Here is a 288,358-nt window from a genome sequence, read left to right on the forward strand (position 1 = left end):
GTGTTCCATCGGCATTAGGAGGCCCTGAACGTTACAATTAACTTTCATTTTTGCGTCGGATTCGATAATCTAAACTCACAGGAGAACGACCATAAGGTGCCCGAGGCAGCAACAGACCCTTGGAGACAAGTCGGCTGCAGGCCGATGTACTGAATCTCGACGCAATTTGAGTGTTCCATCGTCATTAGGAGGCCCTAAACATTACAATTAACTATCATTTTTGCGTCGGATTCGATAATCTAAACTCACAGGAGAACGACCATAAGGTGACCGAGGCAGCAACAGACCCTTGGAGACAAGTCGGCTGGAGGCCGATGTATTGAATCTCGACGAAATTTGAGTGTTCCATCGGCATTAGGAGGCCGTGAATGTTACAATTAACTATCAGCTTTTCGTCGGATTCGAAAATCTAGACTCACAGGATAACGACAATAAGGTGCCCGAGGCAGCCACAGACCCTTCGAGACAAGTCGGCTGGAGGCCGATGTATTGAATCTCGACGCAATTTGAGTGTTCCATCGTCATTAGGAGGCCGTGAATGTTACAATTATCTATCAGCTTTTCGTCGGATTCGAAAATCTAGACTCACAGGAGAACGACCATAAGGTGCCCGAGGCAGCATTAGAGCCTTGGAGACAAGTCGGCTGGAGGACGATGTATTGAATCTCGACGCAATTTGAGAGTTCTATCGTCATCAGGAGGCGCTGAACGTTACCATTCACTATCATTTTTGCGTCGGATTCGAAAATCTAGACTCACAGGAGAGGGATCATATGGTGCCCGAGACAGCAATATCCCCTTGGAGTCAAGTCCGCTGGAGGCCGATGTATTGAATTTCGACGCAATTTGAGTGTTCCATCGTCATTAGGAACCTTACATTTAACTATAAGTATCGCGTCGGATTCGAAAATCTAGACTCACAGGAGACGGACCACATGGAGCCCGAGCCAGCAATATCCCCTTGTAGACAAGTCGGCTGGAGGAAGATGTATTGACTCTCGACGCAATTTGAGTGTTCCATCGTCATTAAGAGGCCCTGAGCATTACATTTAACTATAAGTTTTGCGTCGGATTCTAAAATGTTGACTCACAGGAGAACGACCATAAGGTGCCCGAGGCAGCAACAGACCCTTGGAGACAAGTCGGCTGGAGGCCGATGTATTGAATCTCGACGCAATTTGAGTGTTCCATCGTCATTACAAGGCCCTGAACGTTACAATTAACAATAAGTTTTGCGTCGGATTCGAAAATCTAGACTCACAGGAGAACGACCATAAGGTGCCCGAGGCAGCAATAGACCCTTGGAGACAAGTCTGCTGGAGGCCGATGTATTGAATCTCGACGCAATTTGAGTGTTCCATCGGCATTAGGAGGCCCTGAACGTTACAATTAACTATCATTTTTGCGTCGGATTCGATAATCTAAACTCACAGGAGAACGACCATAAGGTGCCCGAGGCAGCAACAGACCCTTGGAGACAAGTCCGCTGGAGGCCGATGTATTGAATCTCGACGCAATTTGAGTGTTCCATCGTCATTAGGAGGCCCTGAACCTTACAATTGACTATCAGTTTCGCGTCGGATTCGAAAATCTAGACTCACAGGAGAAGGATCATATTGTGCCGGAGACAGCAATATCCCCTTGGAGACAAGTCGGCTGGAGGCCGATGTATTGAATCTCGACGCAATTTGAGTGTTCCATCGTCATTAGGAGGCCCTGAACGTTACAATTAACTATCAGTTTCGCATCGGATTCGAAAATCTAGACTCACAGGAGAACGACCATAAGGTGCCCGAGGCAGCAATAGACCCTTGGAGACAAGTCGGCTGGAGGCCGATGTATTGAATCTCGACGCAATTTGAGTGTTCCATCGTCATTACAAGGCCCTGAACGTTACAATTAACTATCATTTTAGCGTCGGATTCGAAAATCTACTCACAGGAGAAGTTCATACGGTGCTCGAGACAGCAATATACCCCTTGGAGACAAATCGACTGGAGGCCGATGTATTGAATATCGACGCAATTTGAGTGTTCCATCGTCTTTAGGAGGCCCTAAGCGTTACAATAAACTATCATTTTTGCGTCGGATTCGTTAATCTAAACTCACAGGAGAACGACCATAAGGTGCCCGAGGCAGCAACAGACCCTTGGAGACAAGTCGGCTGGAGGCCGATGTATTGAATCTCGACGCAATTTGAGTGTTACATCGTCATTAGGAGGCCCTAAACGTTACAATTAACTATCATTTTTGCGTCGGATTCGATAATCTAAACTCACAGGAGAACGACCATAAGGTGCCCGAGGCAGCAACAGACCCTTGGAGACAAGTCGGCCGGAGACCGATGTATTGAATCTCGACGCAATTTGAGTGTTCCATCGTCATTACAAGGCCCTGAACGTTACAATTAACTATCATTTTTGCGTCGGATTCGAAAATCTAGACTCACAGGAGAAGGATCATATTGTGCCGGAGACAGCAATATCCCCTTGGAGACAAGTCGGCTGGAGGCCGATGTATTGAATCTCGACGCAATTTGAGTGTTCCATCGTCATTAGGAGGCCCTCAACGTTACAATTAACTATCAGTTTCGCGTCGGATTCGAAAATCTAGACTCACAGGAGAACGACCATAAGGTGCCCGAAGCAGCAATAGACCCTTGGAGACAAGTCGGCTGGAGGACGATGAATTGAATCTCGACGCAATTTGAGAGTTCCATCGTCATTAGGAATCCCTGAACGTTACAATTAACAATCAGTTTCGCGTCGGATTCGAAAATCTAGACTCACATGAGAGCGAGCATAAGAGGCCGGAGGCAGTAATATCCCCATGGAGTCAAGTCGGCTGGCGGACGATGTATTGAATCTCGACGCAATTTGAGTGTCCCATCGTCATTAGGAGGCCCTAAACCTTACAATTAACTATCAGTTTCGCGTCGGATTCGAAAATCTACTCACAGGAGAAGTTCATACGGTGCTCGAGACAGCAATATACCCCTTGGAGACAAATCGACTGGAGGCCGATGTATTGAATCTCGACGCAATTTGAGTGTTCCATGGGCATTAGGAGGCCCTGAACGTTACAGTTTACTATCATTTTAGCGTCGGATTCGAGAATCTACTAACAGGAGAAGGATCATATGGTGCACGAGACTGCAATATCCCCTTTGATACAAGTCGGCTGGAGGCCGATGTATTGAATCTCGACGCAATTTGAGTGTTCCATCGTCATTAGGAGGCCCTAAACCTTACAATAAACTATCAGTTTCGCGTCGGATTCGAAAATCTACTCACAGGAGAAGTTCATACGGTGCTCGAGACAGCAATATACCCCTTGGAGACAAATCAACTGGAGGCCGATGTATTGAATCTCGACGCAATTTGAGTGTTCCATTGCCAATAGGAGGCCCTGAACGTTACAATTAACTATCATTTTTGCGTCGGATTCGAAAATCTAGACTCACAGGAGAACGACCATAAGGTGCCCGAGGCAGCAATAGACCCTTGGAGACAAGTCGGCTGGAGGACAATGTATTGAATCTCGACGCAATTTGAGTGTTCCATCGGCATTAGGAGGCCCTGAACGTTACAATTAACTATCATTTTTGCGTCGGATTCGAAAATCTAGACTCACAGGAGAACGACCATAAGGTGCCCGAGGCAGCAATAGACCCTTGGAGACAAGTCGGCTGGAGGTCGATGTATTGAATCTCGACGCAATTTGAGTGTTCCATCGTCATTAGGAGGCCCTGAACCTTACAATTAACTGTCAGTTTCGCGTCGGATTCCAAAATCTAGACTCACAGGAGACGGACCACATGGAGCCCGAGGCAGCAATATCCCTTTGTAGACAAGTCGGCTGGAGGAAGATGTATTGACTCTCAACGCAATTTGAGTGTTCCATCGTCATTAAGAGGCCCTGAGCATTACATTTAACTATCAGTTTTTCGTCGGATTCTAAAATCTAGACTCACAGGAGAACGAAAATACGGTGCCCGAGGCAGCAATAGACCCTTGGAGACAAGTCGGCTGGAGGACGATGTATTGTATCTCGACGCAATTTGAGAGTTCTATCGTCATTAGGAGGCCCTGAACGTTACAATTAACTATCATTTGTGCGTCGGATTCGAAAATCTAGACTTACAAGAGAACGATCATAAGGTGCCCGAAGGAGCATTAGACCCTTGGAGACAAGTTGGCTGGAGGCAGATGTATTGACTCTCAACGCAATTTGAGTGTTCCATCGTCATTAAGAGGCCCTGAGCATTACATTTAACTATCAGTTTTGCGTCGGATTCGAAAATCTAGACTCACAGGAGAACGACCATAAGGTGCCCGAGGCAGCAATAGACCCTTGGAGACAAGTCGGCTGGAGGCCGATGCATTGAATCTCGACGCAATTTGAGTGTTCCATCGTCATTAGGAGGCCCTAAACGTTACAATTAACTATCATTTTTGCGTCGGATTCGATAATCTAAACTCACAGGAGAACGACCATAAGGTGCCCGAGGCAGCAACAGACCCTTGGAGATAAGTCGGCTGGAGGCCGATGTATTGAATCTCGACGCAATTTGAGTGTTCCATCGTCATTACAAGGCCCTGAACGTTACAATTAACTATCATTTTTGCGTCGGATTCGAAAATCTAGACTTACAAGAGAACGACCATAAGGTGCCCGAGGCAGCAATAGAACCTTAGAGACAAGTCAGCTGGAGGACGATGTATTGAATCTCGACGCAATTTGAGAGTTCCATCATCATTAGGACGCCCTGAACAATCAGTTTCGCGTCGGATTCGAAAATCTAGACTCACATGAGAGCGAACATAAGAGGCCGGAGGCAGTAATATCCCCATGGAGACAAGTCGGCTGGAGGCCGATGTATTGAATCTCGACGCAATTTGAGTGTTCCATCGTCATTAGGAGGCCCTAAACGTTACAATTAACTATCAGTTTCGCGTCGGATTCGAAAATCTACTCACAGGAGAAGTTCATACTGTGCTCGAGACAGCAATATACCCCTTGGAGGCAAATCGACTGGAGGCCGATGTATTGAATCTCGACGCAATTTGAGTGTTCCATCGTCATTAGGAACCTTACAATTAACTATCAGTTTCGCGTCGGATCCGAAAATCTAGACTCACAGGAGACGGACCACATGGAGCCCGAGGCAGCAAGATCCCCTTGTAGACAAGTCGGCTGGAGGAAGATGTATTGACTCTCGACGCAATTTGAGAGTTCCATCGTCATTAAGAGGCCCTGAGCATTACATTTAACTATCAGTTTTGCGTCGGATTCTAAAATGTTGACTCACAGGAGAACGACCATAAGGTGCCTGAGGCAGCAACAGACCCTTGGAGAGAAGTCGGCTGGAGGCCGATGTATTGAATCTCGACGCAATTTGAGAGTTCCATCGTCATTACAAGGCCCTGAACGTTACAATTAACTATAAGTTTTGCGTCGGATTCGAAAATCTAGACTCACAGGAGAACGACCATAAGGTGCCCGAGGCAGCAATAGACAATTGGAGACAAGTCGGCTGGAGGCCGATGTATTGAATCTCGACGCAATTTTAGTGTTCCATCGGCATTAGAAGGCCCTGAACGTTACAATTAACTATCATTTTTGCGTCGGATTCGATAATCTAAACTCACAGGAGAACGACCATAAGGTGCCCGAGGCAGCAACAGACCCTTGGAGACAAGTCGGCTGGAGGACGATGTATTGGATCTCGACGCAATTTGAGAGTTCTATCGTCATCAGGAGGCGCTGAACGTTACTATTCACTATCATTTTTGCGTCGGATTCGAAAAACTAGACTCACAGGAGAAGGATCATATGGTGCCCGAGATAGCAATATCCCCTTGGACACAAGTCCGCTGGAGGCCGATGTATTGAATCTCGACGCAATTTGAGTGTTCCATCGTCATTAGGAAGCTTACAATTAACTATCAGTTTGGCGTCGGATTCGAAAATCTAGACTCACAGGAGACGGACCACATGGAGCCCGAGGCAGCAATATCCCCTTGTAGTCAAGTCGGCTGGAGGAAGATGTATTGACTCTCGACGCAATTTGAGTGTTCCATCGTAATTAAGAGGCCCTGAGCATTACATTTAACTATCAGTTTTGCGTCGGATTCTAAAAAGTTGACTCACATTAGAACGACCATAAGGTGCCCGAGGCAGCAACAGACCCTTGGAGACAAGTCGGCTGGAGGCCGATGTATTTAATCTCGACGCAATTTGAGTGTTCCATCGTCATTACAAGGCCCTGAACGTTACAATTAACTATAAGTTTTGCGTCGGATTCGAAAATCTAGACTCACAGGAGAACGACCATAAGGTGCCCGAGGCAGCAATAGACCCTTGGAGACAAGTCTGCTGGAGGCCGATATATTGAATCTCGACGCAATTTGAGTGTTCCATCGGCATTAGGAGGCCCTGAACGTTACAATTAACTATCATTTTTGCGTCGGATTCGATAATCTAAACTCACAGGAGAACGACCATAAGGTGCCCGAGGCAGCAACAGACCCTTGGAGACAAGTCGGCTAGAGGACGATGTATTGAATCTCGACGGAATTTGAGTGTTCCATCGTCAATCGGTGGCCCTAAACCTTACAATTAACTATCAGTTTCGCGTCGGATTCGAAACTCTAGACTCACAGGAGACGGACCACATGGAGCCCGAGGCAGCAATATCCCTTTGTAGACAGGTCGGCTGGAGGAAGATGTATTGACTCTCAACGCAATTTGAGTGTTCCATCGTCATTAAGAGGCCCTGAGCATTACATTTAACTATCAGTTTTTCGTCGGATTCTAAAATCTAGACTCACAGGAGAACGACCATACGGTGCCCGAGGCAGCAATAGACCCTTGGAGACAAGTCGGCTGGAGGACGATGTATTGTATCTCGACACAATTTGAGAGTTCTATCGTCATTAGGAGGCCCTGAACGTTACAATTAACTATCATTTGTGCGTCGGATTCGAAAATCTAGACTTACAAGAGAACGATCATAAGGTGCCCGAAGCAGCATTAGACCCTTGGAGACAAGTTGGCTGGAGGCAGATGTATTGACTCTCAACGCAATTTGAGTGTTCCATCGTCATTAAGAGGCCCTGAGCATTACATTTAACTATCAGTTTTGCGTCGGATTCGAAAATCTAGACTCACAGGAGAACGACCATAAGGTGCCCGAGGCAGCAATAGACCCGTGGAGACAAGTCGGCTGGAGGCCGATGCATTGAATCTCGACGCAATTTGAGTGTTCCATCGTCATTAGGAGGCCCTAAACGTTACAATTAACTATCATTTTTGCGTCGGATTCGATAATCTAAACTCACAGGAGAACGACCATAAGGTGCCCGAGGCAGCAACAGACCCTTGGAGGCAAGTCGGCTGGAGGCCGATGTATTGAATCTCGACGCAATTTGAGTGTTCCATCGTCATTACAAGGCCCTGAACGTTACAATTAACTATCATTTTTGCGTCGGATTCGAAAATCTAGACTTACAAGAGAACGACCATAAGGTGCCCGAGGCAGCAATAGACCCTTGGAGACAAGTCGGCTGGAGGACGATGTATTGAATCTCGACGCAATTTGAGAGTTCCATCATCATTAGGACGCCCTGAACAATCAGTTTCGCGTCGGATTCGAAAATCTAGACTCACATGAGAGCGAACATAAGAGGCCGGAGGCAGTAATATCCCCATGGAGACAAGTCGGCTGGAGGCCGATGTATTGAATCTCGACGCAATTTGAGTGTTCCATCGTCATTAGGAGGCCCTAAACGTTACAATTAACTATCAGTTTCGCGTCGGATTCGAAAATCTACTCACAGGAGAAGTTCATACGGTGCTCGAGACAGCAATATACCCCTTGGAGGCAAATCGACTGGAGGCCGATGTATTGAATCTCGACGCAATTTGAGTGTTCCATCGTCATTAGGAACCTTACAATTAACTATCAGTTTCGCGTCGGATTCGAAAATCTAAACTCACAGGAGACGGACCACATGGAGCCCGAGGCAGCAATATCCCCTTGTAGACAAGTCGGCTGGAGGAAGATGTATTGACTCTCGACGCAATTTGAGAGTTCCATCGTCATTAAGAGGCCCTGAGCATTACATTTAACTATCAGTTTTGCGTCGGATTCTAAAATGTTGACTCACAGGAGAACGACCATAAGGTGCCCGAGGCAGCAACAGACCCTTGGAGAGAAGTCGGCTGGAGGCCGATGTATTGAATCTCGACGCAATTTGAGAGTTCCATCGTCATTACAAGGCCCTGAACGTTACAATTAAGTATAAGTTTTGCGTCGGATTCGAAAATCTAGACTCACAGGAGAACGACCATAAGGTGCCCGAGGCAGCAATAGACAATTGGAGACAAGTCGGCTGGAGGCCGATGTATTGAATCTCGACGCAATTTTAGTGTTCCATCGGCATTAGGAGGCCCTGAACGTTACAATTAACTATCATTTTTGCGTCGGATTCGATAATCTAAACTCACAGGAGAACGACCATAAGGTGCCCGAGGCAGCAACAGACCCTTGGAGACATGTCGGCTGGAGGACGATGTATTGGATCTCGACGCAATTTGAGAGTTCTATCGTCATCTGGAGGCGCTGAACGTTACTATTCACTATCATTTTCGCGTCGGATTCGAAAGTCTAGACTCACAGGAGACGGACCACATGGAGCCCGCGGCAGCAATATCCCCTTGTAGACAAGCCGGGTGGAAAAAGATGTATTGACTCTCGACGCAATTTGAGTGTTCCATCGTCATTAAGAGGCCCTGAGCATTACATTTAACTATAAGTTTTGCGTCGGATTCTAAAATGTTGACTCACAGGAGAACGACCATAAGGTGCTCGCGGCAGCAACAGACCCTTGGAGACAAGTCGGCTGGAGGCTGCTGTATTGAATCTCGACGCAATTTGAGTGTTCCATCGTCATTACATGGCCCTGAACGTTACAATTAACTATGAGTTTTGCGTCGGATTCGAAAATCTAGACTCACAGGAGAACGACCATAAGGTGCCCGAGGCAGCAATAGACAATTGGAGACAAGTCGGCTGGAGGCCGATGTATTGAATCTCGACGCAATTTGAGTGTTCCATCGGCATTAGGAGGCCCTGAACGTTACAGTTAACTATCAGTTTCGCGTCGGATTCGAAAATCTAGACTCACAGGAGACGGACCACATGGAGCCCGAGGCAGCAATATCCCCTTGTAGACAAGTCGGCTGGAGGAAGATGTATTGACTCTCGACGCAATTTGAGAGTTCTATCGTCATCAGGAGGCGCTGAACGTTACTATTCACTATCATTTTTGCGTCGGATTCGAAAAACTAGACTCACAGGAGAAGGATCATATGGTGCCCGAGATAGCAATATCCCCATGGAGACAAGTCCGCTGGAGGCCGATGTATTGAATCTCGACGCAGTTTGAGTGTTCCATCGTCATTAGGAAGCTTACAATTAACTATCAGTTTCGCGTCGGATTCGAAAATCTAGACTCACAGGAGACGGACCACATGGAGCCCGAGGCAGCAATAACCCCGTGTAGACAAGTCGGCTGGAGGCCGATGTATTGAATCTCGACGCAATTTGAGTGTTCCATCGTCATTACAAGGCCCTGAACGTTACAATTAACTATCATTTTTGCGTCGGATTCAAAAATCCAGACTCACATTTACGGACCATTTGGTGCCCGAGGCAGCAATATCCCCTTGGAGACAAATCAGCTGGAGGACGATGTATTGAATCTCGACGCAAATTGAGAGTTCTATCGTCATCAGGAGGCGCTGAACGTTACTATTCACTATCATTTTTGCGTCGGATTCGAAAATCTAGACTCACTGGAGATGGATCATATGGTGCCCGAGACAGCAATATCCCCTTGGAGACAAGTCCGCTGGAGGCCGATGTATTGAATCTCGACGCAATTTGAGTGTTCCATCGTCATTACAAGGCCCTGAACCTTACAATTAACTATCAGTTTCGCGTCGGATTCGAAACTCTAGACTCACAGGAGACGGACCACATGGAGCCCGAGGCAGCAAAATCCTCTTGTAGACAAGTCGGCTAGAGGAAGATGTATTGACTCTCGACGCAATTTGAGAGTTCCATCGTCATTAAGAGGCCCTGAGCATTATATTTAACTGTCAGTTTTGCGTCGGATCCTAAAATGTTGCTTCACAGGAGAACGACCATAAGGTGCCCGAGGCAGCAACAGACCCTTGGAGACAAGTCGGCTGGAGGCCGATGTATTGAATCTCGACGCAATTTGAGTGTTCCATCGTCATTAGGAGGCCGTGAATGTTACAATTTACTATCAGTTTTTCGTCGGATTCGAAAATCTAGACTCACAGGAGAACGACCATAAGGTGCCCGAGGCAGCAACAGACCCTTGGAGACTTGTCGGCTGGAGGACGATGTATTGAATCTCGTCGCAATTTGAGTGTTCCATCGTCATTACAAGGCCCTAAACGTTACAATTAACTATCATTTTTGCGTCGGATTCGATAATCTAAACTCACAGGAGAACGACCATAAGGTGCCCGAGGCAGCAACAGACCCTTGGAGACAAGTCGGCTGGAGGACGATGTATTGGATCTCGACGAAATTTGAGAGTTCTATCGTCATCTGGAGGCGCTGAACGTTACTATTCACTATCATTTTCGCGTCGGATTCGAAAGTCTAGACTCACAGGAGACGGACCACATGGAGCCCGCGGCAGCAATATCCCCTTGTAGACAAGCCGGGTGGAGGAAGATGTATTGACTCTCGACGCAATTTGAGTGTTCCATCGTCATTAAGAGGCCCTGAGCATTACATTTAACTATAAGTTTTGCGTCGGATTCTAAAATGTTGACTCACAGGAGAACGACCATAAGGTGCTCGCGGCAGCAACAGACCCTTGGAGAGAAGTCGGCTGGAGGCCGATGTATTGAATCTCGACGCAATTTGAGAGTTCCATCGTCATTACAAGGCCCTGAACGTTACAATTAACTATAAGTTTTGCGTCGGATTCGAAAATCTAGACTCACAGGAGAACGACCATAAGGTGCCCGAGGCAGCAATAGACAATTGGAGACAAGTCGGCTGGAGGCCGATGTATTGAATCTCGACGCAATTTTAGTGTTCCATCGGCATTAGGAGGCCCTGAACGTTACAATTAACTATCATTTTTGCGTCGGATTCGATAATCTAAACTCACAGGAGAACGACCATAAGGTGCCCGAGGCAGCAACAGACCCTTGGAGACAAGTCGGCTGGAGGACGATGTATTGGATCTCGACGCAATTTGAGAGTTCTTTCGTCATCTGGAGGCGCTGAACGTTACTATTCACTATCATTTTCGCGTCGGATTCGAAAGTCGAGACTCACAGGAGACGGACCACATGGAGCCCGCGGCAGCAATATCCCCTTGTAGACAAGCCGGGTGGAAAAAGATGTATTGACTCTCGACGCAATTTGAGTGTTCCATCGTCATTAAGAGGCGCTGAGCATTACATTTAACTATAAGTTTTGCGTCGGATTCTAAAATGTTGACTCACAGGAGAACGACCATAAGGTGCCCGCGGCAGCAACAGACCCTTGGAGACAAGTCGGCTGGAGGCTGCTGTATTGAATCTCGACGCAATTTGAGTGTTCCATCGTCATTACATGGCCCTGAACGTTACAATTAACTATGAGTTTTGCGTCGGATTCGAAAATCTAGACTCACAGGAGAACGACCATAAGGTGCCCGAGGCAGCAACAGACCCTTGGAGACAAGTCGGCTGGAGGCCGATGTACTGAATCTCGACGCAATTTGAGTGTTCCATCGTCATTAGGAGGCCCTAAACATTAAAATTAACTATCATTTTTGCGTCGGATTCGAAAATCTAAACTCACAGGAGAACGACCATAAGGTGACCGAGGCAGCAACAGACCCTTGGAGACAAGTCGGCTGGAGGCCGATGTATTGAATCTCGACGCAATTTGAGTGTTCCATCGGCATTAGGAGGCCCTGAACGTTACAGTTAACTATCAGTTTCGCGTCGGATTCGAAAATCTAGACTCACAGGAGACGGACCACATGGAGCCCGAGGCAGCAATATCCCCTTGTAGACAAGTCGGCTGGAGGAAGATGTATTGACTCTCGACGCAATTTGAGAGTTCTATCGTCATCAGGAGGCGCTGAACGTAACTATTCACTATCATTTTTGCGTCGGATTCGAAAAACTAGACTCACAGGAGAAGGATCATATGGTGCCCGAGATAGCAATATCCCCTTGGAGACAAGTCCGCTGGAGGCCGATGTATTGAATCTCGACGCAATTTGAGTGTTCCATCGTCATTAGGAAGCTTACAATTAACTATCAGTTTCGCGTCGGATTCGAAAATCTGGACTCACAGGAGACGGACCACATGGAGCCCGAGGCAGCAATAACCCCGTGTAGACAAGTCGGCTGGAGGCCGATGTATTGAATCTCGACGCAATTTGAGTGTTCCATCGTCATTACAAGGCCCTGAACGTTACAATTAACTATCATTTTTGCGTCGGATTCAAAAATCCAGACTCACATTTACGGACCATTTGGTGCCCGAGGCAGCAATATCCCCTTGGAGACAAATCAGCTGGAGGACGATGTATTGAATCTCGACGCAAATTGAGAGTTCTATCGTCTTCAGGAGGCGCTGAACGTTACTATTCACTATCATTTTTGCGTCGGATTCGAAAATCTAGACTCACTGGAGATGGATCATATGGTGCCCGAGACAGCAATATCCCCTTGGAGACAAGTCCGCTGGAGGCCGATGTATTGAATCTCGACGCAATTTGAGTGTTCCATCGTCATTACGAGGCCCTGAACCTTACAAGTAACTATCAGTTTCGCGTCGGATTCGAAACTCTAGACTCACAGGAGACGGACCACATGGAGCCCGAGGCAGCAATATCCTCTTGTAGACAAGTCGGCTAGAGGAAGATGTATTGACTCTCGACGCAATTTGAGTGTTCCATCGTCATTAACAGGCCCTGAGCATTACATTTAACTATCAGTTTTGCGTTGGATTCTAAAATGTTGACTCACAGGAAAACGACCATAAGGTGCCCGAGGCAGCAACAGACCCTTGGAGACAAGTCGGCTGGAGGCCAATGTATTGAATCTCGACGCAATTTGAGTGTTCCATCGGCATTAGGAGGCCCTGAACGTTATAGTTAACTATCAGTTTCGCGTCGGATTCGAAAATCTAGACTTACAGGAGACGGACCACATGGAGCCCGAGGCAGCAATATCCCCTAGTAGACAAGTCGGCTGGAGGAAGATGTATTGACTCTCGACGCAATTTGAGAGTTCCATCGTCATTAAGAGGCCCTGAGCATTATATTTAACTGTCAGTTTTGCGTCGGATTCTAAAATGTTGCTTCACAGGAGAACGACCATTAGGTGCCCGAGGCAGCAACAGACCCTTGGAGACAAGTCGGCTGGAGGCCGATGTATTGAATCTCGACGCAATTTGAGTGTTCCATCGTCATTAGGAGGCCGTGAATGTTACAATTTACTATCAGTTTTTCGTCGGATTCGAAAATCTAGACTCACAGGAGAACGACCATAAGGTGCCCGAGGCAGCAACAGACCCTTGGAGACTTGTCGGCTGGAGGACGATGTATTGAATCTCGTCGCAATTTGAGTGTTCCATCGTCATTACAAGGCCCTAAACGTTACAATTAACTATCATTTTTGCGTCGGATTCGATAATCTAAACTCACAGGAGAACGACCATAAGGTGCCCGAGGCAGCAACAGACCCTTGGAGACAAGTCGGCTGGAGAACGATGTATTGGATCTCGACGAAATTTGAGAGTTCTATCGTCATCTGGAGGCGCTGAACGTTACTATTCACTATCATTTTCGCGTCGGATTCGAAAGTCTAGACTCACAGGAGACGGACCACATGGAGCCCGCGGCAGCAATATCCCCTTGTAGACAAGCCGGGTGGAGGAAGATGTATTGACTCTCGACGCAATTTGAGTGTTCCATCGTCATTAAGAGGCCCTGAGCATTACATTTAACTATAAGTTTTGCGTCGGATTCTAAAATGTTGACTCACAGGAGAACGACCATAAGGTGCTCGCGGCAGCAACAGACCCTTGGAGACAAGTCGGCTGGAGGCTGCTGTATTGAATCTCGACGCAATTTGAGTGTTCCATCGTCATTACATGGCCCTGAACGTTACAATTAACTATGAGTTTTGCGTCGGATTCGAAAATCTAGACTCACAGGAGAACGACCATAAGGTGCCCGAGGCAGCAATAGACAATTGGAGACAAGTCGGCTGGAGGCCGATGTATTGAATCTCGACGCAATTTGAGTGTTCCATCGGCATTAGGAGGCCCTGAACGTTACAGTTAACTATCAGTTTCGCGTCGGATTCGAAAATCTAGACTCACAGGAGAACGACCATAAGGTGACCGAGGCAGCAACAGACCCTTGGAGACAAGTCGGCTGGAGGCCGATGTATTGAATCTCGACGCAATTTGAGTGTTCCATCGGCATTAGGAGGCCCTGAACGTTACAGTTAACTATCAGTATCGCGTCGGATTCGAAAATCTAGACTCACAGGAGACGGACCACATGGAGCCCGAGGCAGCAATATCCCCTTGTAGACAAGTCGGCTGGAGGAAGATGTATTGACTCTCGACGCAATTTGAGTGTTCCATCGTCATTAAGAGGCCCTGAGCATTACATTTAACTATAAGTTTTGCGTCGGATTCTAAAATGTTGACTCACAGGAGAACGACCATAAGGTGCTCGCGGCAGCAACAGACCCTTGGAGACAAGTCGGCAGGAGGCTGATGTATTGAATCTCGACGCAATTTGAGTGTTCCATCGTCATTACAAGGCCCTGAACGTTACAATTAACTATGAGTTTTGCGTCGGATTCGAAAATCTAGACTCACAGGAGAACGACCATAAGTTGCCCGAGGCAGCAATAGACAATTGGAGACAAGTCGGCTGGAGGCCGATGTATTGAACCTCGACGCAATTTTAGTGTTCCATCGGCATTAGGAGGCCCTGAACGTTACAATTAACTATAATTTTTGCGTCGGATTCGATAATCTAAACTCACAGGAGAACGACCATAAGGTGCCCGAGGCAGCAACAGACCCTTGGAGACAAGTCGGCTGGAGGCCGATGTACTGAATCTCGACGCAAATTGAGTGTTCCATCGTCATTAGGAGGCCCTAAATATTGCAATTAACTATCATTTTTGCGTCGGATTCGATAATCTAAACTCACAGGATAACGACCATAAGGTGACCGAGGCAGCAACAGACCCTTGGAGACAAGTCGGCTGGAGGCCGATGTATTGAATCTCGACGCAAATTGAGTGTTCCATCGGCATTAGGAGGCCCTGAACGTTACAGTTAACTATCAGTTTCGCGTCGGATTCGAAAATCTAGACTCACAGGAGACGGACCACATGGAGCCCGAGGCAGCAATATCCCCTTGTAGACAAGTCGGCTGGAGGAAGATGTATTGACTCTCGACGCAATTTGAGAGTTCTATCGTCATCAGGAGGCGCTGAACGTTACTATTCACTATCATTTTTGCGTCGGATTCGAAAATCTAGACTCACAGGAGAAGGATCATATGGTGCACGAGACAGCAATATCCCCTTGGAGACAAGTCCGCTGGAGGCCGATGTATTGAATCTCAACGCAATTTGAGTGTTCCATCGTCATTAGGAACCTTACAATTAACTATCAGTTTCGCGTCGGATTCGAAAATCTAGACTCACAGGAGACGGACGACATGGAGCCCGAGGCAGCAATATCCGCTTGGAGACAAGTCGGCTGGAGGCCGATGTATTGAATCTCGACGCAATTTGAGTGTTCCATCGTCATTAGGAGGCCCTGACTGTTACAATTAACTATCAGTTTTTCGTCGGATTCGAAAATCTAGACTCACAGGAGAACGACCATAAGGTGCCCGAGGCAGCAACAGACCCTTGGAGACAAGTCGGCTGGAGGACGATGTATTGAATCTCGTCGCAATTTGAGTGTTCCATCGTCATTACAAGGCCCTAAACGATACAATTAACTATCATTTTTGCGTCGGATTCGATAATCTAAACTCACAGGAGAACGACCATAAGGTGCCCGAGACAGCAATATCCCCTTGGAGGCAAGTCCGCTGGAGGCCGATGTATTGAATCTCGACGCAATTTTAGTGTTCCATCGGCATTAGGAGGCCCTGAACGTTACAATTAACTATCATTTTTGCGTCGGATTCGATAATCTAAACTCACAGGAGAACGACCATAAGGTGACCGAGGCAGCAACAGACCCTTGGAGACAAGTCGGCTGGAGGCCGATGTATTGAATCTCGACGCAATTTGAGTGTTCCATCGGCATTAGGAGGCCCTGAACGTTACAGTTAACTATCAGTATCGCGTCGGATTCGAAAATCTAGACTCACAGGAGACGGACCACATGGAGCCCGAGGCAGCAATATCCCCTTGTAGACAAGTCGGCTGGAGGAAGATGTATTGACTCTCGACGCAATTTGAGTGTTCCATCGTCATTAAGAGGCCCTGAGCATTACATTTAACTATAAGTTTTGCGTCGGATTCTAAAATGTTGACTCACAGGAGAACGACCATAAGGTGCTCGCGGCAGCAACAGACCCTTGGAGACAAGTCGGCAGGAGGCTGATGTATTGAATCTCGACGCAATTTGAGTGTTCCATCGTCATTACAAGGCCCTGAACGTTACAATTAACTATGAGTTTTGCGTCGGATTCGAAAATCTAGACTCACAGGAGAACGACCATAAGTTGCCCGAGGCAGCAATAGACAATTGGAGACAAGTCGGCTGGAGGCCGATGTATTGAACCTCGACGCAATTTTAGTGTTCCATCGGCATTAGGAGGCCCTGAACGTTACAATTAACTATAATTTTTGCGTCGGATTCGATAATCTAAACTCACAGGAGAACGACCATAAGGTGCCCGAGGCAGCAACAGACCCTTGGAGACAAGTCGGCTGGAGGCCGATGTACTGAATCTCGACGCAAATTGAGTGTTCCATCGTCATTAGGAGGCCCTAAACATTGCAATTAACTATCATTTTTGCGTCGGATTCGATAATCTAAACTCACAGGATAACGACCATAAGGTGACCGAGGCAGCAACAGACCCTTGGAGACAAGTCGGCTGGAGGCCGATGTATTGAATCTCGACGCAAATTGAGTGTTCCATCGGCATTAGGAGGCCCTGAACGTTACAGTTAACTATCAGTTTCGCGTCGGATTCGAAAATCTAGACTCACAGGAGACGGACCACATGGAGCCCGAGGCAGCAATATCCCCTTGTAGACAAGTCGGCTGGAGGAAGATGTATTGACTCTCGACGCAATTTGAGAGTTATATCGTCATCAGGAGGCGCTGAACGTTACTATTCACTATCATTTTTGCGTCGGATTCGAAAATCTAGACTCACAGGAGAAGGATCATATGGTGCCCGAGACAGCAATATCCCCTTGGAGACAAGTCCGCTGCAGGCCGATGTATTGAATCTCAACGCAATTTGAGTGTTCCATCGTCATTAGGAACCTTACAATTAACTATCAGTTTCGCGTCGGATTCGAAAATCTAGACTCACAGGAGACGGACGACATGGAGCCCGAGGCAGCAATATCCGCTTGGAGACAAGTCGGCTGGAGGCCGATGTATTGAATCTCGACGCAATTTGAGTGTTCCATCGTCATTAGGAGGCCCTGACTGTTACAATTAACTATCAGTTTTTCGTCGGATTCGAAAATCTAGACTCACAGGAGAACGACCATAAGGTGCCCGAGGCAGCAACAGACCCTTGGAGACAAGTCGGCTGGAGGACGATGTATTGAATCTCGTCGCAATTTGAGTGTTCCATCGTCATTACAAGGCCCTAAACGTTACAATTAACTATCATTTTTGCGTCGGATTCGATAATCTAAACTCACAGGAGAACGACCATAAGGTGCCCGAGACAGCAATATCCCCTTGGAGGCAAGTCCGCTGGAGGCCGATGTATTGAATCTCGACGCAATTTGAGTGTTCCATCGTCATTAGGAGGCCCTGAACCTTACAATTAACTATCAGTTTCGCGTCGGATTCGAAAATCTAGACTCACAGGAGACGGACCACATGGAGCCCGAGGCAGCTATAACCCCTTGTAGACAAGTCGGCTGAAGGCCGATGTATTGAATCTCGACGCAATTTGAGAGTTCTATCGTCATCGGGAGGCGCTGAACGTTACTATTCACTATCATATTTGCGTCGGATTCGAAAATCTAGACTCACAGGAGAAGGATCATATGGTGCCCGAGACAGCGATATCCCCTTGGAGACAAGTCCGCTGGAGGCCGATGTATTGAATCTCAACGCAATTTGAGTGTTCCATCGTCATTAGGAACCTTACAATTAACTATCAGTTTCGCGTCGGATTCGAAAATCTAGACTCACAGGAGACGGACGACATGGAGCCCGAGGCAGCAATATCCGCTTGGAGACAAGTCGGCTGGAGGCCGATGTATTGAATCTCGACGCAATTTGAGTGTTCCATCGTCATTAGGAGGCCCTGACTGTTTCAATTAACTATCAGTTTTTCGTCGGATTCGAAAATCTAGACTCACAGGAGAAGGATCATATAGTGCCGGAGACAGCAATATCCCCTTGGAGACAAGTCGGCTGGAGGCCGATGTATTGAACCTCGACGCAATTTGAGTGTTCCATCGTCATTAGGAGGCCCTGAACGTTACAATTAACTATCAGTTTCGCGTCGGATTCGAAAATCTAGACTCACAGGAGAACGACCTTAAGGTGCCCGAGGCAGCAATAGACCCTTGGAGACAAGTCGGCTGGAGGCCGATGTATTGAATCTCGACGCAATTTGAGTGTTCCATCGTCATTACAAGGCCCTGAACGTTACAATTAACTATCATTTTAGCGTCGGATTCGAAAATCTACTCACAGGAGAAGTTCATACGGTGCTCGAGACAGCAATATACCCCTTGGAGACAAATCGACTGGAGGCCGATGTATTGAATATCGACGCAATTTGAGTGTTCCATCGTCATTACAAGGCCCTGAACGTTACAATTAACTATCATTTTTGCGTCGGGTTCGAAAATCTAGACTCACAGGAGAAGGATCATATTGTGTCGGAGATAGCAATATCCCCTTGGAGACAAGTCGGCTGGAGGCCGATGTATTGAATCTCGACGCAATTTGAGTGTTCCATCGTCATTAGGAGGCCCTGGACGTTACAATTAACTATCATTTGTGCGTCGGATTCGAAAATCTAGACTCACAAGAGAACGTCCATAAGGTGCCCGAGGCAGCATTAGACCCTTGGAGACAAATCGGCTGGAGGACGATGTATTGAATCTCGACGCAATTTGAGAGTTCCATCGTCATTAGGAGGCCCTGAACGTTACAATTAACTATCATTTGTGCGTCGGATTCGAAAATCTAGACTTACAAGAGAACGACCATAAGGTGCCCGAGGCAGCATTAGACCCTTGGAGACAAATCGGCTGGAGGACGATGTATTGAATCTCGACGCAATTTGAGACTTCTATCGTCATTAGCAGGCGCTGAACGTTACAATTCACTATCATTTTTGCGTCGGATTCGAAAATCTAGACTCACAGGAGAAGGATCATATTGTGCCCGAGGCAGCGGTATCCTCTTGGAGACAAGTCGGCTGGAGGACGATGTATTGAATCTCGACGCAATTTGAGTGTTCCATCGTCATTAGGAGGCCCTAAACGTTACAATTAACTATCATTTTTGCGTCGGATTCGATATACTAAACTCACAGGAGAACAACCATACGGTGCCCGAGGCAGCAACAGAGCCTTGGAGACAAGTCGGCTGGAAACCGATGTATTGATTCTTGACGCAATTTGAGTGTTCCATCGTCATTAGGAGACCCTGAACGTTACAATTAACAATCATTTTAGCGTCGGATTCGTAAATCTACTCACAGGAGAAGTTCAGACGGTGCTCGAGACAGCATTATACCCCTTGGAAACAAATCGACTGGAGGCCGATGTATTGAAAATCGACGCAATTTGAGTGTTCCATCGTCATTAGGTCGCCCTGAACCTTATAATGAACTATCAGTTTTGCGTCGGATTCGAAAATCTAGACATACAAGAGAACGACCATAAGGTGCCCGAGTCAGCAACACACCCTTGGAGACAAGTCGGCGGGAGGCCGATGTATTGAATCTCGACGCAATTTGAGTATTCCATCGTCATTAGGAGACCCTGAACGTTACAATGAACTATCAGTTTCGCGTCGGATTCGAAAATCTAGACTCACAGGAGAACGACCATAAGGTGCCCGAGGCAGCAATAGACCCTTGGAGACAAGTCGGCTGGAGGACGATGTATTGAATCTCGATGCAATTTGAGTGTTCCATCGTCACTAGGAGGCGCTGAACGTTACAATTAACTATCAGTTTCGCGTCGGATTCGAAAATCTAGACTCACAGGAGAACGACCATAAGGTGCCCGAGGCAGCAACAGACCCTTGGAGACAAGTCGGCTGGAGGCCGATGTATTGAATCTCGACGCAATTTGAGTGTTCCATCGTCATTACAAGGCCCTGAACGTTACAAGTAACTATCATTTTTGCGTCGGATTCGAAAATCTAGACTCACAGGAGAACGACCATAAGGTGCCCGAGGCAGCAATAGACCCTTTGAGACAAGTCGGCTGGAGGACGATGTATTGAATCTCGACGCAATTTGACACTTCTATCGTAATTAGGAGGCGCTGAACGTTACAATTCACCATCATTTTAGCGTCGGATTCGAAAATCTAGAGTCACAGGAGAAGGACCATGTCTTGCCCGAGACAGCAATATCCCCTTGGAGACAAGTCGGCTGGAGGCCGATATATTGAATCTCGACGCAATTTGAGTGTTCCATCGGCATTAGGAGGCCCTAAACGATACAATTAACTATCATTTTTGCGTCGGATTCGATAATCTAAACTCACAGGAGAACGACCATAAGGTGCCCGAGGCAGCAACAGACCCTTGGAGACAAGTCGGATGGAGGCCGATGTATTGAACCTCGACGCAATTTGAGTGTTCCATCGTCATTACAAGGCCCTGAACGTTACAATTAACTATCTTTTTTGCGTCGGATTCGAAAATCTAGACACACAGGAGAACGACCATAAGGTGCCCGGAGCAGCAATAGACCCTTTGAGACAAGTCGGCTGGAGGTCAATGTATTGAATCCCGACGCAATTTGAGAGTTCCATCGTCATTAGGAGGCCCTGAACGTTACAATTAACTATCAGTTTTTCGTCGGATTCGATAATCTAAACTCACAGGAGAACGACCATAATGTGCCCGAGGCAGCGATATCCCATTGGAGACAAGTCGGCTGGAGGCCCATGTATTGAATCTCGACGCAATTTGAGTGTTCCTTCGTCATTAGAAGGCCCTGAACGTTACAATTAACTATCATTTTTGCGTCGAATTCGAAAATCTAGACTCACAGGAATACGACCATAAGGTGCCCGAGGCAGCAATAGACCCTTGGAGACAAGTCGGCTGGAGGACGATGTATTGAATCTCGATGCAATTTGAGTGTTCAATCGTCACTAGGAGGCGCTGAACGTTACAATTAACTATCAGTTTCGCGTCGGATTCGAAAATCTAGACTCACAGGAGACGGACCACATGGAGCCCGAGGCAGCAATATCCCCTTGGAGACAAGTCGGCTGGAGGTCGATGTATTGAATCTCGACTCAATTTGAGTGTTCCATCGTCATTAGGTGGCCCTGAACGTTACAATTAACAATCAGATTTTGCGTCGTGTTCGAAAATCTACTCACAGGAGAAGTTCATACGGTGCTCGAGACAGCAATATACCCCTTGGAGACAAGTCGACTGGAGGACGATGTATTGAATATCGACGCAATTTGAGTGTTCCATCGTCATTAGGTCGCCCTGTACATTACAATTAACTATCATTTTTGAGTCGGATTCGATAATCTAAACTCACAGGAGAACGACCAGAAGGTGCCCGAGGCAGCAACAGACCCTTGGAGACAAGTCGGCTGGAGGCCGATGTGTTGAATCTCGACGCAATTTGAGTGTTCCATCGTCATTAGGAGGCCCTAAACGTTACAATTAACTATCATTTTTGCGTCGGATTCGATAATCTAAACTCACAGGAGAACGACCATAAGGTGCCCGAGGCAGCAACAGACCCTTGGAGACAAGTCGGCTGGAGGAAGATGTATTGAATCTCGACGCAAATTGAGTGTTCCTTCGTCATTAGGAGGCCCTGAGCCTTGCAATTAACTATCAGTTTTTCGTCGGATTCGAAAATCTAGACTCACTGGAGACGGACCATAAGGTGCCCGATGCAGCAATATCCCCTTGGATACAAGTCGGCTGGAGGACGATGTATTGAATCTCGACGCAAATTGAGTGTCCCATCGTCATTAGGAGGACCTAAACGTTACAATTAACTATCATTTTTGCGTCGGATTCGATAATCTTAACTCACAGGAGAACGACCATAAGGTGCCCGAGGCAGCAACAGACCCTTGGAGACAAGTCGGCTGGAGGCCGATGTATTGAATCTCGACGCAATTTGAGTGTTCCATCGTCATTAGGAGGCCCTAAACGCTACAATTAACTATCATTTTTGCGTCGGATTCGAAAATCTACTCACAGGAGAAGTTTATACGGTGCTCGAGACAGCAATATACCCCTTGGAGACAAGTCGACTGGAGGCCGATGTATAGAATATCGACGCAATTTGAGTGTTCCATCGTCATTAGGTCGCCCTGTACGTTACAATTAACTATCATTTTTGAGTCGGATTCGATAATCTAAACTCACAGGAGAACGACCATAAGGTGCCCGAGGCAGCAACAGACCCTTGGAAACAAGTCGGCTGGAGGCCGATGTGTTGAATCTCGACGCAATTTGAGTGTTCCATCGTCATTAGGTGGCCCTAAACGTTACAATTAACTATCATTTTTGCGTCGGATTCGATAATCTAAACTCACAGGAGAACGACCATAAGGTGCCCGAGGCAGCAACAGACCCTTGGAGACAAGTCGGCTGGAGGAAGATGTATTGAATCTCGACGCAAATTGAGTGTTCCTTCGTCATTAGGAGGCCCTGAGCCTTGCAATTAACTATCAGTTTTTCGTCGGATTCGAAAATCTAGACTCACTGGAGACGGACCATAAGGTGCCCGATGCAGCAATATCCCCTTGGATACAAGTCGGCTGGAGGACGATGTATTGAATCTCGACGCAATTTGAGTGTCCCATCGTCATTAGGAGGACCTAAACGTTACAATTAACTATCATTTTTGCGTCGGATTCGATAATCTTAACTCACAGGAGAACGACCATAAGGTGCCCGAAGGAGCAATAGACCCTTGGAGACAAGTCGGCTGGAAGCCGATGTATTGAATCTCGACGCAATTTGAGTGTTCCATCGTCATTACAAGGCCCTGAACGTTACTATTCACTATCATTTTTGCGTCGGATTCGAAAATCTAGACTCACAGGAGAAGGATCATATGGTGCCCGAGACAGCAATATCCCCTTGGAGACAAGTCCGCTGGAGGCCGATGTATTGAATCTCGACGCAATTTGAGTGTTCCATCGTCATTAGAAGGCCCTGAACGTTACAATTAACTATCATTTTTGCCTCGCATTCGAAAATCTAGACTCACAGGAGAACGAACATAAAGTGCCCGAGGCAGCAATAGACCCTTGGAAACAAGTCGGCTGGAGGCCGATGTATTGAATCTCGACGCAATTTGAGTGTTCCATCGGCGTTAGGAGGCCCTGAACGTTACAATTAACTATCATTTTTGCGTCGGATTCGATAATCTAAACTCACAGGAGAACGACCATAAGGTGCCCGAGGCAGCGATATCCCCTTGGAGACAAGTCGGCTGGAGGCCCATGTATTGAATCTCGACGCAATTTGAGTGTTCCTTCGTCATTAGATAGCCCTGAACGTTACAATTAACTATCATTTTTGCGTCGAATTCGAAAATCTAGACTCACAGGAATACGACCATAAGGTGCCCGAGGCAGCAATAGACCCTTGGAGACAAGTCGGCTGGAGGATGATGTATTGGATCTCGATGCAATTTGAGTGTTCCATCGTCACTAGGAGGCGCTGAACGTTACAATTAACTATCAGTTTCGCGTCGGATTCGAAAATCTAGACTCACAGGAGACGGACCACATGGAGCCCGAGGCAGCAATATCCCCTTGGAGACAAGTCGGCTGGAGGTCGATGTATTGAATCTCGACTCAATTTGAGTGTTCCATCGTCATTAGGTGGCCCTGAACGTTACAATTAACAATCAGATTTTGCGTCGGGTTCGAAAATCTAGACTCACAGCAGAACGATCACAAGGTGCCCGTGGCAGCTATTGACCCTTGGAGACAAGTCGGTTGGAGGACGATGTATTGGATCGCGACGCAAAATGAGTGTTCCATCGTCATTAGGAGGCCCTGAGCCTTGCAATTAACTATCAGTTTTTCGTCGGATTCGAAAATCTAGACTCACTGGAGACCGACCATAAGGTGCCCGATGCAGCAATATCCCCTTGGATACTAGTCGGCTGGAGGCCGATGTATTGAATATCGACGCAATTTGAGTGTTCCATCGTCATTAGGAGGCCCTAAACCTTACAATTAACTATCAGTTTCGCGTCGGATTCGAAAATCTACTCACAGGAGAAGTTCATACGGTGCTCGAGACAGCAATATACCCCTTGGAGACAAGTCGACTGGAGGCCGATGTATTGAATATCGACGCAATTTGAGTGTTCCATCGTCATTAGGTCGCCCTGTACGTTACAATTAACTATCATTTTTGCGTCGGATTCGATAATCTAAACTCACAGGAGAACGACCAAAAGGTGCCCGAGGCAGCATTAGACCCTTGGAGACAAGTCGGCTGGAGGCCGATGTATTTGATCTCGACGCAATCTGAGTGTTCCATCGTCATTAGGAGGCCCTAAACGCTACAATTATCTATCATTTTTGCGTCGGATTCGATAATCTAAACTCACAGGAGAACGGCCATAAGGTGCCCGAGGCAGCAACAGACCCTTGGAGACAAGTCGGCTGGAGGAAGATGTATTGAATCTCGGCGCAAATTGAGTGTTCCATCGGCATTAGGAGGCCCTGGACGTTACAGTTAACTATCAATTTTGTGTCGGATTCGAAAATCTACTAACAGGAGAAGGATTATATGGTGCACGTGACTGCAATATCCCCTTGGATACAAGTCGACTGGAGGTCGATGTATTGACTCTCGACGCAATTTGAGTGTTCCATCGTCTTTAGGAGTCCCTGAACGTTGCAATTGACTATCATTTTAGTGTCGGATTCGAAAATCTACTAACAGGAGAAGGATTATATGGTGCACGAGACTGCAATATCCCCTTGGATACAAGTCGACTGGAGGTCGATGTATTGACTCTCGACGCAATTTGAGTGTTCCATCGTCTTTAGGAGTCCCTGAACGTTGCAATTAACAATCATTTTAGCGTCGGATTCGAAAATCTACTCACAGGAGAAGTTCATACGGTGCTCGAGACAGCAATATCCCCTTGGAGACAAGTCCGCTGGAGGCCGATGTATTGAATCTCGACGCAATTTGAGTGTTCCATCGTCATTAGGAGGCCCTCAACCTTACAATTAACTATCATTTTAGCGTCGGATTCAAAAATCTACTCATAGGAGAAGTTCATACGGTGCTCGAGGCAGCAACAGACCCTTGGAGACAAGTCGGCTGGAGGCCGATGTATTGAATCTCGACGCAATTTGAGTGTTCCATCGTCATTACAAGGCCCTGAACGTTGCAATTAACTATCATTTTTGCGTCGGATTCGAAAATCTAGACTCACAGGAGAACGACCATAAGGTGCCCGAGGCAGCAATGGACCCTTGGAGACAAGTCTGCTGGAGGACGATGTATTGAATCTCGACGCAATTTGAGAGTTCCATCGTCATTAGGAGGCCCTGAACGTTACAATTAACTACAATTTTTGCGTCGGTTCGAAAATCTAGACTTACAAGAGAACGACCATAAGGTGCCCGAGGCAGCATTAGACCCTTGGAGACAGGTCGGCTGGAGGACGATGTATTGAATATCGACGCAATTTGAGTGTCCCATCGTCATTAGGAGGCCCTAAACGTTACAATTTACTAGCATTTTTGCGTCGGATTCAAAAATCTAGACTCACAGGAGAACGACCATAAGGTGCCCGAGGCAGCAATAGACCCTTGGAGAAAGGTCGGCTGGAGGCCGATGTATTGAATCTCGACGCAATTTGAGTGTTCCATCGGCATTAGGAGGCCCTGAACGTTACAGTTAACTGTCATTTTAGCGTCGGATTCGAAAATCTAGACACACAGCAGACGGACCATTTGGTGCCCGATGCAGCAATATCCCCTTGGAGACAAATCGGCTATAGGACGATGTATTGAAACTCGACGCAATTTGAGTGTTCCATCGGCATTAGGAGGCCCTGAACGTTACAGTTAACTATCATTTTAGTGTCGGATTCGAAAACCTACTAACAGGAGAAGGATTATATGGTGCAAGAGACTGCAATATCCCCCTGGATACAAGTCGACTGGAGGTTGATGTATTGACTCTCGACGCAATTTGAGTGTTCCATCGTCTTTAGGAGTCCCTGAACGATGCAATTGACTATCATTTTAGTGTCGGATTCGAAAATCTACTAACAGGAGAATGATTATATGGTGCACGAGACTGCAATATCCCCTTGGATACAAGTCGACTGGAGGTCGATGTATTGACTCTCGACGCAATTTGAGTGTTCCATCGTCTTTAGGAGTCCCTGAACGTTGCAATTGACTATCATTTATGAGTCGGATTCGAAAATCTACTCACAGGAGAAGTTCATACGGTGCTCGAGGCAGCAATAGACCCTTGGAGACAAGTCGACTGGAATCAGATGTATTGATTCTGGACGCAATTTGAGTGTTCCATCGTCATTAGGAGGCCCTGAACGTTACAATTAACAATCATTTTAGCGTCGGATTCGATAATCTAAACTCACAGGAGAACGACCATAAGGTGCCCGAGGCAGCAATAGACCCTTGGAGACAAGTCGGCTGGAGGCCGATGTATTGAATCTCGACGCAATTTGAGTGTTCCATCGGCATTAGGAGGCCCTGACCGTTACAATTAACGATCATTTTTGCGTCGTATTCGATAATCTAAACTCACAGGAGAACGACCATAAGGTGCCCGAGGCAGCAATAGACCCTTGGAGACAAGTCGGCTGGAGGCCGATGTATTATATCTCGACGCAATTTCAGTGTTCCATCGGCATTAGGATTCCCTGAACGTTACAGTTAACTATCATTTTAGCGTCGGATTCGAAAATTTTCTAACAGGAGAAGGATCATATGGTGCACGAGACTGCAATATCCCCTTGGATACAAGTCGGCTGGAGGTCGATGTATTGAATCTCGACGCAATTTGAGTGTTCCATCGTCATTAGGAGGCCCTGAACCTTAAAATTAACTATCATTTTAGCGTCGGATTCAAAAATCTACTCACAGGAGAAGTTCATACGGTGCTCGAGGCAGCAACAGACCCTTGGAGACAAGTCGGCTGGAGGCCGATGTATTGAATCTCGACGCAATTTGAGTGTTCCATCGTCATTACAAGGCCCAGAACGTTACAATTAACTGTCATTTTTGCGTCGGATTCGAAAATCTAGACTCACAGGAGAACGACCATAAGGTGCCCGAGGCAGCAATAGACCCTTGGAGTAAAGTCGGCTGGAGGCCGATGTATTGAATCTCGACGCAATTTGAGTGTTCCATCGGGATTAGGAGGCCCTGAACGTTACATTTAACTATCATATTTGCGTCGGATTCGATAATCTAAACTCACAGGAGAACGACCATAAGGTGCCCGAGGCAGCAATAGCCCCTTGGAGACAAGTCGGCTGGAGGCCGATGTATTGAATCTCGACGCAATTTGAGTGTTCCATCGGCATTAGGAGGCCCTGACCGTTACGATTATCTATCATTTTTGCGTCGTATTCGATAATCTAAACTCACAGGAAAACGACCATAAGGTGCCCGAGGCAGCAATAGACCCTTGGAGACAAGTCGGCTGGAGGACGATGTATTACATCTCGACGCAATTTGAGTGTTCCATCGGCATTAGGATTCCCTGAACGTTACAGTTAACTATTATTTTAGCGTCGGATTCGAAAATTTTCTAACAGGAGAAGGATCATATGGTGCACGAGAGTGCAATATCACCTTGGATACAAGTCGGCTGGAGGTCGATGTATTGAATCTCGACGCAATTTGAGTCTTCTATCGTCATTAGGAGGCATTAAACATTACAATTAACTATCATTTTTGCGTCGGATTCGATAATCTAAACTCACAGGAGAACGACCATAAGGTGCCCGACGCAGCAACAGACCCTTGGAGACAAGTCGGCTGGAGGCCGATGTATTGAATCTCGACGCAATTTGAGAGTTCTATCGTAATCAGGAGGCGCTGAACGTTACTATTCACCATCATTTTTGCGTCGGATTCGAAAATCTAAACTCACAGAAGAACAACCATAAGGTGCACGAGGCAGCATTAGTCCCTTGGAGACGTGTCGGCTGGAGACCGATGTATTGAAACTCGACGCAATTTGAGTGTTCCATCGTCATTACAAGGCCCTGAACGTTACTATTCACTATCATTTTTGCGTCGGATTCGAAAATCTAGACTCACAGGAGAACGACCGTAAGGTGCCCGAGGCAGCATTAGACCCTTGGAGACAAGTCGGCTGGAGGACGATGTATTGAATCTCGACGCAATTTGAGTGTTCCATCGTCATTAGGAGGCCCTAAACGTTACAATTAACTATCATTTTTGCGTCGGATTCGATAATCTAAACTCACAGGAGAACGACCATAAGGTGCCCGAGGCAGCATTAGACCCTTGGAGACAAGTCGGCTGGAGGCCGATGTATTGAATCTCGACGCAATTTGAGTGTTCCATCGTCATTACATGGCCCTGAACGTTACTATTCACTATCATTTTTGCGTCGGATTCGAAAATCTAGACTTACAGGAGAACGACCATAAGGTGCCCGAGGCAGCATTAGACCCTTGGAGACAAGTCGGCTGGAGGACGATGTATTGAATCTCGACGCAATTTGAGTGTTCCATCGTCATTACATGGCCCTGAACGTTACTATTCACTATCATTTTTGCGTCGGATTCGAAAATCTAGACTCACAGGAGAACGACCATAAGGTGCCCGAGGCAGCATTAGACCCTTGGAGACAAGTCGGCTGGAGGCCGATGTATTGAATCTCGACGCAATTTGAGTGTTCCATCGTCATTAGGTCGCCCTGAACGTTACAATTAACTATCATTTTTGCGTCGGATTCGAAAATCTAGACTTACAAGAGAACGACCATAAGGTGCCCGAGGCAGCATTAGACCCTTGGAGACAAGTCGGCTGGAGGACGATGTATTGAATCTCGACGCAATTTGAGTGTCCCATCGTCATTAGGAGGCCGTAAACGTTACAATTAACTATCATTTTTGCGTCGGATTCGATAATCTAAACTCACAGGAGAACGACAATAAGGTGCCCGAGGCAGCAACAGACCCTTGGAGACATTCGGCTGGAGGCCGATGTATTGAATATCGACGCAATTTGAGTGTTCCATCGTCATTAGGAGGCCCTAAACCTTACAATTAACTATCAGTTTCGCGTCGGATTTGATAATCTAATCACAGGAGAACTTCATACGGTGCTCGAGACAGCAATATAACCATTGGAAACAAGTCGACTGGAAAACGATGTATTGAATATCGACGCAATTTGAGTGTTCCATCGTCATTAGGTCGCCCTGAACGTTACAATTAACTATCATTTTTGCGTCGGATTCGATAATCTAAACTCACAGGAGAACGACCATAAGGTGCCCGAGGCAGCATTAGACCCTTGGAGACAAGTCGGCTGGAGGCCGATGTATTGAATCTCGACGCAATTTGAGTGTTCCATCGTCATTACATGGCCCTGAGCGTTACTATTCACTATCATTTTTGCGTCGGATTCGAAAATCTAGACTCACAGGAGAACGACCATAAGGTGCCCGAGGCAGCATTAGACCCTTGGAGACAAGTCGGCTGGAGGACGATGTATTGAATCTCGACGCAATTTGAGTGTTCCATCGTCATTAGGAGGCCCTAAACGTTACAATTAACTATCATTTTTGCGTCGGATTCGATAATCTAAACTCACAGGAGAACGACCATAAGGTGCCGGAGGCAGCAACAGACCTTGGAGACAAGTCGGCTGGAGGACGATGTATTGAAATTCGACGCAATTTGAGTGTTCCATCGGCATTAGGAGGCCCTGAACGTTACAGTTAACTATCATTTTCGCGTCGGATTCGAAAATCTACTAACAGGAGAAGGATCATATGGTGCACGAGACTGCAATATCGCCTTGGATACAAGTCGGCTGGAGGTCGATGTATTGAATTTCGACGCAATTTGAGTCATCTATCGTCATTAGGAGGCCCTAACCGTTACAATTAACTATCATTTTTGCGTCGGATTCAAAAATCTACTCACAGGAGAAGTTCATACGGTGCTCGAGGCAACAACAGACCCTTGGAGACAAGTCGGCTGGAGGCCGATGTATTGAATCTCGATGCAATTTGAGTGTTCCATCGTCATTACAAGGCCCTGAACGTTACAATTAACTATCATTTTTGCGTCGGATTCGATAATCTAAACTCACAGGAGAACGACCATAAGGTGCCCGAGGTAGCAACAGACCCTTGGAGACAAGTCGGCTGGAGGACGATGTATTGAATCTCGACGCAATTTGAGAGTTCCATCGTTACTAGGAGGCCCTGAACGTTACAATTAACTATAATTTATGCGTCGGTTCGAAAATCTAGACTTACAAGAGAACGACCATAAGGTGCCCGAGGCAGTATTAGACCCTTGGAGACAAGTCGGCTGGAGGACGATGTATTGAATCTCGACGCAATTTGAGTGTTCCATCGTCATTAGGAGGCCCTAAACGTTACAATTAACTATCATTTTTGCGTCGGGTTCGAAAATCTAGACTCACAGGAGAACGACCATAAGGTGCCCGAGGCAGCAATAGACGCTTGGAGAAAAGTCGGCTGGAGGCCGATGTATTGAATCTCGACGCAATTTGAGTGTTCCATCGGCATTAGGAGGCCCTGAACGTTACAGTTAACTATCAATTTATCGTCGGATTCGAAAATTTACTAACAGGAGAAGGATCATATGGCGCACGCGACTGCAATATCCCCTTGGATACAAGTCGGCTGGAGGTCGATGTATTGATTCTCGACGCAATTTGAGTCTTCTATCGTCATTAGGAGGCCCTAAACGTTTCAATTAACTATCATTTTGGCGTCGGATTCGATAATCTAAACTCACAGGAGAACGACCATAAGGTGCCCGAGGCAGAAATAGACCCTTGGAGACAACTCGGCTGGAGGACGATGTATTGAATCTCGACGCAATTTGAGAGTTCTATCGTAATCAGGAGGCGCTGAACGTTACTATTCACTATCATTTTTGTGTCGGATTCGAAAATCTAGACTCACAGGAGAAGGATCATATGGTGCCCGAGACAGCGATATCCCTTGGGAGACAAATCGGCTGGAGGACGATGTATTGAATCTCGACGCAATTTGAGTCTTCTATCGTCATTAGGGGGCAATGAAAATTACAATTCACTATCATTTTTGCGTCGGATTCGTAAATCTAGACTCACAGGAGACGGACCACATGGAGCCCGAGGCAGCAATATCCCCTTGGAGACAAGTCGGCTGGAGGTCGATGTATTGAATCTCGACTCAATTTGAGTGTTCCATCGTCATTAGGTGGCCCTGAACGTTACAAATAACTAACATTTTTGCGTCGGATTCGAAAATCTAGACTCACAGGAGAACGACCATAAGGTGCCCGAGGCAGCAATAGACCCTTGGAGACAAGTCGGCTGGAGGACGATGTATTGAATCTCGACGCAATTTGAGTGTTCCATCGTCATTAGAAGGCCCTGAACGTTACAATTAACTATCATTTTTGCGTCGGATTCGAAAATCTAGACTCACAGGAGAACGACCATAAGGTGCCCGAAGCAGCAATAGACCCTTGGAGACAAGTCGGCTGGAGACCGATGTATTGCATCTCGACGCAAAATGAGTGTTCCATCGTCATTAGGAGGCCCTGAACGTTACAATTAACTATCAGTTTTTCGTCGGATTCGAAAATCTAGACTCACTGGAGACGCACCACATGGACCCCGAGGCAGCAATATCCCCTTGGAGACAAGTCGGCTGGAGGACGATGTATTGAATCTCGACGCAATTTGAGAGTTCCATCGTTACTAGGAGGCCCTGAACGTTACAATTAACTATAATTTATGCGTCGGTTCGAAAATCTAGACTTACAAGAGAACGACCATAAGGTGCCCGAGGCAGTATTAGACCCTTGGAGACAAGTCGGCTGGAGGACGATGTATTGAATCTCGACGCAATTTGAGTGTTCCATCGTCATTAGGAGGTCCTAAACGTTACAATTAACTATCATTTTTGCGTCGGGTTCGAAAATCTAGACTCACAGGAGAACGACCATAAGGTGCCCGAGGCAGCAATAGACGCTTGGAGAAAAGTCGGCTGGAGGCCGATGTATTGAAACTCGACGCAATTTGAGTGTTCCATCGGCATTAGGAGGCCCTGAACGTTACAGTTAACTATCAAATTAGCGTCGGATTCGAAAATTTACTAACTGGAGAAGGATCATATGGTGCACGCGACTGCAATATCCCCTTGGATACAAGTCGGCTGGAGGTCGATGTATTGATTCTCGACGCAATTTGAGTCTTCTATCGTCATTAGGAGGCCCTAAACGTTACAATTAACTATCATTTTTGCGTCGGATTCGACAATCTAAACTCACAGGAGAACGACCATAAGGTGCCCGAGGCAGCAATAGACCCTTGGAGACAACTCGGCTGGAGGACGATGTATTGAATCTCGACGCAATTTGAGAGTTCTATCGTAATCAGGAGGCGCTGAACGTTACTATTCACTATCATTTTTGCGTCGAATTCGAAAATCTAGACTCACAGGAGAAGGATCATATGGTGCCCGAGACAGCGATATCCCCTTGAAGACAAATCGGCTGGAGGACGATGTATTGAATCTCGACGCAATTTGAGTCTTCTATCGTCATTAGGGGGCAATGAAAATTACAATTCACTATCATTTTTGCGTCGGATTCGTAAATCTAGACTCACAGGAGACGGACCACATGGAGCCCGAGGCAGCAATATCCCCTTGGAGACAAGTCGGCTGGAGATCGATGTATTGAATCTCGACTCAATTTGAGTGTTCCATCGTCATTACAAGGCCTTGAACGTTACTATTAACTAACATTTTTGCGTCGGATTCGATAATCTAAACTCACAGGAGAACGACCATCAGGTGCCCGAGACAGCAAAAGACCCTTGGAGACAACTCGGCTGGAGGACGATGTATTGAATCTCGACGCAATTTGAGAGTTCTATCGTAATCAGGAGGCGCTGAACGTTACTATTCACTATCATTTTTGCGTCGGATTCGAAAATCTAGACTCACAGGAGAAGGATCATATGGTGCCCAAGACAGCGATATCCCCTTGGACACAAATCGGATGGAGGTCGATGTATTGAATCTCGACGCAATTTGAGTCTTCTATCGTCATTAGGGGGCGCTGAAAATTACAATTCACTATCATTTTTGCGTCGGATTCGTAAATCTAGACTCACAGGAGACGGACCACATGGAGCCCGAGGCAGCAATATCCCCTTGGAGAAGAGTCGGCTGGAGGTCGATGTATTGAATCTCGACTCAGTTTGAGTGTTCCATCGTCATTAGGTGGCCCTGAACGTTACAAATAACTAACATTTTTGCGTCGGATTCGAAAATCTAGACTCACAGGAGAACGACCTTAAGGTGCCCGAGGCAGCAATAGACACTTGGAGACAAGTCGGCTGGAGGACGATGTATTGAATCTCGACGCAATTTGAGTGTTCCATCGTCATTAGAAGGCCCTGAACGTTACAATTAACTATCATTTTTGCGTCGGATTCGAAAATCTAGACTCACAGGAGAACGACCATAAGGTGCCCGAAGCAGCAATAGACCCTTGGAGACAAGTCGGCTGGAGACCGATGTATTGCATCTCGACGCAAAATGAGTGTTCCATCGTCATTAGGAGGCCCTGAACGTTACAATTAACTATCAGTTTTTCGTCGGATTCGAAAATCTAGACTCACTGGAGACGGACCACATGGACCCCGAGGCAGCAATATCCCCTTGGAGACAAGTCGGCTGGAGGACGATGTATTGAATCTCGACGCAATTTGAGTGTCCCATCGTCATTAGGAGGCCCTAAACGTTACAATTACCTATCATCCTTGCGTCGGATTCGAAAATCTAGACTCACAGGAGAACGACCACAAGGTGCCCGAGGCAGCAATATCCCCTTGGAGACAAGTCGGCTGGAGGCCGATGTATTGAATCTCGACGCAATTTGAGTGTCCCATCGTCATTAGGAGGCCCTAAACGTTACAATTAACTATCATTTTTGCGTCGGATTCGAAAATCTAGACTCACAGGAGAACGACCATAAGGTGCCCGAGGCAGCAATATCCCCTTGGAGACAAGTCGGCTGGAGGCCGATGTATTGAATCTCGACGCAATTTGAGTGTTCCATCGTCATTAGGAGGCCCTAAACGTTACAATTAACTATCATTTTTGCGTCGGATTCGATAATCTAACCTCACAGGAGAACGACCATAAGATGCCCGAGGCAGCAACAGATCTTGGAGACAAGTCGGCTGGAGGCCGATGTATTGAATCTCGACGCAATTTGAGTGTTCCATCGTCATTACAAGGCCCTGAACGTTACAATTAACTATCATTTTAGCGTCGGATTCGAAAAATCTACTCACAGGAGAAGTTCATACGGTGCTCGAGACAGCAATATACCCCTTGGAGACAAATCGACTGGAGGCCGATGTATTGACTATCGACGCAATTTGAGTGTTCCATCGTCATTAGGAGGCCCTAAACGTTACAATTAACTATCATTTTTGCGTCGGATTCGATAATCTAAACTCACAGGGGAACGACCATAAGGTGCCCGAGGCAGCAACAGACCCATGGAGACAAGTCGGCTGGAGGCCGATGTATTGAATCTCGACGCAATTTGAGTGTTCCATCGTCATTACAAGGCCCTGAACGTTACAATTAACTATCATTTTTGCGTCGGATTCGAAAATCTAGACTCACAGGAGAACGACCATAAGGTGCCCGAGGCAGCAATAGACCCTTGGAGACAAGTCGGCTGGAGGCCGATGTATTGAATCTCGACGCAATATGAGTGTTCCATCGGCATTAGGAGGCCCTGAACGTTACAATTCACTATCATTTTTGCGTCGGATTCGATAATCTAAACTCACAGGAGAACGACCATAAGGTGCCCGAGGCAGCAATAGACCCTTGGTGACAAGTCGGCTGGAGGCCGATGTATTGAATCTCGACGCAATTTGAGTGTTCCATCGGCATTAGGAGGCCCTGAACGTTACAGTTAACTGTCATTTTAGCGTCGGATTCGAAAATCTAGACTCACAGCAGACGGACCATTTGGTGCCCGAGGCAGCAATATCCCCTTGGAGACAAATCGGCTATTGGACGATATATTGAATCTCGACGCAATTTGAGAGTTCTATCGTAATCAGGAGGCGCTGAACGTTACTATTCACTATCATTTTTGCGTCGGAATCGAAAATCTAAACTCACAGGAGAACGACGATAAGGTGCACGAGGCAGCATTAGACCCGTGGAGACAAGTCGGCTGGAGACCGATGTATTGAATCTAGACGCAATTAGAGTGTTTCATCGTCATTACAAGGCCCTGAACGTTACTATTCACTATCATTTTTGCGTCGGATTCGAAAATCTAGACTCACAGGAGAACGACCATAAGGTGCCCGAGTCAGCATTAGACCCTTGGAGACAAGTCGGCTGGAGGACGATGTATTGAATCTCGACGCAATTTGAGTGGCCCATCGTCATTAGGAGGGCCTAAACGTTACAATTAACTATCATTTTTGCGTCGGATTCGATAATCTTAACTCACAGGAGAACGACCATAAGGTGCCCGAGGTAGCAACAGACCCTTGGAGACAAGTCGGCTGGAGGACGATGTATTGAATCTCGACGCAATTTGAGAGTTCTATCGTAATCAGGAGGCGCTGAACGTTACTATTCACTATCATTTTTGCGTCGGATTCGAAAATCTAGACTCACAGGAGAAGGATCATATGGTGCCCGAGACAGCGATATCCCCTTGGAGACAAATCGGCTGGAGGACGATGTATTGAATCTCGACGCAATTTGAGTGTTCCATCGTCATTAGGAGGCCCTAAACGTTACAATTAACTATCATTTTTGCGTCGGATTCGATAATCTAACCTCACAGGAGAACGACCATAAGATGCCCGAGGCAGCAACAGATCTTGGAGACAAGTCGGCTGGAGGCCGATGTATTGAATCTCGACGCAATTTGAGTGTTCCATCGTCATTACAAGGCCCTGAACGTTACAATTAACTATCATTTTAGCGTCGGATTCGAAAAATCTACTCACAGGAGAAGTTCATACGGTGCTCGAGACAGCAATATACCCCTTGGAGACAAATCGACTGGAGGCCGATGTATTGAATATCGACGCAATTTGAGTGTTCCATCGTCATTAGGAGGCCGTAAACGTTACAATTAACTATCATTTTTGCGTCGGATTCGATAATCTAAACTCACAGGAGAACGACCATAAGGTGCCCGAGGCAGCAACAGACCCATGGAGACAAGTCGGCTGGAGGCCGATGTTTTGAATCTCGACGCAATTTGAGTGTTCCATCGTCATTACAAGGCCCTGCACGTTACAATTAACTATCATGTTTGCGTCGGATTCGAAAATCTAGACTCACAGGAGAACGACCATAAGGTGCCCGAGGCAACAATAGACCCTTGGAGACAAGTCGGCTGGAGGCCGATGTATTGAATCTCGACGCAATATGAGTGTTCCATCGGCATTAAGAGGGCCTGAACGTTACAATTCACTATCATTTTTGCGTCGGATTCGATAATCTAAACTCACAGGAGAACGACCATAAGGTGCCCGAGGCAGCAATAGACCCTTGGTGACAAGTCGGCTGGAGGCCGATGTATTGAATCTCGACGCAATTTGAGTGTTCAATCGGCATTAGGAGGCCCTGAACGTTACAGTTAACTGTCATTTTAGGGTCGGATTCGAAAATCTAGACTCACAGCAGACGGACCATTTGGTGCCCGAATCAGCAATATCCCCTTGGAGACAAATCGGCTATTGGACGATGTATTGAATCTCGACGCAATTTGAGAGTTCTATCGTAATCAGGAGGCGCTGAACGTTACTATTCACTATCATTTTTGCGTCGGATTCGAAAATCTAAACTCACAGGAGAACGACGATAAGGTGCACGAGGCAGCATTAGACCCGTGGAGACAAGTCGGCTGGAGACCGATGTATTGAATATAGACGCAATTTGAGTGTTCCATCGTCATTAGAAGGCCCTGAACGTTACAATTAACTATCATTTTTGCGTCGGATTCGAAAATCTAGACACACAGGAGAACGACCATAAGGTGCCCGAGGCAGCAATAGACCCTTGGAGACAAGTCGGCTGGAGGCCGATGTATTGAATCTCGACGCAAAATGAGTGTTCCATCGTCATTAAGAGGCCCTGAACGTTACAATTAACTATCAGTTTTTCGTCGGATTCGAAAATCTAGACTCACTGGAGACGGACCATATGGACCCCGAGGCAGCAATAACCCCTTGGAGACAAGTCGGCTGGAGGACGATGTATTGAATCTCGACGCAATTTGAGTGTCCCATCGTCATTAGGAGGCCCTAAACGTTACAATTAACTATCATCTTTGCGTCGGATTCGAAAATCTAGACTCACAGGAGAACGACCATAAAGTGCCCGAGGCTGCAATATCCCCTTGGAGACAAGTCGGCTGGAGGCCGATGTATTGAATCTCGACGCAATTTGAGTGTTCCATCGTCATTAGGAGGCCCTAAACGTTACAATTAACTATCATTTTTGCGTCGGATTCGAAAATCTAGACTCACAGGAGAACGACCATAAGGTGCCCGAGGCAGCAATATCCCCTTGGAGTAAGTCGGCTGGAGGACGATGTATTGAATCTCGACGCAATTTGAGTGTCCCATCGTCATTAGGAGGCCCTAAACGTTACAATTAACTATCATTTTTGCGTCGGATTCGAAAATCTAGACTCACAGGAGAACGACCATAAGGTGCCCGAGGCAGCAATATCCCCTTGGAGACAAGTCATCTGGAGGCCGATGTATTGAATCTCGACGCAATTTGAGTGTTCCATCGTCATTAGGAGGCCCTAAACGTTACAATTAACTATCATTTTTGCGTCGGATCGATAATCTAACCTCACAGGAGAACGACCATAAGATGCCCGAGGCAGCAACTGATCTTGGAGACAAGTCGGCTGGAGGCCGATGTATTCAATCTCGACGCAATTTGAGTGTTCCATCGTCATTACAAGGCCCTGAACGTTACAATTAACTATCATTTTAGCGTCGGATTCGAAAAATCTACTCACAGGAGAAATTCATACGGTGCTCGAGACAGCAATATACCGCTTGGAGACAAATCGACTGGAGGCCGATGTATTGAATATCGACGCAATATGAGTGTTCCATCGTTATTAGGAGGCCCTAAACGTTACAATTAACTATCATTTTTGCGTCGGATTCGATAATCTAAACTCACAGGAGAACGACCATAAGGTGCCCGAGGCAGCAACAGACCATTGGAGACAAGTCTGCTGGAGGCCGATGTATTGAATCTCGACGCAATTTGGGTGTTCCATCGTCATTACAAGGCCCTGAACGTTACAATTGACTATCATTTTTGCGTCGGATTCGAAAATCTAGACTCACAGGAGAACGACCATAAGGTGACCGAGGCAGCAATAGACCCTTGGAGACAAGTCGGCTGGAGGCCGATGTATTGAATCTCGACGCAATATGAGTGTTCCATCGGCATTAGGAGGCCCTGAACGTTACAATTCACTATCATTTTTGCGTCGGATTCGATAATCTAAACTCACAGGAGAACGACCATAAGGTGCCCGAGGCAGCAATAGACCCTTGGTGACAAGTCGGCTGGAGGCCGATGTATTGAATCTCGACGCAATTTGAGTGTTCCATCGGCATTAGGAGGCTCTGAACGTTACAGTTAACTGTCATTTTAGCGTCGGATTCGAAAATCTAGACTCACAGCAGACGGACCATTTGGTGCCCGAGGCAGCAATATCCCCTTGGAGACAAATCGGCTATAGGACGATGTATTGAATCTCGACGCAATTTGAGAGTTCTATCGTAATCAGGAGGCGCTGAACGTTACTATTCACTATCATTATTGCGTCGGATTCGAAAATCTAAACTCACAGGAGAACGACCATAAGGTGCACGAGGCAGCATTAGACCCGTGGAGACAAGTCGGCTGGAGACCGATGTATTGAATCTAGACGCAATTGGAGTGTTACATCGTCATTACAAGGCCCTGAACGTTACTATTCACTATCATTTTTGCGTCGGATTCGAAAATCTAGACTCACAGGAGAACGACCATAAGGTGCCCGAGTCAGCATTAGACCCTTGGAGACAAGTCGGCTGGAGGACGATGTATTGAATCTCGACGCAATTTGAGTGTCCCATCGTCATTAGGAGGCCCTAAACGTTACAATTAACTATCATTTTTGCGTTGGATTCGATAATCTACTAACAATAGAAGGATCATATGGTGCACGAGACTGCAATATCCCTTTGGATACAAGTCGGCTGGAGGCCGATGTATTGAATATCGACGCAATTTGAGTGTTCCATCGTCATTAGGAGGCCCTAAACCTTACAATTAACTATCAGTTTCGCGTCGGATTTGAAAATCTAATCACAGGAGAACTTCATACGGTGCTCGAGACAGCAATATACCCATTGGAGACAAGTCGACTGGAGGCCGATGTATTGAATCTCGACGCAATTTGAGTGTTCCATCGTCATTACAAGGCCCTGAACGTTACAATTAACTAAAATTTTTGCGTCGGATTCGAAAATCTAGACTCACAGGAGAACGACCATAGGGTGCCCGAGGCAGCAATAGACCCTTGGAGACAAGTCGGCTGGAGGACGATGTATTGAATCTCGACGCAATTTGAGAGTTCCATCGTCATTAGGAGGCCCTGAACGTTACAATTAACTATCATTTTTGCGTCGGATTCGAAAATCTAGACTTACAAGAGAACGACCATAAGGTGCCCGAGGCAGCATTAAACCCTTGGAGACAAGTCGGCTGGAGGACGATGTATTGAATCTCGACGCAATTTGAGTGTCCCATCGTCATTAGGAGGCCGTAAACGTTACAATTAACTATCATTTTTGCGTCGGATTCTATAATCTAAACTCACAGGAGAACGACCATAAGGTGCCCGAGGCAGCAAGGGGCCCTTGGAGACAAGTCGGCTGGAGGACGATGTATTGAATCTCGACGCAATTTGAAAGTTCCATCGTCACTAGGAGGCCCTGAACGTTACAATTAACTATAATTTATGCGTCGGTTCGAAAATCTAGACTTACAAGAGAACGACCATAAGGAGCCCGAGGCAGTATTAGACCCTTGGAGACAAGTCGGCTGGATGACGATTTATTGAATCTCGACGCAATTTGAGTGTCCCATCGTCATTAGGAGGCCCTAAACGTTACAATTAACTATCATTTTTGCGTCGGATTCGAAAATCTAGACTCACAGGAGAACGACCATAAGGTGCCCATGGCAGCAATAGACCCTTGGAGACAAGTCGGCTGGATGCCGATGTATTGAATCTCGACGCAATTTGAGTGTTCCATCGGCATTAGGAGGCCCTGAACGTTACAGTTAACTATCATTTTAGCGTCGGATTCCAAAATTTACTAACAGGAGAAGGATCATATGGTGCACGAGACTGCAATATCCCCTTGGATACAAGTCGGCTGGAGGTCGATGTATTGATTCTCGACGCAATTTGAGTCTTCTATCGTCATTAGGAGGCCCTAAACGTTACAATTATCTATCATTTTTGCGTCGGATTCGACAATCTAAACTCACAGGAGAACGACCATAATGTGCCCGAGGCAGCAACAGACCCTTGGAGACAAGTCGGCTGGAGGCCGATGTATTGATTCTCGACGCAATTTGAGAGTTCTATCGTAATCAGGAGGCGCTGAACGTTACTATTCACTATCATTTTTGCGTCGGATTCGAAAATCTAGACTCACAGGAGAAGGATCATATGGTGCCCGAGACAGCGATATCCCCTTGGAGACAAATCGGCTGGAGGACGATGTATTGAATCCCGACGCAATTTGTGTCTTCTATCGTCATTAGGGGGCGCTGAAAATTACAATTCACTATCATTTTTGCGTCGGATTCGTAAATCTAGACTCACAGGAGACGGACCACATGGAGCCCGAGGCAGCAATATCCCCTTGGAGACAAGTCGGCTGGAGGACGATGTATTGAATCTCGACTCAATTTGAGTGTTCCATCGTCATTAGGTGGCCCTGAACGTTACAATTAACTAACATTTTTGCGTCGGATTCGAAAATCTAGACTCACAGGAGAACGACCATAAGGTGCCCGAGGCAGCATTAGACCCTTGGAGACAAGTCGGCTGGAGGCCGATGTATTGAATCTCGACGCAATTTGAGTGTTCCATCGTCATTACAAGGCCCTGAACGTTACTATTCACTATCATTTTTGCGTCGGATTCGAAAATCTAGACTCACAGGAGAACGACCATAAGGTGCCCGAGGCAGCATTAGACCCTTGGAGACAAGTCGGCTGGAGGACGATGTATTGAATCTCGACGCAATTTGAGTGTTCCATCGTCATTAGGAGGCCCTAAACGTTACAATTAACTATCATTTTTGCGTCGGATTCGATAATCTAAACTCACAGGAGAACGACCATAAGATGCCCGAGGCAGCAACAGACCCTTGGAGACAAGACAGCTGGAGGACGATGTATTGAATCTCGACGCAATTTGAGTGTTCCATCGGCATTAGGAGGCCCTGAACGTTACAGTTAACTATCATTTTCGCGTCGGATTCGAAAATCTACTAACAGGAGAAGGATCATATGGTGCACGAGACTGCAATATCCCCTTGGATACAAGTCGGCTGGAGGTCGATGTATTGAATCTCTACGCAATTTGAGTCATCTATCGTCATTAGGAGGCCCTAACCGTTACAATTAACTATCATTTTTGCGTCGGATTCAAAAATCTACTCACAGGAGAAGTTCATACGGTGCTCGAGGCAACAACAGACCCTTGGAGACAAGTCGGCTGGAGGCCGATGTATTGAATCTCGACGCAATTTGAGTGTTCCATCGTCATTACAAGGCCCTGAACGTTACAATTAACTATCATTTTTGCGTCGGAATCGAAAATCTAGACTCACAGGAGAACGACCATAAGGTGCCCGAGGCAGCACTAGACCCTTGGAGACAAGTCGGCTGGAGGCCGAAGTATTGAATCTCGACGCAAAATGAGTGTTCCATCGTCATTAGGAGGCCCTGATCGTTACAATTAACTATCAGTTTTTCGTCGGATTCGAAAATCTAGACTCACTGGAGACGGACCACATGGACCCCGAGGCAGCAATATCCCCTTGGAGACAAGTCGGCTGGAGGACGATGTATTGCATCTCGACGCAATTTGAGTGTCCCATCGTCATTAGGAGGCCCTACACGTTACAATTAACTATCATCTTTGCGTCGGATTCGAAAATCTAGACTCACAGGAGAACGACCAAAAGGTGCCCGAGGCAGCAATATCCCCTTGGAGACAAGTCGGCTGGAGGCCGATGTATTGAATCTCGACGCAATTTGAGTGTTCCATCGTCATTAGGAGGCCCTAAACGTTACAATTAACTATCATTTTTGCGTCGGATTCGAAAATCTAGACTCACAGGAGAACGACCATAAGGTGCCCGAGGCAGCAATATCCCCTTGGAGTAAGTCGGCTGGAGGACGATGTATTGAATCTCGACGCAATTTGAGTGTCCCATCGTCATTAGGAGGCCGTAAACGTTACAATTAACTATCATTTTTGCGTCGGATTCTATAATCTAAACTCACAGGAGAACGACCATAAGGTGCCCGAGGCAGCTACAGACCCTTGGAGACAAGTCGGCTGGAGGACGATGTATTGAATCTCGACGCAATTTGAAAGTTCCATCGTCACTAGGAGGCCCTGAACGTTACAATTAACTATAATTTATGCGTCGGTTCGAAAATCTAGACTTACAAGAGAACGACCATAAGGAGCCCGAGGCAGTATTAGACCCTTGGAGACAAGTCGGCTGGATGACGATGTATTGAATCTCGACGCAATTTGAGTGTCCCATCGTCATTAGGAGGCCCTAAACGTTACAATTAACTATCATTTTTGCGTCGGATTCGAAAATCTAGACTCACAGGAGAACGACCATAAGGTGCCCAAGGCAGCAATTGACCCTTGGAGAAAAGTCGGCTGGAGGCCGATGTATTGAATCTTGACGCAATTTGAGTGTTCCATCGGCATTAGGACGCCCTGAACGTTACAGTTAACTATCATTTTAGCGTCGCATTCGAAAATTTACTAACAGGAGAAGGATCATATGGTGCACGAGACTGCAATATCCCCTTGGATACAAGTCGGCTGGAGGTCGATGTATTGATTCTCGACGCAGTTTGAGTCTTCTATCGTCATTAGGAGGCCCTAAACGTTACAATTAACTATCATTTTTGCGTCGGATTCGATAATCTAAACTCACAGGAGAACGACCATTATGTGCCCGAGGCAGCAACAGACCCTTGGAGACAAGTCGGCTGGAGGCCGATGTATTGAATCTCGACGCAATTTGAGAGTTCTATCGTAATCAGGAGGCGCTGAACGTTACTATTCACTATCATTTTTGCGTCGGATTCGAAAATCTAGACTCACAGGAGAAGGATCATATGGTGCCCGAGACAGCGATATCCCCTTGGAGACAAATCGGCTGGAGGACGATGTATTGAATCTCGACGCAATTTGAGTCTTCTATCGTCATTAGGGGGCGCTGAAAATTACAATTCACTATCAATTTTGCGTCGGATTCGTAAATCTAGACTCACAGGAGACGGACCACATGGAGCCCGAGGCAGCAATATCCCCTTGGAGACAAGTCGGCTGGAGGTCGATGTATTGAATCTCGACTCAATTTGAGTGTTCCATCGTCATTAGGTGGCCCTGAACGTTACAATTAACTAACATTTTTGCGTCGGATTCGAAAATCTAGACTCACAGGAGAACGACCATAAGGTGCCCGAGGCAGCAATAGACCCTTGGAGACAACTCGGCTGGAGGACGATGTATTGAACCTCGACGCAATTTGAGTGTTCCATCGTCATTAGAAGGCCCTGAACGTTACAATTAACTATCATTTTTGCGTCGGATTCGAAAATCTAGACTCACTGGAGAACGACCATAAGGTGCCCGAGGCAGCAATAGACCCTTGGAGACAAGTCGGCTGGAGGCCGATGTATTGAATCTCGACGCAAAATGAGTGTTCCATCGTCATTAGGAGGCCCTGATCGTTACAATTAACTATCAGTTTTTCGTCGGATTCGAAAATCTAGACTCACTGGAGACGGACCACATGGACCCCGAGGCAGCAATATCCCCTTGGAGACAAGTCGGCTGGAGGACGATGTATTGCATCTCGACGCAATTTGAGTGTCCCATCGTCATTAGGAGGCCCTAAACGTTACAATTAACTATCATTTTTGCGTCGGATTCGAAAATCTAGACTCACAGGAGAACGACCATAAGGTGCCCGAGGCAGCAATATCCCCTTGGAGTAAGTCGGCTGGAGGACGATGTATTGAATCTCGACGCAATTTGAGTGTCCCATCGTCATTAGGAGGCCCTGAACGTTACAATTAACTATCATTTTTGCGTCGGATTCGAAAATCTAGACTCACAGGAGAACGACCATAACGTGCCCGTGGCAGCAACATCCCCTTGGAGACAAGTCGGCTGGAGGCCGATGTATTGAATCTCGACGCAATTTGAGTGTTCCATCGTCATTAGGAGGCCCTAAACGTTACAATTAACTATCATTTTTGCGTCGGATTCGATAATCTAACCTCACAGGAGAACGACCATAAGATGCCCGAGGCAGCAACAGACCCTTGGAGACAAGTCGGCTGGAGGCCGATGTATTGAATCTCGACGCAATTTGAGTGTTCCATCGTCATTACAAGGCCCTGAACGTTACAATTAACTATCATTTTAACGTCGGATTCGAAAAATCTACTCACAGGAGAAGTTCATACGTTGCTCGAGACAGCAATATACCCCTTGGAGACAAATCGACTGGAGGCCGATGTATTGAATATCGACACAATTTGAGTGTTCCATCGTCATTAGGAGGCCCTAAACGTTACAATTAACTATCATTTTTGCGTCGGATTCGATAATCTAAACTCACAGGAGAACGACCATAAGGTGCCCGAGGCAGCAACAGACCCATGGAGACAAGTCGGCTGGAGGCCGATGTATTGAATCTCGACGCAATTTGAGTGTTCCATCGTCATTAGAAGGCCCTGAACGTTACAATTAACTATCATTTTTGCGTCGGATTCGAAAATCTAGACTCACAGGAGAACGACCATAAGGTGCCCGAGGCAGCAATAGACCCTTGGAGACAAGTCGGCTGGAGGCCGATGTATTGAATCTCGACGCAAAATGAGTGTTCCATCGTCATTAGGAGGCCCTGAACGTTACAATTAACTATTAGTTTTTCGTCGGATTCGAAAATCTAGACTCACTGGAGACGGACCACATGGACCCAGAGGCAGCAATATCCCCTTGGAGACAAGTCGGCTGGAGGACGATGTATTGAATCTCGACGCAATTTGAGTGTCCCATCGTCAATAGGAGGCCCTAAACGTTACAATTAACTATCATCTTTGCGTCGGATTCGAAAATCTAGACTCACAGGAGAACGACCATAAGGTGCCCGAGGCAGCAATATCCCCTTGGAGACAAGTCGGCTGGAGGGCGATGTATTGAATCTCGACGCAATTTGAGTGTTCCATCGTCATTAGGAGGCCCTAAACGTTACAATTAACTATCATTTTTGCGTCGGATTCGAAAATCTAGACTCACAGGAGAACGACCATAAGGTGCCCGAGGCAGCAATATCCCCTTGGAGTAAGTCGGCTGGAGGACGATGTATTGAATCTCGACGCAATTTGAGTGTCCCATCGTCATTAGGAGGCCCTAAACGTTACAATTAAATATCATTTTTGCGTCGGATTCGAAAATCTATTCTCACAGGAGAACGACCATAAGGTGCCCGAGGCAGCAATATCCCCTTGGAGACAAGTCGGCTGGTGGCCGATGTATTGAATCTCGGCGCAATTTGAGTGTTCCATCGTCATTAGGAGGCCCTAAACGTTACAATTAACTATCATTTTGGCGTCGGATTCGATAATCAAACCTCACAGGAGAACGACCATAAGATGCCCGAGGCAGCAACAGACCCTTGGAGACAAGTCGGCTGGAGGCCGATGTATTGAATCTCGACGCAATTTGAGTGTTCCATCGTCATTACAAGGCCCTGAACGTTACAATTAACTATCATTTTAGCGTCGGATACGAAAAATCTACTCACAGGAGAAGTTCATACGGTGCTCGAGACAGCAATATACCCCTTGGAGACAAATCGACTGGAGGCCGATGTATTGAATATCGACGCAATTTGAGTGTTCCTTCGTCATTAGGAGGCCCTAAACGTTACAATTAACTATCATTTTTGCGTCGGATTCGATAATCTAAACTCACAGGAGAACGACCATAAGGTGCCCGAGGCAGCAACAGACCCATGGAGACAAGTCGGCTGGAGGCCGATGTATTGAATCTCGACGCAATTTGAGTGTTCCATCGTCATTACAAGGCCCTGATCGTTACAATTAACTATCATTTTTGCGTCGGATTCGAAAATCTAGACTCACAGGAGAACGACCATAAAGTGCCCGAGGCAGCAATAGACCCTTGGAGACAAGTCGGCTGGAGGCCGATGTATTGGACGCAATTTGGGTGTTCCATCGGCATTAGGAGGCCCTGAACGTTACAATTCACTATCATTTTTGCGTCGGATTCGATAATCTAAACTCACAGAAGAACGACCATAAGGTGCCCGAGGCAGCAATAGACCCTTGGTGACAAGTCGGCTGGCGGCCGATGTATTGAATCTCGACGCAATTTTAGTGTTCCATCGGCATTAGGAGGCCCTGAACATTACAGTTAAGTGTCATTTTAGCGTCGGATTCGAAAATCTAGACTCACAGCAGACGGACCATTTGGTGCCCGAGGCAGCAATATCCCCTTGGAGTTAAATCGGCTATAGGACGATGTATTGAATCTCGACGCAATTTGAGAGTTCTATCGTCATCAGGAGGCGCTGAACGTTACTATTCACTATCATTTTTTCGTCGGATTCGAAAATCTAGACTCACAGGAGAAGGATCATAAGGTGCCCGCGGCAGCAATAGACCCTTGGAGACAAGTCGACTGGAATCAGATGTATTGATTCTGGACGCAATTTGAGTGTTCCATCGTCATTAGGAGGCCCTGAACGTTACAATTATCAATCATTTTAGCGTCGGATTCGAAAATCTACTCACAGGAGAAGTTCATACGGTGCTCGAGACAGCAATATCCCCTCGGAGACAAGTCCGCTGGAGGCCGATGTATTGAATCTCGACGCAATTTGAGTGTTCCATCGTCATTAGGAGGCCCTGAACCTTACAATTAACTATCGTTTTAGCGTCGGATTCAAAAATCTACTCACAGGAGAAGTTCATACGGTGCTCGAGGCAGCAACAGACCCTTGGAGACAAGTCGGCTGGAGGCCGATGTATTCAATCTCGACGCAATTTGAGTGTTCCATCGTCATTACAAGGCCCTGAACGTTACAATTAACTATCATTTTTGCGTCGGATTCGAAAATCTAGACTCACAGGAGAACGACCATAAGGTGCCCGAGGCAGCAATAGACCCTTGGAGACAAGTCGGCTGGAGGACGATGTATTGAATCTCGACGCAATTTGAGAGTTCCCTCGTCATTAGGAGGCCCAGAACGTTACAATTAACTACAATTTTTGCGTCGGTTCGAAAATCTAGAGTTACAAGAGAACGACCATAAGGTGCCCGAGGCAGCATTAGACCCTTGGAGACAGGTCGGCTGGAGGACGATGTATTGAATCTCGACGCAATTTGAGTGTCCCATCGTCATTAGGAGGCCCTCAACGTTACAATTTACTAGCATTTTTGCGTCGGATTCGAAAATCTAGACTCACAGGAGAACGACCATAAGGTGCCCGAGGCAGCAATAGACCCTTGGAGAAAAGTCGGCTGGAGGCCGATGTATTGAATCTCGACGCAATTTGAGTGTTCCATCGGGATTAGGAGGCCCTGAACGTTACAATTAACTATCATTTTTGCGTCGGATTAGATAATCTAAACTCACAGGAGAACGACCATAAGGTGCCCGAGGCAGCAATAGACCCTTGGAGACAAGTCGGCTGGAGGCCGATGTATTGAATCTCGTCGCAATTTGAGTGTTCCATCGGCATTAGGAGGCCCTGACCGTTACAATTAAGTATCATTTTTGCGTCGTATTCGATAATCTAAACTCACAGGAGAACGACCATAAGGTGCCCGAGGCAGCAATAGACCCTTGGAGACAAGTCGGCTGGAGGCCGATGTATTATATCTCGACGCAATTTGAGTGTGCCATCGGCATTAGGATTCCCTGAACGTTACAGTTAACTATCATTTTAGCGTCGGATTCGAAAATTTACTAACAGGAGATGGATCATATGGTGCACGAGACTGCAATATCCCCTTGGATACAAGACGGCTGGAGGTCGATGTATTGAATCTCGACGCAATTTGAGTCTCCTATCGTCATTAGGAGGCCCTAAACGTTACAATTAACTATCATTTTTGCGTCGGATTCGATTATCTAAACTCACAGGAGAACGACCATAAGGTGCCCGAGGCAGCAACAGACCCTTGAAGACAAGTCGGCTGGAGGCCGATGTATTGAATCTCGACGCAATTTGAGAGTTCTATCGTAATCAGGAGGCGCTGAACGTTACTATTCACTATCATTTTTGCGTCGGATTCGAAAATCTAAACTCACAGGAGAACGACCATAAGGTGCACGAGCCAGCATTAGACCCTTGGAGACAAGTCGGTTGGAGACCGATGTATTGAATCTCGACGCAATTTGAGTGTTGCATCGTCATTACAAGGCCCTGAACGTTACTATTCACTATCATTTTTGCGTCGGATTCGATAATCTAAACTCACAGAAGAACGACCATAAGGTGCCCGAGGCAGCAATAGACCCTTGGTGACAAGTCGGCTGGCGGCCGATGTATTGAATCTCGACGCAATTTTAGTGTTCCATCGGCATTAGGAGGCCCTGAACATTACAGTTAAGTGTCATTTTAGCGTCGGATTCGAAAATCTAGACTCACAGCAGACGGACCATTTGGTGCCCGAGGCAGCAATATCCCCTTGGAGTTAAATCGGCTATAGGACGATGTATTGAATCTCGACGCAATTTGAGAGTTCTATCGTCATCAGGAGGCGCTGAACGTTACTATTCACTATCATTTTTTCGTCGGATTCGAAAATCTAGACTCACAGGAGAAGGATCATAAGGTGCCCGCGGCAGCAATAGACCCTTGGAGACAAGTCGACTGGAATCAGATGTATTGATTCTGGACGCAATTTGAGTGTTCCATCGTCATTAGGAGGCCCTGAACGTTACAATTATCAATCATTTTAGCGTCGGATTCGAAAATCTACTCACAGGAGAAGTTCATACGGTGCTCGAGACAGCAATATCCCCTCGGAGACAAGTCCGCTGGAGGCCGATGTATTGAATCTCGACGCAATTTGAGTGTTCCATCGTCATTAGGAGGCCCTGAACCTTACAATTAACTATCGTTTTAGCGTCGGATTCAAAAATCTACTCACAGGAGAAGTTCATACGGTGCTCGAGGCAGCAACAGACCCTTGGAGACAAGTCGGCTGGAGGCCGATGTATTCAATCTCGACGCAATTTGAGTGTTCCATCGTCATTACAAGGCCCTGAACGTTACAATTAACTATCATTTTTGCGTCGGATTCGAAAATCTAGACTCACAGGAGAACGACCATAAGGTGCCCGAGGCAGCAATAGACCCTTGGAGACAAGTCGGCTGGAGGACGATGTATTGAATCTCGACGCAATTTGAGAGTTCCCTCGTCATTAGGAGGCCCAGAACGTTACAATTAACTACAATTTTTGCGTCGGTTCGAAAATCTAGAGTTACAAGAGAACGACCATAAGGTGCCCGAGGCAGCATTAGACCCTTGGAGACAGGTCGGCTGGAGGACGATGTATTGAATCTCGACGCAATTTGAGTGTCCCATCGTCATTAGGAGGCCCTCAACGTTACAATTTACTAGCATTTTTGCGTCGGATTCGAAAATCTAGACTCACAGGAGAACGACCATAAGGTGCCCGAGGCAGCAATAGACCCTTGGAGAAAAGTCGGCTGGAGGCCGATGTATTGAATCTCGACGCAATTTGAGTGTTCCATCGGGATTAGGAGGCCCTGAACGTTACAATTAACTATCATTTTTGCGTCGGATTAGATAATCTAAACTCACAGGAGAACGACCATAAGGTGCCCGAGGCAGCAATAGACCCTTGGAGACAAGTCGGCTGGAGGCCGATGTATTGAATCTCGTCGCAATTTGAGTGTTCCATCGGCATTAGGAGGCCCTGACCGTTACAATTAAGTATCATTTTTGCGTCGTATTCGATAATCTAAACTCACAGGAGAACGACCATAAGGTGCCCGAGGCAGCAATAGACCCTTGGAGACAAGTCGGCTGGAGGCCGATGTATTATATCTCGACGCAATTTGAGTGTGCCATCGGCATTAGGATTCCCTGAACGTTACAGTTAACTATCATTTTAGCGTCGGATTCGAAAATTTACTAACAGGAGATGGATCATATGGTGCACGAGACTGCAATATCCCCTTGGATACAAGACGGCTGGAGGTCGATGTATTGAATCTCGACGCAATTTGAGTCTCCTATCGTCATTAGGAGGCCCTAAACGTTACAATTAACTATCATTTTTGCGTCGGATTCGATTATCTAAACTCACAGGAGAACGACCATAAGGTGCCCGAGGCAGCAACAGACCCTTGAAGACAAGTCGGCTGGAGGCCGATGTATTGAATCTCGACGCAATTTGAGAGTTCTATCGTAATCAGGAGGCGCTGAACGTTACTATTCACTATCATTTTTGCGTCGGATTCGAAAATCTAAACTCACAGGAGAACGACCATAAGGTGCACGAGCCAGCATTAGACCCTTGGAGACAAGTCGGTTGGAGACCGATGTATTGAATCTCGACGCAATTTGAGTGTTGCATCGTCATTACAAGGCCCTGAACGTTACTATTCACTATCATTTTTGCGTCGGATTCGAAAATCTAGACTCACAGGAGAACGACCATAAGGTGCCCGAGGCAGCATTAGACGCTTGGAGACAAGTCGGCTGGAGGACGATGTATTGAATCTCGACGCAATTTGAGTGTCCCATCGTCATTAGGAGGCCCTAAACGTTACAATTAACTATCATTTTTGCGTCGGATTCGATAATGTAAACTTACAGGAGAACGACCATAAGGTGCCCGAGGCAGCAACAGACCCTTGGAGACAAGTCGGCTGGAGGACGATGTATTGAATCTCGACGCAATTTGAGTGTTCCATCGTCATTACAAGGCCCTGAACGTTACTATTCACTATCATTTTTGCGTCGGATTCGACAATCTAGACTCACAGGAGAACGACCATAAGGTGCCCGAGGCAGCATTAGACCCTTGGAGACAAGTCGGCTGGAGGACGATGTATTGAATCTCGACGCAATTTGAGTGTTCCATCGTCATTAGGAGGCCCTAAACATTACAATTAACTATCATTTTTGTTCTGATTCGATAATCTAAACTCACAGGAGAACGCCCATAAGGTACCCGAGGCAGCAACAGACCCTTGGAGACAAGTCGGCTGGACGACGATGTATTGAATCTCGACGCAATTTGAGTGTTCCATCGGCATTAGGAGGCCCTGAACGTTACAGTTAACTATCATTTTCGCGTCGGATTCGAAAATCTAGACTTACAAGAGAACGACAATAAGGTGCCCGAGACAGCATTAGACCCTAGGAGACAAGTCGGCTGGAGGACGATGTATTGAATCTCGACGCAATTTGAGTGTCCCATCGTCATTAGGAGGCCGTAAACGTTACAATTAACTGTCATTTTTGCGTCGGATTCGAAAATCTAGACTCACAGGAGACCGACCATAGGGTGCCCGAGGCAGCAATAGACCCTTGGAGACAAGTCGGCTAGAGGACGATGTATTGAATCTCGACGCAATTTGAGAGTTCCATCGTCATTAGGAGGCCCTGAACGTTACAATTAACTATCATTTTTGCGTCGGATTCGAAAATCTAGATTTACAAGAGAACGACAATAAGGTGCCCGAGACAGCATTAGACCCTAGGAGACAAGTCGGATGGAGGACGATGTATTGAATCTCGACGCAATTTGAGTGTCCCATCGTCATTAGGAGGCCGTAAACGTTACAATTAACTATCATTTTTGCGTCGGATTCGATAATGTAAACTCACAGGAGAACGACCATAAGGTGCCCGAGGCAGCAACAGACCCTTGGAGACAAGTCGGCTGGAGGACGATGTATTGAATCTCGACGCAATTTGAGCGTTCCATCGTCACTAGGAGGCCCTGAACGTTACAATTAACTATAATTTATGCGTCGGTTCGAAAATCTAGACTTAGAAGAGAACGACCATAAGGTGCCCGAGGCAGTATTAGACCCTTGGAGACAAGTCGGCTGGAGGACGATGTATTGAATCTCGACGCAATTAGAGTGTTCCATCGTCATTAGAAGGCCCTGAACGTGACAATTAACTATCATTTTTGCGTCGGATTCAAAAATCTAGACTCACAGGAGAACGACCATAAGGTGCCCGAGGCAGAAATAGACCCTTGGAGACAAGTCGGCTGGAGGACGATTTATTGAATCTCGACGCAATTTGAGTCTTCTATCGTCATTAGGGGGCGCTGAAAATTACAATTCACTATCATTTTTGCGTCGGATTCGTAATTCTAGACTCACAGGAGACGGACCACATGGAGCCCGAGGCAGCAACATCCCCTTGGAGACAAGTCGGCTGGAGGTCGATGTATTGAATCTCGACTCAATTTGAGTGTTCCATCGTCATTAGGTGGCCCTGAACGTTACAATTAACTAACATTTTTGCGTCGGATTCGAAAATCTAGACTCACAGGAGAACGACCATAAGGTGCCCGAGGCAGCAATAGACCCTTGGAGACAACTCAGCTGGAGGACGATGTATTGAATCTCGACGCAATTTGAGTGTTCCATCGTCATTAGAAGGCCCTGAACGTTACAATTAACTATCATTTTTGCGTCGGATTCGAAAATCTAGACTCACAGGAGAACGACCATAAGGTGCCCGAGGCAGCAATAGACCCATGGAGACAAGTCGGCTGGAGGCCGATGTATTGAATCTCGACGCAAAATGAGTGTTCCATCGTCATTAGGAGGCCCTGAACGTTACAATTAACTATCATTTTTGCGTCGGATTCGATAATGTAAACTTACAGGAGAACGACCATAAGGTGCCCGAGGCAGCAACAGACCCTTGGAGACAAGTCGGCTGGAGGACGATGTATTGAATCTCGACGCAATTTGAGTGTTCCATCGTCATTACAAGGCCCTGAACGTTACTATTCACTATCATTTTTGCGTCGGATTCGACAATGTAGACTCACAGGAGAACGACCATAAGGTGCCCGAGGCAGCATTAGACCCTAGGAGACAAGTCGGCTGGAGGACGATGTATTGAATCTCGACGCAATTTGAGTGTTCCATCGTTATTAGGAGGCCCTAAACGTTACAATTAACTATCATTTTTGCGTCGGATTCGATAATCTAAACTCACAGGAGAACGAACATAAGGTACCCGAGGCAGCAACAGACCCTTGGAGACAAGTCGGCTGGGCGACGATGTATTGAATCTCGACGCAATTTGAGTGTTCCATCGGCATTAGGAGGCCCTGAACGTTACAGTTAACTATCATTTTCGCGTCGGATTCGAAAATCTACTAACAGGAGAAGGATCATATGGTGCACGAGACTGCAATATCCCCTTGGATACAAGTGGGCTGGAGGTCGATGTATTGAATCTCGACGCAATTTGAGTCATCTATCGTCATTAGGAGGCCCTAACCGTTACAATTAACTATCATTTTTGCGTCGGATTCAAAAATCTACTCACAGGAGAAGTTAATACGGTGCTCGAGGCAACAACAGACCCTTGGAGACAAGTCGGCTGGAGGCCGATGTATTGAGTCTCGACGCAATTTGAGTGTTCCATCGTCATTACAAGGCCCTGAACGTTACAATTAACTATCATTTTTGCGTCGGATTCGAAAATCTAGACTCACAGGAGACCGACCATAGGGTGCCCGAGGCAGCAATAGACCCTTGGAGACAAGTCGGCTAGAGGACGATGTATTGAATCTCGACGCAATTTGAGAGTTCCATCGTCATTAGGAGGCCCTGAACGTTACAATTAACTATCATTTTTGCGTCGGATTCGAAAATCTAGACTTACAAGAGAACGACAATAAGGTGCCCGAGGCAGCATTAGACCCTAGGAGACAAGTCGGCTGGAGGACGATGTATTGAATCTCGACGCAATTTGAGTGTCCCATCGTCATTAGGAGGCCGTAAGCGTTACGATTAACTATCATTTTTGCGTCGGATTCGATAATGTAAACTCACAGGAGAACGACCATAAGGTGCCCGAGGCAGCAACAGACCCTTGGAGACAAGTCGGCTGGAGGACGATGTATTGAATCTCGACGCAATTTGAGAGTTCCATCGTCACTAGGAGGCCCTGAACGTTACAATTAACTATAATTTATGCGTCGGTTCGAAAATCTAGACTTACAAGAGAACGACCATAAGGTGCCCGAGGCAGTATTAGACCCTTGGAGACAAGTCGGCTGGAGGACGATGTATTGAATCTCGACGCAATTAGAGTGTTCCATCGTCATTAGAAGGCCCTGAACGTTTCAATTAACTATCATTTTTGCGTCGGATTCGAAAATCTAGACTCACAGGAGAACGACCATAAGGTGCCCGAGGAAGAAATAGACCCTTGGAGACAAGTCGGCTGGAGGACGATGTATTGAATCTCGACGCAATTTGAGAAATCCATCGTCATTAGGAGGCCCTGAACGTTACAATTAACTACCATTTTTGCGTCGGATTCTAAAATCTAGACTCACAGGAGAACGACCATAAGGTGCCCGAGGCAGAAATAGACCCTTGGAGACAAGTCGGCTGGAGGCCGATGTATTGTATCTTGACGCAATTTGAGTGTTCCATCGGCATTAGGAGGCCCTGAACGTTACAGTTAACTATCATTTTAGCGTCGGATTCGAAAATTTACTAACAGGAGAAGGATCATATGGTGCACGTGACTGCAATATCCCCTTGGATACAAGTCGGCTGGAGGCCGATGTATTGATTCTCGACGCAATTTGAGTCTTCTATCGGCATTAGGAGGCCCTAAACGTTACAATTAACTATCATTTTTGCGTCGGATTCGATAATCTAAACTCACAGGAGAACGACCATAATGTGCCCGAGGCAGCAACAGACCCTTGGGGACAAGTCGGCTGGAGGCCGATGTATTGAATCTCGACGCAATTTGAGAGTTCTATCGTAATCAGGAGGCGCTGAACGTTACTATTCACTATCATCTTTGCGTCGGATTCGAAAATCTAGACTCACAGGAGAAGGATCATATGGTGCCCGAGACAGCGATATCCCCTTGGAGACAAATCGGCTGGAGGACGATGTATTGAATCTCGACGCAATTTGAGTCTTCTATCGTCATTAGGGGGCGCTGAAAATTACAATTCACTATCATTTTTGCGTCGGATTCGTAAATCTAGACTCACAGGAGACGGACCACATGGAGCCCGAGGCAGCAATATCCCCTTGGAAACAAGTCGGCTGGAGGTCGATGTATTGAATCTCGACTCAATTTGAGTGTTCCATCGTCATTAGGTGGCCCTGAACGTTACAAATAACTAACATTTTTGCGTCGGATTCGAAAATCTAGACTCACAGGAGAACGACCATAAGGTGCCCGAGGCAGCAATAGACCCTTGGAGACAACTCAGCTGGAGGACGATGTATTGAATCTCGACGCAATTTGAGTGTTCCATCGTCATTAGAGGGCCCTGAACGTTACAATTAACTGTCATTTTTGCGTCGGATTCGAAAATCTAGACTCACAGGAGAACGACCATAAGGTGCCCCAGGCAGCAATAGACCCTTGGAGACAAGTCGGCTGGAGGCCGATGTATTGAATCTCGACGCAAAATGAGTGTTCCATCGTCATTAGGAGGCCCTGAACGTTACAATTAACTATCAGTTTTTCGTCGGATTCGAAAATATAGACTCACTGGAAACGGACCACATGGACCCCGAGGCAGCAATATCCCCTTGGAGACAAGTCGGCTGGAGGACGATGTATTGAATCTCGATGCAATTTGAGTGTCCCATCGTCATTAGGAGGCCCTAACCGTTACAATTAACCATCATCTTTGCGTCGGATTCGAAAATCTAGACTCACAGGAGAACGACCATAAGGTGCCCGAGGCAGCAATATCCCCTTGGAGACAAGTCGGCTGGAGGCCGATGTGTTGAATCTCGACGCAATTTGAGTGTTCCATCGTCATTAGGAGGCCCTAAACGTTACAATTAACTATCATTTTTGCGTCGGATTCGAAAATCTAGACTCACATTAGAACGACCATAAGGAGCCCGAGGCAGCAATATCCCCTTGGAGACAAGTCGGCTGGAGGACGATGTATTGAATCTCGACGCAATTTGAGTGTCCCATCGTCATTAGGAGGCCCTAAACGTTACAATTAACTATCATTTTTGCGTCGGATTCGAAAATCTAGACTCACAGGAGAACGACCATAAGGTGCCCGAGGCAGCAGTATCCCCTTGGAGACAAGTCGGCTGGAGGCCGATGTAATCAATCTCGACGCAATTTGAGTGTTCCATCGTCATTAGGAGGCCCTAAACGTTACAATTAACTATCATTTTTGCGTCGGATTCGATAATCTAACCTCACAGGAGAACGACCATAAGATGCCCGAGGCAGCAACAGACCCTAGGAGACAAGTCGGCTGGAGGCCGATGTATTGAATCTCGACGCAATTTGAGTGTTCCATCGTCATTACAAGGCCCTGAACGTTACGATTAACTATCAATTTAGCGTCGGATTTGAAAAATCTACTCACAGGAGAAGTTCATACGGTGCTCGAGACAGCAATTTACCCCTTGGAGACAAATCGACTGGAGGCCGATGTATTGAATATCGACGCAATTTGAGTGTTCCATCGTCATTAGGAGGCCCTAAACGTTACAATTAACTATCATTTTTGCGTCGGATTCGATAATCTAAACTCACAGGAGAACGACCATAAGGTGCCCGAGGCAGCAACAGACCCATGGAGACAAGTCGGCTGGAGGCCGATGTATTGAATCTCGACGCAATTTGAGTGTTCCATCGTCATTACAAGGCCCTGAACGTTACAATTCACTATCATTTTTGAGTCGGATTCGAAAATTTAGACTCACAGGAGAAGGATCATATTGTGCCCGAGACAGCAATATCCCCTTGGAGACAAGTCGGCTGGAGGCCGATGTATTGAATCTCGACTCAATTTGAGTGTTCCATCGTCATTAGGAGGCCCTAAACGTTACAATTAACTATCATTTTTGCGTCGGATTCGATAATCTAACCTCACAGGAGAACGACCATAAGATAGCCGAGGCAGCAACAGACCCTTGGAGACAAGTCGGCTGGAGGCCGATGTATTGAATCTCGACTCAATTTGAGTGTTCCATCGTCATTAGGTGGCCCTGAACGTTGCAATTAACTATCATTATTGCGTCGGATTCGAAAATCTAGACTCACAGGAGAACTACCGTAAGGTGCCCGAGGCAGCAATAGACCCTTGGAGACAAGGTGGCTGGAGGCCGATGTATTGAATCTCGACGCAAAATGAGTGTTCCATCGTCATTAGGAGGCCCTGAACGTTACAATTAACTATCATTTTTGTGTCGGATTCGATAATCTAAACTCACAGGAGAACGAACATAAGGTGCCCGAGGCAGCGATATCCCCTTGGAGACAAGTCGGCTGGAGGCCCATGTATTGAATCTCGACGCAATTGGAGTGTTCCTTCGTCATTAGAAGGCCATGAACGTTACAATTAACTATCATTTTTGCGTCGGATTCGAAAATCTAGACTCACAGGAATACGACCATTAGGTGCCCGAGGCAGCAATAGACCCTTGGAGACAAGTCGGCTGGAGGACGATGTATTGAATCTCGACTCAATTTGAGTGTTCCATCGTCATTAGGTGGCCCTGAACGTTACAATTAACTATCATTTTTGCATCGGATTCGATAATCTAAACTCACAGGAGAACGACCATAAGGTGCCCGAGGCAGCATTAGACCCTTGGAGACAAGTCGGCTGGAGGCCGATGTATTGAATCTCGACGCAATTTGAGTGTTCCATCGTCATTACAAGGCCCTGAACGTTACTATTCACTATCATTTTTGCGTCGGATTCGAAAATCTAGACTCACAGGAGAACGACCATAAGGTGCCCGAGGCAGCATTTGACCCTTGGAGACAAGTCGGCTGGAGGACGATGTATTGAATCTCGACGCAATTTGAGTGTTCCATCGTCTTTAGGAGTCCCTGAACGTTACAATTAACTATCATGTATGCGTCGGATTCGAAAATCTACTCACAGGAGAAGTTCATACGGTGCTCGAGGCAGCAATAGACCCTTGGAGACAAGTCGGCTGGAAACCGATGTATTGATTCTTCTCGCAATTTGAGTGTTCCATCGTCATTACAAGGCCCTGAACGTTACTATTCACTATCATTTTTGCGTCGGATTCGAAAATCTAGACTCACAGGAGAACGACCATAAGGTGCCCGAGGCAGCATTTGACCCTTGGAGACAAGTCGGCTGGAGGACGATGTATTGAATCTCGACGCAATTTGAGCGTCCCATCGTCATTAGGAGGCCCTGATCGTTACAATTAACTATCATTTTTGCGTCGGATTCGATAATCTAGGCTCACAGGAGAACGACCATAAGGTGCCCGAGGCAGCAACAGACCCTTGGAGACAAGTCGGCTGGAGGCCGATGTATTGAATCTCGACGCAATTTGAGTGTTCCATCGTCATTAGGAGGCCCTAAACGTTACAATTAACTATAATTTTTGCGTCACATTCGATAATCTAGACTCACAGGAGAACGACCATAAGGTGGCCGAGGCAGCAACAGACCCTTGGAGACAAGTCGGCTGGAGGGCGATGTATTGACTCTCGACGCAATTTGAGTGTTCCATCGTCTTTAGGAGTCCCTGAACGTTACAATTAACTATCATGTATGCGTCGGATTCGAAAATCTACTCACAGGAGAAGTTCATACGGTGCTCGAGGCAGCAATAGACCCTTGGAGACAAGTCGGCTGGAAACCGATGTATTGATTCTTCTCGCAATTTGAGTGTTCCATCGTCATCTGGAGGCCCTGAACGTTACAATTAACAATCATTTTTGCGTCGGATTCAAAAATCTGCTCACAGGAGAAGTTCATACGGTGCTCGTGGCAGCAACAGACCCTTGGAGACAAGTCGGCTGGAGGCCGATGTATTGAATCTCGACGCAATTTGAGTGTTCCATCGTCATTACAAGGCCCTGAACGTTACAATTAACTATCATTTTTGCGTCGGATTCGAAAATCTAGACTCACAGGAGAACGACCATAAGGTGCCCGAGGCAGCAATAGACCCTTGGAGACAAGTCGGCTGGAGGACGATGTATTGAATCTCGACGCAATTTGAGAGTTCCATCGTCATTAGGAGGCCCTGAACGTTACAATTAACTATCATTTTTGCGTCGGATTCGAAAATCTAGACTTACAAGAGAACGACCATAAGGTGCCCGAGGCAGCATTAGACCCTTGGAGACAAGTAGGCTGGAGGACGATGTACTGAATCTCGACGCAATTTGAGTGTCCCATCGTCATTAGGAGGCCCTAAACGTTATAATTAACTATCATTTTTGCGTCGGATTCGAAAATCTAGACTCACAGGGGAACGACCATACGGTGCCCGAGGCAGCAATAGACCCTTGGAGCAAAGTCGGCTGGAGGCCGATGTATTTAATCTCGACGCAATTTGAGTGTTCCATCGGGATTCGGAGGCCCTTAACGTTACAATTAACTATGATTTTTGCGTCGGATTCGATAATCTAAACTCACAGGAGAACGACTATAAGGTGCCCGAGGCAGCAATAGACCCTTGGAGACAAGTCGGCTGGAGGCCGATGAATTGAATCTCGACGCAAAATGAGTGTTCCATCGTCATTAGGAGGCCCTGAATGTTACAATTAACTATCAGTTTTTCGTCGGATTCGAAAATCTAGACTCACTGGAGACGGACCATAAGGTGCCCGATGCAGCAATATCCCCTTGGATAGAAGTCGGCTGGAGGCCGATGTATTGAATCTCGACGCAATTTGAGTGTTCCATCGTCATCTGGAGGCCCTAAACGTTACAATTAACTATCAATTTTGCGTCGGATTCGATAATCTAAACTCACAGGAGAACGAACATAAGGTGCCCGAGGCAGCAACAGAGCCTTGGAGACAAGTCGGCTGGAGGCCGATGTATTGAATCTCGACGCAATTTGAGTGTTCCATCGTCATTACAAGGCCCTGAACGTTACAATTAACTATCATTTTAGCGTCGGATTCGAAAATCTACTCACAGGAGAAGTTCATACGGTGCTCGAGACAGCAATATACCCCTTGGAGACAAATCGACTGGAGGCCGATGTATTGAATATCGACGCAATTTGAGTGTTCCATCGTCATTTGGAGGCCCTAAACGTTGCAATTAACTATCATTTTTGCGTCGGATTCGAAAATCTAGACACACAGGAGAAGGATCATATTGTGCCCGACACAGCAATATCCCCTTGGAGACAAGTCGGCTGGAAGCCGATGTATTGAATCTCGACGCAATTTGAGTGTTCCATCGTCATTACAAGGCACTGAACGTTACAAATAACTATCATTTTTGCGTCGGATTCGAAAATCTAGACTCACAGGAGACGGACCACATGGAGCCCGAGGCAGCAATATCCCCTTGGAGACAAGTCGGCTGGAGGTCGATGTATTGAATCTCGACTCAATTTGAGTGTTCCATCGTCATTAGGTGGCCCTGAACGTTACAATTAACTATCATTTTTGCGTCGGATTCGAAAATCTAGACTCACAGGAGAACGACTATAAGGTGCCCGAGCCAGCAATAGACCCTTGGAGACAAGTCGGCTGGAGAACGATGTATTGAATCTCGACGCAATTTGAGTGTTCCATCGTCATTAGAAGGACCTGAGCGTTACAATTAACTATCATTTTTGCGTCGGATTCGAAAAGCTAGACTCACAGGAGAACGACCATAAGGTGCCCGAGGCAGCAATAGACCCTTGGAGACAAGTCGGCTGGAGGCCGATGTATTGAATCTCGACGCAAAATGACTGTTCCATCGTCATTAGGAGGCCCTGAATGTTACAATTAACTATCAGTTTTTCGTCGGATTCGAAAATCTAGACTCACTGGAGACGGACCATTAGGTGCCCGATGCAGCAATATCCCCTTGGATAGAAGTCGGCTGGAGGCCGATGTATTGAATCTCGACGCAATTTGAGTGTTCCATCGTCGTTAGGAGGCACTAAACCTTACAATTAACTATCAGTTTCGCGTCGGATGCGAAAATCTACTCACAGGAGAAGTTCATACGGTGCTCGAGACAGCAATATACCCCTTGGAGACAAATCGACTGGAGGCCGATGTATTGAATATCGACGCAATTTGAGTGTTCCATCGTCATTAGGTCGCCCGGAACGTTACAATTAACTATCATTTTTGCGTCGGATTCGATAATCTAAACTCACAGGAGAACGACCATAAGGTGCCCGAGGCAGCAATAGACCCTTGGAGACAAGTCGGCTGGAGGCCGATGTATTGAATCTCGACGCAATTTGAGTGCTCCATCGTCATTACAAGGCCCTGAACGTTACAATTAACTATCATTTTTGCGTCGGATTCGAAAATCTAGACTCACAGGAGACGGACCACATGGAGCCCGAGGCAGCAATATCCCCTTGGAGACAAGTCGGCTGGAGGTCGATGTATTGAAACTCTACTCAATTTGAGTGTTCCATCGTCATTACAAGCCCCTGAACGTTACAATTAACTATCATTTTTGCGTCGGATTCGAAAATCTAGACTCACAGGAGACGGACCACATGGAGCCCGAGGCAGCAATATCCCCTTGGAGACAAGTCGGTTGGAGGACGATGTATTGGATCGCGACGCAAAATGAGTGTTCCATCGTCATTAGGAGGCCCTAAACGTTACAATTAACTATCATTTTTGCGTCGGATTCGATAATCTAAACTCACAGGAGAACGGCTATAAGGTGGCCGAGGCAGCAACAGACCCTTGGAGACAAGTCGGCTGGAGGCCGATGTATTGAATCTCGACTCAATTTGAGTGTTCCATCGTCATTAGGTGGCCCTGAACGTTACAATTAACAACCAGTTTTGCGTCGGATTCGAAAATCTAGACTCACAGCAGAGCGATCACAAGGTGCCCGTGGCAGCTATTGACCCTTGGAGACAAGTCGGTTGGAGGACGATGTATTGGATCGCGACGCAAAATGAGTGTTCCATCGTCATTAGGAGGCCCTAAACGTTACAATTAACTATCATTTTTGCGTCGGATTCGATAATCTAAACTCACAGGAGAACGACCATAAGGTGCCCGAGGCAGCAACAGACCCTTGGAGACAAGTCGGCTGGAGGACGATGTATTGAATCTCGACGCAATTTGAGTGTTCCATCGGCATTAGGAGGCCCTGAACGTTACAATTAACTATCAGTTTCGCGTCGGATTCAAAAATCCAGACTCACAGGAGTCGGACGATTTGGTGCCCGAGGCAGCAATATCCCCTTGGAGACATGTCGGCTAGAGGCCGATGTATTGAATCTCGACGCAATTTGAGTGTTCCGTCGTCATTACAAGGCCCTGAACGTTACAATTAACTATCATTTTTGCGTCGGATTCGAAAATCTAGACTCACAGGAGAACGACCATAAGGTGCCCGAGGCAGCAATAGACCCTTGGAGACAAGTCGGCTGGAGGACGATGTATTGAATCTCGACGCAATTTGAGTGTCCCATCGTCATTAGGAGGCCCTAAACATTACAATTAACTATCATTTTTGCGTCGGTTTCGATAATCTAAATTCACAGGAGAACGACCATAAGGTGCCGAGGCAGCAATAGACCCTTGGAGACAAGTCGGCTGGAGGCCGATGTATTGATCTCGACGCAATTTGAGTCTTCTATCGTCATTAGGAGGCCCTAAACGTTACAATTAACTATCATTTTTGCGTCGGATTCGATAATCTAAACTCACAGGAGAACGACCATAAGGTGCACGAGGCAGCAACAGACCCTTGGAGACAAGTCGGCTGGAGGCCTATGTATTGAATCTCGACGCAATTTGAGTGTTCCATCGTCATTACAAGGCCCTGAACGTTAAAATTAACTATCATTTTAGCGTCGGATTCGAAAATCTACTCACAGGAGAAGTTCATACGGTACTCGAGACAGCGATATACCCCTTGGAGACAAATCGACTGGAGGCCGATGTATTGAATATCGACGCAATTTGAATGTTCCATCGACATTAAGAGGCCCTAAACGTTACAATCAACTATCATTTTTGCGTCGGATTCGAAAATCTAGACTCACAGGAGAAGGATGATATTGTGCCCGAGACAGCAATAACCCCCTGGAGACAAGTCGGCTGGAGGCCGATGTATTGATTCTCGACGCAATTTGAGTGTTCCTTCGTCATTAGGAGGCCCTGAACGCTACAATTAACTATCAGTTTCGCGTCGGATTCGAAAATCTAGACTCACAGGAGAACGACCATAAGGTGCCCGAGGCAGCAATAGACCCTTGGAGACAAGTCGGCTGGAGGGTGATGTATTGAATCCCGACGCATTTTGAGTGTTCCATCGTCATTAGGAGGCCCTAAACGTTACAATTAACTATCATTTTTGCGTCGGATTCGATAATCTAAACTCACAGGAGAACGACCATAAGGTGCCCGAGGCAGCAACAGACCCTTGGAGACAAGTCGGCTGGAGGACGATGTATTGAATCTCGACGCAATTTGAGAGTTCCATCGTCATTAGGAAGCCCTGAACGTTACAATTAACAATCAGTTTCGCGTCGAATTCGAAAATCAAGACTCACATGAGAGCGAACATAAGAGGCCGGAGGCAGTAATATCCCCATGGAGACAAGTCGGCTGGAGGACGATGTATAGAATCTCGACGCAATTTGAGTGTCCCATCGTCATTAGGAGGCCCTAAACGTTACAATTAACTATCATTTTTGCATCGGATTCGATAATCTAAACTCACAGGAGAACGACCATAAGGTGCCCGAGGCAGCAACAGACCTTTGGAGACAAGACGGCTGGAGGCCGATGTATTGAATCTCGACGCAATTTGAGTGTTCCATCGGCATTAGGAGGCCCAGAACGTTACAGTTAACTATCAGTTTAGCGTCGGATTCGAAAACCTACTGACAGGAGAAGGATCATATGGTGCACAAGACTGCAATATCCCCTTGGATACAAATCGGCTGGAGGCCGATGTATTGAATCTCGACGCAATTTGAGTGTTCCATCGTCATTAGGAGGCCCTAAACCTTACAATTAACTATCAGTTTCGCGTCGGATTCGAAAATCTACACACAGGAGAAGTTCATACGGTGGTCGAGACAGCAATATACCCCTTGGAGACAAACCGACTGGAGGCCGGTGTATTGAATATCGACGCAATTTGAGTGTTCCATCGTCATTAGGAGGCCCTAAACGTTACAATTAACTATCATTTTTGCGTCGGATTCGATAATCTAAACTCACAGGAGAACGACCATAAGGTGCCCGAGGCAGCAACAGACCCTTGGAGACAAGTCGGCTGGAGGCCGATGTATTGAATCTCGACGCAATTTGAGTGTTCCATCGTCATTAGGAGGCCCTAAACCATACAATTAACTATCATTTTTGCGTCGGATTCGATAATCTAAACTCACAGGAGAACGACCATAAGGTGCCCGAGGCAGCAACAGACCCTTGGAGACAAGTCGGCTGGAGGCCGCTGTATTGAATCTCGACGCAATTTGAGAGTTCCATCGTCATTAGGAGGCCCTGAACGTTACAATTAACTATCATTTTTGCGTCGGATTCGAAAACCTAGACTTACAAGAGAACGACCATAAGGTGCCCGAGGCAGCATTAGACCCTTGGAGACAAGTCGGCTGGAGGACGATGTATTGAATCTCGACGCAATTTTAGTGTCCCATCGTCATTAGGAGGCCAGAAACGTCACAATTAACTATCATTTTTGCGTCGGATTCGAAAATCTAGACTCACAGCAGACGGACCATTTGGTGCACGAGGCAGCAACAGACCCTTGGAGGCAAGTCGGCTGGAGGACGATGTATTGGATCGCGACGCAAAATGAGTGTTCCATCGTCATTAGAAGGCCCTGAACGTTACAATTAACTATAATTTTTGCGTCGGATTCGAAAATCTAGACTCACAGGAGAACGACCATAAGGTGCCTGAGGCAGCAATACACCCTTGGAGAAATGTCGGCTGGAGGACGATGTATTGAATCTCAACGCAATTTGAGTGTTCCATCGTCATTACAAGGCCCTGAACGTTACAATTAACTATCATTTTAGCGTCGGATTCGAAAATCTACTAACAGGTGAAGGATCATTTGGTGCACGAGACTGCAATAAACCCTTGGAGACAAGTCGGCTGGAAACCGATGTATTGATTCTTGATGCAATTTGAGTGTTCCATCGTCATTAGGAGGCCCTGAACGTTACAATTAACAATCATTTTAGCGTCGGATTCAAAAATCTACTCACAGGAGAAGTTCATACTCTGCTCAAGACAGCAATATCCCCTTGGAGACAAGTCCGCTGGAGGCCGATGTATTGAATCTCGACGCAATTTGAGTGTTTCATCGTCATTAGGAGGCCCTGAACCTTACTATTAACTATCAGTTTCGCGTCGGATTCGAAAATCTAGACTCACAGGAGAAGAATCATATTGTGCCCGAGACAGCAATAACCCCCTGGAGACAAGTCGGCTGGAGGCCGATGTATTGAATCTCGACGCAATTTGAGTGTTCCTTCGTCATTAGGAGGCCCTGAACGCTACAATTAACTATCAGTTTCGCGTCGGATTCGAAAATCTAGACTCACAGGAGAACGACCATAAGGTGCCCGAGGCAGCAATAGACCCTTGGAGACAAGTCGGCTGGAGGGTGATGTATTGAATCTCGACGCAATTTGAGTGTTCCATCGTCATTAGGAGGCCCTAAACGTTGCAATTAACTATCATGTTTGCGTCGGATTCGATAATCTAAACTCACAGGAGAACGACCATAAGGTGCCCGAGGCAGCAACAGACCCTTGGAGACAAGTCGGCTGGAGGACGATGTATTGAATCTCGACGCAATTTGAGAGTTCCATCGTCATTAGGAAGCCCTGAACGTTACAATTAACAATCAGTTTCGCGTCGGATTCGAAAATCTAGACTCACATGAGAGCGAACATAAGAGGCCGGAGGCAGTAATATCCCCATTGAGACAAGTCGGCTGGAGGACGATGTATTGAATCTCGACGCAATTTGAGTGTTCCATCGTCATTAGGAGGCCCTAAACCTTACAATTAACTATCAGTTTCGCGTCGGATTCGAAAATCTGCACACAGGAGAAGTTCATACGGTGGTCGAGACAGCAATATACCCCTTGGAGACAAATCGACTGGAGGCCGATGTATTGAATATCGACGCAATTTGAGTGTTCCATCGTCATTAGGAGGCCCTAAACGTTACAATTAACTATCATTTTTGCGTCGGATTCGATAATCTAAACTCACAGGAGAACGACCATAAGGTGCCCGAGGCAGCAATAGACCCTTGGAGACAAGTCGGCTGGAGGTCGATGTATTGAATCTCGACGCAATTTGAGTGTCCCATCGTCATTAGGAGGCCCTAAACGTTACAATTAACTATCAGTTTCGCGTCGGATTCGAAAATCTAGACTCACAGGAGAACGACCATAAGGTGCCCGAGGCAGCAATAGACCCTTGGAGACAAGTCGGCTGGAGGACGATGTATTGAATCTCGACGCAATTTGAGTGTCCCATCGTCATTAAGAGGCATAAACGTTACAATTAACTATCATTTTTGCGTCGGATTCGAAAATCTAGACTCACAGGAGAACGACCATAAGGTGCCCGAGGCAGCAATAGACACTTGGAGACAAGTCGGCTGGAGGACGATGTATTGAGTCTCGACGCAATTTGAGTGTTCCATCGTCTTTAGGAGTCCCTGAACGTTACAATTAACTATCAGTTTTGCGTCGGATTCTAAAATGTTGACTCACAGGGGAACGACCATACGGTGCCCGAGGCAGCAATACACCCTTGGAGACAAGTCGGCTGGAGGCCGATGTATTGAATCTCGACGCAATTTGTGTGTTCCATCAGCATTAGGTGGCCCTGAACGTTACAATTCACTATCATTTTTGCGTCGGATTCGAAAATCTACTAACAGGAGAAGGATCATATGGTGCACGAGACTGCAATATCCCCTTGGATACAAGTCGACTGGAGGTCGATGTATTGAATCTCGACGCAATTTGAGTGTTCCATCGTCTTTAGGAGTCCCTGAACGTTACAATTCACTATCATTTTTGCGTCGGATTCGAAAATCTACTAACAGGAGAAGGATCATTAGGTGCACGAGACTGCAAAATCCCCTTGGATACAAGTCGACTGGAGGTCGATGTATTGAATCTCGACGCAATTTTAGTGTTCCACCGTCATTAGGAGGCCCTGAATGTTACAATTAACTATCAGTTTTTCGTCGGATTCGAAAACGTAGAATCACCGGAGACGGACCATGTGGTGACCGAGGCAGCGATATCCCCTTGGAGACAAGTCGGCTGGAGGCTGATGTATTGGATCTCGACGCAATTTCAGTGTTCCATCGTCATTAGAAGGCCCTGAACGTTACAATTAACTATCAGTTTTGCGTCGGAATCTAAAATGTTGACTCACAGGGGAACGACCATACGGTGCCCGAGGCAGCAATAGACCCTTGGAGACAAGTCGGCTGGAGGCCGATGTATTGTATCACGACGCAATTTGAGTGTTCCATCGGCATTAGGAGGCCCTGAACGTTACAATTCACTATCATTTTTGCGTCGGATTCGAAAATCTACTAACAGGAGAAGGATCATTAGGTGCACGAGACTGCAAAATCCCCTTGGATCCAAGTCGACTGGAGGTCGATGTATTGAATCTCGACGCAATTTGAGTGTTCCATCGTCATTAGGAGGCCCTGAACCTTACAATTAACTATCAGTTTCGCGTCGGATTCGAAAATCTAGACTCACAGGAGAACGACCATAAGGTGCCCGAGGCAGCAATAGACCCTTGGAGACAAGTCGGCTGGAGGACGATGTATTGAATCTCGACGCAATTTTTGTGTTCCATCGTCTTTAGGAGTCCCTGAACGTTACAATTAACTATCATTTATGCGTCGGATTCGAAAATCTAGACTCACAGGAGAAGGATCATACTGTGCCCGAGGCAGCATTAGACCCTTGGAGACAAGTCGGCTGGAGGACGATGTATTGGATCGCGACGCAATTTGAGTGTTCCATCGTCATTAGGAGGCCCTGAATGTTACAATGAACTATCAGTTTTTCGTCGGATTCGAAAACGTAGAATCACCGGAGACGGACCATGTGGTGCCCGAGGCAGCGATATCCCCTTGGAGACAAATCGGCTGGAGGCCGATGTATTGAATCTCGACACAATTTGAGTGTTCCATCGTCATTAGAAGGCCATGAACGTTTCAATTAACTATCATTTTTGCGTCGGATTCGAAAATCTAGACTCACAGGAGAACGACCATAAGGTGCCCCAGGCAGCAATAGACCCTTGGAGACAAGTCGGCTGGAGGACGATGAATTGAATCTCGATGCAATCCCATGTCCCATCGTCATTAGGAGGCCCTAAACGTTACAATTAACTATCATTTTTGCGTCGGTTTCGAAAATCTAGACTCACAGGAGAACAACCATAAGGTGTCCGAGGCTGCAATAGACACTTGGAGACAAGTCGGCTGGAGGACGATGTGTTGAATCTCGACGCAATTTGAGTGTTCCATCGGCATTAGGAGGCCCTGAACGTTACAATTAACTATCAGTTTCGCGTCGGATTCAAAAATCGAGACTCACAGGAGACGGACCATTTGGTGCCCGAGGCAGCAATATCCCATAGTAGACAAGTCGGCTGGTGGAAGATGTATTGACTCTCGACGCAATTTGAGTGTTCCATCGTCTTTACGAGTCCCTGAACGTTACAATTAACTATCAGTTTTGCGTCGGATTCTAAAATGTTGACTCACTGGAGAACGACCATACGGTGCCCGAGGCAGCAATAGACCCTTGGAGACAAGTCGGCTGGATGCCGATGTATTGAATCTCGACGCAATTTGTGTGTTCCATCGGCATTAGGAGGCCCTGAACGTTACAATTCACTATCATTTTTGCGTCGGATTCGAAAATCTACTAACAGGAGCAGGATCATATGGTGCACGAGACTGCAATATCCCCTTGGATACAAGTCGACTGGAGGTCGATGTATTGAATCTCGACGCAATTTGAGTGTTCCATCGTCTTTAGGAGTCCCTGAACGTTACAATTAACTATGAGTTTTGCGTCGGATTCTAAAATGTTGACTCACAGGGGAACGACCATACGGTGCCCGAGGCAGCAATAGACCCTTGGAGACAAGTCGGCTGGAGGCCGATGTATTGTATCTCGACGCAATTTGAGTGTTCCATCGGCATTAGGAGGCCCTGAACGTTACAATTCACTATCATTTTTGCGTCGGATTCGAAAATCTACTAACAGGATGCGACCGAACCGCCGAATCTTTCCATCAGTAAACGGGGTATGTTCTCAACTGGCTCGGTTGTTTTAACCCCCTCCACTGACAGAATGACCCGCTTCCTACTTCCGTATGTATTAAGCCAATACGGACTTGTAGCTGTCACGCCTTTGCGCTTACTGCTACGTATTTTAACCGTAAATAGCTCAGCCCTAATGGCAAGAGGTAGTAGTGAGTTCACGTTATTAATCTTTGAAGACAGCACAGCTGCCACAAGCTCAGCTCACTTTTACTCCACTCCTACCCTCGCCATTGCACCACATTAACTAGGTGCTACATGGACCTTGCTAAATTCACTTGCGTATACATTTTTGACCGTTACTCGCCAGTATTTACCTATTGGATTAGTACACTCCTAACCGGACTATTTCCCAAAGAGCTGTGATGATTGAACGGGTTCGATCCACGGCCTACAGTGCCCTACAGTTCACACGGTAACACTGCCTACCTGACCCACTTAACTTGGTAGTGAGCTTATGTATCCAATCACCACTGCTAGCAGCAGTAGATAATCCTATCAGCACGACGAGAGCAGCAGACTTACCGTCGAATCCTCCTGAAAATACTTATAACTACGGTCGCCAGCTCTGAAGGAGCAAAAGAATAAATCAATTTTTTGGCTCGTTTCAAAGTGAAACGGCTTGAGTTGAATTTTAAACTTAATTCTGAATATTACTATTTCTGATCATTCTAGGTGATTCTACAAAGCAAATACTCTCTCAATTTCTGTGAGTTGGCTTGGTAATTACCACCAAGACAATTTAAGCTACTTAGGTTAACAGACTTCTACCCTTCAACTTATTTAATGATTTTGGGATATTACTCTTTGGACAATTGCTATAGAATTAGTTAAGTGACTTTACTTGAAAGGTTACTCAGAAAAATTTAAGTAACTATAAATAGGCGACTCATTCTGGTGTGACCATTGCTCTTTTCAACATTCTTATACGCTAAATTATTCTACACCCAAAAGAATTGTAAATGAAAGAGGCGATGGTGGCCTCAGTCTGATTTCACTACACTATGTTTCAGGTTACTACACTCTACAAGGAACAACATGCGTCGTAATTTTGCTCATTACTATATTCTGTCTTCTGCACTTGCACAAAAGAAAACTGGTATTCTCCTTTTACATGTATACAAAGTTCGACTTAACAATTTCAAGCAGTCTTGCCTTGGGTAGACGTGTCGGTGCTGGTGGTGATATGCATGTGGCTAACGCAGCTCTTCCTCTTCACGCCTCGTGCCCTTAATGGCGGCTGGAACTACGAGCTGTAGCACTCGTATAAGCTACTGCGCGTCCGCCATAGAATCTGGGCGCAGGAACTCTTACACTCAGCCCCAGTGGCATAGAGACGGCTTCGACAACCATTCGTCGCGTTCCACTCCACAAACGGCGACGATATTCGCCTCTTCGCTGCTGCACAATCACTTTTGCGTGAGCACAGTTACGCACGTCCACTCACGTCAACACTCCCCAGGCCATTTCATTGTTCAGTCCCTGTGTCTCCAGCTACCTCTAGCTACCCTCGTATCACCAAGAGTGGGGGCGTTCCCCTACCACCTTTTCACCGAAATCATTTAGTATTTAAGAATATTTATATTTATTACCCTGGAGTTCATACCAGTCATAATAATTTACTACTAGCGCTTTATAACATTAAATCATACAGTAATAGCTTATAATTACCAAGAAAAAGAATACATTTGACTACATTGTCTGAGAGCCAGCGCTAATTCCCAGTTTCGCCAATAGATGGCATCAGGGTGCACTCCCTGGCAGTCTCACACCAGCGCGCCCGTTTCCGACGCGCGGGCTCCAAATTACTGTCAGCCCACCATCATTTCAGTTCCGTTACACATGCCCCACTTCTTATTGGAGTATCTAACAGTGATAATTCAATAAGAAGTCTCTCCTATAATGAATCTGAAATTTTTGTTAAGCTTTTTACCAAGGGTTTTCCCTTTCTTACTGATACACCTCGGTACTTATATTACTTATTTAAAATTAAACACCAATTCTTTCTATCTTTCCTGCTAAACATTACATAAATGATTTACATATATTCTTTACAATTTTCTTACATCTAAACACAGTACACTTTAAACATCTTTTTTACAAAATTTTTAAATACACTTCTTTTGTCTCAGGCAAGTAAAACACTCGTTAAGCGCCTATTACTTTATAGCCCGTCCTTTTCACTTTACCTCCTCACTTTTCTACCTCTTCCACAACACTTATTTACACATCTATTAAGGCTTTCTTAGAAGCTCAGTCTTTCTCCTTAAACTAGAAGTTTCATTAGAATACTGCAACATATTTTAGTGAACATTTACCTTTCACATAGAACAAAAGAAACAAAACTATTTACATATTGGTTTACTTTAATATTTATTTATATATTTAATTTCAATCTGGTAGAATTCGTGGCTCATACCTTTTGAGATCCACTATGTTTCTTACTCCCAGGCGTTTGCCTGTTAATGGGTACTCTAAATAATAAGCATTCACATTGGGTATGGACACTATTTTAAATGGTCCATTATATATATATTTAAATTTGCTGATCTCGTTATTAATTTCACTTGACTTTTCATGTGTTTTTACAAGAACGAGATCACCTATTTTGAATTTAGGATTCCTTACTTTTTCGTCATGACGACGAATTCTCGCATCTGCTTGTTTTCTCATCTTGTCTTTTACTAAGTTCTTTTTACTATCATAATCTAATTCAACTCTATCTGGAAATTCTAGTAGGTCTTCTACTAGACTTTTACTTCTCGTCTTTTTCAGGATTTCTTCTGGAGTAAATCCAGTGCTCTCGTTTGTTAATGAATTCATGATTTCTTCGAATTCACTCACATACATGCCCCACTTCTTGTGGTTACTATGGCAGTACGTCCTAAATAACCGACCTATCTCACGCATATATCTTTCTGCCGGATTGCTTGATGGGTGATAAGCTGAGATATGGACCACTTCTACCTGTTTCTCAGTTATCCCATCCTTCCACATTTTTGAGCAAAACTGAACACCATTATCTGATAGTATTCTCTTTGGCTTCCCTACTTTCACAAAATAATCACACACCATTTTATCATACACAGCTCTGGCAGTAGCTTTTCTCAAGGGATATAGCTTTATATACTTTGAGAAAAGTTCAACTGCTACAAATATGTACACAAAACCCCCCATGGTTTTCGGTAATGGTCCAAAGATATCTACTGCTACTATTTCTAATACTTCATCAGGTTTTATTGATTGCATGGGCCCTTGATTAGTTGCATTTGTTACTTTCGCCTTTTGGCATAGATCACAAGATCTTATCCTCTGTGCTACCCTTCGTGCCATGTTGTTAAAGGTAATGCATTCATCTAACTTATCGGTACACTTCCGTGCACCACAATGGCCATATGCCAAGTGAACATAATCTATCAGCACTTCAGTGTGTTGTTCTGGCCAACATACTCTCCACTTCCCTGGATTATTTAATCTTTGAAGATACAGTACACCTTTATGTATTTTATATGAAGCCCTTATGTTTAGTTGCGTCCGGATTGTCAAACTTGACCTTTACCGACTTGAGTGCATCATCATCACTTTGATATCTTCGCATATTCCGACATATTTCCCTAATTTTTTCTCTCCCTTCCGCTTTTTTGAAGTAATTCACCTCAAAAACATCTTCCCTATTCTTTACACTTTCTAGTGCCTCACATCCTTCCGGTAATCTCGACAAAGCATCCGGTACTGCATGTTCTTTCCCTTTAACATACTTGATCTCTATATCAAATTGCTGTAAAAACAGCGCCCATCTGGTGAACCTGTTATGTAACAATCTGCAGTCCTTCAAAAATATTAAAGCTTTGTGGTCTGTATGGACCACAGTCTTATGCCCCCATAAGAAAAGTTGAAATTTCCTAAAACCCCATACTATAGCTAAAGCCTCCTTCTCTGAAACCGTGTAGTTTCTTTCGTACTTAGACATGGTTCTACTCGCAAATGCTATTTGTCTATGAGTTTTTTCCCCATCTATCCTTACCTCCTGAAATATGGATACTCCCAATCCATAATCTGAACTATCTGTTGCCATGTGGAATGGTTCACACAGGTCAGGGTGCCATAACTTTATGTTTTTAGCCAAATTGTCTTTTAGCCGGTTGAATGCTGTTTCACATTCCTCAGTCCATATATACACACTGTTCTTCTTAAGTAGATTGTTCATATGTGGGCTATTGAACACCTGATCATCCACATACTTACGATAAAAGGAACAAAGTCCTATAAACGACTTTAGTTGTTTTTTATTCTTGGGAGCCGGACAATTTCTTATTGCTTTGACTTTATCGGGATCCTTTTCAATTCCCTCTGGTGTTACTATGTGACCTAAAAACTTTATTTCTTTCTTCACAAACTCGCATTTTTTCAGGTTCAGGGTCATTCCTCCTTTAATTAAAGCTTTGAACACCCTGTCGCATAACTCCATGTGCTCTTCCCATGTCCTTGTAGCAATTAACAGATCATCTACATAAACCGTGATTAGCGAACTAAGTTCACTCCCTAAAATTTTGTCTAAAGCCCGAATGAACACTGAAACGGAAGTATTTAGGCCAAATGGTACCACTGTGAAATGGTAGCATTTGCCATTGAATAAAAATGCCGTGTACTTCCTAGACTCCTCACTTAATGGGATTTGCCAGTATCCTGCAGTTAGGTCTAAACTAGTCATGTACTTTACACCATTAAACTTCTGCAATAAATTATCTATGTTCTCTGGACGATCCAACTCCCTCTTCACTACTTTATTCAGAGTACGAGCATCTATCACTATTCGTACACTTCCATCCTTCTTACCTACTATCACCAGTGGGTTATTATATGGGCTAGAACTCCGTTCAATGACCCCACATGAAACCATTTTATCTATTTCTTTTTGAACTGCTTCTTTCTTAGACAAGGGTACATTATATGGTGGTTTAAAGAAAGGTTCATGCTCCTCTACCTCCATGCAGTACTCATAATTTATCACTCGTCCCGGTTTGTCTGAAAATACCTCCTGATTTTCTTTCAGAATTTGCCATAGATCCTCCCTTTGGTCATCAGATAGTCCTTCCGTTTTATTCACTACATTTCGAAGGAGTGTCTCCTTATTTCCATCTTCAACTATCTGCCTCACCAGACACCAATCGAATTTTTGACCTATTCCTGAATCATGATCATCTCTAAATTCTACCCATCTCAGCTGGTTCTCTTCCATTACTCTAGATGATTCAAATGATATTTCTAATACCGCACTATCAACTTTACAAACTATTATCCCTTTGTCACAATCTATAATTACTTTCTGTTTTATTAACCAGTCAATGCCTAAAATGATCTCGGCACTGAGCTCTGGAACTACTAAAAATGCATTCGAAAATTGCTTGTTTTTTATCTTAAATTCCATCATCACTTGATGTTTAACAGGTTTACTACATTTCCCTGTCGCCCCTATCACTTTAACACCTGTTACTGGCATCATGACTACTCCTTGTTGCTCTTTGATCATCTCAAAAAATGCGTGCGAAATAGCACTTATTTGAGCACCCGTATCCAACAATACATATAAATCGTACCCACATACATTAATGGGCAGGATTGTTTGCATCCTATTGTCCTCTTTCATACTTTCTTTATCTTCCCATAATAAATCCTTTTCCACCGCCAAGTCTTGCCATATTATTTTTCCGGTTTTTATACTGACCATTCCATCTGGAGGTTTCTTTCTCCTTTTCATCCTAAATTCTTTCACCACTTTTTCCAATAGTCCTTCGTCTAGGCTCTTTAATGCCATCTCGGTCTCATTCGAATCTGTCATGCCTGAACTCTCGGTTGCAGAATCGGAAACTTCCTCTACTTCTTTTTCTCCCTGGATGCTTTCTGATGATTCTGACGATAATTCCTCCTCCTTAGAAATATGACCTTCTTCGGATTCAAATAATTCTTGCAAATTATAATCCATTTCTCTACTTTCCCTTTGTTGGATAGTACATTCGCCACTCTTACTTTCATTACTTTCCCCTACTAATGGAATTCCAGTCTCACTCAACTCATTTGCTTCAGTACTACAGGGATCACAACACTCTTTCTCTTGGTTAGATACACTTTCTCTAATTTCTTTAAAAGAATCTTCATCACAGTCATGTACTCTTGCTGTCACTAGGTACACATCATAATCGGTATGGCTCTCTAACACTGTCATATTCGGGTCCAAATTAATCACTTGAGTGGAAGATCTTTCTAATTGTGCTGGCTGGCTTTTGAGCTGATGTACATATTCTGCATACGAGGTAATTTCTGAATCGGCATGCGTCTCTGCACTATGCCCCTTTTTCTTATCCACCCTTTCCTCTTTAATTACTTCTCGATGCGATTCGTCGACTATTCGTACGAACCTTTTACCATAAATCACATCACTCCTACCTTGCCCCTGCCTCTCTGCACAGTTGCCATCCCTACCGACAAACAACGCCTTCTCTGACTCTTCCTTCATCAATTCGTCACTCTGACCTCGAATTGTACTTATTTCATTCACGTGAGCCTTCACATCCGACCGATATTCTTTTCCTACTTCATTTCCCTTAATAATTCCTCCCTGCTCTCTCTCCTCTGTTTGTATCCCTGCATTATACTTCGCAAAGTTTCGTTTATGTAACTGCTCTTCAGGCGAACGACGCACTATCCTACTATAGTACTGACTACTCCGATCTTCTCTATATTTGGGCCATTTCTTTCTTTCCGCGCGCGTTAGGCCCTTGACCTGCGCGGTATTTAGTTTTCCTGATTTTGATAATGCATCCCGTTTCCCTGATAGTGTCCTCTCCCTCGCTGAGAGTTACCTCCTCGACCTCTTCCTCTCATCATGTTAATTTGCGGTTCATTCCTACCACCTTTTACTATTCCATTCTGATTTCTGAAACCTCGAAACTCTCTAGTTTCACGCCACCTATCTTCATTCTCGATTTTTTCTAAAAATTCATCGAATGTTCGATGAGTGCCTCCTACATAACGCTTTGAATCGTCAGGTAGCTTTTTCCACAACTCCCACACTATCTCCGATTCTGATCTACGATCTTTAAGATACTCCAAACGCTTGAACCATCCTTCACAGTATTCTTTCATGAGCCCACGCCCATGTTCTGGCATTCTGGCGACAACGAATTCTCTCCATAACCTATCCCTCTGTTGTGTGCCCCAGAATTCCTCAAGGAACTTTTCTTTGAAGTCTGTAAACTTCAAATTGTCGATATCCAAATTCAATCCCCAACGTTTAGCATGACCTGCTAAAGCGTCTATTACTAAATTAATTTTTTCTTTATCCGACATGTCTGTTGGTAAGACACGTTCACAATTTTTTATAAAATCCATTGGATGCCATCCACCTTGTTTCTTTTGAGGATCGTATTTTTCCTCCCTACTCAGTATTTCCGATTTTTGCATTACCAATGGGATACCACTACAGTTAAGAAACGTCTGATTCTGAACTTGCTGACTTAACAATTTTATCTCATTACGCAGTGTATTTTCCTGCTCCTGCACACATGCATCAAAACTCAACATGGTATTGCGCAGTGTTTCAATATCAGCTGCCGTTTCTTTAACAATCTCTTTCTTTACAACTGGTACTATCACCTGTAATTTACTTTCAATTATCGGTTCTAATTTTTCACTAACCAAAGGTTCCACTGATTTCTCTATTCTCTGAATTTCGGTATCAAATCTTTTCTCTATTTCTGTGACTTTTCTCTGAACATTTGTTATTTCAGCCCTAATGCTATTTACTGATTTGTTTACCTCTGTGATACGCTGGCTTTGCGTATTCAAAATATCTAAATTGGCTTTTATTTTACCAGATAGGTTTTCATCCAATTGGGATATATGACTAGCCATTTCTGCTTTCAAACTAGCATTCCCTTCTCGAATTTGCGCCATCATACTATTTAACAAACTTGTTAATTCCATATCCTCTCCCTTGTGACTTGCATCCACAGATACATTGGGTTCACTTCCCGTTCCTCCTGTTTTGTGGATTCATCTATAGGATTTTCCAACCCTACAACAGTATCTATGGTCCCTAATTCTGGGTCTGACCTTGTAATGTTTTCGTCTTGCTTGTTACTATTCGACTCCATCTTATGCTGCTGTATTTCGTGCCTAATAGAAATGTTTATTAAACCAAGTATTACTTGTTTAACTCCTACTATTGGACTTCCTTTTGCTGCTTTGCAGGTTATCGTCTTGAACTTACCAATTGTGGTATATTTGTCTACTACAGAATCTTAAATTTAAAATTTTCTTGAAACTACCAGTTTATATAAAACACTTTTATTGCAGCCATTATTCTACAAACTTGGTAAGTCCTGTCACGGTCGCCACATGCGACCGAACCGCCGAATCTTTCCATCAGTAAACGGGGTATGTTCTCAACTGGCTCGGTTGTTTTAACCCCCTCCACTGACAGAATGACCCGCTTCCTACTTCCGTATGTATTAAGCCAATACGGACTTGTAGCTGTCACGCCTTTGCGCTTACTGCTACGTATTTTAACCGTAAATAGCTCAGCCCTAATGGCAAGAGGTAGTAGTGAGTTCACGTTATTAATCTTTGAAGACAGCACAGCTGCCACAAGCTCAGCTCACTTTTACTCCACTCCTACCCTCGCCATTGCACCACATTAACTAGGTGCTACATGGACCTTGCTAAATTCACTTGCGTATACATTTTTGACCGTTACTCGCCAGTATTTACCTATTGGATTAGTACACTCCTAACCGGACTATTTCCCAAAGAGCTGTGATGATTGAACGGGTTCGATCCACGGCCTACAGTGCCCTACAGTTCACACGGTAACACTGCCTACCTGACCCACTTAACTTGGTAGTGAGCTTATGTATCCAATCACCACTGCTAGCAGCAGTAGATAATCCTATCAGCACGACGAGAGCAGCAGACTTACCGTCGAATCCTCCTGAAAATACTTATAACTACGGTCGCCAGCTCTGAAGGAGCAAAAGAATAAATCAATTTTTTGGCTCGTTTCAAAGTGAAACGGCTTGAGTTGAATTTTAAACTTAATTCTGAATATTACTATTTCTGATCATTCTAGGTGATTCTACAAAGCAAATACTCTCTCAATTTCTGTGAGTTGGCTTGGTAATTACCACCAAGACAATTTAAGCTACTTAGGTTAACAGACTTCTACCCTTCAACTTATTTAATGATTTTGGGATATTACTCTTTGGACAATTGCTATAGAATTAGTTAAGTGACTTTACTTGAAAGGTTACTCAGAAAAATTTAAGTAACTATAAATAGGCGACTCATTCTGGTGTGACCATTGCTCTTTTCAACATTCTTATACGCTAAATTATTCTACACCCAAAAGAATTGTAAATGAAAGAGGCGATGGTGGCCTCAGTCTGATTTCACTACACTATGTTTCAGGTTACTACACTCTACAAGGAACAACATGCGTCGTAATTTTGCTCATTACTATATTCTGTCTTCTGCACTTGCACAAAAGAAAACTGGTATTCTCCTTTTACATGTATACAAAGTTCGACTTAACAATTTCAAGCAGTCTTGCCTTGGGTAGACGTGTCGGTGCTGGTGGTGATATGCATGTGGCTAACGCAGCTCTTCCTCTTCACGCCTCGTGCCCTTAATGGCGGCTGGAACTACGAGCTGTAGCACTCGTATAAGCTACTGCGCGTCCGCCATAGAATCTGGGCGCAGGAACTCTTACACTCAGCCCCAGTGGCATAGAGACGGCTTCGACAACCATTCGTCGCGTTCCACTCCACAAACGGCGACGATATTCGCCTCTTCGCTGCTGCACAATCACTTTTGCGTGAGCACAGTTACGCACGTCCACTCACGTCAACACTCCCCAGGCCATTTCATTGTTCAGTCCCTGTGTCTCCAGCTACCTCTAGCTACCCTCGTATCACCAAGAGTGGGGGCGTTCCCCTACCACCTTTTCACCGAAATCATTTAGTATTTAAGAATATTTATATTTATTACCCTGGAGTTCATACCAGTCATAATAATTTACTACTAGCGCTTTATAACATTAAATCATACAGTAATAGCTTATAATTACCAAGAAAAAGAATACATTTGACTACATTGTCTGAGAGCCAGCGCTAATTCCCAGTTTCGCCAATAGATGGCATCAGGGTGCACTCCCTGGCAGTCTCACACCAGCGCGCCCGTTTCCGACGCGCGGGCTCCAAATTACTGTCAGCCCACCATCATTTCAGTTCCGTTACAAGGAGAAGCATCATTAGGTGCACGAGACTGCAAAATCCCCTTGGATACAAGTCGACTGGAGGTCGATGTATTGAATCTCGACGCAATTTGAGTGTTCCATCGTCATTAGGAGGTCCTGAACCTTACAATTAACTATCAGTTTCGCGTCGGATTCGAAAATCTAGACTCACAGGCGAAGGATCATATTGTGCCCAAGGCAGCATTAGACCCTTGGAGACAAGTCTACTGGAGGACGATGTATTGGATCGCGACGCAATTTGAGTGTTCCATCGTCATTAGGAGGCCCTGAATGTTATAATTAACTATCAGTTTTTCGTCGGATTCGAAAACGTAGAATCACCGGAGACGGACCATGTGGTGCCCGAGGCAGCGATATCCCCTTGGAGACAAGTCGGCTGGAGGCCGATGTATTGAATCTCGACGCAATTTGAGTGTTCCATCGTCATTACAAGGCCCTGAACGTTACAATTAACTATGAGTTTTGCGTCGGATTCGAAAATCTAGACTCACAGGAGAACGACCATAAGGTGCCCGAGGCAGCAATAGACCCTTGGAGACAAGTCGGCTGGAGGCCGATGTATTGAATCTCGACGCAATTTGAGTGTTCCATCGTCATTAGGAGGCCCTGAACGTTACAATTAACAATCATTTTAGCGTCGGATTCGAAAATCTACTCACAGGAGAAGTTCATACGGTGCTCGAGGCAGCAATAGACACTTGGAGACAAGTCGGCTGGAAACCGATGTATTGATTCTTGACGCAATTTGAGTGTTCCATCGGCATTAGGAGGCCCTGAACGTTACAAATAACTATCGTTTTTGCGTCGGATTCGAAAATCTAGACTCACAGGAGAACGACCATAACGTGCACGAGGCAGCAATATCCCCTTGGAGACAAATCAGCTGGAGGCCGATGTATTGATTCTCGACGCAATTTGTGTCTTCTATCGCCATTAGGAGGCGCTGAACGTTACAATTCACTATCATTTTTGCGTCGGATTCGAAAATCTAGACTCACAGGAGAACGACCATAAGGTGCCCGAGGCAGCAATAGACCCTTGGAGACAAGTCGGCCGGAGGACGATGTATTGAATCTCGACGCAATATGAGTGTCTCATCGTCATTAGGAGGCCCTAAACGTTACAATTAACTATCATTTTTGGGTCGAATTCGAAAATCTAGACTCACAGGAGAACGACCATAAGGAGAACGCGGCAACAATAGACGCTTGGAGACAAGTCGGCTGGAGGACGATGTATTGAATCTCGACGCAATTTGAGTGTTCCATCGGCATAAGGAGGACCTGAACGTTACAATTAACTATCAGTTTCGCGTCGGATTCAAAAATCCAGACTCACAGGAGACAGTCCATTTGGTGCCCGAGGCAGCAATATCCCCTTGGAGACAAATCAGCTGGAGGATGATGTATTGAATCTCGACGCAATTTGAGAGTTCTATCGTCATCAGGAGGCGCTGAACGTTACTATTCACTATCATTTTTGCGTCGGATTCGAAAATCTAGACTCACAGGAGTCGGACCACATGGAGGCCAAGGCAGCAATATCCCCTTGTAGACAAGTCGGCTGGAGGAAGATGTACTGACTCTCGACGCAATTTGAGTGTTCCATCGTCATTAAGAGGCCCTGAACGTTACAATTAACTATCAGTTTCGCGTCGGATTCGAAAATCTAGACTCACAGGAGAACGACCATAAGGTGCCCGAGGCAGCAATAGACCCTCGGAGACAAGTCGGCTGGAGGACGATGTATTGATTCTCGACGCAATTTGAGTGTCCCATCGTCATTAGAATGCCCTGAACGTTACAATTAACTATCATTTATGCGTCGGATTTGAAAATCTAATCACAGGAGTAGTTCATACGGTGCTCGAGACAGCAATATCCCCTTGGAGACAAGTCCGCTGGAGGCCGATTTATTGAATCTCGACGGAATTTGAGTGTTCCATCGTCATTAGGAGGCCCTGAAACTTACAATTAACTATCAGTTTCGCGTCGGATTCGAAAATCTAGACTCACAGGAGAACGACCATAAGGTGCCCGAGGCAGCAATAGACCCTTGGAGACAAGTCGGCTGGAGGACGATGTATTGAATCTCGACGCGATTTGAGTGTCCCATCGTCATTAGAAGGCCCTCAACGTTACAATTAACTATCATTTTTGCGTCGGATTCGAAAATCTAGACTCACAGGACAACGACCATAAGGTGCCCGAGGCAGCAATAGACAAGTCGGCTGGAGGCCGATGTATTGAATCTCGACGCAATTTGAGTGTTCCATCGTCATTAGGAGGCCCTGAACCTTACAATTAACTATGGGTTTTGCGTCGGATTCGAAAACGTAGAATCACCGGAGACGGACCATGTGGTGCCCGAGGCAGCGATAGACCCTTGGAGACAAGTCGGCTGGAGGACGATGTATTGATTCTCGACGCAATTTGAGTGTCCCATCGTCATTAGAATGCCCTGAACGTTACAATTAACTATCATTTATGCGTCGGATTTGAAAATCTAATCACAGGAGAAGTTCATACGGTGCTCGAGACAGCAATATCCCCTTGGAGACAAGTCCGCTGGAGGCCGATTTATTGAATCTCGACGGAATTTGAGTGTTCCATCGTCATTAGGAGGCCCTGAAACTTACAATTAACTATCAGTTTCGCGTCGGATTCGAAAATCTAGACTCACAGGAGAACGACCATAAGGTGCCCGAGGCAGCAATAGACCCTTGGAGACAAGTCGGCTGGAGGACGATGTATTGAATCTCGACGCAATTTGAGTGTTCCATCGTCATTAAGAGGCCCTCAGCATTACATTTAACTATCAGTTTTGCGTCGGATTCTAAAATGTTGACTCACAGGGGAACGACCATAAGGTGCCCGAGGCAGCAATAAACACTTGGAGACAAGTCGGCTGGAGGACGATGTATTGAATCTCGACGCAATTTGAGTGTCCAATCGTCATTAGGAGGCCCTAAACGTTACAATTAACTATCATTTTTGCGTCGGATTCGATAATCTAAACTCATAGGAGAACGACCATAAGGTGCCCGAGGCAGCAACAGACCATTGGAGACAAGTCGGCTGGAGGCCGATGTATTGAATCTCGACGCAATTTGAGTGTCCCATCGTCATTAGAAGGCCCTGAACGTTACAATTAACTATCATTTTTGCGTCGGATTCGAAAATCTAGACTCACAGGAGAACGACCATAAGGTGCCCGAGGCAACAATAGACCCTTGGCGACAAGTCGGCTGGAGGTCGATGTATTGAATCTCGACGCAATTTGAGTGTCCCATCGTCATTAGGAGGCCCTAAACGTTACAATTAACTATCAGTTTCGCGTCGGATTCAAAAATCCAGACTCATAAACCATTTGGTGCCCGAGGCAGCAATATCCCCTTGGAGACAAATCAGCTGGAGGACGATGTATTGAATCTCGACGCAATTTGAGTGTTCCATCGTCATTAGGAGGCCCTGAACCTTACAATTAACTATTACTTTCGCGTCGGATTCGAAAATCTAGACTCACAGGAGACGGACCACATGGAGCCCGAGGCAGCAATATTCCCTTGTAGACAAGTCGGCTGGAGGAAGATGTATTGACTCTCGACGCAATTTGAGTGTTCCATCGTCATTAAGAGGCCCTGAACGTTACAATTAACTATCAGTTTCGCGTCGGATTAGAAAATCTATACTCACAGGAGAACGACCATAAGGTGCACGAATCAGCAATAGACCCTTGGAGGCAAGTCGGCTGGAGGATGATGTATTGAATCTCGACGCAATTTGAGTGTCCCATCGTCATTAGAAAGCCCTGAACGTTACAATTAACTATCATTTATGCGTCGGATTCGAAAATCTACTCACAGGAGAAGTACATACGGTGGTCGAGACAGCAATATCCCCTTGGAGACAAGTCCGCTGGAGGTCGATGTATTGAATCTCGACGCATTGTGAGTGTTCCATCCTCATTAGGAGGCCCTGAACATTACAATTAACTATCAGTTTCGCGTCGGATTCGAAAACCTAGACTCACAGGAGAACGACCATAAGGTGCCCGAGGCAGCAATAGACCCTTGGAGACAAGTCGGCTGGAGGACGATGTATTGAATCTCGACGCAATTTGAGTGTCCCATCGTCATTAGAACGAACTGAACGTAACAATTAACTATCATTTTTGCGTCGGATTCGAAAATCTAATCACAGGAGAAGTTCATACTGTGCTCGAGACAGCAATATCCCCTTGGAGACAAGTCCGCTGGAGGCCGATTTATTGAATCTCGACGGAATTTGAGTGTTCCATCGTCATTAGGAGGCCCTGAAACTTACAATTAACTATCAGTTTCGCGTCGGATTCGAAAATCTAGACTCACAGGAGAACGACCATTAGGTGCCCGAGGCAGCAATAGACCCTTGGAGACAAGTCGGCTGGAGGACGATGTATTGAACCTCGACGCGATTTGAGTGTCCCATCGTCATTAGAAGGCAGTCAACGTTACAATTAACTATCATTTTTGCGTCGGATTCGAAAATCTAGACTCACAGGAGAACGACCATAAGGTTCCCGAGGCAGCAATAGACAAGTCGGCTGGAGGCCGATGTATTGAATCTCGAAGCAATTTGAGTGTTCCATCGTCATTAGGAGTCCCTGAACCTTACAATTAACTATGGGTTTTGCGTCGGATTCGAAAACGTAGAATCACCGGAGACGGACAATGTGGTGCCCGAGGCAGCGATAGACCCTTGGAGACAAGTCGCCTGGAGGACGATGTATTGATTCTCGACGCAATTTGAGTGTCCCATCGTCATTAGAATGCCCTGAACGTTACAATTAACTATCATTTATGCGTCGGATTCGAAAATCTAATCACAGGAGAAGTTCATACGGTGCTCGAGAGAGCAATATCCCCTTGGAGACAAGTCCGCTGGAGGCCGATTTATTGAATCTCGACGGAATTTGAGTGTTCCATCGTCATTAGGAGGCCCTGAAACTTACAATTAACTATCAGTTTCGCGTCGGATTCGAAAATCTAGACTCACAGGAGAACGACCATAAGGTGCCCGAGGCAGCAATAGACCCTTGGAGACAAGTCGGCTGGAGGACGATGTATTGAATCTCGACGCAATTTGAGTGTTCCATCGTCATTAAGAGGCCCTCAGCATTACATTTAACTATCAGTTTTGCGTCGGATTCTAAAATGTTGACTCACAGGGGAACGACCATAAAGTGCCCGAGGCAGCAATAGACCCTTGGAGACAAGTCGGCTGGAGGACGATGTATTGAATCTCGACGCAATTTGAGTGTCCAATCGTCATTAGGAGGCCCTAAACGTTACAATTAACTATCATTTTAGCGTCGGATTCGATAATCTAAACTCATAGGAGAACGACCATAAGGTGCCCGAGGCAGCAACAGACCATTGGAGACAAGTCGGCTCGAGGCCGATGTATTGAATCTCGACGCAATTTGAATGTTCCATCGGCATTAGGAGGCCCTGAACGTTACAATTAACTATGGGTTTTGCGTCGGATTCGAAAACGTAGAATCACCGGAGACGGACCATGTGGTGCCCGAGGCAGCGATATCCCCTTGGAGACAAGTCGGCTGGAGGCCGATGTATTGAATCTCGACGCAATTTGAGTGTCCCATCGTCATTAGAAGGACCTGAACGTTACAATTAACTATCATTTTTGCGTCGGATTCGAAAATCTAGACTCACAGGAGAACGACCATAAGGTGCCCGAGGCAACAATAGACCCTTGGAGACAAGTCGGCTGGAGGACGATGTATTGAATCGCGACGCAATTTGAGTGTCCCATCGTCATTAGGAGGCCCTAAACGTTACAATTAACTATCAGTTTCGCGTCGGATTCAAAAATCCAGACTCATAAACCATTTGGTGCCCGAGGCAGCAATATCCCCTTGGAGACAAATCAGCTGGAGGACGATGTATTGAAACCCGACGCAATTTGAGAGTTCTATCGTCATCAGGAGGCGCTGAACGTTACTATTCACTATCATTTTTGCGTCGGATTCGAAAATCTAGACTCACAGGAGAAGGGTCATATGGTGCCCGAGACAGCAATATCCCCTTGGAGACAAGTCCGCTGGAGGCCGATGTATTGAATCTCGACGCAATTTGAGTGTTCCATCGTCATTAGGAGGCCCTGAACCTTACAATGAACTATTAGTTTCGCGTCGGATTCGAAAATCTAGACTCACAGGAGACGGACCACATGGAGCCCGAGGCAGCAATATCCCCTTGTAGACAAGTCGGCTGGAGGAAGATGTATTGACTCTCGACGCAATTTGAGTGTTCCATCGTCATTAAGAGGCCCTGAACGTTACAATTAACTATCAGTTTCGCGTCGGATTAGAAAATCTATACTCACAGGAGAACGACCATAAGGTGCCCGAGGCAGCAATAGACCCTTGGAGGCAAGTCGGCTGGAGGACGATGTATTGAATCTCGACGCAATTTGAGTGTCCCATCGTCATTAGAAAGCCCTGAACGTTACAATTAACTATCATTTATGCGTCGGATTCGAAAATCTACTCACAGGAGAAGTACATACGGTGCTCGAGACAGCAATATCCCCTTGGAGACAAGTCCGCTGGAGGCCGATGTATTGAATCTCGACGCATTGTGAGTGTTCCATCGTCATTAGGAGGCCCTGAACCTTACAATTAACTATCAGTTTCGCGTCGGATTCGAAAACCTAGACTCACAGGAGAACGACCATAAGGTGCCCGAGGCAGCTATAGACAAGTCGGCTGGAGGCCGATGTATTGAATCTCGAAGCAATTTGAGTGTTCCATCGTCATTAGGAGGCCCTGAACCTTACAATTAACTATCAGTTTCGCGTCGGATTCGAAAATCTAGACTCACAGGAGACGGACCACATGGAGCCCGAGGCTGCAATATCCCCTTGTAGACAAGTCGGCTGGAGGACGATGTATTGAATGTCGACGCAATTTGAGTGTTCCATCGTCATTAAGAGGCCCTGAGCATTACATTTAACTATCAGTTTTGCGTCGGAATCTAAAATGTTGACTCACAGGGGAACGACCATAAGGAGCCCGAGGCAGCAATAGACCCTTGGAGACAAGTCGGCTGGAGTACGATGTATTGAATCTCGACGCAATTTGAGAGTTCCATCGTCATTAGGTAGCCCTGAACGTTACAATTAACAATCAGTTTCGCGTCGGATTCGAAAATCTAGACTCACATGAGAGCGAACATAAGAGGCCGGAGGCAGTAATATCCCCATGGAGACAAGTCGGCTGGAGGACGATGTATTGAATCTCGACGCAATTTGAGTGTCAAATCGTCATTAGGAGGCCCTAAACGTTACAATTAACTATCATTTTTGCGTCGGATTCGATAATCTAAACTCACAGGAGAACGACCATAAGGTGCCCGAGGCAGCAACAGACCCTCGGAGACAAGTCGGCTGGAGGCCGATGTATTGAATCTCGACGCAATTTGAGTGTTCCATCGTCATTACAAGGCCCTGAACGTTACAATTAACTATGAGTTTTGCGTCGGATTCGAAAATCTAGACTCACAGGATAACGACCATAAGGTGCCCGAGGCAGCAATAGACCCTTGGAGACAAGTCGGCTGGAGGCCGATGTATTGAATCTCGACGCAATTTGAGTGTTCCATCGTCATTAGGAGGCCCTGAACGTTACAATTAACAATCATTTTAACGTCGGATTCGAAAATCTACTCACAGGAGTAGTTCATTCGGTGCTCGAGGCAACAATAGACACTTGGAGACAAGTCGGCTGGAAACCGATGTATTGATTCTTGACGCAATTTGAGTGTTCCATCGGCATTAGGAGGTCCTGAACGTTACAATTAACTATGGGTTTTGCGTCGGATTCGAAAACGTAGAATCACCGGAGATGGACAATGTGGTGCCCGAGGCAGCGATATCCCCTTGGAGACAAGTCGGCTGGAGGCCGATGTATAGAATCTCGACGCAATTTGAGTGTCCCATCGTCATTAGGAGGCCCTAAACGTTACAATTAACTATGATTTTTGCGTCGGATTCGATAATCTAAACTCACAGGATAACGACCATTAGGTGCCCGAGGCAGCAACAGACCCTTGGAGACAAGTCGGCTGGAGGCCGATGTATTGAATCTCGACGCAATTTGAGTGTTCCATCGTCATTACATGGCCCTGAACGTTACAATTAACTATGAGTTTTGCGTCGGATTCGAAAATCTAGACTCACAGGAGAACGACCATAAGGTGCCCGAGGCAGCAATAGACCCTTGGAGACAAGTCGGCTGGAGGCCGATGTATTGAATCTCGACGCAATTTGAGTGTTCCATCGTCATTAGGAGGCCCTGAACGTTACAATTAACAATCATTTTGGCGTCGGATTCGAAAATCTACTCACAGGAGAAGTTTATACGGTGCTCGAGGCAGCAATAGACCCTTGGAGACAAGTCGGCTGGAAACCGATGTATTGATTCTTGACGCAATTTGAGTGTTCCATCGGCATTAGAAGGCCCTGAACGTTACAATTAACTATCGTTTTTGCGTCGGATTCGAAAATCTAGACTCACAGGAGAACGACCATAAGGTGCCCGAGGCAGCAATAGACCCTTGGAGACAAGTCGGCTGGAGGACGATGTATTGAATCTCGACGCGATTTGAGTGTCCCATCGTCATTAGAAGGCCCTCAACGTTACAATTAACTATCATTTTTGCGTCGGATTCGAAAATCTAGACTCACAGGAGAACGACCATAAGGTGCCCGAGGCAGCAATAGATAAGTCGGCTGGAGGCCGATGTATTGAATCTCGACGCAATTTGAGTGTTCCATCGTCATTAGGAGGCCCTGAACCTTACAATTAACTATGGGTTTTGCGTCGGATTCGAAAACGTAGAATCACCGGAGACGGACCATGTGGTGCCCGAGGCAGCGATAGACCCTTGGAGACAAGTCGGCTGGAGGACGATGTATTGATTCTCGACGCAATTTGAGTGTCCCATCGTCATTAGAATGCCCTGAACGTTACAAATAACTATCATTTATGCGTCGGATTCGAAAATCTAATCACAGGAGAAGTTCATACGGTGCTCGAGACAGCAATATCCCCTTGGAGACAAGTCCGCTGGAGGCCGATTTATTGAATCTCGACGGAATTTGAGTGTTCCATCGTCATTAGGAGGCCCTGAAACTTACAATTAACTATCAGTTTCGCGTCGGATTCGAAAATCTAGACTCACAGGAGAACGACCATAAGGTGCCCGAGGCAGCAATAGACCCTTGGAGACAAGTCGGCTGGAGGACGATGTATTGAATCTCGACTCAAATTGAGTGTTCCATCGTCATTAAGAGGCCCTCAGCATTACATTTAACTATCAGTTTTGCGTCCGATTCTAAAATGTTGACTCACAGGGGAACGACCATAAGGTGCCCGAGGCAGCAATAGACCCTTGGAGACAAGTCGGCTGGTGGACGATGTATTGAATCTCGACGCAATTTGAGAGTTCCATCGTCATTAGGAAGCCCTGAACGTTACAATTAACAATCAGTTTCGCGTCGGATTCGAAAATCTAGACTCACATGAGAGCGAACATAAGAGGCCGGAGGCAGTAATATCCCCATGGAGACAAGTCGGCTGGAGGACGATGTTTTGAATCTCGACGCAATTTGAGTGTCCAATCGTCATTAGGAGGCCCTAAACGTTACAATTATCTATCATTTTTGCGTCGGATTCGATAATCTAAACTCTCAGGAGAACGACCATAAGGTGCCCGAGGCAACAACAGACCATTGGAGACAAGTCGGCTGGAGGCCGATGTATTGAATCTCGACGCAATTTGAGTGTTCCATCGGCATTAGGAGGCCCTGAACGTTACAATTAACTATGGGTTTAGCGTCGGATTCGAAAACGTAGAATCACCGGAGACGAACCATGTGGTGCCCGAGGCAGCGATATCCCCTTGGAGACAATTCGGCTGGAGGCCGATGTATTGAATCTCGACGCAATTTGAGTGTCCCATCGTCATTAGAAGGCCCTGAACGTTACAATTAACTATCATGTGAATCTTCAGGTTTTCGCGGCGCAAAGACTGCTCCATTAAATTTCGGGAATGCAGCCGCATAAATTCTGCTTCTTCTTCTAATATTTCGGCTGTATATCTTTCAGCCATCTTCAGAGAGAGCCGTACGACTGACGCTCCAGCGCTCGCTCCATCCTTTTAAACTCGCGGACCGCGCCACTGCGCATGCGGCCACAGATGAACAAGGCGCCAGTGATGTTGATCGGCGGCAAAGACGTAACATATGCACGAGTTACGTCTGTGGCTGCGCATTTGATCCATGCTGGGAGATCGATGTATTACTGGGAGCTGAACTGTAGCGACGTCTTTGTAGGTTCAATATTGAAAGTGCCGGATTCCATGATCTATCTAATGTGAAACCGCTGTCTCTATTAATTAAATTCTTCGCCAAGCGGATTTCAATGGCCTCTTTTACTACGGAGTCCCAGAAAGATGAAACAGAAGTCAGAATTTCGACATTTTCATATACCATAGAGTGACCTGAATCAATACAATGCTCTGCCACGGCCGATTTACTGGGTTGTAAGAGCCGAGTGTACCTGCGATGTTCCGTACACCTCTCTTGGACTGTACGATTCGTTTGTCCGATATATGAAAGGCCACATTCACATGGTATTTTGTAAACTCCAGGTTTGCGGAGTAGTAAGTCATCTTTAACGGAACCCAGGAGTGCAGCCGTCTTCGCCGGTGGACGAAAAATCACTTTTACTTTATGTTTAGTGAGGATCCGTCCTATTTTGGATGAAAGGCTTCCCACATACGGCAGGACAGCCATGGATTTAAATGTTTCCTCGTCATCTTCTGCATTCCTTACGGACACCTTAGGTTTTATTTGTAGTGCCTTACGTATCTGTTGTGGAGAATACCCGTTGTCCTCAAAAACTCTCTTCAAATGTAAAAGTTCGTCTTTTAAACTACTTTCATCAGATATGACGTGTGCTCGGTGTACCAAAGTTCTTAGAACGCTACTCGTCTGCGAAGGATGGTGACAGCTATTTGCATGTAAATATAAGTCCGTATGGGTCGGTTTCCGATATACTGCATGACCCAGAGTGCCATCTTCTTTACGCCGAACCAAGACATCCAAAAATGGAAGACATCCCTCGTTTTCCACTTCCATTGTAAACTGAATTTGTCCATGGATGGAATTCAGATGGTTTAAGAAGTCCTGCAATTTGTCCTCGCCATGGGGCCACACTACAAAGGTGTCGTCAACGTACCTCCAAAAAACTGTAGGCTTCAAACTAGCAGACTCCAGGGCCTTCTCCTCGAAATCCTCCATAAATAAATTGGCCACCAAGGGTGACAAAGGACTACCCATGGCAACACCGTCAGTCTGTTCAAAAAAGTCGTTATTAAATAAAAAGTATGTGGAGGTCATCACATGGTGAAACAAAGCTAAAATCTCCTTATCAAAACTTTTTCCAATGAGATCTAAAGATTCAGAGAGAGGTACCTTAGTAAATAGCGACACTACATCAAAGCTGACTAATAGATCAGAGGTGTTCAGTTTCAAAGATTTTAATTTGCCAATGAAATCTGCAGAGTTCCTTATATGATGATCACATTTTCCCACAAGCGGCCTCAATAGTGACGCCAGGTGCTTGGCACAATCATAGTTGGGAGAACCAATATTGCTCACGATAGGACGTAGAGGAACGTCTTTCTTATGGATCTTTGGGAGACCATAAAGCCTTGGAGGCACTGCACCACTTGGTTTCAGTCTTCGTATGACTTCCGGTGGAAATGGGGAGGCATTCAAAAGCGACGCCGTCTTCCTTACCACCTTGTTGGTGGGGTCCTTACCGATCTTCCGGTACATACTATCATTCAGTAAGCTGTATATCTTATCATGGTAGTCGTCACGGGACATTAAAACATTACCTTTATCAGCAGGGAGAACCACCGTTTCGGTATCTTGGCGGAGCATACGTAGTGCAGTCCTCTCTGCCACTGATATATTGCTTCTTTGGGGTCGAGCCTTCATAACAGCTCGACAAGTTTCGCGTCTTATTTCATCTGCAGAATCCGTAGAGAGTGGTCGGACAGCTTCTTCAACGGCACTGATGAATGCAGGTATAGGCAAAACCTTTGGCGTGGCTGTTTCATCTTTCTGGGACTCCGTAGTAAAAGAGGCCATTGAAATCCGCTTGGCGAAGAATTTAATTAATAGAGACAGCGGTTTCACATTAGATAGATCATGGAATCCGGCACTTTCAATATTGAACCTACAAAGACGTCGCTACAGTTCAGCTCCCAGTAATACATCGACCTCCCAGCATGGATCGAATGCGCAGCCACAGACGTAACTCGTGCATATGTTACGTCTTTGCCGCCGATCAACATCACTGGCGCCTTGTTCATCTGTGGCCGCATGCGCAGTGGCGCGGTCCGCGAGTTTATAAGGATGGAGCGAGCGCTGGAGCGTCAGTCGTACGGCTCTCTCTGAAGATGGCTGAAAGATATACAGCCGAAATATTAGAAGAAGAAGCAGAATTTATGCGGCTGCATTCCCGAAATTTAATGGAGCAGTCTTTGCGCCGCGAAAACCTGAAGATTCACATCAAGTACCTCTTCGGGGAGGAGATGATTTTATGTTTTCGACGATTGGACAAGCTACGACATTTGAGAGCGAGATTATTGAGCTCTTTAAGTTTTTTACTGAGGTGCCGTGACCATGGCATAATTCCGAGGTTTGCCAGGTTAGTACATTTTATAAAATCGACTTCCATGAATAAGATTTTATTTAAAGCTGGTTCTGCTATCGTTAAGGAGAGGATCCGATTTACACGAAGGAAGCTGGATCTTGTTTCTCAAGAACTGTATCGTCTGCACCTGAAGATGTCTGTGGAGTTACCCAGGGACTCTTGGAACTGGATAGAGGGTACAACATGGGCCAAATCAGACTGGGTTCGTGAGGTAGCGACATCAAGACAGACTGCAAAGTTCAGCCGACTTGAGCCATCTCCACAGCAAGAAAGTATCATTCGACGCTCCGTCATTAATATGACGGATAGAGATTTGGACGACGCTACGATGATGGTCTTAAGCAAAGGACTGAATTTTGCACCCACGCCAAAGGTTTTGCCTATACCTGCATTCATCAGTGCCGTTGAAGAAGCTGTCCGACCACTCTCTACGGATTCTGCAGATGAAATAAGACGCGAAACTTGTCGAGCTGTTATGAAGGCTCGACCCCAAAGAAGCAATATATCAGTGGCAGAGAGGACTGCACTACGTATGCTCCGCCAAGATACCGAAACGGTGGTTCTCCCTGCTGATAAAGGTAATGCCACTGTTTTAATGTCCCGTGACGACTACCATGATAAGATATACAGCTTACTGAATGATAGTATGTACCGGAAGATCGGTAAGGACCCCACCAACAAGGTGGTAAGGAAGACGGCGTCGCTTTTGAATGCCTCCCCATTTCCACCGGAAGTCATACGAAGACTGAAACCAAGTGGTGCAGTGCCTCCAAGGCTTTATGGTCTCCCAAAGATCCATAAGAAAGACGTTCCTCTACGTCCTATCGTGAGCAATATTGGTTCTCCCAACTATGATTGTGCCAAGCACCTGGCGTCACTATTGAGGCCGCTTGTGGGAAAATGTGATCATCATATAAGGAACTCTGCAGATTTCATTGGCAAATTAAAATCTTTGAAACTGAACACCTCTGATCTATTAGTCAGCTTTGATGTAGTGTCGCTATTTACTAAGGTACCTCTCTCTGAATCTTTAGATCTCATTGGAAAAAGTTTTGATAAGGAGATTTTAGCTTTGTTTCACCATGTGATGACCTCCACATACTTTTTATTTAATAACGACTTTTTTGAACAGACTGACGGTGTTGCCATGGGTAGTCCTTTGTCACCCTTGGTGGCCAATTTATTTATGGAGGATTTCGAGGAGAAGGCCCTGGAGTCTGCTAGTTTGAAGCCTACAGTTTTTTGGAGGTACGTTGACGACACCTTTGTAGTGTGGCCCCATGGCGAGGACAAATTGCAGGACTTCTTAAACCATCTGAATTCCATCCATGGACAAATTCAGTTTACAATGGAAGTGGAAAACGAGGGATGTCTTCCATTTTTGGATGTCTTGGTTCGGCGTAAAGAAGATGGCACTCTGGGTCATGCAGTATATCGGAAACCGACCCATACGGACTTATATTTACATGCAAATAGCTGTCACCATCCTTCGCAGACGAGTAGCGTTCTAAGAACTTTGGTACACCGAGCACACGTCATATCTGATGAAAGTAGTTTAAAAGACGAACTTTTACATTTGAAGAGAGTTTTTGAGGACAACGGGTATTCTCCACAACAGATACGTAAGGCACTACAAATAAAACCTAAGGTGTCCGTAAGGAATGCAGAAGATGACGAGGAAACATTTAAATCCATGGCTGTCCTGCCGTATGTGGGAAGCCTTTCATCCAAAATAGGACGGATCCTCACTAAACATAAAGTAAAAGTGATTTTTCGTCCACCGGCGAAGACGGCTGCACTCCTGGGTTCCGTTAAAGATGACTTACTACTCCGCAAACCTGGAGTTTACAAAATACCATGTGAATGTGGCCTTTCATATATCGGACAAACGAATCGTACAGTCCAAGAGAGGTGTACGGAACATCGCAGGTACACTCGGCTCTTACAACCCAGTAAATCGGCCGTGGCAGAGCATTGTATTGATTCAGGTCACTCTATGGTATATGAAAATGTCGAAATTCTGACTTCTGTTTCATCTTTCTGGGACTCCGTAGTAAAAGAGGCCATTGAAATCCGCTTGGCGAAGAATTTAATTAATAGAGACAGCGGTTTCACATTAGATAGATCATGGAATCCGGCACTTTCAATATTGAACCTACAAAGACGTCGCTACAGTTCAGCTCCCAGTAATACATCGATCTCCCAGCATGGATCGAATGCGCAGCCACAGACGTAACTCGTGCATATGTTACGTCTTTCCGCCGATCAACATCACTGGCGCCTTGTTCATCTGTGGCCGCATGCGCAGTGGCGCGGTCCGCGAGTTTAAAAGGATGGAGCGAGCGCTGGAGCGTCAGTCGTACGGCTCTCTCTGAAGATGGCTGAAAGATATACAGCCGAAATATTAGAAGAAGAAGCAGAATTTATGCGGCTGCATTCCCGAAATTTAATGGAGCAATTAACTATCATGTTCGCGTCGGATTCGAAAATCTAGACTCACAGGAGAACGACCATAAGGTGCCCGAGGCAACAATAGACCCTTGGAGACAAGTCGGCTGGAGGACGATGTATTGAATCTCGACGCAATTTGAGTGTCCCATCGTCATTAGGAGGCCCTAAACGTTACAATTAACTATCATTTTTGCGTCGGATTCGAAAATCAAGACTCACAGGAGAACGACCATAAGGTGCCCGAGGCAGCAATAGACCCTTGGAGACAAGTCGGCTGGAGGACGATGTATTAAATCTCAACGCAATTTGAGTGTTCCATCGGAATTAGGAGGCCCTGAACGTTACAATTAACTATCAGTTTCGCGTCGGATTCAAAAATCCAGACTCATAAACCATTTGGTGCCCGAGGCAGCAATATCCCCTTGGAGACAAATTAGCTGGAGGACGATGTATTGAATCTCGACGCAATTTGAGAGTTCTATCGTCATCAGGAGGCGCTGAACGTTACTATTCACTATCATTTATGCGTCGGATTCGAAAATCTAGACTCACAGGAGAAGGGTCATATAATGCCCGAGACAGTAATATCCCCTTGGAGACAAGTCCGCTGGAGGCCGATGTATTGAATCTCGACGCAATTTGAGTGTTCCATCGTCATTAGGAGGCCCTGAACCTTACAATTAACTATTAGTTTCGCGTCGGATTCGAAAATCTAGACTCACAGGAGACGGACCACATGGAGCCCGAGGCAGCAATATCCCCTTGTAGACAAGTCGGCTGGAGGAAGATGTATTGACTCTCGACGCAATTTGAGTGTTCCATCGTCATTAAGAGGCCCTGAACGTTACAATTAACTATCAGTTTCGCGTCGGATTCGAAAATCTATACTTACAGGAGAACGACCATAAGGTGCCCGAGGCAGCAATAGACCCTTGGAGGTAAGTCCGCTTGAGGACGATGTATTGAATCTCGACGGAATTTGAGTGTTCCATCGTCATTAGGAGGCCCTGAAACTTACAATTAACTATCAGTTTCGCGTCGGATTCGAAAATCTAGACTCACAGGAGAACGACCATAAGGTGCCCGAGGCAGCAATAGACCCTTGGAGACAATTCGGCTGGAGGACGATGTATTGAATCTCGACTCAATTTGAGTGTTCCATCGTCATTAAGAGGCCCTCAGCATTACATTTAACTATCAGTTTTGCGTCCGATTCTAAAATTTTGACTCACAGGGGAACGACCATAAGGTGCCCGAGGCAGCAATAGACCCTTGGAGACAAGTCGGCTGGAGGACGATGTATTGAATCTCGACGCAATTTGAGAGTTCCATCGTCATTAGGAAGACCTGAACGTTACAATTAACAATCAGTTTCGCGTCGGATTCGAAAATCTAGACTCACATGAGAGCGAACATAAGAGGCCGGAGGCAGTAATATCCCCATGGAGACAAATCGGCTGGAGGACGATGTATTAAATCTCGACGCAATTTGAGTGTCCAATCGTCATTAGGAGGCCCTAAACGTTACAATTATCTATCATTTTTGCGTCGGATTCGATAATCTAAACTCACAGGAGAACGACCATAAGGTGCCCGAGGCAACAACAGACCATTGGAGACAAGTCGGCTGGAGGCCGATGTATTGAATCTCGACGCAATTTGAGTGTTCCATCGGCATTAGGAGGCCCTGAACGTTACAATTAACTATGGGTTTTGCGTCGGATTCGAAAACGTAGAATCACCGGAGACGAACCATGTGGTGCCCGAGGCAGCGATATCCCCTTGGAGACAAGTCGGCTGGAGGCCGATGTATTGAATCTCGACGCAATTTGAGTGTCCCATCGTCATTAGAAGGCCCTGAACGTTACAATTAACTTTCATTTTTGCGTCGGATTCGAAAATCTAGACTCACAGGAGAACGACCATAAGGTGCCCGAGGCAGCAATAGACCCTTGGAGACAAGTCGGCTGGAGGACGATGTATTAAATCTCAACGCAATTTGAGTGTTCCATCGGAATTAGGAGGCCCTGAACGTTACAATTAACTATCAGTTTCGGGTCGGATTCAAAAATCCAGACTCATAAACCATTTGGTGCCCGAGGCAGCAATATCCCCTTGGAGACAAATCAGCTGGAGGACGATGTATTGAATCTCGACGCAATTTGAGAGTTCTATCGTCATCAGGAGGCGCTGAACGTTACTATTCACTATCATTTTTGCGTCGGATTCGAAAATCTAGACTCACAGGAGAAGGGTCATATGGTGCCCGAGACAGTAATATCCCCTTGGAGACAAGTCCGCTGGAGGCCGATGTATTGAATCTCGACGCAATTTGAGTGTTCCATCGTCATTAGGAGGCCCTGAACCTTACAATTAACTATTAGTTTCGCGTCGGATTCGAAAATCTAGTCTCACAGGAGACGGACCACATGGAGCCCGAGGCAGCAATATCCCCTTGTAGACAAGTCGGCTGGAGGAAGATGTATTGACTCTCGACGCAATTTGAGTGTTCCATCGTCATTAAGAGGCCCTGAACGTTACAATTAACTATCAGTTTCGCGTCGGATTCGAAAATCTATACTTACAGGAGAACGACCATAAGGTGCCCGAGGCAGCAATAGACCCTTGGAGGCAAGTCCGCTTGAGGACGATGTATTGAATCTCGACGCAATTTGAGTGTCCCATCGTCAATAGAAAGCCCTGAACGTTACAAGTAACTATCATTTATGCGTCGGATTCGAAAATCTACTCACAGGAGAAGTACATACGGTGCTCGAGACAACAATATCCCCTTGGAGACAAGTCCGCTGGAGGCCGATGTATTGAATCTCGACGCAATTTGAGTGTTCCATCGTCACTAGGAGGCCCTGAACGTTACAATTAACTATCAGTTTCGCGTCGGATTCGAAAATCTATACTTACAGGAGAACGACCATAAGGTGCCCGAGGCAGCAATAGACCCTTGGAGGCAAGTCCGCTTGAGGACGATGTATTGAATCTCGACGCAATTTGAGTGTCCCATCGTCAATAGAAAGCCCTGAACGTTACAAGTAACTATCATTTATGCGTCGGATTCGAAAATCTACTCACAGGAGAAGTACATACTGTGCTCGAGACAACAATATCCCCTTGGAGACAAGTCCGCTGGAGGCCGATGTATTGAATCTCGACGCAATTTGAGTGTTCCATCGTCACTAGGAGGCCCTGAACCTTACAATTAACTATCAGTTTCGCGTCGGATTCGAAAACCTAGACTCACAGGTGAACGACCATAAGGTGCCCGAGGCAGCAATAGACCCTTGGAGACAAGTCCGCTTGAGGACGATGTATTGAATCTCGACGCAATTTGAGTGTCCCATCGTCAATAGAAAGCCCTGAACGTTACAATTAACTATCATTTTTGCGTCGGATTCGAAAATCTAGACTCACAGGAGAACGACCATAAGGTGCCCGGGGCAGCATTAGACAAGTCGGCTGGAGGCCGATGTATTGAATCTCGACGCAATTTGAGTGTTCCATCGTCATTAGGAGGCCCTGAACCTTACAATTAACTATCAGTTTCGCGTCGGATTCGAAAATCTAGACTCACAGGAGACGGACCACATGGAGCCCGAGGCAGCAATATCCCCTTGTAGACAAGTCGGCTGGAGGAAGATGTATTGACTCTCGACGCAATTTGAGTGTTCCATCGTCATTAAGAGGCCCTGAACGTTACAATTAACTATCAGTTTCGCGTCGGATTCGAAAATCTATACTTACAGGAGAACGACCATAAGGTGCCCGAGGCAGCAATAGACCCTTGGAGGTAAGTCCGCTTGAGGACGATGTATTGAATCTCGACGGAATTTGAGTGTTCCATCGTCATTAGGAGGCCCTGAAACTTACAATTAACTATCAGTTTCGCGTCGGATTCGAAAATCTAGACTCACAGGAGAACGACCATAAGGTGCCCGAGGCAGCAATAGACCCTTGGAGACAATTCGGCTGGAGGACGATGTATTGAATCTCGACTCAATTTGAGTGTTCCATCGTCATTAAGAGGCCCTCAGCATTACATTTAACTATCAGTTTTGCGTCCGATTCTAAAATGTTGACTCACAGGGGAACGACCATAAGGTGCCCGAGGCAGCAATAGACCCTTGGAGACAAGTCGACTGGAGGACGATGTATTGAATCTCGACGCAATTTGAGAGTTCCATCGTCATTAGGAAGACCTGAACGTTACAATTAACAATCAGTTTCGCGTCGGATTCGAAAATCTAGACTCACATGAGAGGCAGTAATATCCCCATGGAGACAAGTCGGCTGGAGGACGATGTATTGAATCTCGACGCAATTTGAGTGTCCAATCGTCATTAGGAGGCCCTAAACGTTACAATTATCTATCATTTTTGCGTCGGATTCGATAATCTAAACTCACAGGAGAACGACCATAAGGTGCCCGAGGCAACAACAGACCATTGGAGACAAGTCGGCTGGAGGCCGATGTATTGAATGTCGACGCAATTTGAGTGTTCCATCGGCATTAGGAGGCCCTGAACGTTACAATTGACTATGGGTTTTGCGTCGGATTCGAAAACGTAGAATCACCGGAGACGAACCATGTGGTGCCCGAGGCAGCGATATCCCCTTGGAGACAAGTCGGCTGGAGGCCGATGTATTGAATCTCGACGCAATTTGAGTGTCCCATCGTCATTAGAAGGCCCTGAACGTTACAATTAACTATCATTTTTGCGTCGGATTCGAAAATCTAGAGTCACAGGAGAACGACCATAAGGTGCCCGAGGCAACAATAGACCCTTGGGGACAAGTCGGCTGGAGGACGATGTATTGAATCTCGACGCAATTTGAGTGTCCCATCGTCATTAGGAGGCCCTAAACGTTACAATTAACTATCATTTTTGCGTCGGATTCGAAAATCTAGACACACAGGAGAACGACCATAAGGTGCCCGAGGCAGCAATAGACCCTTGGAGACAAGTCGGCTGGAGGACGATGTATTAAATCTCCACGCAATTTGAGTGTTCCATCGGAATTAGGAGGCCCTGAACGTTACAATTAACTATCAGTTTCGCGTCGGATTCAAAAATCCAGACTCATAAACCATTTGGTGCCCGAGGCAGCAATATCCCCTTGGAGACAAATCAGCTGGAGGACGATGTATTGAATCTCGACGCAATTTGAGAGTTCTATCGTCATCAGGAGGCGCTGAACGTTACTATTCACTATCATTTTTGCGTCGGATTCGAAAATCTAGACTCACAGGAGAAGGGTCATATGGTGCCCGAGACAGTAATATCCCCTTGGAGACAAGTCCGCTGGAGGCCGATGTATTGAATCTCGACGCAATTTGAGTGTTCCATCGTCATTAGGAGGCCCTGAACCTTACAATGAACTATTAGTTTCGCGTCGGATTCGAAAATCTAGACTCACAGGAGACGGACCACATGGAGCCCGAGGCAGCAATATCCCCTTGTAGACAAGTCGGCTGGAGGAAGATGTATTGACTCTCGACGCAATTTGAGTGTTCCATCGTCATTAAGAGGCCCTGAACGTTACAATTAACTATCAGTTTCGCGTCGGATTCGAAAATCTATACTTACAGGAGAACGACCATAAGGTGCCCGAGGCAGCAATAGACCCTTGGAGGCAAGTCCGCTTGAGGACGATGTATTGAATCTCGACGCAATTTGAGTGTCCCATCGTCAATAGAAAGCCCTGAACGTTACAAGTAACTATCATTTATGCGTCGGATTCGAAAATCTACTCACAGGAGAAGTACATACGGTGCTCGAGACAGCAATATCCCCTTGGAGACAAGTCCGCTGGAGGCCGATGTATTGAATCTCGACGCAATTTGAGTGTTCCATCGTCACTAGGAGGCCCTGAACCTTACAATTAACTATCAGTTTCGCGTCGGATTCGAGAACCTAGACTCACAGGTGAACGACCATAAGGTGCCCGAGGCAGCAATAGACCCTTGGAGACAAGTCGGCTGGAGGACGATGTATTGAATCTCGACGCAATTTGAGTGTCCCATCGTCATTAGAAGGAACTGAACGTTACAATTAACTATCATTTTTGCGTCGGATTCGAAAATCTAGACTCACAGGAGAACGACCATAAGGTGCCCGGGGCAGCAATAGACAAGTCGGCTGGAGGCCGATGTATTGAATCTCGACGCAATTTGAGTGTTCCATCGTCATTAGGAGGCCCTGAACCTTACAATTAACTATCAGTTTCGCGTCGGATTCGAAAATCTAGACTCACAGGAGACGGACCACATGGAGCCCGAGGCAGCAGTATCCCCTTGTAGACAAGTCGGCTGGAGGACGATGTATTGAATCTCGACGCAATTTGAGTGTTCCATCGTCATTAAGAGGCCCTGAGCATTACATTTAACTATCAGTTTTGCGTCGGAATCTAAAATGTTGACTCACAGGGGAACGACCATAAGGTGCCCGAGGCAGCAATAGACCCTTGGAGACAGGTCGGCTGGAGTACGATGTATTGAATCTCGACGCAATTTGAGAGTTCCATCGTCATTAGGAAGCCCTGAACGTTACAATTAACAATCAGTTTCGCGTCGGATTCGAAAATCTAGACTCACAAGAGAACGAACATAAGAGGCCGGAGGCAGTAATATCCCCATGGAGACAAGTCGGCTGGAGGACGATGTATTGAATCTCGACGAAATTTGAGTGTCAAATCGTCATTAGGAGGCCCTAAACGTTACAATTAACTATCATTTTTGCGTCGGATTCGATAATCTAAACTCACAGGTGAACGACCATAAGGTGCCCGAGGCAGCAACAGACCCTTGGAGACACGTCGGCTGGAGGCCGATGTATAGAATCTCGACGCAATTTGAGTGTCCCATCGTCATTAGGAGGCCCTAAACGTTACAATTAACTATCATTTTTCGTCGGATTCGAAAATCTAGACTCACAGGAGAACGACCATTAGGTGCCCGAGGCAGCAATAGACCCTTTTAGATAAGTCGGCTGGAGGACGATGTATTAAATCTCCACGCAATTTGAGTGTTCCATCGGCATTAGGAGGCCCTGAACGTTACAATTAACTATCAGTTTCGCGTCGGATTCAAAAATCCAGACTCACAGGAGACAGACCATTTGGTGCCCGAGGCAGCAATATCCCCTTGGAGACAAATCAGCTGGAGGACGATGTATTGAATCTCGACGCAATTTGAGAGTTCTATCGTCATCAGGAGGCGCTGAACGTTACTATTCACTATCATTTTTGCGTCGGATTCGAAAATCTAGACTCACAGGAGAAGGATCATATGGTGCCCGAGACAGCAATATCCCCTTGGAGACAAGTCCGCTGGAGGCCGATGTATTGAATCTCGACGCAATTTGAGTGTTCCATCGTCATTAGGAGGCCCTGAACCTTACAATTAACTATCAGTTTCGCGTCGGATTCGAAAATCTAGACTCACAGGAGACGGACCAAACGGAGCCCGAGGCAGCAATATCCCCTTGTAGACAAGTCGGCTGGAGGAAGATGTATTGACTCTCGACGCAATATGAGTGTTCCATCGTCATTAAGAGGCCCTGAACGTTACAATTAACTATCAGTTTCGCGTCTGATTCGAAAATCTAGACTCACAGGAGAACGACCATAAGGTGCCCGAGGCAGCAATAGACCCTTGGAGACAAGTCGGCTGGAGGACGATGTATTGAATCTCGACGCAATTTGAGTGTCGCATCGTCAATAGAAGGCCCTGAACGTTACAATTAACTATCATTTATGCGTCGGATTCGAAAATCTACTCACAGGAGAAGTACATACGGTGCTCGAGACAGCAATATCCCCTTGGAGACAAGTCCGCTGGCTGCCGATGTATTGAATCTCGACGCAATTTGAGTGTTCCATCGTCATTAGGAGGCCCTGAACCTTACAATTAACTATCAGTTTCGCGTCGGATTCGAAAACCTAGACTCACGGGAGAACGACCATAAGGTGCCCGAGGCAGCAACAGACCCTTGGAGACAAGTCGGCTGGAGGACGATGTATTGAATCTCGACTCAATTTGAGTGTCCCATCGTCATTACAAGGCCCTGAACGTTACAATTAACTATCATTTATGCGTCGGATTCGAAAATCTAGACTCACAGGAGAACGAACATAAGGTGCCCGAGGTAGCAATAGACCCTTGGAGACAAGTCGGCTGGAGGAAGATGTATTGACTCTCGACGCAATTTGAGTGTTCCATCGTCATTAAGAGGCCCTGAGCATTACAATTAACTATCAGTTTTGCGTCGGATTCTAAATTGTTGACTCACAGGGGAATGACCATACGGTGCCCGAGGCAGCTATCGACCCTTGGAGACAAGTCGGTTGGACGACGATGTATTGGATCGCGACGCAAAATGAGTGTTCCATCGACATTATGAGTCCCTTAACGTTACAATTAACTATCATTTATGCGTCGGATTCGAAAATCTAGACTCACAGGAGAAGGATCATATTGTGCCCGAGGCAGCATTAGACCCTTGGAGACAAGTCGGCTGGAGGACGATGTATTGGATCGCGACGCAATTTGAGCGTTCCATCGTCATTAGGAGGCCCTGAACGTAACAATTAACAATCATTTTAGCGTCGGATTCGAAAATCTACTCACAGGAGAAGTTCATACGGTGCTCGAGACAGCAATATCCCCTTGGAGACAAGTCCGCTGGAGGCCGATGTATTGAATCTCGACGCAATTTGAGTGTTCCATCGTCATTAGGAGGCCCTGAACCTTACAATTAACTATCCGTTTCGCGTCGGATTCGAAAATCTAGACTCACAGGAGAACGACCATATGGTGCCCGAGGCAGCAATAGACCGTTGGAGACAAATCGGCTGGAGGACGATGTATTGAATCTCGACGCAATTTGAGTCTTCTATCGTCATTAGGAGGCGCTGAACGTTACAATTCACTATCATTTTTGCGTCGGATTCGAAAATCTAGACTCACAGGAGAAGTATCATATTGTGCCCGAGACTGCAATATCCCCTTGGATACAAGTCGACTGGAGGTCGAAGTATTGACTCTCGACGCAATTTGAGTGTTCCATCGTCATTACAAGGCCCTGAACGTTACAATTAACTATCATTTTTGCGTCGGATTCGAAAATCTAGACTCACAGGAGAACGACCATAAGGTGCCCGAGGCAGCAATAGACACTTGGAGACAAGTCGTCTGGAGGCCGATGTATTGAATCTCGACTCAATTTGTGTGCTCCATCGTCATTAGGAGGCCCTGAACGTTACAATTCACTATGAGTTTTGCGTCGGATTCGAAAACGTAGAATCACCGGAGACGGACCATGTGGTGCCCGAGGCAGCGATATTCCCTTGGAGACAAGTCGGCTGGAGGCCGATGTATTGAATCTCGACGCAATTTGAGTGTCCCATCGTCATTAGAAGGCCCTGAACGTTACAATTAACTATCATTTTTGCGTCGGATTCGAAAATCTAGACTGACAGGAGAACGACCATAAGGTGCCCGAGGCAGCAATAGACCCTTGGAGACAAGTCGGCTGGAGGCCGATGTATTGAATCTCGACGCAATTTGAGTGTCCCTTCGTCATTAGGAGGCCCTAAACGTTACAATTAACTATCATTTTTGCGTCGGATTCGAAAATGTAGACTCACAGGAGAACGACCATAAGGTGCCCGAGGCAGCAATAGACCCTTGGAGACAAGTCGGCTGGAGGACGATGTATCGAATCTCGACGCAATTCGTGTGTTCCATCGGCATTAGGAGGCCCTGAACGTTACAATTAACTATCAGTTTCGCGTCGGATTCAAAATCCAGACTCACAGGAGACAGACCATTTGGTGCCCGAGGCAGCAATATCCCCTTGGAGACAAATCAGCTGGAGGACGATGTATTGACTCTCGACACAATTTGAGTGTTCCATCGTCATTAGAATCCCCTGAACGTTACAATTAACTATCATTTTTGCGTCGGATTCGAAAATCTAGACTCACAGGAGAACGACCATAAGGTGCCCGAGGCAGCAATAGACCCTTGGAGACAAGTCGGCTGGAGGATGATGTATTGAATCTCGACGCAATTTGAGTGTTCCATCGGCATTAGGAGGCCCTGAACGTTACAATTTACTATCAGTTTCGCGTCGGATTCAAAAATCCAGACTCACAGGAGACGGAACATTAGGTGCCCGAGGCAGCAATATCCCCTTGTAGACAAGTCGGCTGGAGGAAGATGTATTGACTCTCGATGCAATTTGAGTGTTCCATCGTCTTTAGGAGTCCCTGAACGTTACAATTAACTATCAGTTTTGCGTCGGATTCAAAAATGTTGACTCACAGGGGAACGACCATACGGTGCCCGAGGCAGCAATAGACCCTTGGGGACAAGTCGGCTGGAGGCCGATGTATTGAATCTCGACGCAATTAGAGTGTCCCATCGTCATTAGAAGGCCCTGAACAATACAATTAACTATCATTTTTGCGTCGGATTCGAAAATCTAGCCTCACCGGAGAACGATCATAAGGTGCCCGAGGCAGCAATAGACCCTTGGAGACAAGTCGGCTGGAGGACGATGTATTGAATCTCGACGCAATTTGAGTGTCCCATCGTCATTAGGAGGCACTAAACGTTACAATTCACTATCATTTTTGCGTCGGATTCGAAAATCTAGAGTCACAGCAGATCGACCAAAAGGTGCCCGAGGCAGCAATAGGCCCTTGGAGACAAGTCGGCTGGAGGCCGATGTATTGAATCTCGACGCAATTTGAGTGTTCCATCGGCATTAGGAAGCCCTGAACGTTACAATTAACTATCATTTTTGCGTCGGATTCGAATATCTAGACTTACAAGAGAACGACCATAAGGTGCCCGAGGCAGCAATAGACCCTCGGAGAGAAGTCGGCTGGAGGCCGATGTATTGATTCTTGACGCAATTTGAGTGTTCCATCGTCATTAGGAGGCCCTGAAAGTTACAATTAACTAACAGTTACGCGTCGGATTCAAAACTCCAGACTCACAGGAGAAGGAACATGTGGTGCCCGAGGCAGCGATATCCCCTTGGAGACAAGTCGGCTGGAGGTCGATGTATTGAATCTCGACGCAATTTGAGTGTTCCATCGTCATTAGAAGGCCCTGAACGTTACAATTAACTATCATTTTTGCGTCGGATTCGAAAATCTAGACTCACAGGAGAACAACCATAAGGTGCCCGAGGCAGCAACAGACCCTTGGAGACAAGTCGGCTGGAGGCCGATGTATTGAATCTCGACGCAATTTGAGTGTTCCATCGTCATTAGGAGGCCCTGAATGTTACAATTAACTATCAGTTTCGCGTCGGATTCGAAAATCTAGACTCACAGGAGACGGACCCCATGGAGCCCGAGGCAGCAATATCCCCTTGTAGACAAGTCGGCTGGAGGTCGATGTATTGAATCTCGACGCAATTTGAGTGTTCCATCGCCAATAGGAGGCCCTGAACGTTACAATTTACTATGAGTTTTGCGTCGGATTCGAAAATCTAGACTCACAGGAGAACGACCATAAGGTGCCCGAGGCAGCAATAGACCCTTGGAGACAAGTCGGCTGGAGGAAGATGTATTGACTCTCGACGCAGTTTGAGTGTTCCAGCGTCATTACAAGGCCCTGAACGTTACTATTCACTAATATTTTAGCGTCGGATTCTAAAATCTACTCACAGGAGAAGTTCTACGGTGCTCGAGACAGCAATATCCCCTTGGAGACAAGTCCGCTGGAGGCCGATGTATTGATTCTTGACGCAATTTGAGTGTTCCATCGTCATTAGGAGGCCCTCAACCTTACAATTAACTATCTGTTTCGCGTCGGATTCGAAAATCTAGACTCACAGGAGACGGACCACATGGAGCCCGAGGCAGCAATATCCCCTTGTAGACAAGTCGGCTGGAGGAAGATGTATTGACTCTCGACACTATTTGAGTGTTCCACCGTCATTAAGAGGCCCTGAGCATTACAATTAACTATCAGTTTTGCGTCGGATTCTAAAATGTTGACTCACAGGGGAACGACCATACGGTGCCCGAGGCAGCAATAGACCCTTGGAGACAAATCGGCTCAATGCCGATGTATTGAATCTCGAGGAAATTTGAGTGTTCCACCGTCATTAGGAAGCCCTGAACGTAACAATTAGCAATCAGTTTCGCGTCGGATTCGAAAATCTAGACTCACATGAGAGCGAACATAAGGGGCCGGAGGCAGGAATATCCCCATGCAGACAAGTCGGCTGGAGGACGATGTATTGAATCTCGACGCAATTTGAGTGTCCCATTGTCATTAGGAGGCCCTGAACGTTACAATTAACTGTCATTTTTGCGACGGATTCGATAATCTAAACTCACAGGAGAACGACCATAAGGTGCCCGAGGCAGCAACAGACCCTTGGAGACAAGTCGGCTGGAGGCCGATGTATTGAATCTCGACGCAATTTGAGTGTTCCATTGTCATTAGGAGGCCCTAAACGTTACAATTAACTATCATTTTTGCGTCGGATTCGATAATCTAAACTCACAGGAGAACGACCATAAGGTGCCCGAGGCAGCAATAGACCCTTGGAGACAAGTCGGCTGGAGCCCGATGTGTTGAATCTCGACGCAATTTGAGTGTTCCATCGGCATTAGGAGGCCCTGAACGTTACAGTTAACTATCAGTTTCGCGTCGGATTCCAAAATCTAGACTCACAGGGAACGACCATAAGGTGCCCGAGGCAGCAATAGACCCTTGGAGACAAGTCGAATGGAGGACGATGTATTGACTCTCGACGCAATTTGAGTGTTCCATCGTCTTTAGGAGTCTCTGAACGTTACAATTATCTATCATTTTTGCGTCGGATTCGAAAATCTAGACTTACAAGAGAACGACCATAAGGTGCCCGTGGCAGCATTAGAACCTTGGAGACAAGTCGGCATTAGGCCGATGTATTGAATCTCGACGCAATTTGAGTCTTCCATCGGCATTAGGAGGCCCTGAACGTTACAATTAACTATCAGTTTCGCGTCGGATTCGAAAATCTAGACTCACAGGAGACGGACCACATGGAGCCCGAGGCAGCAATATCCCCTTCTAGACAAGTCGGCTGGAGGAAGATCTATTGACTCTCGACGCAATTTGAGTGTTCCATCGTCATTAAGAGGCCCTGAGCATTACATTTAACTATCAGTTTTGCGTCGGAATCTAAGATGTTGACTCACAGGAAAACGACTATAAGGTGCCCGAGGCAGCAACTGACGCTTGGAGACAAGTCGGCTGGAGGCCGATGTATTGAATCTCGACGCAATTTGAGTGTTCCATCGTCATTACAAGGCCCTGAACGTTACAATTAACTATGAGTTTTGTGTCGGATTCGAAAATGTAGACTCACAGGAGAACGACCATAAGGTGCCCGAGGCAGCAACAGACCCTTGGAGACAAGTCGGCTGGAGGCCGATGTATTGAATTTCGACGCAATTTGAGTGTTCCATCGTCATTACAAGGCCCTGAACGTTACAATTAACTATCATTTTTGCGTCAGATTCGAAAATCTAGTCTCACAGGAGAACGACCATAAGGTGCCCGAGGCAGCAATAGACCCTTGGAGACAAGTCGGCTGGAGGTCGATGTATTGGATCGCGACGTAATTTGAGTGTTCCATCGTCATTAGGAGGCGCTGAATGTTACAATTAACTATCAGTTTTTCGTCGGATTCGAAAATCTAGACTCACAGCAGACGGATCATTTGGTGCCCGAGGCAGCAATATGCCCTTGGAGACAAATCGGCTGGAGGATGATGTATTGAAACTCGACGCAATTTGAGTCTTCTATCGTCATTAGGTCGCCCTGAACGTTATAATGAACCATCAGTTTTGCGTCGGATTCGAAAATCTAGACTTACAAGAGAACGACCATAAGGTGCCCGAGGCAGCATTAGACCCTTGGAGACAAGTCGGCTGGAGGACGATGTATTGGATCGCGACGCAATATGAGTGTTCCATCGTCATTAGGAGGCGCTGAAACTTACAATTAACTATCAGTTTCGCGTCGGATTCGAAAATCTAGACTCACAGGAGACGGACCACATGGAGCCCTAGGCAGCAATATCCCCTTGTAGACTAGTCGGCTGGAGGAAGATGTATTGACTCTCGACGCAATTTGAGTGTTCCATCGTCTTTAGGAGTCCCTGAACGTTACAATTAACTATCATTTATGCGTCTGATTCGAAAATCTAGACTCACATTAGAACGACCATAAGGTGCCCGAGGCAGCAATAGACCCTTGGAGACAAGTCGGCTGGAAACCGATGTATTGAATCTTGACGCAATTTGAGTGTTCCATCGTCATTAGGAGGCCCAGAACGTTACAATTCACTATCATTTTTGCGTCAGATTCGAAAATCTAGACTCACAGGAGAAGGATCATATTGTGCCCCAAACTGCAATATCCCCTTGGATACAAGTCGACTGGAGGTCGATGTATTGACTCTCGACGCAATTTGAGTGTTCCATCCTCTTTAGGAGTCCCTGAACGATACAATTAACTATCATTTTTGCGTCGGATTCGAAAATCTAGACTCACAGGAGAACGACCATAAGGTGCCCGATGCAGCAATATCCCCTTGGAGACAAATCAGCTGGAGGACGATGTATTGAATCACGACGCAATTTGAGAGTTCTATCGTCATCAGGAGGCGCTGAACGTTACTATTCACTATCATTTTTGCGTCGGATTCGAAAATCTAGACCCACAGGAGAAGGATCATATGGTGCCCGAGGCAGCAATATCCCCTTGGAGACAAGTCCGCTGGAGGCCGATGTATTGAATCTCGACCCAATTTGAGTGTTCCATCGTCGTTAGGAGGCCCTGAACCTTACAATTAACCATCAGTTTCGCGTCGGATTCGAAAATCTAGACTCACAGGAGACGGACCACGTGGAGCCCGATGCAGCAATATCCCCTTGTAGACAAGTCGGCTGGAGGAAGATGTATTGACTCTCGACGCAATTTGAGTGTTCCATCGTCATTAAGAGGCCCTGAGCATTACATTTAACTATCAGTTTTGCGTCGGATTCTAAAATTTTGACTCACAGGGGAACGGCCATACGGTGTCCGAGGCAGCTATTGACCCTTGGAGGCAAGTTGGTTGGAGGACGATGTATTGGATCGCGACACAAAATGAGTGTTCAATCGTCATTATTAGGCCCTGAATGTTACAATTAACTATCAGTTTTTCGTCGGATTCGAAAATCTAAACTCACAGGAGAACGACCATAAGGTGCCCGATGCAGCAATATCCCCTTGAAGACCAGTCCGCTGGAGGACGATGTATTGAATCGCGACGCAATTTGAGTGCTCCATCGTCATTTGGAGGCCCTGAACGTTACAATTACCTATCAGTTTCGCGTCGGATTCATAAATCCAGACTCAGAGGAGACGGACCATTTGGTGCCCGAGGCAGCAATATCCCCTTGGAGACAAATCAGCTGGAGAACGATGTATTGAATCTCGACGCAATTTGAGAGTTCTATCGTCATCAGGAGGCGCTGAACGTTACTATTCAGTATCATTTTTGCGTCGGATTCGAAAATCCAGACTCACAGGAGAAGGATCATATGGTGCCCGAGACAGCAATATCCCCTTGGAGGCAAGTCCGCTGGAGGCCGATGTATTGAATCTCGACGCAATTTGAGTGTTCCATCGGCATTAGGAGGCCCTGAATGTTACAGTTTAATATCAGTATCGCGTCGGATTCGAAAATCTAGACTCACAGGAGAACGACCATAAGGTGCCCGAGGCAGCAATAGAGCCTTGGAGACAAGTCGGCTGGAGGGCGATGTATTGAATCTCGACGCAATTTGAGAGTTCCATCGTCATTAGGAGGCCCTGAACGTTACAATTAACTATCATTTTTGCGTCGGATTCGAAAATCTAGACTTACAAGAGAACGACCATAAGGTGCCCGAGGCAGCAATAGACCCTTGGAGACAAGTCGGCTGGAGGCCGATGTATTGAATCTCGACGCAATTTGAGTATTCCATCGGCATTAGGAGGCCCTGAATGTTACAATTAACTATCAGTTTCGCGTCGGATTCGAAAATCTAGACTCACAGGAGACGGACCACATGGAGCCCGAGGCAGCAATATCCCCTTGGAGACAAGTCGGCTGGAGGAAGATGTGTTGACTCTCGACGCAATTTGAGTGTTCCATCGTCATTAAGAGGCCCTGAGCATTACATTTAACTATCAGTTTTGCGTCGGATTCTAAAATGTTGACTCACAACAGAACGACCATAAGGTGCCCGAGGCAGCAACAGACCCTTGGAGATAAGTCGGCTGGAGGCCGATGTATTGAATCTCGACGCAATTTGAGTGTTCCATCGTCATTACAAGGCCCTGAACGTCACAATTAACTATGAGTTTTGCGTCGGATTCGAAAATCTAGACTCACAGGTGAACGACCATAAGGTGCCCGAGGCAGCAACAGACCCTTGGAGACAAGTCGGCTGGAGGCCGATGTATTGAATCTCGACGCAATTTGAGTGTTCCATCGTCATTAAAAGGCCCTGAATGTTACAATTTACTATCATCTTCGCGTCGGATTCGAAAATCTAGACTCACAGGAGAACGACCATAAGGTGCCCGAGGCAGCAATAGACCCTTGGAGACAAGTCGGATGGAGGTCGATGTATTGGATCTCGACGCAATTTGAGTGTTCCATCGTCAGTAGAAGGCCCTGAATGTTACAATTAACTATCAGTTTTTCGTCGGATTCGACAATCTAGACTCACAGCAGACGGACCATTCGGTGCCCGAGGCAGCAATATCCCCTTGGAGACAAGTCGGTTGGAAACCGATGTATTGATTCTTGACGCAATTTGAGTGTTCCATCGTCATTAGGAGGCCCTGAAAGTTACAATTAACAATCATTTTAGCGTCGGATTCGAAAATCTACTCACAGGAGAAGTTCATACGGTGCTCGAGACAGCAATATACCCCTTGGAGACAAATCGACTGGAGGCCGATGTATTGAATCTCGACGCAATTTGAGTGTTCCATCGTCATTAGGAGGCCCTAAACGTTACAATTAACTATCATTTTTGCGTCGGATTCGATAATCTAAACTCACAGGAGAACGACCATAAGGTGCCCGCGGCAGCAACAGACCCTTGGAGACAAGTCGGCTGGTGGCCGAAGTATTGAATCTCGACGCAATTTGAGTGTTCCATCGTCATTACAAGGCCCTGAACGTTACAATTAACTATCATTTTTGCGTCGGATTCGAAAATCTAGACTCACAGGAGAACGACCATAAGGTGCCCGAGGCAGCAATAGACCCTTGGAGACAAGTCGGCTGGAAACCGATGTATTGATTCTTGACGCAATTTGAGTGTTCCATCGTCATTAGGAGGCCCTGAAAGTTACAATTAACAATCATTTTAGCGTCGGATTCGAAAATCTACTCACAGGAGAAATTCAAACGGTGCTCGAGACAGCAATATACCCCTTGGAGACAAATCGACTGGAGGCCGATGTATTGCATATCGACGCAATTTGAGTGTTCCATCGTCATTAGGTCGCCCTGAACGTTATAATGAACTATCATTTTTGCGTCGGATTCGAAAATCTAGACTTACAAGAGAACGACCATAAGGTGCCCGAGGCAGCAACAGACCCTTGGAGACAAGTCGGCTGGAGGCCGATGTATTGAATCTCGACGCAATTTGAGTGTTCCATCGTCATTAAAAGGCCCTGAACGTTACAATTAACTATCATTTTTGCGTCGGATTCGAAAATCTAGACTCACAGGAGAACGACCATAAGGTGCCCGAGGCAGCAATAGACCCTTGGAGACAAGTCGGCTGGAGGACGATGTATTGAATCTCGACGCAATTTGAGCGTTCCATCGTCATTACAAGCCCCTGAACGTTACAATTAACTATCATTTTTGCGTCGGATTCGAAAATATAGACTCACAGGAGAACGACCATAAGGTGCCCGAGGCAGCAATAGACCCTTGGAGTCAAGTCGGCTGGAGGTCGATGTATTGGATCGCGACGCAATTTGAGTGTTCCATCGTCATTAGGAGGCCCTGAATGTTACAATTAACTATCAGTTTTTCGTCGGATTCGAAAATCTAGACTCACAGCAGACGGACCATTTGGTGCCCGAGGCAGCAATAGACCCTTGGAGAGAAGTCGGCTGGAGGCCGATGTATTGAATCTCAACGCAATTTGAGTGTTCCATTGTCATTAGCAGCCCCTAAACGTTACAATTAACTATCATTTTTGCGTCGGATTCGAAAATCTAGACTCACAGGAGAACGACCATAAGGTGCCCGAGGCAGCAATAGACCCTTGGAGACAAGTCGGCTTTAGGTCGATGTATTGAATCTCGACGCAATTTGAGTGTTCCATCGCCAATAGGAGGCCCTGAACGTTACAATTAACTATGAGTTTTGCGTCGGATTCGAAAATCTAGACTCACAGGAGAAGGACAATGTGGTGCCCGAGGCAGCGATATCCCCTTGGAGACAAGTCGGCTGGAGGTCGATGTATTGAATCTCGACGCAATTTGAGTGTTCCATCGTCATTAGAAGGCCCTGAACGTTACAATTAACTATCATTTTTGCGTCGGATTCGAAAATCTAGACTCACAGGAGAACGAACATAAGGTGCCCGAGGCAGCAACAGACCCTTGGAGACAAGTCGGCTGGAGGCCGATGTATTGAATCTCGACGCAATTTGAGTGTTCCATCGTCATTACAAGGCCCTGAACGTTTCAATTATCTATCATTTTTGCGTCGGATTCGAAAATCGAGACTCACAGGAGAACGACCATGAGGTGCCCGAGGCAGAAATAGACCCTTGGAGACAAGTCGGCTGGAGGCCGATGTATTCAATCTCGACGCAATTTGAGTGTTCCATCGGCATTAGGTGGCCCTGAACGTTACAATTAACTATGAATTTTGCGTCGGATTCGAAAATCTAGACTCACAGGAGAACGACCATAAGGTACCCGAGGCAGCAATAGACCCTTGGAGACATGTCGGCTGGAGGCCGATGTTTTGAATCTCGACGCAATTTGAGTGTTCCATCGTCATTAGGAGGCCCTACACGTTACAATTAACTATCATTTTTGCGTCGGATTCGATAATCTAAACTCACAGGAGAACGACCATAAGGTGCCCAAGGCAACAACAGACCCTTGGATACAAGTCGGCTGGAGGCCGATGTATTGAATCTCGACGCAATTTGAGCGTTCCATCGTCATTACAAGGCCCTGAACGTTACAATTAACTATCATTTTTGCGTCGGATTCGAAAATCTAGACTCACAGGAGAACGACCATAAGGTGCCCGAGGCAGCAATAGACCCTTGGAGTCAAGTCGGCTGGAGGTCGATGTATTGGATCGCGACGCAATTTGAGTGTTCCATCGTCATTAGGAGGCCCTGAATGTTACAATTAACTATCAGTTTTTCGTCGGATTCGAAAATCTAGACTCACAGCAGACGGACCATTTGGTGCCCGAGGCAGCAATAGTCCCTTGGAGAGAAGTCGGCTGGAGGCCGATGTATTGAATCTCGACGCAATTTGAGTGTTCCATTGTCATTAGGAGCCCCTAAACGTTACAATTAACTATCATTTTTGCGTCGGGTTCGAAAATCTAGACCCACAGGAGAACGACCATAAGGTGCCCGAGGCAGCAATAGACCCTTGGAGACAAGTCGGCTGGAGGCCGATGTATTGAATCTCGACGCAATTTGAGTGTTCCATCGGCATTAGGAGGCCCTGACCGTTACAGTTAACTATCATTTTAGCGTCGGATTCGAAAATCTACTAACAGGAGAAGGATCATATGGTGCACGAGACTGCAATAGACCCTTGGAGACAAGTCGGCTGGAGGTCGATGTATTGAATCTCGACGCAATTTGAACGTTCCATCGTCATTACAAGGCCCTGAACGTTACAATTAACTATCATTTTTGCGTCGGATTCGAAAATCTAGTCTCACAGGAGAACGACCATAAGGTGCCCGAGGCAGCAATAGACCCTTGGAGTCAAGTCGGCTGGAGGTCGATGTATTGGATCGCGACGCAATTTGAGTGTTCCATCGTCATTAGGAGGCCCTGAACGTTACATTTAACAATCATTTTAGCGTCGGATTCGAAAATCTACTCACAGGAGAAGTTCATACGGTGCTCGAGACAGCAAAATCCCCTTGGAGACAAGTCGGCTGGAGGACGTTGTATTGAATCTCGACGCAATTTGAGTGTTCCATCGTCATTACAAGGCCCTGAACGTTACAATTAACTATCATTTTTGCGTCGGATTCGAAAATCTAGACTCACAGCAGACGGACCATTTGGTGCCCGAGGCAGCATTATCCCATTGGAGACAAATCGGCTGGAGGACGATGAATTGGATCTCGACGCAATTTGAGTGTTCCATCGTCATTAGGAGGCCCTGAACGTTACAATTAACAATCATTTTAACGTCGAATTCGAAAATCTACTCACAGGAGAAGATCATACGGTGCTCGAGACAGCAATATGCCCTTGGAGACAAGTCCGCTGGAGGACGATGTATTGAATCTCGACGCAATTTGAGTGTTCCATCGTCATTAAGAGGCCCTGAGCATTACATTTAACTATCAGTTTTGCGTCGGATTCTAAAATGTTGACTCACAGGAGAACGAACATAAGGTGCCCGAGGCAGCAACAGACCCTTGGAGACAAGTCGGCTGGAGGCCGATGTATTGAATCTCGACGCAATTTGAGTGTTCCATCGTCATTACAAGGCCCTGAACGTTTCAATTATCTATCATTTTTGCGTCGGATTCGAAAATCGAGACTCACAGGAGAACGACCATACGGTGCCCGAGGCAGCAATAGACCCTTGGAGACAAGTCGGCTGGAGGCCGATGTATTCAATCTCGACGCAATTTGAGTGTTCCATCGTCATTAGGAGGCCCTACACGTTACAATTAACTATCATTTTTGCGTCGGATTCGATAATCTAAACTCACAGGAGAACGACCATAAGGTGCCCGAGGCAGCAACAGACCCTAGGATACAAGTCGGCTGGAGGCCGATGTTTGAATCTCGACGCAATTTGAACGTTCCATCGTCATTACAAGGCCCTGAACGTTACAATTAACTATCATTTTTGCGTCGGATTCGAAAATCTAGTCTCACAGGAGAACGACCATAAGGTGCCCGAGGCAGCAATAGACCCTTGGAGTCAAGTCGGCTGGAGGTCGATGTATTGGATCGCGACGCAATTTGAGTGTTCCATCGTCATTCGGAGGCCCTGAATGTTACAATTAACGATCAGTTTTTGTCGGATTCGAAAATCTAGACTGACAGCAGACGGACCATTTGGTGCCCGAGGCAGCAATAGACCCTTGGAGAGAAGTCGGCTGGAGGCCGATGTATTGAATCTCGACGCAATTTGAGTGTTCCATAGTCATTAGGAGCCCCTAAACGTTACAATTAACTATCATTTTTGCGTCGGATTCGAAAATCTAGACTCACAGGAGAACGGGCCATAAGGTGCCCGAGGCAGCAATAGACCCTTGGAGACAAGTCGGCTGGAGGCCGATGTATTGAATCTCGACGCAATTTGAGTGTTCCATCGCATTAGGAGGCCCTGACCGTTACAGTTAACTATCATTTTAGCGTCGGATTCGAAAATCTAGACTCACAGGAGAAGGATCATATTGTGCCCGAGGCAGCATTAGACCCTTGGAGACAAGTCGGCTGGAGGACGATGTATTGGATCGCGACGCAATTTGAGTGTTCCATCGTCATTAGGAGGCCCTGAACGTTACAATTAACAATCATTTTAGCGTCGGATTCGAAAATCTACTCACAGGAGAAGTTCATAAGGTGCTCGAGACAGCAATATCCCCTTGGAGACAAGTCCGCTGGAGGCCGATGTATTGAATCTCGACGCAATTTGAGTGTTCCATCGTCATTGGGAGGCCCTGAACCTTACAATTAACTATCAGTTTCGCGTCGGATTCGAAAATCTAGACTCACAGGAGAACGACCATAAGGTGCCCGAGGCAGCAATAGACCCTTGGAGACAAGTCGGCTGGAATTCGATGTATTGGATCGCGACGCAATTTCAGTGTTCCATCGTCATTAGGAGGCCCTGAAAGTTACAAATAACTATCAGTTTTTCGTCGGATTCGAAAATCTAGACTCACAGCAGACGGACCATTTGGTGCCCGAGGCAGGCTTGGAGACAAATGGCTGGAGGGCGATGAATTGGATCTCGACGCAATTTGAGTGTTCCATCGTCATTAGGAGGCCCTGAACGTTACAATTAACAATCATTTTAGCGTCGGATTCGAAAATCCACTCACAGGAGAAGTTCATACGGTGCTCGAGACAACAATATCCCCTTGGAGACAAGTCGGCTGGTGGACGATGTATTGAATCTCGACGCAATTTGAGTGTTCCATCGTCATTACAAGGCCCTGAACGTTACAATTAACTATCATTTTTGCGTCGGATTCGAAAATCTAGACTCACAGCAGACGGACCTTTTGGTGCCCGAGGCAGCAATATCCCATTGGAGACAAATCGGCTGGAGGACGATGAATTGGATCTCGACGCAATTTGAGTGTTCCATCGTCATTAGGAGGCCCTGAACGTTACAATTAACAATCATTTTAGCGTCGGATTCGAAAATCTACTCACAGGAGAAGATCATACGGTGCTCGAGACAGCAATATGCCCTTGGAGACAAGTCCGCTGGAGGACGATGTATTGAATCTCGACGCAATTTGAGTGTTCCATCGTCATTAAGAGGCCCTGGATATTACATTTAACTATCAGTTTTGCGTCGGATTCTAAAATGTTGACTCACAGGAGAACGACCATAAGGTGCCCGAGGCAGCAACAGACCCTTGGCGACAAGTCGGCTGGAGGCCGATGTATTGAATCTCGACGCAATTTGAGTGTTCCATCGTCATTACAAGGCCCTGAACGTTTCAATTATCTATCATTTTTGCGTCGGATTCGAAAATCGAGACTCACAGGAGAATGACCATAAGGTGCCGGAGGCAGCAATAGACCCTTGGAGTCAAGTCGGCTGGAGGTCGATGTATTGGATCGCGACGCAATTTGAGTGTTCCATCGTCATTAGGAGGCCCTGATTGTTACAATTAACGATCAGTTTTTCGTCGGATTCGAAAATCTAGACTCACAGCAGACGGACCATTTGGTGCCCGAGGCAGCAATAGACCCTTGGAGAGAAGTCGGCTGGAGGCCGATGTATTGAATCTCGACGCAATTTGAGTGTTCCATTGTCATTAGGAGCCCCTAAACGTTACAATTAACTATCATTTTTGCGTCGGATTCGAAAATCTAGACTTACAGGAGAACGACCATAAGGTGCCCGAGGCAGCAATAGACCCTTGGAGACAAGTCGGCTGGAGGCCGATGTATTGAATCTCGACGCAATTTGAGTGTTCCATCGGCATTAGGAGGCCCTGAACCTTACAATTAACTATCAGTTTCGCGTCGGATTCGAAAATCTAGACTCACAGGAGAACGACCATAAGGTGCCCGAGGCAGCAATAGACCCTTGGAGACAAGTCGGCTGGACAACGATGTATTGAATAACGACGCATTTTGAGTGTTCCATAGTCTTTAGGAGGCCCTGACCGTTACAGTTAACTATCATTTTAGCGTCGGATTCGAAAATCTACTAACAGGAGAAGGATCATATGGTGCACGAGACTACAATAGACCCTTGGAGACAAGTCGGCTGGAGGTCGATGTATTGAATCTCGACGCAATTTCAGTGTTCCATCGGCATTAGGAGGCCCTGAACCTTACAATTAACTATCAGTTTCGCGTCGGATTCGAAAATCTAGACTCACAGGAGAACGACCATAAGGTGCCCGAGGCAGCAATAGACCCTTGGAGACAAGTCGGCTGGACAACGATGTATTGAATAACGACGCATTTTGAGTGTTCCATAGTCTTTAGGAGTCCCTGAACGTTACAATTAACTATCATTTATGCGTCGGATTCGAAAATCTAGACTCACAGGAGAAGGATCATATTGTGCCCGAGGCAGCATTAGACTCTTGGAGACAAGTCGGCTGGAGGACGATGTAATGGATCGCGACGCAATTTGAGTGTTCCATCGTCATTAGGAGGCCCTGAACGTTACAATTAACAATCATTTTAGCGTCGGATTCGAAAATCTACTCACAGGAGAAGTTCATACGGTGCTCGAGACAGCAATTTCCCCTTGGAGACAAGTCCGCTGGAGGCCGATGTATTGAATCTCGACGCAATTTGAGTGTTCCATTGTCATTGGGAGGCCTTGAACCTTACAATTAACTATCAGTTTCGCGTCGGATTCGAAAATCTAGACTCACAGGAGAACGACCATAAGGTGCCCGAGGCAGCAATAGACCCTTGGAGACAAGTCGGCTGGAATTCGATGTATTGGATCGCGACGCAATTTCAGTGTTCCATCGTCATTAGGAGGCCCTGAATGTTACAAATAACTATCAGTTTTTCGTCGGATTCGAAAATCTAGACTCCCAGCAGACGGACCATTTGGTGCCCGACGCAGCAATATCCCCTTGGAGACAAATCGGCTGGAGGACGATGAATTGGATCTCGACGCAATTTGAGTGTTCCATCGTCATTAGGAGGCCCTGAACGTTACAATTAACAATCATTTTAGCGTCGGATTCGAAAATCTACTCACAGGAGAAGTTCATACGGTGCTCGAGACAGCAATATCCCCTTGGAGACAAGTCGGCTGGAGGACGATGTATTGAATCTCGACGCAATTTGAGTGTTCCATCGTCATTACAAGGCCCTGAACGTTACAATTAACTATCATTTTTGCGTCGGATTCGAAAATCTTGACTCACAGCAGACGGACCTTTTGGTGCACGAGGCAGCAATATCCCATTGGAGACAAATCGGCTGGAGGACGATGAATTGGATCTCGACGCAATTTGAGTGTTCCATCGTCATTAGGAGGCCCTGAACGTTACAATTAACAATCATTTTAGCGTCGGAATCGAAAATCTACTCAACGGAGAAGATCATACGGTGCTCGAGACAGCAATATGCCCTTGGAGACAAGTCCGCTGGAGGACGATGTATTGAATCTCGACGCAATTTGAGTGTTCCATCGTCATTAAGAGGCCCTGAGCATTACATTTAACTATCAGTTTTGCGTCGGATTCTAAAATGTTGACTCACAGGAGAACGACCATAAGGTGCCCGAGGCAGCAACAGACCCTTGGAGACAAGTCGGCTGGAGGCCGATGTATTGAATCTCGACGCAATTTGAGTGTTCCATCGTCATTACAAGGCCCTGAACGTTTCAATTATCTATCATTTTTGCGTCGGATTCGAAAATCGAGACTCACAGGAGAACGACCATAAGGTGCCCGAGGCAGCAATAGATCCTTGGAGGCAAGTCGGCTGGAGGCCGATGTATTCAATCTCGACGCAATTTGAGTGTTCCATCGGCATTAGGTGGCCCTGAACGTTACAATTAACTATGAGTTTTGCGTCGGATTCGAAAATCTAGACTCACAGGACAACGACTATAAGGTGCCCGAGGCAGCAATAGACCCTTGGAGACATGTCGGCTGGAGGCCGATGTATTGAATCTCCACGCAATTTGGGTGTTCCATCGTCATTAGGAGGCCCTACACGTTACAATTAACTATCATTTTTGCGTCGGATTCGATAATCTAAACTCACAGGAGAACGACCATAAGGTGCCCGAGGCAGCAACAGACCCTTGGATACAAGTCGGCTGGAGGCCGATGTTTGAATCTCGACGCAATTTGAGCGTTCCATCGTCATTACAAGGCCCTAAACGTTACAATTAACTATCATTTTTGCGTCGGATTCGAAAATCTAAACTCACAGGAGAACGACCATAAGGTGCCCGAGGCAGCAATAGACCCTTGGAGTCAAGTCGGCTGGAGGTCGATGTATTGGATCGCGACGCAATTTGAGTGTTCCATCGTCATTAGGAGGCCCTGAATGTTACAATTAACGATCAGTTTTTCGTCGGATTCGAAAATCTAGACTCACAGCAGACGGACCATTTGGTGCCCGAGGCAGCAATAGACCCTTGGAGGGAAGTCGGCTGGAGGCCGATGAATTGAATCTCGACGCAATTTGAGTGTTCCATTGTCATTAGGAGCCCCTAAACGTTACAATTAACTATCATTTTTGCGTCGGATTCGAAAATCTAGACTCACAGGAGAACGACCATAAGGTGCCCGAGGCAGCATTAGACCCTTGGAGACAAGTCGGCTGGAGGCCGATGTATTGTATCTCGACGCAATTTGAGTGTTCCATCGGCATTAGGAGGCCCTGACCGTTACAGTTAACTATCATTTTAGCGTCGGATTCGAAAATCTACTAACAGGAGAAGGATCATATGGTGCACGAGACTGCAATAGACCCTTGGAGACAAGTCGGCTGGAGGTCGATGTATTGAATCTCGACGCAATTTCAGTGTTCCATCGGCATTAGGAGGCCCTGAACCTTACAATTAACTATCAGTTTCGCGTCGGATTCGAAAATCTAGACTCACAGGAGAACGACCATAAGGTGCCCGAGGCAGCAATAGACCCTTGGAGAAAAGTCGGCTGGAGAACGATGTATTGAATAACGACGCATTTTGAGTGTTCCATAGTCTTTAGGAGTCCCTGAACGTCACAATTAACTATCATTTATGCGTCGGATTCGAAAATCTAGACTCACAGGAGAAGGATCATATTGTGCCCGAGGCAGCATTAGACCCTTGGAGACAAGTCGGCTGGAGGACGATGTATTGGATCGCGACGCAATTTGAGTGTTCCATCGTCATTAGGAGGCCCTGAACGTTACAATTAACAATCATTTTAGCGTCGGATTCGAAAATCTACTCACAGGAGAAGTTCATAAGGTGCTCGAGACAGCAATATCCCCTTGGAGACAAGTCCGCTGGAGGCCGATGTATTGAATCTCGACGCAATTTGAGTGTTCCATCGTCATTGGGAGGCCCTGAACCTTACAATTAACTATCAGTTTCGCGTCGGATTCGAAAATCTAGACTCACAGGAGAACGACCATAAGGTGCCCGAGGCAGCAATATCCCCTTGGAGACAAATCGGCTGGAGGACGATGAATTGGATCTCGACGCAATTTGAATGTTGCATCGTCATTAGGAGGCCCTGAACGTTACAATAAACAATCATTTTAGCGTCGGATTCGAAAATCTACTCATAGGAGAAGTTCATACGGTGCTCGAGACAGCAATAGACCCTTGGAGACAAGTCGGCTGGAGGTCGATGTATTGAATCTCGACGCAATTTGAGTGTTCCATCGGCATTAGGAGGCCCTGAACCTTACAATTAACCATCAGTTTCGCGTCGGATTCGAAAATCTAGACTCACAGGAGAAGGATCATATTGTGCCCGAGAGTGCAATATCCTCTTGGAGACAAGTCGGCTGGAGGTCGATGTATTGAATCTCGACTCAATTTGAGTCTTCCATCGTCATTAGGTGGCCCTGAACGTTACAATTAACAATCAGTTTTGCGTCGGGTTCGAAAATCTAGACTCACAGGAGACGGACCAAATGGAGCCCGAGGCAGCAATATCCCCTTGTAGACAAGTCGGCTGGAGGAAGATATATTGACTCTCGACGCAATTTGAGTGTTCCATCGTCATTAAGAGGCCCTGAGCATTACATTTAACTATCAGTTTTGCGTCGGATTCTAACATGTTGACTCACAGGAGAACGACCGTAAGGTGCCCGAGGCAGCAACAGAACCTTGGAGACAAGTCGGCTGGAGGCCGATGTATTGAATCCCGACGCAATTTGAGTGTTCCATCGTCATTACAAGGCCCTGAACGTTACAATTATCTATCATTTTTGCGTCGGATTCGAAAATCTAGACTCACAGGAGAACGACCATAAGGTGCCCGAGGCAGCAATTGACCCTTGGAGACAAGTCGGCTGGAGGTCGATGTATTGGATCGCGACGCAAAATGAGTGTTCCATCGTCATTAGGAGGCCCTGAATGTTACAATTAACTATCAGTTTTTCGTCGGATTCGAAAATCTAGACTCACAGCAGACGGATCATTTGGTGCCCGAGGCAGCAATAGACCCTTGGAGACAAGTCGGCTGGAGGCCGATGTATTGAATCTCGACGCAATTTCAGTGTTCCATTGTCATTAGGAGCCCCTAAACGTTGCAATTAACTATCATTTTTGCGTCAGATTCGAACATCTAGACTCACAGGAGAACGACCATAAGGTGCCCGAGGCAGCAATAGAAGCTTGGAGACAAGTCGGCTGGAGGCCGATGTATTGAATCTCGACGCAATTTGAGTGTTCCATCGGCATTAGGAGGCCTGACCGTTACAGTTAACTATCATTTTAGCGTCGGATTCGAAAATCTACTAACAGGAGAAGGATCATACGGTGCACGAGACTGCAATAGACCCTTGGAGACAAGTCGGCTGGAGGTCGATGTATTGAATCTCGACGCAATTTGAGTGTTCCATCGGCATTAGGAGGCCCTGAACCTTACAATTAACTATCAGTTTCGCGTCGGATTCGAAAATCTAGACTCACAGGAGAACGACCATTAGGTGCCGAAGGCAGCAATAGACCCTTGGAGACAAGTCGGCTGGAGGTCGATGTATTTGATCGCGACGCAATTTGAGTGTTCCATCGTCATTAGGAGGCCCTGAATGTTACAATTAACTATCAGTTTTTCGTCGGATTCGAAAATCTAGACTCACAGCAGACGGACCATTTGATGCCCGAGGCAGCAATATCCCCTTGGAGACAAATCGGCTGGAGGACGATGAATTGGATCTCGTCGCTATTTGAGTGTTCCATCGTCATTAGAAGGCCCTGAACGTTACAATTAACTATCATTTTAGCGTCGGATTCGAAAATCTACTCACAGGAAAAGTTCATACGGTGCTCGAGACAGCAATATCCCCTTGGAGACATGTCCGCTGGAGGACGATGTATTGAATCTCGTCGCAATTTGAGTGTTCCTTCGTCATTAGGAGGCCCTAAACGTTACAATTAACAATCATTTTAGCGTCGGATTCGAAAATCTAGACTCACAGGAGACGGACCACATGGAGCCCGAGGCAGCAATATCCCCTTGTAGACAAGTCGGCTGGAGGAAGATGTATTGACTGTCGACGCAATTTGAGTGTTCCATCGTCATTAAGAGGCCCTGAGCATTACATTTAACTATCAGTTTTGCGTCGGATTCTAAAATCTTGACTCACAGGAGAACGACCATAAGGTGCCCGAGGCAGCAACAGAACCTTGGAGACAAGTCGGCTGGAGGCCGATGTATTGAATCCCGACGCAATTTGAGTGTTCCATCGTCATTACAAGGCCCTGAACGTTACAATTATCTATCATTTTTGCGTCGGATTCAAAAATCTAGACTCACATAATAACGACCTTAAGGTGCCCGAGGCAGCAATAGACCCTTGGAGACAAGTCGGCTGGAGGCCGATGTATTGAATCTCGACGCAATTTGAGTGTTCCATCGGCATTAGGAGGCCCTGAACGTTACAATTAACTATGAGTTTTGCGTCGGATTCGAAAATCTAGACTCACAGGAGAACGACCATAAGGTGCCCGTAGCAGCAATAGACCCTTGGAGACAAGTCGGCTGGAGGCCGATGTATTGAATCTCGACGCAATTTGAGTGTTCCATCGTCATTAGGAGGCCCTAAACGTTACAATTAACTATCATTTTTGCGTCGGATTCGATAATCTAAACTCACAGGAGAACGACCATAACGTGCCCGAGGCAGCAACAGACCCTTGGAGACAAGTCGGCTGGAGGCCGATGTATTGAATCTCGACGCAATTTGAGTGTTCCATCGTCATTACAAGGCCCTGAACGTTACAATTAACAATCATTTTAGCGTCGGATTCGAAAATCTACTCACAGGAGAAGTTCATACGGTGCTCGAGACAGCAATATCCCCTTGGAGACAAGTCCGCTGGAGGCCGATGTATTGAATCTCGACGCAATTTGAGTGTTCCATCGTCATTGGGAGGCCCTGAACCTTACAATTAACTATCAGATTCGCGTCGGATTCGAAAATCTAGACTCACAGGAGAACGACCATAAGGTGCCCGAGGCAGCAATAGACCCTTGGAGACAAGTCGGCTGGAGGACGATGTATTGAATCTCGACGCAATTTGAGTGTTCCATCGCCTTTAGGAGTCCCTGAACGTTACAATTAACTATCATTTATGCTTCGGATTCGAAAATCTAGACTCACAGGAGAAGGATCATATTGTGTCCGACGCAGCATTAGACCCTTGGAGACAAGTCGGCTGGAGGACGATGTATTGGATCGCTACGCAATTTGAGTGTTCCATCGTCATTAGGAGGCCCTGAATGTTACAATTAACTATCAGTTTTTCGTCGGATTCGAAAATCTAGACCATTTGGTGCCCGAGGCAGAAATATCCCCTTGGAGACAAATCGGCTGGTGGACAATGTATTGAATCTCGACGCAATTTGAGTCTTCTATCGTCATTAGGTCGCCCTGAACGTTATAATGAACTATTAGTTTTGCGTCGTATTCGAAAATCTAGACTTACAAGAGAACGACCATAAGGTGCCCGAGGCAGCATTAGTCCCTTGGAGACAAGTCGGCTGGAGGACGATGTATTGGATCTCGACGCAATTTGAGTCTTCTATCGCCATTAGGAGGCGCTGAACGTTACAATTCACTATCATTTTTGCGTCGGATTCGAAAATCTAGACCCACAGGAGAAGGATCATATTGTGCTCGAGACAGCAATATCCCCATGGAGACAAGTCGGCTGGAGGACGATGTATTGAATCTCGACGCAATTTGAGTGTTCCATCGTCTTTAGGAGTCCCTGAACGTTACAATTAAGTATAATTTATGCGTCGGATTCGAAAATCTAGACTCACAGGAGAAGCATCATATTGTGCGCGAGGCAGCATTAGACCCTTGGAGACAAGTCGGCTGGAGGACGATGTATTAGATCGCGACGCAATTTGAGTATTCCATCGTCATTAGGAGGCCCTCAATGTTACAATGAAATATCAGTTTTTCGTCGGATTCGAAAATCTAGACTTACAGCAGACGGACCATTTGGTGCCCGAGGCAGCAATATCGCCTTGGAGACAAATCGGCTGGAGGACGATGTATTGAATCGCGACGCAATTTGAGTCTTCTATCGTTATTAGGAGGCGCTGAACGTTACAATTCACTATCATTTTTGCGTCGGATTCGAAAATCTAGACTCACAGGAGAAGGATCATATTGTGCCCGAGACTGCAAAATCCCCTTGGAGACAAGTCGGCTGGAAACCGATGTATTGATTCTTAACGCAATTTGAGTGTTCCATCGTCATTAGGATGCCCTGAACGTTACAATTCACTATCATTTTTGCGTGGGATTCGAAAATCTAGACTCACAGGAGAAGGACCATGTGGTGCCCGAGGCACCAATAGACCCTTGGAGACAAAGCGGCTGGAGGACGATGTTTTGAATCTCGACGCAATTTGAGTCTTCTATCGTCATTAGGAGGCGCTGAACGTTACTATACACTATCATTTTTGCGTCGGATTCGAAAATCTAGACTCACAGGAGAAGGACCATATTGTGCCCGAGACTGCAATATCCCCTTGGAAACAAATCGGCTGGAGGTCGATGTATTGAATCTCGACTCAATTTGAGTGTTCCATCGTCATTAGGTGGCCCTGAACGTTACAATTAACATCAGTTTTGCGTCGGGTTCGAAAATCTAGACTCACAGCAGAACGATCACAAGGTGCCCGTGGCAGCTATTGACCCTTGGAGACAAATCGGCTGGAGGACGATGTATTGAATCTCGACGCAATTTGAGTCTTCTATCGTCATTAGGAGGCGCTGAACGTTACAATTCACTATCATTTTTGCGTCGGATTCGAAAATCTAGACTCACAGGAGAAGCATCATATTGTGCCCGAGACAGCAAAATCCCCTTGGAGACAAGTCGGCTGGAGGCCGATGTATTGAATCTCGACACAATTTGAGTGTTCCATCGTCATAAGGAGGCCCTAAACGTTACAATTAACTATCATTTTTGCGTCGGATTCGATAATCTACTCACAGGAGAAGCTCATACGGTGCTCGAGACAGCAAAATACCCCTTGGAGACAAATCGACTGGAGGCCGATATATTGAATATCGACGCAATTTGAGTGTTCCATCGTCATTAGGAGGCCCTGAACGTTACAATTAACTATCATTTTTGCGTCGGATTCGAAAATCTAGACTCACAGGAGAACGACCATAAGGTGCCCGAGGCAGCAATAGACCCTTGGAGTCAAGTCGGCTGGAGGTCGATGTATTGGATCGCGACGCAATTTGAGTGTTCCATCGTCATTAGGAGGCCCTGAATGTTGCAATTAACTATGAGTCTTGCGTCGGATTCGAAAACGTAGAATCACCGGAGACGGACCATGTGGTGCCCGAGGCAGCGATATCCCCTTGGAGACAAGTCGACTGGAGGCCGATGAATTGAATCTCGACGCAATTTGAGTGTCCATTGTCATTAAAAGGCCCTGAACGTTACAATTAACTATCATTTTTGCCTCGGATTCGAAAATCTAGACTCACAGGAGAAAGATCATATTGTGCCCGAGACAGCAATATCCCCTTGGAGACAAGTCGGTTGGAGGCCGATGTATTGAATCTCGACGCAATTTGAGTGTTCGAATGTCATTACAAGGCCCTGAACGTTACCATTAACTATCATTTTAGCGTCGGATTCGAAAATCTACTCACAGGAGAAGCTCATACGGTGCTCGAGACAGCAATATACCCCTTGGAGACAAATCGACTGGAGGCCGATATATTGAATATCGACGCAATTTGAGTGTTCCATCGTCATTAAGAGGCCCTAAACGTTACAATTAACTATCATTTTTGCGTCGGATTCGATAATCTAAACTCACAGGAGAACGACCATAAGGTGCCCGAGGCAGCAATAGACCCTTAGAGACAAGTCGGCTGGTGGCCGATGTGTTGAATCTCGACGCAATTTGAGTGTTCCATCGGCATTAGGAGGCCCTGAACGTTACAGTTAACTATCATTTTAGCGTCTGAATCGAAAATCTACTAACAGGAGAAGGATCATATGGTGCACGAGACTGCAATATCCCCTTGGATACAAGTCGGCTGGAGGCCGATGTATTGAATCTCGACGCAATTTGAGTGTTCCATCGTCTTTAGGAGTCCCTGAACGTTACAATTAACTATCATTTATGCGTCGGATTCGAAAATCTAGACTCACAGGAGAAAGACCATAAGGTGCCCGAGGCAGCAATAGACCCTTGGAGACAAGTCGGCTGGAGGTCGATTTATTGGATCGCGACGCAATTTGAGTGTTCCATCGTCATTTGGAGGCCCTGAATGTTGCAATAACTATGAGTTTTGCGTCGGAATCGAAAACGTAGAATCACCGGAGACGGACCAATTGGTGCCCGAGGCAGCGATATCCCCTTGGAGACAAGTCGGCTGGAGGCCGATGAATTGAATCTCGACGCAATTTGAGTGTTCCATTGTCATTAAAAGGCCCTGAACGTTACAATTAACTATCATTTTTGCCTCGGATTCGAAAATCTAGACTCACAGGACAACGACCATAAGGTCCCCGACGCAGCAATATCCCCTTGGAGACAAGTCGGCTGGAGGTCGATGTATTGAATCTCGACTCAATTTGAGTGTTCCATCGTCATTAGGTGGCCCTGAACGTACCAATTAACAACCAGTTTTGCGTCGGGTTCGAAAATCTAGACTCACAGCAGAACGATCACAAGGTGCCCGTGGCAGCTATTGACCCTTGGAGACAAATCGGCTGGAGGACGATGTATTGAATCTCGACGCAATTTGAGTCTTCTATCGTCATTAGGAGGCGCTGAAAGTTACTATTCACTATCATATCTGCGTGGGATTCGAAAATCTAGACTCACAGGAGAAGGATCATATTGTGCCCGAGACTGCAATATCCCCTTGGATACAAGTCGGCTGGAGGCCGATGAATTGAATCTCGACGCAATTTGAGTGTTCCATCGTCATTAGAAGGCCCTGAACGTTACAATTAACTATCATTTTTGCGTCGGATTTGAAAATCTAGACTCACAGGAGAACGACCATAAGGTGCCCGAGCCAGCAATATCCCCTTGGAGACAAGTCGGCTGGACGTCGATGTATTGAATCTCGACTCAATTTGAGTGTTCCATCGTCATTAGGTGGCCCTGAACGTTACAATTAACAATCAGTTATGCGTCGGGTTCGAAAATCTAGACTCACAGCAGAACGACCACAAGGTGCCCGTGGCAACTCTTGACCCTTGGAGACAAATCGGCTGGAGGACGATGTATTGAATCTCGACGCAATTTGAGTCTTCTATCGTCATTAGGAGGCGCTGAACGTTACAATTCACTATCATTTTTGCGTCGGATTCGAAAATCTAGACTCACAGGAGAAGGATCGTATTGTGCCCGAGACTGCAATATCCCCTTGGAGACAAGTCGGTTGGAGGCCGATGTATTGAATCTCGACGCAATTTGAGTGTTCGAATGTCATTACAAGGCCCTGAACGTTACCATTAACTATCATTTTAGCGTCGGATTCGAAAATCTACTCACAGGAGAAGCTCATACGGTGCTCGAGACAGCAATATACCCCTTGGAGACAAATCGACTGGAGGCCGATATATTGAATATCGACGCAATTTGAGTGTTCCATCGTCATTAGGAGGCCCTAAACGTTACAACTAACTATCATTTTTGCGTCGGATTCGATAATCTAAACTCACAGGAGAACGACCATAAGGTGCCCGAGGCAGCAATAGACCCTTGGAGACAAGTCGGCTGGAGGCCGATGTATTGAATCTCGACGCAATTTGAGTGTTCCATCGGCATTAGGAGGCCCTGAACGTTACAGTTAACTATCATTTTAGCGTCTGATTCGAAATTCTACTAACAGGAGAAGGATCATATGGTGCACGAGACTGCAATATCCCCTCGGATACAAGTCGGCTGGAGGCCGATGTATTGAATCTCGACGCAATTTGAGTGTTCCATCGTCATTAGAAGGCCCTGAACGTTACAATTAACTATCATTTTTGCGTCGGATTCGAAAATCTAGACTCACAGGAGAACGACCATAAGGTGCCCGAGGCAGCAATATCCCCTCGGAGACAAGTCGGCTGGAGGTCGATGTATTGAATCTCGACTCAATTTGAGTGTTCCATCGTCATTAGGTGGCCCTGAACGTTACAATTAACAATCAGTTTTGCGTCGGGTTCGAAAATCTAGACTCACAGCAGAACGATCACAAGGTGCCCGTGGCAGCTATTGACCCTTGGAGACAAATCGGCTGGAGGACGATGTATTGAATCTCGACGCAATTTGAGTGTTCCATCGTCATTACAAGGCCCTGAACGTTACAATTAACTATCATTTTAGCGTCGGATTCGAAAATCTACTCACAGGAGAAGTTCATACGGTGCTCGAGACAGCAATATCACCTTGGAGACAAGTCCGCTGGTGGCCGATGTATTGAATCTCGACGCAATTTGAGTGTTCCATCGTCATTACAAGGCCCTGAACGTTACAATTAACTATCATTTTAGCGTCGGATTCGAAAATCTACTCACAGGAGAAGTTCATACGGTGCTCGAGACAGCAATATCCCCTTGGAGACAAGTCCGCTGGAGGTCGATGTATTGAATCTCGACGCAATTTGAGTGTTCCATCGTCATTAGGAGGCCCTGAACCTTACAATTAACTATCAGTTTCGCGTCGGATTCGAAAATCTAGACTCACAGGAGAACGACCATAAGGTGCCCGAGGCAGCAATTGACCCTTGGAGACAAGTCGGCTGGAGGACAATGTATTGAATCTCGACGCAATTTGAGTGTTCCATCGTCATTACAAGGCCCTAAACGTTACAATTAACTATCATTTTTGCGTCGGATTCGATAATCTAAACTCACAGGAGAACGACCATAAAGTGCCCGAGGCAGCAACAGACCTTTGGGGACAAGTCGGCTGGAGGCCGATGTATTGAATCTCGACGCAATTTGAGTGTTCCATCGTCATTAGGAGGCCCTGAACATTACAATTAACTATCAGTTTTGCGTCGGATTCGAAAATCTAGACTCACAGGAGAACGACCATAAGGTGCCCGAGGCAGCAATAGACCCTTGGAGACAAGTCGGCTGGAGGACGATGTATTGAATCTCGACGCAATTTGAGTGTTCCATCGTCATTACAAGGCCCTAAACGTTACAATTAACTATCAGTTTTGCGTCGGATTCGATAATCTAAACTCACAGGAGAACGACCATAAGCTGACCGAGGCAGCAACAGACCCTTGGAGACAAGTCGGCTGGAGGCCGATGTATTGAATCTCGACGCAATTTGAGTGTTCCATCGTCATTACAAGGCCCTGAACGTTACAATTAACTATCATTTTAGCGTCGGATTCGAAAATCTACTCACAGGAGAAGTTCATACGGTGCTCGAGACAGCAATATACCCCTTGGAGACAAATCGACTGGAGGCCGATGTATTGAATCTCGACGCAATTTGAGTATTCCATCGTCATTAGGAGGCCCTAAACCTTACACTTAACTATCAGTTTCGCGTCGGATTCGAAAATCTACTCACAGGAGAAGTTCATACGGTGCTCGAGACAGCAATATACCCCTTGGAGACAAATCGACTGGAGGCCGATGTATTGAATATCGACGCAATTTGAGTGTTCCATGGTCATTACAAGGCCCTGAACGTTACAATTAACTATCATTTTTGTGTCGGATTCGAAAATCTAGACTCACAGGAGAACGACCATAAGGTGCCCGAGGCAGCAATAGACCCTTGGAGACAAGTAGGCTGGAGGTCGATGTATTGGATCGCGACGCAAGTTGAGTGTTCCATCGTCATTAGGAGGCCCTGAATGTTACAATTAACTATCATTTTTCGTCGGATTCGATAATCTAAACTCACAGGAGAACGACCATTTGGTGCCCGAGGCAGCAACAGACCCTTGGAGACAAGTCGGCTGGAGGCCGATGTATTGAATCTCGACGCAATTTGAGTGTTCCAACGTCATTACAAGGCCCTGAACGTTACAGATGACTATCATTTTTGCGTCGGATTCGATAATCTAAACTCACAGGAGAACGACCATAAGGTGCCCGAGGCAGCAACAGACCCTTGGAGACAAGTCGGCTGGAGGCCGATGTATTGAATCTCGACGCAATTTCAGTGTTCCATCGTCATTAGAAGGCCCTGAACGTTACAATTAACCATCATTTTTGCGTCGGATTCGAAAATCTAGACTCACAGGAGAACGACCATAAGGTGCCCGAGGCAGCATTAGACCCTTGGAGACAAGTCGGCCGGAGGACGATGTATTGAATCTCGACGCAATTTGAGTGTCCCATCGTCATTAGGAGGCACTAAACGTTACAATTAACTATCATTTTTGCGTCGGATTCGAAAATCTAGACTCACAGGAGAAGGATCATATTGTGCCCGAGACTGCAAAATCCCCTTGGAGACAAGTCGGCTGGAAACCGATGTATTGATTCTTAACGCAATTTGAGTGTTCCATCGTCATTAGGATGCCCTGAACGTTACAATTCACTATCATTTTTGCGTGGGATTCGAAAATCTAGACTCACAGGAGAAGGACCATGTGGTGCCCGAGGCACCAATAGACCCTTGGAGACAAAGCGGCTGGAGGACGATGTTTTGAATCTCGACGCAATTTGAGTCTTCTATCGTCATTAGGAGGCGCTGAACGTTACTATACACTATCATTTTTGCGTCGGATTCGAAAATCTAGACTCACAGGAGAAGGACCATATTGTGCCCGAGACTGCAATATCCCCTTGGAAACAAATCGGCTGGAGGTCGATGTATTGAATCTCGACTCAATTTGAGTGTTCCATCGTCATTAGGTGGCCCTGAACGTTACAATTAACATCAGTTTTGCGTCGGGTTCGAAAATCTAGACTCACAGCAGAACGATCACAAGGTGCCCGTGGCAGCTATTGACCCTTGGAGACAAATCGGCTGGAGGACGATGTATTGAATCTCGACGCAATTTGAGTCTTCTATCGTCATTAGGAGGCGCTGAACGTTACAATTCACTATCATTTTTGCGTCGGATTCGAAAATCTAGACTCACAGGAGAAGCATCATATTGTGCCCGAGACAGCAAAATCCCCTTGGAGACAAGTCGGCTGGAGGCCGATGTATTGAATCTCGACACAATTTGAGTGTTCCATCGTCATAAGGAGGCCCTAAACGTTACAATTAACTATCATTTTTGCGTCGGATTCGATAATCTACTCACAGGAGAAGCTCATACGGTGCTCGAGACAGCAAAATACCCCTTGGAGACAAATCGACTGGAGGCCGATATATTGAATATCGACGCAATTTGAGTGTTCCATCGTCATTAGGAGGCCCTGAACGTTACAATTAACTATCATTTTTGCGTCGGATTCGAAAATCTAGACTCACAGGAGAACGACCATAAGGTGCCCGAGGCAGCAATAGACCCTTGGAGTCAAGTCGGCTGGAGGTCGATGTATTGGATCGCGACGCAATTTGAGTGTTCCATCGTCATTAGGAGGCCCTGAATGTTGCAATTAACTATGAGTCTTGCGTCGGATTCGAAAACGTAGAATCACCGGAGACGGACCATGTGGTGCCCGAGGCAGCGATATCCCCTTGGAGACAAGTCGACTGGAGGCCGATGAATTGAATCTCGACGCAATTTGAGTGTCCATTGTCATTAAAAGGCCCTGAACGTTACAATTAACTATCATTTTTGCCTCGGATTCGAAAATCTAGACTCACAGGAGAAAGATCATATTGTGCCCGAGACAGCAATATCCCCTTGGAGACAAGTCGGTTGGAGGCCGATGTATTCAATCTCGACGCAATTTGAGTGTTCGAATGTCATTACAAGGCCCTGAACGTTACCATTAACTATCATTTTAGCGTCGGATTCGAAAATCTACTCACAGGAGAAGCTCATACGGTGCTCGAGACAGCAATATACCCCTTGGAGACAAATCGACTGGAGGCCGATATATTGAATATCGACGCAATTTGAGTGTTCCATCGTCATTAAGAGGCCCTAAACGTTACAATTAACTATCATTTTTGCGTCGGATTCGATAAACTAAACTCACAGGAGAACGACCATAAGGTGCCCGAGGCAGCAATAGACCCTTAGAGACAAGTCGGCTGGTGGCCGATGTGTTGAATCTCGACGCAATTTGAGTGTTCCATCGGCATTAGGAGGCCCTGAACGTTACAGTTAACTATCATTTTAGCGTCTGATTCGAAAATCTACTAACAGGAGAAGGATCATATGGTGCACGAGACTGCAATATCCCCTTGGATACAAGTCGGCTGGAGGCCGATGTATTGAATCTCGACGCAATTTGAGTGTTCCATCGTCTTTAGGAGTCCCTGAACGTTACAATTAACTATCATTTATGCGTCGGATTCGAAAATCTAGACTCACAGGAGAAAGACCATAAGGTGCCCGAGGCAGCAATAGACCCTTGGAGACAAGTCGGCTGGAGGTCGATTTATTGGATCGCGACGCAATTTGAGTGTTCCATCGTCATTTGGAGGCCCTGAATGTTGCAATAACTATGAGTTTTGCGTCGGAATCGAAAACGTAGAATCACCGGAGACGGACCAATTGGTGCCCGAGGCAGCGATATCCCCTTGGAGACAAGTCGGCTGGAGGCCGATGAATTGAATCTCGACGCAATTTGAGTGTTCCATTGTCATTAAAAGGCCCTGAACGTTACAATTAACTATCATTTTTGCCTCGGATTCGAAAATCTAGACTCACAGGACAACGACCATAAGGTCCCCGACGCAGCAATATCCCCTTGGAGACAAGTCGGCTGGAGGTCGATGTATTGAATCTCGACTCAATTTGAGTGTTCCATCGTCATTAGGTGGCCCTGAACGTACCAATTAACAACCAGTTTTGCGTCGGGTTCGAAAATCTAGACTCACAGCAGAACGATCACAAGGTGCCCGTGGCAGCTATTGACCCTTGGAGACAAATCGGCTGGAGGACGATGTATTGAATCTCGACGCAATTTGAGTCTTCTATCGTCATTAGGAGGCGCTGAAAGTTACTATTCACTATCATATCTGCGTGGGATTCGAAAATCTAGACTCACAGGAGAAGGATCATATTGTGCCCGAGACTGCAATATCCCCTTGGATAAAAGTCGGCTGGAGGCCGATGAATTGAATCTCGACGCAATTTGAGTGTTCCATCGTCATTAGAAGGCCCTGAACGTTACAATTAACTATCATTTTTGCGTCGGATTTGAAAATCTAGACTCACAGGAGAACGACCATAAGGTGCCCGAGCCAGCAATATCCCCTTGGAGACAAGTCGGCTGGACGTCGATGTATTGAATCTCGACTCAATTTGAGTGTTCCATCGTCATTAGGTGGCCCTGAACGTTACAATTAACAATCAGTTATGCGTCGGGTTCGAAAATCTAGACTCACAGCAGAACGACCACAAGGTGCCCGTGGCAACTCTTGACCCTTGGAGACAAATCGGCTGGAGGACGATGTATTGAATCTCGACGCAATTTGAGTCTTCTATCGTCATTAGGAGGCGCTGAACGTTACAATTCACTATCATTTTTGCGTCGGATTCGAAAATCTAGACTCACAGGAGAAGGATCGTATTGTGCCCGAGACTGCAATATCCCCTTGGAGACAAGTCGGTTGGAGGCCGATGTATTGAATCTCGACGCAATTTGAGTGTTCGAATGTCATTACAAGGCCCTGAACGTTACCATTAACTATCATTTTAGCGTCGGATTCGAAAATCTACTCACAGGAGAAGCTCATACGGTGCTCGAGACAGCTATATACCCCTTGGAGACAAATCGACTGGAGGCCGATATATTGAATATCGACGCAATTTGAGTGTTCCATCGTCATTAGGAGGCCCTAAACGTTACAACTAACTATCATTTTTGCGTCGGATTCGATAATCTAAACTCACAGGAGAACGACCATAAGGTGCCCGAGGCAGCAATAGACCCTTGGAGACAAGTCGGCTGGAGGCCGATGTATTGAATCTCGACGCAATTTGAGTGTTCCATCGGCATTAGGAGGCCCTGAACGTTACAGTTAACTATCATTTTAGCGTCTGATTCGAAATTCTACTAACAGGAGAAGGATCATATGGTGCACGAGACTGCAATATCCCCTCGGATACAAGTCGGCTGGAGGCCGATGTATTGAATCTCGACGCAATTTGAGTGTTCCATCGTCATTAGAAGGCCCTGAACGTTACAATTAACTATCATTTTTGCGTCGGATTCGAAAATCTAGACTCACAGGAGAACGACCATAAGGTGCCCGAGGCAGCAATATCCCCTCGGAGACAAGTCGGCTGGAGGTCGATGTATTGAATCTCGACTCAATTTGAGTGTTCCATCGTCATTAGGTGGCCCTGAACGTTACAATTAACAATCAGTTTTGCGTCGGGTTCGAAAATCTAGACTCACAGCAGAACGATCACAAGGTGCCCGTGGCAGCTATTGACCCTTGGAGACAAATCGGCTGGAGGACGATGTATTGAATCTCGACGCAATTTGAGTGTTCCATCGTCATTACAAGGCCCTGAACGTTACAATTAACTATCATTTTAGCGTCGGATTCGAAAATCTACTCACAGGAGAAGTTCATACGGTGCTCGAGACAGCAATATCACCTTGGAGACAAGTCCGCTGGTGGCCGATGTATTGAATCTCGACGCAATTTGAGTGTTCCATCGTCATTACAAGGCCCTGAACGTTACAATTAACTATCATTTTAGCGTCGGATTCGAAAATCTACTCACAGGAGAAGTTCATACGGTGCTCGAGACAGCAATATCCCCTTGGAGACAAGTCCGCTGGAGGTCGATGTATTGAATCTCGACGCAATTTGAGTGTTCCATCGTCATTAGGAGGCCCTGAACCTTACAATTAACTATCAGTTTCGCGTCGGATTCGAAAATCTAGACTCACAGGAGAACGACCATAAGGTGCCCGAGGCAGCAATTGACCCTTGGAGACAAGTCGGCTGGAGGACAATGTATTGAATCTCGACGCAATTTGAGTGTTCCATCGTCATTACAAGGCCCTAAACGTTACAATTAACTATCATTTTTGCGTCGGATTCGATAATCTAAACTCACAGGAGAACGACCATAAAGTGCCCGAGGCAGCAACAGACCTTTGGGGACAAGTCGGCTGGAGGCCGATGTATTGAATCTCGACGCAATTTGAGTGTTCCATCGTCATTAGGAGGCCCTGAACATTACAATTAACTATCAGTTTTGCGTCGGATTCGAAAATCTAGACTCACAGGAGAACGACCATAAGGTGCCCGAGGCAGCAATAGACCCTTGGAGACAAGTCGGCTGGAGGACGATGTATTGAATCTCGACGCAATTTGAGTGTTCCATCGTCATTACAAGGCCCTAAACGTTACAATTAACTATCAGTTTTGCGTCGGATTCGATAATCTAAACTCACAGGAGAACGACCATAAGCTGACCGAGGCAGCAACAGACCCTTGGAGACAAGTCGGCTGGAGGCCGATGTATTGAATCTCGACGCAATTTGAGTGTTCCATCGTCATTACAAGGCCCTGAACGTTACAATTAACTATCATTTTAGCGTCGGATTCGAAAATCTACTCACAGGAGAAGTTCATACGGTGCTCGAGACAGCAATATACCCCTTGGAGACAAATCGACTGGAGGCCGATGTATTGAATCTCGACGCAATTTGAGTATTCCATCGTCATTAGGAGGCCCTAAACCTTACACTTAACTATCAGTTTCGCGTCGGATTCGAAAATCTACTCACAGGAGAAGTTCATACGGTGCTCGAGACAGCAATATACCCCTTGGAGACAAATCGACTGGAGGCCGATGTATTGAATATCGACGCAATTTGAGTGTTCCATGGTCATTACAAGGCCCTGAACGTTACAATTAACTATCATTTTTGTGTCGGATTCGAAAATCTAGACTCACAGGAGAACGACCATAAGGTGCCCGAGGCAGCAATAGACCCTTGGAGACAAGTAGGCTGGAGGTCGATGTATTGGATCGCGACGCAAGTTGAGTGTTCCATCGTCATTAGGAGGCCCTGAATGTTACAATTAACTATCATTTTTCGTCGGATTCGATAATCTAAACTCACAGGAGAACGACCATTTGGTGCCCGAGGCAGCAACAGACCCTTGGAGACAAGTCGGCTGGAGGCCGATGTATTGAATCTCGACGCAATTTGAGTGTTCCAACGTCATTACAAGGCCCTGAACGTTACAGATGACTATCATTTTTGCGTCGGATTCGATAATCTAAACTCACAGGAGAACGACCATAAGGTGCCCGAGGCAGCAACAGACCCTTGGAGACAAGTCGGCTGGAGGCCGATGTATTGAATCTCGACGCAATTTCAGTGTTCCATCGTCATTAGAAGGCCCTGAACGTTACAATTAACCATCATTTTTGCGTCGGATTCGAAAATCTAGACTCACAGGAGAACGACCATAAGGTGCCCGAGGCAGCATTAGACCCTTGGAGACAAGTCGGCCGGAGGACGATGTATTGAATCTCGACGCAATTTGAGTGTCCCATCGTCATTAGGAGGCACTAAACGTTACAATTAACTATCATTTTTGCGTCGGATTCGAAAATCTAGACTCACAGGAGGAGCTAGATAGGATGAGGAGGGAGAAGGGGGTTGGGGAATGGGAGCTGGCTGTTGGCAAGAGATCTGCTAGGAGAAGGAGATTTTCAGATAGTTTTACTATTGGTGTTTGTAATAGATTTGACCAACTGTCAGAGTCTAGTGGAGAGGAATCTCTAGTAGCTGTAGATGTAGGAAGTATGCAGCAGACCTCAGCAGTTACGGTGGCGAGGACAGTTGCAAAGTCTAAGAGAAAGAAGAAGGTTCTGGTGTTAGGTAGTTCTCATGGTAGAGGTGTAGGCCAGCAGTTGCAGGAAGTTTTGGGGAGTGAGTACCGGGTCACCAGCATTGTGAAGCCTAATGCAGGATTGGCTCAGGTGACTTTTAACATAGGGGGGTTATGTAGGGATTTTACTAAAGAGGATCAGGTAGTGATTGTGGGTGGGGCTGGTAATAGTATTGATAGGGATGGGGAGTATGACATAGATGGTGACCTGGAAAAGATAGCCACTCAGACTGGCAACACGAATGTGCATTTTGTGGAACTGTTTCAGCGTCACGATCGGCCTCATCTTAATACAGCCGTCAGGCGTAATAACATGAGACTTGGGGGTGCGCTGATGACAGAAGGCATGAGTCACATTTCAGTGGTGTCGGTGGAGTCTATCAGTAGGACGGGTTTCACTAGACATGGCCTACACCTCAACAGGTATGGGAAGGGGAGGTTGGCAAAACGCATAGGTGACAGCATAGGTGGGGATGGTGGGATCACTCATGGGAAAATTCCGGTAGTTGTGGGTGTTAGAGCTGTACCTTTTTTAGATTGAAGTCAGCTGATAGGTATTCCTGCTTAAGGGAAGTCTCTCTAACAAAGAAACCACTTTCTACAAAGCTTGGGTATCCGTTAATGAGGGAATTAGTATATTTCATCAAAATATACAAGGTATTAGAGATAAAGTTAGTGAACTGCTTATAGATGTTGACTCTGAAATTATTGGTATATCTGAACACTTCTTAAATAAGGAGATAATTCAGAGGCTTCCTTTACCAGGATACAGGTTGGCTGGCAGCTTTTCTAGGACCTCTTTGCGGTGTGGGGGAGTAGCCATGTATGTGAAAAACGGTATCCCATTTGAGTCAATTGATGTTTCAAAGTACTGCACTGAAAAGGTGTTTGAATGTTGTGCAGGTGTGGTTAAATTTAGTGGAGCTAAACTTCTTACTGTTGTTATTTATAGATCCCCAGACTCCGATTTCACAACATTTTTGCTAAAGCTAGAGGAGGTTCTTGGTTCACTTTATAGGAAATACAAAAAGTTAGTTATATGTGGTGACTTCAATATTAATTGTATAAGTGATTGTGCAAGGAAAAGGATGCTGGTAGACCTCCTTAATTCATATAATCTTATGCAAACCGTATTCTTTCCAACGAGAGTGCAAGGGAACAGTAGAACAACCATAGACAATATTTTTGTTCATTCGTCATTATTAGAAGGGCATTCTGTTAGCAAAAAGGTGAATGGCCTTTCAGATCATGATGCACAAATTTTAAGTCTAAAAGATTTTTGTGCTGCAACACATGTTAAATATAGTTACCAACTTTTTAGGAAAGCTGATCCAGTTGCTGTACAGACTTTTGTAAACCTTATCAAGGAACAAGAGTGGCAAGATGTTTATAGTGCTGATACAGTAGACGATAAATATAATGCTTTCCTCAAGACTTTTCTCGTGCTCTTTGAAAGTTGCTTTCCGTTAGAACGTTCAAAACAGGGTACTAGCACAAACAGGCAGCCTGGGTGGCTGACTAAAGGGATAAGAATATCTTGTAGAACAAAGTGGCAATTATATCAAAACGTTAGAAACAGTCAAAATCTAAATGCAGCAGCCCATTACGAACAGTATTGTAAGGTGCTTAAAAAAGTTATTAGGAAGGCAAAAAGTATGTGGTATGCAGATAGAATAGCTAAGTCTCAGGATAAAATTAAAACCATATGGTCAGTCGTAAAGGAAGTGGTTGGTCTGCAGAGACAGGTCGAGAATATAGAATCAGTGCGTAGTGGGGATGTCCGTGTTACTGATAAGTCACATATATGTACAGTATTTAATAATCACTTTCTGAATATAGCAGGTGAACTAAATTGAAACCTAGTCCCAACAGGGAATCATATAGTGCTCTTAGAGAAAAGTGTTCCGAGACTGTTACCTGAAATGCTCCTCCATGATACTGACAAGAGGGAGATTGAGTTAATAATTAAATCACTAAAGACCAAGAACTCTCATGGATATGACGGGGTATCTAGCAGAATACTGAAGTATTGTTCCACGTATGTTAGCTCAGTACTTAGCCATATCTGTAACTTTTCCTTTAGGAGTGGTCGGTTTCCTGACCGATTAAAGTACTCGGTAGTGAAGCCACTTTATAAAAAGGGAGACAGGGATAATGTTGACAATTATAGACCTATTTCTATGCCATCGGTGTTTGCTAAAGTTATCGAGAGGGTTGTATATACAAGGTTACTGCAGCATTTAAATTCACATAATTTGCTGTGAAATGTACAGTTTGGTTTTAGAAATGGCTTAACAACTGAAAATGCTATAGTCTCTTTTCTCTGTGAAGTTTTGGATGGATTAAATAAAAGGTTGCGAACGTTAGGTGTTTTCTTTGATTTAACGAAGGCTTTTGACTGTGTTGACCACAAAATATTACTGCAGAAGTTGGAACATTATGGAGTAAGGGGAGTAGCTTACAATTGGTTCGCCTCCTACTTTAAGAACAGAAAGCAAAAGGTAATCCTCCGCAATATTGAGAGTGGTAATGATGTTCAGTCCCAATGGGGCACTGTTAAATGGGGCGTTCCCCAAGGGTCGGTGCTGGGGCCACTGCTGTTTCTTATTTATGTAAATGATATGCCTTCTAGTATTACAGGTGATTCAAAAATATTTCTGTTTGCTGATGACACCACCTTGGTAGTGAAGGATCTTGTGTGTAATATTGAAACATTATCAAATAATGTAGTTCATGATATAAGTTCGTGGCTTGTGGAAAATAATCTGATGCTAAATCACAGTAAGACTCAGTTTTTACAGTTTCTAACCCACAATTCAACAAGAACTGACATTTTAATCAGACAGAATGGGCATGTTATAAGCGAGACGGAACAGTTCAAGTTCCTAGGCGTACAGATAGATACTAAGCTGTTGTGGAAAGCCCATGTTCAGGATCTTGTTCAGAAACTAAATGCCGCTTTATTTACCATTTGAACAGTATCTGAAATAAGTGACATTTCAACACGAAAAGTAGTATACTTCGCATATTTTCATACACTTATGTCATATGGTATTATTTTTTGGGGTAATTCATTTGATTCAAAAAGGGTATTTTTGGCTCAAAAACGGGCTGTTCGAACTATGTATGGTGTAAGTTCGAAAACCTCTTGTCGACCCCTATTCAATAGTCTGGGAATTTTGACATTGCCCTCACAGTATGTATTTTCTTTAATGTCGTTTGTTGTTAGCAATATTAGCTTATTCCCAAGAGTTAGCAGCTTTCACTCAGTTAATACTAGGCAGAAATCAAATCTGCATGTGGAATGCACTTCCTTGACCCTTGTGCAGAAAGGAGTGCAGTATTCTGCTGCATCCATTTTCAATAAGCTACCACAAGAACTCAAAAATCTTAGCAGTAGCCCAAACACTTTTAAGTCTAAACTGAAGAGTTTCCTCATGGCTCACTCCTTCTATTCTGTCGAGGAGCTCCTGGAAGAGCTAAAAAATTAAGCAAATTTCAGTGTTATATTCTTGATTTTCTTTATTTAAACTAACGACTTGTCGCCAGAATATGTTTCTTATATTTCATTTTATCTGTTTCTACAATGGTGTTATAATTTCATGTATTGACTCGTTCCATGACCATCGAGACTTCTCCTAAATGAGGTCCCACGGAACAATAAATAAATAAATAAATAAACAGGAGAACGACAATAAGGTGATCGAGGCAGCAATATCCCCTAGGAGACAAGTCGGCTGGAGGCCGATGTATTGAATCTCGACGCAATTTGAGTGTTCCATCGTCATTAGGAGGCCCTAAACGTTACAATTAACTATCATTTTTGCGTCGGATTCGATAATCTAAACTCACAGGAGAACGACCATAAGGTGCCCGAGGCAGCAACAGACCCTTGGAGACAAGGCGGCTGGAGGCCGATGTATTGAATCTCGACGCAATTTGAGTGTTCCATCGTCATTACAAGGCCCTGAACGTTACACTTAACTATCATTTTAGCGTCGGATTCGAAAATCTACTCACAGGAGAAGTTCATACGGTGCCCGACGCAGCAATAGACCCTTGGTGACAAGTCGGCTGGAGGCCGATGTATTGAATCTCGACGCAATTTGAGTGTCCCATCGGCATTAGGAGGCCCTGAACGTTACAATTAACTCTCATTTTTGCGTCGGATTCGATAATCTAAACTCACAGGAGAACGACCATAAGGTGCCCGAGGCAGCAACAGACCCTTGGAGACAAGTCGGCTGGAGGCCGATGTATTGAATCTCGACGCAATTTGAGTGTTCCATCGGCATTAGGAGTCCCTGAACGATACAGTTAACTATCATTTTAGCGTCGGATTCGAAAATCTACTAACAGGAGAAGGATCATATGGTGCACGAGACTGCAATATCCCCTTGGATACAAGTCGGCTGGAGGCCGATGTATTGAATCTCGACGCAATTTGAGTGTTCCATCGTCATTAGGAGGCCCTAAACCTTACAATTAACTATCAGTTTGGCGTCGGATTCGAAAATCTACTCACAGGATAAGTTCATACGGTGCTCGAGACAGCAATATACCCCTTGGAGACAAATCGACTGGAGGCCGATGTATTGAATATCGACGCAATTTGAGTGTTCCATCGTCATTAGGAGGCCTTAAACGTTACAATTAACTATCATTTTTGCGTCGGATTCGATAATCTAAATTCACAGGAGAACGAACATAAGGTGCCCGAGGCAGCAACAGACCCTTGGAGACAAGTCGGCTGGAGGCCGATGTATTGAATCTCGACGCAATTTGAGTGTTCCATCGTCATTACAAGGCCCTGAACGTTACAATTAACTATCATTTTTGCGTCGGATTCGAAAATCTAGACTCACAGGAGAACGACCATTAGGTGCCCGAGGCAGCAATAGACCCTTGGAGACAAGCCGGCTGGAGGTCGATGTATTGGATCGCGACGCAATTTGAGTGTTCCATCGTCATTAGGAGGCCCTAAACGTTACAATTAACTATCATTTTTGCGTCGGATTCGATAATCTAAACTCACAGGAGAACGACCATAAGGTGCCCGAGGCAGCAATAGACACTTGGAGACAAGTCGGCTGGAGGACGATGTATTGAATCTCGACGCAATTTGAGTGTTCCATCGTCATTACAAGGCCCTAAACGTTACAATTAACTATCATTTTTAATTCGGATTCGATAATCTAAACTCACAGGAGAACGACCATAAGGTGCCCGAGGCAGCAACAGACCCTTGGAGACAAGTCGGCTGGAGGCCGATGTATTGAATCTCGACGCAATTTTAATGTTCCATCGTCATTAGGAGGCCCTAAACGTTACAATTAACTATCATTTTTGCGTCGGATTCGGAAATCTAGACTCACAGGAGAACGACCATAAGGTGCCCGAGGCAGCAACAGACCCTTGGAGACAAGTCGGCTGGAGGCCGATGTATTGAATCTCGACGCAATTTGTGTGTTCCATTGTCATTACAAGGCCCTGAAAGTTACAATTAACGATCATTTTAGCGTCGGATTCGAAAATCTACTCACTCGAGACAGTAATATACCCCTTGGAGACAAATCGACTGGAGGCCGATGTATTGAATATCGACGCAATTTCAGTGTTCCATCGTCATTAGGAGGCCCTAAACGTTACAATTAACTATCATTTTTGCGTCGGATTCGATAATCTAAACTCACAGGAGAACGACCATAAGGTGCCCGAGGCAGCAACAGACCCTTGGAGACAAGTCGGCTGGGGGCCGATGTATTGAATCTCGACGCAATTTGAGTGTTCCATCGGCATTAGGAGTCCCTGAACGTTACAGTTAACTATCATTTTAGCGTCGGATTCGAAAATCTACTAACAGGAGAAGGATCATATGGTGCACGAGACTGCAATATCCCCTTGGATACAAGTCGGCTGGAGGCCGATGTATTGAATCTCGACGCAATTTGAGTGTTCCATCGTCATTAGGAGGCCCTAAACCTTACAATTAACTATCAGTTTCGCGTCGGATTCGAAAATCTACTCACAGGATAAGTTCATACGGTGCTCGAGACAGCAATATACCCCTTGGAGACAAATCGACTGGAGGCCGATGTATTGAATATCGACGCAATTTGAGTGTTCCATCGTCATTACAAGGCCCTAAACGTTACAATTAATTATCATTTTTGCGTCGGATTCGATAATCTAAACTCACAGGAGAACGACCATAAGGTGCCCGAGGCAGCAATAGACACTTGGAGACAAGTCGGCTGGAGGACGATGTATTGAATCTCGACGCAATTTGAGTGTTCCATCGTCATTACAAGGCCCTAAACGTTACAATTAACTATCATTTTTAATTCGGATTCGATAATCTAAACTCACAGGAGAACGACCATAAGGTGCCCGAGGCAGCAACAGACCCTTGGAGACAAGTCGGCTGGAGGCCGATGTATTGAATCTCGACGCAATTTTAATGTTCCATCGTCATTAGGAGGCCCTAAACGTTACAATTAACTATCATTTTTGCGTCGGATTCGATAATCTAAACTCACAGGAGAACGACCATAAGGTGTCCGAGGCAGCAATAGACCCTTGGAGACAAGTCGGCTGGAGGCCGATGTATTGAATCTCGACGCAATTTGAGTGTTCCACCGTCATTACAAGGCCCTGAACGTTACAATTAACTATCATTTTTGCGTCGGATTCGAAAATCTAGACTCACAGGAGAACGACCATAAGGTGCACGAGGCAGCAATTGACCCTTGGAGACAAGTAGGCTGGAGGTCGATGTATTGGATCGCGAAGCAATTTGAGTGTTCCATCGTCATTAGGAGGCCCTGAATCTTACAATTAACTATCAGTTTCGCGTAGGATTCGAAAATCTACTCACAGGAGAAGTTCATACGGTGCTCGAGACAGCAATATTCCCCTTGGAGACAAATCGACTGGAGGCCGATGTATTGAATATCGACGCAATTTGAGTGTTCCGTCGTCATTAGGAGGTCCTAAACGTTTCAATTAACTATCATTTTTGCGTCGGATTCGGAAATCTAGACTCACAGGAGAACGACCATAAGGTGCCCGAGGCAGCAACAGACCCTTGGAGACAAGTCGGCTGGAGGCCGATGTATTGAATCTCGACGCAATTTGTGTGTTCCATTGTCATTACAAGGCCCTGAACGTTACAATTAACTATCATTTTAGCGTCGGATTCGAAAATCTACTCACTCGAGACAGTAATATACCCCTTGGAGACAAATCGACTGGAGGCCGATGTATTGAATCTCGACGCAATTTGAGTGTCCCATCGTCATTACAAGGCCCTAAACGTTACAATTAACTATGATTTTTGCGTCGGATTCGAAAATCTACTTACTCGAGACAGTAATATACCCCTTGGAGACAAATCGACTGGAGGCCGATGTATTGAATCTCGACGCAATTTGAGTGTCCCATCGTCATTACAAGGCCCTAAACGTTACAATTAACTATGATTTTTGCGTCGGATTCGAAAATCTAGACTCACAGGAGAACGACCATAAGGTGCCCGAGGCAGCAACAGACCCTTGGAGACAAGTCGGCTGGAGGCCGATGTATTGAATCTCGACGCAATTTGTGTGTTCCATTGTCATTACAAGGCCCTGAACGTTACAATTAACTATCATTTTAGCGTCGGATTCGAAAATCTACTTACTCGAGACAGTAATATACCCCTTGGAGACAAATCGACTGGAGGCCGATGTATTGAATATCGACGCAATTTGAGTGTTCCATCGTCATTAGGAGGCCCTAAACCTTACAATTAACTATCAGTTTCGCGTAGGATTCGAAAATCTACTCACAGGAGAAGTTCATACGGTGCCCGAGACAGCAATATTCCCCTTGGAGACAAATCGACTGGAGGCCGATGTATTGAATATCGACGCAATTTGAGTGTTCCATCGTCATTAGGAGGCCCTAAACGTTACAATTAACTATCATTTTTGCGTCGGATTCGATAATCTAAACTCACAGGAGAACGACCATAAGGTGCCCGAGGCAGCAACAGACCCTTGGAGACAAGTCGGCTGGAGGCAGATGTATTGAATCTCGACGCAATTTGAGTGTTCCATCGTCATTAAGAGGCCCTGAATGTTACAATTAACTATCATTTATGCGTCGGATTCGAAAATCTAGACTCACAGGAGAACGACCATAAGGTGCCCGAGGCAGCATTAGACCCTTGGAGACAAGTCGGCTGGAAACCGATGAATTGATTCTTGACGCAATTTGAGTGTTCCATCGTCATTAGGAGGCCCTGAACGTTACAATTAACAATCATTTTAGCGTCGGATTCGAAAATCTACTCACAGGAGAAGTTCATACGGTGCTCGAGACAGCAATATACCCCTTGGAGACAAATCGACTGGAGACCGATGTATTGAATCTCGACGCAATTTGAGTGTCCCATCGTCATTACAAGGCCCTAAACGTTACAATTAACTATGATTTTTGCGTCGGATTCGAAAATCTAGACTCACAGGAGAACGACCATAAGGTGCCCGAGGCAGCAACAGACCCTTGGAGACAAGTCGGCTGGAGGCCGATGTATTGAATCTCGACGCAATTTGTGTGTTCCATTGTCATTACAAGGCCCTGAACGTTACAATTAACTATCATTTTAGCGTCGGATTCGAAAATCTACTTACTCGAGACAGTAATATACCCCTTGGAGACAAATCGACTGGAGGCCGATGTATTGAATATCGACGCAATTTGAGTGTTCCATCGTCATTAGGAGGCCCTAAACCTTACAATTAACTATCAGTTTCGCGTAAGATTCGAAAATCTACTCACAGGAGAAGTTCATACGGTGCCCGAGACAGCAATATTCCCCTTGGAGACAAATCGACTGGAGGCCGATGTATTGAATATCGACGCAATTTGAGTGTTCCATCGTCATTAGGAGGCCCTAAACGTTACAATTAACTATCATTTTTGCGTCGGATTCGATAATCTAAACTCACAGGAGAACGACCATAAGGTGCCCGAGGCAGCAACAGACCCTTGGAGACAAGTCGGCTGGAGGCAGATGTATTGAATCTGGACGCAATTTGAGTGTTCCATCGTCATTACAAGGCCCTGAACGTTACAATTAACTATCATTTTTGCGTCGGATTCGAAAATCTAGACTCACAGGAGAACGACCATAAGGTACCCGAGGCAGCAATAGACCCTTGGAGACAAGTCGGCTGGAGGTCGATGTATTTAATCTCGATGCAGTTTGAGTGTTCCGTCGTCATTAGGAGGCCCTAAACGTTACAATTAACTATCATTTTAGCGTCGGATTCGAAGGTCTACTCACAGGAGAAGTTCATACGGTGCTCGAGAGAGCAATATACCCCTTGGAGACAAATCGACTGGAGGCCGATGTATTGAATATCGACGCAATTTGAGTGTTCCATCGTCATTAAGAGGCCCTGAATGTTACAATTAACTATCATTTATGCGTCGGATTCGAAACTCTAGACTCACAGGAGAACGACCATAAGGTGCCCGAGGCAGCATTAGACCCTTGGAGACAAGTCGGCTGGAAACCGATGAATTGATTCTTGACGCAATTTGAGTGTTCCATCGCCATTAGGAGGCCCTGAACGTTACAATTAACAATCATTTTAGCGTCGGATTCGAAACTCTACTCACAGGAGAAGTTCATACGGTGCTCGAGGCAGCAATATACCCCTTGGAGACAAATCGACTGGAGACCGATGTATTGAATCTCGACGCAATTTGAGTGTCCCATCGTCATTACAAGGCCCTAAACGTTACAATTAACTATCATTTTTGCTTCGGATTCGATAATCTAAACTCGCAGGAGAAGGACCATAAGGTGCCCGAGGCAGCAATAGACCCTTGGAGACAAGGCTGGAGGTCGATGTATTGGATCGCGACGCAATTTGAGTGTTCCATCGTCATTAGGAGGCCCTAAACGTAACAATTAACTATCATTTTTGCGTCGGATTCGATAATGTAAACTCACAGGAGAACGACCATAAGGTGCCCGAGGCAGCAACAGACCCTTGGATACAAGTCGGCTGGAGGTCGATGTATTGGATCGCGACGCAATTTTAGTGTTCCATCGTCATTAGGAGGCCCTGAACCTTACAATTAACTATCGGTTTCGCGTCGGCTTCGAAAATCAAGACTCACAGGAGAAGGATCATATTGTGCCCGAGACAGCAATATCCCCTTGGAGACAAGTCTGCTGGAGGCCGATGTATTGAATCTCGACGCAATTTGAATGTTCCATCGTCATTAGGAGGCCCCAAACGTTACAATTAACTATAATTTTTGCGTCGGATTCGATAATCTTAACTCACAGGAGAACGACCATAAGGTGCCCGAGGCAGCACAGACCCTTGGAGACAAGTCGGCTGGAGGCCGATGTATTGAATCTCGACGCAATTTGAGTGTTCCATCGTCATTACAAGGCCCTGAACGTTACAATTAACTATCATTTTAGCGTCGGATTCGAAAATCTACTCACAGGAGAAGTTCATACGGTGCTCGAGACAGCAATATACCCCTTGGAGACAAATCGACGGGAGGCCGATGTATTGAATATCGACGCAATTTGAGTGCTCCATCGTCATTAGGAGGCCCTAAACGTTACAATTAACTATCATTTTTGCGTCGGATTCGATAATGTAAACTCACAGGAGAACGACCATCAGGTGCCCGAGGCAGCAACAGACCCTTGGAGACAAGTCGGCTGGAGGCCGATGTATTGAATCTCGACGCAATTTGAGTGTTCCATCGGCATTAGGAGGCCCTGAACGTTACAATTAACAATCAGTTTCGCGTCGGATTCGAAAATCTAGACTCACATGAGAGCGAACATAAGGTGCCCGCGGCAGCAACAGACCCTTGGAGACAATTCGGCTGGAGGTCGATGTATTGGATCGCGATGCAATTTGAGTGTTCCATCGTCTTTAGGAGGCCCTGAATGTTACAATTAACTATCATTTGTGCGTCGGATTCGAAAATCTAAACTCACAGGAGAACGACCATAAGGTGCCCGAGGCAGCAATAGACCCTTGGAGACAAGTCGGCTGGTGGACGATGTATTGAATCTCGACGCAATTTGAGTGTTCCATCGTCATTACAAGGCCCTAAACGTTACAATTAACTATCATTTTTGCGTCGGATTCGATAATCTAAACTCACAGGAGAACGACTATAAGGTGCCCGAGGCAGCAACAGACCCTTGGAGACAAGTCGGCTGGAGGCCGATGTATTGAATCTCGACGCAATTTGAGTGTTCCATCGTCATTAGGAGGCCCTAAACGTTACAATTAACTATCATTTTTGCGTCGGAATCGATAATCTAAACTCACAGGAGAACGACCATAAGGTGCCCGAGGCTGCAACAGACCCTTGGAGACAAGTCGGCTGGAGATCGATGTATTGGATCGCGACGCAATTTGAGTGTTCCATCGTCATTAGGAGGCCGTAAACGTTACAATTAACTATCATTTTTGCGTCGGATTCGATAATCTAAACTCACAGGAGAACGACCATAAGGTGCCCGAGGCAGCAATAAACCCTTGGAGACAAGTCGGCTGGAGGACGATGTATTGAATCTCGACGCAATTTGAGTGTTCCATCGTCATTACAAGGCCCTAAACGTTACAATTAACTATCATTTTTGCGTCGGATTCGATAATCTAAACTCACAGGAGAACGACCATAAGGTGCCCGAGGCAGCAACAGACCCTTGGAGACAAGTCGGCTGGAGGCCGATGTATTGAATCTCGACGCAATTTGAGTGTTCCATCGTCATTAGGAGGCCCTAAACGTTACAATTAACTACCATTTTTGCGTCGGATTCGATAATCTAAACTCACAGGAGAACGACCATAAGGTGCCCGAGGCAGCAACAGACCCTTGGAGACAAGTCGGCTGGAGGCCGATGTATTGAATCTCGACGCAATTTGAGTGTTCCATCGTCATTACAAGGCCCTAAACGTTACAATTAACTATCATTTTTGCTTCGGATTCGATAATCTAAGCTCACAGGAGAACGACCATAAGGTGCCCTAGGCAGCAATAGACCCTTTGAGACAAGTCGGCTGGAGACCGATGTATTGAATCTCGACGCAATTTGAGTGTTCCATCGTCATTAGGAGGCCCTAAACGTTACAATTAACTATCATTTTTGCGTCGGATTCGATAATCTAAACTCACAGGAGAACGACCATAAGGTGCCCGAGGCAGCAATAAACCCTTGGAGACAAGTCGGCTGGAGGACGATGTATTGAATCTCGACGCAATTTGAGTGTTCCATCGTCATTACAAGGCCCTAAACGTTACAATTAACTATCATTTTTGCGTCGGATTCGATAATCTAAACTCACAGGAGAACGACCATAAGGTGCCCGAGGCAGCAACAGACCCTTGGAGACAAGTCGGCTGGAGGCCGATGTATTGAATCTCGACGCAATTTGAGTGTTCCATCGTCATTAGGAGGCCCTAAACGTTACAATTAACTACCATTTTTGCGTCGGATTCGATAATCTAAACTCACAGGAGAACGACCATAAGGTGCCCGAGGCAGCAACAGACCCTTGGAGACAAGTCGGCTGGAGGCCGATGTATTGAATCTCGACGCAATTTGAGTGTTCCATCGTCATTGCAAGGCCCTAAACGTTACAATTAACTATCATTTTTGCGTCGGATTCGATAATCTAAGCTCACAGGAGAACGACCATAAGGTGCCCTAGGCAGCAATAGACCCTTTGAGACAAGTCGGCTGGAGGCAGATGTATTGAATCTGGACGCAATTTGAGTGTTCCATCGTCATTACAAGGCCCTGAACGTTACAATTAACTATCATTTTTGCGTCGGATTCGAAAATCTAGACTCACAGGAGAACGACCATAAGGTACCCGAGGCAGCAATAGACCCTTGGAGACAAGTCGGCTGGAGGTCGATGTATTTAATCTCGATGCAGTTTGAGTGTTCCGTCGTCATTAGGAGGCCCTAAACGTTACAATTAACTATCATTTTAGCGTCGGATTCGAAGGTCTACTCACAGGAGAAGTTCATACGGTGCTCGAGAGAGCAATATACCCCTTGGAGACAAATCGACTGGAGGCCGATGTATTGAATATCGACGCAATTTGAGTGTTCCATCGTCATTAAGAGGCCCTGAATGTTACAATTAACTATCATTTATGCGTCGGATTCGAAACTCTAGACTCACAGGAGAACGACCATAAGGTGCCCGAGGCAGCATTAGACCCTTGGAGACAAGTCGGCTGGAAACCGATGAATTGATTCTTGACGCAATTTGAGTGTTCCATCGCCATTAGGAGGCCCTGAACGTTACAATTAACAATCATTTTAGCGTCGGATTCGAAACTCTACTCACAGGAGAAGTTCATACGGTGCTCGAGGCAGCAATATACCCCTTGGAGACAAATCGACTGGAGACCGATGTATTGAATCTCGACGCAATTTGAGTGTCCCATCGTCATTACAAGGCCCTAAACGTTACAATTAACTATCATTTTTGCTTCGGATTCGATAATCTAAACTCGCAGGAGAAGGACCATAAGGTGCCCGAGGCAGCAATAGACCCTTGGAGACAAGGCTGGAGGTCGATGTATTGGATCGCGACGCAATTTGAGTGTTCCATCGTCATTAGGAGGCCCTAAACGTAACAATTAACTATCATTTTTGCGTCGGATTCGATAATGTAAACTCACAGGAGAACGACCATAAGGTGCCCGAGGCAGCAACAGACCCTTGGATACAAGTCGGCTGGAGGTCGATGTATTGGATCGCGACGCAATTTTAGTGTTCCATCGTCATTAGGAGGCCCTGAACCTTACAATTAACTATCGGTTTCGCGTCGGCTTCGAAAATCAAGACTCACAGGAGAAGGATCATATTGTGCCCGAGACAGCAATATCCCCTTGGAGACAAGTCTGCTGGAGGCCGATGTATTGAATCTCGACGCAATTTGAATGTTCCATCGTCATTAGGAGGCCCCAAACGTTACAATTAACTATAATTTTTGCGTCGGATTCGATAATCTTAACTCACAGGAGAACGACCATAAGGTGCCCGAGGCAGCACAGACCCTTGGAGACAAGTCGGCTGGAGGCCGATGTATTGAATCTCGACGCAATTTGAGTGTTCCATCGTCATTACAAGGCCCTGAACGTTACAATTAACTATCATTTTAGCGTCGGATTCGAAAATCTACTCACAGGAGAAGTTCATACGGTGCTCGAGACAGCAATATACCCCTTGGAGACAAATCGACGGGAGGCCGATGTATTGAATATCGACGCAATTTGAGTGCTCCATCGTCATTAGGAGGCCCTAAACGTTACAATTAACTATCATTTTTGCGTCGGATTCGATAATGTAAACTCACAGGAGAACGACCATCAGGTGCCCGAGGCAGCAACAGACCCTTGGAGACAAGTCGGCTGGAGGCCGATGTATTGAATCTCGACGCAATTTGAGTGTTCCATCGGCATTAGGAGGCCCTGAACGTTACAATTAACAATCAGTTTCGCGTCGGATTCGAAAATCTAGACTCACATGAGAGCGAACATAAGGTGCCCGCGGCAGCAACAGACCCTTGGAGACAATTCGGCTGGAGGTCGATGTATTGGATCGCGATGCAATTTGAGTGTTCCATCGTCTTTAGGAGGCCCTGAATGTTACAATTAACTATCATTTGTGCGTCGGATTCGAAAATCTAAACTCACAGGAGAACGACCATAACGTGCCCGAGGCAGCAATAGACCCTTGGAGACAAGTCGGCCGGAGGTCGATGTATTGAATATCGACGCAATTTGAGTGTTCCATCGTCATTAGGAGGCCCTAAACGTTACAATTAACTATCATTTTTGCGTCGGATTCGATAATCTAAACTCACAGGAGAGCGACCATAAGGTGCCCGAGGCAGCAATAGACCCTTGGAGACAAGTCGGCTGGTGGACGATGTATTGAATCTCGACGCAATTTGAGTGTTCCATCGTCATTACAAGGCCCTAAACGTTACAATTAACTATCATTTTTGCGTCGGATTCGATAATCTAAACTCACAGGAGAACGACTATAAGGTGCCCGAGGCAGCAACAGACCCTTGGAGACAAGTCGGCTGGAGGCCGATGTATTGAATCTCGACGCAATTTGAGTGTTCCATCGTCATTAGGAGGCCCTAAACGTTACAATTAACTATCATTTTTGCGTCGGATTCGATAATCTAAACTCACAGGAGAACGACCATAAGGTGCCCGAGGCAGCAACAGACCCTTGGAGACAAGTCGGCTGGAGGCCGATGTATTGAATCTCGACGCAATTTGAGTGTTCCATCGTCATTACAAGGCCCTAAACGTTACAATTAACTATCATTTTTGCGTCGGATTCGATAATCTAAGCTCACAGGAGAACGACCATAAGGTGCCCTAGGCAGCAATAGACCCTTTGAGACAAGTCGGCTGGAGACCGATGTATTGAATCTCGACGCAATTTGAGTGTTCCATCGTCATTAGGAGGCCCTAAACGTTACAATTAACTATCATTTTTGCATCGGATTCGATAATCTAAACTCACAGGAGAACGACCATAAGGTGTCCGAGGCAGCAACAGACGCTTGGAGACAAGTCGGCTGGAGGCCGATGTATTGAATCTCGACGCAATTTGAGTGTTCCATCGTCATTACAAGGCCCTGAACGTTACAATTAACTATCATTTTTGCGTGGGATTCGAAAACCTAGACTCACAGGAGAACGACCATAAGGTGCCCGAGGCAGCAACAGACCCTTGGAGACAAGTCGGCTGGAGGCCGATGTATTGAATCTCGACGCAATTTGAGTGTTCCATCGTCATTACTAGGCCCTGAACGTTACAATTAACTATCATTTTTGCGTCGGATTCGAAAATCTAGACTCACAGGAGAACGACCATAAGGTGCCCGAGGCAGCAATAGACCCTTGGAGACATGTCGGCTGGATGTCGATGTATTGAATCTCAACGCAATTTGAGTGTTCCATCGTCATTAGGAGGCCCTGAACCTCACAATTAACTATCAGTTTCGCGTCGGATTCGAAAATCAAGACTTACAGGAGAAGGATCATATTGTGCCCGAGACAGCAATATCCCCTTGGAGACAAGTCGGCTGGAGGCCGATGTATTGAATCTCGACGCAATTTGAGTGTTCCATCGTCATTAGGAGGCCCCAAACGTTACAATTAACTATAATTTTTGCGTCGGATTCGATAATCTAAACTCACAGGAGAACGACCATAAGGTGCCCGAGGCAGCAACAGACCCTTGGAGACAAGTCGGCTGGAGGTCGATGTATTGAATCTCGACGCAATTTGAGTGTTCCATCGTCATTACAAGGCCCTGAACGTTACAATTAACTATCATTTTAGCGTCGGATTCGAAAATCTACTCACAGGAGAAGTTCATACGGTGCTCGAGACAGCAATATACCCCTTGGAGACAAATAGACGGGAGGCCGATGTATTGAATATCGACGCAATTTGAGTGCTCCATCGTCATTAGGAGGCCCTAAACGTTACAATTAACTATCATTTTTGCGTCGGATTCGATAATCTAAACTCACAGGAGAACGACCATAAGGTGCCCGAGGCAGCAACAGACCCTTGGAGACAAGTCGGCTGGAGGCCGATGTATTGAATCTCGACGCAATTTGAGTGTTCCATCATCTTTAGGAGGCACTGAATGTTACAATTAACTATCATTTGTGCGTCGGATTCGAAAATCTAAACTCACAGGAGAACGACCATAACATGCCCGAGGCAGCAATAGACCCTTGGAGACAAGTCGGCCGGAGGTCGATGTATTGAATATCGACGCAATTTGAGTGTTCCATCGTCATTAGGAGGCCCTAAACGTTACAATTAACTATCATTTTTGCGTCGGATTCGATAATCTAAACTCATAGGAGAACGACCATAAGGTGCCCGAGGCAGCAATAGACCCTTGGAGACAAGTCGGCTGGAGGACGATGTATTGAATCTCGACGCAATTTGAGTGTCCCATCGTCATTACAAGGCCCTAAACGTTACAATTAACTATCATTTTTGCGTCGGATTCGATTATCTAAACTCACAGGAGAACGACCATAAGGTGCCCGAGGCAGCAACAGACCCTTGGAGACAAGTCGGCTGGAGGCCGATGTATTGAATCTCGACGCAATTTGAGTGTTCCATCGTCATTAGGAGGCCCTAATCGTTACAATTAACTATCATTTTTGCGTCGGATTCGATAATCTAAACTCACAGGAGAACGACCATAAGGTTCCCGAGGCAGCAACAGACCCTTGGAGACAAGTCGGCTGGAGGCCGATGTATTGAATCTCGACGCAATTTGAGTGTTCGATCGTCATTACAAGGCCCTGAACGTTACAATTAACTATCATTTTTGCGTCGGATTCGAAAATCTAGACTCACAGGAGAACGACCATAAGGTGCCCGAGGCAGCAATAGACCCTTGGAGACAAGTCGGCTGGAGGCCGATGTATTGAATCTCGACGCAATTTGAGTGTTCCATCGTCATTACAAGGCCCTGAACGTTACAATTAACTATCATTTTAGCGTCTGATTCGAAAATCTACTCACAGGAGAAGTTCATACGGTGCTCGAGACAGCAATATACCCCTTGGAGACAAATCGACGGGAGGCCGATGTATTGAATATCGACGCAATTTGAGTGCTCCATCGTCATTAGGAGGCCCTAAACGTTACAATTAACTATCATTTTTGCGTCGGATTCGATAATCTAAACTCACAGGAGAACGACCATAAGGTGCCCGAGGCAGCAATAGACCCTTGGAGACAAGTCGGCTGGAGGACGATGTATTGAATCTCGACGCAATTTGAGTGTCCCATCGTCATTACAAGGCCCTAAACGTTACAATTAACTATCATTTTTGCGTCGGATTCGAAAATCTAGACTCACAGGAGAACGACCATAAGGTGCCCGAGGCAGCAATAGACCCTTGGAGACAAGTCGGCTGGAGGTCGATGTATTGGATCGCGACGCAATTTGAGTGTTCCATCGTCATTAGGAGGCCCTAAACGTTACAATTAACTATCATTTTTGCGTCGGATTCGATAATCTAAACTCACAGGAGAACGACCATAAGGTGCCCGAGGCAGCAATAGACCCTTGGAGACAAGTCGGCTGGAGGACGATGTATTGAATCTCGACGCAATTTGAGTGTTCCATCGTCATTACAATGCCCTAAACGTTACAATTAACTATCATTTTTGCGTCGGATTCGATAATCTAAACTCACAGGAGAACGACCATAATGTGCCCGAGGCAGCAACAGACCCTTGGAGACAAGTCGGCTGGAGGCCGATGTATTGAATCTCGACGCAATTTGAGTATTCCATCGTCATTAGGAGGCCCTAAACGTTACAATTAACTATCATTTTTGCGTCGGATTCGATAATCTAAACTCACAGGAGAACGACCATAAGGTGCCCGAGGCAGCAACAGACCCTTGGAGACAAGTCGGCTGGAGGCCGATGTATTGAATCTCGACGCAATTTGAGTGTTCCATCGTCATTACAAGGCCCTGAACGTTACAATTAACTAACATTTTTGCGTCGGATTCGAAAATCTAGGCTCACAGGAGAACGACCATAAGGTGCCCGAGGCGGCAATTGACCCTTGGAGACAAGTCGGCTGGAGGTCGATGTATTGAATCTCGACGCAATTTGAGTCTTCTATCGTCTTTAGGAGGCGCTGAACGTTACAATTCACTATCATTTTGGCGTCGGATTCGAAAATCTAGACTCACAGGAGAACGACCAAAAGGTGCCCGAGGCAGCAATAGACCCTTGGAGACAAGTCGGCTGGAGGTCGATGTATTGAATCTCGACGCAATTTGAGTGTTCCATCGTCATTAGGAGGCCCTAAACGTTACAATTAACTATCATTTTTCGTCGGATTCGATAATCTAAACTCACAGGAGAACGACCATAAGGTGCCCGAGGCAGCAACAGACCCTTGGAGACAAGTCGGCTGGAGGCCGATGTATTGAATCTCGAGGCAATTTGAGTGTTCCATCGTCATTACAAGGCCCTGAACGTCACAATTAACTATCATTTTAGCGTCGGATTCGAAAATCTACTCACAGGAGAACTTCATACGGTGCTCGAGACAGCAATATACAACTTGGAGAGAAATCGACTGGAGGCCGATGTATTGAATATCGACGCAATTTGAGTGCTCCATCGTCATTAGGAGGCCCTAAACGTTACAATTAACTATCATCTTTGCGTCGGATTCGATAATCTAAACTCACAGGAGAACGACCATAAGGTGCCCGAGGCAGCAACAGACCCTTGGAGACAAGTCGGCTGGAGGCCGATGTATTGAATCTCGACGCAATTTGAGTGTTCCATCATCTTTAGGAGTCCCTGAATGTTACAATTAACTATCATTTGTGCGTCGGATTCGAAAATCTAAACTCACAGGAGAACGACCATAACATGCCCGAGGCAGCAATAGACCCTTGGAGACAAGTCGGCCAGAGGTCGATGTATTGAATATCGACGCAATTTGAGTGTTCCATCGTCATTAGGAGGCCCTAAACGTTACAATTAACTATCATTTTTGCGTCGGATTCGATAATCTAAACTCACAGGAGAACGACCATAAGGTGCCCCAGGTAGCAATAGACCCTTGGAGACAAGTCGGCTGGAGGACGATGTATTGAATCTCGACGCAATTTGAGTGTTCCATCGTCATTACAAGGCCCTAAACGTTACAATTAACTATCATTTTTGCGTCGGATTCGATAATCTAAACTCACAGGAGAACGACCATAAGGTGCCCGAGACAGCAACAGACCCTTGGAGACCAGTCGGCTGGAGGCCGATGTATTGAATCTCGACGCAATTTGAGTGTTCCATCGTCATTAGGAGGCCCTAAACGTTACAATTAACTATCATTTTTGCGTCGGATTCGATAATCTAAGCTCACAGGAGAACGACCATAAGGTGCCCGAGGCAGCAACAGACCCTTGGAGACAAGTCGGCTGGAGGCCGATGTATTGAATCTCGACGCAATTTGAGTGTTCCATCGTCATTACAAGGCCCTGAACGTTAAAATTAACTATCATTTTTGCGTCGGATTCGAAAATCTAGACTCACAGGAGAACGACCATAAGGTGCCCGAGGCAGCAATAGACCCTTGGAGACAAGTCGGCTGGAGGTCGATGTATTGGATCGCGACGCAATTTGAGTGTTCCATCGTCATTAGGAGGCCCTAAACGTTACAATTAACTATCATCTTTGCGTCGGATTCGATAATCTAAACTCACAGGAGAACGACCATAAGGTGCCCGAGGCAGCAATAGACCCTTGGAGACAAGTCGGCTGGAGGCCGATGTATTGAATCTCGACGCAATTTGAGTGTTCCATCGTCATTACAAGGCCCTAAACGTTACAATTAACTATCATTTTTGCGTCGGATTCGATAATCTAAACTCACAGGAGAACGACCATAAGGTGCCCGAGACAGCAACAGACCCTTGGAGACCAGTCGGCTGGAGGCCGATGTATTGAATCTCGACGCAATTTGAGTGTTCCATCGTCATTAGGAGGCCCTAAACGTTACAATTAACTATCATTTTTGCGTCGGATTCGATAATCTAAGCTCACAGGAGAACGACCATAAGGTGCCCGAGGCAGCAACAGACCCTTGGAGACAAATCGACTGGAGGCCGATGTATTGAATATCGACGCAATTTGATCGTTCCATCGTCATTAGGAGGCCCTGAACGTTACAATTAACTATCATTAATGCGTCGGATTCGAAAATCTAGACTCACAGGAGAACGACGATAAGGTGCCCGAGGCAGCAATAGACCCTTGGAGACAAGTCGGCTGGAAACCGATGTATTGATTCTTGACGCAATTTGAGTGTTCCATCGTCATTAGGAGGCCCTGAACGTTACAATTAACTATCATTTTAGCGTCGGATTCGAAAATCCACTCACAGGAGAAGTTCATACGGTGCTCGAGACAGCAATATACCGCTTGGAGACAAATCGACTAGAGGCCGATGTGTTGAATATCGACGCAATTTGAGTGTTCCATCGTCTTTAGGAGTCCCTGAACGTTACAATTAACTATCAGTTTCGCGTCAGATTCGATAATCTAAACTCACAGGAGAACGACCATAAGGTGCCCGAGGCAGCAACAGACCCTTGGAGACAAGTCGGCTGGGGGCCGATGTATTGAATCTCGACGCAATTTGAGTGTTCCATCGTCATTACAAGGCCCTGAACGTTACAATTAACTATCATTTTTGCGTCGGATTCGAAAATCTAGACTCACAGGAGAACGACCAAAAGGTGCCCGAGGCAGCAGTAGACCCTTGGAGACAAGTCGGCCGGAGGTCGATGTATTGAATATCGACGCAATTTGAGTGTTCCATCGTCATTAGGAGGCCCTAAACGTTACAATTAACTATCATTTTTGCGTCGGATTCGATAATCTAAACTCACAGGAGAACGACCATAAGGTGCCCGAGGTAGCAATAGACCCTTGGAGACAAGTCGGCTGGAGGGCGATGTATTGAATCTCGACGCAATTTGAGTGTTCCATCGTCATTACAAGGCCCTAAACGTTACAATTAACTATCATTTTTGCGTCGGATTCGATAATCTAAACTCACAGGAGAACGACCATAAGGTGCCCGAGACAGCAAATGACCCTTGGAGACCAGTCGGCTGGAGGCCGATGTATTGAATCTCGACGCAATTTGAGTGTTCCATCGTCATTAGGAGGCCCTAAACGTTACAATTAACTATCATTTTTGCGTCGGATTCGATAATCTAAGCTCACAGGAGAACGACCATAAGGTGCCCGAGGCAGCAACAGACCCTTGGAGACAAGTCGGCTGGAGGCCGATGTATTGAATCTCGACGCAATTTGAGTGTTCCATCGTCATTACAAGGCCCTAAACGTTACAATTAACTATCATTTTTGCGTCGGATTCGAAAATCTAAACTCACAGGAGAACGACCATAAGGTGCCCGAGGCAGCAACAAACCCTTGGAGACAAGTTGGCAGGAGGCCGATGTATTGAATCTCGACGCAATTTGAGTGTTCCATCGTCATTAGGAGGCCCTAAACGTTACAATTAACTATCATTTTTGCGTCGGATTCGATAATCTAAACTCACAGGAGAACGACCATAAGGTGCCCGAGGCAGCAACAGACCCTTGGAGACAAGTCGGCTGGAGGCCGATGTATTGAATCTCGACGCAATTTGAGTGTTCCATCGTCATTACAACGCCCTGAACGCTACAATTAACTATCATTTTTGCGTCGGATTCGAAAATCTAGACTCACAGGAGAACGACCATAAGGTGCCCGAGGCAGCAATTGACCCTTGGAGACAAGTCGGCTGGAGGTCGATGTATTGGATCGCGACGCAATTTGAGTGTTCCATCGTCATTAGGAGGCCCTGAACCTTACAATTAACTATCAGTTTCGCGTCGGATTCGAAAATCTAGACTCACAGGAGAACAACCATAAGGTGCCCGAGACAGCAATAGACACTTGGAGACAAGTCGGCTGGAGGACGATTTATTGAATCTCGACGCAATTTGAGTGTTCCATCGTCATTACAAGTCCCTAAACGTTACAATAAACTATCATTTTTGCGTCGGATTCGATAATCTAAGCTCACAGGAGAACGACCATAAGGTGCCCGAGACAGCAATAGACCCTTGGAGACAAGTCGGCTGGGGGCCGATGTATTGAATCTCGACGCAATTTGAGTGTTCCATCGTCATTAGGAGACCCTAAACGTTACAATTAACTATCATTTTTGGGTCGGATTCGATAATCTAAACTCACAGGAGAACGACCATAAGGTGCCCGAGGCAGCAACAGACCCTTGGAGACAAGTCGGCTGGAGGCCGATATATTGAATCTCGACGCAATTTGAGTGTTCCATCGTCATTACAAGGCCCTGAACGTTACAATTAACTATCATTTTTTCGTCGGATTCGAAAATCTAGACTCACAGGAGAACGACCATAAGGTGCCCGAGGCAGCAATAGACCCTTGGAGACAAGTCGGCTGGAGGTCGATGTATTGAATCTCGACGCAATTTGAGTGTTCCATCGTCATTAGGATGCCCTAAACGTTACAATTAACTATCATTTTTCGTTGGATTCGATAATATAAACTCACAGGAGAACGACCATAAGGTGCCCGAGGTAGCAACAGACCCTTGGAGACAAGTCGGCTGGAGGCCCATGTATTGAATCTCGACGCAATTTGAGTGTTCCATCGTCATTACAAGGCCCTGAACGTTACAATTAACTATCATTTTAGCGTCGGATTCGAAAATCTACTCACAGGGGAAGTTCATACGGTGCTCGAGACAGCAATATACCCCTTGGAGACAAATCGACTGGAGGCCGATGTATTGAATATCGACGCAATTTGATCGTTCCATCGTCATTAGGAGGCCCTGAACGTTACAATTAACTATCATTAATGCGTCGGATTCGAAAATCTAGACTCACAGGAGAACGACGATAAGGTGCCCGAGGCAGCAATAGACTCTTGGAGACAAGTCGGCTGGAAACCGATGTATTGATTCTTGACGCAATTTGAGTGTCCCATCGTCATTAGGAGGCCCTGAACGTTACAATTAACTATCATTTTAGCGTCGGATTCGAAAATCTACTCACAGGAGAAGTTCATACGGTGCTCGAGACAGCAATATACCGCTTGGAGACAAATCGACTAGAGGCCGATATGTTGAATATCTACGCATTTTGAGTGTTCCATCGTCTTTAGGAGTCCCTGAACGTTACAATTAACTATCAGTTTCGCGTCGGATTCGATAATCTAAACTCACAGGAGAACGACCATAAGGTGCCCGAGGCAGCAACAGACCCTTGGAGGCAAGTCGGCTGGGGGCCGATGTATTGAATCTCGACGCAATTTGAGTGTTCCATCGTCATTACAAGGCCCTGAACGTTACAATTAACTATCATTTTTGCGTCGGATTCGAAAATCTAGACTCACAAGAGAACGACCATAAGGTGCCCGAGGCAGCAATGGACCCTTGGAGACAAGTCGGCTGGAGGTCGATGTATTGGATCGCGACGCAATTTGAGTGTTCCATCGTCATTAGGAGGCCCTAAACGTTACAATTAACTATCATTTTTGCGTCGGATTCGATAATCTAAACTCACAGGAGAACGACCATAAGGTGCCCGAGGCAGCAATAGACCCTTGGAGACAAGTCGGCTGGAGGACGATGTATTGAATCTCGACGCAATTTGAGTGTTCCATCGTCATTACAAGGCCCTAAACGTTACAATTAACTATCATTTTTGCGTCGGATTCGATAATCTAAACTCACAGGAGAACGACCATAAGGTGCCCGAGGCAGCAACAAACCCTTGGAGACAAGTTGGCTGGAGGCCGATGTATTGAATCTCGACGCAATTTGAGTGTTCCATCGTCATTAGGAGGCCCTAAACGTTACAATTAACTATCAATTTTGCGTCGGATTTGATAATCTAAACTCACAGGAGAACGAGCATAAGGTGCCCGAGGCAGCAACAGACCCTTGGAGACAAGTCGGCTGGAGGACGATGTATTGAATCTCGACGCAATTTGAGCGTTCCATCGTCATTACAAGGCCCTGAACGTTACAATTAACTATCATTTTTGCGTCGGATTCGAAAATCTAGACTCACAGGAGAACGACCATAAGGTGCCCGAGGCAGCAATTGACCCTTGGAGACAAGTCGGCTGGAGGTCGATGTATTGGATCGCGACGCAATTTGAGTGTTCCATCGTCATTAGGACGCCCTGAACCTTACAATTAACTATCAGTTTCGCGTCGGATTCGAAAATCTAGACTCACAGGAGAACGACCATAAGGTGCCCGAGACAGCAATAGACCCTTGGAGACAAGTCGCCTGGGGGCCGATGTATTGAATCTCGACGCAATTTGAGTGTTCCATCGTCATTAGGAGGCCCTAAACGTTACAATTAACTATCATTTTTGCGTCGGATTCGATAATCTAAACTCACAGGAGAACGACCATAAGGTGCCCGAGGCAGCAACAGACCCTTGGAGACAAGTCGGCTGGAGGCCGATGTATTGAATCTCGACGCAATTTGAGTGTTCCATCGTCATTACAAGGCCCTGAACGTTACAATTAACTATCATTTTTTCGTCGGATTCGAAAATCTAGACTCACAGGAGAACGACCATAAGGTGCCCGAGGCAGCAATAGACCCTTGGAGACAAGTCGGCTGGAGGTCGATGTATTGAATCTCGACGCAATTTGAGTGTTCCATCGTCATTAGGAGGCCCTAAACGTTACAATTAACTATCATTTTTCGTTGGATTCGATAATCTAAACTCACAGGAGAACGAGCATAAGGTGCCCGAGGCAGCAACAGACCCTTGGAGACAAGTCGGCTGGAGGCCGATGTATTGAATCTCGACGCAATTTGAGTGTTCCATCGTCATTACAAGGCCCTGAACCTTACAATTAACTATCATTTTAGCGTCGGATTCGAAAATCTACTCACAGGAGAAGTTCATACGGTGCTCGAGACAGCAATATACCCCTTGGAGACAAGTCGACTGGAGGCCGATGTATTGAATATCGACGCAATTTCATCATTCCATCGTCATTAGGAGGCCCTGAACGTTACAATTAACTATCATTAATGCGTCGGATTCGAAAATCTAGACTCACAGGAGAACGACGATAAGGTGCCCGAGGCAGCAATAGACTCTTGGAGACAAGTCGGCTGGAAACCGATGTATTGATTCTTGACGCAATTTGAGTGTTCCATCGTCATTAGGAGGCCCTGAACGTTACAATTAACTATCATTTTAGCGTCGGATTCGAAAATCTACTCACAGGAGAAGTTCATACGGTGCTCGAGACAGCAATATACCGCTTGGAGACAAATCGACTAGAGGCCGATGTATTGAATATCGACGCAATTTGAGTGTTCCATCGTCTTTAGGAGTCCCTGAACGTTACAATTAACTATCAGTTTCGCGTCGTATTCGATAATCTAAACTCACAGGAGAACGACCATAAGGTGCCCGAGGCAGCAACAGACCCTTGGAGACAAGTCGGCTGGAGGCCGATGTATTGAATCTCGACGCAATTTGAGTGTTCCATCGTCATCACAAGGCCCTGAAGGTTACAATTAACTATCATTTTTGCGTCGGATTCGAAAAACTAGACTCACAGGAGAACGACCAAAAGGTGCCCGAGGCAGCAGTAGACCCTTGGAGACAAGTCGGCTGGAGGTCGATGTATTGGATCGCGACGCAATTTGTGTGTTCCATCGTCATTAGGAGGCCCTGAACCTTACAATTATCTATCAGATTCGCGTCGGATTCGAAAATCTAGACTCACAGGAGAAGGCTCATATTGTGCCCGAGACAGCAATATCCCCTTGGAGACAAGTCGGCTGGAAGCCGATGTATTGAATCTCGATGCAATTTGAGTGTTCCATCGTCACTAGGAGGCCCCAAACGTTGCAATTAACTATCATTTTTGCGTCGGGTTCGACAATCTAAACTCACAGGAGAACGACCATAAGGTGCCCAAGGCAGCAACAGACCCTTGGAGACAAGTCGGCTGGAGGCCGATGTATTGAATCTCGACGCAATTTGAGTGTTCCATCGGCATTAGGAGGCCCTGAACGTTACAATTAACAATCAGTTTCGCGTCGGATTCGAAAATCTGGACTCACATGAGAGCGAACATAAGGTGCCCGAGGCCGCAACAGACCCTTGGAGACAAGTCGGCTGGAGGTCTATGTATTGGATCGCGACGCAATTTGAGTGTTCCATCGTCTTTAGGAGGCCCTGAATGTTACAATTAACTATCATTTTTGCGTCGGATTCGAAAATCTAAACTCACAGGAGAACGACCATAAGGTGCCCGACGCAGCAACAGACCCTTGGAGACAAGTCGGCTGGACGCCGATGTATTGAATCTCGACGCAATTTGAGTGTTCCATCGTCATTACAAGGCCCTGAACGTTACAATTAACTATCATTTTTGCGTCGGATTCGAAAATCCAGACTCACAGGAGAACGACCATAAGGTGCCCGAGGCAGCAATAGACCCATGGAGACAAGTCGGCTGGAGGACGATGTATTGAATCTCGACGCAATTTGAGTGTTCCATCGTCTTTAGGAGTCCCTGAACGTTACAATTAACTATCACTTTTGCGTCGGATTCGAAAATCTAGACTTACAAGAGAACAACCATAAGGTGCCCGATTCAGCATTAGACCCTTGGAGACAAGTCGGCTGGAGGACGATGTATTGAATCTCGACGCAATTTGAGTGTCCCATCGTCATTAGGAGGCCCTAAACGTTACAATTAACTATTATTTTTGCGTCGGATTCGATAATCTAAACTCACAGGAGAACGACCAGAAGGTGCCCGAGGCAGCAACAGACCCTTGGAGACAAGTCGGCTGGAGGCCTATGTATTGAATCTCGACGCAATTTGAGTGTTCCATCAAAATTACAAGGCCCTGAACGTTACAATTAACTATCATTTTTGCGTCGGATTTGAAAATCTAGACTCACAGGTTAACGACCATAAGGTGCCCGATGCAGCAATAGACCCTTGGAGACAAGTCGGCTGGAGGCCGATGTATTGAATCTCGACGCAATTTGAGTGTTCCATCGGCATTAGGAGGCCCTGAACGTTACAATTAACTATCATTTTTGCGTCGGATTCGATAATCTAAACTCACAGGAGAACGACCATAAGGTGCCCGAGGCAGCAATAGACCCTTGGAGACAAATAGGCTGGAGGTCGATGTATTGAATCTCGACGCAATTTGAGTGTTCCATCGGCATTAGGAGGCCCTGAACGTTACAGTTAACTATCATTTTAGTGTCGGATTCGAAAATCTACTAACAGGAGAAGGATCATATGGTGCCAGAGGCAGCAACAGACCCTTGGAGACAAGTCGGCTGGAGGCCGATGTATTGAATCTCGACGCAATTTGAGTGTCCCATCGTCATTAGGAGGCCCTAAACGTTACAATTAACTATCATTTTAGCGTCGGATTTGAAAATCTTCTAACAGGAGAAGGATCATATGGTGCACGAGACTGCAATATCCCTTTGGATACAAGTCGGCTGGAAACCGATGTATTGAATCTGGACGCAATTTGAGTCTTCTATCCTCATTAGGAGGCCCTAAACGTTTCAATTAACTATCATTTTTGCGTCGGATTCAAAAATCTACTCACAGGCGAAGTTCATACTGTGCTCGAGGCAGCAACAGACCCTTGGAGACAAGTCGGCTGGAGGCCGATGTATTGAATCTCGACGCAATTTGAGTGTTCCATCGTCATTACAAGGCCCTGAACGTTACAATTATCTATCATTTTTGCGTCGGATTCAAAAATCTACTCACAGGAGAAGTTAATTCGGTGCTCGAGGCAGCAACAGACCCTTGGAGACAAGTCGGCTGGAGACCGATGTATTGAATCTCGACGCAATTTGAGTGTCTTAATCGTCATTACAAGGCCCTGAACGTTACAATTAACTATCATTTTTGCGTCGGATTCGAAAATCTAGACTCACAGGAGAACGACCATAAGGTGCCCGAGGCAGCAATAGACCCTTGGAGACAAGTTGGCTGGAGGCCAATGTATTGAATCTCGACGCAATTTGAGTGTTCCATCGGCGTTAGGAGGCCCTGAACGTTACAGTTAACTAACATTTTAGCGTCGGATTCGAAAATCTACTAACAGGAGAAGGATCATATGGTGCACGAGACTGCAATAGCCCCTTGGATACAAGTCGGCTGGAGGTCGATGTATTGAATCTCGACGCAATTTGAGTCTTCTATCGTCATTAGGAGGCCCTAAACGTTACAATTAACTATCATTTTTGCGTCGGATTCAAAAATCCGGACTCACAGGAGACGAACCATTTGGTGCCCGAGGCAGCAATATCCCCTTGGAGACAAGTCGGCTGGAGGACGAGGTGTTGAATCTCGACCCAATTTGAGTGTTCCATCGTCATTAGGTCGCCCTGAACGTTACAATTAACTATCATTTTTGCGTCGGATTCGAAAATCTAGACTTAGAAGAGAACGACCATTAGGTGCCCGAGGCAGCATTAGACCCTTGGAGACAAGTCGGCTGGAGGACGATGTATTGGATCGCGACGCAATTTGAGTGTTCCATTGTCATTACAAGGCCTTAAACGTTACAATTAACTATCATTTTTGCGTCGGATTCGATAATCTAAACTCACAGGAGAACGACCATAAGATGCCCGAGGCAGTAACAGACCCTTGGAGACAAGTCGGCTGGAGGCCGATGTATTGAATCTCGACGCATTTTGAGTGTTCCATCGTCATTAGGAGGACCTAAACGTTACAATTAACTATCATTTTTGCGTCGGATTCGATAATCTAAACTCACAGGAGAACGACCATAAGGTGCCCGAGGCAGCAACAGACCCTTGGAGACAAGTCGGCTGGAAACCGATGTATTGATTCTTGACGCAATTTGAGTGTTCCAAGGTCATTAGGAAGCCCTGAACGTTACAATTAACTATCATTTTTGCGTCGGATTCGAAAATCTAGACTCACAGGAGAACGACCATAAGGTGCCTGAGGCAGATATAGACCCTTGGAGACAAGTCGGCTGGAGAACGATGTATTGAATCTCGACGCAATTTGAGTGTTCCATCGGCAATAGGAGGCCCTAAACGTTACAATTAACTATCATGTTTGCGTCGGATTCGAAAATATAGACTTACAAGAGAACGACCATAAGGTGCCCGAGGCAGCGATAGACCCTTGGAGACAGGTCGGCTGGAGGCCGATGTATTGAATCTAGACGCAATTTGAGTGTTCCATCTGCATTAGGAGGCCCTGAACGTTACAGTTAACTATCAGTTTCGCGTCGGATTCGAAAATCTAGACTCACAGGAGAACGACCATAAGGTGCCCGAGGCAGCAATAGACCCTTGGAGACAAGTCGGCTGGAGGACGATGTATTGAATCTCGACGCAATTTGAGTGTTCCATCGTCATTAGGAGGCCTGAATGTTACAATTAACTATCATTTTTGCGTCGGATTCAAAAATCCAGGCTCACAGGAGACGGACCATTTGGTGCCCGAGGCTGCAATATCCCCTTGGAGACAAGTCGGCTGGAGAACGATGTATTGAATCTCGACGCAATTTGAGAGTTTCATCGTCATTAGGAGGTCCTGAACGTTACAATTAACTATCATTTTTGCGTCGGATTCGAAAATCTAGACCTACAAGAGAACGACCATAAGGTGCCCGAGGCAGCAATAGACCCTTGGAGACAAATCGGCTGGAGGACGAAGTATTGGATCGCGACGCAATTTGAGTGTTCCATCGTCATTACAAGGCCCTAAACGTTACAATTAACTATCATTTTAGCGTCGGATTCGATAATCTAAACTCACAGGAGAACGACCATAAGGTGCCCGAGGCTGCAACAGACCCTTGCAGACAAGTCGGCTGGAGGCCGATGTATTGAATCTCGACGCAATTTGAGTGTTCCATCGTCATTACAAGGCCCTGAACGTTACAATTAACTATCATTTTTGCGTCGGATTCGAAAATCTAGACTCACAGGAGAAGGATCATACTGTGCCCGAGACAGCAATATCCCCATGGAGACAAGTCGGCTGGAGGCCGAAGTATTGAATCCCGACGCAGATTGAGTGTTCCATCGTCGTTAGGAGGCCCTGAACGTTACAATTAACTATCAGTTTCGCGTCGGATTCGAAAATCTACACTCACACGAGAACGACCATTAGGGGCCCGAGGCAGCAATAGACCCTTGGAGACATTTCGGCTGGAGAATGATGTATTGAATCCCGACGCAATTTGAGTGTTCCATCGTCATTACAAGGCCGTGAACGTTACAATTAACTATCACTTTTGCGTCGGATTCGATAATCTAGACTTACAAGAGAACGACCATAAGGTGCCCGAGGCAGCAATAGACCCTTGGAGACAAGTCGGCTGGAGGACGATGTATTGAAGATCGACGCAATTTGAGAGTTCCATCGTCATTAGGAAGCCCTGAACGTTACAATTAACAATCAGTTTCGCGTCGGATTGGAAAATCTAGACTCACATGAGAGCGAACATATGAGGCCGGAGGCAGTAATATCCCCAATGAGACAAGTCGGCTGAGGCCGATGTATTGAATCTCGACGCAATTTGAGTGTTCCATCGGCATTAGGAGGCCCTGAACGTTACAGTTAACTATCATTTTAGCGACGGATTCGAAAATCTACTAACAGGAGAAGGATCATATTGTGCACGAGACTGCAATATCCCCTTGGATACAAGTCGGCCGGAGGCCGATGTATTGAATCTCGACGCAATTTGAGTGTTCCATCGTCATTAGGAGGCCCTAAACGTTACAATTAACTATCATTTTTGTGTCGGATTCGATAATGTAAACTCACAGGAGAACGACCATAAGGTGCCCGAGGCAGCAATAGACCCTTGGAGACAAGTCCACTGGAAACCGATGTATTGATTCTTGACGCAATTTGAGTGTTCCATCGTCATTAGGAGGCCATGAACGCTGCAATTAACAATCATTTTAGCGTCGGATTCGAAAATCTACTCACAGGAGAAGTTCATACGGTGCTCGAGACAGCAATATACCCCTTGGAGACAAATCTACTGGAGGCCGATGTATTGAATATCGACGCAATTTGAGTGTTCCATCGTCATTAGGTCGCCCTGAACGTTATAATGAACTATCGGTTTTGCGTCGGATTCGAAAATCCAGACTTACAAGAGAACGACCATAAGGTGCCCGTGGTAGCGTTAGACCCTTGGAGACAAGTCGGCTGGAGGACGATGTATTGGATCGCGACGCAATTTGAGTGTTCCATCGTCATTAGGAGGCCCTAAAAGTTACAATTATTTATAATTTTTGCGTCGGATTCGACAATCTAAACACACAGGAGAACGACCATAAGGTGCCCGGGGCAGCAACAGACCCTTGGAGACAAGTCGGCTGGAAACCGATGTATTGATTCTTGACGCAATTTGAGTGTTCCATCGTCATTATGAGGCCCTGAACGTTACAATTAACAATCATTTTAGCGTCGGATTCGAAAATCTACTCACAGGAGAAGTTCATACGGTGCTCAAGACCGCAATATACCCCTTGGAGACAAATCGACTGTAGGCCGATGTATTGATTATCGACGCAATTTGAGTGTTCCATCGTCATTAGGAGGCCCTAAACGTTACAATTAACTATCATTTTTGCGTCGGATTCGATAATCTAAACTCACAGGAGAACGACCATAAGGTGCCCGAGGCAGCAACAGACCCTTGGAGACAAGTCGGCTGGAGGCCGATGTATTGAATCTCGACGCAATTTGAGTGTTCCATCGTCATTACAAGGCCCTAAACGTTACAATTAACTATCATTTTTGCGTCGGATTCGATAATCTAAACTCACAGGAGAACGACCACAAGGTGCCCGAGGCAGCAATAGACCCTTGGAGACAAGTCGGCTGGAGGCCGATGTATTGAATCTCGACGCAATTTGAGTGTTCCATCGCCAATAGGAGGCCTTGAACTTTACAATTAACTATGATTTTTGCGTCGGATTCGATAATCTAAACTCACAGGAGAACGACCATAAGGTGCCCGAGGCAGCAATAGACCCTTGGAGACAAGTCGGCTGGAGGCCGATGTATTGAATCTCGATGCAATTTTTAGTGTTCCATCGGCATCAGGAGGCCCTGAACGTTACAGTTAACTAACATTTTAGCGTCGGATTCGAAAACCTACCAACAGGAGAAGGATCATATGGTGCACGAGACTGCAATATCCCCTTGGATACAAGTCGACTGGAGGTCGATGTATTGAATCTCGACGCAATTTGAGTGTTCCATCGTCATTAGGAGTCCCTGAACGTTACAATTAACTATCATTTATGCTTCGGATTCGATAATCTAGACTCACAGGAGAACGACCATATGGTGCCCGAGGCAGCAATAGACCCTTAGAGACAAGTCGGCTGGAGGCCGATGTATTGAATCTCGACGCAATTTGAGTGTTCCATCGTCATTAGAAGGCCCTAAACGTTACAATTAACTATCATTTTTGCGTCGGATTCGATAATCTAAACTCACAGGAGAACGACCATAAGGTGCCCGAGGCAGCAATAGACCCTTGGATACAAGTCGGCTGGAAACCGATGTATTGATTCTTGACGCAATTTGAGTGTTCCATCGTCATTAGGAGGAACTGAACGTTACAATTAACAATCATTTTAGCGTCGGATTCGAAAATCTACTCACAGGAGAAGTTTATACGGTGCTCGAGACAGCAATATACCCCTTGGAGACAAATCGACTGGAGGCCGATGTATTGAATATCGACGCAATTTGAGTGTTCCATCGTCATTACGTCGCCCTGAACGTTATAAAGAACTATCAGTTTTGCGTCGGATTCGAAAATCTAAACTCACAGGAGAACGACCATAAGGTGCCCGAGGCAGCAACAGACCTTTGGGGACAAGTCGGCTGGAGGACGATGTATTGAATCTCGACGCAATTTGAGAGTTCTATCGTCATCAGGAGGCGCTGAACGTTACTATTCACTATCATTTTTGCGTCGGTTTCGAAAATCTAGACTTACAAGAGAACGACCATAAGGTGCCCGAGGCAGCAATATACCCTTGGAGACAAGTCGGCTGGAGGCCGATGTATTGAATCTCGACGCAATTTGAGTGTTCCATCGGCATTAGGAGGCCCTGAACGTTACAGTTAACTATCAGTTTCGCGTCGGATTCGAAAATCTAGACTCACAGGAGAACGACCATAAGGTGCCCGAGGCAGCAATAGACCCTTGGAGACAAGTCGGCTGGAGGACGATGTATTGAATCTCGACGCAATTTGAGTGTTCCATCGTCATTAGGAGGCCTGAATGTTACAATTAACTATCAGTTTTTCGTCGGATTCGAAAATCTAGACTCACAGCAGACGGACCATTTGGTGCCCGAGGCAGCAATATCCCCTTGGAGACAAATCGGCTGGTGGACGATGTATTGAATTCGACGCAATTTGCATCTTCTATAGTCATTAGGAGGCACTGAACGTTACAATTCTCTATCATATTTGCGTCGGATTCGATAATCTAAACTCACCTGAGAACGACCATAAGGGGCCCGAGGGAGCAACAGACCCTTGGTGACAAGTCGGCTGGAGGCCGATGTATTGAATCTCGACGCAATTTGAGTGTTCCATCGTCATTAGGAGGCCCTGAACGTTACAATTATCTATCATTTTAGCGTCGGATTCGATAATCTAAACTCACAGGAGAACGACCATAAGGTGCCCGAGGCAGCAACAGACCCTTGGAGACAAGTCGGCTGGAGGCTGATGTATTTAATCTCGACGCAATTTGAGTGTTCCATCGTCATTGCAAGGCCCTGAACGTTACAATTAACTATCATTTTTGCGTCGGATTCGAAAATCTAGACACACAGGAGAAAGATCATACTGTGCCCGAGACAGCAATATCCCCATGGAGACAAGTCGGCTGGAGGCCGATGTATTGAATCCCGACGCAAATTGAGTGTTCCATCGTCGTTAGGAGGCCCTGAACGTTACAATTAACTATCAGTTTCGCGTCGGATTCGAAAATCTACACTCACAGGAGAACGACCATAAGGTGCCCGAGGCAGCAATAGACCCTTGGAGACATTTCGGCTGGAGACCGATGTATTGAATCTCGACGCAATTTGAGTGTTCCATCGTCATTACAAGGCCCTGAACGTTACAATTAACTATCATTTTTGCGTCGGATACGAAAATCTAGACTTACAAGAGAACGACCATAAGGTGCCCGAGGCAGCAATAGACCCTTGGAGACAAGTCGGCTGGAGGACGATGTATTGAAGCTCGACGTAATTTGAGAGTTCCATCGTCATTAGGAAGCCCTGAACGTTACAATTAACAATCAGTTTCGCGTCGGATTGGAAAATCTAGACTCACATGAGAGCGAACATATGAGGCCGGAGGCATTAATATCCCCATGGAGACAAGTCGGCTGGAGGACGATGTATTGAATCTCCACGCAATTTGAGTGTCCCATCGTCATTAGGAGGCCCTAAACGTTAGAATTATCTATCATTTTTGCGTCGGATTCGATAATCTAAACTCACAGGAGAACGACCATAAGGTTCCCGAGGCAGTAACAAGCCCTTGGAGACAAGTCGGCTGGAGGCCGATGTATTGAATCTCGACGCAATTAGAGTGTTACATCGGCATTAGGAGGCCCTGAACGTTACAATTAATTATAATTTTTGCGTCGGATTCGACAATCTAAACTCACAGGAGAACGACCATAAGGTGCCCGGGGCAGCAACAGACGCTTGGAGACAAGTCGGCTGGAAACCGATGTATTGATTCTTGACGCAATTTGAGTGTTCCATCGTCATTAGGAGGCCCTGAACGTTACAATTAACAATCAGTTTCGCGTCTGATTCGAAAATCTAGACTCACAGGAGAAGGATCATATTGTGCCCGAAACAGCAATATCCCCTTGGAGACAAGACGGCTGGAGGCCGATGTATTGAATATCGACGCAATTTGAGTGTTCCATCGTCATTAGGTCGCCCTGAACGTTATAATGAACTATCAGTTTTGCGTCGGATTCGAAAATGTAGACTTACAAGAGAACGACCATAAGGTGCCCGAGGCAGCATTACACCCATTGGAGACAAGTCGGCTGGAGGACGATGTATTGGATCGCGACGCAATTTGAGTGTTCCATCGTCATTAGGAGGCCCTGAATGTTACAATTAACTATCAGTTTTTCGTCGGATTCGAAAATCTAGACTCACAGCAGACGGACCATTAGGTGCCCGAGGCAGCAATATCCCCTTGGAGACAAATCGGCTGGAGGACGATGTATTGAATCTCGACGCAATTTGAGTCTTCTATCGTCATTAGAAGGCCCTGAACGTTACAATTAACAATCAGTTTCGCGTCTGATTCGAAAATCTAGACTCACAGGAGAAGGATCATATTGTGCCCGAAACAGCAATATCCCCTTGGAGACAAGACGGCTGGAGGCCGATGTATTGAATCTCGACGCAATTTGAGTGTTCCATTGTCATTACAAGGCCCTGAACGTTACAATTAACTATCATTTTAGCGTCGGATTCGAAAATCTACTCACAGGAGAAGTTCATACGGTGCTCGAGAAAGCAATATACACCTTGGAGACAAATCGACTGGAGGCCGATGTATTGATTATCGACGCAATTTGAGTGTTCCATCGTCATTAGGAGGCCCTAAACGTTACAATTAACTATCATTTTTGCGTCGGATTCGATAATCTAAACTCACAGGAGAACGACCATATGGTGCCCGAGGCAGCAACAGACCCTTGGAGACAAGTCGGCTGGAGGCCGATGTATTGAATCTCGACGCAATTTGAGTGTTCCATCGTCATTACAAGGCCCTAAACGTTACAATTAACTATCATTTTTGCGTCGGGTTCGATAATCTAAACTCACAGGAGAACGACCATAAGGTGCCCGAGGCAGCAATAGACCCTTGGAGACAAGTCGGCTGGAGGCCGATGTATTGAATCTCGACGCAATTTGAGTGTTCCATCGCCAATAGGAGGCCCTGAACTTTACAATTAACTATGATTTTTGCGTCGGATTCCATAATCTAAACTCAGAGGAGAACAACCATAAGGTGCCCGAGGCAGCAATAGACCCTTGGAGACAAGTCGGCTGGAGGCCGATGTATTGAATCTCGATGCAATTTGAGTGTTCCATCGGCATTAGGAGGCCCTGAACGTTACAGTTAACTAACATTTTAGCGTCGGATTCGAAAATCTACCAACAGGAGAAGGATCATATGGTGCACGAGACTGCAATTTCCCTTGGATACAAGTCGACTGGAGGTCGATGTATTGAATCTCGATGCAATTTGAGTGTTCCATCGTCATTAGGAGTCCCTGAACGTTACAATTAACGATCATTTATGCGTCGGATTCCAAAATCTAGACTCACAGGAGAACGACCATTTGGTGCCCGAGGCAGCAATAGACCCTTAGAGACAAGTCGGCTGGAGGCCGATGTATTGAATCTCGACGCAATTTGAGTGTTCCATCGTCATTAGAAGGCCCTGAACTTTACAATTAACAATCAGTTTCGCGTCGGATTCGAAAATCTAGACTCACAGGAGAAGGATCATATTGTGCCCGAGACAGCAATATCCCCTTGGAGACAAGTCGGCTGGAGGCCGATGTATTGAATCTCGACGCAATTTGAGTGTTCCATCGTAATTAGGAGGAACTAAACGTTACAATTAACTAACATTTTTGCGTCGGATTCGATAATCTAAACTCGCAGGAGAACGACCATAAGGTGCCCGAGGCAGCAATAAACCCTTGGATACAAGTCGGCTGGAAACCGATGCATTGATTCTTGACGCAATTTGAGTGATCCATCGTCATTAGGAAGCCCTGAACGTTACAATTAACTATCATTTTTGCGTCGGATTCGATAATCTTGACTCACAGAAGAACGACCATAAGGTGCCCGAGGCAGCAATAGACCCTTGGACAAAAGTCGGCTGGAGAACGATGTATTGAATCTCGACGCAATTTGAGTGTTCCATCGGCATTAGGAGGCCCTGAACGTTACAATTAACTATCATTTTTGCGTCGGATTCGAAAATCTAGACTTACAAGAGAACGACCATAAGGTGCCCGAGGCAGCAATGGACCCTTGGGGACAAGTCGGCTGGAGGACGAATTATTGAATCTCGACGCAATTTGAGTGTCCCATCGTCATTAGGAGGCCCTAAACGTTACAATTAACTATCATTTTTGCGTCGGATTCGATAATCTAGACTCACAGGAGAACGACCATAAGGTGGCCGAGGCAGCAATAGACCCTTGGAGACAAGTCGGCTGGAGAACGATGTATTGAATCTCGACGCATTTTGAGTGATCCATCGTCATTACAAGGCCCTAAACGTTACAATTAACTATCATTTTTGCGTCGGATTCGATAATCTATACTCACAGGAGAACGACCATAAGGTGCCCGAGGCAGCAACAGACCCTTGGCGACAAGTCGGCTGGAAACCGATGAATTGATTCTTCACGCAATTTGAGTGTTCCATCGTCATTAGGAAGCCCTGAACGTTACAATTAACTATCATTTTTGCGTCGGATTCGAAAATCTAGACTCACAGGAGAACGACCATAAGGTGGCCGAGGCAGCAATAGACCCTTGGAGACAAGTCGGCTGGAGAACGATGTATTGAATCTCGACGCAATTTGAGTGTTCCATCGGCATTAGGAGGCCCTGAACGTTACAATTAACTATCATTTTTGCGTCAGATTCGAAAATCTAGACTAACAAGAGAACGACCATAAGGTGCCCGAGGCAGCAATAGACCCTTGGGGACAAGTCGGCTGGAGGAGGATGTATTGAATCTCGACGCAATTTGAGAGTTCTATCGTCATCAGGAGGCGCTGAACGTTACTATGCATTATCATTTTGGCGTCGGATTCGAAAATCTAGACTTACAAGAGAACGACCATAAGGTGCCCGAGGCAGCAATATACCCTTGGAGACAAGTCGGCTAGAGGCCGATGTAGTGAATCTCGACGCAATTTGAGTGTTCCATCGGCATTAGGAGGCCCTGAACGTTACAGTTAACTATCAGTTTCGCGTCGGATTCGAAAATCTAGACTCACAGGAGAACGACCATAAGGTGCCCGAGGCAGCAGTAGACCCTTGGAGACAAGTCGGCTGGAGGACGATGTACTGAATGTCGAAGCAATTTGAGTGTTCCATCGTCATTAGGAGGCCCTGAATGTTACAATTAACTATCAGTTTTTCGTCGGATTCGAAAATCTAGACTCACAGCAGACGGACCATTTGGTGCCCGAGGCAGCAATATCCCCTTGGAGACAAATCGGCTGGTGGACGATGTATTGAATCTCGACGCAATTTGAGTCTTCTATCGTCATTAGGGGCCCTCAACGTTACAATTAACAATCATTTTAGCGTCGGATTCGAAAATCTACTCACAGGAGAAGTTCATACGGTGCTCGAGACAGCAATATACCCCTTGGAGACAAATCGACTGAAGGCCGATGTATTGAATATCGACGCAATTTGAGTGTTCCATCGTCATTAGGTCGCCCTGAACATTATAAATAACTATCAGTTTTGCGTCGGATTCGAAAATCTAGACTTACAAGAGAACGACCACAAGGTGCCCGAGGCAGCATTAGACCCTTGGAGACAAGTCGGCTGGAGGACGATGTATTGGATCGCGACGCAATTTGAGTGTTCCATCGTCATTAAGATGCCCTGAATGTTACAATTAACTATCAGTTTTGCGTCGGATTCGAAAATCTAGACTTACAAGAGAACGACCATAAGGTGCCCGAGGCAGCAACAGACCCTTGGAGACAAGTCGGCTGGAGGCCGATGTATTGAATCTCGACGCAATTTGAGTGTTCCATCGTCATTACAAGGCCCTGAACGTTACAGTTAACTATCATTTTAGCGTCGGATTCGAAAATCTACTAACAGGAGAAGGATCATATGGTGCACGAGACTGCAATATCCCCTTGGATACAAGTCGACTCGAGGGCGATGTATTGAATATCGACGCAATTTGAGTGTTCCATCGGCATTAGGAGGCCCTGAACGTTACAGTTAACTATCATTTTAGCGTCGGATTCGAAAATAAACTAACAGGAGAAGGATCATATAGTGCACGAGACTGCATTATCCCCTTGGATACAAGTCGACTGGAGGTCGATGTATTGAATCTCGACGCAAATTGAGTGTTCCATCGTCATTAGGAGTCCCTGAACGTTACAATTAACTATCATTTATGCGTCGGATTCGAAAATCTAGACTCACAGGAGAACGACCATTTGGTGCCCGAGGCAGCAATAGACCCTTAGAGACAAGTCGGCTGTAGGCCGATGTATTGAATCTCGACGCAATTTGAGTGTTCCATCGTCATTAGAAGGCCCTGAACGTTACAAGTAACCATCAGTTTCGCGTCGGATTCGAAAATCTAGACTCAAAGGAGAAGGATCATATTGTGCCCGAGACAGCAATATCCTCTTGGAGACAAGTCGGCTGGAGGCCGATGTATTGAATCTCGACGCAATTTGAGTGTTCCATCGTCATTAGGAGGCCGTGAACGTTACAATTAACTATCATTTTTGCGTCGGATTCGATAATCTAAACTCACAGGAGAACGACCATAAGGTGCCCGAGGGAGCAATAGACCCTTGGAGACAAGTGGGCCGGAGGCCGATGTATTGAATCTCGACGCAATTTGAGTGTTCCATCGTCATTACAAGGCCCTGAACGTTACAGTTAACAACCTTTTTGGTGTCGGATTCGAAAATCTACTAACAGGAGAAGGATCATATGGTGCACGAGACTGCTATATCCCCTTGGACACAAGTCAACTGGACTGGAGGTTGATGTATTGAATCGCGACGCATTTTGAGTGTCCCATCGTCATTAGGAGGCCCTAAACGTTGCAATTAACTATCATTTTTGCGTCGGATTCGATAATCTAAACTCACAGGAGAATGACAATAAGGTGCCCGAGGCAGCTACAGACCCTTGGAGACAAGTCGGCTGGAAACCGATGTATTGATTCTTGACGCAATTTGAGTGTTCCATCGTCATTAGGAAGTCCTGAACGTTACAATTAACTATCATTTTTGCGTCGGATTCGATAATCTAGACTCACAGGAGAACGACCATAAGGTGCCCGTGGCAGCAATAGACCCTTGGAGACAAGTTGGCTGGAGAACGATATATTGAATCTCGACGCAAGTTGAGTGTTCCATCGGCATTAGGAGGCCATGAACGTTACAATTAACTATCATTTTTGCGTCGGATTCGAAAATCTAGACTCACAGGAGAACGACCATTTGGTGCCCGAGGCAGCAATAGACCCTTAGAGACAAGTCGGCTGGAGGCCGATGTATTGAATCTCGACGCAATTTGAGTGTTCCATCGTCATTAGAAGGCCCTGAACGTTACAATTAACAATCAGTTTCGCGTCGGATTCGAAAATCTAGACTCACAGGAGAAGGATCATATTGTGCCCGAGACAGCAATATCCCCTTGGAGACAAGTCGGCTGGAGGCCGATGTATTGAATCTCGACGCAATTTGAGTGTTCCATCGTAATTAGGAGGCCCTAAACGTTACAATTAACTATCATTTTTGCGTCGGATTCGATAATCTAAACTCACAGGAGAGCGACCATAAGGTGCCCGAGGCAGCAATAGACCCTTGGATACAAGTCGGCTGGAAACCGATGTATTGATTCTTGACGCAATTTGAGTGTTCCATCGTCATTAGGAGGCCCTGAACGTTACAATTAACAATCATTTTAGCGTCGGATTCGAAAATCTACTCACAGGAGAAGTTCATACGGTGCTCGAGACAGGAATATACCCCTTGGAGACAAATCGACTGGAGGCCGATGTATTGAATATCGACGCAATTTGAGTGTTCCATCGTCATTACGTCGCCCTGAACGTTATAAAGAACTATCAGTTTTGCGTCGGATTCGAAAATCTAGACTTACAAGAGAACGACCATAAGGTGCCCGAGGCAGCATTAGACCCTTGGAGACAAGTCGGCTGGAAACCGATGTAATGATTCTTGACGCAATTTGAGTGATCCATCGTCATTAGGAAGCCCTGAACGTTACAATTAACTATCATTTTTGCGTCGGATTCGATAATCTAGACTCACAGGAGAACGACCATAAGGTGCCCGAGGCAGCAATAGACCCTTGGACACAAGTCGGCTGGAGAACGATGTATTGAATCTCGACGCAATTTGAGTGTTCCATCGGCATTAGGAGGCCCTGAACGTTACAATTAACTATCATTTTTGCGTCGGATTCGAAAATCTAGACTTACAAGAGAACGACCATAAGGTGCCCGAGGCAGCAATAGACCCTTGGGGACAAGTCGGCTGGAGGACGAATTATTGAATCGCGACGCAATTTGAGAGTTCTATCGTCATCAGGAGGCGCTGAACGTTACTATGCACTATCATTTTTGCGTCGGATTCGAAAATCTAGACTTACAAGAGAACGAACATAAGGTGCCCGAGGCAGCAATATACCCTTGGAGACAAGTCGGCTGGAGGCCGATGAAGTGAATCTCGACGCAATTTGAGTGTTCCATCGGCATTAGGAAGCCCTGAACGTTACAGTTAACTATCAGTTTCGCGTCGGATTCGAAAATCTAGACTCACAGGAGAACGACCATAAGGTGCCCGAGGCAGCAATAGACCCTTGGAGACAAGTCGGCTGGAGGACGATGTATTGAATCTCGACGCAATTTCAGTGTTCCATCGTCATTAGGAGGCCCTGAATGTTACAATTAACTATCAGTTTTTCGTCGGATTCGAAAATGTAGACTCACAGCAGACGGACCATTTGGTGCCCGAAACAGCAATATCCACTTGGAGACAAATCGGCTGGAGGACGATGTATTGAATCTCGACGCAATTTGAGTCTTCTATCGTCTTTAGGAGGCGCTGAACGTTACAATTCACTATCATTTTTGCGTCGGATTCAAAAGTCTAGACTCACAGGAGAAGGATCATATTGTGCCCGAGACAGCAATATCCCCTTGGAGACAGGTCGGCTGGAGGACGATGTATTGAATCTCGACGCAATTTGAGTGTCCCATCGTCATTAGGAGGCCCTAAACGTTACAATTAACTATCATTTTTGCGTCGGATTCGATAATCTAAACTCACAGGAGAACGACCATAAGGGGCCCGAGGCAGCAACAGACCCTTGAAGACAAATCGGCTGGAGGCCGATGTATTTAATATCGACGCATTTTGAGTGTTCCACCGTCATTACAAGGCCCTAAACGTTACAATTAACTATCATTTTTGCGTCGGATTCGATAATCTATACTCACAGGAGAACGACCATAAGGTGCCCGAGGCAGCAACAGACCCTTGGCGACAAGTCGGCTGGAAACCGATGAATTGATTCTTCACGCAATTTGAGTGTTCCATCGTCATTAGGAAGCCCTGAACGTTACAATTAACTATCATTTTAGCGTCGGAATCGAAAATCTAGATTCACAGGAGAACGACCATAAGGTGGCCGAGGCAGCAATAGACCCTTGGAGACAAGTCGGCTGGAGAACGATGTATTGAATCTCGACGCAATTTGAGTGTTCCGTCGGCATTAGGAGGCCCTGAACGTTACAATTAACTATCATTTTTGCGTCAGATTCGAAAATCTAGACTTACAAGAGAACGACCATAAGGTGCCCGAGGCAGCAATAGACCCTTGGGGACAAGTCGGCTGGTGGACGATGTATTGAATCTCGACGCAATTTGAGAGTTCTATCGTCATCAGGAGGCGCTGAACGTTACTATGCATTATCATTTTTGCGTCGGATTCGAAAATCTAGACTTACAAGAGAACGACCATGAGGTGCCCGAGGCAGCAATATACCCTTGGAGACAAGTCGGCTGGAGGCCGATGTAGTGAATCTCGACGCAATTTGAGTGTTCCATCGGCATTAGGAGGCCCTGAACGTTACAGTTAACTATCAGTTTCGCGTCGGATTCGAAAATCTAGACTCACAGGAGAACGACCATAAGGTGCCCGAGGCAGCAATAGACCCTTGGAGACAAGTCGGCTGGAGGACGATGTATTGAATCTCGAAGCAATTTGAGTGTTCCATCGTCATTAGGAGGCCCTGAATGTTACAATTAACTATCAGTTTTTCGTCGGATTCGAAAATCTAGACTCACAGCAGACGGACCATTTGGTGCCCGAGGCAGCAATATCCCCTTGGAGACAAATCGGCTGGAGGACGATGTATTGAATCTCGACGCAATTTGAGTCTTCTATCGTCATTAGGAGGCGCTGAACGTTACAATTCACTATCATTTTTGCGTCGGATTCGAAAATCTAGACTCACAGGAGAAGGATCATATTGTGCCCGAGACAGCAATATCCCCTTGGAGACAGGTCGGCTGGAGGACGATGTATTGATTCTCGACGCAATTTGAGTGTCCCATCGTCTTTAGGAGGCCCTAAACGTTACAATTAACTATCATTTTTGCGTCGGATACGATAATCTAAACTCACAGGAGAACGACCATAAGGGGCCCGAGGCAGCAACAGACCCTTGGAGACAAGTCGGCTGGAGAACGATGTATTGAATCTCGACGCAATTTAAGTGTTCCATCGGCATTAGGAGGCCCTGAACGTTACAATTAACTATCATTTTTGCGTCAGATTCGAAAATCTAGACTTACAAGAGAACGACCATAAGGTGCCCGAGGCAGCAATAGACCCTTGGGGACAAGTCGGCTGGAGGACGATGTATTGAATCTCGACGCAATTTGAGAGTTCTATCGTCATCAGGAGGCGCTGAACGTTACTATTCACTATCATTTTTGCGTCGGATTCGAAAATCTAGACTTACAAGAGAACGACCATGAAGTGCCCTAGGCAGCAATAGACCCTTGGAGACAAGTCGGCTGGAGGCCGATGTATTGAATCTCGACGCAATTTGAGTGTTCCATCGGCATTAGGAGGCCCTGAACGTTACAGTTAACTATCAGTTTCGTGTCGGATTCGAAAATCTAGACTCACACGAGAACGACCATAAGGTGCCCGAGGCAGCAATAGACCCTTGGAGACAAGTCGGCTGGAGGACGATGTATTGAATCTCGACGCAATTTGGGTGTTCCATCGTCATTAGGAGGCCCTGAATGTTACAATTAACTATCAGTTTTTCGTCGGATTTGATAATCTAGACTCACAGGAGAACGACCATAAGGTGCCCGAGGCAGCAATAGACCCTTGGAGACAAGTCGGCTGGAGGACGATGTATTGAATCTCGACGCAATTTCAGTGTTCCATCGTCATTAGGAGGCCCTGAATGTTACAATTAACTATCAGTTTTTCGTCGGATTCGAAAATCTAGACTCACAGCAGACGGACCATTTGGTGCCCGAGGCAGCAATATCCCCTTGGAGACAAATCGGCTGGAGGACGATGTATTGAATCTCGACGCAATTTGAGTCTTCTATCGTCTTTAGGAGGCGCTGAACGTTACAATTCACTATCATTTTTGCGTCGGATTCAAAAGTCTAGACTCACAGGAGGAGGATCATATTGTGCCCGAGACAGCAATATCCCCTTGGAGACAGGTCGGCTGGAGGACGATGTATTGAATCTCGACGCAATTTGAGTGTCCCATCGTCATTAGGAGGCCCTAAACGTTACAATTAACTATCATTTTTGCGTCGGATTCGATAATCTAAACTCACAGGAGAACGACCATAAGGGGCCCGAGGCAGCAACTGACCCTTGAAGACAAATCGGCTGGAGGCCGATGTATTGAATCTCGACGCATTTTGAGTGTTCCATCGTCATTACAAGGCCCTAAACGTTACAATTAACTATCATTTTTGCGTCGGATTCGATAATCTATACTCACAGGAGAACGACCATAAGGTGCCCGAGGCAGCAACAGACCCTTGGCGACAAGTCGGCTGGAAACCGATGAATTGATTCTTCACGCAATTTGAGTGTTCCATCGTCATTAGGAAGCCCTGAACGTTACAATTAACTATCATTTTTGCGTCGGATTCGAAAATCTAGACTCACAGGAGAACGACCATAAGGTGGCCGAGGCAGCAATAGACTCTTGGAGACAAGTCGGCTGGAGAACGATGTATTGAATCTCGACGCAATTTGAGTGTTCCATCGGCATTAGGAGGCCCTGAACGTTACAATTAACTATCATTTTTGCGTCAGATTCGAAAATCTACTCACAGGAGAAGTTCATACGGTGCTCGAGACAGCAATATACCCCTTGGAGAAAAATAGACTGGAGGCCGATGTATTGAATATCGACGCAATTTGAGTGTTCCATCGTCATTACGTCGCCCTGAACGTTATAAAGAACTATCAGTTTTGCGTCGGATTCGAAAATCTAGACTTACAAGAGAACGACCATAAGGTGCCCGAGGCAGCATTAGACCCTTGGAGACAAGTCGGCTGGAAACCGCTGTAATGATTCTTGACGCAATTTGAGTGATCCATCGTCATTAGGAAGCCCTGAACGTTACAATTAACTATCATTTTTGCGTCGGATTCGATAATCTAGACTCACAGGAGAACGACCATAAGGTGCCCGAGGCAGCAATAGACCCTTGGACACAAGTCGGCTGGAGAACGATGTATTGAATCTCGACGCAATTTGAGTGTTCCATCGGCATTAGGAGGCCCTGAACGTTACAATTAACTATCATTTTTGCGTCGGATTCGAAAATCTAGACTTACAAGAGAACGACCATAAGGTGCCCGAGGCAGCAATACACCCTTGGGGACAAGTCGGCTGGAGGACGAATTATTGAATCTCGACGCAATTTTAGAGTTCTATCGTCATCAGGTGGCGCTGAACGTTACTATGCACTATCATTTTTGCGTCGGATTCGAAAATCTAGACTTACAAGAGAACGAACATAAGGTGCCCGAGGCAGCAATATACCGTTGGAGACAAGTCGGCTGGAGGCCGATGTATTGAATCTCGACGCAATTTGAGTGTTCCATCGGCATTAGGAAGCCCTGAACGTTACAGTTAACTATCAGTTTCGCGTCGGATTCGAAAATCTAGACTCACAGGAGAACGACCATAAGGTGCCCGAGGCAGCAATAGACCCTTGGAGACAAGTCGGCTGGAGGACGATGTATTGAATCTCGACGCAATTTCAGTGTTCCATCGTCATTAGGAGGCCCTGAATGTTACAATTAACTATCAGTTTTTCGTCGGATTCGAAAATCTAGACTCACAGCAGACGGACCATTTGGTGCCCGAGGCAGCAATATCCCCTTGGAGACAAATCGGCTGGAGGACGATGTATTGAATCTCGACGCAATTTGAGTCTTCTATCGTCTTTAGGAGGCGCTGAACGTTACAATTCACTATCATTTTTGCGTCGGATTCAAAAGTCTAGACTCACAGGAGAAGGATCATATTGTGCCCGAGACAGCAATATCCCCTTGGAGACAGGTCGGCTGGAGGACGATGTATTGAATCTCGACGCAATTTGAGTGTCCCATCGTCATTAGGAGGCCCTAAACGTTACAATTAACTATCATTTTTGCGTCGGATTCGATAATCTAAACTCACAGGAGAACGACCATAAGGGGCCCGAGGCAGCAACTGACCCTTGAAGACAAATCGGCTGGAGGCCGATGTATTGAATCTCGACGCATTTCGAGTGTTCCATCGTCATTACAAGGCCCTAAACGTTACAATTAACTATCATTTTTGCGTCGAATTCGATAATCTATACTCACAGGAGATCGACCATAAGGTGCCCGAGGCAGTAACAGACCATTGGCGACAAGTCGCCTGGAAACCGATGAATTGATTCTTCACGCAATTTGAGTGTTCCATCGTCATTAGGAAGCCCTGAACGTTACAATTAACTATCATTTTTGCGTCGGATTCGAAAATCTAGACTCACAGGAGAACGACCATAAGGTGGCCGAGGCAGCAATAGACCTTGGAGACAAGTCGGCTGGAGAACGATGTATTGAATCTCGACGCAATTTGAGTGTTCCATCGGCATTAGGAGGCCCTGAACGTTACAATTAACTATCATTTTTGCGTCAGATTCGAAAATCTAGACTTACAAGAGAACGACCATAAGGTGCCCGAGGCAGCAATAGACCCTTGGGGACAAGTCGGCTGGAGGACGATGTATTGAATCTCGACGCAATTTGAGAGTTCTATCGTCATCAGGAGGCGCTGAACGTAACTATGCATTATCATTTTTGCGTCGGATTCGAAAATCTAGACTTACAAGAGAACGACCATAAGGTGCCCGAGGCAGCAATATACCCTTGGAGACAAGTCGGCTGGAGGCCGATGTAGTGAATCTCGACGCAATTTGAGTGTTCCATCGGCATTAGGAGGCCCTGAACGTTACACTTAACTATCAGTTTCGCGTCGGATTCGAAAATCTAGACTCACAGGAGAACGACCATAAGGTGCCCGAGGCAGCAATAGACCCTTGGAGACAAGTCGGCTGGAGGACGATGTATTGAATCTCGAAGCAATTTGAGTGTTCCATCGTCATTAGGAGGCCCTGAATGTTACAATTAACTATCAGTTTTTCGTCGGATTCGAAAATCTAGACTCACAGCAGACGGACCATTTGGTGCCCGAGGCAGCAATATCCCCTTGGAGACAAATCGGCTGGAGGACGATGTATAGAATCTCGACGCAATTTGAGTCTTCTACCGTCATTAGGAGGCTCTGAACGTTACAATTCACTATCATTTTTGCGTCGGATTGGAAAATCTAGACTCACAGGAGAAGGATCATATTGTGCCCGAGACAGCAATATCCCCTTGGAGACAGGTCGGCTGGAGGACGATGTATTGAATCTCAACGCAATTTGAGTGTCCCATCGTCATTAGGAGGCCCTAAACGTTACAATTAACTATCATTTTTGCGTCGGATACGATAATCAAAACTCACAGGAGAACGACCATAAGGGGCCCGAGGCAGCAACAGACCCTTGGAGACAAGTCGGCTGGAGAACGATGTATTGAATCTCGACGCAATTTGAGTGTTCCATCGGCATTAGGAGGCCCTGAACGTTACAATTAACTATCATTTTTGCGTCAGATTCGAAAATCTAGACTTACAAGAGAACGACCATAAGGTGCCCGAGGCAGCAATAGACCCTTGGGGACAAGTCGGCTGGAGGACGATGTATTGAATCTCGACGCAATTTGAGAGTTCTATCGTCATCAGGAGTCGCTGAACGTTACTATTCACTATCATTTTTGCGTCGGATTCGAAAATCTAGACTTACAAGAGAACGACCATGAAGTGCCCTAGGCAGCAATAGACCCTTGGAGACAAGTCGGCTGGAGGAGGAAGAATTATTGAATCTCGACGCAATTTTAGAGTTCTATCGTCATCAGGAGGCGCTGAACGTTACTATGCACTATCATTTTTGCGTCGGATTCGAAAATCTAGACTTACAAGAGAACGAACATAAGGTGCCCGAGGCAGCAATATACCGTTGGAGACAAGTCGGCTGGAGGCCGATGTAGTGAATCTCGACGCAATTTGAGTGTTCCATCAGCATTAGGAAGCCCTGAACGTAACAGTTAACTATCAGTTTCGCGTCGGATTCGAAAATCTAGACTCACAGGAGAACGACCATAAGGTGCCCGAGGCAGCAATATACCCTTGGAGACAAGTCGGCTGGAGGACGATGTATTGAATCTCGACGCAATTTCAGTGTTCCATCGTCATTAGGAGGCCCAGAATGTTACAATTAACTATCAGTTTTTCGTCGGATTCGAAAATCTAGACTCACAGCAGACGGACCATTTGGTGCCCGAGGCAGCAATATCCCCTTGGAGACAAATCGGCTGGAGGACGATGTATTGAATCTCGACGCAATTTGAGTCTTCTATCGTCTTTAGGAGGCGCTGAACGTCACAATTCACTATCATTTTTGCGTCGGATTCAAAAGTCTAGACTCACAGGAGAAGGATCATATTGTGCCCGAGACAGCAATATCCCCTTGGAGACAGGTCGGCTGGAGGACGATGTATTGAATCTCGACGCAATTTGAGTGTCCCATCGTCATTAGGAGGCCCTAAACGTTACAATTAACTATCATTTTTGCGTCGGATTCGATAATCTAAACTCACAGGAGAACGACCATAAGGGGCCCGAGGCAGCAACTGACCCTTGAAGACAAAACGGCTGGAGGCCGATGTATTGAATCTCGACGCATTTTGAGTGTTCCATCGTCATTACAAGGCCCTAAACGTTACAATTAACTATCATTTTTGCGTCGGATTCGATAATCTATACTCACAGGAGAACGACCATGAGGTGCCCGAGGCAGCAACAGACCCTTGGCGACAAGTCGGCTGGAAACCGATGAATTGATTCTTCACGCAATTTGAGTGTTCCATCGTCATTAGGAAGCCCTGAACGTTACAATTAACTATCATTTTTGCGTCGGATTCGAAAATCTAGACTCACAGGAGAACGACCATAAGGTGGCCGAGGCAGCAATAGACCCTTGGAGACAAGTCGGCTGGAGAACGATGTATTGAATCTCGACGCAATTTGAGTGTTCCATCGGCATTAGGAGGCCCTGAACGTTACAATTAACTATCATTTTCGCGTCGGATTCGAAAATCTAGACTCACAGGAGAACGACCATAAGGTGCCCGAGGCAGCAATAGACCCTTGGAGACAATCGGCTGGAGGACGATGTATTGAATCTCGAAGCAATTTGAGTGTTCCATCGTCATTAGGAGGCCCTGAATGTTACAATTAACTATCAGTTTTTCGTCGGATTCGAAAATCTAGACTCACAGCAGACGGACCATTTGGTGCCCGAGGCAGTAATATCCCCTTGGAGACAAATCGGCTGGAGGACGATGTATTGAATCTCGACGCAATTTGAGTCTTCTATCGTCATTAGGAGGCGCTGAACGTTACAATTCACTATCATTTTTGCGTCGGATTCGAAAATCTAGACTCACAGGAGAAGGATCATATTGTGCCCGAGTCAGCAATATCCCCTTGGAGACAGGTCGGCTGGAGGACGATGTATTGAATCTCGACGCAATTTGAGTGTCCCATCGTCATTAGGAGGCCCTAAACGTTACAATTAACTATCATTTTTGCGTCGGATACGATAATCTGAACTCACAGGAGAACGACCATAAAGGGCCCGAGGCAGCAACAGACCCTTGGAGACAAGTTGGCTGGAGAACGATGTATTGAATCTCGACGCAATTTGAGTGTTCCATCGGCATTAGGAGGCCCTGAACGTTACAATTAACTATCATTTTTGCGTCAGATTCGAAAATCTAGACTTACAAGAGAACGACCATAAGGTGCCCGAGGCAGCAATAGACCCTTGGGGACAAGTCGGCTGGAGGACGATGTATTGAATCTCGACGCAATTTGAGAGTTCTATCGTCATCAGGAGGCGCTGAACGTTACTATGCATTATCATTTTTGCGTCGGATTCGAAAATCTAGACTTACAAGAGAACGACCATAAGGTGCCCGAGGCAGCAATATACCCTTGGAGACAAGTCGGCTGGAGGCCGATGTAGTGAATCTCGACGCAATTTGAGTGTTCCATCGGCATTAGGAGGCCCTGATCGTTACAGTTAACTATCAGTTTCGCGTCGGATTCGAAAATCTAGACTCACAGGAGAACGACCATAAGATGCCCGAGGCAGCAATAGACCCTTGGAGACAAGTCGGCTGGAGGACGATGTATTGAATCTCGAAGCAATTTGAGTGTTCCATCGTCATTAGGAGGCCCTGAATGTTACAATTAACTATCAGTTTTTCGTCGGATTCGAAAATCTAGACTCACAGCAGACGGACCATTTGGAGCCCGAGGCAGCAATATCCCCTTGGAGACAAATCGGCTGGAGGACGATGTATTGAATCTCGACGCAATTTGAGTCTTCTATCGTCATTAGGAGGCGCTGAACGTTACAATTCACTATCATTTTTGCGTCGGATTCGAAAATCTAGACTCACAGGAGAAGGATCATATTGTGCCCGAGACAGCAATATCCCCTTGGAGACAGGTCGGCTGGAGGACGATGTATTGAATCTCGACGCAATTTGAGTGTCCCATCGTCATTAGGAGGCCCTAAACGTTACAATTAACTTTCATTTTTGCGTCGGATACGATAATCTAAGCTCACAGGAGAACGACCATAAGGGGCCCGAGGCAGCAACAGACCCTTGGAGACAAGTCGGCTGGAGAACGATGTATTGAATATCGACGCAATTTGAGTGTTCCATCGGCATTAGGAGGCCCTGAACGTTACAATTAACTATCATTTTTGCGTCAGATTCGAAAATCTAGACTTACAAGAGAACGACCATAAGGTGCCCGAGGCAGCAATAGACCCTTGGGGACAAGTCGGCTGGAGGACGATGTATTGAATCTCGACGCAATTTGAGAGTTCTATCGTCATCAGGAGGCGCTGAACGTTACTATTCACTAACATTTTTGCGTCGGATTCGAAAATCTAGACTTACAAGAGAACGACCATAAAGTGCCCTAGGCAGCAATAGACCCTTGGAGACAAGTCGGCTGGAGGCCGATGTATTGAATCTCGACGCAATTTGAGTGTTCCATCGGCATTAGGAGGCCCTGAACGTTACAGTTAACTATCAGTTTCGCGTCGGATTCGAAAATCTAGACTCACAGCAGACGGACCATTTGGTGCCCGAGGCAGCAATAGACCCTTGGAGACAAGTCGGCTGGAGGACGATGTATTGAATCTCGACGCAATTTGGGTGTTCCATCGTCATTAGGAGGCCCTGAATGTTACAATTAACTATCAGTGTTTCGTCTTATTCGAAAATCTAGACTCACAGCAGACGGACCATTTGGTGCCCGAGGCAGCAATATCCCCTTGGAGACAAATCGGCTGGAGGACGATGTATTGAATCTCGACGCAATTTGAGTCTTCTATCGTCATTAGGAGGCCCTCAACGTTACAATTAACAATCATTTTAGCGTCGGATTCGAAAATCTACTCACAGGAGAAGTTCATACGGTGCTCGAGACAGCAATATACCCCTTGGAGACATATCGACTGGAGGCCGATGTATTGAATATCGACGCAATTTGAGTGTTCCATCGTCATTACGTCGCCCTGAACGTTATAAAGAACTATCAGTTTTGCGTCGGATTCGAAAATCTAGACTTACAAGAGAACGACCATAAGGTGCCCGAGGCAGCATTAGACCCTTGGAGACAAGTCGGCTGGAAACCGATGTAATGATTCTTGACGCAATTTGAGTGATCCATCGTCATTAGGAAGCCCTGAACGTTACAATTAACTATCATTTTTGCGTCGGATTCGATAATCTAGACTCACAGGAGAACGACCATAAGGTGCCCGATGCAGCAATAGACCCTTGGACACAAGTCGGCTGGAGAACGATGTATTGAATCTCGACGCAATTTGAGTGTTCAATCGGCATTAGGAGGCCCTGAACGTTACAATTAAATATAATTTTTCCGTCGGATTCGAAAATCTAGACTTACAAGAGAACGACCATAAGGTGCCCGAGGCAGCAATAGACCCTTGGGGACAAGTCGGCTGGAGGACGAATTATTGAATCTCGACGCAATTTGAGAGTTCTATCGTCATCAGGAGGCGCTGAACGTTACTATGCACTATCATTTTTGCGTCGGATTCGAAAATCTAGACTTACAAGAGAACGAACATAAGGTGCCCGAGGCAGCAATATACCCTTGGAGACAAGTCGGCTGGAGGCCGATGTAGTGAATCTCGACGCAATTTGAGTGTTCCATCGGCATTAGGAAGCCCTGAACGTTACAGTTAACTATCAGTTTCGCGTCGGATTCGAAAATCTAGACTCACAGGAGAACGACCATAAGGTGCCCGAGGCAGCAATAGACCCTTGGGGACAAGTCGGCTGGAGGACGATGTATTGAATCTCGACGCAATTTGAGAGTTCTATCGTCATCAGGAGGCGCTGAACGTTACTATGCATTATCATTTTTGCGTCGGATTCGAAAATCTAGACTTACAAGAGAACGACCATAAGGTGCCCGAGGCAGCAATATACCCTTGGAGACAAGTCGGCTGGAGGCCGATGTAGTGAATCTCGACGCAATTTGAGTGTTCCATCGGCATTAGGAGGCCCTGAACGTTACAGTTAACTATCAGTTTCGCGTCGGATTCGAAAATCTAGACTCACAGCAGACGGACCATTTGGTGCCCGAGGCAGCAATATCCCCTTGGAGACAAATCGGCTGGAGGACGATGTATTGAATCTCGACGCAATTTGAGTCTTCTATCGTCATTAGGAGGCGCTGAACGTTACAATTCACTATCATTTTCGCGTCGGATTCGAAAATCTAGACTCACAGGAGAAGGATCATATTGTGCCCGAGTCAGCAATATTCCCTTGGAGACAGGTCGGCTGGAGGACGATGTATTGAATCTCGACGCAATTTGAGTGTCCCATCGTCATTAGGAGGCCCTAAACGTTACAATTAACTATCATTTTTGCGTCGGACACGATAATCTGAACTCACAGGAGAACGACCATAAGGGGACCGAGGCAGCAACAGACCCTTGGAGACAAGTCGGCTGGAGAACGATGTATTGAATCTCGACGCAATTCGAGTGTTCCATCGGCATTAGGAGGCCCTGAACGTTACAATTAACTATCATTTTTGCGTCAGATTCGAAAATCTAGACTTACAAGAGAACGACCATAAGGTGCCCGAGGCAGCAATAGACCCTTGGGGACAAGTCGGCTGGAGGACGATGTATTGAATCTCGACGCAATTTGAGAGTTCTATCGTCATCAGGAGGCGCTGAACGTTACTATGCATTATCATTTTTGCGTCGGATTCGAAAATCTAGACTTACAAGAGAACGACCATAAGGTGCCCGAGGCAGCAATATACCCTTGGAGACAAGTCGGCTGGAGGCCGATGTAGTGAATCTCGACGCAATTTGAGTGTTCCATCGGCATTAGGAGGCCCTGATCGTTACAGTTAACTATCAGTTTCGCGTCGGATTCGAAAATCTAGACTCACAGGAGAACGACCATAAGATGCCCGAGGCAGCAATAGACCCTTGGAGACAAGTCGGCTGGAGGACGATGTATTGAATCTCGAAGCAATTTGAGTGTTCAATCGTCATTAGGAGGCCCTGAATGTTACAATTAACTATCAGTTTTTCGTCGGATTCGAAAATCTAGACTCACAGCAGACGGACCATTTGGTGCCCGAGGCAGCAATATCCCCTTGGAGACAAATCGGCTGGAGGACGATGTATTGAATCTCGACGCAATTTGAGTCTTCTATCGTCATTAGGAGGCGCTGAACGTTACAATTCACTATCATTTTTGCGTCGGATTCGAAAATCTAGACTTACAAGAGAACGACCATAAAGTGCCCTAGGCAGCAATAGACCCTTGGAGACAAGTCGGCGGGAGGCCGATGTATTGAATCTCGACGCAATTTGAGTGTTCCATCGGCATTAGGAGGCCCTGAACGTTACAGTTAACTATCAGTTTCGCGTCGGATTCGAAAATCTAGACTCACAGGAGAACGACCATAAGGTGCCCGAGGCAGCAATAGACCCTTGGAGACAAGTCGGCTGCAGGACGATGTATTGAATCTCGACGCAATTTGGGTGTTCCATCGTCATTAGGAGGCCCTGAATGTTACAATTAACTATCAGTGTTTCGTCTTATTCGAAAATCTAGACTCACAGCAGACGGACCATTTGGTGCCCGAGGCAGCAATATCCCCTTGGAGACAAATCGGCTGGAGGACGATGTATTGAATCTCGACGCAATTTGAGTTTTCTATCGTCATTAGGAGGCCCTCAACGTTACAATTAACAATGATTTTAGCGTCGGATTCGAAAATCTACTCACAGGAGAAGTTCATACGGTGCTCGAGACAGCAATATACCCCTTGGAGACAAATCGACTGGAGGCCGATGTATTGAATATCGACGCAATTTGAGTGTTCCATCGTCATTACGTCGCCCTGAACGTTATAAAGAACTATCAGTTTTGCGTCGGATTCGAAAATCTAGACTTACAAGAGAACGACCATAAGGTGCCCGAGGCAGCATTAGACCCTTGGAGACAAGTCGGCTGGAAACCGATGTAATGATTCTTGACGTAATTTGAGTGATCCATCGTCATTAGGAAGCCCTGAACGTTACAATTAACTATCATTTTTGCGTCGGATTCGATAATCTAGACTCACAGGAGAACGACCATAAGGTGCCCGATGCAGCAATAGACCCTTGGACACAAGTCGGCTGGAGAACGATGTATTGAATCTCGACGCAATTTGAGTGTTCCATCGGCATTAGGAGGCCCTGAACGTTACAATTAACTATCATTTTTCCGTCGGATTCGAAAATCTAGACTTACAAGAGAACGACCATAAGGTGCCCGAGGCAGCAATAGACCCTTGGGGACAAGTCGGCTGGAGGACGAATTATTGAATCTCGACGCAATTTGAGAGTTCTATCGTCATCAGGAGGAGCTGAACGTTCTATGCACTATCAGTTTTGCGTCGGATTCAAAAATCTAGACTTACAAGAGAACGACCATAAGGTGCCCGAGGCAGCATTAGACCCTTGGAGACAAGTCGGCTGGAGGCCGATGTAGTGAATCTCGACGCAATTTGAGTGTTCCATCGGCATTAGGACGCCCTGAACGTTACAGTTAACTATCAGTTTCGCGTCGGATTCGAAAATCTAGACTCACAGGAGAACGACCATAAGGTGCCCGAGGCAGCAATAGACCCTTGGAGACAAGTCGGCTGGAGGACGATGTATTGAATCTCGACGCAATTTGAGTGTTCCTTCGTCATTAGGAGGCCCTGAATGTTACAATTAACTATCAGTTTTTCGTCGGATTCCAAAATCTAGACTCACAGCAGACGGACCATTTGGTGCCCGAGGCAGCAATATCCCCTTGGAGACAAATCGGCTGGAGGACGATGTATTGAATCTCGACGCAATTTGAGTCTTCTATCGTCTTTAGGAGGCGCTGAACGTTACAATTCACTATCATTTTTGCGTCGGATTCAAAAGTCTAGACTCACAGGAGAAGGATCATATTGTGCCCGAGACAGCCATATCCCCTTGGAGACAGGTCGGCTGGAGGACGATGTATTGAATCTCGACGCAATTTGAGTGTCCCATCGTCATTAGGAGGCCTAAACGTTACAATTAACTATCATTTTTGCGTCGGATTCGATAATCTAAACTCACAGGAGAACGACCATAAGGGGCCCGAGGCAGCAACAGACCCTTGAAGACAAATCGGCTGGAGGCCGATGTATTGAATCTCGACGCATTTTGAGTGTTCCATCGTCATTACAAGGCCCTAAACGTTACAATTAACTATCATTTTTGCGTCGGATTCGATAATCTATACTCACAGGAGAACGACCATAAGGTGCCCGAGGCAGCAACAGACCCTAGGCGACAAGACGGCTGGAAACCGATGAATTGATTCTTCACGCAATTTGAGTGTTCCATCGTCATTAGGAAGCCCTGAACGTTACAATTAACTATCATTTTTGCGTCGGATTCGAAAATCTAGACTCACAGGAGAACGACCATAAGGTGGCCGAGGCAGCAATAGACCCTTGGAGACAAGTCGGCTGGCGAACGATGTATTGAATCTCGACGCAATTTGAGTGTTCCATCGGCATTAGGAGGCCCTGAACGTTACAATTAACTATCATTTTTGCGTCAGATTCGAAAATCTAGACTTACAAGAGAACGACCATAAGGTGCCCGAGGCAGCAATAGACCCTTGGGGACAAGTCGGCTGGAGGACGATGTATTGAATCTCGACGCAATTTGAGAGTTCTATCGTCATCAGGAGGCGCTGAACGTTACTATGCATTATCATTTTTGCGTCGGATTCGAAAATCTAGACTTACAAGAGAACGACCATAAGGTGCCCGAGGCAGCAATATACCCTTGGAGACAAGTCGGCTGGAGGCCGATGTAGTGAATCTCGACGCAATTTGAGTGTTCCATCGGCATTAGGAGGCCCTGATCGTTACAGTTAACTATCAGTTTCGCGTCGGATTCGAAAATCTAGACTCACAGGAGAACGACCATAAGATGCCCGAGGCAGCAATAGACCCTTGGAGACAAGTCGGCTGGAGGACGATGTATTGAATCTCGAAGCAATTTGAGTGTTCCATCGTCATTAGGAGGCCCTGAATGTTACAATTAACTATCAGTTTTTCGTCGGATTCGAAAATCTAGACTCACAGCAGACGGACCATTTGGAGCCCGAGGCAGCAATATCCCCTTGGAGACAAATCGGCTGGAGGACGATGTATTGAATCTCGACGCAATTTGAGTCTTCTATCGTCATTAGGAGGCGCTGAACGTTACAATTCACTATCATTTTTGCGTCGGATTCGAAAATCTAGACTCACAGGAGAAGGATCATATTGTGCCCGAGACAGCAATATCCCCTTGGAGACAGGTCGGCTGGAGGACGATGTATTGAATCTCGACGCAATTTGAGTGTCCCATCGTCATTAGGAGGCCCTAAACGTTACAATTAACTTTCATTTTTGCGTCGGATACGATAATCTAAGCTCACAGGAGAACGACCATAAGGGGCCCGAGGCAGCAACAGACCCTTGGAGACAAGTCGGCTGGAGAACGATGTATTGAATATCGACGCAATTTGAGTGTTCCATCGGCATTAGGAGGCCCTGAACGTTACAATTAACTATCATTTTTGCGTCAGATTCGAAAATCTAGACTTACAAGAGAACGTCCATAAGGTGCCCGAGGCAGCAATAGACCCTTGGGGACAAGTCGGCTGGAGGACGATGTATTGAATCTCGACGCAATTTGAGAGTTCTATCGTCATCAGGAGGCGCTGAACGTTACTATTCACTAACATTTTTGCGTCGGATTCGAAAATCTAGACTTACAAGAGAACGACCATAAAGTGCCCTAGGCAGCAATAGACCCTTGGAGACAAGTCGGCTGGAGGCCGATGTATTGAATCTCGACGCAATTTGAGTGTTCCATCGGCATTAGGAGGCCCTGAACGTTACAGTTAACTATCAGTTTCGCGTCGGATTCGAAAATCTAGACTCACAGGAGAACGACCATAAGGTGCCCGAGGCAGCAATAGACCCTTGGAGACAAGTCGGCTGCAGGACGATGTATTGAATCTCGACGCAATTTGGGTGTTCCATCGTCATTAGGAGGCCCTGAATGTTACAATTAACTATCAGTGTTTCGTCTTATTCGAAAATCTAGACTCACAGCAGACGGACCATTTGGTGCCCGAGGCAGCAATATCCCCTTGGAGACAAATCGGCTGGAGGACGATGTATTGAATCTCGACGCAATTTGAGTTTTCTATCGTCATTAGGAGGCCCTCAACGTTACAATTAACAATGATTTTAGCGTCGGATTCGAAAATCTACTCACAGGAGAAGTTCATACGGTGCTCGAGACAGCAATATACCCCTTGGAGACAAATCGACTGGAGGCCGATGTATTGAATATCGACGCAATATGAGTGTTCCATCGTCATTACGTCGCCCTGAACGTTATAAAGAACTATCAGTTTTGCGTCGGATTCGAAAATCTAGACTTACAAGAGAACGACCATAAGGTGCCCGAGGCAGCATTAGACCCTTGGAGACAAGTCGGCTGGAAACCGATGTAATGATTCTTGACGCAATTTGAGTGATCCATCGTCATTAGGAAGCCCTGAACGTTACAATTAACTATCATTTTTGCGTCGGATTCGATAATCTAGACTCACAGGAGAACGACCATAAGGTGCCCGATGCAGCAATAGACCCTTGGACACAAGTCGGCTGGAGAACGATGAATTGAATCTCGACGCAATTTGAGTGTTCCATCGGCATTAGGAGGCCCTGAACGTTACAATTAACTATCATTTTTCCGTCGGATTCGAAAATCTAGACTTACAAGAGAACGACCATAAGGTGCCCGAGGCAGCAATAGACCCTTGGGGACAAGTCGGCTGGAGGACGAATTATTGAATCACGACGCAATTTGAGAGTTCTATCGTCATCAGGAGGAGCTGAACGTTACTATGCACTATCAGTTTTGCGTCGGATTCAAAAATCTAGACTTACAAGAGAACGACCATAAGGTGCCCGAGGCAGCATTAGACCCTTGGAGACAAGTCGGCTGGAGGCCGATGTAGTGAATCTCGACGCAATTTGAGTGTTCCATCGGCATTAGGACGCCCTGAACGTTACAGTTAACTATCAGTTTCGCGTCGGATTCGAAAATCTAGACTCACAGGAGAACGACCATAAGGTGCCCGAGGCAGCAATAGACCCTTGGAGACAAGTCGGCTGGAGGACGATGTATTGAATCTCGACGCAATTTGAGTGTTCCATCGTCATTAGGAGGCCCTGAATGTTACAATTAACTATCAGTTTTTCGTCGGATTCGAAAATCTAGACTCACAGCAGACGGACCATTTGGTGCCCGAGGCAGCAATATCCCCTTGGAGACAAATCGGCTGGAGGACGATGTATTGAATCTCGACGCAATTTGAGTCTTCTATCGTCTTTAGGAGGCGCTGAACGTTACAATTCACTATCATTTTTGCGTCGAATTCAAAAGTCTAGACTCACAGGAGAAGGATCATATTGTGCCCGAGACAGCCATATCCCCTTGGAGACAGGTCGGCTGGAGGACGATGTATTGAATCTCGACGCAATTTGAGTGTCCCATCGTCATTAGGAGGCCTAAACGTTACAATTAACTATCATTTTTGCGTCGGATTCGATAATCTAAACTCACAGGAGAACGACCATAAGGGGCCCGAGGCAGCAACAGACCCTTGAAGACAAATCGGCTGGAGGCCGATGTAGTGAATCTCGACGCATTTTGAGTGTTCCATCGTCATTACAAGGCCCTAAACGTTACAATTAACTATCATTTTTGCGTCGGATTCGATAATCTATACTCACAGGAGAACGACCATAAGGTGCCCGAGGCAGCAACAGACCCTTGGCGACAAGACGGCTGGAAACCGATGAATTGATTCTTCACGCAATTTGAGTGTTCCATCGTCATTAGGAAGCCCTGAACGTTACAATTAACTATCATTTTTGCGTCGGATACGAAAATCTAGACTCACAGGAGAACGACCATAAGGTGGCCGAGGCAGCAATAGACCCTTGGAGACAAGTCGGCTGGCGAACGATGTATTGAATCTCGACGCAATTTGAGTGTTCCATCGGCATTAGGAGGCCCTGAACGTTACAATTAACTATCATTTTTGCGTCAGATTCGAAAATCTAGACTTACAAGAGAACGACCATAAGGTGCCCGAGGCAGCAATAGACCCTTGGGGACAAGTCGGCTGGAGGACGATGTATTGAATCTCGACGCAATTTGAGAGTTCTATCGTCATCAGGAGGCGCTGAACGTTACTATGCATTATCATTTTTGCGTCGGATTCGAAAATCTAGACTTACAAGAGAACGACCATAAGGTGCCCGAGGCAGCAATATACCCTTGGAGACAAGTCGGCTGGAGGCCGATGTAGTGAATCTCGACGCAATTTGAGTGTTCCATCGGCATTAGGAGGCCCTGATCGTTACAGTTAACTATCAGTTTCGCGTCGGATTCGAAAATCTAGACTCACAGGAGAACGACCATAAGATGCCCGAGGCAGCAATAGACCCTTGGAGACAAGTCGGCTGGAGGACGATGTATTGAATCTCGAAGCAATTTGAGTGTTCCATCGTCATTAGGAGGCCCTGAATGTTACAATTAACTATCAGTTTTTCGTCGGATTAGAAAATCTAGACTCACAGCAGACGGACCATTTGGAGCCCGAGGCAGCAATATCCCCTTGGAGACAAATCGGCTGGAGGACGATGTATTGAATCTCGACGCAATTTGAGTCTTCTATCGTCATTAGGAGGCGCTGAACGTTACAATTCACTATCATTTTTGCGTCGGATTCGAAAATCTAGACTCACAGGAGAAGGATCATATTGTGCCCGAGACAGCAATATCCCCTTGGAGACAGGTCGGCTGGAGGACGATGTATTGAATCTCGACGCAATTTGAGTGTCCCATCGTCATTAGGAGGCCCTAAACGTTACAATTAACTTTCATTTTTGCGTCGGATACGATAATCTAAGCTCACAGGAGAACGACCATAAGGGGCCCGAGGCAGCAACAGACCCTTGGAGACAAGTCGGCTGGAGAACGATGTATTGAATATCGACGCAATTTGAGTGTTCCATCGGCATTAGGAGGCCCTGAACGTTACAATTAACTATCATTTTGGCGTCAGATTCGAAAATCTAGACTTACAAGAGAACGACCATAAGGTGCCCGAGGCAGCAAAAGACCCTTGGGGACAAGTCGGCTGGAGGACGATGTATTGAATCTCGACGCAATTTGAGAGTTCTATCGTCATCAGGAGGCGCTGAACGTTACTATTCACTAACATTTTTGCGTCGGATTCGAAAATCTAGACTTACAAGAGAACGACCATAAAGTGCCCTAGGCAGCAATAGACCCTTGGAGACAAGTCGGCTGGAGGCCGATGTATTGAATCTCGACGCAATTTGAGTGTTCCATCGGCATTAGGAGGCCCTGAACGTTACAGTTAACTATCAGTTTCGCGTCGGATTCGAAAATCTAGACTCACAGCAGACGGACCATTTGGTGCCCGAGGCAGCAATAGACCCTTGGAGACAAGTCGGCTGGAGGACGATGTATTGAATCTCGACGCAATTTGGGTGTTCCATCGTCATTAGGAGGCCCTGAATGTTACAATTAACTATCAGTGTTTCGTCTTATTCGAAAATCTAGACTCACAGCAGACGGACCATTTGGTGCCCGAGGCAGCAATATCCCCTTGGAGACAAATCGGCTGGAGGACGATGTATTGAATCTCGACGCAATTTGAGTCTTCTATCGTCATTAGGAGGCCCTCAACGTTACAATTAACAATCATTTTAGCGTCGGATTCCAAAATCTACTCACAGGAGAAGTTCATACGGTGCTCGAGACAGCAATATACCCCTTGGAGACATACCGACTGGAGGCCGATGTATTGAATATCGACGCAATTTGAGTGTTCCATCGTCATTACGTCGCCCTGAACGTTATAAAGAACTATCAGTTTTGCGTCGGATTCGAAAATCTAGACTTACAAGAGAACGACCATAAGGTGCCCGAGGCAGCATTAGACCCTTGGAGACAAGTCGGCTGGAAACCGATGTAATGATTCTTGACGCAATTTGAGTGATCTATCGTCATTAGGAAGCCCTGAACGTTACAATTAACTATCATTTTTGCGTCGGATTCGATAATCTAGACTCACAGGAGAACGACCATAAGGTGCCCGATGCAGCAATAGACCCTTGGACACAAGTCGGCTGGAGAACGATGTATTGAATCTCGACGCAAATTGAGTGTTCAATCGGCATTAGGAGGCCCTGAACGTTACAATTAACTATAATTTTTCCGTCGGATTCGAAAATCTAGACTTACAAGAGAACGACCATAAGGTGCCCGAGGCAGCAATAGACCCTTGGGGACTAGTCGGCTGGAGGACGATGTATTGAATCTTGACGCAATTTGAGAGTTCTATCGTCATCAGGAGGCGCTGAACGTTACTATGCATTATCATTTTTGCGTCGGATTCGAAAATCTAGACTTACAAGAGAACGACCATAAGGTGCCCGAGGCAGCAATATACCCTTGGAGACAAGTCGGCTGGAGGCCGATGTAGTGAATCTCGACGCAATTTGAGTGTTCCATCGGCATTAGGAGGCCCTGAACGTTACAGTTAACTATCAGTTTCGCGTCGGATTCGAAAATCTAGACTCACAGCAGACGGACCATTTGGTGCCCGAGGCAGCAATATCCCCTTGGAGACAAATCGGCTGGAGGACGATGTATTGAATCTCGACGCAATTTGAGTCTTCTATCGTCATTAGGAGGCGCTGAACGTTACAATTCACTATCATTTTCGCGTCGGATTCGAAAATCTAGACTCACAGGAGAAGGATCATATTGTGCCCGAGTCAGCAATATTCCCTTGGAGACAGGTCGGCTGGAGGACGATGTATTGAATCTCGACGCAATTTGAGTGTCCCATCGTCATTAGGAGGCCCTAAACGTTACAATTAACTATCATTTTTGCGTCGGACACGATAATCTGAACTCACAGGAAAACGACCATAAGGGGACCGAGGCAGCAACAGACCCTTGGAGACAAGTCGGCTGGAGAACGATGTATTGAATCTCGACGCAATTTGAGTGTTCCATCGGCATTAGGAGGCCCTGAACGTTACAATTAACTATCATTTTTGCGTCAGATTCGAAAATCTAGACTTACAAGAGAACGACCATAAGGTGCCCGAGGCAGCAATAGACCCTTGGGGACAAGTCGGCTGGAGGACGATGTATTGAATCTCGACGCAATTTGAGAGTTCTATCGTCATCAGGAGGCGCTGAACGTTACTATGCATTATCATTTTTGCGTCGGATTCGAAAATCTAGACTTACAAGAGAACGACCATAAGGTGCCCGAGGCAGCAATATACCCTTGGAGACAAGTCGGCTGGAGGCCGATGTAGTGAATCTCGACGCAATTTGAGTGTTCCATCGGCATTAGGAGGCCCTGATCGTTACAGTTAACTATCAGTTTCGCGTCGGATTTGAAAATCTAGACTCACAGGAGAACGACCATAAGATGCCCGAGGCAGCAATAGACCCTTGGAGACAAGTCGGCTGGAGGACGATGTATTGAATCTCGAAGCAATTTGAGTGTTCAATCGTCATTAGGAGGCCCTGAATGTTACAATTAACTATCAGTTTTTCGTCGGATTCGAAAATCTAGACTCACAGCAGACGGACCATTTGGTGCCCGAGGCAGCAATATCCCCTTGGAGACAAATCGGCTGGAGGACGATGTATTGAATCTCGATGCAATTTGAGTCTTCTATCGTCATTAGGAGGCGCTGAACGTTACTATTCACTATCATTTTTGCGTCGGATTCGAAAATCTAGACTTACAAGAGAACGACCATAAAGTGCCCTAGGCAGCAATAGACCCTTGGAGACAAGTCGGCTGGAGGCCGATGTATTGAATCTCGACGCAATTTGAGTGTTCCATCGGCATTAGGAGGCCCTGAACGTTACAGTTAACTATCAGTTTCGCGTCGGATTCGAAAATCTAGACTCACAGGAGAACGACCATAAGGTGCCCGAGGCAGCAATAGATCCTTGGAGACAAGTCGGCTGCAGGACGATGTATTGAATCTCGACGCAATTTGGGTGTTCCATCGTCATTAGGAGGCCCTGAATGTTACAATTAACTATCAGTGTTTCGTCTTATTCGAAAATCTAGACTCACAGCAGACGGACCATTTGGTGCCCGAGGCAGCAATATCCCCTTGGAGACAAATCGGCTGGAGGACGATGTATTGAATCTCGACGCAATTTGAGTTTTCTATCGTCATTAGGAGGCCCTCAACGTTACAATTAACAATGATTTTAGCGTCGGATTCGAAAATCTACTCACAGGAGAAGTTCATACGGTGCTCGAGACAGCAATATACCCCTTGGAGACAAATCGACTGGAGGCCGATGTATTGAATATCGACGCAATTTGAGTGTTCCATCGTCATTACGTCGCCCTGAACGTTATAAAGAACTATCAGTTTTGCGTCGGATTCGAAAATCTAGACTTACAAGAGAACGACCATAAGGTGCCCGAGGCAGCATTAGACCCTTGGAGACAAGTCGGCTGGAAACCGATGTAATGATTCTTGACGCAATTTGAGTGATCCATCGTCATTAGGAAGCCCTGAACGTTACAATTAACTATCATTTTTGCGTCGGATTCGATAATCTAGACTCACAGGAGAACGACCATAAGGTGCCCGATGCAGCAATAGACCCTTGGACACAAGTCGGCTGGAGAACGATGTATTGAATCTCGACGCAATTTGAGTGTTCCATCGTCATTAGGAGGCCCTGAATGTTACAATTAACTATCAGTTTTTCGTCGGATTCGAAAATCTAGACTCACAGCAGACAGACCATTTGGAGCCCGAGGCAGCAATATCCCCTTGGAGACAAATCGGCTGGAGGACGATGTATTGAATCTCGACGCAATTTGAGTCTTCTATCGTCATTAGGAGGCGCTGAACGTTACAATACACTATCATTTTTGCGTCGGATTCGAAAATCTAGACTCACAGGAGAAGGATCATATTGTGCCCGAGACAGCAATATCCCCTTGGAGACAGGTCGGCTGGAGGACGATGTATTGAATCTCGACGCAATTTGAGTGTCCCATCGTCATTAGGAGGCCCTAAACGTTACAATTAACTTTCATTTTTGCGTCGGATACGATAATCTAAGCTCACAGGAGAACGACCATAAGGGGCCCGAGGCAGCAACAGACCCTTGGAGACAAGTCGGCTGGAGAACGATGTATTGAATATCGACGCAATTTGAGTGTTCCATCGGCATTAGGAGGCCCTGAACGTTACAATTAACTATCATTTTTGCGTCAGATTCGAAAGTCTAGACTTACAAGAGAACGACCATAAGGTGCCCGAGGCAGCAATAGACCCTTGGGGACAAGTCGGCTGGAGGACGATGTATTGAATCTCGACGCAATTTGAGAGTTCTATCGTCATCAGGAGGCGCTGAACGTTACTATTCACTAACATTTTTGCGTCGGATTCGAAAATCTAGACTTACAAGAGAACGACCATAAAGTGCCCTAGGCAGCAATAGACCCTTGGAGACAAGTCGGCTGGAGGCCGATGTATTGAATCTCGACGCAATTTGAGTGTTCCATCGGCATTAGGAGGCCCTCAACGTTACAGTTAACTATCAGTTTCGCGTCGGATTCGAAAATCTAGACTCACAGCAGACGGACCATTTGGTGCCCGAGGCAGCAATAGACCCTTGGAGACAAGTCGGCTGGAGGACGATGTATTGAATCTCGACGCAATTTGGGTGTTCCATCGTCATTAGGAGGCCCTGAATGTTACAATTAACTATCAGTGTTTCGTCTTATTCGAAAATCTAGACTCACAGCAGACGGACCATTTGGTGCCCGAGGCAGCAATATCCCCTTGGAGACAGATCGGCTGGAGGACGATGTATTGAATCTCGACGCAATTTGAGTCTTCTATCGTCATTAGGAGGCCCTCAACGTTACAATTAACAATCATTTTAGCGTCGGATTCGAAAATCTACTCACAGGAGAAGTTCATACGGTGCTCGAGACAGCAATATACCCCTTGGAGACATATCGACTGGAGGCCGATGTATTGAATATCGACGCAATTTGAGTGTTCCATCGTCATTACGTCGCCCTGAACGTTATAAAGAACTATCAGTTTTGCGTCGGATTCGAAAATCTAGACTTACAAGAGAACGACCATAAGGTGCCCGAGGCAGCATTAGACCCTTGGAGACAAGTCGGCTGGAAACCGATGTAATGATTCTTGACGCAATTTGAGTGATCCATCGTCATTAGGAAGCCCTGAACGTTACAATTAACTATCATTTTTGCGTCGGATTCGATAATCTAGACTCACAGGAGAACGACCATAAGGTGCCCGATGCAGCAATAGACCCTTGGACACAAGTCGGCTGGAGAACGATGTATTGAATCTCGACGCAATTTGAGTCTTCAATCGGCATTAGGAGGCCCTGAACGTTACAATTAACTATAATTTTTCCGTCGGATTCGAAAATCTAGACTTACAAGAGAACGACCATAAGGTGCCCGAGGCAGCAATAGACTCTTGGGGACAAGTCGGCTGGAGGACGAATTATTGAATCTCGACGCAATTTGAGAGTTCTATCGTCATCAGGAGGCGCTGAACGTTACTATGCACTATCATTTTTGCGTCGGATTCGAAAATCTAGACTTACAAGAGAACGAACATAAGGTGCCCGAGGCAGCAATATACCCTTGGAGACAAGTCGGCTGGAGGCCGATGTAGTGAATCTCGACGCAATTTGAGTGTTCCATCGGCATTAGGAAGCCCTGAAAGTTACAGTTAACTATCAGTTTCGCGTCGGATTCGAAAATCTAGACTCACAGGAGAACGACCATAAGGTGCCCGAGGCAGCAATAGACCCTTGGGGACAAGTCGGCTGGAGGACGATGTATTGAATCTCGACGCAATTTGAGAGTTCTATCGTCATCAGGAGGCGCTGAACGTTACTATGCATTATCATTTTTGCGTCGGATTCGAAAATCTAGACTTACAAGAGAACGACCATAAGGTGCCCGAGGCAGCAATATACCCTTGGAGACAAGTCGGCTGGAGGCCGATGTAGTGAATCTCGACGCAATTTGAGTGTTCCATCGGCATTAGGAGGCCCTGAACGTTACAGTTAACTATCAGTTTCGCGTCGGATTCGAAAATCTAGACTCACAGCAGACGGACCATTTGGTGCCCGAGGCAGCAATATCCCCTTGGAGACAAATCGGCTGGAGGACGATGTATTGAATCTCGACGCAATTTGAGTCTTCTATCGTCATTAGGAGGCGCTGAACGTTACAATTCACTATCATTTTCGCGTCGGATTCGAAAATCTAGACTCACAGGAGAAGGATCATATTGTGCCCGAGTCAGCAATATTCCCTTGGAGACAGGTCGGCTGGAGGACGATGTATTGAATCTCGACGCAATTTGAGTGTCCCATCGTCATTAGGAGGCCCTAAACGTTACAATTAACTATCATTTTTGCGTCGGACACGATAATCTGAACTCACAGGAGAACGACCATAAGGGGACCGAGGCAGCAACAGACCCTTGGAGACAAGTCGGCTGGAGAACGATGTATTGAATCTCGACGCAATTTGAGTGTTCCATCGGCATTAGGAGGCCCTGAACGTTACAATTAACTATCATTTTTGCGTCAGATTCGAAAATCTAGACTTACAAGAGAACGACCATAAGGTGCCCGAGGCAGCAATAGACCCTTGGGGACAAGTCGGCTGGAGGACGATGTATTGAATCTCGACGCAATTTGAGAGTTCTATCGTCATCAGGAGGCGCTGAACGTTACTATGCATTATCATTTTTGCGTCGGATTCGAAAATCTAGACTTACAAGAGAACGACCATAAGGTGCCCGAGGCAGCAATATACCCTTGGAGACAAGTCGGCTGGAGGCCGATGTAGTGAATCTCGACGCAATTTGAGTGTTCCATCGGCATTAGGAGGCCCTGATCGTTACAGTTAACTATCAGTTTCGCGTCGGATTCGAAAATCTAGACTCACAGGAGAACGACCATAAGATGCCCGAGGCAGCAATAGACCCTTGGAGACAAGTCGGCTGGAGGACGATGTATTGAATCTCGAAGCAATTTGAGTGTTCAATCGTCATTAGGAGGCCCTGAATGTTACAATTAACTATCAGTTTTTCGTCGGATTCGAAAATCTAGACTCACAGCAGACGGACCATTTGGTGCCCGAGGCAGCAATATCCCCTTGGAGACAAATCGGCTGGAGGACGATGTATTGAATCTCGACGCAATTTGAGTCTTCTATCGTCATTAGGAGGCGCTGAACGTTACTATTCACTATCATTTTTGCGTCGGATTCGAAAATCTAGACTTACAAGAGAACGACCATAAAGTGCCCTAGGCAGCAATAGACCCTTGGAGACAAGTCGGCTGGAGGCCGATGTATTGAATCTCGACGCAATTTGAGTGTTCCATCGGCATTAGGAGGCCCTGAACGTTACAGTTAACTATCAGTTTCGCGTCGGATTCGAAAATCTAGACTCACAGGAGAACGACCATAAGGTGCCCGAGGCAGCAATAGACCCTTGGAGACAAGTCGGCTGCAGGACGATGTATTGAATCTCGACGCAATTTGGGTGTTCCATCGTCATTAGGAGGCCCTGAATGTTACAATTAACTATCAGTGTTTCGTCTTATTCGAAAATCTAGACTCACAGCAGACGGACCATTTGGTGCCCGAGGCAGCAATATCCCCTTGGAGACAAATCGGCTGGAGGACGATGTATTGAATCTCGACGCAATTTGAGTTTTCTATCGTCATTAGGAGGCCCTCAACGTTACAATTAACAATGATTTTAGCGTCGGATTCGAAAATCTACTCACAGGAGAAGTTCATACGGTGCTCGAGACAGCAATATACCCCTTGGAGACAAATCGACTGGAGGCCGATGTATTGAATATCGACGCAATTTGAGTGTTCCATCGTCATTACGTCGCCCTGAACGTTATAAAGAACTATCAGTTTTGCGTCGGATTCGAAAATCTAGACTTACAAGAGAACGACCATAAGGTGCCCGAGGCAGCATTAGACCCTTGGAGACAAGTCGGCTGGAAACCGATGTAATGATTCTTGACGCAATTTGAGTGATCCATCGTCATTAGGAAGCCCTGAACGTTACAATTAACTATCATTTTTGCGTCGGATTCGATAATCTAGACTCACAGGAGAACGACCATAAGGTGCCCGATGCAGCAATAGACCCTTGGACACAAGTCGGCTGGAGAACGATGTATTGAATCTCGACGCAATTTGAGTGTTCCATCGGCATTAGGAGGCCCTGAACGTTACAAATAACTATCATTTTTCCGTCGGATTCGAAAATCTAGACTTACAAGAGAACGACCATAAGGTGCCCGAGGCAGCAATAGAACCTTGGGGACAAGTCGGCTGGAGGACGAATTATTGAATCTCGACGCAATTTGAGAGTTCTATCGTCATCAGGAGGAGCTGAACGTTACTATGCACTATCAGTTTTGCGTCGGATTCAAAAATCTAGACTTACAAGAGAACGACCATAAGGTGCCCGAGGCAGCATTAGACCCTTGGAGACAAGACGGCTGGAGGCCGATGTAGTGAATCTCGACGCAATTTGAGTGTTCCATCGGCATTCGGACGCCCTGAACGTTACAGTTATCTATCAGTTTCGCGTCGGATTCGAAAATCTAGACTCACAGGAGAACGACCATAAGGTGCCCGAGGCAGCAATAGACCCTTGGAGACAAGTCGGCTGGAGGACGATGTATTGAATCTCGACGCAATTTGAGTGTTCCATCGTCATTAGGAGGCCCTGAATGTTACAATTAACTATCAGTTTTTCGTCGGATCGAAAATCTAGACTCACAGCAGACGGACCATTTGGTGCCCGAGGCAGCAATATCCCCTTGGAGACAAATCGGCTGGAGGACGATGTATTGAATCTCGACGCAATTTGAGTCTTCTATCGTCTTTAGGAGGCGCTGAACGTTACAATTCACTATCATTTTTGCGTCGGATTCAAAAGTCTAGACTCACAGGAGAAGGATCATATTGTGCCCGAGACAGCCATATCCCCTTGGAGACAGGTCGGCTGGAGGACGATGTATTGAATCTCGACGCAATTTGAGTGTCCCATCGTCATTAGGAGGCCTAAACGTTACAATTAACTATCATTTTTGCGTCGGATTCGATAATCTAAACTCACAGGAGAACGACCATAAGGGGCCCGAGGCAGCAACAGACCCTTGAAGACAAATCGGCTGGAGGCCGATGTATTGAATCTCGACGCATTTTGAGTGTTCCATCGTCATTACAAGGCCCTAAACGTTACAATTAACTATCATTTTTGCGTCGGATTCGATAATCTATACTCACAGGAGAACGACCATAAGGTGCCCGAGGCAGCAACAGACCCTTGGCGACAAGACGGCTGGAAACCGATGAATTGATTCTTCACGCAATTTGAGTGTTCCATCGTCATTAGGAAGCCCTGAACGTTACAATTAACTATCATTTTTGCGTCGGATTCGAAAATCTAGACTCACAGGAGAACGACCATAAGGTGGCCGAGGCAGCAATAGACCCTTGGAGACAAGTCGGCTGGCGAACGATGTATTGAATCTCGACGCAATTTGAGTGTTCCATCGGCATTAGGAGGCCCTGAACGTTACAATTAACTATCATTTTTGCGTCAGATTCGAAAATCTAGACTTACAAGAGAATGACCATAAGGTGCCCGAGGCAGCAATAGACCCTTGGGGACAAGTCGGCTGGAGGACGATGTATTGAATCTCGACGCAATTTGAGTCTTCTATCGTCATTAGGAGGCGCTGAACGTTACAATTCACTATCATTTTTGCGTCGGATTCGAAAATCTAGACGCACAGGAGAAGGATCATATTGTGCCCGAGACAGCAATATCCTCTTGGAGACAGGTCGGCTGGAGGACGATGTATTGAATCTCGATGCAATTTGAGTGTCCCATCGTCATTAGGAGGCCCTAAACGTTACAATTAACTATCATTTTTGCGTCGGATACGATAATCTAAACTCACAGGAGAACGACCATAAGGGGCCCGAGGCAGCAACAGACCCTTGGAGACAAGTCGGCTGGAGAACGATGTATTGGATCTCGCCGCAATTTGAGTGTTCCATCGGCATTAGGAGGCCCTGAACGTTACAATTAACTATCATTTTTGCGTCAGATTCGAAAATCTAGACTTACAAGAGAACGACCATAAGGTGCCCGAGGTAGCAATAGACCCTTGGGGACAAGTCGGCTGGAGGACGATGTATTGAATCTCGACGCAATTTGAGAGTTCTATCGTCATCAGGAGGCGCTGAACGTTACTATTCACTATCATTTTTGCGTTGGATTCGAAAATCTAGACGCACAGGAGAAGGATCATATTGTGCCCGAGACAGCAATATCCTCTTGGAGACAGGTCGGCTGGAGGACGATGTATTGAATCTCGATGCAATTTGAGTGTCCCATCGTCATTAGGAGGCCCTAAACGTTAGAATTAACTATCATTTTTGCGTCGGATACGATAATCTAAACTCACAGGAGAACGACCATAAGGGGCCCGAGGCAGCAACAGACCCTTGGAGACAAGTCGGCTGGAGGCCGATGTATTGAATCTCGACGCAATTTGGGTGTTCCATCGTCATTAGGAGACCCTGAATGTTACAATTAACTATCAGTGTTTCGTCTTATTCGAAAATCTAGACTCACAGCAGACGGACCATTTGGTGCCCGAGGCAGCAATATCCCCTTGGAGACAAATCGGCTGGAGGACGATGTATTGAATCTCGACGCAATTTGAGTCTCCTATCGTCATTAGGAGGCCCTCAACGTTACAATTAACAATCATTTTAGCGTCGGATTCGAAAATCTACTCACCGGAGAAGTTCATACGGTGCTCGAGACAGCAATATACCCCTTGGAGACAAATCGACTGGAGGCCGATGTATTGAATATCGACGCAATTTGAGTGTTCCATCGTCATTAGGTCGCCCTGAACGTTATAAAGAACTATCAGTTTTGCGTCGGATTCGAAAATCTAGACTTACAAGAGAACGACCACAAGGTGCCCGAGGCAGCATTAGACCCTTGGAGACAAGTCGGCTGGAGGACGATGTATTGGATCGCGACGTAATTTGAGTGTTCCATCGTCATTAAGAGGCCCTGAATGTTACAATTAACTATCAGTTTTGCGTCGGATTCGAAAATCTAGACTTACAAGAGAACGACCATAAGGTGCCCGAGGCAGCAAGAGACCCTTGGAGACAAGTCGGCTGGAGGCCGATGTATTGAATCTCGACGCAATTTGAGTGTTCCATCGTCATTACAAGGCCCTCAACGTTACAGTTAACTATCATTTCAGCGTCGGATTCGAAAATCTACTAACAGGAGAAGGATCATATGGTGCACGAGACTGCAATATCCCCTTGGATACAAGTCGACTCGAGGGCGATGTATTGAATTTCGACGCATTTTGAGTGTTCCATCGGAATTAGGAGGCCCTGAACGTTACAATTAACTATCATTTTTTCGTCGGATTCGAAAATCTAGACTTACAAGAGAACGACCATAAGGTGCCCGAGGCAGCAATAGACCCTTGGGGACAAGTCGGCTGGAGGACGATGTATTGAATCTCGACGCAATTTGAGAGTTCTATCGTCATCAGGAGGCGCTGAACGTTACTATGCACTATCATTTTTGCGTCGGATTCTAAAATCTAGACTTACAAGAGAACGCCCATAAGGTGCCCGAGGCAGCAATATACCCTTGGAGACAAGTCGGCTGGAGGCCGATGTAGTGAATCTCGACGCGATTTGAGTGTTCCATCGGCATTAGGAGGCCCTGAACGTTACAATTAACTATCATTTTTGCGTCAGATTCGAAAATCTAGACTTATAAGAGAACGACCATAAGGTGCCCGAGGCAGCAATAGACCCTTGGGGACAAGTCGGCTGGAGGACGATGTATTGAATCTCGACGCAATTTGAGTCTTCTATCGTCATTAGGAGGCGCTGAACGTTACAATTCACTATCATTTTTGCGTCGGATTCGAAAATCTAGACCCACAGAAGAAGGATCATATTGTGCCCGAGACACCAATATCCTCTTGGAGACAGGTCGGCTGGAGGACGATGTATTGAATCTCGACGCAATTTGAGTGTCCCATCGTCATTAGGAGGCCCTAAACGTTACAATTAACTATCATTTTTGCGTCGGATACGATAATCTAAACTCACAGGAGAACGACCATAAGGGGCCCAAGGCAGCAACAGACCCTTGGAGACAAGTCGGCTGGAGAACGATGTATTGTATCTCGACGCAATTTGAGTGTTCCATCGGCATTAGGAGGCCCTGAACGTTACAATTAACTATCATTTTTGCGTCAGATTCGAAAATCTAGACTTACAAGAGAACGACCATAAGGTGCCCGAGGCAGCAATAGACCCTTGGGGACAAGTCGGCTGGAGGACGATGTATTGAATCTCGACGCAATTTGAGAGTTCTATCGTCATCAGGAGGCGCTGAACGTTACTATTCACTATCATTTTTGCGTCGGATTCGAAAATCTAGACGTACAAGAGAACGACCATAAAGTGCCCTAGGCAGCAATAGACCCTTGGAGACAAGTCGGCTAGAGGCCGATGTATTGAATCTCGACGCAATTTTAGTGTTCCATGGGCATTAGGAGGCCCTGAACGTTACAGTTAACTATCAGTTTTGCGTCGGATTCAAAAATCTAGACTTACAGGAGAACGACCATAAGGTGCCCGAGGCAGCAATAGACCCTTGGAGACAAGTCGGCTGGAGGCCGATGTATTGAATCTCGACGCAATTTGGGTGTTCCATCGTCATTAGGAGGCCCTGAATGTTACAATTAACTATCAGTGTTTCGTCTTATTCGAAAATCTAGACTCACAGCAGACGGACCATTTGGTGCCCGAGGCAGCAATATCCCCTTGGAGACAAATCGGCTGGAGGACGATGTATTGAATCTCGACGCAATTTGAGTCTCCTATCGTCATTAGGAGGCCCTCAACGTTACAATTAACAATCATTTTAGCGTCGGATTCGAAAATCTACTCACCGGAGAAGTTCATACGGTGCTCGAGACAGCAATATACCCCTTGGAGACAAATCGACTGGAGGCCGATGTATTGAATATCGACGCAATTTGAGTGTTCCATCGTCATTAGGTCGCCCTGAACGTTATAAAGAACTATCAGTTTTGCGTCGGATTCGAAAATCTAGACTTACAAGAGAACGACCACAAGGTGCCCGAGGCAGCATTAGACCCTTGGAGACAAGTCGGCTGGAGGACGATGTATTGGATCGCGACGCAATTTGAGTGTTCCATCGTCATTAAGAGGCCCTGAATGTTACAATTAACTATCAGTTTTGCGTCGGATTCGAAAATCTAGACTTACAAGAGAACGACCATAAGGTGCCCGAGGCAGCAAGAGACCCTTGGAGACAAGTCGGCTGGAGGCCGATGTATTGAATCTCGACGCAATTTGAGTGTTCCATCGTCATTACAAGGCCCTCAACGTTACAGTTAACTATCATTTTAGCGTCGGATTCGAAAATCTACTAACAGGAGAAGGATCATATGGTGCACGAGACTGCAATATCCCCTTGGATACAAGTCGGCTCGAGGGCGATGTATTGAATCTCGACGCATTTTGAGTGTTCCATCGGAATTAGGAGGCCCTGAACGTTACAATTAACTATCATTTTTGCGTCGGATTCGAAAATCTAGACTTACAAGAGAACGACCATAAGGTGCCCGAGGCAGCAATAGACCCTTGGGGACAAGTCGGCTGGAGGACGATGTATTGAATCTCGACGCAATTTGAGTGTTCCATCGTCATTAGGAGGCCCTGAATGTTACAATTAACTATCAGTTTTTCGTCGGATTCGAAAATCTAGACTCACAGCAGACGGACCATTTGGTGCCCGAGGCAGCAATATCCCCTTGGAGACAAATCGGCTGGAGGACGATGTATTGAATCTCGACGCAATTTGAGTCTTCTATCGTCTTTAGGAGGCGCTGAACGTTACAATTCACTATCATTTTTGCGTCGGATTCAAAAGTCTAGACTCACAGGAGAAGGATCATATTGTGCCCGAGACAGCAATATCCCCTTGGAGACAGGTCGGTTGGAGGACGATGTATTGAATCTCGACGCAATTTGAGTGTCCCATCGTCATTAGGAGGCCCTAAACGTTACAATTAACTATCATTTTTTCGTCGGATTCGATAATCTAAACTCACAGGAGAACGACCATAAGGGGCCCGAGGCAGCAACAGACCCTTGAAGACAAATCGGCTGGAGCCCGATGTATTGAATCTCGACGCATTTTGAGTTTTCCATCGTCATTACAAGGCCCTAAACGTTACAATTAACTCTCATTTTTGCGTCGGATTCGATAATCTATACTCACAGGAGAACGACCATAAGGTGCCCGAGGCAGCATCAGACCCTTGGCGACAAGTCGGCTGGAAACCGATGAATTGATTCTTCACGCAATTTGAGTGTTCCATCGTCATTAGGAAGCCCTGAACGTTACAATTAACTATCATTTTTGCGTCGGATTCGAAAATCTAGACTCACAGGAGAACGACCATAAGGTGGCCGAGGCAGCAATAGACCCTTGGAGACAAGTCGGCTGGAGAACGATGTATTGAATCTCGACGCAATTTGAGTGTTCCATCAGCATTAGGAGGCCCTGAACGTTACAATTAACTATCATTTTTGCGTCAGATTCGAAAATCTAGACTTACAAGAGAACGACCAGAAGGTGCCTGAGGCAGCAATAGACCCTTGGGGACAAGTCGGCTGGAGGACGATGTATTGAATCTCGACGCTATTTGAGAGTTCTATCGTCATCAGGAGGCGCTGAACGTTACTATGCATTATCATTTTTGCGTCGGATTCGAAAATCTAGACTTACAAGACAACGACCATAAGGTGCCCGAGGCAGCAATATACCCTTGGAGACAAGTCGGCTGGAGGCCGATGTAGTGAATCTCGACGCAATTTGAGTGTTCCATCGGCATTAGGAGGCCCTGAACGTTACAGTTAACTATCAGTTTCGCGTCGGATTCGAAAATCTAGACTCACAGGAGAACGACCATAAGGTTCCCGAGGCAGCAATAGAACCTTGGAGACAAGTCGGCTGGAGGACTATGTATTGAATCTCGAAGCAATTTGAGTGTTCCATCGTCATTAGGAGGCCCTGAATGTTACAATTAACTATCAGTTTTTCGTCGGATTCGAAAACCTAGACTCACAGCAGACGGACCATTTGGTGCCCGAGGCAGCATTATCCCCTTGGAGACAAATCGGCTGGAGGACGATGTATTGAATCTCGACGCAATTTGAGTCTTATATCGTCATTAGGAGGCGCTGAACGTTACAATTCACTATCATTTTTGCGTCGGATTCGAAAATCTAGACTCACAGGACAAGGATCATGTTGTGCCCGAGACAGCAATATCCCCTTGGAGACAGGTCGGCTGGAGGACGATGTATTGAATCTCGACGCAAGTTGAGTGTCCCATCGTCATTAGGAGGCCCTAAACGTTACAATTAACTATCATTTTTGCGTCGGATACGATAATCTAAACTCACAGGAGTACGACCATAAGGGGCCCGAGGCAGCAATAGACCCTTGGAGACAAGTCGGCTGGAGAACGATGTATTGAATCTCGACGCAATTTGAGTGTCCCATCGTCATTAGGAGGCCCTAAACGTTACAATTAACTATCATTTTTGCGTCGGATACGATAATCTGAACTCACAGGAGAACGACCATAAAGGGCCCGAGGCAGCAACAGACCCTTGGAGACAAGTTGGCTGGAGAACGATGTATTGAATCTCGACGCAATTTGAGTGTTCCATCGGCATTAGGAGGCCCTGAACGTTACAATTAACTATCATTTTTGCGTCAGATTCGAAAATCTAGACTTACAAGAGAACGACCATAAGGTGCCCGAGGCAGCAATAGACCCTTGGGGACAAGTCGGCTGGAGGACGATGTATTGAATCTCGACGCAATTTGGGTGTTCCATCGTCATTAGGAGGCCCTGAATGTTACAATTAACTATCAGTGTTTCGTCTTATTCGAAAATCTAGTCTCACAGCAGACGGACCATTTGGTGCCCGAGGCAGCAATATCCCCTTGGAGACAAATCGGCTGGAGGACGATGTATTGAATCTCGACGCAATTTGAGTCTTCTATCGTCATTAGGAGGCCCACAACGTTACAATTAACAATCATTTTAGCGTCGGATTCGAAAATCTACTCACAGGAGAAGTTCATACGGTGCTCGAGACAGCAATATACCCCTTGGAGACAAATCGACTGGAGGCCGATGTATTGAATATCGACGCAATTTGAGTGTTCCATCGTCATTACGTCGCCCTGAACGTTATAAAGAACTATCAGTTTTGCGTCGGATTCGAAAATCTAGACTTACAAGAGAACGACCATAAGGTGCCCGAGGCAGCATTAGACCCTTGGAGACAAGTCGGCTGGAAACCGATGTAATGATTCTTGACGCAATTTGAGTGATCCATCGTCATTAGGAAGCCCTGAACGTTACAATTAACTATCATTTTTGCGTCGGATTCGATAATCTAGACTCACAGGAGAACGACCATAAGGTGCCCGAGGCAGCAATAGACCCTTGGACACAAGTCGGCTGGAGAACGATGTATTGAATCTCGACGCAATTTGAGTGTTCCATCGGCATAAGGAGGCCCTGAACGTTACAAATAACTATCATTTTTGCGTCGGATTCGAAAATCTAGACTTACAAGAGAACGACCATAAGGTGCCCGAGGCAGCAATAGACCCTTGGGGACAAGTCGGCTGGAGGACGAATTATTGAATCTCGACGCAATTTTACAGTTCTATCGTCATCAGGAGGCGCTGAACGTTACTATGCACTATCATTTTTGCGTCGGATTCGAAAATCTAGACTTACAAGAGAACGAACATAAGGGGCCCGAGGCAGCAATATACCGTTGGAGACAAGTCGGCTGGAGGCCGATGTAGTGAATCTCGACGCAATTTGAGTGTTCCATCGGCATTAGGAATCCCTGAACGTTACAGTTAACTATCAGTTTCGCGTCGGATTCGAAAATCTAGACTCACAGGAGAACGACCATAAGGTGCCCGAGGCAGCAATAGACCCTTGGAGACAAGTCGGCTGGAGGACGATGTATTGAATCTCGACGCAATTTCAGTGTTCCATCGTCATTAGGAGGCCCTGAATGTTACAATTAACTATCAGTTTTTCGTCGGATTCGAAAATCTAGACTCACAGCAGACGGACCATTTGGTGCCCGAGGCAGCAATATCCCCTTGGAGACAAATCGGCTGGAGGACGATGTATTGAATCTCGACGCAATTTGAGTCTTCTATCGTCTTTAGGAGGCGCTGAACGTTACAATTCACTATCATTTTTGCGTCGGATTCAAAAATCTAGACTCACAGGAGAAGGATCATATTGTGCCCGAGACAGCAATATCCCCTTGGAGACAGGTCGGCTGGAGGACGATGTATTGAATCTCGACGCAATTTGAGTGTCCCATCGTCATTAGGAGACCCTAAACGTTACAATTAACTATCATTTTTGCGTCGGATTCGATAATCTAAACTCACAGGAGAACGACCATAAGGGGCCCGAGGCAGCAACTGACCCTTGAAGACAAATCTGCTGGAGGCCGATGTATTGAATCTCGACGCATTTTGAGTGTTCCATCGTCATTACAAGGCCCTAAACGTTACAATTAACTATCATTTTTGCGTCGGATTCGATAATCTATACTCACAGGAGAACGACCATAAGGTGCCCGAGGCAGCAACAGACCCTTGGCGACAGGTCGGCTGGAAACCGATGAATTGATTCTTCACGCAATTTGAGTGTTCCATCGTCATTAGGAAGCCCTGAACGTTACAATTAACTATCATTTTTGCGTCGGATTCGAAAATCTAGACTCACAGGAGAACGACCATAAGGTGGCCGAGGCAGCAATAGACCCTTGGAAACAAGTCGGCTGGAGAACGATGTATTGAATCTCGACGCAATTTGAGTGTTCCATCGGCATTAGGAGGCCCTGAACGTTACAATTAACTATCAGTTTCGCGTCGGATTCGAAAATCTAGACTCACAGGAGAACGACCATAAGGTGCCCGAGGCAGCAATAGACCCTTGGAGACAATCGGCTGGAGGACGATGTATTGAATCTCGAAGCAATTTGAGTGTTCCATCGTCATTAGGAGGCCCTGAATGTTACAATTAACTATCAGTTTTTCGTCGGATTCGAAAATCTAGACTCACAGCAGACGGACCATTTGGTGCCCGAGGCAGTAGTATCCCCTTGGAGACAAATCGGCTGGAGGACGATGTATTGAATCTCGACGCAATTTGAGTCTTCTATCGTCAAGGAGGCGCTGAACGTTACAATTCACTATCATTTTTGCGTCGGATTCGAAAATCTAGACTCACAGGAGAAGGATCAAATTGTGCCCGAGTCAGCAATATCCCCTTGGAGACAGGTCGGCTGGAGTACGATGTATTGAATCTCGACGCAATTTGAGTGTCCCATCGTCATTAGGAGGCCCTAAACGTTACAATTAACTATCATTTTTGCGTCGGATACGATAATCTGAACTCACAGGAGAACGACCATAAGGGGCCCGAGGCAGCAACAGACCCTAGGAGACAAGTCGGCTGGAGAACGATGTATTGAATCTCGACGCAATTTGAGTGTTCCATCGGCATTAGGAGGCCCTGAACGTTACAATTAACTATCATTTTTGCGTCAGATTCGAAAATCTAGACTTACAAGAGAACGACCATAAGGTGCCCAAAGCAGCAATAGACCCTTGGGGACAAGTCGGCTGGAGGAAGATGTATTGAATCTCGACGCAATTTGAGAGTTCTATCGTCATCAGGAGGCGCTGAACGTTACTATGCATTATCATTTTTGCGTCGGATTCGAAAATCTAGACTTACAAGAGAACGACATAAGGTGCCCGAGGCAGCAATATACCCTTGGAGACAAGTCGGCTGGAGGCCGATGTAGTGAATCTCGACGCAATTTGAGTGTTCCATCGGCATTAGGAAGCCCTGAACGTTACAGTTAACTATCAGTTTCGCGTCGGATTCGAAAATCTAGACTCACAGGAGAACGACCATAAGGTGCCCGAGGCAGCAATAGACCCTTGGGGACAAGTCGGCTGGAGGACGATGTATTGAATCTCGACGCAATTTGAGAGTTCTATCGTCATCAGGAGGCGCTGAACGTTACTATGCATTATCATTTTTGCGTCGGATTCGAAAATCTAGACTTACAAGAGAACGACCATAAGGTGCCCGAGGCAGCAATATACCCTTGGAGACAAGTCGGCTGGAGTCCGATGTAGTGAATCTCGACGCAATTTGAGTGTTCCATCGGCATTAGGAGGCCCAGAACGTTACAGTTAACTATCAGTTTCGCGTCGGATTCGAAAATCTAGACTCACAGGAGAACGACCATAAGGTGCCCGAGGCAGCAATAGACCCTTGGAGACAATCGGCTGGAGGACGATGTATTGAATCTCGAAGCAATTTGAGTGTTCCATCGTCAATAGGAGGCGCTGAATGTTACAATTAACTATCAGTTTTTCGTCGGATTCGAAAATCTAGACTCACAGCAGACGGACCATTTGGTGCCCGAGGCAGCAATATCCCCTTGGAGACAAATCGGCTGGAGGACGATGTATTGAATCTCGACGCAATTTGAGTCTTCTATCGTCATTAGGAGGCGCTGAACGTTACAATTCACTATCATTTTTGCGTCGCATTCGAAAATCTAGACTCACAGGAGAAGGATCATATTGTGCCCGAGACAGCAATTTCCCCTTGGAGACAGGTCGGCTGGAGGACGATGTATTGAATCTCGACGCAATTTGAGTGTCCCATCGTCATTAGGAGGCCCTAAACGTTACAATTAACTATCATTTTTGCGTCGGATACGATAATCTAAACTCACAGGAGAACGACCATAAGGGGCCCGAGGCAGCAACAGACCCTTGGAGACAAGTCGGCTGGAGAACGATGTATTGAATATCGACGCAATTTGAGTGTTCCATCGGCATTAGGAGGCCCTGAACGTTACAATTAACTATCATTTTTGCGTCAGATTCGAAAATCTAGACTTACAAGAGAACGACCATAAGGTGCCCGAGGCAGCAACAGACCCTTGGGGACAAGTCGGCTGGAGGACGATGTATTGAATCTCGACGCAATTTGAGAGTTCTATCGTCATCAGGAGGCGCTGAACGTTACTATTCACTATCATTTTTGCGTCGGATTCGAAAATCTAGACTTACAAGAGAACGACCATAAAGTGCCCTAGGCAGCAATAGACCCTTGGAGACAAGTCGGCTGGAGGCCGATGTATTGAATCTCGACGCAATTTGAGTGTTCCATCGGCATTAGGAGGCCCTGAACGTTACAGTTAACTATCAGTTTCGCGTCGGATTCGAAAATCTAGACTCACAGGAGAACGACCATAAGGTGCCCGAGGCAGCAATAGACCCTTGGAGACAAGTCGGCTGGAGGACGATGTATTGAATCTCGACGCAATTTGGGTGTTCCATCGTCATTAGGAGGCCCTGAATGTTACAATTAACTATCAGTGTTTCGTCTTATTCGAAAATCTAGACTCACAGCAGACGGACCATTTGGTGCCCGAGGCAGCAATATCCCCTTGGAGACAAATCGGCTGGAGGACGATGTATTGAATCTCGACGCAATTTGAGTCTTCTATCGGCATTAGGAGGCCCTCAACGTTACAATTAACAATCATTTTAGCGTCGGATTCGAAAATCTACTCACAGGAGAAGTTCATACGGTGCTCGAGACAGCAATATACCCCTTGGAGACAAATCGACTGGAGGCCGATGTATTGAATATCGACGCAATTTGAGTGTTCCATCGTCATTACGTCGCCCTGAACGTTATAAAGAACTATCAGTTTTCCGTCGGATTCGAAAATCTAGACTTACAAGAGAACGACCATAAGGTGCCCGAGGCAGCATTAGACCCTTGGAGACAAGTCGGCTGGAGGACGATGTATTGGATCGCGACGCAATTTGAGTGTTCCATCGTCATTAAGAGGCCCTGAAAGTTACAATTAACTATCAGTTTTGCGTCGGATTCGAAAATCTAGACTTACAAGAGAACGACCATAAGGTGCCCGAGGCAGCAACAGACCCTTGGAGACAAGTCGGCTGGAGGCCGATGTATTGAATCTCGACGCAATTTGAGTGTTCCATCGTCATTACAAGGCCCTCAACGTTACAGTTAACTATCATTTTAGCGTCGGATTCGAAAATCTACTAACAGGAGAAGGATCATATGGTGCACGAGACTGCAATATCCCCTTGGATACAAGTCGACTCGAGGGCGATGTATTGAATCTCGACGCATTTTGAGTGTTCCATCGGAATTAGGAGGCCCTGAACGTTACAATTAACTATCATTTTTGCGTCGGATTCGAAAATCTAGACTTACAAGAGAACGACCATAAGGTGCCCGAGGCAGCAATAGACCCTTGGGGACAAGTCGGCTGGAGGACGATGTATTGAATCTCGACGCAATTTGAGAGTTCTGTCGTCATCAGGAGGCGCTGTACGTTACTATGCACTATCATTTTTGCGTCGGATTCTAAAATCTAGACTTACAAGAGAACGACCATAAGGTGCCCGAGGCAGCAATATACCCTTGGAGACAAGTCGGCTGGAGGCCGATGTAGTGAATCTCGACGGGATTTGAGTGTCCCATCGGCATTAGGAGGCCCTGAACGTTACAGTTAACTATCAGTTTCGCGTCGGATTCGAAAATCTAGACTCACAGGAGAACGACCATAAGGTGCCCGAGGCAGCAATAGACCCTTGGAGAAAAGTCGGCTGGAGGACGATGTATTGAATCTCGACGCAATTTGAGTGTTCCATCGTCATTTGGAGGCCCTGAATGTTACAATTAACTATCAGTTTTTCGTCGGATTCGAAAATCTAGACTCACAGCAGACGGACCATTTGGTGCCCGAGGCAGCAATATCCCCTTGGAGACAAATCGGCTGGAGGACGATGTATTGAATCTCGACGCAATTTGAGTCTTCTATCGTCTTTAGGAGGCGCTGAACGTTACAATTCACTATCATTTTTGCGTCGGATTCAAAAGTCTAGACTCACAGGAGAAGGATCATATTGTGCCCGAGACAGCAATATCCCCTTGGAGACAGGTCGGTTGGAGGACGATGTATTGAATCTCGACGCAATTTGAGTGTCCCATCGTCATTAGGAGGCCCTAAACGTTACAATTAACTATCATTTTTGCGTCGGATTCGATAATCTAAACTCACAGGAGAACGACCATAAGGTGCCCGAGGCAGCAACAGACCCTTGAAGACAAATCGGCTGGAGGCCGGTGTATTGAATCTCGACGCATTTTGAGTGTTCCATCGTCATTACAAGGCCCTAAACGTTACAATTAACTATCATTTTTGCGTCGGATTCGATAATCTATACTCACAGGAGAACGACCATAAGGTGCCCGAGGCAGCAACAGACCCTTGGCGACAAGTCGGCTGGAAACCGATGAATTGATTCTTCACGCAATTTGAGTGTTCCATCGTCATTAGGAAGCCCTGAACGTTACAATTAACTATCATTTTTGCGTCGGATTCGAAAATCTAGACTCACAGGAGAACGACCATAAGGTGGCCGAGGCAGCAATAGACCCTTGGAGACAAGTCGGCTGGAGAACGATGTATTGAATCTCGACGCAATTTGAGTGTTCCATCGGCATTAGGAGGCCCTGAACGTTACAATTAACTATCATTTTTGCGTCAGATTCGAAAATCTAGACTTACAAGAGAACGACCATAAGGTGCCCGAGGCAGCAATATACCCTTGGAGACAAGTCGGCTGGAGGCCGATGTAGTGAATCTCGACGCAATTTGAGAGTTCTATCGTCATCAGGAGGCGCTGAACGTTACTATGCATTATCATTTTTGCGTCGGATTCGAAAATCTAGACTTACAAGAGAACGACCATAAGGTGCCCGAGGCAGCAATATACCCTTGGAGACAAGTCGGCTGGAGGCCGATGTAGTGAATCTCGACGCAATTTGAGTGTTCCATCGGCATTAGGAGGCCCTGAACGTTACAGTTAACTATCAGTTTCGCGTCGGATTCGAAAATCTAGACTCACAGGAGAACGACCATAAGGTTCCCGAGGCAGCAATAGACCCTTGGAGACAAGTCGGCTGGAGGACGATGTATTGAATCTCGAAGCAATTTGAGTGTTCCATCGTCATTAGGAGGCCCTGAATGTTACAATTAACTATCAGTTTTTCGTCGGATTCGAAAACCTAGACTCACAGCAGACGGACCATTTGGTGCCCGAGGCAGCATTATCCCCTTGGAGACAAATCGGCTGGAGGACGATGTATTGAATCTCGACGCAATTTGAGTCTTATATCGTCATTAGGAGGCGCTGAACGTTACAATTCACTATCATTTTTGCGTCGGATTCGAAAATCTAGACTCACAGGAGAAGGATCATATTGTGCCCGAGACAGCAATATCCCCTTGGAGACAGGTCGGCTGGAGGACGATGTATTGAATCTCGACGCAATTTGAGTGTCCCATCGTCATTAGGAGGCCCTAAACGTTACAATTAACTATCATTTTTGCGTCGGATACGATAATCTAAACTCACAGGAGAACGACCATAAGGGGCCCGAGGCAGCAACAGACCCTTGGAGACAAGTCGGCTGGAGAACGATGTATTGAATCTCGACGCAATTTGAGTGTTCCATCGGCATTAGGAGGCCCTGAACGTTACAATTAACTATCATTTTTGCGTCGGATTCGAAAATCTAGACTTACAAGAGAACGACCATAAGGTGCCCGATTCAGCAATAGACCCTTGGGGACAAGTCGGCTGGAGGACGATGTATTGAATCTCGACGCAATTTGAGTGTTCCATGGGCATTAGGAGGCCCTGAACGTTACAGTTAACTATCAGTTTCGCGTCGGATCGAAAATCTAGACTCACAGGAGAACGACCATAAGGTGCCCGAGGCAGCAATAGACCCTTGGAGACAAGTCGGCTGGAGGCCGATGTATTGAATCTCGACGCAATTTGGGTGTTCCATCGTCATTAGGAGGCCCTGAATGTTACAATTAACTATCAGTGTTTCGTCTTATTCGAAAATCTAGACTCACAGCAGACGGACCATTTGGTGCCCGAGGCAGCAATATCCCCTTGGAGACAAATCGGCTGGAGGACGATGTATTGAATCTCGACGCAATTTGAGTCTTCTATCGTCATTAGGAGGCCCTCAACGTTACAATTAACAATCATTTTAGCGTCGGATTCAAAAATCTACTCACAGGAGAAGTTCATACGGTGCTCGAGACAGCAATATACCCCTTGGAGACAAATCGACTGGAGGCCGATGTATTGAATATCGACGCAATTTGAGTGTTCCATCGTCATTAGGTCGCCCTGAACGTTATAAAGAACTATCAGTTTTGCGTCGGATTCGAAAATCTAGACTTACAAGAGAACGACCACAAGGTGCCCGAGGCAGCATTAGACCCTTGGAGACAAGTCGGCTGGAGGACGATGTATTGGATCGCGACGCAATTTGAGTGTTCCATCGTCATTAAGAGGCCCTGAATGTTACAATTAACTATCAGTTTTGCGTCGGATTCGAAAATCTAGACTTACAAGAGAACGACCATAAGGTGCCCGAGGCAGCAACAGACCCTTGGAGACAAGTCGGCTGGAGGCCGATGTATTGAATCTCGACGCAATTTGAGTGTTCCATCGTCATTACAAGGCCCTCAACGTTACAGTTAACTATCATTTTAGCGTCGGATTCGAAAATCTACTAACAGGAGAAGGATCATATGGTGCACGAGACTGCAATATCCCCTTGGATACAAGTCGACTCGATGGCGATGTATTGAATCTCGACGCATTTTGAGTGTTCCATCGGAATTAGGAGGCCCTGAACGTTACAATTAACTATCACTTTTGCGTCGGATTCGAAAATCTAGACTTACAAGAGAACGACCATAAGGTGCCCGAGGCAGCAATAGACCCTTGGGGACGAGTCGGCTGGAGGACGATGTATTGAATCTCGACGCAATTTGAGAGTTCTATCGTCATCAGAAGGCGCTGTACGTTACTATGCACTATCATTTATGCGTCGGATTCTAAAATCTAGACTTACAAGAGAACGACCATAAGGTGCCCGAGGCAGCAATATACCCTTGGAGACAAGTCGGCTGGAGACCGATGTAGTGAATCTCGACGCGATTTGAGTGTTCCATCGGCATTAGGAGGCCCTGAACGTTACAGTTAACTATCAGTTTCGCGTCGGATTCGAAAATCTAGACTCACAGGAGAAGGATTATATTGTGCCCGAGACAGCAATATCCCCTTGGAGACAAGTCGGTTGGAGGCCGATGTATTGATTCTCGACGCAATTTGAGTGTTCCATCGTCATTAGAAGGCCCTAAACGTTACAATTAACTATAATTTTGGCGTCGGATTCGATAATCTAAACTCACAGGAGAACGACCATAAGATGCCCGGGGCAGCAACAGACCCTTGGAGACAAGTCGGCTGGAGGCCGATGTATTGAATCTCGACGAAATTTGAGTGTTCCATCGTCATTACAAGGCCCTGAACGTTACAATTAACTATCATTTTTGCGTCGGATTCGAAAATCTACTGACAGGAGAAGTTCATACGGTGCTCGAGACAGCAAAATACCCCTTGGAGACAAATCGACTGGAGGCCGATGTATTGAATATCGACGCAATTTGAGTGTTCCATCGTCATTACGAGGCCCTAAAATTTACAATTAACTATCATTTCTGCGTCGGATTCGATAATCTAAACTCACAGGAGAACGACCATAAGGTGCCCGAGGCAGCAATAGACCCTTGGAGACAAGTCGGCTGGAGGCCGATGTATTGAATCTCGACGCAATTTGAGTGTTCCATCGCCAATAGGAGGCCCTGAACTTTACAATTAACTATCATTTTTGCGTCGGATTCGATAATCTAAACTCACAGGAGAACGTCCATAAGGTGCCCGAGGCAGCAATAGACCCTTAGAGACAAGTCGGCTGGAGGCCGATGTATTGAATCTCGACGCAATTTGAGTGTTCCATCGTCATTAGGTCGCCCTGAACGTTACAATTAACAATCAGTTTCGCGTCGGATTCGAAAATCTAGACTCACAGGAGAAGGATTATATTGTGCCCGAGACAGCAATATCCCCTTGGAGACAAGTCGGCTGGAGGAAGATGTATTGAATCTCGACGCAATTTGAGTGTTCCATCGTCATTACAAGGCCCTGAACGTTACAGTTAACTATAATTTTAGCGTCGGATTCGAAAATCTACTAACAGCAGAAGGATCATATGGTGCACGAGACAGCAATATCCCCTTAGTTACAAGTCGACTGGAGGTCGATGTATTGAATCTCGACGCATTTTGAGTGTTCCATCGTCATTAGGAGGCCCTAAACGTTACAATTAACTATCATTTTTGCGTCGGATTCGATAATCTAAACTCACAGGAGAACGACCATAAGGTGCCCGAGGCAGCAATAGACCCTTGGAGACAAGTCGGCTGGAAACCGATGTATAGATTCTTGGCGCAATTTGAGTGTTCCATCGTCATTAGGAGGCCCTGAACGTTACAATTAACAATCATTTTAGCGTCGGATTCGAAAAGCTACTCACAGGAAAAGTTCATACGGTGCTCGAGACAGCAATATACCCCTTGGAGACAAATCGACCTGAGGCCGATGTATTGAATATCGACGCAATTTGAGTCTTCCATCGTCATTAGGTCGCCCTGAACGTTATAATGAGCTATCAGTTTTGCGTCGGATTCGAAAATCTAGACTTACAAGAGAACGACCATAAGGTGCCCGAGGCAGCAATAGACCCTTGGAGACAAGTCGGCTGGAGGACGATGTATTGGATCGCGACGCAATTTGAGTATTCCATCGTCATTAGGAGGCCCTGAATGTTACAATTAACAATCAGTTTTTCGTCGGATTCGAAAATCTAGACTCACAGCAGACGGACCATTTGGTGCCGAGGCAGCAATATCCCCTTGGAGACAAATCGGCTGGAGGACGATGTATTGAATCTCGACGCAATTTGAGTCATCTATCGTCAATAGAAGGCCCTGAACGTTACAATTAACAATCAGTCTCGCGTCGGATTCGAAAATCTAGACTCACAGGAGAAGGACCATAAGGTGCCCGAGGCAGCAATAGACCCTTGGAGACAAGTCCGCTGAAGGCCGATGTATTGAATCTCGACGCAATTTGAGTGTCCCGTCGGCATTAGGAGGCCCTGAACGTTACAGTTAACTATCATTTTAGCGTCGGATTCGAAAATCTACTCACAGGAGAAGTTCATACGGTGCTCGAGACTGCAATATAGCCCTTGGAGACAAATCGAATGCAGGCCGATGTATTGAATATCGACGCAATTTGAGTGTTCCATCCTCATTAGGAGGCCCTAAACGTTACAATTAACTATCATTTTTGCGTCGGATTCGAAAATCTAGACTCATAGGAGAACGACCATAAGGTGCCCGAGGCAGCAATAGACTATTGGAGACAAGTCGGCTGGAGGACGATGTATTGAATCTCGACGTAATTTGAGTGTTCCATCGGAATTAGGAGGCCCTGAACGTGACAATTAACTATCATTTTTGCGTCGGATTCGATAATCTAAACTCACAGGAGAACGACCATAAGGTGCCCGAGGCAGCAATAGACCCTGGGAGACAAGTCGGCTGGAGGCCGATGTATTGAATCTCGACGCAATTTGAGTGTTCCATCGGCATTAGGAGGCCCTGAACGTTACAGTTAACTATCATTTTAGCGTCGGATTCGAAAATCTACTAACAGGAGAAGGATCATATGGTGCACGAGACTGCAATATCAACTTGGATACAAGTCGACTGGAGGTCGATGTATTGACTCTCGACGCAATTTGAGTGTTCCATCATCATTAGGAGTCCCTGAACGTTACAATTAACTATCATTAATGCGTCGAATTCGAAAATCTACTAACAGGAGAAGGATCATATGGTGCACGAGACTGCAATATCCCCTTGGATACAAGTCGGCTGGAGGCCGATGTATTGAATCTCGACGCAATTTGAGTGTTCCATCGTCATTAGGAGGCCCTGAATATTACAATTAACTATCAGTTTTTCGTCGGATTCGAAAATCTAGACCCACAGCAGACGGACCATTTGGTGCCCGAGGCAGCAATATCCCCTTGGAGGCAAATCGGCTGGAGGACGATGTATTGAATCTCGACGCAATTTGAGTCTTCTATCGTCATTAGAAGGCCCTGAACGTTACAATTAACTGTCAGTTTCGCGTCGGATTCGAAAATCTAGACTTTCAGGAGAAGCATCATATTGTGCCCGAGACAGCAATATCCCCTTGGAGACAAGTCGGCTGGACGCCGATGTATTGAATCTCGACGCAATTTGAGAGTTCCATCGTCATTAGGAGGCCCTGAACGTTACAATTAACTATCAGTTTCGCGTCGGATTCGAAAATCTTAACTCACAGAAGAACGACCATAAGGTGCCCGAGGCAGCAATAGCCCCTTGGAGACAAGTCGGCTGAAGGCCGATGTATTGAATCTCGACGCAATTTGAGTGTTCCATCGTCATTACAAGGCCCTGAACGTTACAATTAACTATCATTTTAGCGTCGGATTCGAAAATCTACTCACAGGAAAAGTTCATACGGTGCTCGAGACAGCAATATACCCCTTGGAGACAAATCGCCTGGAGGCCGATGTATTGACTATCGACGCAATTTGAGTGTTCCATCGTCATTAGGAGGTCCTAAACGTTACCATTAACTATCATTTTTGCGTCGGATTCGATAATCTAAACTCACAGGAGAACGACCATAAGGTGCCCGAGGCAGCAACAGACCCTTGGAGACAAGTCGGCTGGAGGCCGATGTATTGAATCTCGACGCAATTTGAGTGTTCCATCGTCATTACAAGGCCCTGAACGTTACATTTAACTATCATTTTTGCGTCGGATTCGAAAATCTAGACTCACAGGAGAACGACCATAAGGTGCCCGAGGCAGCAACAGAAAATAAGAGACAAGTCGGCTGGAGGCTGATGGATTGAATCTCGACGCAATTTGAGTGTTCCATCGTCATTACAAGGCCCTGAACGTTACAATTAACTATCATTTTAGCGTCGGATTCGAAATTCTAGACTCACAGGAGAACGACAATAAGGTGCCCGAGGCAGCAATAGACCCTTGGAGACAAGTCGGCTGGAGGACGATGTATTGAATCTCGACGCAATTTGAGAGTTCCATCGTCATTAGGAGGCCTTGAACGTTACAAGTAAGTATCATTTTTGCGTCGGATTCGAATATCTAGACTTACAAGAGAACGACCATAAGGAGCCCGAGGCAGCATTAGACCCTTGGACACAAGTCGGCTGGAGGACGATGTATTGAATCTCGACCCAATTTGAGTGTCCCATCGTCATTAGGAGGCCCTAAACGTTACAATTAACTATCTTTTTGCGTCGGATTCGATAATCTAAACTCACAGGAGAACGACCATAAGGTGCCCGAGGCAGCAATAGACCCTTGAAGACAAGTCGGCTGGAGACCGATGTATTGAATCTCGACGCAATTTGAGTGTTCCATCGGCATTAGGAGGCCCTGAACGTTACAGTTAACTATCATTTTAGCGTCGGATTCGAAAATCTACTAACAGAAGAAGGATCATATGGTGCACGAGACTGCAAAATCCCCCTGGATACAAGTCGACTGGTGGTCGATGTATTGACTCTCGACGCAATTTGAGTGTTCCATCGTCATTACAAGGCCCTGAAGGTTACAATTAACTATCATTTTTGCGTCGGATTCGAAAATCTAGACTCACAGGATAACGACCATAAGGTGCCCGGGGCAGCAATAGACCCTTGGAGACAAGTCGTCTGGAGGCGGATGTATTGAATCTCGACGCAATTTGAGTGTTCCATCGGCATTAGGAGGCCCTGAACGTTACAGTTAACTATCATTTTAACGTCGGATTCGAAAATCTACTAACAGGAGAAGGATCATATGGTGCACGAGACTGCAATATCCCCTTTGATACAAGTCGACTGGAGGTCGATGTATTGACTCTCGACGCAATTTGAGTGTTCCATCCTCATTAGGAGTCCCTGAACGTTACAAGTAACTATCATTTATGCGTCGGATTCGAAAATCTAGACTCACAGGAGAACGACCATAAGGTGCCCAAGGCAGCAATAGACCCTTGGAGACAAGTCGGCTGGAAACCGATGTATTGATTCTTGACGCAATTTGAGTGTTCCATCGTCATTAGTAGGCCCTGAACGTTACAATTAACAATCATTTTAGCGTCGGATTCGAAAATCTACTCACAGGAGAAGTTCACACGGTGCTCGAGACAGCAATATACCCCTTGGAGACAAATCGACTGGAGGCCGATGTATTGAAAATCGACGCAATTTGAGTGTTTTATCGTCTTTAGGAGTCCCTGAACGTTACAATTAACTATCAGTTTCGCGTCGGACTCGAAAATCTAAACTCACAGGAGAACGACCATAAGGTGCCCGAGGCAGCAACAGACCCTTGGAGACAAGTCGGCTGGAGGTCGATGTATTGAATCTCGACGCAATTTGAGTGTTCCATCGCCAATAGGAGGCCCTGAACGTTACAATTAACTATGAGTTTTGCGTCGGATTCGAAAACGTAGAATCACCGGAGACGGACCATGTGGTGCCCGAGGCAGCGATATCCCCTAGGAGACAAGTCGGCTGGAGGCCGATGTATTGAATCTCGACGCAATTTGAGTGTTCCATCGTCATTAGGAGGCCCTGAACGTTACAATTAAGTATCACTTTTGCGTCGGATTCGAAAATCTAGACTTACAAGAGAACGACCATAAGGTGCCCGAGGCAGCATTAGACCCTTGGACACAAGTCGGCTGGAGGACGATGTATTGAATCTCGACGCAATTTGAGTGTCCCATCGTCATTAGGTGGCCCTAAACTTTACAATTAACTATCATTTTTGCGTCGGATTTGATAATCTAAACTCACAGGAGAACGACCATAAGGTGCCCGAGGCAGCAACAGACCCTTGGAGACAAGTCGGCTGGAGGAAGACGTATTGAATCTCGACGCAATTTGAGTGTTCCATCGTCATTAGGAGGCCCTAAACGTTACAATTAACTATCATTCTTGCGTCGGATTCGAAAATCTAGACTCACAGGAGAGCGACCATAAGGTGCCCGAGGCAGCAATAGACCCTTGGAGACAAGTCGGCTGGAGGTCCATGTATTGAATCTCGACGCAATTTGAGTGTTCCATCGGCAATAGGAGGCTCTGAACGTTATAATTAACTATGAGATTTGCGTCGGATTCGAAAACGTAGAATCAACGGAGACGGACCATGTGGTGCCCGAGGCAGCGATATCCCCTTGGAGACAAGTCGGCTGGAGGCCGATGTATTGAATCTCGATGCAATGTGAGTGTTCCATAGTCATTAGAATTCCCTGAACGTTACAATTAACTATCATTTTTGCGTCGGATTCGAAAATCTAGACTCACAGGAGAACGACCATAAGGTGCCCGAGGCAGCAACAGATCCTTGGAGACAAGTCGGCTGGAGGCCGATGTATTGAATCTCGACGCAATTTGAGTGTTCCATTGTCATTACAAGGCCCTGAACGTTACAATTAAATATCATTTTTGCGTCGGTTTCGAAAATCTAGACTCACAGGAGAACGACCATAAGGTGCCCGAGGCAGCAATAGCCCCTTGGAGACAAGTCGGCTGGAGGCGGATGTATTGAATCTCGACGCAATTTGTGTGTTCCATTGGCATTAGGAGGCCCTGAACGTTACAGTTAACTATCATTTTAGCGTCGGATTCGAAAATCTACTAACAGGAGAAGGATCATGTGGTGCACGAGACTGCAATATCCCCTTCGATACAAGACGACTGGAGGTCGATGCATTGACTCTCGACGCAATTTGAGTGTTCCATCGTCATTATAAGGCCCTCAACGTTACAATTAACTATCATTTTTGCGTCGGATTCGAAAATCTAGATTCACAGGAGAACGACCATAAGGTGCCCGATTCACCAATAGACCCTTGGAGACAAGTCGGCTGGAGGCGGATGTATTGAATCTCGACGCAATTTGTGTGTTCCATCGGCATTAGGAGGCCCTGAACGTTACAGTTAACTATCATTTTAGCGTCGGATTCGAAAATCTACTAACAGGAGAAGGATCATATGGTGCACGAGACTGCAATATCCCCTTGGATACAAGTCGACTGGAGGTCGATGTATTGACTCTCGACGCAATTTGAGTGTTCCATCGTCATTAGGAGTCACTGAACGTTACAATTAACTATCATTTATGCGTCGGATTCGAAAATCTAGACTCACAGGGGAACGAACATAAGGTGCCCGAGGCAGCAATAGACCCTTGGAGACAAGTCGGCTGGAAACCGATGTATTGATTCTTGACGCAATTTGAGTGTTCCATCGTCATTAGGAGGCCCTGAACGTTACAATTAACAATCATTTAAGCGTCGGATTCGAAAATCTACTCACAGGAGAAGTTCATACGGTGCTCGAGACAGCAATATACCCCTTGGAGACAAATCGACTGGAGGCCGATGGTGAATATCGACGCAATTTGAGTGTTCCTTCGTCTTTAGGAGTCCCTGAACGTTACAATTAACTATCATTTATGCGTCGGATTCGAAAATCTAGACTGACAGGAGACGGACACATGGAGCCCGAGGCAGCAATATCCCCTTGGAGACAAGTCGGCTGGAGGTCGATGTATTGAATCTCGATGCAATTTGAGTGTTCCATCGCCCATAGGAGGCCCTGAACGTTACAATTAACTATGAGTTTTGCGTCGGATTCGAAAACATAGAATTACCGGAGACGGACCATGTGGTGCCCGAGGCACCGATATCCACTTGGAGACAAGTCGGCTGGAGGCCGATGTATTGAATCTCGACGCAATTTGAGAGTTCCATCGTCATTAGCAGGCCCTGAACGTTACAATTAACTATCATTTTTGCGTCGGATTCGAAAATCTACACTCACAGGAGAACGACCATAAGGTGCCCGAGGCAGCAATACACCCTTGGAGACAAGTCGGCTGGAGGACGATGTATTGAATCTCGACGCAATTAGAGAGTTCCAACGTCATTAGGAGGCCCTGAACGTTACAATTAACTATCATTTTTGCGTCGGATCCGAAAATCTAGACTTACAAGAGAACGACCATAAGGGGCCCGAGGCAGCATTAGACATTTGGAGACAAGTCGGCTGGAGGACTATGTATTGAATCTCGACGCAATTTAAGTGTCCCATCGTCATTAGGAGGCCCTAATCGTTACAATTAACCATCATTTTTGCGTCGGATTCGATAATCTAAACTCACAGGAGAACGACCATAAGGTGCCCGAAGCAGCAACAAACCCTTGGAGTCAAGTCGTCTGGAGGCCGATGTATTGAATCTCGACGCAATTTGAGTGTTCCATCGTCATTACAAGGCCCTGAACGTAACAATTAACTATCATTTTTGCGTCGGATTCGAAAATCTAGACTCACGGGAGAACGACCATAAGGCGCCCGAGGCAGCAACAGACCCTTGGAGACAAGTCGGCTGGAGGCCGATGTATTGAATCTCGACGCAATTTGAGTGTTCCATCGTAATTACAAGGCCCTGAACGTTACAATTAACTATCATTTTTGCGTCGGATTCGAAAATCTAGACTCACAGGAGAACGACCATAAGGTGACCGAGGCAGCAATAGACACTTGGAGACAAGTCGGCTGGAGGCCGATGTATTGAATCTCGACGCAATTTGAGTGTTCCATCGGCATTAGGAGGCCCTGAACGTTACAGTTAACTATCATTTTAGCGTCGGATTCGAAAATCTACTAACAGGAGAAGGATCATATGGTGCACGAGACTGCAATATCCCCTTGGATACAAGTCGACTGGAGGTCGATGTATTGACTCTCGACGCCATTTGAGTGTTCCATCGTCATTAGGAGGCCCAGAACGTTACAATTAACAATAATTTTAGCGTCGGATTCGAAAATCTACTCACAGGAGGAGTTCATACGGTGCTCGAGACAGCAATATACCCCTTGGAGACAAATCGACTGGAGGTCGATGTATTGAATATCGACGCAATTTGAGTGTTCCATCGTCCTTAGGAGACCCTGAACGTTACAATTAACTATCAGTTTCGCGTCGGATTCGAAAATATAAACTCACAGGAGAACGACCATAAGGTGCCCGAGGCAGCAACAGACCCTTGGAGACAAGTCGGCTGGAGGCCAATGTATTGAATCTCGACGCAATTTGAGTGTTCCATCGGCATTAGGAGGCCCTGAACGTTACAATTAACTATCATTTTTGCGTCGGATTCGAAAATCTAGACTCACAGGAGAACGACCATAAGGTGCCCGAGGCAGCAATAGACCCTTGGAGACAAATCGGCTGGAGGCCGATGTATTGAATCTCGACGCAATTTGAGTGTTCCATCGTCATTAGGAGGCCCTAAACGTTACAATTAACTATCATTCTTGCGTCGGATTCGAAAATCTAGACTCACAGGAGAGCGACCATAAGGTGCCCGAGGCAGCAATAGACCCTTGGAGACAAGTCGGCTGGAGGTCCATGTATTGAATCTCGACGCAATTTGAGTGTTCCATCGGCAATAGGAGGCTCTGAACGTTATAATTAACTATGAGATTTGCGTCGGATTCGAAAACGTAGAATCACCGGAGACGGACCATGTGGTGCCCGAGGCAGCGATATCCCCTTGGAGACAAGTCGGCTGGAGGCCGATGTATTGAATCTCGATGCAATGTGAGTGTTCCATAGTCATTAGAAGGCCCTGAACGTTACAATTAACTATCATTTTTGCGTCGGATTCGAAAATCTAGACTCACAGGAGAACGACCATAAGGTGCCCGAGGCAGCAACAGACCCTTGGAGACAAGTCGGCTGGAGGCCGATATATAGAATCTCGACGCAATTTGAGTGTTCCATTGTCATTACAAGGCCCTGAACGTTACAATTAAATATCATTTTTGCGTCGGTTTCGAAAATCTAGACTCACAGGAGAACGACCATAAGGTGCCCGAGGCAGCAATAGCCCCTTGGAGACAAGTCGGCTGGAGGCGGATGTATTGAATCTCGACGCAATTTGTGTGTTCCATCGGCATTAGGAGGCCCTGATCGTTACAGTTAACTATCATTTTAGCGTCGGATTCGAAAATCTACTAACAGGAGAAGGATCATGTGGTGCACGAGACTGCAATATCCCCTTGGATACAAGACGACTGGAGGTCGATGCATTGACTCTCGACGCAAATTGAGTGTTCCATCGTCATTATAAGGCCCTCAACGTTACAATTAACTATCACTTTTGCGTCGGATTCGAAAATCTAGATTCACAGGAGAACGACCATAAGGTGCCCGATTCACCAATAGACCCTTGGAGACAAGTCGGCTGGAGGCGGATGTATTGAATCTCGACGCAATTTGTGTGTTCCATCGGCATTAGGAGGCCCTGAACGTTACAGTTAACTATCATTTTAGCGTCGGATTCGAAAATCTACTAACAGGAGAAGGATCATATGGTGCACGAGACTGCAATATCCCCTTGGATACAAGTCGACTGGAGGTCGATGTATTGACTCTCGACGCAATTTGAGTGTTCCATCGTCATTAGGAGTCACTGAACGTTACAATTAACTATCATTTATGCGTCGGATTCGAAAATCTAGACTCACAGGGGAACGAACATAAGGTGCCCGAGGCAGCAATAGACCCTTGGAGACAAGTCGGCTGGAAACCGATGTATTGATTCTTGACGCAATTTGAGTGTTCCATCGTCATTAGGAGGCCCTGAACGTTACAATTAACAATCATTTAAGCGTCGGATTCGAAAATCTACTCACAGGAGAAGTTCATACGGTGCTCGAGACAGCAATATACCCCTTGGAGACAAATCGACTGGAGGCCGATGGTGAATATCGACGCAATTTGAGTGTTCCATCGTCTTTAGGAGTCCCTGAACGTTACAATTAACTATCATTTATGCGTCGGATTCGAAAATCTAGACTGACAGGAGACGGACACATGGAGCCCGAGGCAGCAATATCCCCTTGGAGACAAGTCGGCTGGAGGTCGATGTATTGAATCTCGATGCAATTTGAGTGTTCCATCGCCAATAGGAGGCCCTGAACGTTACAATTAACTATGAGTTTTGCGTCGGATTCGAAAACATAGAATTACCGGAGACGGACCATGTGGTGTCCGAGGCACCGATATCCACTTGGAGACAAGTCGGCTGGATGCCGATGTATTGAATCTCGACGCAATTTGAGAGTTCCATCGTCATTAGAAGGCCCTGAGCGTTACAATTAACTATCATTTTTGCGTCGGATTCGAAAATCTACACTCACAGGAGAACGACCATAAGGTGCCCGAGGCAGCATTAGACATTTGGAGACAAGTCGGCTGGAGGACTATGTATTGAATCTCGACGCAATTTAAGTGTCCCATCGTCATTAGGAGGCCCTAATCGTTACAATTAACTATCATTTTTGTGTCGGATTCGATAATCTAAACTCACAGGAGAACGACCATAAGGTGCCCGAAGCAGCTACAAACCCTTGGAGTCAAGTCGTCTGGAGGCCGATGTATTGAATCTCGACGCAATTTGAGTGTTCCATCGTCATTACAAGGCCCTGAACGTAACAATTAACTATCATTTTTGCGTCGGATTCGAAAATCTAGACTCACGGGAGAACGACCATAAGGCGCCCGAGGCAGCAACAGACCCTTGGAGACAAGTCGGCTGGAGGCCGATGTATTGAATCTCGACGCAATTTGAGTGTTCCATCGTAATTACAAGGCCCTGAACGTTACAATTAACTATCATTTTTGCGTCGGATTCGAAAATCTAGACTCACAGGAGAACGACCATAAGGTGCCCGAGGCAGCAATAGACACTTGGAGACAAGTCGGCTGGAGGCCGATGTATTGAATCTCGACGCAATTTGAGTGTTCCATCGGCATTAGGAGGCCCTGAACGTTACAGTTAACTATCATTTTAGCGTCGGATTCGAAAATCTACTAACAGGAGAAGGATCATATGGTGCACGAGACTGCAATATCCCCTTGGATACAAGTCGACTGGAGGTCGATGTATTGACTCTCGACGCCATTTGAGTGTTCCATCGTCATTAGGAGGCCCAGAACGTTACAATTAACAATAATTTTAGCGTCGGATTCGAAAATCTACTCACAGGAGAAGTTCATACGGTGCTCGAGACAGCAATATACCCCTTGGAGACAAATCGACTGGAGGTCGATGTATTGAATATCGACGCAATTTTAGTGTTCCATCGTTCTTAGGAGTCCCTGAACGTTACAATTAACTATCAGTTTCGCGTCGGATTCGAAAATCTAAACTCACAGGAGAACGACCATAAGGTGCCCGAGGCAGCAACAGACCCTTGGAGACAAGTCGGCTGGAGGCGGATGTATTGAATCTCGACGCAATTTGTGTGTTCCATCGGCATTAGGAGGCCCTGAACGTTACAGTTAACTATCATTTTAGCGTCGGATTCGAAAATCTACTAACAGGAGAAGGATCATATGGTGCACGAGACTGCAATATCCCCTTGGATACAAGTCGACTGGAGGTCGATGTATTGACTCTCGACGCAATTTGAGTGTTCCATCGTCATTAGGAGTCACTGAACGTTACAATTAACTATCATTTATGCGTCGGATTCGAAAATCTAGACTCACAGGGGAACGAACATAAGGTGCCCGAGGCAGCAATAGACCCTTGGAGACAAGTCGGCTGGAAACCGATGTATTGATTCTTGACGCAATTTGAGTGTTCCATCGTCATTAGGAGGCCCTGAACGTTACAATTAACAATCATTTAAGCGTCGGATTCGAAAATCTACTCACAGGAGAAGTTCATACGGTGCTCGAGACAGCAATATACCCCTTGGAGACAAATCGACTGGAGGCCGATGGTGAATATCGACGCAATTTGAGTGTTCCATCGTCTTTAGGAGTCCCTGAACGTTACAATTAACTATCATTTATGCGTCGGATTCGAAAATCTAGACTGACAGGAGACGGACACATGGAGCCCGAGGCAGCAATATCCCCTTGGAGACAAGTCGGCTGGAGGTCGATGTATTGAATCTCGATGCAATTTGAGTGTTCCATCGCCAATAGGAGGCCCTGAACGTTACAATTAACTATGAGTTTTGCGTCGGATTCGAAAACATAGAATTACCGGAGACGGACCATGTGGTGCCCGAGGCACCGATTTCCACTTGGAGACAAGTCGGCTGGAGGACGATGTATTGAATCTCGACGCAATTAGAGAGTTCCATCGTCATTAGGAGGCCCTGAACGTTACAATTAACTATCATTTTTGCGTCGGATTCGAAAATCTAGACTTACAAGAGAACGACCATAAGGGGCCCGAGGCAGCATTAGACATTTGGAGACAAGTCGGCTGGAGGACTATGTATTGAATCTCGACGCAATTTAAGTGTCCCATCGTCATTAGGAGGCCCTAATCGTTACAATTAACTATCATTTTTGTGTCGGATTCGATAATCTAAACTCACAGGAGAACGACCATAAGGTGCCCGAAGCAGCTACAAACCCTTGGAGTCAAGTCGTCTGGAGGCCGATGTATTGAATCTCGACGCAATTTGAGTGTTCCATCGTCATTACAAGGCCCTGAACGTAACAATTAACTATCATTTTTGCGTCGGATTCGAAAATCTAGACTCACGGGAGAACGACCATAAGGCGCCCGAGGCAGCAACAGACCCTTGGAGACAAGTCGGCTGGAGGCCGATGTATTGAATCTCGACGCAATTTGAGTGTTCCATCGTAATTTCAAGGCCCTGAACGTTACAATTAACTATCATTTTTGCGTCGGATTCGAAAATCTAGACTCACAGGAGAACGACCATAAGGTGCCCGAGGCTGCAATAGACCCTTGGAGACAAATCGGCTGGAGGCCGATGTATTGAATCTCGACGCAATTTGAGTGTTCCATCGTCATTAGGAGGCCCTAAACGTTACAATTAACTATCATTTTTGCGTCGGATTCGAAAAACTAGACTCACAGCAGAACGATCACAAGGTGCCCGTGGCAGCTATTGATCCTTGGAGACAAGTCGGCTGGAGGTCGATGTATTGAATCTCGACACAATTTGAGTGTTCCATCGTCATTAGGCGGCCCTGATCGTTACAATTAACAATCAGTTTTGCGTCGGGTTCGAAAATCTAGACTCTCAGCAGAGCGATCACAAGGTGCCCGTGGCAGCTATTGACCCTTGCAAACCAGTCCGCTGGAGGACGATGTATTGAATCGCGACGCAATTTGAGTGCTCCTTCGTCATTTGGAGGCCCTAAACGTTACAGTTAACTATCATTTTTGCGTCGGATTCGATAATCTAAACTCACAGGAGAACGACCATAAGGTGCCCGAGGCAGCAACAGGCCCTGGGAGACAAGTCGGCTGGAGGTCCATGTATTGAATCTCGACGCAATTTGAGTGTTCCATCGCGAATAGGAGGCCCTGAACGTTACAATTAACTATGAGTTTTGCGTCGGATTCGAAAACGTAGAATCACCGGAGACGGACCATGTCTTGCCCGAGGCAGCGATATCCCCTTGGAGACAAGTCGGCTGGAGGCCGATGTATTGAATCTCGACGCAATTTGAGTCTTCCATTGGCATTAGAAGGCCCTGAACGTTACAATTAACTATCATTTTTGCGTCGGATTCGAAAATCTAGACTCACAGGAGAACGACCATAAGGTGCCCGAGGCAGGAACAGACCCTTGGAGACAAGTCGGCTGGAGATCGATGTATTGAATCTCGACGCAATTTAGTGTTCCATCGTCATTACAATGCCCTGAACGTTACAATTAACTATCATTTTTGCGTCGGATTCGAAAATCTAGACTCACAGGAGACGGACCACATGGAGCCCGAGGCAGCAATATCCCCTTGTAGAAAAGTCGGATAGAGGAAGATGTATTGAATCTCGACGCAATTTGAGCGATCCATCGCCAATAGGAGGCCCTGAACGTTACTATTAACTATCATTTTAGCGTCGGATACGATAATATAAACTCACAGGAGAACGACCATAAGGTACCCGAGGCAGTAACAGACCCTTGGAGACAAGTCGTCTGGAGACCGATGTATTGAATCTCGACGCAATTTGATTGTTCCATTGTCATTAGGAGGCCCTAAACGTTACAATTAACTATCATTTTTGCGTCGGATTCGAAAATCTAGACTCACAGGAGAACGACCATAAGGTGCCGGAGGCAGCAATAGACCCTTGGAGACAAGTCGGCTGGAGGACGATGTATTGAATCTCGACGCAATTTGAGAGTTCCATCGTCATTAGGAGGCCCTGAACGTTACAATTAACTATCATTTTTGCGTCGGATTCGAAAATCTAGACTTACAAGAGAACGACCATAAGGTGCCCGAGGCAGCATGTCGGCTGGAGGTCGATGCATTGACTCTCGACGCAATTTGAGTGTTCCATCGGCATTAGGAGGCCCTAAACGTTACAATTAACTATCATTTTTGCGTCGGATTCGATAATCTAAACTCACAAGGGAACGACCATAAGGTGCCCGAGACAGCAATAGACCCTTGGAGACAAGTCGGCTGGAGGTCGATGTGTTGAATCTCGACGCAATTTGAGTGATCCATCGCCAATAGGAGGCCCTGAACGTTACAATTAACTATGAGTTTTGCGTCGGATTCGAAAACGTAGAATCACCGGAGTTGCACAATGTGGTGGCCGAGGCAGCGATATCCCCTTGGAGACAAGTCGGCTGGAGGCCGATGTATTGAATCTCGACGCAATTTGAGTGTTCCATTGGTATTAGAAGGCCCTGAACGTTACAATTAACTATCATTTTTGCGTCGGATTCGAAAATCTAGACTCACAGGAGAACGACCATAAGGTGCCCGAGGCAGCAAAAGACTCTTGGAGACAAGTCGGCTGGAGGCCGAAGTATTGAATCTCGACGCAATTTGAGTGTTCCATCGCCAATAGGAGGCCCTGAACGTTACAATTAACTATGAGTTTTGCGTCGGATTCGAAAACGTAGAATCACCGGAGACGGAACATGTGGTGCCCGAGGCAGCGATATCCCCTTGGAGACAAGTCGGCTGGAGGCCGATGTATTGAATCTCGACGCAATTTTAGTGTTCCATCGTCATTAGATGGCCCTGAACGTTACAATTAACTATCATTTTTGCGTCGGATTCGAAAATCTAGACTTACAAGAGAACGACCATAAGGTGCCCGAGGCAGCATTTGACCTTTGGAGACAAGTCGGCTGGAGGACTATGTATTGAATCTCGACGCAATTTGAGTGTCCCATCGTCATTAGGAGGCCCTAAACGTTACAATTAACTATCATTTTTGCGTCGGATTCGATAATCTAAACTCACAGGAGAACGACCTTAAGGTGCCCGAGGCAGCAACAGACCCTTTGAGACAAATCGTCTGGAGGCCGATGTATTGAATCTCGACGCAATCTGAGTGTTCCATCGTCATTAGGAGGCCCTAAACGTTACAATTAACTACCATTTTTGCGTCGGATTCGGAAATCTAGACTCACAGGAGAACGACCATAAGGTGCCCGAGCAGCAATAGACCCTTGGAGACAAGTCGGCTGGAGGCCGATGTATTGAATCTCGACTCAATTTGAGTGTTCCATCGGCATTAGGAGGCCCTGAACGTTACAGTTAACTATCATTTTAGCGTCGGATTCGAAAATCTACTAACAGGAGAAGGATCATATGGTGCACGAGACTGCAATAAACCCTTGGATACAAGTCGACTGGAGGTCGATGTATTGACTCTCGACGCAATTTGAGTGTTCCATCGTTATTACAAGGCCCTCAACGTTACAATTAACTATCATTTTTGCGTCGGATTCGAAAATCTAGACTCACAGGAGAACGTCCATAAGGTGCCCAAGGCAGCAATAGACCCTTGGAGACAAGTCGGCTGGAGGATGTTGTATTGAATCTCGACGCAATTTGAGAGTTCCATCATCATTAGGAGGCCCTGAACCTTACAATTAACTATCATTTTTGCGTCGGATTCGAAAATCTAGACTTACAAGAGAACGACCATAAGGTGCCCGAGGCAGCATTAGACCCTTGGAGACAAGTCGGCTGGAGGTCGATGTATTGACTCTCGACGCAATTTGAATGTTCCATCGCCATTAGGAGGCCCTAAACGTTACAATTAACTATCATTTTTGCGTCGGATTCGAAAATCTAGACTCACAGGAGAACGACGATAAGGTGCCCGAGGCAGCAACAGACCCTTGGAGAGAAGTCGGCTGCAGGACGATGTATTGAATCTCGACGCAATTTGAGAGTTCCATCGTCATTAGGAGGCCCTGCACGTAACAATTAACTATCACTTTTGCGTCGGATTCGAAAATCTAGACTTACAAGGGAACGACCATAAGGTGCCCGAGGCAGCATTAGACCCTTGGAGACAAGTCGGCTGGAGGACGATGTATTGGATCGCGACGCAATTTGAGTGTTCCATCGTCATTAGGAGGCCCAGAATGTTACAATTAACTATCAGTTTTTCGTCGGATTCGATAATCTAGACTCATAGCAGACGGACCATTTGGTGCCCGAGGCAGCAATAACCCCTTGGAGACAAATCGGCTGGAGGACGATGTATTGAATCTCGACGCATCTTGAGTGTACCATCGTCATTAGGAGGCCCTAAACGTTACAATTAACTATCATTTTTGCGTCGGATTCGATAATCTAAACTCATAGGAGAACGACCATAAGGTGCCCGAGGCAGCAACAGACACTTGGAGACAAGTCGGCTGGAGGCCGATGTATTGAATCTCGACGCAATTTGAGTGTTCCATCGTCATTACAAGGCGCTGAACGTTACAATTAACTATCATTTTTGCATCGGATTCGAAAATCTAGACTCACAGGAGAACGACCATAAGGTGCCCGAGGCAGCAAAAGACCCTTGGAGACAAGTTGGCTGGAGGCGATGTATTGAATCTCGACGCAATTTGAGTGTTCCATCGGCATTAGGAGGCCCTGAACGTTACAATTAACAATCATTTTTGCGTCGGATTCGAAAATCTACTAACAGGAGAAGGATCATATGGTGCACGAGACTGCAATATCCCCTTGTATACAAGTCGACTGGAAGTCGATGTATTGACTCTCGAAGCAATTTGAGTGTTCCATCGGCATTAGGAGGCCCTGAACGTTACAATTAACTATCACTTTTGCGTCGGATTCGATAATCTAGACTCACAGGAGAACGACCATAAGGTGCCCGAGGCAGCATTAGCCCCTTGGAGACAAGTCGGCTGGAGGCCGAAGCATTGAATCTCGACGCAATTTGAGTGTTCCATCGTCTTTAGGAGTCCCTGAACGTTACAATTAACTATCATTTATGCGTCGGATTCGAAAATCTAGTCACAGGAGAAGTTCATACGGTGCTCGAGACAGCAATATCCCCTTGGAGACAAGTCCGCTGGAGGCCGATGTATTGAATCTCGACGCAATTTGAGTGTTCCATCGTCATTACAAGGCCCTGAACCTTACAATTAACTCTCAGTTTCGCGTCGGATTCGAAAATCTAAACTCTCAGGAGAACGACCATAAGGTGCCCGAGGCAGCAACAGACCCTTGGAGACAAATCAGCTGGAGGACAATGTATTGAATCTCGACGCAATTTGAGAGTTCTATCGTCATCAGCAAGCGCTGAACGTTACTATTCACTATCATTTTTGCGTCGGATTCGAAAATCTAGACTCACAGGAGATGGATCATATGGTGCCCGAGGCAGCAATATCCCCTTGGAGACAAGTCCGCAGGAGGTCGATATAGTGACTCTCGACGCAATTTGAGTGTTCCATCGTCATTAGGAGGCCCTGAACCTTACAATTAACTATCAGTTTCGCGTCGGATTCGAAAATCTATACTCACAGGAGAACGACCATAAGGTGCCCGAGGCAGCAACAGACCCTTGGAGACAATTCGGCTGGAGGCCGATGTATTGAATCTCGACGCAATTTGAGTGTTCCATCGTCATTACAAGGCCCTGAACGTTACAGTTAACTATCATTTTTGCGACGGATTCGAATATCTAGACTCACAGGAGAACGACCATAAGGTGCCCGAGGCAGCAATAGACCCTTGGAGACAAGTCGGCTGGAGGTCGATGTATTGAATCTCGACGCAATTTGAGTGTTCCATCGCCAATAGGAGGCCCTGAACGTTACAATTAACTATGAGTTTTTCGTCGGATTCGAAAACGTAGAATCACCGGAGACGGACCATGTGGTGCCCGAGGCCACGATATCCCCTTGTAGACAAGTCGGCTGTAGGCCGATGTATTGAATCTCGACGCAATTTGAGTGTTCCATCGTCATTAGAAGGCCCTGAACGTTACAATTAACTATCATTTTTGCGTCGGATTCTAAAATCTAGACTCACAGGAGAACGACCATAAGGTGCCCGAGGCAGCAACAGACCCTTGGAGACAAGTCGGCTGGAGGCCGATATATTGAATCTCGACGTAATTTGAGTGTTCCATCGTCATTACAAGGCCCTGAACGTTACAAGTAACTATCATTTTTGCGTCGGATTCGAAAATCTAAACTCACAGGAGAACGACCATAAGGTGCTTGAGGCAGCAACAGACCCTTGGAGACAAGTCGGCTGGAGGCCGATGTATTGAATCTCGACGCAATTTGAGTGTTCCATCGGCATTAGGAGGCCCTGAACGTTACAGTTAACTATCATTTTAGCGTCGGATTCGAAAATCTACTAACAGGAGAAGGATCATATGGTGCACGAGACTGCAATATCCCCTTGGATACCAGTCGACTGGAGATCGATGTATTGACTCTCGACGCAATTTGAGTGTTCCATCGTCATTAGGAGTCCGTGAAATTTACAATTAACTATCATTTATGCGTCGGATTCGAAAATCTAGACTCACAGGTGAACGACCATAAGGGGCCCGAGGCAGCAATAGACCCTTGGTGACAAGTCGGCTGGAAACCGATGTATTGATTCTTGACGCAATTTGAGTGTTCCATCGTCATTAGGAGGCCCTGAACGTTACAATTAACAATCATTTTAGCGTCGGATTCGAAAATCTACTCACAGGAGAAGTTCATACGGTGCTCGAGACAGCAATATACCCCTTGGAGACAAATCGACTGGAGGCCGATGTATTGAAAATCGACGCAATTTGAGTGTTCCATCGTCTTTAGGAGTCCCTGAACGTTACAATTAACTATCAGTTTCGCGTCGGATTCGAAAATCTAATTTCACAGAAGAACGACCATAAGGTGCCCGAGACAGCAATATCCCCTTGGAGACAAGTCGGCTGGAGGTCGATGTATTGAATCTCGACTCACTTTGAGTGTTCCATCGTCATTAGGTGGCCCTGAACGTTACAATTAACAATCAGTTTTGCGTCGGGTTCGAAAATCTAGACTCACAGCAAAACGATCACAAGGTGCCCGTGGCAGCTATTGACCCTTGGAGACAAGTCGGCTGGAGGACGATGTATTGAATCTCGACGCAATTTGAGAGTTCCATCGTCATTAGGAGGCCCTGAACGTTACAATTAACTATCATTTTTGCGTGGGATTCGATTAAAGTCAAAGGAGAATGCCCGAGGCAGCAACAGATCCTTGGAGACAAGTCGGCTGGAGGCCGATGTATTGAGTCTCGACGCAATTTGAGTGTTCCATCGTCATTACAAGGCCCTGAACGTTACAATTAACTATCATTTTTGCGTCGGATTCCAAAATCTAGACTCACAGGAGAACGACCATAAGGTGCCCGAGGCAGCAATAGACCCTTGGAGACAAATCGGCTGGAGGCCGATGTATTGAATCTCTACGCAATTTGAGTGTTCCATCGGCATTAGGAGGCCCTGAACGTTATAGTTAACTATCATTTTAGCGTCGGATTCGAAAATCTACTAACAGGAGAGGGATCATATGGTGCACGAGACTGCAATATCCCCTTGAATACAAGTCGACTGGAGGTCCATGTATTGACTCCCGACGCAATTTGAGTGTTCCTTCGTCATTAGGAGTCCCTGAACGTTACATTAACTATCATTTTAGCGTCGGATTCGAAAATCTACTAACAGGAGAGGGATCATATGGTGAACGAGACTGCAATATCCCCTTGAATACAAGTCGACTGGAGGGCCATGTATTGACTCCCGACGCAATTTGAGTGTTCCTTCGTCATTAGGAGTCCCTGAACGTTACAATTAACTACCATTTATGCGTCGGATTCGAAAATCTAGACTCACAGGAGAACGACCATAAGGTGCCCGAGGCAGCAATAGACCCTTGGAGACAAGTCGGCTGGAAACCGATGTATTGATTCTTGACGCAATTTGAGTGTTCCATCGCCATTAGGAGGCCCTGAACGTTACAATTAACAATCATTTTGCGTCGGATTCGAAAATCTACTCACAGGAGAAGTTCATACGGTGCTCGAGACAGCAATATACCCCTTGGAGACATATCGACTGGAGGCCGATGTATTGAATATCGACGCAATTTGAGTGTTCCATCGTCTTTAGGAGTCCCTGAACGTTACAATTAACTATCATTTTCGCGTCGGATTCGAAAATCTAAACTCACAGGAGAACGACCATAAGGTGCCCGAGGCAGCAACAGACCCTTGGAGACAAGTCGGCTGGAGGCCGATGTATTGAATCTCGACGCACTTTGAGTGTTCCATCGTCATTAGGAGGCCCTGAACGTTACAATTAACTATCAGTTTCGCGTCGGATTCGAAAATCTAGACTCACAGGAGACGGACCACATGGAGCCCGAGGCAGCAATATCCCCTTGGAGACAAGTCGGCTGGAGGTCGATGTATTGAATCTCGTCTCAATTTGAGTGTTCCATCGTCATTAGGTGGCCCTGAACGTTACAATTAACAATCAGTTTAGCGTCGGGTTCGAAAATCTAGACTCACAGCAGAACGATCACAAGGTGCCCGTGGCAGCAATTGACCCTTGGAGACAAGTCGGCTGGAGGACGATGTATTGAATCTCGACGCAATTTGAGAGTTCCATCGTCATTAGGAAGCCCTGAACGTTACAAGTAACTATCATTTTTGCGTCGGATTCGATAATCTAAACTTACAGGAGAATGACCATAAGGTGCCCGAGGCAGCAACAGATCCTTGGAGACAAGTCGGCTGGAGGATTTGTATTGAGTCTCGACGCAATTTGAGTGTTCCATCGTCATTACAAGGCCCTGAACGTTACAATTAACTATCATTTTTGCGTCGGATTCGAAAATCTAGACTCACAGGAGAACGACCATAAGGTGCCCGAGGCAGCAATAGACCCTTGGAGACAAGTCGGCTGGAGGCCGATGTATTGAATCTCTACGCAATTTGAGTGTTCCATCGGCATTAGGAGGCCCTGAACGTTACAGTTAACTATCAATTTAGCGTCGGATTCGAAAATCTACTCACAGGAGAAGTTCATACGGTGCTCGAGACAGCAATATACCCCTTGGAGACAAATCGACTGGAGGCCGATGTATTGAAAATCGACGCAATTTGAGTGTTCCATCGTCTTTAGGAGTCCCTGAACGTTACAATTAACTATCAGTTTCGCGTCGGTTTCGAAAATCTAATTTCACAGGAGAACGACCATAAGGTGCCCGAGACAGCAATATCCCCTTGGAGACAAGTCGGCTGGAGGCCGATGTATTGAATCTCGACGCACTTTGAGTGTTCCATCGTCATTAGGAGGCCCTGAACGTTACAATTAACTATCAGTTTCGCGTCGGATTCGAAAATCTAGACTCACAGGAGACGGACCACATGGAGCCCGAGGCAGCAATATCCCCTTGGAGACAAGTCGGCTGGAGGTCGATGTATTGAATCTCGACTCAATTTGAGTGTTCCATCGTCATTAGGTGGCCCTGAACGTTACAATTAACAATCAGTTTTGCGTCGGGTTCGAAAATCTAGACTCACAGCAGAACGATCACAAGGTGCCCGTGGCAGCAATTGACCCTTGGAGACAAGTCGGCTAGAGGTCGAAGTATTGAATCTCGACGCAATTTGAGAGTTCCATCGTCATTAGGAGGCCCTGAACGTTACAATTAACTTTCATTTTTGCGTCGGATTCGATAATCTGAACTCACAGGAGAATGACCATAAGGTGCCCGAGGCAGCAACAGATCCTTGGAGACAAGTCGGCTGGAGGCCGATGTATTGAACCTCGACGCAATTTGAGTGTTCCATCGGCATTATGAGGCCCTGAACGTTAGAGTTAACCATCATTTTAGCGTCGGATTCGAAAATCTACTAACAGGAGAAGGATCATATGGTGCACGAGACTGCAATATCCCCTTGGATACAAGTCGACTGGAGGTCGATGTATTGACTCTCGACGCAATTTGAGTGTTCCATCGTCTTTAGGAGTCCCTGAAATTTACAATTAACTATCATTTATGCGTCGGATTCGAAAATCTAGACTCACACGAGAACGATCATAAGGTGCCCGAGGCAGCAATAGACCCTTGGAGACAAGTCGGCTGGAAACCGATGTATTGATTCTTGACGCAATTTGAGTGTTCCATCGTCATTAGGAGGCCCTGAACGTTACAATTAACAATCATTTTAGCGTCGGATTCGAAAATCTACTCACAGGAGAAGTTCATACGGTGCTCGAGACAGCAATATACCCCTTGGAGACAAATCTACTGGAGGCCGATGTATTGAAAATCGACCCAATTTGAGTGTTCCATCGTGTTTAGGAGTCCCTGAACGTTACAATTAACTATCAGTTTCCCGTCGGATTCGAAAATTTAATTTCACAGGAGAACGACCATAAGGTGCCAGAGACAGCAATATCCCCTTGGAGACAAGTCGGCTGGAGGCCGATGTATTGAATCTCGACGCACTTTGAGAGTTCCATTGTCATTAGGAGGCCCTGAACGTTACAATTAACTATCAGTTTCGCGTCGGATTCGAAAATCTAGACTCACAGGAGACGGACCACATGGAGCCCGAGGCAGCAATATCCCCTTGGAGACAAGTCGGCTGGAGGTCGATGTACTGAATCTCGACTCAATTTGAGTGTTACATCGTCATTAGGTGGCCCTGAACGTTACAATTAACAATCAGTTTTGCGTCGGGTTCGAAAATCTAGACTCACAGCAGAACGATCACAAGGTGCCCGTGGCAGCTATTGACCCTTGGAGACAAGTCGGCTGGAGGACGATGTATTGAATCTCGACGCAATTTGAGAGTTCCATCGTCATTAGGAGGCCCTGAACGTTACAATTAACTATCACTTTTGCGTCGGATTCGATAATCTAAACTCACAGGAGAATGACCATAAGGTGCCCGAGGCAGCAACAGATCCTTGGAGAAAAGTCGGCTGGAGGCCGATGTATTGAGTCTCGACGCAATTTGAGTGTTCCATCGTCATTACAAGGCCCTGAACGTTACAATTAACTATCATATTTGCGTCGGATTCGAAAATCTAGACTCACAGGAGAACGACCATAAGGTGCCCGAGGCAGCAATAGACCCTTGGAGACAAGTCGGCTGGAGGCCGATGTATTGAATCTCTACGCAATTTGAGTGTTCCATCGGCATTAGTGGGCCTTGAACGTTATAGTTAACTATCATTTTAGCGTCGAATTCGAAAATCTACTAACAGGAGAGGGATCATATGGTGCACGAGACTGCAATATCCCCTTGAATACAAGTCGACTGGAGGTCCATGTATTGACTCTCGACGCAATTTGAGTGTTCCATCGTCATTAGGAGTCCCTGAACGTTACAATTAACTATCATTTATGCGTCGGATTCGAAAATCTAGACTCACAGGAGAACGACCATAAGGTGCTCGAGGCAGCAATAGACCCTTGGAGACAAGTCGGCAGGAATCCGATGTATTGATTCTTGACGCAATTTGAGTGTTCCATCGTCATTAGGAGGCCCTGAACGTTACAATTAACAATCATTTTAGCGTCGGATTCGAAAATCTACTCACAGGAGAAGTTCATACGGTGCTTGAGACAGCAATATACCCCTTGGAGACATATCGACTGGAGGCCGATGTATTGAATATCGACGCAATTTGTGTGTTCCATCGTCTTTACGAGTCCCTGAACGTTACAATTAACTATCATTTTCGCGTCGGATTCGAAAATCTAAACTCACAGGAGAACGACCATAAGGTGCCCGAGGCAGCAACAGACCCTTGGTGACAAGTCGGCTGGAGACCGATGTATTGAATCTCGACGCAATTTGAGTGTTCCATCGGCATTAGGAGGCCCTGAACGTTACAATTAACTATCATTTTTGCGTCGGATTCGAAAATCTAGACTCACAGGAGAACGACCATAAGGTGCCCGAGGCAGCAATAGAGCCTTGAAGACAAGTCGGCTGGAGGCCGATGTATTGACTCTCGACGCAATTTGAGTGTTCCATCGTCATTAGGAGTCCCTGAAATTTACAATTAACTATCATTTATGCGTCGGATTCGAAAATCTAGACTCACAGGAGAACGACCATAAGGTGCCCGTAGCAGCTATTGACCCTTGGAGACAAGTCGGCTGGAGGACGAAGTATTGAATCTCGACGCAATTTGAGAGTTCCATCGTCATTAGGAGGCCCTGAACGTTACAATTAACTATCATTTTTGCGTCGGATTCGATAATTTAAACTCACAGGAGAATGACCATAAGGTGCCCGAGGCAGCAACAGATCCTTGGAGACAAGTCGGCTGGAGGCCGATGTATTGAGTCTCGACGCAATTTGAGTGTTCCATCGTCATTACAAGGCCCTGAACGTTACAATTAACAATCATTTTTGCGTCGGATTAGAAAATCTAGACTCACAGGAGAACGACCATAAGGTGCCCGAGGCAGCAATAGACCCTTGGAGACAAGTCGGCTGGAGGCCGATGTATTGAATCTCTCCGCAATTTGAGTGTTCCATCGGCATTAGGAGGCCCTGAACGTTACAGTTAACTATCATTTTAGCGTCGGATTCGAATATCTACTAACAGGAGAGGGATCATATGGTGCACGAGACTGCAATATCCCCTTGAACACTAGTCGACTGGAGGTCCATGTATTGACTCTCGACGCAATTTGAGTGTTCCATAGTCATTACAAGGCCCTGAACGTTACAATTAACTATCATTTTTGCGTCGGATTAGAAAATCTAGACTCACAGGAGAACGACCATAAGGTGCCCGAGGCAGCAAAAGACCCTTGGAGGCAAGTCGGCTGGAGGCCGATGTATTGAATCTCGACGCAATTTGAGTGTTCCATCGGCATTAGGAGGCCCTGAACGTTACAATTAACTATCATTTTTGCGTCGGATTCGAAAATCTAGACTCACAGGAGAACGACCATAAGGTGCCCGTGGCTGCAATAGAGCCTTGAAGACAAGTCGGCTGGAGGCCGATGTATTGAATCTCGACGCAATTTGAGTGTTCCATCGCCATTAGGAGGCCCTGAACCTTACAATTAACTATCATTTTTGCGTCGGATTCGAAAACCTAGACTCACAGGAGAACGACCATAAGGTGCCCGAGGCAGCAATAGACCCTTGGAGACAAGTCGGCTGGAGGTCGATGTATTGATTCTCGTCCCAATTTGAGTGTTCCATCGCCAATAGGAGGCCCTGAACGTTACAATTAACTATGACTTTTGCGTCGGATTCGAAAACGTAGAATCACCGGAGACGGACCATGTGGTGCCCGAGGCAGCGATATCCCCTTGGGGAGAAGTCGGCTGGAGGCCGATGTATTGAATCTCGACGCAATTTGAGTGTTCCATCGTCATTAGAAGGCCCTGAACGTTACAATTAACTATAATTTTTGCGTCGGATTCGAAAATCTAGACACACAGGAGAACGACCATAAGGTGCCCGAGGCAGCAATAGACCCTTGGAGACAAGTTGGCTGGAGGTCGATGTATTGAATCTCGACGCAATTTGAGTGTTCCATCGCCAATATAAGGCCCTGATCGTTACAATTAACTATGAGTTTTGCGTCGGATTCGAAAACGTAGAATCACCGGAGACGGACCATGTGGTGCTCGAGGCAGCGATATCCAATTGGAGACAAGTCGGCTGGAGGCCGATGTATTGAATCTCGACGCAATTTGAGTGTTCCATCGTCATTAGAAGGCCCTGAACGTTACAATTAACTATCAGTTTCGCGTCGGATTCGAAAATCTAGACTCACAGGAGACGGACCACATGGAGCTCGAGGCAGCAATATCCCCTTGAAGACAAGTCGGCTGGAGGTCGATGTATTGAATCTCGACTCAATTTGAGTGTTCCATCGTCATTAGGTGGCCCTGAACGTTACAATTAACAATCACTTTTGCGTCGGGTTCGAAAATCTAGACTCACAGCAGAACGATCACAAGGTGCCCGTGGCAGCAATTGACCCTTGGAGACAAGTCGGCTGGAGAACGATGTATTGAATCTCGACGCAATTTGAGAGTTCCATCGTCATTAGGAGGCCCTGAACGTTACAATTAACTATCATTTTTGCGTCGGATTCGATAATCTAAACTCACAGGAGAATGACCATAAGCTGCCCGAGGCAGCAACAGATCCTTGGAGACAAGTCGGCTGGAGGCCGATGTATTGAGTGTCGACGCAATTTGAGTGTTCCATCGTCATTACAAGGCCCTGAACGTTACAATTAACTATCATTTTTGCGTCGGATTCGAAAATCTAAACTCACAGGAGAACGACCATAAGGTGCTTGAGGCAGCAACAGACCCTTGGAGACAAGTCGGCTGGAGGCCGATGTATTGAATCTCGACGCAATTTGAGTGTTCCATCGGCATTATGAGGCCCTGAACGTTACAGCTAACCATCATTTTAGCGTCGGATTCGAAAATCTACTAACAGGAGAAGGATCATATGGTGCACGAGACTGCAATATCCCCTTGGATACAAGTCGACTGGAGGTCGATGTATTGACTCTCGACGCAATTTGAGTGTTCCATCGTCTTTAGGAGTCCCTGAAATTTACAATTAACTATCATTTATGCGTCGGATTCGAAAATCTAGACTCACAGGAGAACGATCATAAGGTGCCCGAGGCAGCAATAGACCCTTGGAGACAAGTCGGCTGGAATCCGATGTATTGATTCTTGACGCAATTTGAGTGTTCCATCGTCATTAGGAGGCCCTGAACGTTACAATTAACAATCATTTTAGCGTCGGATTCGAAAATCTACTCACAGGAGAAGTTCATACGGTGCTCGAGACAGCAATATACCCCTTGGAGACAAATCTACTGGAGGCCGATGTATTGAAAATCGACCCCATTTGAGTGTTCCATCGTCTTTAGGAGTCCCTGAACGTTACAATTAACTATCAGTTTCCCGTCGGATTCGAAAATCTAATTTCACAGGAGAACGACCATAAGGTGCCAGAGACAGCAATATCCCCATGGAGACAAGTCGGCTGGAGGCCGATGTATTGAATCTCGACGCACTTTGAGAGTTCCATCGTCATTAGGAGGCCCTGAACGTTACAATTAACTATCAGTTTCGCGTCGGATTCGAAAATCTAGACTCACAGGAGACGGACCACATGGAGCCCGAGGCAGCAATATCCCCTTGGAGACAAGTCGGCTGGAGGTCGATGTATTGAATCTCGACTCAATTTGAGTGTTACATCGTCATTAGGTGGCCCTGAACGTTACAATTAACAATCAGTTTTGCGTCGGGTTCGAAAATCTAGACTCACAGCAGAACGATCACAAGGTGCCCGTGGCAGCTATTGACCCTTGGAGACAAGTCGGCTGGAGGACGATGTATTGAATCTCGACGCAATTTGAGAGTTCCATCGTCATTAGGAGGCCCTGAACGTTACAATTAACTATCATTTTTGCGTCGGATTCGATAATCTAATCTCACAGGAGAATGACCATAAGGTGCCCGAGGCAGCAACAGATCCTTGTAGACAAGTCGGCTGGAGGCCGATGTATTGAGTCTCGACGCAATTTGAGTGTTCCATCGTCATTACAAGGCCCTGAACGTTACAATTAACTATCATTTTTGCGTCGGATTCGAAAAACTAGACTCACAGGAGAACGACCATAAGGTGCCCGAGGCAGCAATAGACCCTTGGAGACAAGTCGGCTGGAGGCCGATGTATTGAATCTCTACGCAATTTGAGTGTTCCATCGGCATTAGGAGGCCTTGAACGTTATAGTTAACTATCATTTTAGCGTCGAATTCGAAAATCTACTAACAGGAGAGGGATCATATGGTGCACGAGACTGCAATATCCCCTTGAATACAAAACGACTGGAGGTCCATGTATTGACTCTCGACGCAATTTGAGTGTTCCATCGTCATTAGGAGTCCATGAACGTTACAATTAACTATCATTTATGCGTCGGATTCGAAAATCTAGACTCACAGGAGAACGACCATAAGGTGCCCGAGGCAGCAATAGACCCTTGGAGACAAGTCGGCTGGAAACCGATGTATTGATTCTTGACGCAATTTGAGTGTTCCATCGTCATTAGGAGGCCCTGAACGTTACAATTAACAATCATTTTAGCGTCGGATTCGAAAATCTACTCACAGGAGAAGTTCATACGGTGCTTGAGACAGCAATATACCCCTTGGAGACATATCGACTGGAGGCCGATGTATTGAATATCGACGCAATTTGTGTGTTCCATCGTCTTTAGGAGTCCCTGAACGTTACAATTAACTATCATTTTCGCGTCGGATTCGAAAATCTAAACTCACAGGAGAACGACCATAAGGTGCCCGAGGCAGCAACAGACCCTTGGTGACAAGTCGGCTGGAGACCGATGTATTGAATCCCGACGCAATTTGAGTGTTCCATCGGCATTAGGAGGCCCTGAACGTTACAATTAACTATCATTTTTGCGTCGGATTCGAAAATCTAGACTCACAGGAGAACGACCATAAGGTGCCCGAGGCAGCAATAGAGCCTTGAAGACAAGTCGGCTGGAGGCCGATGTATTGACTCTGGACGCAATTTGAGTGTTCCATCGTCATTAGGAGTCCCTGAAATTTACAATTAACTATCATTTATGCGTCGGATTCGAAAATCTAGACTCACAGGAGAACGACCATAAGGTGCCCGTGGCAGCTATTGACCCTAGGAGACAAGTCGGCTGGAGGACGAAGTATTGAATCTCGACGCAATTTGAGAGTTCCATCGTCATTAGGAGGCCCTGAACGTCACAATTAACTATCATTTTGCGTCGGATTAGAAAATCTAGACTCACAGGAGAACGACCATAAGGTGCCCGAGGCAGCAATAGACCCTTGGAGACAAGTCGGCTGGAGGCCGATGTATTGAATCTCTCCGCAATTTGAGTGTTCCATCGGCATTAGGAGGCCCTGAACGTTACAGTTAACTATCATTTTAGCGTCGGATTGGAATATCTACTAACAGGAGAGGGATCATATGGTGCACGAGACTGCAATATCCCCTTGAATACTAGTCGACTGGAGGTCCATGTATTGACTCTCGACGCAATTTGAGTGTTCCATCGTCATTACAAGGCCCTGAACGTTACAATTAACTATCATTTTTGCGTCGGATTAGAAAATCTAGACTCACAGGAGAACGACCATAAGGTGCCCGAGGCAGCAATAGACCCTTGGAGACAAGTCGGCTGGAGGCCGATGTATTGAATCTCGACGCAATTTGAGTGTTCCATCGGCATTAGGAGGCCCTGAACGTTACAATTAACTATCATTTTTGCGTCGGATTCGAAAATCTAGACTCACAGGAGAACGACCATAAGGTGCCCGAGGCAGCAATAGAGCCTTGAAGACAAGTCGGCTGGAGGCCGATGTATTGAATCTCGACGCAATTTGAGTGTTCTATCGTCATTAGGAGGCCCTGAACTTTACAATTAACTATCATTTTTGCGTCGGATTCGAAAACCTAGACTCACAGGAGAACGACCATAAGGTGCCCGAGGCAGCAATAGACCCTTGGAGACAAGTCGGCTGGAGGTCGATGTATTGATTCTCGTTCCAATTTGAGTGCTCCATCGCCAATAGGAGGCCCTGAACGTTACTATTAACTATGACTTTTGCGTCGGATTCGAAAACGTAGAATCACCGGAGACGGACCATGTGGTGCCCGAGGCAGCGATATCCCCTTGGGGGCAAGTCGGCTGGAGGCCGATGTATTGAATCTCGACGCAATTTGAGTGTTCCATCGTCATTAGAAGGCCCTGAACGTTACAATTAACTATAATTTTTGCGTCGGATTCGAAAATCTAGACACACAGGAGAACGACCATAAGGTGCCCTAGGCAGCAATAGACCCTTGGAGACAAGTTGGCTGGAGGTCGATGTATTGAATCTCGACGCAATTTGAGTGTTCCATCGCCAATATAAGGCCCTGAACGTTACAATTAACTATGAGTTTTGCGTCGGATTCGAAAACGTAGAATCACCGGAGACGGACCATGTGGTGCCCGAGGCAGCGATATCCAATTGGAGACAAGTCGGCTGGAGGCCGATGTATTGAATCTCGACGCAATTTGAGTGTTCCATCGTCATTAGAAGGCCCTGAACGTTACAATTAACTATCATTTTTGCGTCGTATTCGAAAATCTAGACTCACAGAAGAACGACCATAAGGTGTCCGAGGCAGCAATAGACCCTTGGAGACAAGTCGGCTGGAGGACGTTGTATTGAATGTCGAAGCAATTTGAGAGTTCCATCGTCATTAGGAGGCCCTGAACGTTACAATTAACTATCATTTTTGCGTCGGATTCGAAAATCTAGACTTACAAGAGAACGACCATAAGGTGCCCGAGGCAGCATTAGACCCTTGGAGACAAGTCGGCTGGAGGACGATGTATTGAATCTCGACGCAATTTGAGTGTCCCATCGTCATTAGGAGGCCCTAAACTTTACAATTAACTATCATTTTTGCGTCGGATTCGATAATCTAAACTCACAGGAGAACGACAATAAGGTGCCCGAGGCAGCAACAGACATTTGGAGACAAGTCGGCTGGAGGCCGATGTATTGAATCTCGACGCAATTTGAGTGTTCCATCGTCATTACAAGGCCCTGAACGTTACAATTAACTATCATTTTTGATCCGGATTCGAAAATCTAGACTCACACGAGAACGACCATAAGGTGCCCGAGGCAGCAATAGACCCTTGGAGACAAGTCGGCTGGAGGACGATGTATTGAAACTCGACGCAATTTGAGAGTTCCATCGCCAATAGGAGGCCCTGAACGTTACAATGATCTATGAGTTTTGCATCGGATTCGAAAACGTAGAATCACCGGAGACGGACCATGTGGTGCCCGAGGCAGCGATATCCCCTTGGAGACAAGTCGGCTGGAGGCCGATGTATTGACTCTCGACGCAATTTGAGTGTTCCATCGTCATTAGAAGGCCCGGAACGTTACAATTAACTAACATTTTTGCGTCGGATTCGAAAATCTAGACTCACAGAACAACGACCATAAGGTGCCCGAGGCAGCAATAGACCCTTGGAGACAAGTCGGCTGGAGGACGATGTATTGAATCTCGACGCAATTTGAGAGTTCCATCGTCATTAGGAGGCCCTGAACGTTACAATTAACTATAATTTTTGCGTCGGATTCGAAAATCTAGACTTACAAGAGAACGACCATAAGGTGCCCGAGGCAGCATTAGACCCTTGGAGACAAGTCGGCTGGAGGACGATTTATTGAATCTCGACGCAATTTGAGTGTCCCATCGTCATTAGGAGGCCCTAAACGTTACAATTAACTATCATTTTTACGTCGGATTCGATAATCTAAACTCACAGGAGAACGACCGTAAGGTGCCCGAGGCAGCAACAGACCCTTGGAGACAAGTCGGCTGGAGGCCGATGTATTGAATCTCGACGCAATTTGAGTGTCCCATCGTCATTAGGAGGCCCTAAACGTTACAATTAACTATCATTTTTGCGTCGGATTCGATAATCTAAACTCACAGAAGAACGACCGTAAGGTGCCCGAGGCAGCAACAGGCCCTTGGAGACAAGTCGGCTGGAGGCCGATGTATTGAATCTCGACGCAATTTGAGTGTTCCATCGTCATTAGGTGGCCCTGAACGTTACAATTAACAATCAGTTTTGCGTCGGGTACGAAAATCTAGACTCACAACAGAACGATCACAAGGTGCCTGTGGCAGCTGTTGTCCCTTGGAGACCAGTCCGCTGGAGGACGATGTATTGAATCGCGACGCAATTTGAGTGCTCCATCGTCATTTGGAGGCCCTAAACGTTACAATTAACTATGATTTTTGCGTCCGATTCGTAAATTTAGACTCACAGGAGAACGACCATAAGGTGACCGAGGCAGCAATAGACCCTTGGAGACAAGTCGGCTGGAGGCCGATGTATTGAATCTCGACGCAATTTGAATGTTCCATCGGCATTAGGAGGCCCTGAACGTTACAGTTAACTATCATTTTAGCGTCGGATTCGAAAATCTACTAACAGGAGAAGGATCATATGGTGCACGAGACAGCAATATCCCCTTGGATACAAGTCGACTGGAGGTCGATGTATTGACTCTCGACGCAATTTGAGTGTTCCATCGTCATTACAAGGCCCTGATCGTTACAATTAACTATCATTTTTGCGTCGGATTCGAAAATCTAGACTCACAGGATAACGACCATAAGGTGACCGAGGCAGCAATAGACCCTTGGAGACAAGTCGGCTGGAGGACGATGTATTGAATCCCGACGCAATTTGAGAGTTCCATCGTCATTAGGAGGCCCTGAACGTTACAATTAACTATCATTTTTGCGTCGGATTTGAAAATCTAGACTTACAAGAGAACGACCATAAGGTGCCCGGGGCAGCATTAGACCCTTGGAGACAAGTCGGCTGGAGGGCGATGTATTGACTCTCGACGCAATTAGAGTCTTCCATCAGCATTAGGAGGCCCTAAACGTTACAATTAACTATCATTTTTGCGTCGGATTCGATAATCTAAACTCACAGGAGAACGACCATAAGGTGCCCGAGGCAGCAACAGACCCTTTGAGACAAGTCGGCTGGAGGCCGATGTATTGTATCTCGACGCAATTTGAGTGTTCCATCGTCATTAGGAGGCCCAAAACATTACAATTAACTATCATTTTTGCGTCGGATTCGATAACCTAAACTCACAGGAGAACGACCATAAGGTGCCCGAGGCAGCCTTGGGGACAAGTCGGCTGGAGGTCGATGAATTGAATCTCGACGCAATTTGAGTGTCCCATCGCCAATAGGTGGCCCTGAACGTTACAATTAACTATGAGTTTTGCGTCGGATTCGAAAACGTAGAATCACCGGAGACGGAACATGTGGTGCCCGAGGCAGCGATATCCCCTTGGAGACAAGTCGGCTGGAGGACGATGTATTGAATCTCGACGCAATTTGAGTGTTCCATCGTCATTAGAAGGCTTTGAACGTTACAATTAACTATCATTTTTGCGTCGGATTCGAAAATCAAGACTCACAGGAGAACGACCATAAGGTGCACGAGCAGCAATAGACCCTTGGAGACAAGTCGGCTGGAGGACGATGTATTGATTCTCGACGCAATTTGAGAGTTCCATCGTCATTAGGAGGCCCTGAACTTTACAATTAACTATCATTTTCGCGTCGGATTCGAAGATCTAGACTCACAGGAGAACGACCATAAGGTGCCCGAGGCAGCAATAGACCCTTGGAGACAAGTCGGCTGGAAACCGATGTAATGATTCCTGACGCAATTTGAGTGTTCCATCGTCATTAGGAGGCCCTGAACGTTACAATTAACAATCATTTTAGCCCCGGATTCGAGAATCTACTCACAGGAGGAGTTCTTACGGTGCTCGAGACAGCAATATAACCCTTGGAGACATATCGACTGGAGGCCGATGTATTGAATATCGACGCAATTTGAGTGTTCCATCGTCTTTAGGAGTCCCTGAACGTTACAATTAACTAGCAGTTTCGCGTCGGATTCGAAAATCTAAACTCACAGGAGAACGACCATAAGGTGCCCGAGGGAGCAACAGACCCTTGGAGACAAGTCGGCTGGAGACCGATCTATTGATTCTTGACGCAATTTGAGTGTTCCATCGTCATTAGGAGGCCCTGAACCTTACAATTAACTATCATTTTTGCGTCGGATTCGAAAATCTAGACTCACAGGAGAACGACCATAAGGTGCCCGAGGTAGCAATAGACCTTTGGAGACAAGTCGGCTGGTGGTCGATGTATTGAATCCCGACGCAATTTGAGTGTTCCATCGCCAATTGGAGGCCCTGAACGTTACAATTAACTATGAGTTTTGCGTCGGATTCGAAAACGTAGAATCACCGGAGACGGACCATGTGGTGCCCGAGGCAGCGATATCCCCTTGGAGACTAGTCGGCTGGAGGCCCATGTATTGAATCTCGACGCAATTTGAGTGTCGCATCTTCATTAAAAGGCCCTGAACGTTACAATTAACTATCATTTTTGCGTCGGATTCGAAAATCTAGACTCACAGGAGAACGACCATAAGGTGACCGAGGCAGCAATAGACCCTTGGAGACAAGTCGGCTGGAGGTCGATGTATTGAATCTCGACGCAATTTGAGTGTTCCATCGCCAATAGATGGCCCTGAACGTTACAATTAACTATGAGTTTTGCGTCGGATTCGAAAACGTAGAATCACCGGAGACGGACCATGTGGTGCCCGAGGCAGCGATATCCCCTTGGAGACAAGTCGGCTGGAGGACGATGTATTGAATCTCGACGCAATTTAAGGCTTCTATCGTCATTAGGAGGCGCTGAACGTTACAATTCACTATCATTTTTGCGTCGGATTCGATAATCTAGACTCACAGGAGAAGGATCATATAGTGCCCGAGACAGCAATGTCCCCTTGGAGAGACGTCGGCTGGAGGAAGATGTATTGAATCTCGACGCAATTTGAGTGTCCCATCGTCATTAGGAGTGCCTAAACGTTGCAATTACCTATCATTTTTGCGTCGGATTCGATAATCTAAACTCACGGGAGAACGACCATAAGGTGCCCGAGGCTGCAATAGACCCTTGGAGACAAGTCGGCTGGAGGCCGATGTATTGAATCTCGACGCAATTTGAGTGTTCCATCGGCATTAGGAGGCCCTGAACGTTGCAGTTAACTATCATTTTAGCGTCGGATTCGAAAATCTAGACTTACTAGAGGACGACCATATGGTGCCCGAGGCACACATTAGACCCTTGGAGACAAGTCGGCTGGAGGTCGATGTATTGACTCTCGACGCAATTTGAGTGTTCCATCGGCATTAGGAGGCCCTAAACGTTACAATTAACTATCATTTTTGCGTCGGTTTCGAAAATCTAAACTCACAGGAGAACGACCATAAGGTGCCCGAGGCAGCAACAGACCCTTGGAGACAAGTCGGCTGGAGGGCGATGTATTGAATCTCGACGCAATTTGAGTGTTCCATCGTCATTACAAGGCCCTGAACGTTACAATTAACTATAATTTTTGCGTCGGATTCGAAAATCTAGACTCACAGGAGAACGACCATAAGGTGCCCGAGGCAGCAATAGACCCTTGGAGACAAGTCGGCTGGAGGTCGATGTATTGAATCTCGACGCAATTTGAGTGTTCCATCGCCAATAGGAGGCCCTGAACGTTACAATTAACTATGAGTTTTGCGTCGGATTCGAAAACGTAGAATCACCGTAGACGGACCATGTGGTGCCCGAGGCAGCGATATCCCCTTGGAGACAAGTCGGCTGGAGGCCGATGTATTGAATCTCGACGCAATTTGAGAGTTCCATCGTCATTAGGAGGCCCTGAACGTTACAATTAACTATCATTTTTTGCGTCGGATTCGAAAATCTAGACTTACAAGAGAACGACCATAAGGTGCCCGAGGCAGCATTAGACCCTTGGAGACAAGTCGGCTGGAGGACGATGTATTGGATCGCGACGCAATTTGAGTGTTCCATCGTCATTAGGAGGCCCTGAATGTTACAATTAACTATCAGTTTTTCGTCTGATTCGAAAATCTAGACTCACAGCAGACGGACCATTTGGTGCCCGAGGCAGCAATTTCCCCTTGGAGACAAATCGGCTGGAGGACGATGTATTGAATCTCGACGCAATTTGAGTGTCCCATCGTCATTAGGAGGCCCCAAACGTTACAATTAACTATCATTTTGGCGTCGGATTCGATAATCTAAACTCACAGGAGAACGACCATGAGGTGCCCGAGGCAGCAACAGACCCTTGGAGACAAGTCGGCTGGAGACCGATGTATTGATTCTCGACGCAATTTGAGTGTTCCATCGTCATTACAAGGCCCTGAACGTTACAGTTAACTATCATTTTAGCGTCGGATTCGAAATTCTACTAACAGGAGAAGGATGATAAGGTGTACGAGACTGCAATGTCCCCTTGGAGACAAGTCCGCTGGAGGACGATGTATTGAATCTCGACGCAATTTGCGTGTTCCATCGTCATTAGGTGGCCCTGAACGTTACAATTCACTATCAGTTTCGCGTAGGATTTGAAAATCTAGACTCACAGGAGACGGACTGCATGGAGCCAGAGGTAGCAATATCCCCTTGTAGACAAGTCGGCTGGAGGAAGATGTATTGACTCTCGACGCAATTTGAGTGTTCCATCGTCATTAAGAGGCCCTCAACGTTACAGTTAACTATCATTTTAGCGTCGGATTCAAAAATCTACTAACAGGAGAAGGATCATATGGTGCACGAGACTGCAATATCCCCTTGGATACAAGTCGACTGGAGGCTGATGTATTGAGTCTCGATGCAATTTGAGTGTTCCATCGTCATTACAAGGCCCTGAACGTTACAATTAACTATCATTTTTGCGTCGGATTCGAACATCCAGACTCACAGGAGAACGACCATAAGGTGCCGGAGGCAGCAATAGACCCTTGGAGACAAGTCGGCTGGGGGCCGATGTATTGAATCTCGACGCAATTTGAGTGTTCCATCGGCATTAGGAGGCCCTGAATGTTACAGTTAACTATCATTTTAGCGTCGGATTCGAGAATCTAGACTTACAAGAGAACGACCATATGGTGCCCGAGGCAGCAATAGACCCTTGGAGACAAATCGGCTGAATGCCGATGTATTGACTCTCGACGCAATTTGAGTGTTCCATCGTCATTAGGAGTCCCTGAACGTTACAATTAACTATCATTTATGCGCCTTATTCGAAAATCTAGACTCACAGGAGAACGACCATTTGGTGCCCGAGGCAGCAATTAACCCTTGGAGACAAGTTGGCTGGAGGACGATGTATTGAATCTCGTTGCAATTTGAGTGTTCCATCGTCATTAGGAGGCCCTGAACGTTACAATTAACTATCAGTTTCGCGTCGGATTCGAAAATCTAGACTCACAGGAGACAGACCACATGGAGCCCGAGCAAGCAATATCCCCTTGGAGACAAGTCGGCTGGAGGCCGATGTATTGAATCTCGACGCAATTTGAGTGTTCCATCGTCATTAGGAGGCCCTAAACGTTACAATTAACTATCATTTTTGAGTCGGATTCGATAATGTAAACTCACAGGAGAACGACCATAAGGTGCCCGAGGCAGCAACAGACCCTTGGAGACAAGTCGGCTGGAGGCCGATGTATTGAATCTCGACGCAATTTGAGTGTTCCATCGTCATTAGGAGTCCCTGAACGTTACAATTAACTATCATTTATGCGTCGGATTCGATAATCTAGACTCACAGGAGAACGACCATTTGGTGCCCGAGGCAGCAATAGACCCTTAGAGACAAGTTGGCTGGAGGACGATGTATTGAATCTCGCAATTTGAGTGTTCCATCGTCATTAGGAGGCCCTAAACGTTACAATTAACAATCAGTTTTGCGTCGGGTTCGAAAATCTAGAGTCACAGGAGAACGACCATAAGGTGCCCGAGGCAGCAACAGACCCTTGGAGACAAGTCGGCTGGAGGCCGATGAATTGAATCTCGACGCAATTTGAGTGTTCCATCGTCAATACAAGACCCTAAACGTTACAATTAACTATCATTTTTTCGTCGGATTCGATAATCTAAACTCACAGAAGAACGACCATAAGGTGCCCGAGGCAGCAATATCCCCTTGTAAACAAATCAGCTGGAGGACGATGTATTGAATCTCGACGCAATTTGTGTCTTCTATCGTCATTAGGAGGCGCTAAACGTTACAATTCACTATCATTTTTGCGTCGGATTCGAAAATCTAGACTCACAGGAGAAGCATCATATTGTGCCCGAGACAGCAATATCCCCTTGGAGACAAGTCGGCTTGAGGCCGATGTATTGAATTTCGACGCAATTTGAGTGTTCCATCGTCATTAGGTGGCCCTGAACGTTACAATTAACAATCAGTTTTGCGTCGGGTTCGAAATACTAGACTCACAGCAGAACGATCACAAGGTGCCCGTGGCAGCTATTGACCCTTGGAGACAAGTCGGTTGGAGGACGATGTATTGGATCGCGACGCAAAATGACGGTTCCATCGTCATTAAGAGGCCAAGAGCATTACATTTAACTATCAGTTTTGCGTCGGATTCTAAAATGTTGACTCACAGGGGAACGACCATACGGTGCCCGAGGCAGCAATAGACCCTTGGAGACAAGTCAGCTGGAGGCCGATGTATTGAATCTCCACGCAATTTGAGTGTTCCATCGGCATTAGGAGGCCCTGAACGTTACAGTTAACTATCATTTTAGCGTCGGATTCGAAAGTCTACTAACAGGAGAAGGATCATATGGTGCACGAGACTGCAATATCCCCTTGGATACAAGTCGACTGGAGGTCGATGTATTGACTCTCGTCGCAATTTGAGTGTTCCATCGTCATTAGGAGTCCCTGAAAGTTACAATTAACTATCATTTATGCGTCGGATTCGAAAATCTAGACTCACAGGAGAACGACCATTTGGTGCCCGAGGCAGCAATAGGCCCTTGGAGACAAGTCGGGTGGAGGACGATGTATTGAATCTCGTCGCAATTTGAGTGTTCCATCGTCATTAGGAGGCCCTGAACGTTACAATTAACTATCATTTTATCGTCGGATTCGAAAATCTACTAACAGGAGGAGGATCATATGGTCCACGATACTGCAATATCCCCTTGGATACAAGTCGACTGGAGGTCGATGTATTGACTCCCGACGCAATTAGAGTGTTCCATCGTCTTTAGGAGTCCCTGAACGTTACAATTAACTATCATTTTTGCGTCGGATTCGAAAATCTAGACTCACAGGAGAACGACCATAAGGTGCCAGAGGCAGCAATAGACCCTTGGAGACAAGTCGGCTGGAGGACGATGTATTGAATCTCGACGCAATTTGAGAGTTCCATCGTCATTAGGAGCCCCTGAACGTTACAATTAACTATCATTTTTGCGTCGGATTCGAAAATCTAGACTTACAAGAGAACGACCATAAGGTGCCCGAGGCTGCATTAGAACCTTGGAGACAAGTCGGCTGGAGGACGATGTATTGAATCTCGACGCAATTTGAGTGTCCCATCGTCATTAGGAGGCCCTAAACGTTACAATTAAGTAGGAGTTTTGCGTCGGATTCGAAAACGTAGAATCACCGGAGAAGGACCATGTGGTGCCCGAGGCAGCGATATCCCCTTGGAGACAAGTCGACTGGAGGACGATGTATTGAATCTCGACGCAATTTGAGTGTTCCATCGTCATTAGAAGGCCCTGAAAGTTACAATTAACTATCATTTTGGCGTCGGATTCGAAAATCTAGACTCACAGGAGAACGACCATAAGGTGCCCGAGGCAGAAATATCCCCTTGTAGACAAGTCGGCTGGAGGAAGATGTATTGCCTCTCGACGCAAAATGAGTGTTCCATCGTCATTAGGAGGCCCTGAATGTTACAATTAACTATCAGTTTTTCGTCGGATTCGAAAATCTAAACTCACAGGAGAACGACCATAAGGTGCCCGATGCAGCAATATCCCCTTGGAGACAAGTCGGCTGGAGGTCGATGTATTGAATCTCGACTCAATTTGAGTGTTCCATCGCCAATAGCAGGCCCTGAACGTTACAATTAACTATGAGTTTTGCGTCGGATTCGAAAACGTAGAATCACTGGAGACGGACCATGTGGTGCCCGAGGCAGCGATATCCCCTTGGAGACAAGTCGGCTGGAGGCCGATGTATTGAATCTCGACGCAATTTGAGTGTTCCATCGTCATTACAAGGCCCTGAATGTTACAATTAACTATCATTTTTGCGTCGGATTCGAATATCTAGACTTACAAGAGAACGACCATAAGGTCCCCGAGGCAGCAAGAGACCCTTGGAGGCATATCGGCTGGAGGTCGACGTATTGACTCTCGACGCAATTTGAGTGTTCCATCGTCTTTAGGAGTCCCTGAACGTTACAATTAACTTTCATTTATGCGTTGGATTCGAAAATATAGACTCACAGGAGAACGACCATAAGGTGCCCGAGGCAGCAATAGACCCTTGGAGACAAGTCGGCTGGATACCGATGTATTGATTCTTGACGCAATTTGAGTGTTCCATCGTCATTACAAGGCCCTGAACGTTACAATTAACTATCATTTTTGCGTCGGATTCGAAAATCTAGACTCACAGGAGACGGACCACATGGAGCACGAGGCAGCAATATCCCCTTGTAGACAAGTCGGCTAGAGGAAGATGTATTGACTCTCGACGCAAAATGAGTGTTCCATCGTCATTAGGAGGCCCTGAATGTTACAATTAACTATCAGTTTTTCATCGGATTCGAAAATCTAAACTCACAGGAGAACGACCATAAGGTGCCCGATGCAGCAATATCCCCTTGGTGACAAGTCGGCTGGAGGCCGATGTATTGAATCTCGACGCAATTTGAGTGTTCCATCGTCATTAGAAGGCCCTGAACGTTAGAATTAACTGTCATTTTTGCGTCGGATTCGAAAATCTAGACTCACAGAAGAACGACCATAAGGTGCCCGAGGCAGCAATAGACCTTTGGAGACAAGTCGGCTGGAGGACGATGTATTGAATCTCGACGAAATTTGAGAGTTCCATCGGCATTAGGAGGCCCTGAGTGTTACAGTTAACTATCATTTTAGCGTCGGATTCGAAAATCTACTAACAGGAGAAGGATCATATGGTGCACGAGACTGCAATATCCCCTTGGATACAAGTCGACTGGAGGTCGATGTATTGACTCTCGACGCAATTTGAGTGTTCCATCGTCTTTAGGAGTCCCTGAACGTTACAATTAACTATCATTTATGCGTCGGATTCGAAAATCTAGACTCACAGGAGAACGACCATAAGGTGCCCGAGGCAGCAATAGACCCTTGGAGACAAGTCGGCTGGAAACCGATGTATTGGTTCTTGACGCAATTTGAGTGTTCCCTCGTCATTACAAGGCCCTGAACGTTACAATTAACTATCATTTTTGCGTCGGATTCGAAAATCTAGACTCACAAGAGACGGACCACATGGAGCCCGAGTCAGCAATATCCCCTTGTAGACAAGTCGGCTGGAGGAAGATGTATTGACTCTCGACGCAAAATGAGTGTTCCATCGTCATTAGGAGGCCCTGAATGTTACAATTAACTATCCGTTTTTCGTCGGATTCGAAAATCTAAACTCACAGGAGAACGACCATAAGGTGCCCGTTGCAGCAATATCCCCTTGGAGACAAGTCGGCTGGAGGCCGATGTATTGAATCTGGACGCAATTTGAGTGTTCCATCGTCATTAGAAGGCCCTGAACGTTAAGATTAACTATCATTTTTGCGTCGGATTCGAAAATCTAGCCTCACAGGAGAACGACCATAAGGTGCCCGAGGCAGCAATAGACCCTTGGAGACAAGTCGGCTGGAGGACGATGTATTGAATCTCGACGCAATTTGAGAGTTTCATCGTCATTAGGAAGCCCTGAACATTACAATTAACAATCAGTTTCGCGTCGGATTCGAAAATCTAGACTCACATGAGAGCGAACATAAGAGACCCGGGGCAGTAATATCCCCATGGAGACAAGTCGGCTGGAGGACGATGTATTGAATCTCGACGCAATTTGAGTGTCCCATCGTCATTAGGAGGCCCTAAATGTTAAAATTAACTATCATTTTTGCGTCGGATTCGATAATCTAAACTCACAGGAGAACGACCATAAGGTGCCCGAGGCAGCAACAGACCCTTGGAGACAAGTCGGCTGGAGGCCGATGTATTGTATCTCGACGCAATTTGAGTGTTCCATCGGCATTAGGAGGCCCTGAACGTTACAGTTAACTATCATTTTAGCGTCGGATTCGAAAATCTACTAACAGGAGAAGGATCATATGGTGCACGAGACAGCAATATCCCCTTGGATACAAGTCGACTGGAGGTCGATGTATTGACTCTCGGCGCAATTTGAGTGTTCCATCGTCATTAGGAATCCCTGAACGTTACAATTAACTATCATTTTAGCGTCGGATTCGAAAATCTACTCACAGGAGAAGTTCATACGGTGCTCGAGACAGCTATATACCCCTTGGAGACAAGTCGGCTGGAGGAAGATGTATTGAATCTCGACGCAATTTGAGTGTTCCATCGTCATTAGGAAGCCCTGAACGTTACAATTAACTATCATTTTTGCGTCGGATTCGATAATCTAAACTCACAGGAGAACGACCATAAGGTGCCCGAGGCAGCAACAGACCCTTGGAGACAAGTCGGCTGGAGGCCGATGTATTGAATCTCGACGCAATTTGAGTGTTCCATCGTAATTACAAGGCCCTAAACGTTAAAATTAACTATCATTTTTGCGTCCGATTCGAAAATCTAGACTCACAGGAGAACGACCATAAGGTGCCCGAGGCAGCAATAGACCCTTGGAGACAAGTCCGCTGGAGGCCGATGTATTGACTCTCAACGCAATTTGACTGTTCCTTCGGCATTAGGAGGCCGTGAACGTTACAATTAACTATCATTTTTGCGTCGGATTCGAAAATCTAGACTTACAAGAGAACGACCATAAGGTGCCCGAGGCAGCAATAGACCCTTGGAGACAAGTCGGCTGGAGGCCGATGTATTGATTCTTGACGCAATTTGAGTGTTCCATCGTCATTAGGAGGCCCTGAACGTTACAATTCACTATCATTTTTGCGTCGGATTCGAAAATCTAGACTCACAGGAGAAGGACCAAGTGGTGCCCGAGGCAGCGATATCCCCTTGGAGACAAGTCGGCTGGAGGCCGATATATTGAATCTCGACGCAATTTGAGTGTTCCATCGTCATTAGAAGGCCCTGAACGTTACAATTAACTATCATTTTTGCGTCGGATTCGAAAATCTAGACTCACAGGAGAACGACCATAAGGGGCCCGAGGCAGCAATAGACCCTTGGAGACAAGTCGGCTGAAGGACGATGTATTGAATCTCGACGCAATTTGAGAGTTCCATCGTCATTAGGAGGCCCTGAACGTTACAATTAACTATCATTTTTTGCGTCGGATTCGATAATCTAAACTCACAGGAGAACGACCATAAGGTGCCCGAGGCAGCAACAGACCCTTGGAGACAAGTCGGCTGGAGGCCGATGTATTGAATCTCGACGCAATTTGAGTGTTCCATCGTCATTACAAGGCCCTGAACGTTACAATTCACTATCACGTTTGCGTCGGATTCGAAAATCTAGACTCACAGGAGAACGACCATAAGGTGCCCGAGGCAGCAATAGACCCTTGGAGACAAGTCGGCTGGAGGACGATGTATTGAATCTCGACGCAATTTGAGTGTTCTATCGTCATTAGGAGGCCCTAAACGTTACAATTAACTATCATTTTTGCGTCGGATTCGAAAATCTAGACTTACAAGAGAACGACCATAAGGTGCCCGAGGCAGCATTAGACCCTTGGAGACAAGGCGGCTGGAGGACGATGTATTGAATCTCGACGCAATTAGAGTGTCCCATCGTCATTAGGAGGCCCTAAAAGTTGCAATTAACTATCATTTTTGCGTCGGATTCGAAAATCTAGACTCACAGGAGACGGACCATTTGGTGCCCGATTCAGCAAGATCCCCTTGGAGACAAATCGGCTGGAGGACGATGTATTGAATCTCGACGCAAATTTAGTCTTCTAATGTCATTAGGAGGCGCTGAACGTTACAATTCACTATCATTTTTGCGTCGGATTCGAAAATCTAGACTCACAGGAGAAGGATCATATTGTGCCCGAGACTGTATATCCCCTTGGATACAAGTCGACTGGAGGTCGATGTATTGACTCTCGACGCAATTTGAGTGTTCCATCGTCATTAGGAGGCCCTGAACGTTACAATTAACAATCATTTTAGCGTAGGATTCGAAAATCTACTCACAGGAGAAGTTCATACGGTGCTCGAGACAGCAATATCCCCTTGGAGACAAGTCCGCTGGAGGCCGATGTATTGAATCTCGACGCAATTTGAGTGTTCCATCGCCTTTAGGAGTCCCTGAACGTTACAATTAACTATCATTTATGCGTCGGATTCGAAAATCTAGACTCACAGGAGAACGACCATAAGGTGCCCGAGGCAGCAATAGACACTTGGAGACAAGTCGGCTGGAAACCGATGAATTGATTCTTGAGGCAATTTGAGTGTTCCATCGTCATTACAAGGCCCTGAACGTTACAATTAACTATCATTTTTGCGTCTGATTCGAAAATCTAGACTCACAAGAGACGGACCACATGGAGCCCGAGGCAGCAATATCCCCTTTTAGACAAGTCGGCTGGAGGAAGATGTATTGACTCTCGACGCAAAATGAGTGTTCCATCGTCATTAGGTGGCCCTGAATGTTACAATTAACTATCAGTTTTTCGTCGGATTCGAAAATCTAAACTCACATGAGAACGACCATAAGGTGCCCGTTGCAGCAATATCCCCTTGGAGACAAGTCGGCTGGAGGCCGATGTATTGAATCTGGACGCAATTTGAGTGTTCCATCGTCATTAGAAGGCCCTGAACGTTAAGATTAACTATCATTTTTGCTTCGGATTCGAAAATCTAGACTCACAGGAGAACGACCATAAGGTGCCCGAGGCAGCAATAGACCCTTGGAGACAAGTCGGCTGGAGGACGATGTATTGAATCTCGACGCAATTTGAGAGTTCCATCGTCATTAGGAAGCCCTGAACATTACAATTAACAATCAGTTTCGCGTCGGATTCGAAAATCTAGACTCACATGAGAGCGAACAAGAGGCCGGGGACAGTAATATACCCATGGAGACAAGTCGGCTGGAGGACGATGTATTGAATCTCGACGCAATTTGAGTGTCCCATCGTCATTAGGAGGCCCTAAACGTTACAATTAACTATCATTTTTGCGTCGGATTCGCTAATCTAAACTCACAGGAGAACGACCATAAGGTGCCCGAGGCGGCAACAGACCCTTGGAGACAAGTCGGCTGGAGGCCGATGAATCTCGACGCAATTTGAGTGTTCCATCGTCATTACAAGGCCCTGAACGTTACAATTCACTATCATGTTTGCGTCGGATTCGAAAATCTAGACGCACAGAAGAACGATCATAAGGTGCCCGAGGCAGCAATAGACCCTTGGAGACAAGTCGGCTGGAGGCCGATGTATTGATTCTTGACGCAATTTGAGTGTTCCATCGTCATTAGGAGGCTCTGAACGTTACAATTCACTATCATTTTTGCGTCGGATTCGAAAATCTAGACTCACAGGAGAATTACCAAGTGGTGCCCGAGGCAGCGATATCCCCTTGGAGACAAGTCGGCTGGATGCCGATATATTGAATCTCGACGCAATTTGTGTGTTCCATCGTCTTTAGAAGGCCCTGAACGTTACAATTAACTATCATTTTTGCGTCGGATTCGATAAACTAAACTCACAGGAGGACGACCATAAGGTGCCCGAGGCAGCAACAGACCCTTGGAGACAAGTCGGCTGGAGGCCGATGTATTGAATCTCGACGCAATTTGAGTGTTCCATCGTCATTACAAGGCCCTGAACGTTACAATTAACTATCATGTTTGCGTCGGATTCGAAAATCTAGACGCACAGGAGAACGACCATAAGGTGCCCGAGGCAGCAATAGACCCTTGGAGACAAGTCGGCTGGAGGTCGATGTATTGATTCTTGACGCAATTTGAGTGTTCCATCGTCATTAGGAGGCTCTGAACGTTACAATTCACTATCATATTTGCGTCGGATTCGAAAATCTAGACTCACAGGAGAATTACCAAGTGGTGCCCGAGGCAGCGATATCCCCTTGGAGACAAGTCGGCTGGAGGCCGATGTATTGAATCTCGACGCGATTTGAGTGTTCCATCGGCATTAGGAGTCCCCGAACGTTACAATTAAGTATCATTTATGCGTCGGATTCGAAAATCTAGACACACAGGAGAACGACCATAAGGTGCCCGAGGCAGCAATATACCCCTTGGAGACAAATCGACTGGAGGCCGAAGTATTGAATATCGACACAATTTGAGAGTTCCATCGTCATTAGGAGGCCCTGAACGTTACAATTAACTATCATTTTTGCGTCGGATTCGAAAATCTAGACTTACAAGAGAACGACCATAAGGTGCCCGAGGCAGCATTAGACCCTTGGAGACAAGTCGGCTGGAGCACGATGTATTGAATCTCGACGCAATTAGAGTGTCCCATCGTCATTAGGAGGCCCTAAACGTTACAATTAACTATCATTTTTGCGTCGGATTCGAAAATCTAGACTCACAGCAGACGGACCATTTGGTGCCCGATTCAGCAATATCCCCTTGGAGACAAATCGGCTGGAGGACGATGTATTGAATCTCGCCGCAATTTGATTCTTCTATCGTCATTAGGAGGCGCTGAACGTTACAATTCACTATCATTTTTGCGTCGGATTCGAAAATCTAGACTCACAGGAGAAAGATCATATTGTGCCCGAGACTGTATATCCCCTTGGATAGAAGTCGACTGGAGGTCGATGTATTGACTCTCGACGCAATTTGAGTGTTCCTTCGTCTTTAGGAGTCCCTGAACGTTACAATTAACTATCATTTATGCGTCGGATTCGAAAATCTAGACTCACAGGAGAAGTTCATACGGCGCTCGAGGCAGCAATAGACCCTTGGAGACAAGTCGGCTGGAAACCGATGTATTGAATCTTGACGCAATTTGAGTGTTCCATCGTCATTAGGAGGCCCTGAACGTTACAATTAACAATCATTTTAGCGTAGGATTTGAAAATCTACTCACAGGAGAAGTTCATACGGTGCTCGAAACAGCAATATCCCCTTGGAGACAAGTCCGCTGGATTCCGAGGTATTGAATCTCGACGCAATTTGAGTGTTCAATAATCATTAGGAGGCCCTGAACCTTACAATTAACTATCAGTTTCGCGTCGGATTCGAAAATCTAAACTCACAGGAGAACGACCATAAGGTGCCCGAGGCAGCAACAGACCATAGGAGGCAAGTCGGCTGGACGCCGATGTATTGAATCTCGACGCAATTTGAGTGTTCGATCGTCTTTAGGTCGCCCTGAACGTTACAAATAACTATCATTTTTGCGTCGGATTCGATAATTTAAACTCACAGGAGAACTACCATAAGGTGCCCGAGGCAGCAATAGACCCTTGGAGACAAATCGGCTGAATGATGATGTATTGAATCTCGAGGCAATTTGAGTGTTCCATCGTCATTAGGAGGCCCTGAATGTTACAATTAACTATCAGTTTTTCGTCGGATTCGAAAATCTAAACTCACAGGAGAACGACCATAAGGTGCCCGATGCAGCAATATCCCCTTGGAAACAAGTCGGCTGGAGGCCGATGTATTGAATCTCGACGCAATTTGAGTGTTCCATCGTCATTACAAGGCCCTGAACGTTACAATTAACTATCATTTTTGCGTCGGATTCGAAAATCTAGACTCACAGGAGAACGACCATAAGGTGCCCGAGGCAGCAATAGACCCTTGGATACAAGTCGGCTGGAGGACGATGTATTGAATCTCGACGCAATTTGAGAGTTCCATCGGCATTAGGAGGCCCTGAACGTTACAGTTGTCTATCATTTTAGCGTCGGATTCGAAAATCTACTAACAGGAGAAGCATCATATGGTGCACGAGACTGCAAAATCCCCTTGGATACAAGTCTGCAGGAGGCCGATGTATTGAATCTCGACGCAATTTGAGTGTTCCATCGTCATTAGAAGGCCCTGAACGTTACAATTAACTATCATTTTTGCGTCGGATTCGAAAATCTAGACTCACAGGAGAACGACCATAAGGTGCCCGAGGCAGCAATAGACCCTTAGAGACAAGTCGGCAGGAGGACGATGTATTGAATTTCGACGCAATTTGAGTGTTCCATCGTCATTAGAAGGCCCTGAACGTTACAATTAACTATCATTTATGCGTCGGATTCGAAAATCTAGACTCACAGGAGAACGACCATAAGGTGCCCGAGGCAGCAATATCCCCTTGTAGACAAGTCGGCTGGAGGAAGATGTATTGACTCTCGACGCAAAATGAGTGTTCCATCGTGATTAGGAGGCCCTGAATGTTACAATTAACTATCAGTTTTTCGTCGGATTCGAAAATCTAAACTCACAGGAGAACGACCATAAGGTGCCCGTTGCAGCAATATCCCCTTGGAGACAAGTCGGCTGGAGGCCGATGTATTGAATCTGGACGCAATTTGAGTGTTCCATCGTCATTAGAAGGCCCTGAACGTTACAATTAATTATCATTTTTGCGTCGGATTTGATAATCTAAACTCACAGGAGAACGACCATAAGAGGCCGGGGGCAGTAATATCCCCATGGAGACAAGTCGGCTGGAGGACGATGTATTGAATCTCGACGCAATTTGAGTGTCCCATCGTCATTAGGAGGTCCTAAACGTTGCAATTAATTATCATTTTTGCGTCGGATTCGGTAATCTAAACTCACAGGAGAACGACCATAAGGTGCCCGAGGCAGCAACAGACCCTTGGAGACAAGTCGGCTGGAGGCCGATGTATTGAATCTCGACGCAATTTGCGTGTTCCATCGGCATTAGGAAGCCCTGAACGTTACAGTTAACTATCATTTTAGCGTCGGATTCGAAAATCTACTAACAGGAGAAGGATCATATGGTGCACGAGACAGCAATATCCCCTTGGATACAAGTCGACTTGAGGTCGATGTATTGACTCTCGACGCAATTTGAGTGTTCCATCGTCATTAGGAAGCCCTGAACGTTACAATTAACTATCATTTTAGCGTCGGATTCGAAAATCTACTCACAGGAGAAGTTCATACGGTGCTCGAGACAGTAATATACCCCTTGGAGACAAGTCGGCTGGAGGAAGATGCATTGAATCTCGACGCAATTTGAGAGTTCCATCGTCATTAGGAGGCCCTGAATGTTACAATTAACTATGAGTTTTGCGTCGGATTCGAAAACGTAGAATCACCGGAGACGGACCATGTGGTGCCCGAGGCAGCGATATCCCCTTGGAGACAAGTCGGCTGGAGGCCGATGTAATGAATTTCGACGCAATTTGAGTGTTCCATTGTCATTAGAAGGCCCTGAACGTTACAATTAACTATCATTTTTGCGTCGGATTCGATAATCTAAAACCACAGGAGATCGACCATAAGGTGCCCGAGGCAGCAACAGACCCTTGGAGACAAGTCGGCTGGAGGCCGATGTATTGAATCTCGACGCAATTTGTGTGTTCCATCGTCATTACAAGGCCCTGAACGTTACAATTCACTATCATGTTTGCGTCGGATTCGAAAATCTAGACTCACAGGAGAACGACCATAAGGTGCCCGAGGCAGCAATAGACCCTTGGAGACAAGTCGGCTGGAGGCCGATGTATTGACTCTCGACGCAATTTGAGTGTTCCTTCGGCATTAGGAGGCCCTGAACGTTACAATTAACTATCATTTTTGCGTCGGATTCGAAAATCTAGACTTACAAGAGAACGACCATAAGGTGCCCGAGGCAGCAATAGACCCTTGGAGACAAGTCGGCTGGAGGCAGATGTATTGATTCTTGACGCAATTTGAGTGTTACATCGTCATTAGGAGGCCCTGAACGTTACAATTCACTATCATTTTTGCGTCGGATTCGAAAATCTAGACTCACAGGAGAAGGACCAAGTGGTGCCCGAGGCAGCGATATCCCCTTGGAGACAAGTCGGCTGGAGGCCGATATATTGAATCTCGACGCAATTTGAGTGTTCCATCGTCATTAGAAGGCCTTGAACGTTACAATTAATTATCATTTTTGCGTCGGATTCGAAAATCTAGACTCACAGGAGAACGACCATAAGGTGCCCGAGGCAGCAATAGACCCTTGGAGACAAGTCGGCTGGAGGACGATGTATTGAATCTCGACGCAATTTGAGAGTTCCATCGTCATTAGGAGGCCCTGAACGTTACAATTAACTTTCATTTTTCCGTCGGATTCGAAAATCTAGACTTACAAGAGAACGACCATGAGGTGCCCGAGGCAGCATTAGACCCTTGGAGACAAGTCGGCTGGAGGACGATGTATTGAATCTCGACGCAATTTGAGTGTTCCATCGTCATTAGGAGGCACTAAACGTTACAATTAACTATCATTTTTGCGTCGGATTCGATAATCTAAACTCACATGAGAACGACCATAAGGTGCCCGAGGCAGCAACAGACCCTTGGAGACAAGTCGGCTGGAGGCCGATGTATTGAATCTCGACGCAATTTGAGTGTTCCATCGTCATTACAAGGCCCTGAACGTTACAATTCACTATCATGTTTGCGTCGGATTCGAAAATCTAGACTCACAGGAGAACGACCATAAGGTGCCCGAGGCAGCAATAGACCCTTGGAGACAAGTCGGCTGGAGGCCGATGTATTAAATCTCGACGCGATTTGAGTGTTCCATCGGCATTAGGAGTCCCTGAACGTTACAATTAACTATCATTTATGCGTCGGATTCGAAAATCTAGACTCACAGGAGAACGACCATAAGTTGCCCGAGGCAGCAATATACCCCTTGGAGACAAATCGACTGGAGGCCGAAGTATTGAATATCGACACAATTCGAGTGTTCCATCGTCATTAGGTCGCCCTGAACGTTATAATGAACTATTAGTTTTGCGTCGGATTCGAAAATCTAGACTCACAGGAGAACGACCATAAGGTGCCCGAGGCAGCAATAGCCCCTTGGAGACAAGTCGGCTGGAGGACGATGTATTGAATCTCGACGCAATTTGAGAGTTCCATCGTCATTAGGAGGCCCTGAACGTTACATTTAACTATCATTTTTGCGTCGGATTCGAAAATCTAGACTTACAAGAGAACGACCATAAGGTGCCCGAGGCAGCATTAGACCCTTGGAGACAAGTCGGCTGGAGGACGATGTATTGAATCTCGACGCAATTAGAGTGTCCCATCGTCATTAGGAGGCCCTAAACGTTACAATTAACTATCATTCTTGCGTCGGATTCGAAAATCTAGACTCACAGCAGACGGACCATTTGGTGCCCGATTCAGCAATATCCCCTTGGAGACAAATCGGCTGGAGGACGATGTATTGAATCTGGACGCAATTTGAGTCTTCTATCATCATTAGGAGGCGCTGAACGTAACAATTCACTATCATTTTTGCGTCGGATTCGAAAATCTAGACTCACAGGAGAAGGATCATATTGTGCCCGAGACTGTATATCCCCTTGGATACAAGTCGACTGGAGGTCGATGTAATGACTCTCGACGCAATTTGAGTGTTCCTTCGTCTTAAGGAGTCCCTGAACGTTACAATTAACTATCATTTATGCGTCGGATTCGAAAATCTAGACTCACAGGGGAAGTTCATACGGCGCTCGAGGCAGCAATAGACCCTTGGAGACAAGTCGGCTGGAAACCGATGTATTGAATATTGATGCAATTTGAGTGTTCCATCGTCATTAGGAGGCCCTGAACGTTACAATTAACAATCATTTTAGCGTAGGATTCGAAAATCTACTCACAGGAGAAGTTCATACGGTGCTCGAGACAGCAATATCCCCTTGGAGACAAGTCCGCTGGAGGCCGATGTATTGAATCTCGACGCAATTTGAGTGTTCCATCATCATTAGGAGGCCCTGAACCTAACAATTAACTATCAGTTTCGCGTCGGATTCGAAAATCTAAACTCACAGGAGAACGACCATAAGGTGCCCGAGGCAGCAACAGACCCTTGGAGACAAGTCGGCTGGAGGACGATGTATTGAATCTCGTCGCAATTTGAGTGTTCCATCGTCATTAGGAGGCCCTGAACGTTACAATTAACTATCATTTTATCGTCGGATTCGAAAATCTAGACTCACAGGAGAACGACCATAAGGTGCCCGAGGCAGCAATAGACCCTTGGAGACAAGTCGGCTGGAGGCCGATGTATTGATTCTTGACGCAATTTGAGTGTTCCATCGTCATTAGAAGGCCCTGATCGTTACAATTCACTATCATTTTTGCGTCGGATTCGAAAATCTAGACTCACAGGAGAAGGACCAAGTGGTGCCCGAGGCAGCGATATCCCCTTGGAGACAAGTCGGCTGGAGGCCGATATATTGAATCTCGACGCAATTTGAGCGTTCCATCGTCATTAGAAGGCCTTGAACGTTACAATTAATTATCATTTTTGCGTCGGATTCGAAAATCTAGACTCACAGGAGAACGACCATAAGGTGCCCGAGGCAGCAATAGACCCTTGGAGACAAGTTGGCTGGAGGACGATGTATTGAATCTCGACGCAATTTGAGAGTTCCATCGTCATTAGGAGGCCCTGAACGTTACAATTAACTATCATTTTTGCGTCGGATTCGAAAATCTAGACTTACAAGAGAACGACCATAAGGTGCCCGAGGCAGCATTAGACCCTTGGAGACAAGTCGGCTGGAGGACGATGTATTGAATCTCGACGCAATTTGAGTGTTCTATCGTCATTAGGAGGCCCTAAACGTTACAATTAACTATCATTTTTGCGTCGGATTCGATAATCTAAACTCACAGGAGAACGACCATAAGGTGCCCGAGGCAGCAACAGACCCATGGAGACAAGTCGGCTGGACGCCGATGTATTGAATCTCGACGCAATATGAGAGTTCCTTCGTCATTACAAGGCCTTGAACGTTACAATTCACTATCATGTTTGCGTCGGAGTCGAAAATCTAGACTCACAGGAGAACGACCATAAGGTGCCCGAGGCAGCAATAGACCCTTGGAGACAAGTCGGCTGGAGGTCGATGTATTAAATCTCGACGCGATTTGAGTGTTCCATCGGCATTAGGAGTCCCTGAACGTTACAATGAACTATCATTTATGCGTCGGATTCGAAAATCTAGATTCACAGGAGAACGACCATAACTTGCCCGAGGCAGCAATATACCCCTTGGAGACAAATCGACTGGAGGCCGAAGTATTGAATATCGACACAATTCGAGTGTTCCATCGTCATTAGGTCGCCCTGAACGTTATAATGAACTATTAGTTTTGCGTCGGATTCGAAAATCTAGACTCACAGGAGAACGACCATAAGGTCCCCGAGGCAGCAATAGCCCCTTGGAGACAAGTCGGCTGGAGGACGATGTATTGAATCTCGACGCAATTTGAGAGTTCCATCGTCATTAGGAGGCCCTGAACGTTACATTTAACTATCATTTTTGCGTCGGATTCGAAAATCTAGACTTACAAGAGAACGACCATAAGGTGCCCGAGGCAGCATTAGACCCTTGGAGACAAGTCGGCTGGAGGACGATGTATTGAATCTCGACGCAATTAGAGTGTCCCATCGTCATTAGGAGGCCCTAAACGTTACAATAAACTATCATTCTTGCGTCGGATTCGAAAATCTAGACTCACAGCAGACGGACCATTTGGTGCCCGATTCAGCAATATCCCCTTGGAGACAAATCGGCTGGAGGACGATGTATTGAATCTGGACGCAATTTGAGTCTTCTATCGTCATTAGGAGGCGCTGAACGTAACAATTCACTATCATTTTTGCGTCGGATTCGAAAATCTAGACTCACAGGAGAAGGATCATATTGTGCCCGAGACTGTATATCCCCTTGGATACAAGTCGACTAGAGGTCGATGTATTGACTCTCGACGCAATTTGAGTGTTCCTTCGTCTTTAGGAGTCCCTGAACGTTACAATTAACTATCATTTATGCGTCGGATTCGAAAATCTAGACTCACAGGGGAAGTTCATACGGCGCTCGAGGCAGCAATAGACCCTTGGAGACAAGTCGGCTGGAAACCGATGTATTGAATATTGATGCAATTTGAGTGTTCCATCGTCATTAGGAGGCCCTGAACGTTACAATTAACAATCATTTTAGCGTAGGATTCGAAAATCTACTCACAGGAGAAGTTCATACGGTGCTCGAGACAGCAATATCCCCTTGGAGACAAGTCCGCTGGAGGCCGATGTATTGAATCTCGACGCAATTTGAGTGTTCCATCATCATTAGGAGGCCCTGAACCTAACAATTAACTATCAGTTTCGCGTCGGATTCGAAAATCTAAACTCACAGGAGAACGACCATAAGGTGCCCGAGGCAGCAACAGACCCTTGGAGACAAGTCGGCTGGAGGACGATGTATTGAATCTCGTCGCAATTTGAGTGTTCCATCGTCATTAGGAGGCCCTGAACGTTACAATTAACTATCATTTTATCGTCGGATTCGAAAATCTAGACTCACAGGAGAACGACCATAAGGTGCCCGAGGCAGCAACAGACCATAGGAGACAAGTCGGCTGGAGGCCGATGTATTGAATCTCGACGCAATTTGAGTGTTCGATCGTCTTTAGGTCGCCCTGAACGTTACAATTAACAATCAGTTTCGCGTCGGTTTCGAAAATCTAGACACACATGAGAGCGAACATAAGAGGCCGGAGGCAGTAATATCCCCATGGAGACAAGTCGGTTGGAGGACGATGTATTGAATCTCGACGCAATTTGAGTGTCCCATCGTCATTAGGAGACCCTAAACGTTACAATTAACTATCATTTTTGCGTCGGATTCGGTAATCTAAACTCACAGGAGAACGACCATAAGGTGCCCGAGGCAGCAACAGACCCTTGGAGGCAAGTCGGCTGGAGGCCGATGTATTGAATCACGACGCGATTTGAGTGTTCTATTGTCATTAGGGGGCCCTAAACGTTACAATTAACTATCATTTTTGCGTCGGATTCGATAATCTAAACTCACAGGAGAACGACCATAAGGTGCCCGAGGCAGCAACAGACCCTTGGAGACAAGTCGGCTGGAGGCCGATGTATTGTATCTCGACGCAATTTGAGTCTTCCATCGTCATTACAAGGCCCTGAACGTTACAATTAACTACCATTTTTGCGTCGGATTCGAAAATCTAGACTCACAGGAGAACGACCATAAGGTGCCCGAGGCAGCAATAGACCCTTGGAGGCAAGTCGGCTGGAGGTCGATATATTGAATCTCGACGCAATTTGAGACTTCCATCGCCAATAGGAGGCCCTGAACGTTACAATTAACTATGAGTTTTGCGTCGGATTCGAAAACGTAGAATCACCGGAGACGGACCATTTGGTGCCCGAGGCAGCGATATCCCCTTGGAGACAAGTCGGCTGGAGGCCGATGTATTGAATCTCGACGCAATTTGAGTGATCCATCGTCATTAGAAGGCCCTGAACGTTACAATTAACTATCATTTTTGCGTCGGATTCGATAATCTAAACTCACAGGAGAACGACCATAAGGTGCCCGAGGCAGCAGCAGACCCTTGGAGACAAGTCGGCTGGAGGCCGATGTATTGAATCTCGACGCAATTTGAGTGTTCCATCGGCATTAGGAGGCCCTGAACGTTACAATTAACTATCATTTTTGCGTCGGATTCGATAATCTAAACTCACAGGAGAACGACCGTAAGGTGCCCGAGGCAGAAACAGACCCTTGGAGACAAGTCGGCTGGAGGCCGATGTATTGAATCTCGACGCAATTTGAGTGTTCCATCGTCATTAGGAGGCCCTAAACGTTACAATTCACTATCATTTTTGCGTCGGATTCGATAATCTAAACTCACAGGAAAACGACCATAAGGTGCCCGAGGCAGCAACAGACCCTTGGAGACAAGTCGGCTGGAGGCCGATGTATTGAATCTCGACGCAATTTGAGTGTTCCATCGTCATTACAAGGCCCTGAACGCTACAATTAACTATGAGTCTTGCGTCGGATTCGAAAACGTAGAATCACCGGAGACGGACCATGTGGTGCCCGAGGCAGCGCAATCCCCTTGGAGACAAGTCGGCTGGAGGCCCATGTATTGAACCTCGACGCAATTTGAGTGTCCCATCGGCATTAGGAGGCCCTGAACGTTACAATTAACTATCATTTTTGCGCCGGATTCGAAAATCTAGACTCACAGGGGAACGACCATAAGGTGCCCGAGGCAGACAAATCAGCTGGACGATGTATTGAATCTCGACGCAATTTGAGTCTTCTATCGTCATTAGGAGTCGCTGAACGTTACAATTCACTATCATTTTTGCGTCGGATTCGAAAATCTAGACTCACAGGAGAAGGATCATATTGTGCCCGAGACAGCAATATCCCCTTGGAGACAAGTCGGCTGGAGGCCGATGTATTGAATCTCGACGCAATTTGAGTGTTCCATCGTCATTAGGAGGCCCTGAACGTTACAATTAACTATCAGTTTCGCGTCGGATTCGAAAATCTAGATACTAACCATAAAGTGCCCGAAGCAGACAAATCAGCTGGAGGACGATGTATTGAATCTCGACGCAATTTGAGTCTTCTATCGTCATTAGAAGGCGCTGAACGTTACAACTAACTATCATTTTTGCGTCGGATTCGAAAATCTAGACTTACAAGAGAACGACCATAAGGTGCCCGAGGCAGCATTAGACCCTTGGAGACAAGTCGGCTGGAGGACGATGTATTGAATCTCGACGCAATTTGAGTGTTCCATCGTCTTTAGGAGGCCCTGAACGTTACAGTTAATTAGCAGTTGTGCGTCGGATTCGAAAACGTAGAATCACCGGAGAAGGACCATGTGGTGCCCGAGGCAGCGATATCCCCTTTGAGACAAGTCGGCTGGAGGACGAAGTATTGAATCTCGACGCAATTTGAGTGTTCCATCGTCATTAGAAGGCCCTGAACGTTACAATTAACTATCACTTTTGCGTCGGATTCGAAAATCTAGACTCACAGGAGAACGACCATAAGGTGCCCGAGGCAGCAATAGACCCTTGGAGACAAGTCGGCTAGACGCCGATGTATTGAATCTCGACGCAATTTGAGTGTTCCATCGTCATTAGAAGGCCCTGAACGTTACAATTAACTATCATTTTTGCGTCGGATTCGAAAATCTAGACTCACAGGAGACGGACCACATGGAGCCCGAGGCAGCAATATCCCCTTGTAGACAAGTCGGCTGGAGGAAGATGCATTGACTCTCGACACAAAATGAGTGCTCCATCGTCATTAGGAGGCCCTGAATGTTACAATTAACTATTAGTTTTACGTCGGATTCGAAAATCTAAACTCACAGGAGAACGACCATAAGGTGCCCGATGCAGCAATGTCCCCTTGGGGACAAGTCGGCTGGAGGTCGATGTATTGAATCTCGACGCAATTTGAGTGTTCCATCGCCAATAGGAGGCCCTGAACGTTAGAATTAACTATGAGTTTTGCGTCGGATTCGAAAACGTATAATCACCGGAGACGGACCATGTGGTGCCCGAGGCAGCAATATCCCCTTGTAGACAAGTCGGCTGGAGGAAGATGTATTGACTCTCGACGCAAAATGAGTGTTCCATCGTCATTAGGAGGCCCTGAATGTTACAATTAACTATCATTTTTGCGTCGGATTCGAAAATCTAGACTTACAAGAGAACGACCATAAATTGCCCGAGGCAGCAATAGACCCTTGGAGACAAGTCGGCTAGAGGCCGCTGTATTGAATCTCGACGCAATTTGAGTGTACCATCGTCATTAGGAGGCCCTGAATGTTACAATTCACTATCATTTTTGCGTCGGATTCTTAAATCTAGACTCACAGGAGAAGGACCATGTGGTGCCCGAGGCAGCGATATCCCCCTGGAGACAAGTCGGCTGGAGGCCGATGTATTGATTCTTGACGCAATTTGAGTGTTCCATCGTCATTAGGAGGCCCTGAACGTTACAATTAACTATCATTTTTGGACGGATTCGAAAATCTAGACTCACAGGAGACGGACCATATGGAGCCCGAGGCAGCAATATCCCCTTGTAGATAAGTCGGCTGGAGGAAGATGTATTGACTCACGACGCAAAATGAGTGTTCCATCGTCATTAGGAGGCCGTGAATGTTACAATTAACTGTCAGTTTTTCGTCGGATTCGAAAATCTAAACTCACAGGAGAACGACCATAAGGTGCCCGATGCAGCAATATCCCCTTGGAGACAAGTCGGCTGAAAGCCGATGTATTGAATCTCGACGCAATTTGAGTGTTCCATCGGAATTAGGAGGCCCTGAACGTTACAATTAACTATCATTTTTGCGTCGGATTCGAAAATCTAGACTTACATGAGAACGACCATAAGGTGCCCGAGGCAGCAATAGACCCTTGGAGACAAGTCGGCTGGAGGCCGATGTATTGATTCTTGACGAAATTTGAGTGTTCCATCGTCATTAGGAGGCCCTGAAAGTTACAATTCACTATCATTTTTGCGTCGGATTCTTAAATCTAGACTCACAGGAGAAGGACCATGTGGTGCCCGAGGCAGCGATATCCCCTTGGAGACAAGTCGGCTGGAGGCCGATGTATTGAATCTTGACGCAATTTGAGTGTTCCATCGTCATTAGAAGGCCCTGAACGTAACAATTAACTATGATTTTTGCGTCGGATTCGAAAATCTAGACTCACAGGAGAACGACCATAAGGTGCCCGAGGCAGAAATAGACCCTTGGAGACAAGTCGGCTGGAGGACGATGTATTGATTCTCGACGCAATTTGAGAGTTCCATCGTCATTAGGAGGCCCTGAACGTTACAATTAACTATCATTTTTGCGTCGGATTCGAAAATATAGACTTACAAGAGAACGACCATAAGGTGCCCGAGGCAGCATTAGACCCTTGGAGACAAGTCGGCTGGAGGACGATGTTTAAATCTCGACGCAATTTGAGTGTTCCATCGTCATTAGGAGGCCCTGAACGTTACAATTCACTATCATTTTTGCGTCGGATTCGAAAATCTAGACTCACAGGAGAACGACCATAAGGTGCCCGAGGCAGCAATCTACCCTTGGAGACAAGTCGGCCGGAGGTCGATTTATTTTATCGCGACGCAATTTGAGTGTTCCATCGTCATTTGGAGGCCCTGAACGTTACAATTAACTATCAGTTTCGCGTCGGATTCAAAATTCCACACTCATAGGAGACGGACCAATTGGTGCC

The sequence above is a fragment of the Schistocerca serialis genome, chromosome 10 (assembly GCF_023864345.2).
Source record: "Schistocerca serialis cubense isolate TAMUIC-IGC-003099 chromosome 10, iqSchSeri2.2, whole genome shotgun sequence".
NCBI classification, from domain to species: Eukaryota; Metazoa; Arthropoda; class Insecta; order Orthoptera; family Acrididae; genus Schistocerca; species Schistocerca serialis.